Raw genomic sequence first — 277,858 nt, forward strand, 5'->3', positions numbered from 1 at the left:
TTTCTTTTTTCCTGGCCGCTTGCGCTTCCTCCACGTTGATGTATTCATTGGCTCGGTGTAGCATGTGATCATAATCTCGAGGCGATTTCCGAATGAGTGATCGGAAAAAATCGCCATCCACCAGGCCTTGCGTGAAGGCATTCATCATCGTTTCCGAGGTGGCCGTTGGAATGTCCATTGCCACCTTGTTGAACCGCTGGATGTAAGCACGAAGCGATTCTCTCGGCTCTTGCTTGATGGCGAATAAGCTGACACTTGTCTTCTGATAACTCCGACTGCTAGCGAAGTGGTGGAGGAAGGCCGTTCGGAAGTCCTTGAAGCTTGTGATGGATCCGTCCGGCAGCCTCCGAAACCACCGTTGAGCCGATCCCGAGAGAGTGGTAAGAAAGACTCGACACTTTACTCCATCTGTGTATTGATGGAGCGTAGCTGTGTTATCAAACTTACCCAGATGATCATCCGGGTCCGTTGTTCCATTGTACTCGCCGATCGTCGGAGGCACGTAGTGCTTGGGCAGAGGGTCTCGTAGAATAGCCTCCGAAAATTAGCGATTGATCCGTTCGGGGGATGTGTCCGCTCGGGGGGCTTTCCCCTTTCTGTCATCTCGCTTAGGCATTTCACCCGAAGAAGATCCTCTATCTCTTCGAGCTGGTACGACTTCAGGCCCGATGGAATGCGAGGTGGCTTGAGGTGCTTCCGCTCGGCCACCCGACGCAGATGTTGCTTGTTGCTCCGGCCGCTCGGCAGATGCTTTCTGTTTTTGCTCCACAAGTTTGGCGGCCCTTATCTCGACCAGAGCGTCGAGTTCTTCCGTCGAAAGCGTCACCGTGTGTTGTCGTCCAGCCTCATCCATTGTTTCCGGTCGGATGCAGGAGCGTTCCCACAGACGGCGCCAAATTGATCCTGTCCGAATCGCTGAACCAAAGGACGCTGGGCACGTGGCGCGCTCCTAGTCGATGGAGTGGATCTCCGGCTGGTCAAACGAAGCTCCGGCGATCCTGCACCAAAGTCGAGCCGGGAAGGGATTCCCGGCGGCGACCCTCCGACGCTCAAGTCAGGTAAGTGGTGGAAAAAGTGGCTGCCAAGCTTGTATTATGCGTACCTTTGGCGGAGTAATGGGCTCTTTATATAAGACGGAGAAGGAACTAATGAACGTCCACCGAGGTGCATATGTGTCAGTAACCCATACCCCGGTATGCACTTGTCAGAGAGCTTACCTGACACCATACTGCTACAGTCCGAGCATGTTCTTCGATGGGACAACAGGACCCCCCGTTGTCAGACTAGGAGTATGGCGTAGCCATACGACTTGACGGCTGCCAGAAGATGTTCCCGTCTTTTACCCACCACCTGACCGGAACGTCCGGCCGGCCGGGCGATGAAGAACGTCGTCCGGACGGCCTTAATTCCTTGCGCCGGCCGGGAGGCACGTCCTTCCGCTCGGTCATTATGTACTGCTTCATTTGAGCGTCGGAACCCTTGTCCCTACCAGGGTGCCTTTTACTATCAGATTTCTCTTTCTTCCGAGTCCGGTTGGCTCGTCCCTTTCCGGCGAGCCACTGGACCCTTTGACCTCCCCGTGGCGTTGACCCCTCCTTATGGGGTTCCGGATTCTTACCGCCGGATCAATTAATAAAGGGCAAAATTGGTTATTATATATTTATTTCAATTTCGTGCCGAATGAATAAGTATAATATTGTTCTAGAGTATAAGGTTATAATCTACAACATATCAATTGGTTGAATTAATAGTGAGATATTGTAGATATACATAGAGCACTTCTCTTAACTATTCTTAGTCAAACATTAATATGCAAGGATAATATTAATGCGTTGAGACTAGCATATAGGTCAACGGATAACTTAATCTCATAAGTCATGATATGAGATATCAGGTTGACATATGAGTATATATTAGTGAATATATACTGAATGACCTGCTATGAGAATATTTCATGGATCGTTATATGAGTGTCATAAACACTCTCATGTGACTATTGGTATGAATAGTTCTTAGACCTGAAGTCACTATGGTTCCTACATAAGGCGTTGTATACTTTAGTATCGGTGAATGTCACCTGTAATAGGATGGACTATAAAGTCGATCACTGGGTATGCAATAACTTATGTGGAGGGATGTGAGTGATATACATGGGATATATCCCTTCTATATGATGGAAGTGATATCTATAGACTCCTTGATTAGTAGGACATGAGAATGCATGACCATGCTCAAATGAGTCAATATGTGATATTGAGCTTATTTGTTTTAGTGTGTCTACTTAGAGATCAAGGAGTACAAAGATTGATAAGAAAATGACACGGTTTATACCTCTTTATCTTAAGAATCCACTTATTTCCAATAGCCCTTCGGCCCGGAGGAAGATTGACTAAATCCTCAACTTAATTCTTCCGCATTGACTTCATCTCTTCATCCATTGCAATTTTTCATTTTTCTCTTACTGAGCTTCTCAAAGCTTCCTCAACTGTCCAAGGTTCCTCATTGTCAACTGGGAGAATCATAAGTGTCTCATTCTCAATGTCAAACCTTCTTCGAGGAATAATCTGACGACTACTTCTTCATAGGTTAGACTATTGAGAAACTGACTCATTCAGTGGCAAATTACTCCCACAGGTTGATTAAATTCAGGAATGTCCTGATTTGTTGATAAAGGAATATTATCCTCCTCCTCTATCTCATATAAAGGAATAGTCTTATCAACTTCACCTCGTGTTGGGAATTCAGTTTCAAGAAAAGTAGCATCTCTTGACTCTATTTTAGAGAGGTTCCATCTTGTCGCTCACCAATGAAGATATAACCTTTAAAAGTCTCATAATACCTTATAAAGATACACTTCTTACCTCTAGGTCATAATTTTTCATATTCGTGAGTTTTATCATGAACATAGGCAGCTGACCCCCATTGTCTTAGATTACTCAAATCCAGCTTTCTGTCTGTCCAACATTCATGTGGGATAGATGGAACTGACTTTAAAGGTACTTTGTTAAGTATATAGGCCGCAACTAATAATGCATCTCCCCAATAGGAGATTGGTAAATTAGCCTGTGCCATCATAGATCTAACCATTTCAAGAAGAGTCCTATTTCTTCTTTCAGTAACCTCATTTTACTGTGAAGTTCCAGGGGTAGTTAGTTGTTTAATAATCCCTTTCTCATTACACATTGTCTTGAATTGATCAAATAAATATTCACCTCAACGGTCAGTACGCAAGGTTTTAACCTTATGTTCCAATTGATTCTCAACTTCGTTCAAGTAATGAATAAAGCAATCTAATGCTTCAGATTTGTGAGAAATCAAATACACATGACCAAAACATGTGAAGTCATCAATAAATGTATTGAAATAAGAACTCTCATTTCTAGCATTCAAATTCATTAGACCACAAATATCTGAATGAATTAATTGTAATGGTGATTCAACCCTTATAGTCTTACCAAATGACTTCCTAGTTGTCTTTCCAGCAAGACAATGCTCACATATAGACAGGTTAATCTTAGCATGAGTGCCTAAAAGGTCATCCTTAGCTAATTTATTCATTCATTCTTGTCCTATATGTCCTAGTCTAGCATGTCAAGTTTCATTATTAACATTAGCATTACTAGTAAATGCAATGTCTGAAAAACAACCATCATTATTATTTAGTTCTACATCAAGAATCATAAAACTATTTGTTACATAACCATGTCCAATTAACACTAAGTTAATCCGAAGTCCACACAACGGCTATAACGACAGAAATTATTACATGACTCAAAAAGTAAATGAGCTAACACCATTCATATATAACGATAATAAACAGAACATGCACTAGTAATATAGATAAGCTAGCACCACTCCCACTAGGAAAAATGCTAGTGTAGTGGGTAAATCTATCTCGTTCATCCCAGACTCGACAATGGCATTATCAGCCTCAGAATCATCCTTTGGATCCATGTTTAGATCCATTTCTGGATCTTCTACACACTCTTTTGGATCCTCCTCTGATTCTTCAGGATCCATCTCTAGATCCTCTTTAAATTCTTCGAGGTCCATTTCTACAGAATCTGGAGGATTTGACACCTCTTCATATTCTTCAGGATTCCATTCCAATTGAAGTAACTACTGACATATCTCTGAATATGAGATGTGCCCTTCAGAATAATCCTATGTTTGGTGTGCCATATCACTGAGATGTTCTGGCAGTGACTGAATAAGAGCTTATCTTCTATCTTTGTCTTGGACTGGATACCCTTCTCGCTCGAGTTTCCAGAATATTCGATTGAACCTACCAATAAGCCAATCGACTCTGTGATCTAGGTCACATTCTAGTTCCTTGATCTCCTTCCAAAGCTCATGTTGTTGTTCATAGCAACTTGTTATCGTGTATATTATTCGTGGTATCTGGAATTCAAAATAATGATACCAGTAACAAAATTGGTTAAATTTAATTCCCACATATACATAGAACAATTATATATAGAATACATAAGCAAATAAGAAAAACAAATTTTCTTTATTTGGGGAGTCTTAGTTAATTGACACATTGAACTGGTTAATCAGGAATCCAGATTCTAAGCTTAGTCCATTGTCTTTGTTAGAACTAATCTAATTGAACAGAAATTTCTGACCTATGTTCTATTATTATTTTAATCTAAGCTCATTTAAGTCAACCTCAGACTTATTGATCAAACTCAGGTCCATTAGATTAAGTTTGACCCATTAGAATAACTCTAATCTTTTTTATTAAATCTGACACAATAGAACTAATCTGGTTATATTTGATCATCTCAACTTATGTAATCAAACCACCTCAATTAATTCAATAATAAACTGATTTGATTAAACCAATAAATGATTTGAACCATATCTAGATATTATTGAATCAAACTGGTTTACTTAAATTAACTAATGATTTAAACTAGATCTGAGTTTAATTGGACGGTTGGTTTAGTTGAATTTTCAATTAACTGAACCATAAATTAATTAAATATATATTTATTAATTAATAATATATTTCTATATACATATAATTAATTAATAAATATATTTAATTAAATTTAATCAAACATGCAAAACACTCTTTGTTTTTTTTATTCTTTACACATGTTTTGAAAGAGGAATTTCTTTTCCTTCTAATTCAATAAAATAAAAAAATTTCTCAAAACACGCCTTCATCATTTCTTTTTGCAGTCGTGAGGATATCCTTGATCCTCGCGTGTAGTTGACTTGTAGTTTCTCCATCCTACATTTTAATATTAAATAAAGAATTTAGAAGTAGGTCTCATTTAGTTACCTTAACGTCGTTGGTTTCTTCATGTAATTCGATGAGCTTGTCCCATAACTCCTTTGTATTCTCTTGTGGTCCAACTCGATTGAGTTCTTCTTTTGTGAGTCCGCACTAGAACGTATTCAATGCTTTCGAGTCAATCTGGGTCTTCTTCTTATCATCTGGGTTCCATCTTTCTGGATCGAGGGGTACTTTAGTTGCTTCATTTACATGCACCCTGTACCCTTGTCGGATGATGAACCACTACTCGATGTCCGTCTTCAAGTAGATTTTCATTCTCTTCTTCTAATACGGAAAGTCGTTTTCGTTGAAGAGAGGAGGGCGGGTGGTACTGAACCCTTTGAGTTGGGCCATTTGGATTATCTTACAAAAAAAATGAAGAGAAATATCCTAAGACTAGGTCTTAGATTAACAGAGTTTGAGGTAAAAGGAAATCTCGAAGATTCGATTGGTGTTGCACCAATTTCCAGTTAAAATCGAACGAGAAAGAGTTATTTGAAGAGGTAAATTTTACCAATTCAAATAAAATATGAAAAATTGAAATCTAAAAAAAATAAACTAATTCCCCGGCTTGATTGGTAATTGCACCAATTCAGAGCGGAACCTGCTCTGATATCACTTGTTGGATCAAGATACACGTGAGAGGAGGAGTGAATCGCGTGATTTAAAAAAAAATCTTTTTCCTTTTTAAAAACTAAGTATGAGTGCAGTTGAATAATGAGAAAATAAAAAAAATGAAAAACAAATTTGGTTTTACTTGGTTTAGAGTATTCGGTGACTCCTGCTCCAAGACCCAGGTCCCGCGAACGTATCGATGAGTGATTAAGTATCTAATTGAACAAGTGTAACACGTCGGAAGAGGGGATCGAGTACAAAAAAAAAATATGAACAAGTACAACACACTATACTTTTCCTTTTACAATAATTAAGTATAAAATTGAACTTTGTTACCTAATACTTTTGAAGATAATCAGATTAGGCTCAGTGTTGGATAACTTCTCAATAGCAGTCGGGCGTAGAAATGTCGTAGCAGAGCAGCAACAGGAAGCTGGAGCAGTTGGAACGTCAAACGGACGCGTAGAAGATCATAGAAGAGATGTGTAAGAAGCCTTAGTCGAGATGCTCTTTTATTGAGCGTTGATGTCGCCTTCCATAACCTTAAAGGCGCCTTTAACCCCAAAACTTTGTCTCGTAACTTCAGTTTCTTATCGTTGTCGAAGTCTTCTGTGTTATTCGACTGAAGGCGTCTTCCAAGCTCTCCGAAGGTGCCTTCTATGAATAGTACTTAAGACGTCTTCTATCGCTTAGAAGACACCTTGAGTACTGTTCACTCGAGGCCTTTTGTGCTACCTTTACTCCGCAAAATGTGTTAGTTCAACATAAAAATATTTAACCTGCAAAACAAGATTAGCACAATAATAATATAATTAATTTATGACTTAAATTCTGTCTTCCAAATCAAGATATAGTTAAAGTCTCAATTTAAATTTTTAAAATGGATCTAAATTAGATCGACATTTATTATCCTCTCAACCGACACACGTTCTCACCCATCATTCTTCCTAATGAAAATATTTATTTAAACTAAAAAACTTATAAAGTATGAAAAAAAATATTTTGTAATTAACAAGTTACATATGAAGCAACTGAATTGATATATGATTTATTAAGTTTAAAAAAAAACATAACAAATATATCGATGAGAATTAAACTGTATCTTCTTAATGATTTAGAACAGCCAAAAGCATCTTTATCCTTTGTTGAATAACGTGAAAGCGTCCATTCATTTGCCCATCTTAATCCACAAAGTGTCAGTTTTCAATTAAGTTTAGCAAAAGCACCCCCCAGGAAATGAAAGGCCATTCAATTATTCCGCAGATACATGTTTTTCCAGAGAGAAAAAGTGAGCTCAGTAACCTTTTTTATCAGAATAATTCCATCTCTTTTTCTTTTTCTATTTTTTGCTGCAATGATGACAGTTGCAGCTGGTCGAAGGAATGATGTGAAATGAATGAAAGAGCCAAGTTCACCAGCGTTCTTGAGTCATGATGAGAGTAGCTTGATCAGATGGGGAACTCAAGAGTGTGTTCAGTTTTTGAAAGATTTTGTTTTGGTATTTTCAGTCTAGAAATACATAAATCTTTTTCAGGATCTTCATAATAAATTATGAAAAAAAAAAACATCTGAATTAGTTAAGAATTTTCAAAGAATTTAATGAATAGGGTAGAGTGCAGCCTTCCATGTGCTGTCTTGGAGGCTAAGTATTGTTCTTCTTCCCTTCTCTACCTCAAAAGTACTCCTTTTCCAGGAAGAGGAAGGGAGAAAGGGATGGTTGGGTTGGATTAGGAACAGGAATCCACGCCTGACATGGGCAGCAACAGCAAAACTAGGTGGAAGCTGTCCTTCCGCCGCTCCTCCTCCGCCGCCGCCTCCCCGTCCTCCTCGGCGGCGTCGTCGCCCGCGCCCTCCTTAACGGCGGACGCGCCGGTGGAGTTCCTTTGCCCGATCTCCGGCTCCCTGATGGCTGACCCCGTCATCATTCCTTCAGGCCAAACCTTCGAGCGCAGCTGTATCCAGGCCTGCCTCGACCTCGCCTTCGCCCCGCCGGACCTCCACCTCACCCTCTCGCCGCCGCCGATGCTCATCCCTAACTCCGCCCTCAAGTCTGCGATTGTCGCATGGTGCGCCCGCTGCAGCTTAACACCTCCCCTCGCCCTTCCTCCCGAAGCTGCCGTCGCCCTCGTCCGCCGCCTCATGCCCCCAAATCAGCAACCCTTTCCCTCCGCCGCCTCGTCTGCAGCGTTGTCTGATGGCGGAAAAGAGGAAGAGGGCTCAGATTTCGGTGGTGATGCCGAGAAAGGCGGAGTCTTGCGAGCTTCCGAGTTTGTTCCTGAAGGAAAGGGTGCGAAAGATGGCATTTTGCCTTCCGTGGCGGAAGAGGAATCGAAGGAACCCACGCTAATCGCCACTTCTGTCCCTTGCTTCGAGCGAGAGAAGAACAAATCTTCCAGTTTTTCGTCAGCATCCACTCCTCCGTCGTCCTCTTGTCATTCGTCGTCTTCCTTCTCTTCTTCCGAGGTCGTCCTGGATGGAACGTTGGAGCGGGAGAGAACTACAAGGGTCGCCAATTCGCCATCGGTGAGGAGGAAGACCGATACACTGGAAGAAACGCTGGTCAAGTTCACCGATTTGTATGTAGCAGAGCAAGAATCCGCCGCCGCCAATTTCCGGAAGGCTACAAGGGAGAGCCGCGACCGGCGGGTGGCCCTCTGCACTCAGCGCCTCCTTGGCGCTCTCCGCTTCATGCTTATTTCGCCTTGTGCGGCCATCCAGATCGACGCCTCCGCCGCAATTGTGAACCTTTCGCTGGAACCAATGAACAAAGTTCCGATTTTGAGGTCCGGAATCGTGCCGGCGCTCGTCGAGGTGCTCCGGAGCGGCCACGCAGAGGCCCGCTACCATGCCGCTGGCGCCCTGTTCGGTCTCGCCCTCGAGGAGGACAACCGCATCGCACTGGGCGTCCTCGGCGCTATACCGCCGCTCCTCAATCTTTTCACTCGGTCATCTACCGTCGACTCCCGCGCCCGACACGACTCCGGCATGGCTCTCCACCAGCTCTCTCTCGCCGCAGCCAATAGGTCTAGGATCTTGCGCACCCCTGGGGCAGTTCACGCGCTACTCGCGGTGGCGTCAGAGAAGGCAACAGAGGCGGCTGCTTCGGTCGAGCCAGGGGAGGGTCCGGCGCCAGCACAGATAGCGATGATGATGATCCACAACCTCGCTGGATGCTACGAAGGGAGGGCGGCGTTGATGGACTCCGGCGGAGTGCCCGTGCTGGCCGAAATGCTGAGGAGGGAACCGCTGGAAGCCGCGGTCAAGGAGCACTGCGTCGCGGCGCTATTCTTTATGAGCCATGGAAGCTTGCGTTTCCGTGGCCTGGCGAAGGCCGCAGGGGTGCCGCAGGCGTTGGCCAATCTGGCAGCTGAAGACGGCGGAGGAGCCTTGCAGGAGATGGCAAGGAGGACGCTTAGGGCGATACGAGGGGAGGAAGGCAGCGTAGCGCCGCCGCCGCCGCCGCTAGGTTTCGAACCCTCACCGGACGGGGACGTTAAAAGCGCCGTGTCGGACGGGTTGGGGTCGTTTCGGCCGCGCCGTGGCGATCTCCGTAACGGAAGTTACAGAACAGATACGGTCAGATCGGCCAAGTTCTGAACCGGTGGGACCCCGAGTCGACTCGTTCGAGTAAGAGACTTACGGAAAGTTGTGTGAAAACTTGTAACGTTTGCTTTTCTTTTTGTAAATTTTTGGTGGATGGTTATTTTGAAATTTTAAAATTAAAAAAAAAAGGCATTCGAGTTGTTTGTGCAAATTATTGTATTTATACTTTGTAATTTTTTTTTTATTCCAATTTTGACTTTAGTGGTAAATTAATATTAAAGAGACGTTTTGTTCAAGATTTTTCAGAAATGAGCTCCCCTATTGGAGCAAAAGGCTGGATGTCTCAGGGCATCACCATCTCCTGTGGGAGGAGCTTCCTTCCACTCCGAAGGGACGTCCATCACTCAAACGATGATTTATGGAGTCACTTTGTTGTAGTAAATTTTTTTAATTATTTTTTAAAATATTTATTATTAAAAAAATACACATATAACACGTTCAACGATAAGTTACTTCAACCTTGAGCGTTAATTTTTTTTTCTTAATTTTTTAAAAAATAAAAATATTAAAAAAGAATAGGGCAAATGAACGTTGAAACGAAGAATATTAAATGTTAAGATTGAACCGTTCCGCAACGACTATTTAAATATTATTTTTTTTATTTAAAAAAAAATCTATAAATATACCTTTAACATCTCATTATTCTTATCATTTTTTTCAACTCACTATTTCTTCTAAGGGGGCATTTCGTTCTTTCCTAGGAATATGAATAGAAATCAGAATCGGAATGGAAATCATTGTATTGTGGAATGGGAATGGGAATGAGTATGAGCATGGATATCACTCTTAAAAGTAATGTTTGGTTAGTTACATATTTTCTATCGGAATCAATCAAAATTTTCTTTTTTACCCTTAAAAGAAAATAAGAGAAAAAAATTAGATGTGAGAGAAAGATGAATGTGAGAGAAAAAAATGATAAAAGAAAATGATGAGAGAGAAAAATATGATAAGAGAGAAAGTGTGATGAGAAAGAATAAAGAGAGAGAAATTGTGATGAGAGAAAATGATAAAAGAGAGTGTGATAGGAGAGAGCATGATGAGAGAGAAAATATAATGTGAGTGATCCGGTTGTAAGAACAGGGGCCCCCGTCCGGAGGAGTCAACGCCACGTGGAAGTCAAAGTAGCAGATGGTCGGGCGGAGAGGGGCGGGTTCGACCGACCGGGCGGCCCGGCGGTGTCTAGTTGATGGTTGAAGGTGTCTCGCCGAAAGTCAGGGTTCCGGCGCTCAGCGGACAAGATCGCAGGGCCGATCGGATTGCACGCTCGGCCAAAGCCATCAGGTAGCACTGCTAACAGTCTCCACAAAGCACGTGAGTAAGAATCTCCCCAAATAAACCACCGCATACGTCCGGCCGGATGTCGTGGAAGCCGGCCGGCCGGACTTTCTCCAGGGAGTAAGGGCAAAAGGACAAGTGACATCTTTTTCTGACAGCGGGTATGTTCCACATGTAGGCCATACTTCAAATCTTATGACAGGGAGTTCCGCTGTCCCATCGAGGACATGCTTGGACTGTAGCACTATGGGTCAGGTAAGCTCACTGACAAGTCCTTACTAGGATATGGGCCGCTGACACGTGTACACCTCGGTAGGTGTACACTCGCTTCTCCGCTGCCCTATATAAAGGCCCTCATCCTTTGCCGGGGGTACGCATTCTAAGATTAGGAGCCACTTTTTCACTGCTTGTTTGCCTAACTTGAGCGTCGGAGGGTCGCCGCCGGGAACCCCTTCCCGGCCCGACTTTTGTGCAGGTTCGCCGGAGCGCCGTCCGACCGGTCGGAGATCTACGTCAGCAACGAGGAGAGCGCCACGTGCCCAGCGTCCGTTGATTCAGCGTTCGGACAGGATAAGTGAAAGAAAGTATGATGAGAGAGAAAATATAATGTGAGAGAAAGTATGATGAGAGAGGATGAAGAGAGAAAATGTAATGAGAAAAAATGATAAAAGAGAGTGTGATGAGAGAGATTGAGGAGAGAGAAGGTATAGTGAGAGAGAAAGTGTGATGAGAAAAAAAAACAATGAGTGTGATGGGAGAGATTGAGGAGAGAGAAAGTATGATGAGAGAGAAAATATAATGAGAGAGAAAGTTTGTTGAGGAAAAAAAGGAGAGAGTGTGACAAGAGAGATTGAGGAGAGAGAAAGTATGATGAGAAAAAAAGAAGGAAGAGAGTGTGATGGAAGAGATTGAGGAGAGAGAAAGTATGATGAGAGAGAAAGTGTAATGAGAAAAAAGAGGAAAGAGAGTGTGATAGGAGAAATTAAGGAGAGATAAAGTGTGTGATAAAATGATGAGAGAGAAAATATGGTGAGAAAAAGTAAAAGGTCTCGAGAAGAAAATAGTCCTATTTGACCGCTGTACATTGCTAGCATGAGAAAATAGAACAATTGTGAATTTTTAGTAACTGGCCAAGCTGCTAAAGTAGCTAAACTATTGATAAATCCTGCCAGTAAAATGGGTCCTATGGAAAGTCCATCGATTCCCAATCTCCAGTGAAAATCAAAAATATCTATCCATTTAAAATCTTCTTCCGAGAACAAGGAGAGAGAAGTGATATGAAAGAAAAAATAAATAAATATATTTTGATATTTGATATTAAGGGAGAAAATTTTAGTTTTAGGTCAAGGGTATTTTTGGAATAACGGAATATTTTGATTGATGAAAATAGGGTAATGGCTTATTGAAGGGGAGATACATGGGAATGAGTTATTACCCAATTTCAAGGATTCATTCCCTTATTTGTATTCCTATTCCTATAATCCAAACATTAACAATGACAATCAATAATTTTCATTCTCATTGTCCACTCCTATTCCTCTAAACTAAACACCCCCTAAGAAAATATCTGAGAAGATTTTATCGCTGAAAATCTAAATCATATATGCTATGTGAATTTTGGATAAATGAGTTAAAAAAAAGATACGGATTATATATAGATAAATAAAAAAATTACTTCCATTATTTGAACAACAACAAATGGTACGATAAAACACTCCAAATTCTTCCGACAGAACACAAAGAAGATGGTATTTTAATCGGAATCATGAATGCGGGATCATTAAATCGGGTCGTCGATTTCGAATGTAAAGAAAGTTTTTTTTTTTGAAAACTCATTTTTAAAATATTTTCAATGGAAGGTCGATGCGACGAAAAAAAAATATTTATCACCACTTCAGAAATATACAGCGGCTATCCATCAATTGGCACATGGAGTCTCTGCTGATCGTTATGATAAATATCTATGGATTGGTGAAACAATTGTCATCCAATACTTATTCAACTTCTGTCGATGTTAATTGAAGTGTTTGGGGCTCAATATTTGAGAAAACCTAATGCTGTTGATATCCAACACTTACTTAAAATGTATGAGCAGAGACACGACTTCCCTGACATAGTGGGTAGTCTTGATTGTATGCATTGACAATGGAAAAAAATGCCCCGTCGCTTGAAAAGATCGGTTTACTCGAGAAGATCATGGTGTTTACATATACAAACTTGTGGATATGACATGTCTTTTTTGGGATTATAGGGTCACGTAATGATATTAACATACTTAACGAACCACCTTTATTCAACGTCTCATAAGGAAATGTACCCAAAGTTAATTTTACGATTAACAATACACAATATACAATGATACTATCTGATCGATAGGATCTATCCAGAATGAGTTACTTTCATCAAGAGCTTTCTGTACATGAGACCCCAAGAAAGGATGTCGAGCGAATATTTGGAGTGTTCCAATCTCGATGGGCAATGATAAGAGGTCTAGTACAATTTTGGTACAAGGACAATTTGAAAGATATCATGTATACATGTATTATTTTGTACAACATGATTATTGAGAATGAAAAAGATGTAATAGTCAATTGGTCGAATGATAAATAAGATCTTCCGCGACAAATATTTCAAGGTTCCACCCAAAAATTCTAAAAATACCTCTGGAGAAATTACAGACTACGTGATAATTAATTGCATCATCGACTTCGAGCTGACTTGGTTGAACATATATAAGCATGCTACGATTGTAATTAGTAAAAAAAATAATTTATTAATTATGATTATGTTATATTTTTTATTGGATAAATGATAATATTTAGATATTTTTTTAATTATTAATATTATTTCGAGTGTTACATAAATATTTAAATTCTATAAGAATTTAATTATATATATGATAAAATACAAAAGAGATAAAAAAAATATCTATAATAAAAAAATATGGGATCATAACAAAATTATTGAGAATTTTTTTTAATAATTGAGAAATATATATAAAAAAATTACTTTTAACATGATATTGACATGACATTTAATGTGGAGGTTCTTAATGGACCTTCCAAATACTGTGGGAAAGAAAGTAATCACAAACATATTTATTTTACCGTGGCGATCCTTTACACGGAGAAATCACACGTACAAATATCGATGGTGACGATACGAGTCCCCAAAAGTTTAATCATTACATTTAAAAATAACGAATTATTTATAAATAGTTTCCCATCCTTCTACAACACATATAACGGGGACCAATCACATTACGTAACGTCTTCTGACCGATTCCCTCACTGTTTCACCAGTTACCATCACTGGTTGCTGCGCTTGACCTAGCATCAATGACCGCTGACGACGAAGGGAGACGACGCCGGAGCGTCAGGGCCGGCGGGGAACTTACACAGAGCAGGCGGAGACGTCGCCAAGCTGGCAGAGAAACCGCGGTAGCCGATGCCCTGGGGTCCCTCCTGGTCTTCGTCGCCGTCGCCGTGTCCCTCGTCGAAATTGAGTGAGTAGCTCCACTCGTCGTAGCCGAACCTCGTCGTCCCCGGAGGCGGCGCCCGCCCCCTGCTAGGGTTCCGCCCGAATCGCCGAATGAAGGTCTTCCATCTCGGCCCGGCCACCAGCTCCGACCACTCCCGGACCTTCATCGCCACCGCCCTGACCCTCCCCCACCGGCTCCGACCATCCGTACCCGGCGCCGCCGCGTCGATCCGTTTCCAGGAGGAGCTCGAGAAGGGGGGGAAGCAGCAGCAGAAACCACCGCGAGCAGGCGCCGCCTCGTCGGACGCGTCGGCGATGCGACCCATCTCCATATCGCCGATCCAATCGAACCCCCAAAATGCGATTTTTAGCGAGCGAGCAAATAAATAAATAAATAAATAAATAAAACGGATAGTGCCGTTGAATACAACGGTTTTCGGATGTAACGAGCGTGATGTTCTCGAAGCGTCATAACGCCGTTTTAAACGGGAACAAGGGAATTCGATATATCCTTCATAGCATTCGATGTAGCTTTAGTTTTGAAACAGATAAAAGAAGGGGGGAAAACATTCTACGTTTGGTTACAAATCAACTATCGATAAGCAAGAAGATGGTACTCTTAATGTGTCGTGCATTTCTCCCCGATACGAGTCCGCAAAGATCATACCATGTAAGTCATACCGACACGAATGATATTCATGTGTGGAACACTTAAGTTGGCAGCTCCCGCTCGGCAATTCCTCCTCATGAATCCATAGAAGTAGTTTATGACAAGCTTCTTCAAGAACCAGGACTCCTTCCTCGCCCGCACTTCTCCGTGAGCTAACAAGTATGTGAATCCGGAATCCATTGCTTCTCTTAGCGCTGCGATTTCGTATTCCAAACCGGTGTCCTCCTCCAAATGGAACGACAGAAAACTCCCTTCAGATGTTGAAGATTGACCTCTGTGAGCTCCCTTGTCAGACAGCAATGGAACTTGCAGCTCATCAACTCCAATTTGGGAACTCACAAACTCGTCGTCATCCTCAATGATAGGGAGACTCATCTCGAGTGAAAGTTCTTGGGCTTCTCTTCGTAGGAATTTTTCAAGGCTCGCTACCAAGAGCTGCTCGAACATATGGTGGTCTTCCTTACGGATATCCTTGTATCCATAGCGTGCGACGCAGCGGAACATATGGTAATCCTTTGGGCATATCCTGCGAAACAAGAACCTCTCCTCTTGAGGAACGACAGGAACCGGGACATACTTGATGCATACGAAAACAAGAGTGGAGTGGCATGCAGGGAGAGTGAGTAGAAACTGTCCGAACATGGAAGGAATGCCCTGGACTAGTTCATTGTACATGAGTCCAATCCCGGGAACCCTGACGGTGCCAAGACTCGACCCGAGCTCGTACATGAAGTCCATGGATATCTTCTCCCGAACCTCGCTTTGGTACTTCAGCACACTACCATAGTTCCAAATGTACATAAGACAGAGGAAGAACGTAGCAAAAACAAGCGGAAGCCATCCGCCTTCCTTTATCTTCGAGAAAATTGCAGATAGGTAAATAAGTTCGATCGTGCCGAATATGGCAGGGAAACATAGAGCAAGGAACAGATTGGTTTGCCATATAAGAAGCATCACAAGTGTCACTAATGAAGTGCTCACCATCATCACCAATACCTCGGCGATTCCTGTAGGAAGAATAAGAGGAAGATGGAGGTATTGAAATATCATATCAAAGGAATAGAAATTCGAAAAACATTCAGCTACCATATGCATTGGCGATATCGGTGGTGCTTCTGAAAGTAGTAACAATGATTATACACATGACCATCAGGAACCAGTTGATGACGGGTATATAGATCTGACCCATGAATCTCTTGGATGTATGAATTATCTTAAGCCTGGGAAAGCAGCCGAGAGCCATGGACTGCTTGATGCAGGAAAATGTCGCCGATATCATGGCTTGGCTAGCGATCATGGCAGCAAGTGTGGCAATAACAAAAACAGGCCAGAATAAAATCTCTAGAAGCACATACACAACACTGTAAATTTATACGATTTCGAAGAAAAAGATAAACATCGGGCAGATAAAACTTGTTATAGTGAAGACAATGAATGATCACCTGGGACAGAATCATAGAAAATTCTATCTGCTGAAGATGGAAATTTCATCAAATATGCAGCTTGACCCATATAAGCTAATAGAAGGCAAGGAAGGACTAAAGATGTGAAGGCTATCTGCACACAGTTCGAAAAGTTTAAGTGCATAAAGTCAGACTTGATTTCCTAGCTAATTGTCCTTCGTGAGTCATGCTAAACTGAAAAATTAATTTTCATCAACCTGTATAGACTTCACAGAGAAATGCCCCAGGTCAGCAAACATTGCTTCAGCTCCTGCACTTAGGGAAGAAGATCCTATCTAAGAGCAACAGACAACTAAGAAATGCATTAAAGAAGAGCAGAGCTTATCATTTCTTGATAATTGAGAAATAATAGAAGCACTAGAAAAGATTACTAGAGCATATACGAAAGCAATGCCTTGAGAAAAGTTTCACCAATTTAAACTTAAGTCCGCCGTTATCCATGCTGCTACATAGTTTTAACTCAATTTACGCTGCAATGCACAGTTCAAGAAGAAGAAAAATAATACAACCATGGAAACATCTTAGCATTCGGGTCTTTTAGAAGACATTTTATTTGCTTGAGGATGTGTTTTCTTAAAATCTTCCTTGCATATGCATAGCCGCAAGTTATAATAATCCGAGTGATGTCAAAACTACCCAAAGAGATTTGCAGTTATTATTGTCAACGGAAGACATTGAAAACTCATGAAATGATCTCATCATTGGATACATGAACTTTTTTCTGCAATTGCATACTCTACATTAATTTTATGGCAATGTAAAGTTGATCGGGATGCACTATTAACATAACTAACCAAAAAATTTAATGGGCTCAGCCACTGCCCATAGTAAATGTTTTCCTATGGAAACACCTTACCATTCCTAGAACTTGATTTTCCATGCCAATTGCAGCAATCAACCAAAAGGTAGAAAAATATTATTGCTCAGGAGTTGGCAATTGATGTTTAATATAATATTACTCTATAAGACATCCTTGAATGCTTAAATTAAACAATTCTAGTAATGTATGAGAGAACCAGAAAATGATAATTAGCAAGAGGTATTAAGCAAAAGTTAAGGTAATGGAATAGAGATAAGAAACCTGTGATACACAAAACACAACCACCAAGAGCAGACCATGCTTTAGTGCTGTTTCTCTTGAAAAAGAAATAGATGTATGCTGGGTTGAGTGCTCTTAGGACAGTAGTGTCATAGTTAAGTATGTTGTATATTCCAACAGACCCCAGATTGAAAAACCAGAGTGCCAGAATCGGAGCAAACATGAAACCCACTTTGCCTGTCCCAAACCTTTGTATGCTGAACAAAACTATGAGAATTATGATTGAAACTATGACTACAGCATCTGCAAGAGGAAACTGAAAATACTGTAAGTTGAGGAACGAAATCGCAGTGACAGATGTGTGAAGATAGAACTACTTATTTGTCAGTTAAGAGGCTTGAGAATGATGGTTATGATTTCAACAAGTATAGGATGGAAACCTTCATTGACTCCTGGAACTTCACCTTGCAGACCACTCACTGCAGATATAACTGCATAAAACACACAGTTATAAAAAAAATGCAGAATTTGACAGCAACCTCAGAAAGCTATCAACTAGATAACAATTCTATAGGTAGAGAAAAAATAAGAACCTGTATACCTGACATAGACGGAGTAAGAATGCCATCGCCAATAACCATAGAGGTACCCATAAGAACCAATAGCAACAACACTCGTTTCAAACAGGACCTTCTTTCCAACATTTCTTTTATACATAATGCTCTTTCTAACTCGGGAGTTGGCAGTTTTAGTCTAAAGCTGGAAATATCTTCATCTGCACGTTGTTGATTTGGAAGTAGATTAACCTTTGCATATCTACATATTAGTGAATACAATGCAAAAGTCCCTCCTGCAAGCATATAATGATTGCACAACAATCAGATCCAATTCCCAACATAACATGATAAACCACAGGATTGTGTTGGCGTAACATCATTCTTTAATGATATACCTTCACCATTATCGTTAACCTTCAGCACAATGAATATATATTTCGCAAAAGGAATCAGTGCAATTGTGTACATCACAAGTGATAAAGCGCCCAGCACATCTACTTCTGAATTTATTGGAACTTTACTGAATACATCACTGAAGACATATAAAGGGCTTGTTCCCATGTCACCGTAGACAACACCAAGAGTCTGAAATGCCATTGCTAGTGTAGTCCAAATCGAGATGTCCTGTAGTTTGTTTTAGCCAATGTGAGAAAGCAAGAAGGTATGCGAAGTGCCAAAAGTTACATATTCGAAGGAAAAGGAAGAGATAGTGATAGGGAGGACTCAAGCAAGAGATTCTTCAAATGACTTCAGTTCATAAAGAAAGTCAATTGGCGATACTGCTGAATTGGTCTAAAGAAAATAGTCAAGCCAAATCCAAATTCCACTAAAATATATCAAAAAAAGTATCAATTTTAACATCTGACAATCTTCCAAGTTATATAGAAATTGTTCTGGCTGAAGAGAATTATAGTCAAAAAATGGAATAGTAAATTACTAAAAGACTGGCATATAGCAAGTACTTAATGGAGGATAATTTTGATCAGACCCTACAAAAGGCAGAAATTCATAAAGAACTACTGCGGGGTTCTTAAAAGTAACCAATTTTCGGAACTCAAATTCCGTAAATCTCCACAAAGCAAGGTACCATTCTTAACATAAGTAAACTAAACTCATGGAAGCAATCACATTTAAGCACGCCAATAAAACGAAATGATGACTTGCGAACTTTCAACAACAAGCGTTCCATCTCAAGAACAGTCAACAACCGCCCAAACCCACCATCCACCGCTCGGGAAGGTACCTTTTCGCCGTGCCGGTGAGCGTTGGAGACGGTCATGGCCTCCACGTCCAATGAGTCCACCCTCCGCGGCTTCTTCACCAACCTCCTTCGCAGCATCGACTGGTGCTCCTCCCCGAACCCCGCCGCGTCGACATCCTCGATGGACCACGGAGGCGACTCCGAGTCCACCTCGCTCCCGTCCACCCACCGCGACAGTGACATCGAGGGAGCGCTGCCGGCCTCCTCGATCCCGCTTTCCTCCATACCTCTTCCCCTCCCCCTCTTCCCCTCCTCGAGAACGGACTGGAAGGGATCAAAAAGATCAGGGGAACCGGAGGTGACTTTCTGGCCGTCCGATCATACCTGATTTAATTAGGCCCGTTGATGGACCCTCAATATTAATTAACTAAGTTAAAAATAAAATACAATACCTCCCAGCATCTTTACTGGGCAAAAAATTGAATTCGACAATCCACACCTGACTTGTTAGTCGATGGATATGTGGTGCCCACAAGGGAGGCCTCCGTTTACTCGACAACAAACAAGGTAAGATCGGGTACGTGACGTTCACGTAGATTAACTGCTTTCTTATCTTTCTCATTTATATAGATTACATAAAATTTCGCGCTAGATTCCAAGTTGACCAATAGGAAAAAAAGAAAATCGTGTAGGCAAAGGAATAGGGAAATTGAATTCGATGAGTAGGATTTTGACTCACAATTCAAAAAGGTTACGTGAAGCTCTTCGCAAGTGAATATTTCTAAAGAAGGTTATTCAGTGTGTTTACTTGGAAGTGTATCGGGAGGGGAAAGTCTACCTTGGATGATTTTTGTGTGATTATTTTTAAATATTTTTATATGCTACAATATTTCACAGCCTCAGGTCAAATCATGTTGCGTAATAATTGAATGATGACAAAATAAGGGCATGTTTTTCTCCATCCCCATAGAATTAATTTATTATGCACTAATAATTGATTAAAATATTAAGTAGGGATAGTTGGCAAGCTGGTCCATGTGACCTTATCTCTATGGCAATGAGACCCCACAAATCGGCTCGAGGTTAATTATTTGTAACCCATTGTTGGGTCCGGCCCGTGCAGGCTCGGTCCAGTTGGGCATTAAATGATAATTATTTTTAAAAAAACAAATTAAGAGAAATTCCACAATTATTTGAGATTAGTAAAAAAACAAAATGCGGAATTAATTAATCAACTCCAGTAAGAAAAATAACTATCAATTAAAATTCCTTATTAATAATAATGGTTTCACAACAATTTGTATTCAACTGGATTCTTGTGCCAGCATGGCGAACAGCAGCTGGTTCCACGTGTCGACGGGCCCCGGCAAGCACCAATGCACGCAGTCGTTGTACATCGCCACCGCGTCGTGGGCGGAGTGGCCGTACCGGCTCGGGTGCCCGTCCGGCCGCAGCAGCATCGCCGCCGTCGTGTCCAGCAGCCTCATCTTCGCCCCGCCCCCCGCCGCCGTCGCCGCCCGGAACTCCTCCAGCTGATGGTCGTAGAACTCCTGGTCCAGCGGCTGCAGATGCGTCTCGTTCGCCCGGTACGGCCGCCGTCGGCGGCAGTTCCCCCCGCTGTTCCACTCGCCGCCCTCGAAGTGCGCCGGCGAGAAGGAGCGCACGAAGACGGTGCCGGTGAACTGGCCGGAGGCGGCGAGGCGGTTGATGGCGGCGAGGGCCGTGCGGAAGGCGGCGCGGTGGGAGTAGCGGAGGGTGAGGTCAGTGACGTTGGGGCGGTGGCAGAAGTGGCAGCCGACGAGGCGGCGGTTCTCGAAGAAGAGGGAAGGGCGGGTGAACCAGTTGCCGTCGGCGATGACCACCAAGTCGTAGCGGCGGAGCTGCGCGTACCAGGTGGGGTCCACCTCGTCGAGGAAGAGATTCCATAGGCCGGTGTGGTTGGGCCCATCGTTGTCGATCAGATGCGCGTTGATCAGGAAGGGTGACCAGTAGATGGCGATGGTGAGGCGGTGACGCGGGAAGAACATCCGCTTGAAGTTCTCGCTCTTGCCGTCCGACAGGTCCTGAGGCCGCTCCACCTGCAGCGCAGCGCACGGTGAGACTACTCCACTGCTCACCGGGAGTGACCGGATCACCAACGCGATGTGGTCACCACATCCGCACCGACATTGGATAATGGAGAAAAATAAAACAAACCCGCAAAATCCCATTCTGCTCCAAATGTTTTTATTTTACGCCCTAAATTTTATCTTATTCACAGACATCTCCACCTATGAGAATACTCCAATTGTTGCCACCTCACAGCCGATCACCAACGTGAAGTGGGCACCACTTTGGCACCGACATTTGGAAGTAAAAGGTATCTTTTCATTTTGCTCCAATACTTTTGGTTTATTAAATAAATAAATAAATACACGAGTTTCAACTGTTTTTTAATTTGCTCCACCATTTTTAAAATATTTCACTTTGCGCTTGCTATAAGAAAAAATCAATCAGATCAGATCGTATCTCCCTAGTACGATATCTTAATCACCTAATCTTAACCATGTGGAAAGTAGATCAAGCAGTAAGTCAAACTAGGGAAAATATATTATACTTTATTTGGGGGTCTAAAGTTAAAAGGCGTCGTAGAAGCTCAGGGGTGAAAATGAAAACACTGAAAAATATTTAGAATAAAAACGAAAGGAACTGCAGAAAATCTTGGTGCAAATTGACAAACTTTCTAAGATACAGAAGTATTTTGAAAAGCCATACACAGAGACAAAGTGAAGTTATTCCCCTCCAATATAAAAAAAAAAAAAAGGCAAATTCGATTTCAGCATCTGAAGTTTATCATTTTAAAAATCGGTTCTTAAAAAAGATTTAAACCTTTGATATATCCTTACTCTGTCGAAAAGTGATTTAATTTAAAGACAGAAATTGATTTAAAAAATACAGTGTCGACAGAAATAAATAATGTAAACTACGAGACAAAATTGACCAATTATTATAAAGCCTAAAACTAGATCAAACAGATCTAATTGATTTGGAACTATTAAATAAAATCCAAGCCTTTTTTGCAATAAAAAGCATTGTAGTCTGCAGGCCATATTCATCAAAAGACCCTCATATTTTGAATATTAATATCATTTTACCCTCGGCTACAACTTCCTAGTCATGAGATTAAGAAAAATAGGATTGGTTTTTCAAAATGTAAGGGGCGCTGTGAAGATTCCAAACTGTCAGGGACTACATGAAAACTTCCCTTAATAGCATGGAATTTATGACTGCCAGCTAATATATTATGTTTAAAACATCACCACCACGTGGAAGACGTCAGTGGCTTGTCCCCTAATTTGCTCCGCTAAAAATGCTTTAAATTAGAGATTAAAATATATTAGCAAATAATAAATTGCGATCTAAAGAGGAGAAAAAAAAAACTATATTAAATGAATAAAATCTATTTGTAATCCCCTCATTATCCGTTCGAATCTACTGATCTGATCTAATTGCTAGACTAGATCGCAACTTATCTCTTTCACGGCCCTAAGATCTGATCAGTAGATCCTGTCTCCGATTGGAGCCATTCAATTTCTATCTTCTTTATCAACTTTCTAGATATTTTAATAACATGAATTTATGGTTTTAATCGAAAGCAATGGGAAATATGATCGATTTTAAAGGGAAATAAATGCGTACGCTGGAGATGAGGCACATGAGGGACTGCATCTGGTTGCGGGCGAGGGAGTCGCCGATGAAGACGATGGACTTGCCGGTGACGAGGCTGAGGAACCAGACCGGGTCGAAGCGGGGGAGGTCGCAGCCGGCCGGCTTCCACTTCCACCGGAGGAAGTCGCGGTCGGGGCGGCCCCACTTGAGGCAGTTCTGGTGCTCCTGGATGGTGAAGCAGGTGTCGTTGGTGTAGAGGGGGCCCTCGAGGTCGGGGACCCACTCGCCCTGCGACAGATTGCAGCCCGGCGGCAGCACCAGCGGCGGGTAGCTCCGCCGCGACGGGAAGAGGAAGAATTTGGAGAAGAGGATGAGGGCGGAGAGGCAGAGGAGGACGGTCTTGCAGCTGCAAGACGACGGCGGATCCGGCGGCTGCTGGTGGCGCCGGAGGAGGGGTTTTCCGGAGTGGTACTGGCCGGACTTCATGGCGTGCTGGAGGATGGTGGTGGTGGTGGTGGTGGACTGGTGGTGACTGGTGGAGGATGAGGTCGTGACAGTGATACTATAAAGAAGGGAAGGGAGACTTTTGATAATGCTGGGGGCTTTGGGTGGTTGGGCCGGCCCTCTGTTTTTAAAAGTAGAATTTGGTTCAATTGGTTCGGTCGGTTCACAGTATCACGTACCCAAATAATTCGGTCTATTCGATCAGTTCGATAAAAAAAACTAATTTGTCTTTCTTCCAAAATTAATTTGGATGGATAGATGAATATAGTCATATATCTATCAAATCATTCGAACTCTTACGTGTTAAAATGTAAGAATTAGTCGATAAAAAAGATGAACAACCTGAATTAGATTTGAAAATAGACGATAGTATCTTTCTTTGAGCAACTTCGTTCTTTTCTTAACTTTTACTCCACTAAACAAACTTTCTCAGATATCTAATAATTTGAAACATAAGTAATTCTAAAATTGTAAATAGTTATGAAACATAAAAAAAAAAAACTAAATAAGTCAATTTTATTATTTATTATTATGTTTGATTTTGATGGCCTTATTTGAAAATTGTCAAAATTTCTTTTAAAAGTAAATACAGTTAGGACTTTATTCAATTTTGTGCATTCGACAACCACCCAATCGATTAAGTTTGACCTTCACTTTCGGATCTAACTTAGCTTTATCACTTCCCGGTCGGCATTTCAAGTGTTAGCGGTTAGCGAAAGCGAACAAAGCACATCGGAGAGCTACATACCTAAATTTTAACTCAACGCGGCTCGCTCAATGCTCATAGAATCGGATGAATTTGACCTTCAGCATTCGATTTAACCGGTTGAATTATGACGATATTGCCTTGATTCGGGGGGTCAATTTAAACACTAGTAGTTATTCTTTGGCGGGCCAAGACAGCGAATTATGAAGAGCACTGAGAGCTACTTCTTTGGTGCCATTGATGATCTTCATTTATTTATTTATTTATTTTTTAAAATGTTAGTGAAAAAAAATAATGATAATAAATTCTTTGCGTAAAATGGAAAGAATGAGATGGTGGTCATGTAGTGGCACAGCACGATTATTTTTATTTTTTAATTTCAGTAAGTCGCGGAGTCGTGTGATAGTGGAGGCCGTGTTAATATTTATTTTAATAATACATAAATGATATCTGAAAGATTTGCCATTTATGACTAGAGATTTTAATAATAATAAATAAATTTTATTTTATTTATTTATAGGTTTAGAGTTTTTGAAGATAAAAATAAAAGGAGAGCAGGGGTCTTGTCCTAAATAATTTTTGAAGGGAGAAATTAATCTCGCCTGGTTTTCCTATTTCAATGTCATCCAAATCAAATGAAAATGAAGTTAAATTTCACATTAAATGCAAAAAATTAGCATTACCCCCACTCAATAATTGCTAATAAAATAAAATAATAATATTTTTAAAAATGTATTTATTGACTTTTTTTAGATGTTAAATTATTGACAAATAAGTGATTTGTTTGAAAATTTTAAGAAAGTTGATCCATCGGGAAACAATGCAAGTGGACTCTTGGTGATGTGTATGTTGACGAGTTTTAAGAATTTCTCATAAGAAAAGGAAATCGTTAGTAAGTGAATTAAGAGGGTCCCTGACATAATTACATTAACGATCAAGTCAGGAATAATGGTGATTAAAAGATGATAGTAAATACTAATAAATAGAAGATGTGTATATATGTGTGAACATATCAATGTCAATGGAGAAGGATCCCTTTTATAATTCCCCTTACTAGATTGATGGGCTCCAAGAACTCCCTTTTTATATATGTGTGCTATTTTTTTCTTTTTTCTAAGGATAACTTTTCAAAAAAATAGGGAAATTAAAAAAAAAACTCTATTTTCCAACAATTAATAAAATCTTCAAAAAAAATTTTAAAAAATTAAAAATAATGTTGATATCACTTTAAAAATTGTAACGTAAATATTTTTAGAAATTCCAAGTATTGTAAAAAATTTCTAAGTAAAAAAAAATTTATAAAAAAAATTCTAAGTTAAAAAGAATTTTTTTTTATAACTATTTAAAGCATTATTTATTACAATTAAATGCATTATGAGTTGGTCAATTAAATATTTTATTTCATTAAAGCCTTTTAAAGAAATTAACATTTAATTTACTCTTGAAAGTCCTAAGTCCAATTAAATTTTAATTTAGATAGAATTTTGGAACTCAATATAGGTTCCTTCCAACTAGATTAATCGAGAAACTTTTGAGAAAATATTTTTGTGAGATTTTCTTAATTTGCCCCTTATGGTATTTAAAATACAAATTCAAATTATTATATCTCTTATTGTTTTGATTTTTAACATTTAAGTATGCACGATTTTTCAAGTATTCTACTTATATTTTCAATTTATCATTTTCTAATTTTAATTTTTCAAAATCTTCTAATATGCTAGAATTAACTTTAATACTTTATTTTCTTTTTCTAGTTTACAATAGTCTTTAGATAATAATTTAACAAATTTAAATAACTTATCGGGAGATCACTTGACTACCTTGTCGATCTTGTTATCCGTAGCTCCCCCTGAACTACTATTTTCTTCCGAAGACTCTCCCCCTTCATCGATGTTCATCTGCGATGAGCTTTCTTTGTCCTCAAGAAGGAATTCGGCGGCTGTCCCGGCAACTTCCTCGGTCTCGAATTCTTCTGACGATGACTCGGTGTCCATTGAGGAGTTGGATTCGACTTCAATTGGTTTTTCATAGAGCTTCAAGAACTTTTCCCAAAGTTTTTTCACACTTTGATAGTTACCGATTCTGTCAAAATCCTCCACTAGTAGTATGCTTATTAGATGATATTCAACCTTACTATTTGACGTAAAGTCGTCGAACTGCTTTTTAGTCCAGAGGTGTTTTTCAATTTCTTCTCTATTTGTGTTTTTTGATGCTTCATAACCATATTTTATTATTAATAAAATATTAAAATCTATTTTAAGAAATACCTCCATTTTGTTGATATGGGAAGCATCCGACGATCGAACCTTAATCTTGATAATGACAAAAGGGATTCAAAGTTAAGTTTAATTGTTATCTAATATGCTTGAATGAGCTTTTCAGTAGGGATGTAAACGAGCTGAACCGAGCCGAACAGTATTAGGCTAGAGCTTAGCTCGTTTAAGTTATATTCGGGCTCAAGCTCGGCTCGAGCTCGAATCGAGCTTTTATCACAAGGCTCGAGCTCGGCTCATTTTAAAATTATCAAACTCGCGAACAGTTCGAGCTCGGCTCGCTATTAGCTCAATTACCAAAGTTAACGAGTCTAACTCGTTAAGCGAGCTCAGGCTCGTTTATAGCTCGTTTTTGACTCGTTTTAGAGCTCATTTTTGGCTCATTTTAAAGCTCATTTTAAATCTCGTTTTATAGCTCGTTTTAGAGCTCGTTTTTTTGGCTCGGTTTAAGGCTCATTTTAAGGCTCGTTTTTTTGGCTCGCGAGCCTATAAACGAACATGTTCGTGAGCTCATGAGCCGAATATCCTTAAGCTCGAGCTCGGCTCGATAAAACTGTCGAGCTCAAAATTGAGCTCGAGCTCGGCTCGATAAGATAAACGAACGAACTCGAACGAGCGTTTTACTGAATCGAGCTCCGAATAGCTCGCGAACCGTTTGGTTCATTTACATCCCTTATTTTCAAGAAAGTCCTAACTGCGGTTAGATAGGTGGAAAACCCTAGGGGTGGTAACCCTAGGTCATAGGGGGTGGTAACCCTATGTGGAAAGCCTTGGCGGGTCGAGGTCTTTGGGCAAAAGTCCTAGAGTCGAGGACTCTAGGTGAAAATCCCGGTGGCGCGGATTGGGTGGAAAGACTGGGCGGGTCGTGAAGCGGACGTTCAGCAGAAAGTCCTGAACACTCGAGCGCTGAGCAAAAGTCCAGTCGATTTAGAGGATCGAACTAGCAACAGGTATACTCTCCTGAGTAGAGTAGGTGAGGACGCGTTCGCCGGAAGAGGGAACAGTAGGCGTCGGTTCGACCTAGGGTCTCCGGTCATAAATCTGAAGTTAGAACCGGACAACCCGAAGGTTGTCAAATATTTCATCTATTATGTTTATTATGTGTTAACGTTGTGTTATAGGGTATTTTGGGACTAACATATCTTGCAGATACTAAAACACAAAGTTTTGCCTCGGATGAACAGTGCCTGAGGCGCCCTCATGGAGCTTGAGGTGCCTCGGGTGCAAGGCAGATGCAACGCACGCAGTCGGTGTAGAGGCGCCTCGGACGGATCTGGAGGCGCCTCAGACAGACTTGGAAGCGCCTCAAAGGGTGATGGAGGCGCATTCAACCAAATAAGTTGCGACCAGTTCTGTTCTGATCCGCGCGGCTAACTCGGCAAGTTGGAGGCGCCTCAGACAGGCTTGGAGGCACCCTCAACGACCTATAAAAGGTTGTCTCGAAGCAGCACTTCGATCAATCAAGGCTCAAGCGTTCTTTCTCCTGTGTGTTGCTAACAAAAAGTTCCGTCCAAGCTACGACAAGTCTCCGACAACCCGATGCTCCTATTTCTGTAATTTAATTGTCGGTATTGCTTTAAATTTCTATTGCACCCATTTCATAGTTGTACTGAATTTTGCGATATTATAGTTGTTGCCCACCGAAAGTGATAAACGATTGCGAGCCTTGGAGTAGGAGTCGCCCAAGGCTCCGAACCAAGTAAATCTTGGTATTCTGTTGTGTCTTTTAATTATTCCGCTGCTTTTCTCGTCGATTTACAAATACAAAACGTGTGAAAGTCACGAGCGCTATTCACCCCCCCCCTTCTAGCGCGATCTCGATCCAACACATTCGTCGTTTTCAAAACACGAACTCCCCCTCAAACGTTGGTGGTGGATGTTAGCTCCGGCCATCGCGTGTGTTTCCTTCGGCAATTAGTTCTCCTGAAGCGTCCTGGCTGTGATACTAATTATTAGAACCCTCGGTTGCAGCTAGAGGGGGGTGAATAGCCCTTGCACAAAATAAACCTTCCTCAAACTTAAAACTTAACAGGAGAAGAAGAATTAGACTTAAGAAAGCGCTTTGTCGGAATAGCCTCGCGGCGTCGCAGGAGCGTAGAGCAGCAAAGCAAGCAGTAGATTCTCAGTTGATAGTTGTGTATTCAGCTCTGCCTCCGCCCCATCTTTTATATGAAGCTCAGGGCGCCCTGGATCCCTTCCGGGCGCCCTGGTGAGACGTGGCAAGTCCAACCAGCGAGCTCCAAGTGGCGACGCGCGATCAGGATAATTTTTGCCTCCAGGGCGCCCGGGTGCCTCCCGGGCGCCCGAATCCCCTCCGGGCGCCCGGACCACCTTTTTCCAGCGAATAGCTTTCCTGCAAAATAAGGTTAGTCCGAGACAAATAGATTCTGCAAAATAAAGTGTTAGCACAATTTATGAGTTCAGTATAAGAAGTATGACTTAGATTCCGTCTTTCCGAGACCGGAATCTAATCACGATCTTGACTTAGATATCCGAAATGGATCTAAGCCGGATCGACGCCTAATGTTCCCTTTCCGAGAACGCGTCATCACAGTCACTCCCTTCTAATGACTTACCTTTACTTACCTGCCAGACGTCCGGTCAGCCCTTCAACCCGTCTGGACTTCTCGCCAGCTATCCGGTCAGCCCGTCGACCTAGCTGGACTTCTCGCCAAGCGTCCGGTCAGCCCGTCGACCCGCTTGGACTTCTCGTCAGCTATCCGGTCAGCCCGTCGACCTAGCTGGACTTCTCGCCAAGCGTCTGGTCAGTCCGTCGACCCGCTTGGACTTCGTGCCAGACATCCGGTCAGTCCGTCGACCTATCTGGACTTAGCCTCACACTCGATCAGAGTGTTAGATCACGACACACCTAACTTAACCTGATTTGTCATTCATCAAAACCTGAGTTAGACCGTTAGTGCTAACCGCACCAACAATCTCCCCCTTTTTGATGGAATGACAACCTGATTAAGTTAGTGAAAAATATGCTAGTAAAAGAAACCAGCATGATTTTTAAGGTTTACGTTAGTTTTTAAATTTGACATTTTGTTTCTCTAACTTAACCACCTATCCCTCCCCCTTTGGCATTCATCAAATAAGGATGTAAGTCAAGTAATTTTGGAATTCAGACAAAGTAAAATTTGAAAAAAAATGTCAAGGTAACTTGGGGGAGTTTAAATAATAATTTAGCTTTTGTTTCTTAACTTTTGTAAAATAACTAAGTTTTGAAAATAGCTAATTTAGCAACATAACTTAGTATTTAGTACATTTTGAGTAATTTTGAAAGATAATATCTGCAAAATTAATTGACTTTGTAAACTTAAGAGAAATTTTTAAAAGCTAATTTTCAAGCTTACATTTAGGAACGCTAAGTTTAGATATTTTAATTTCCAAACATAGAGTTATAAGTTACAAATTTTAAAATCAAATTTTCAAAGTAATTTTCAACTTTTAAAACACTTTTAAAACATGTGTTTTTAAAACCAAAATTTCAAGGTTTAAATTTTCAAAATACGTTTCAACTTTGAAGCACTTTTCAACCATGAGTTTTCAGACTCAAAGTTTCAAGACGGGGTTTAAATAAATTTACTTTTCAAGACTGAGTTTAAATATGTTTAAGGCAGAGAAAATAATTTAGGTGCTAAGTGTTGATTTAATCCTCCCCCTAAACCTGATATCTAAAATAAAGCTTTTGAAAGTAATGGGGGTAGAATTTTCTAAAGAGATTTTAAAGAGAAAAAAAATAACACTTAAGGAGATTAAAGAAAATAAACCTCCCCCTAAATTTGATACTTCTTTAATTTATTACTCTCCCTTAATTTATTAATTTTTCTAGGGAATTTAAAAAGAAAAAATCCCCCTGAATTGGTTACTCCCCTTAATTTAATATCTCTCCCTTAAGTTAATACTAAGGTTTGGTTGTGTTAAATTTCAAAGCCCTAACACATTTGTCTAATTTAGTAACACTTATATGATTATCTCTATATCCTTGGTATAACTGTTTATTTGAATTTGATTAATCAATTATTAATTAATTTTAGATTCAGACGCTTTACTTTAGTTTAAGGTTAAATAAGATAAACTTTTATTAATTCAATAACAGTTAAGCATTATCAATAATTTATTGATTAGTTTTTACCTGATTTAATAATTTAATACTTAGTGAAATAATTTAAATTTCATATTACTTAATTGAGTTGGTCAATGAAAGTATTAGTTATAATTATTATTAATTTTTTTATTTATTTAATTTTTTTTAAAAGGGATTTCTAAATAATTTAATACTTTATTTTTATTTATTTATTTATTTAATTTGGGATTTCAAAATCAGCATTTAAAATGATTTTTATAATATGTTTTATGACAATTAACATACGTTTGTTCAGTTTTGATTTTAGATTTAAATTAATATTAGTGGTTAATTTAAGTTTAAGTTTAATTTTAAGTTTAAGTTAAAATTTCAATTTTAATTGTAATTTCAATATTACGTTTTAATTTAAGATTTAATTTTCAGTTAAGTTAAATTAAAAAAATAATTTTAAGGTTAAAATGAGTTTAAAGTCAAAATAATAATTTTTAAAGTGAAAATAATTTATTATTATTACTATTTTTTTTAAGTTAACAGAATTTTATTAGAGTGAAAAAAAATAAGAAGAATTTTTCAAAATGATACATAATTTTTTAAAATAGTTTTAAAATGATTTTTAAAATAGTTTTTTTAAATGATTTTTAAAAGTTTTTGAAATAATTTTTAAGTTAAAATAACTTTAAAAATATTTTTTAAGTTAATTAAAATAAATTTTATGTTAAAATAATTTTAAGTTAAAATAATTTTTAAGTTAAAATAATTTTTTATATAATTTTTAAGTTAAAATAATTTTTTTAATAATTTTTAAGTTAAAATGATTTTAAATTTTTTTTTAAGTTAAAATAAAATAAATTTTAAAAGAGTTTTTAAATAATTTTTTAAATGATTTTTTTAAAAGAATTTTAAAATAGTTTTTAAAGAATTTTTAAAATAGTTTTTAAAGAATTTTAAAAAGTGTTTTTAAAGAATTTTTAAAATAGTTTTTAAAGAATTTTTAAAATAGTTTTTAAAAGAGTTTTTAAAGAATTTTTTTTTAAAAAAAAATAGTTTTTAAAGAATTTTTTAAAAGAGTTTTTTAAATAATTTTTAAAATAGTTTTTAAAGAATTTTTTAAAATAGTTTTTTAAAGAATTTTTAAAATGGTTTTTAAAGAATTTTTAAAATAGTTTTTAAAGAATTTTTAAAAGAGTTTTTAAATAATTTTTAAAGTAGTTTTTAAAGAATTTTTTTTAAAATAGTTTTTAAAGAATTTTTAAAATAGTTTTTTTAAAGAATTTTTAAAAGAGTTTTTAAAGAATTTTTAAAAGAGTTTTTAAAGAATTTTTTTAAAATAGTTTTTAAAATAATTTTTAAAATTGTTTTTAAATAATTTTTAAAATAGTTTTTTAAAAAAAATTAAAATAGTTTTAAAATAATTTTTAAAATAGTTTTTCAAAATAATTTTTTTTTCCTTTTTTGAAAATAATTAAGTTAAAATAATTTTTAGGTTAAAATAAATTTTTAAGTTAAAAAAATTTAATTTTAATTTAATTTTAATTTAATAGTCATCTCACCCGATCTATGTTGTCAATCAGGGAATCCTATAATTTTGTGAGATAAATTAAGTTCAACTTTAAGATTTGTTTTTAACTTGTGTTAGATTCAGGTTTAGCTTTGGGTTCAACAAATAGGCGTTCTCTGGATAAACTTCTGGGCTATGGTGAGTCACTCGGACATCATTAAAGTAACCATGCCTTCGAGGTTTTCCAAATAGTCCTATCCACTGGACTTAGTACAAAACTTTGGTCTAACTGGTTAGGATTCATTAAGGGTAGCTTCGGTCAGTTCCACTTAGCCAGATGCACCAGGTCGAAGCCATATCTTCCTAGACATGCATAGACTAAGCTTCTCTAACGTACTATCATCCAAAACTTCACCAGTACCATTTTTCAAGTTAAACTTAAACCATCTTTAACTAGTCCTAATAACTCTGTCGGGTAGGTTGGTTGGGGTTACCCCTTTTCGGGTAGGTTGGTTAGGGTTACCCTATCGGGTAGGTTAGTTTTGGAGGTGTCAGCTATTCTGGAGCCTCCCTCTGAATTATTGGCCATTAATTTAGTTTTTAGTTCTGGGTTTATTATAGTTAAGTTTTGGTTAAAATTTAATGTTTAATTTGTAATTTAGATTCAAGTTTGAATTATTGGCCATTAATTTAGTTTTTAGTTCTGGGTTTATTATAGTTAAGTTTTGGTTAAAATTTAATGTTTAATTTGTAATTTAGATTCATGTTTTTAATTTTGAATTAATTAAATTAGTCAAATTATCTTTCTTTAAGAGAATGTATTTAATATTTAAATTTTCTTTCAATTTCACTTTTATTAGATTAATTGAATTATATTTCTTTAATAGCTTATTTTTAAAGTTTAAGTTTTTATTCATTTTTAAATTTGAATTAATTAAATTGTTTGAATTATATTTCCTTAAAGATTTATTTTTTAACCTTTTATTAATTGTTAATTTTGAATTTTCCAGATTATCTTTATTTAATATGTTATTTTTAACATTTAATTTCAATTTTGTTAAATTTAGTTTTGATTTTATCAAAGTGTTTGATTTTATTCTTATATTTTCTTTATTTTTTAAGTTGATATAATCAGTGGAATTTATTAGATTATTCTTATCATTAAAATTTAATTTTTTATTAATTAAATTATCTTGGGTTTGGATAGGATTTTCTAGATTAATATTATCTAGATTATTAAATAATTTATTAATTTTATCTAGATCAATATTGACCTTGTCATCTCTATCATTTGAGTTTTCAGATTTGTTTAGGTTCAAGTTTGAATTTTTTAAATTAATTGGATTTGTTTTATCAGATAATATCCTAGGGGTATTTTTGTAATTATTGTCAACTACATTATTTTCACATATATTTTCAGAAATAACCAGATCAATGCTCATATTTTTTAAACTACTATTAGCAGGGGTATTTTGGTAAATATCACTAACCTTGAGCGCAACCCCTAATTCAGTAGGCTTTTCGATTGGATCCAACCCGAGTTCGGATTCGATTTTTACTTGATCCTCGAGCTCCATCGGCTCCTCGTGAAGTTTGATCAATTGGGTCCAAAGCTCATGTGCATCTTTGTACCTTTTTACTCTGCATAAAACATTGTTAGGTAAAACACTACAAATGATTTTACTTACATTTGTGTTTAATTCTGAGTTCTGAGAAGGTTTTCTCAATATCAGCCAATAATCAAAGTTTACGCTTCCTAAGAAGCATTCCATTAATCGCTTCCAATAATTGAAAATCTTGATCGTATGGTGGTGGTTCGTGGGGGTTCCGTCCTTCTTAAAGAGTCATTATTCTTGCACACAGAGAAACAGAAAAAAAATCCCAAGACTTGGTCTTGGATTAGCAGTGCTGTAAAAAAATAATATTTCACTATTTTTGGAAAAAATAATAAAACATTAATAAAATATTAATAAAATATAAAATATTATTTCAAAATTTTGAAAATGTAATATTTTTTAAATACTAAACAATGGTGAAAAGATGACGATGTATTTTTCAAAAACCATTTTGGAGGGAAAAAACGAAAGGCGTACAATATCTATTTTTTTTTTTTTTTAAACGACCCCCCTTTGCTTGATTGGTGGTTGCACCAAATCAGAATGGTACCTGCTCTGATACCACTTGTTGCATCGTGAAACGTCGATAGAGGGGGGAGGTAAATATCGATTCAAAAAATAATGTTGAAAAGAGTTAATCGCAGCGGAATTTAAGAGAACAGACACAGTAATTTTACTTCGTTCGGAGCCTGTGACGACTCATACTCGAAGGCCCGTACTCTGTGAGTACTTTCGTTAGGCAATCACTATCAATTCGAATGATGATTACAAAATAATTAAGTACAAGAATTGACAGAAATAAAATACCGACAGGAGAAGAAGAATTAGACTTAAGAAAGCGCTTTGTCGAAATAGCCTCGCGGCGTCGCAAGAGCGTAGAGCAGCAAAGCAAGCAGTAGATTCTCAGTTGATAGTTGTGTATTTAGCTCTGCCTCCGCCCCATCTTTTATATGAAGCTCGGGGCGCCCTGGTGAGACGTGGCAAGTCCAACCAGCGAGCTCCAAGTGGCGACGCGCGATCAAGATAATTTTTGCCTCCCGGGCGCCCGGGTGCCTCCTGGGCGCCCGGGTGCCTCCCGGGCGCCCGGACCTCCGAGCGCCCGGATCCCCTCTGGGCGCCCGGATCACCTTTTTCCAGCTAACAGCTTTCCTGCAAAACAAGGTTAGTCCGAGACAAATAGATCCTGCAAAATAAAGTGTTAGCACAATTTATGAGTTCAGTATAAGAAGTATGACTTAGATTCCGTCTTTCCGAGACCGGAATCTAGTCACGATCTCGACTTAGATATCCGAAATGGATCTAAGCCGGATCGACGCCTAATGTTCCCTTCCCGGGAACGCGTCCTCACAGTCACTCCCTTCCAATGACTTACCTTTACTTACCTGCCAGACGTCCGGTCAGCCCTTCAACCCGTCTGGACTTCTCGCCAGCTATCCGGTCAGCCCGTCGACCTAGCTGGACTTCTTGCCAAGCGTCCGGTCAGCCCGTCGACCCGCTTGGACTTCTCGCCAGCTATCCGGTCAGCCCGTCGACCTAGCTGGACTTCTCGCCAAGCGTCTGGTCAGCCCGTCGACTCGCTTGGACTTCGTGCCAGACATCCGGTCAGCCCGTCGACCTGTCTGGACTTAGCCTGCACACTCGATCAGAGTGTTAGATCACGATACACCTAACTTAACCTGATTTGTCATTCATCAAAACCTGAGTTAGACAGTTAGTGCTAACCGCACCAACAATATAACCTTGCTTAGGGCGCCTGGAAGGGTTCTAGGCACCTGGAGGGGGATAAAATTTTATCCCCTTCGTAACAGATCATGGTCAAACGTGATCCGAATAAAATCCTATTCCAGGCGCCTAGAAGGATTACAAGCGCCCGGATTAGGAAAGTCAACCAAGTTGATTTTTTTCCAGTTTGAGCATTCCCCTCCGGTTTCACTCGCCTCGGTTCTGGTCTTCTGCTCGGGCTCCTCTTGCTTGGGTAATCTTGACTATTCGGAATAGGGCTCACCCGAACCCAACTTCTGGCCTTTTCGAGCAAGCTTCCGCTCCTGGCTTCTTGTCTCTTGGAAACACCGCACACCTCCTTCTCGTCTGCCCGCGTACTCTTCCACAACACCTCGTCCCTTAGACGCACCGAGCCCGTCGGCTCTCTCTCGTGCCGTCCTTCTCGCTAGCTGCGTCTTTTGCTCGACATCTGTACTCCTAAGTTCTTGCACACTTTGACACAGAATTAAAAACAATAGGACCTAACTTAATTTGTTTGATCACATCAAAACTGCCTTGAGGTACCAACAGTTCTAGGCACCTGGAGGGGGATAAAATTCTATCCCCATCGTGATGCAATGCGCCATATTGTGAATGGCTAAAGTTTTTGGTCCGGGCACCTAGAAGGGTTCCGGGCACTGGAGTCAAGTGAGTCCGGGCGCTCAGACCAAGAAACTCGACATCTTGTTGACTTTCGGTCTCAGTCTTTCGCTCCGGCTCCGCTCGCTTGGGTGATCTCGGCCATCTGAATAGGGCTCACCCTAACCTAACTTCCGGTCTTCGAGTAGTCTTCCGCTCCAGCTTCTCGTCCCTCAGAAACGTCGTGCACATCATTCTCGTCCGCCTGTGTATTCTTTCGCAGCACCTCGTCATTGGGATGCATAAATCCCGTTGGCTCTCTCTCGTGTCGCCCTTTCTATCTAGCTGCGTCTGTCGCTTGACTTCCTGTGCTTTTAAGTTTCTGCACACTTAGACCAAGGGGTTAAGAACCAACATGACTTAACCTGACTTGGTTGATCACATCAAAACTACCACATGGTACTTACATGGAGGAAGTCATGGAGAGATATTTTTGGACCTGATTAAATAATCAAATAATCAGGTATGGGCATTCAGGTAATCGAGTATGGAGGCGAATTTAGTAGAATCAGACTCATACCTGACCTGAGTACCCGATTATATATATATATATATATATATATATATATATATATATACATAGTGCTCATCTCCCGTGCTCGATTGAGAGGGTCAACCCACACAAGGACCCAAAAGTGATTCAGGTGCCCTACGTGATCCGAGCACTCGAAAGTGATGAGAGTCATGCATGAATCACGCACAGTCTAGTCCGCAATACCTAAATTATATAAAAAAATTTAATTAATTTTTTAATATATATTTCAACTTACAATGGTATTTTAAAATATATTTACTAATTTTTGAATAATCAAGATAGAAATGATAGAAATGTTCTTGAGTACATTGTTCCACATTATTATCTTCTGTCATCCATCAACAGTTGTAATAAGGCAAGTTCGTACGGTAGAAGTCATGATTTTTATAATTGCTATATCACATTTAACATATTAAAAAATATTCACGTTATTGTAACTATATTTTAATCGTTGTTACAACACATAATTAACTTATTTATCTAATATTTACGTTGCAACAATTATGAAATTACAGTTGTTACAATTTAGACTTACCTAATATTCATATTGTAATAATTACGATTTCGTAATTGCTATCACTTAGATTTCTCTAACATTCACGTTGTAGCAATTAAGATTTCATAGTTATCACGACTTAAATTTATTCTGTTTAATAATATTCACGTTGTAATAATTATGAATTCATAGAAAGAACATCCTTTCATAATTAAAAATAATAATTTTTGCCGATAATATAATTTAGAGAAATGCAGTCAATGCGTAAGAAGGAAAGAGAGGTGCTTTGGTAGAGACCGAAAGGCTTAAAAAAAAAATGTCCCAAGAAGATTGTGAAATTGTAGTGGAGAAGGATCATTAAATTCAATAGAGTAATCATGGAGGCGAAATGATTTTGAGGGGAAAGTGGGATGAAATAATCCAATTGTGGTCCTTGGTCCATTTAATTATGACTCGATGCTTACGTTTACGTATGGTCGAATTTATTGTATGTTAAATTTAGCCGATTTGGTTTGTTTGTCTGGTCTATTTATTTCGGATTGTTGAGTTTAGAACAAAATGAACAAAGAAAAAAAATTAAATAGGTTGGATAACGTCAAGTCTGGGGTGATTGGTTCGACCTCACGGAAATTTTCTACTTGCCACCAGTGTAAATCGGGAAGCGCTCACAGCAGACAACACAGGAGCCCAACATCTTTTAATTACATGCCCCATTTGGAGGAACAAAATGAACAAAGAAAATGATGAAGAAGCTTGTTAATCAATTAATCAAGTTTAATATGAATAATCACCATCTTAATAGTAAATAGAATATTGAGCGGGCCTAATTGCTATATTGTGGACCTTTCTTGGGCCTGTTGGGCCCAAAACAGTGTCCTCATCGCATATCCATTATCAATCTCCACTCTGCCATCGTTTTCTGTTATCCTCGCCTTCGAGAGAGTGAGAAGGGCGAGCGATGAGCGTCCTTTCCCTCCCCAATCCTGCAATCTGTTGCTGCTACCAAAGCACCTGGATTTGGCAGCACCGCCTGCGGCAACCGAGTCCTCTCGTTCTCCATGCCTCGTGGTTCGTATGCCTCCGCTTTTCTTGCCTTTTTGACGTGCATTTATAGAGGCGGAGAGTTGGATACGCGTGGTGGGTTTTTGTAGGAAGAGTATCGCGCGGAGTAGGGTTCACGGATTGGGCGTCGGGATCACCAGATGTTCGATGGATGTCGCTTTCGGCGGCGGCGGCAGCGAGGCTTACGATTTCGGTGAGAAAAATGACTTTTTTATTTTTATTTTTTTGTCATTCACCTTGCTATTGGGATCTGAGTGGATAATCTGCGGCGTCGTTCTTGAAATTATGATGAGAAGAAATGGAAGATGTTTAAAAATTGTTTAGCTTCAGTGTGAATAGACATGTTTTGATCCCGTGGACATGAAAATTCAAGGTTTAATAATTGATCGCTGAAGACGCCACTACAACACCAGTTTAACCAAATATCATACGTTAGTCATGCTCTATGAGAAGTATGTGGCTTTACTTAATGAACAGAATAGAGTTTGGAAACAAGCTCTGAAGTGGGCTCACTGATGGTGCGTTTACGTAGAGTGAAATAGGTAGAAGAAGATACGAATTTGTCAATTTCTCTTCTCTACTTAAAAATGAAAAGGAGTGGAAGAAGGAATTTAACGCCATCCAATTCCCCAATCTCATTTCTGTCCAAATGGAGCATGGAGGAAGAAGTTGGTTGGGAGTGAGCTCGAACAGAGGCTGAACTAGTTATACAAGGGCTTCAAGGTTTGAATAGATTTGGATCAAACATAAATGAAAGTCTAAAAAGGTGCTCAGAGACTCAGGATTTTAGTCAGTGTTAATAGAGGTCGTCAATATATGTTCAGAAGTTTAAATCTAAAGAGCCACAAACTTAGGAATCAAAAGCATTTAAAGTTAAAAAAAATCATTCTAAAAGTTAGGAAAAGGATTTTCTGAGGACATATATTATGAGGTTTTTAGCCCCTTTCAAGTAAACAAAACATATGTTTTTTTGCTTAATGCTCATTTCTGGTTGATAAGAAATAAGGCAAAGTTGAGTATTTATTTTGACTCAGTCAAATAGCAAAAGCATTGGTAGTTGTATTTCATTAAGATTCATGAGTAAGTGTTTGAATAAATCTCATGAAAATTGAACAATGCATGCATATCATGGGTTTGTTATTGAAATGAATATGAATAACCAACATATGATAACAAATCTGAAATTGAATTTCTGCTCAACACGGATATGACAGGCACGATATGTACATCTATGCATGTTTGCATAACTAATTAATTCAAAACAAAAAGCATCCAAATTAATCTATGTCAGTATCAGATTTATACTCTTAGGATGAAACTCTCATTTACGGACTTTCCTGAACAACTATTTTGATAGAAGTTATCAATGCTTAATTGATGTCACTATAATAATTGATGGTCTCGAGCATTGTAATACATTATCTGTCTTTTTATTACTGAGATATGAAATATAAAGTACAATGTCTTTTGTTGAAGGAAATGTTCCCAAGTTTCCTCGAATGAACATATGGGATCCTTATGAACGTCTTGGAGTAACTCGTGATGCTTCTGAAGAAGAAATCCTAGATGCTCGAAATTTTCTCCTGAAACAATATGGCGGGCAGGAGAGCAGTTATGAGTCTGTCGAAGCTGCTTTTGAGAAGATACTTATGGCCAGTTTTTGGAAGCGCAAGAAGTCAAAAATCAATCTGAAAAGCAGATTAAAACAGCAAGTAGAGGAGTCACCGCCATGGATAAAAAGATTGCTAGAGTATATCGACCTTCCTACAACAGATGTGATTCTGAGGAGACTATTCCTCTTTGGTTTCATGGCAGTCTGGAGTGTAACTAACTCTTCCGAGACTGGGCCTGCTTTTCAAGTATGTTCTCAGTTATGCATCTCTACTTTCTACTTAAAACAAACTTTTGTCTGATCTACACTTTGTTTAAACTTCAAAGCATGTGCAGATCACCACACTATATGTTTACTGGATAAAAATTACATGACAACCCCCTTCACCAATAATCTGGTGAAGGGCTCAAATAACATGTGGATAGTTTTTCGACTAATCTTAAAACACCCAAATTTCTTGTTCTATTTAAATCGAGTAGTGACACTTGTTAAAACAAAATTGTGTCAGCTAGTTAAATCGAATCATGACACCTGTTAAAGCAAAACTATCTCACCTTGACATCTAGTTAAACATAACCATAAAGCCCCATTTCATCAGATGCTCAGCAAAGCTGATGCAAGTTCTATCCATGCCACTTAGCCATTCTTGGGCATGTAAAAGAGTTAATCTTAAAGTAAGAGATATTGTTTCTAGAATACTTCTTTACCAGCAGAAATTTTATTTTTAAATAAAATATATATGAATGCCTGATGTATATAGAAACTGGTGACAAGATTAATTTACTGATCAAATGACAATGATTTCCTGTTCTTGCACAGGTTGCACTCTCACTGCTCTCCTGTATCTATTTCCTCAATGACAAGATGAAAAATCTGCTGAGAGCCTCAGTAACTGGGTAAATACTCATATTGAACTTGCACACCTTAAACAGTCGGAGACCTTGTTCTTTGGTTGAGTGTATCTTTGTCTTGTTTCCAGACTCACAGCTCTTGTGCTCGGCTGGTTTGTCGGTTCGATTGCTGTTCCGGTGATTCCAGCAGTTCTTCCTCCGACATGGACTCTTGAACTCCTGACCTCTTTGATAGCTTATGTTTTCTTATTTTTAGCTTGCACTTTTCTCAAGTAAACTCATCTCATTGCCATCCAATGTAGACCCATTTGAGATTGCAATTTCAGTTCAAATTTTCTCATAAGATTTCTTTGTGCTGAACTAAGTTTTCTTTCTAGTTAAAATTCTCTCAGAAGCTTTCTTGTGCAACTGCCCGTGAAGAAAACAGATTCGGAATATAGAAGAATAAATTAACACTAGCTTTTCCTCAAGGGGGACAAACGTTGAAGAGTTATTAATTACTTAAAAAATAATAATTGAAAAGTTAACAAAAATATGATAATTAAAAAAATGAATTTATTATGGATTATATATATAATTTGGAAGCTGTCCGAGTATTTTTAGACACCGTCATCATCGTCATCATCCAACAATGGACGGTTAATCTGTAATCCGCATAAGAGCGTGCCCGCGGGGTGGAAGTGCTCAACAATCAAAACGCGTTTCGCGTGGACGATTCCGCATCAAATTTCTATGGTCCTTAGGGTTTCCGTAAGGGTACTCCCGTCTTCTCCCTCACTATATATATTCGTCTCCTCCCCCATCCGCTTCGTCCCTATCGTTCCCAATTGGCCTTGAGGAAGATCTTAGGCGGCGATCTCGCTTAGGTAATTTCCTTCCGTCTCTTCCTTTTGTTTTATTTGATCCTTAGTTCGATTGATTTTCGTTTGATTTTGCTTCTTGTTTGCCGGATTTTGTTTTCGTGCTCGATCGTGCTCGCCTGAATTGGTTGCTTTAAGATTTGGTTCCTTCTCTTTAACGCTATTCTTTGATAGCCTTTCTTGTGCAAATCTGCGTATTCATTTCTGTCTAATTAGGTTATTGTTATAGATTTATCTGAATTATGTAGTCATGAATGGATCTGAGAAATATTATTAATCTAATTGTGATCGATTTATGTCGGGAACATCTATTTGTGTTAGAATGATATGTTTGTAGTACAAAATTTGACCTTTAATTTACAGATGCTTGAGACAAAGGTTTTATGATTCTTCGCATGCTAGATATATTTGTATTCCTTAATTCGCCAATGTGTCATGCTAATCCAACTTAAAAATGTTACTGTTGGTGTATATATATCTCCTTGCAAATATTCGTTGACTGAGATGGTTCATTTTGTATGATCGTTACTCGGCTTCTGTAACTTAGCTTGATCTTCTTTTTATAATATGCTATATTGTTTTCTGTAGTTGTTCAGCAAAAGTTCTGGAGCTACTTTTATTACATTGGTTGTGTTACATTTATTGCAAAAGGTCATGCTTGTTTACTTAAGAACTGTGCTAGATTAGATTAAACTTTATGTATCTTGATGCACTTCAACAAGTGAAACTACAAATTTAGCATTTTGGATGATTCTCTGTTGTGAATTCATAATTTCATCTTCCCCAAAATAAATTAAGTACCTTTTAATTTAGTTATAGCTTATCCAGAGATTACTTTCATCCATAATAGGAATGTTTTCCTATGCCTTTTGTGTAAATTATGCTAATAAATCTAGTATTTTTGATATACAAAATACTTGGTTTTATGTTTTATAGTTATTCAAGATAGTAATGAATGCCACAGTATTTGTTTTATGGTTCTTTTATTTCACAGCGGGCGATACTTATGGTTCTTTGCAAGTCAAACTTTTGATTATTTAGAATCTATTTATTATGTTTTGTTTCTTTCTTTTATTTTTGTCTTATTGCTATACATGAATATAAAGGAGATGCAATGATGTAATTTTGCCAATTCTTGTCAACATACTTTCTTCAAACTCATGTGTTCATGAAAAAGAACTATAGTTATACAATATCCCTCTTCAAGGAGGCCACAGTGAAGGTCAGATGGAGTATATATTGTTAACTAGGACAATTGTCATTGTTTCAATGGAATGCTCACTCTGAAAAAGAACTATGGTTATACAATATCCCTCTTGAAGGAGGCCACAGTGAAGGTCAGATGGAGTATATATTGTTAACTAGGGCAATTGTCATTGTTTCAATGGAATGCTAACTCGACACTGCATAAGTTCTTCAAACTCAAGGGTGCATTGGATCAGCAAAGGTAATTTGGTTGGAATGGTGGAATCCTTAAGCTAATGGACAAAATGGGTCAATATCAATATATTAAATAATCTAAAAAATAAGCAGTCATAGAAAATGGCATAAGAAATTATGGAGAATAAAATGATGGTTATGGATGATATGTTAATTAAAATGGGAACTTCTATGAAAGGAATATGGCCAATCCATACTCTTCAAGTTTTTTTTTGTAACTTGTGTCAGTAAGGAAAACCTTGCTACTTTATAACATAATTTCCAAATAGATAAAACTCTTAAATCTACATAAGAATGCATGCAAATTGTGTAATTACAATTCCTTGTGTATTATTCGTATTTTGAACTTTATATTTCAGTTGTGGGTCTTGGAAAGGAAGTAGAGACTTCTGTTTTATCCATTTGTGAAGCTATTATGGACGGAGAGGTTTTAGTTCCATCTTTGTTATTCTTTTTTCCTTCCAATTTTGTGAGACAGTGATGCCATTTTCCCTTTCTTTGCTTCTTTCTCTTATCTATTCACAGGTTCTCATATAAACCACCCTAAATGTATTGTTGTTCTTCAATTTTGTCTTATTCCCATTTTGTCACCTTAGATGATGATATTGGCTGATCTTGCAACCGTTGCAGATGGTACAAGTATGACAGTTAAAATAAAAGAAGATTTTTAGTAGCAGGCACATGAAAGATAACTTAGCAGTGTTTCATTTAATTTGATTACATTTGATGAGTGATAAAAGTAGTTTACTAAATGTATTTTTTAAGGATAACCCAAGTGTATCATTGAGTATTGTTTAGCAAATTTTCTGCCAACTATATCTGGTTTGGTTTCACTTACTGTCTTTTTTTAATGGAGCTTGCAAATTACCATATCTACAACCTCATGACTTCTTCTGTTAAACAGGTTGTTTTGAATTCTGACTGAAGACAAAATTACTTTGGACCTCTAACACCTATCAAAGTGGAGGGTGTTAAGTGTAGAGCAACTTTTATGTCTGCAAGGGACTCTCTCTTCTTGGGATCAATTGGTTTACTTGGAGAATACTGTCCTACGTCCAGGAAAAAGTATATATGCTCTTCAGAAAAATCTGATTATTTGCATCTTGAGCCTTTTCAAGAGACTTGTATTCTAAACCAAGACTGCAATTCAGAGCAATTTTCCATTGTAGTGACCTTTCAATACGGCATCGAGGAAACTAGAAAATTAATCACTACTTCAATTGCCTGACATTAGTGTGTAGACTGTCTTCATTAGCGGAGATGGCTTTGCAGAATATAGGCGCTTCAAACAGTGATGATGCCTTCTATCGTTATAAGATGCCAAAGATGATAACCAAGATAGAAGGTCGTGGAAATGGTATCAAGACCAATGTTGTGAACATGGTTGACATTGCAAAGGCCTTGCACAGACCAGCCTCTTACACAACCAAGTATTTTGGCTGTGAGCTTGGTGCCCAGTCGAAGTTTGATGAGAAAACTGGCATTTCACTTGTCAATGGAGGTCATGACACTGTCAAATTAGCTGGCCTTTTGGAGAACTTCATCAAGAAGTATGTGCAGTGCTATGGGTGTGGTAATCCTGAAACTGACATCACTATCACAAAAACCCAGATGATCACCCTCAAATGTGCTGCTTGTGGATTTATTTCTGATGTTGACATGAGAGATAAACTCACAACTTTCATTCTAAAAAATCCTCCAGAACAGAAGAAGTCAAAAGATAAGGCAATGAGGCGTGCTGAGAAAGAGAGGCTCAAGGAAGGGGAAGCTGCAGATGAACTGAAAAAGCTGAAGAAAGAAACCAAGAAGAAGGGCCTTGTATCATCCAAGGATGGAGAAAACTCAAAACGTGCTGCTGCATCTAAGAAGAAGGCTAAAGGCTCAGACGAAGAACATTCTTCTCCTCCTGGTAGTCCAGTAAATGACAATGAGGATGGTGATGACGACGTCGATGATGATGGCATCCAGTGGCAAACCGATACATCTGCTGAAGCTGCTCGCCAGCGCATCCAGGAACAACTTAGTGCTGCTACTGCAGAAATGGTCATGCTTTCCACTAGTGACGCGACTAGCAAGGGAACCAAGAAATCAAATCAAGAGAAGAAAAATGAGGCTGCAAAAGTGGATGCTGAAATACTGGAGAAACCTAACACCCATAACTCACTCATTTCAGAAATCAAAGGTATGCTGAAGAAAGGGGCCAAAGCTAGTGAGCTTGGTCCCTTTCTTGGCTCTCTTACTGGTTCACAGCAAGAGATAATGGACGCACTCTTTGAAGCCCTGTTCGACGGTGTTGGTAAAGGCTTTGCAAAAGAGGTTGATAAGAAGAAAAACTACCTTGTCGCTGCAATGGAGGGCGAGGAATCCCAGATGTGTCTCCTGCGGGCTATTGGGGCGTTCTGTGAGAAATGCAGTGGGGATGCAGTGAAGGAAGTTTCTCTGGTGGCGAAATCCCTCTATGATGGAGATGTATTGGAGGAAGAGTGCATAGTGAAGTGGTATGAAGAAGGCATCACTGGCAAAAATAAGAGTTCCATTGTTTGGAAGAACATGAAGCCCTTGGTCGAGTGGCTCCAGAATGCCGAATCTGAAGAGGAGTAAGTCATAATCACCTGAAAACTTATCATGGCTATGATGCCGTCTTAATATCTACTTTCCCGTCTCTATTTCATGCAATTGGTGTCTTAAAACTTGTTACTATGTGATTTGCATTGTCATGGGTCTGTCCTCGTGTTGGATTGGTGACTTGCTTCTAGTGATCTGTTTTACTGAATTGTTGCTTTGAGGCAATATTATGATCATTTTAGTTCTTGTTCATTCTATACTTAATAATAAATAAAGTATAGATATCACAGATTAAAACAGTCATTGTCACACAAAAAGGTATTTTTGGATAGTGAATGTTACGATCTCATGCACAGCAGTTTGGAAGCTTGTTGCTTGCTTCAGGGTTAACTTCAACTAGAAACCTCTGTGTAGGCCACAATGGTTTGAGAAAACAACCATTGGGAAACAATATTCTTGTGTTCTCGACCAAGAGTCGTGAAGAACTCTCAAACATCTAAGCATTCATATAATAATTAGTTCATATGTATTATTGAACCATCATGATCAACTTAGAGAAAAATGATCCAAGAGATATGATCGATTGTGTACTAAGTCAACACCACTCCACATCTTAAAAAGTTTTATCTCTTTACCCTTTTTTCCCATAAAGAGACCAGCAACAAATACAATCTCACTTTAATTCAATCGAGGAGGGAAGTTCGTCGCTCAGATTGGATAAGACAAAATCGTTCAAAGATTATTCGTTGGCATTTCATGATTTTCCAAAACAAATGCACTCCCGTTAGCGACCTCTGTTCGATGAACACCACGACCAGACTTGTCGTTCGCTGATTCGCCTAGCTAATTAACATCGGATAGAATTCTCAAAGAGAGAAAAAAAAGAGAGCAAATTAATAGCACAAAAATCCTATCTGATGATTTCTCTCGATCGGTGTCTTCGTTCAAAGATCTTCTTGGTCGTTCCGTGCTTGCAGGCTGTCGAGCTTCTTCTGCAGCTCTTTTTCCTGTTCCCTGAGCTGGTCATTCTCGAGGAGGACCTCGTCGCGCTCTCTCATGGCGTGGTTCAGGTCATCGAGAAGCCGGCAGTTGGCCGACCGGAGACACACCACCTGCGACCACAACCCGGTGAGCTGACTCTTCTTCCTCATTCTCGAGCGACGCGCCGACTCCCGGTTCGATATCATCCTCCGCTTCCTCCTCTCCTCCGCGGCGCTCAGCTTCTGCTCTTCCTCCGCTGTCAGAGAGCCGGAGTTTGGACGTCCAAATTCCTGCATCGACGGCGGCAAGCTCTGGACTTGGTCCAGAGAGTGGCAACCGAAGCGAGCGCCGCCAGTGAAGTTGAAGCATGGGCTGCTGCCGTTGCCAGCCATGAAATAGGGAAGGAGCGAAGGTGAGAGGCAACGCATGCTGGCGACCTCGCCCGGATGCATCACGACAAGCTCTGGATATGCTTGAGTACAAGTGGAAGGAAGCATGGAGGGTTTGAGGGACAATTTATAGGGAAGAAAGACGACAAAGAAAGCTCTCTCTCTCTCTCCCTGTTCTCATATGTGAAGGCTCGAATGCTTGATAATGGATGCCAAGCAAATAATGAATGCACACATGCAATCCTTTTTTCATTTTTTTTTTTTGAGAAAGGGGCGTGGAAAGGAGGAACATGGACAATAACCTCACGCAACAGTTGCAGAGCTAGATCAAACTAAACAAAACAATGTGTTATTCCAAACAAAGTTATACTAGCTCTTTAAGGTTCATTGTTGCTTCAAGATCTTTAATCAGTTAAGCCATTTCATTCATTCACTTTGAGAATATTGGAGGCTATCAGCTGTGACTTTTCAGTCACATTCATGCCTTGCGTAAGAATAATGGAACGTCGACAACAATCACACAATTATGTATCTGATGATGTTACCATTAAAGTGCTAGTTGCTGAAGCAAGGGCCAGGATTTTGTTGTCACTGCAATCAAGGCATAACTTTAGGTTTATCATAAGAAGGAAGACAAATTACTTTACTTTGGATGATGGATCATGCTCGCAACGATCATGGACTGAAACACAAAAGCACGGTTTCACTTTCATGCAGTGGATTATTGAGCAAGGAGTAGAAAAGACAAGACTAATGCTGGATTATTAGTTTTTTTTATGAGCATGGCTTAATTCAGCATGAGTGACGCAATTGAGGGCACTTTCTCAAAAGAGAAGGCAATAGTGTCAATTATCATGTATCCACTTCCTTGGTTTCGAATGGAATGGATAATTGGGCAGCCAAAAGTGCCCCAAGTTTCTTAAACAATTGTGGGAGTACCCTCACTGTAGCTCATTTAGGAACATGCCAAGGGAATTCCAACTTATAATATTACCCATGCTCTTCATCAATAAAAGATTAAGATGTTTGGCAATGGCATTCTGATTGATGATCTACAGTTTAGAATTTCTTAGGAGGCAGGCTGCTTCTGCACATTGCTAACATCATCTCAAATTAATGCTGCATCTTTTTCTTTATGGATGTATTAGACGCTGATTAGCTTTATGAAATGCAAGCTCCACTTCACCACATCTATGTCAACATTCTTATCATGTCTGATACGAAACAATTTGTGTGTAGTTTAGCATTACAATTAAGTTATTAATTTTGTTGACTTTTCATTGGTTTAGCTTGCAAGTTTGCTTCATTTCGCCACTTCTAATCGCATGCAACATCTTTAAGCTTCATGCCTTGGTGATTATTCTTGACTTTTTGATATACTCTTTTAGTAAAATATTGTTTATGTTAGGCTAATTCTTCTGTTGATGCCGTGTCGTTTTCTTCCTCGGCACATCAGTTTCTATATTACCACAAACATGATACACAAGATGGTCTCTACTGTAGGAACAATCATTACAATGGAAGAGCAGTATGTAGATTGAGATGTGGTACCAACTTCAGAGAGCATTTTTATTTTTGTCTGATTGATTTCAAAGGTCTAAAAGAGATCTTTCTTTCATGTCTGTTGAATCTTGCATTTTCAGATAAATGGTATAGATGGTCACCAATGCATGAGGCTCTTGCAAACATAGGGCACATAAAGGGTCAGGTCAGTCTATGCAATCTTATCTTTGCAGAAAATAAAAGACTTTGTCGGTGATCGAACGCTAAAGGGTGCCCTGCTTTCAGCTAGGATGAGTTTTTCAACATGAGATTCAAGTGTTGTAGAAAGAAAAAAAAAGGGGTGACCAGAGATTTTGCTGTTTCATCCTTGTTCAGTGATCAAGTTCAACCCATTTCTGAGCTTTGTCTTCATACCAGCTGCAATTAAATACAGTAGAACATATTGAGAAATTCATGTTCAATCCTCAAGACTTTTCAATTACAGCTTAGGATTGAAATTTGTACTGAATATAAAGATCTAGCTTAGAATCTTTTGATTCATTAGAAGACCAGGAAATCTTAAGAATGGTTTGACTTGATGGCACACGACCTTTTTTGTCTTGTTTTCAGACACCACCACCATCATTTCTCCTTTTGACTCCATTTCTTGCTTCAAAAAGCTTCTGATAAATGATAATTCAACCTGATGACTAGCTATTTATGCAGTAACTTAACTAGTAAAATACCAAGTTAAGAATAGCAATCATTGTATATTTCAATCTTTCATCCTATAGATAAGTGTTTTATGTTTCAATCTGTGATTGTCTCAACAAGATGATCCCTTCCTAGTAGCTTGAAAAAATTTTATTCCCAAAATGTCTACCGACAACTTCGAGCCAAAGTGCTTAGACAATTTTGCAGCAAGCACACAAATGGGAGTGCATTCAAAGAGACAGAGACACATAAAAAGGATGTGGGAAATGTAGGACTAAAGCTTGATGCATTTTCTCGAGCTTAATATATGTTGAAGAAAGAACACTGATTGGGTCTTCCACCTGGGGTGGAGATGGTGACCGACGTATCGTGGAATATCGAGTACGGGGTAAGACATGAGTCGACATCCTCTACCCCATCCCATTTGCACTCTCGCCTAGTTCAACAACACATAGTCAGTCCTGTTGATGTTGCTCAGAATGAGTTAAACAAAGACAAAACCCCCCCTCAAATTTATGCGATTAAATCGCAATGAGAAGATTGTGTTGATCACAGCTTTTGCAGATGCTCAATGCTTTATGGCTGCCCTCAATAAGTATGACAAAAGGAGTGCTTGCAGAGAACAAAAGCCCCTATCAAACTCTGCCTGCCATGCAGGAGCACCAGATCAGTCCCACAGCAAAGCTCAAGAGCTGGCAAACCAGCTTTGGCAAAGACTGAAATAAATCTCCCTTTATTGCACTCACAAGTTTATGTTAAGATTTCTGTCCCAAGCACCGATCCATCCACAAGTTCTATGCCTTGATCCATGAGAAACACAAACGATTTTACAATAACAAGCATTTGAAACACTACATCAAACTTTTAACAGGGGTCTTAATTAAAGTGGAGTCATACTTAACCACTTTTTTCACTACAAACATGTTAATGTTTATTGATCTCCTTGAACAAGAAGTCACAACATCATGATAGTGATCCCGATCGTCGTCCCCACATAGTCCACTACCAACCCACACCATCAACTTTTCTCTCATTTGGACTCATATCCTTTTTACTGATGTGCTAGGTTCAGCCCAATGGGATCGCCTAATCGAGGATAAATTTGCTCGCCCACCTCCAATAATTAAGTTGCTATGGCTCCATTGGACCACTGCCTCTGCCAAAAGACTCTTTAGCATTCATCCATAGCCTTAAATTGCTTTACCATGTGTAGCTAATGCATCACCAAAGGGAAAAAAAAAGTAGTCTTTTGGCCTTGCTTTAGTGGAAGAAGACCTGATTAATCATGGCACGATCAATAAGCTTGAGGCAATTAGTGGATTGACAAGCTTAGTACCTACAAATGCTGATGCTGGTGCACTGAGAATGTGGGTGACAAAGCTTGATTAGCCACCTTAATTAAAAGAGAATGATGCGTCATTACTGGGGCAGGGAGGAGCAAGTCCGAGACGCCTCTTCTTCCTTTGGCACTGAATCAATCTGTAGATGACAATGAGTTGCACCTTAAGAAGATTGCAACAGCAAGCTGAAAGGAGCAAGTTTATACGAACCTGCAGTCCAATGCTTTAGGATTTGAGAAGAAGACACCAAGCACCATGCACTTAATTTGATCGTGAGTTCAATTGTTTGCAAATTCTTCCACAATTTTCTTCTTCTTCTTCTTTGTTTCTTTCTTTCAAATGAAATGTTCAGAAGAATAGAAGATGAAACCCACGTACCAACTCAGTAACACAGACTTAGATTTGGAAATTTTGGAATCTTATGTTAAAATATTATCCTTGAGATAAGTAGCATGATTAAACCCACACTCAAATTAAAGAACAAGGATGACTTAGCGAAAACAGTCGAAAAAGGGAGGAGTTCATTTTTGAAAGGTGAACACAAAGAACAATGATGCACAAGGCTTACTAAATGAGAGATTTTTGTCGGCCACCAATCAACAATGGAGTTATTAGAGATGAAGGATGATCGATGTTCAACATGATAAACCAACTAATGATAGATGTTTGGAGATAGGGCAAGATTGTCGATAATGTTTCAACTTCTTTAGTCCATTCTTTGACAACAAATTAATGATCCTTAAATTCTAGTTTTAAATCTGAGTTAGCAAGTTGAAGAGAAATTCATTCATAGGAAGTTAGTTTAAGCGAGTCCAACCGATATAGTTTTCCTCATATATCAAAATAAAATTATCGATTTAATAAATAAAATATATTTTTTACTTACTTTATTGTAAATGACTCACAAGCAATCGACCTAAGGATGTAGATATCCAGGTTCTTGTCCCCAGGATCATGGTGTCATGATATGATATTCAAATTATCTCTTAGGTATTCGCGGTTCAAATCCTAGTTATGACGTGTTTGTAGAAATTCTTCCTCCAAATTGGGGGGGGACGTAATCAAAGGATATTGGGCTTCTGGGTTGACCGCCACGTGCGCTTCTCGATTTACTCTGGTGACCGGTGGAAAACTTCCGTGGGACCGGGCCGGTCACCCCAGGCTCGACATTACCCAGCCTGGTTAATCTTTTGTTTTAGATATCCAGGTTCTCTCCCCCGGAGATATGGTGTAGCAGCAGGACATCTAGATTGTCACCCAGACACCCACGGTTTGAGCCCTAGCCATGACGAATTTGTAGGAATTTTTCATGGGGCATGCAACTAAAGGATGCTGGGTTGCCCGCTGCGAGCACTTCCCGATTTATTCTAGTGGTCGGTGGAAAATTTCCGTGGGGCCGAGCCAATCACCTTAGGTTCGACGTTACCCAGCCTGATTAATCATTTTTTTAGATATCCAGGTTCTCAAGGTATTTTTTTTAGGTTATAGAAAATTTTCCTCTAAATGAGGGATGCAATCAAAGAATATTTGACTTCTGGGCTGACCGTCACGTACATTTCTCGATTTATCTTGATGGTCAGTGGAAAATTTTCGTGGGACTGAGCCGGTCACTCCAGGGATAGTCAATGAGGTTAACTGAATTATCATATTTTTTAAAGATATGCAGGTTGTAATTCAGGTATACATCTTCGGTTTGATCTCAGCTATGACCTATTGTAGAAAATTTTCCTTTAAATAGGATGCGTAATCAAAGGATGGTGAACTCTTGGATTGCTCGTTGCGTGTGTTTTCTAATTTATCCTAGTAATCGATAGAAAAATTCTATAAGGTCAGACTGGAATCCTCATAGCTAGCCAATAAAACTAATTGGATTTATTATTATTTTTACTATATTATACATAATATTTAGGGTCAAAAATAGTATTGTAAATATATATCAATATTATATTTTCTTAAATGAAAATCAAAAACAAGATCCAAGCGAACCATGGGCATGTGGGGTCAAACAATATTCCCATACAAGTCAACGATGTTGTCTTTTCTCTTATCCCTTATTGACTTGGCTTCGTTGACCAAATCTACCGAGCATGTTTTTTTTCTCACAATTGCGATTTAAAATACACTTAAAATAAATAAATAAATAAATTTTAATAACGGTTTCGCAAGTAATCGTTGATTCGTTTCTTATGTTCTCTCGACCTTCATTTTAGTAACATACCCGCCAATAAAACCAAACTACGACCGTTCTGAACCGGCCGGCTCGATTAAATTAACCCAGGGTCGGACGGAATTAAATCGATCTGCGACTACATCGTACCTCTAGGGGTCTCCGTAGGTGTTCTTCGTCGTACTCTCGGACTCCGTCGTCTCTCGTACGCTCCGATCGAGTCCATCGTCTCGGCTTGTTCTTCGCCAACAGATTGATGCGGCAAAGAGGGGCGAGAAATCCGAAGTGGGATTCGACTACTTTGATCCAGTGATGCGTATTCGACGTTGAGCTGAAAGGGGGTTTTAGCTCCCATCTCCTGTGATTCGCTTCGTGTCGATTTATTAGGTCTGGCTTTCCTTTCGATTTCAGTTTACTGATTTTTTGGGTAAAATTTTGGGTTTTGGCGATAAGGCTTACCAATAGCGGTGAGGAACTTTTTTTTATTTTTATTTTTCTTTGTTGAATCTTGAGTTTGGTAAGGTTTTAGTTGTATTTTGCTTTTCTTCTCGTTGTTATTGGTTCCTACAAGGCTTCAGGCATCCCTTTGAAGTGATAAAACCAACCGATTTCTTGTAGTCTGTTGTTTTCAGTGATTTGCAGACCTTGACACTTGACAGTTTGCTGAGCTAGTTCTCTTTGGGTGTGTAGCAGATCATTTAGGGTACTCCTCAGTTGACCTTTGTCTTCCTTTGCCACATCTAGAAAATCTTGTGTAATTTCCTTAGTTACTTGGGCGATCTATTTGCATTTTACTTGCTAATATTATATGCCAAAATAGCGTTCCTGAAACGATACGGATGGTGGTTATGTAATGTTGTTGCCCTAAATTGTTGGAATTTATGGCTTGTTTTTATGTTGTTTCTTAATTTACTTAAACAAATGGTTTGATGAACAACTTTATATTCTGCCACTTTCTTAATTTCCATAAACATATGGTCAGATGAAAAACTTTATATTCTGTTTTTTTTCATTGTAGAGGCCTTCAATTTTTTATGTTATTGTGAGAATCTAAAAGTCTTACAAAATGAGGAGCCAGATGTTGAAAATCACTCTAGGGGTCTCCGTAGGTGTTGCTATTGGGATTTTGATAGGGTGTGGCGCATTGATTTTTATGAGGCTCTACAGAAAGCGTTCTGGCTTCCAGCTTCATCCAAGAGATGTCAGCACAGCAACTCTTCCTATACGTGCAAATGGTGTTAACGCAAGCATTGATTCAAGTGCATCAATCTCTGTTTCTAACATTGATTCCAGAAAGCAATACATGACAAAAAGGAATGCTCCACAACAAAATAAAGACCTTTTTGCTTCTCTTTCAGCCATTCCAAGATACTCTTACAAGTATGCAGTCATTTTAAATTTCCTATTTCTTAGTTATCTGTTCTTTTTTATTCATACTGCATTTATTCTCTCAATTAGCTTGTAACATCCAGGATGAGTTAACGTCTTCACTTTTTGTATGGTGGTACTTTTCTAAAACTGAACTCAATCACTTAAAACAGTTGTTATTCATGCATATTATTTAGGCTGCCACATTTGCATGCTTCATAGCTTAAACTGCCTGAGAATTAACATTCAAAGATTAAATCAACCTTTCTTATTCTTTGGATAATTTGGGGATTATGTGGCCTCTCAAAGAACCAGTATGTTCCATATGTGCTCCTTAGGGAATCTGATTTGATCCTTGTTTAACATGTTCCCAGAAAACAATGTTTTTAATAGTTTGGGTCTGTAGTATTTCTTGTCACCAATCAAGATGTAGTTTCTGGTGGGAAAAAAAATAGTAAACATTCTGTTTCATCAATTTAGCTCACTAAATTCAATGCCCAATTATATAATGATAGTCCAGGGGTGTTGGTAAATATTAGTTTCATATTTTGAGTCTGTTCTCATTCCAGCATAGCCTATATTTACATGTTGTGATTTTTGATATTTCTTTTTTATCTAATTTGTTTAACGAGAAGGTTAAACTATTATGGAACCTCAGTATTACTCTTACAGTAAATGTTATTGTGCAATGAGTATTTAATATTGTTAACCAATTAAGGAAATTCCTACACTACTCTAACAATAATCTTAGATTGTCATTTTCGGGAGACTATTTTGTCTCGACAATTTTGTGCTCTAACAATAATCTTAGATTGTCATTTTCGGGAGACTATTTTGTCTCGACAATTTTGTGCTCAATCTCAGATACATAGTATAATTGATAGGCATAATATCAAAATTGGAATTCTGTGTTGCATTATCAAAACTTATGCATATTCTTTAGAGGTGTTTGTAAATTCATTTTCTTTCAGTAACATATGGCAACAAACTAGCAGTTTGATGATGCAATTGCTAAATCATTTGGAGATATGATTTCATCAAGATTCTATTGTATTAACTAGGGACATTCAGAAAGCCACACAAAACTTTACAACAATTCTAGGGCAGGGATCTTTTGGGCCCGTATATAAAGCTACAATGCCTAAAGGGGAATTGGTGGCTGTTAAGGTGCTGGCAAGTGATTCAAGCCAAGGTGAAAAGGAGTTCCAAACAGAGGTATTCTACTCAGTTTTTGGGACAATAAATGCATGAAAAAGAACTTAATAACGTTGTTTAGATGCCTCGGCCTGAGACACTTGGTGGTTAGAAGGGAATGCATAAGGGAACACATAACATGAGCTGAATATACACCCATGTAATGGTTATTTCATAATAAATGCCAAAGATTATTCTCTTTCTTCAAACTTAACATGGTATTACATGATCTTGATCATCACCCATATGGTTTCCAGCACACTATCATATGTTTCTGTATTTGGCATTATAGGAAGAAGTTCACTCGATAGATTTGTTTTCTCATTTGATCTTTTTTTTTTTTCTCTTTTTATTTATATCTCTTATTCATGTGCTGGTTGATCTGAGGTTGAAGGGACTGCCGCCTCTGTGCCCCATAAATATATCTCAAAGCTTTGTTTAGTTATGTTGTTCGTTTTTATAGTTATGGTCTTGCTTAGTGTCATCCTTTCATGTGTATGGGAACTTTTTCAAGTTTATGCAACAAGTTGAATATAAATGGTAGCCAACTTTTTGCTCAAAGGGGAGTGTTAAGAGTGTTACTAGTTTACTACGTGTAGTGGGTCATTGTCCACATATTGGTACTTCTAGGTTAGGCTTTTATCACGAGTACTATATGTATCCATGTTATTTTTATTTATTCCTGCAAAATCCCATCCGCGATGAGATATAAACAATTGGTTATGCGAACTATATAAAAAACATTTCATATATATAGTCTCCGTCCTGCAAAGTTCCATCTCAGAATACATGTAGAACCTTTGTAAATCATCCACGATGAGATTACTTGCAACTTGATAACCTAAGAATCGACAACATTCATCAGATGTCGAGCATTTCATTCACAGATTTGAACTCTAGCAAGAGGTGTATGCAACCAGCGAATTCCATCATGCAATCTTACAAGTAACGGTGGTTGTACCGTGTGTCACCTTTTAGTATTGATATCAATGCAAGGCAATACATTCTAAATGGAGTGCTCACAGCATTTTAGTATTTAGTTTCTTCTGGAAATGCCATGTTATATTTCATTTTATAGACATTGATTGTAATGTTTGTTTCCCTTCTATCTGTTTAGGTACTTCTACTTAGTAGGTTGCACCACAGGAATCTTGTGAATTTGGTTGGATATTGTATAGATAAAAGTCAGCGCATGCTTGTTTATGAATTCATGACCAATGGCAATCTTGCTACCCTCTTATACAGTAAGTTCTGAATTATTCTTTGATTGTCCCTTCACTTGCATACTTTATACATATATATATATATATATATATATCAAATAGATTGTGGACTTCTTGTTCATTCTGGTGTTTCATTTTATGCCAATATCTCTATGCATGCCCCTCATGAGTGCATTTGAACACATGCCATGAACTTAGACGATGGACCAAGGATTTTGAGCTGGGAGGAGAGGGTGCAAATTGCATACGATGTCTCAAACGGAATAGAGTATCTTCACGAAGGGGTATGCTTTATTTCACTTGAAGATGTTGGCTACTGTCTCAAGCATGTTAATCATTTCAATTATTTGCTCACAGGCTGTCCCACACGTCGTACATCGAGATCTGAAATCAGCTAACATATTGTTGGACAAATCAATGAGGGCCAAGGTGAGAAATTCCTGCACAACCTTTGTATCTTGCCAATTTTGCTACGGGCTGTATATTGCAGATCCTTTATAATCAAATATCATGTTAGTTGAACTGATATGACCCTTGTCTTACATTTTTAGAACCTTGCAGATTTCATTGGTTTTGTTTCCTTCACGTCTTGGCATTCCGGAATAATCTTTTCTCTCCAAACATTTTCTCAGGTTTCTGACTTTGGTCTGTCCAAGGAAGAAGATACATTCGATGGAAGAAAGTCAGGTCTCAAGGGCACATATGGTTACATGGACCCGGACTACATGTCGACGAACAAGTTCACAAAGAAGAGTGATATATACAGTTTCGGAATCATATTGTTCGAGCTAATCACAGCAATAAATCCACAGCAAGGTCTAATGGACTATATCGATCTTGTAAGTTGCTCTATGTACAAAGAATGCGGCCACACTTGATCACTTAAAACTGTCTGCTTACATTGCTGCATTTTACTCTTGTCAGGCAGTGATAGGTGAGGATGGCAAAGCCGACTGGGAAGAGATTGTCGATAAGAGGCTTGTTGGAAGAAGCAGCCCAGGGGAGGTAAAGCTTCTAGCTGACATTGCTTACAAGTGCTTGCACAAGGTACCTAGAAAGCGTCCCTCGATAGGGGATGTCAATCAGGCAATCGCAAGAATAGCTAGGCGTCGCCTAGTCGAGAACGATACATTTCTCCCACCGGGCAGCGAGGCCGCTGGAGTTTTAAAGATGATTGAGAATCAACAGATGGAGCTGAGCAACCTGGCCACAATAAAAAGCCATCATCAACCAGTGAAACTATGAATCATCTAATTTTGTCTGTTCACTACTGTGGATCAGCTCTAGTTAGCTCGGTGCAACAATGTAGATATGGATGCTTTATCAAATTGGTCACAAAATAATCTAGCAGGATCCCAACACAAGTAAGTTGTGTGGATCGTTGAAGATCTAGCTTTGACAAATTCATCCAGATATTTATTTGTCTACAATAGTTAAATTTTGATCCTTTTAAGAACTAAAAAAGGAAAAAAAAATTCTGTTGTTTTGGATTGTGTCTATAAAAAGGACGACTAGAAAAGATCTGTTCCTGCTATATTTGGAAAATTTACTTTTTCTTTTTCTTTAGTTTTTCCGTAAAGCGCCAACTAAAGTCTTAGGGCTCGAATTCCATTTAATTTTATTATTATTTTTTTTAAAAAATATACGTCTTATTAAGCAATTCCTCCTCCTTTCGACGCAGTGGCCGTCACGCTGCCGCCGCTCCAAATCCTCTTTGTTCCTTCGGCGCCGCCGTCGCCGATAGCTTAGTTTTGTTCTTCGTCTTCCCAATTTGTTTATTCTCCTCGAGAGTTCCATGGAAGCGGCTGCGTTGAGATCCAGTAGGGGATTCGAAGAAGAGGATGACGATGATCGCGAATTTGGGAAGAGAGAGAGCCCCTTCTCCCATAAAGGTTCCCATTTCCTTTGCCATCTTTCTTTTTTCTTTTCTTACTCGTTTTGCTGCTTATAGAACCTAAACGGTGAGCCTCGGGTTTCACCTTAAGATTTTCTTTTTCAAAATTTTGTCCTTTATGGGATTCCTCTTGGGGGCTTTCAGATTAGTACTGATGTGTTTGTATGCTCGCCTTGTTGGTGACGACAGATTTAGGGACCAAAATAGATGGAAAAGGAAGTGGAACCGATGACCTGCCCAGTAGCCCAAGATCAAAACATTCTGCAATGGAGCAGCGGAGAAGAAACAAAATTAATGACAGGCAAGTAGATGGAATGGTAGTATACGTGTACTTCCTGTGTAACATTATCCATCTTTTTATTTAAGACCCCTAGTTAACATTTTGCCTAAACTGTTTGCTTTGTAAGTTTTGAGCGGTTACAAACTGTAGCGCTCTATTTAGGCAGCTAGGCGTTTTGCTTCTTACCTTCTACTTGTTTGGTGTTTTGGATGATCTTCCAGAAAATGATGTAGGCATACTAACAATGTATCCTTACATAAAACTTGTAGTCGAATAAGACCTGTATAGTCAAATTCTAAAGAGTTGCGATGCACTGCTAGTTGTTATTTGGAGTTATGTTGTTTTACTTTATGATATACATTTCAGAAGTATTTTTCCTACATCTTGAGGATGGAGTGGTTCTAAGGTGGTAGCTATGTGGTATTTGATCATTCTCCGAGTGATTGAGCTAGTTGGACACCATTGTCTGAAATTGCACTTGCAAAACAAGGAGTTCCCTACCTTGCATTAGCGACCCCCAGCACATGAGGAACCACTATTTTTTAGTAAAAGATAATGCCCTGTGTGGTGTTAGGCAAAACATCTTCCATTATTGTTCTTAATTTTGATTTTAAGTAACCATTACCTCATTATCTATTAAGTGTCCTTGGAGAATGGTGGTCATGGAGGGTTAAGATCCCTAGATCAACTATGTGGTTAAAATATGCAAGAACTTCCTTTGTCAAACAAATAAGTATCATTTGAAATTAGGAATTAATTTTCATCTTTCTCTTGAACTGTCTTTCCTGGAAACTCTTTTATGTTTTAGTGCCCATGCTTGCATTTGGTTGTTCTGCTTATGAATCAATTGATAGTCGCTTAAGTTTCTGTTTGTTACTTTAGGCGGCCTGAATTGGAAAAATTAGCAACTAGGATGCTTTATTCTATTAAACTGGGAGTGGAACAAATGTGTTTTTGTTAGCTTCCTTGACTAAATTTATCTTTCTTTTTTTTTTTAAAATTTTTTTTCTCTATTTTAAATGTAGCAACAGATGAGATGTGGTTTCCCCTTTTTCTGTGGATAATTATATTGCATTAGAAACATCTTCTGTACTTGCAGATTTCAGATACTCGGGGAACTCATACCTCATAGCGATCAGAAGAGAGATAAAGCATCATTGCTTCTGGAGGTAAAAATATTACAAGTGCATAGCTTTTTTTCTCTTTCCTTCAACCATGTGCCTTTATATTTATAGTTCTTCATGGATATAACAGGTAATCGAATACATACGGTTTTTACAAGAAAAGATTCAAAAGTATGAGACCTCGTACTCAGGATGGAATCATGATGATGCAAAATTAATGCCATGGGTAATAATTTGATAGGCTTCCTGACTGTATATTCATATTTGCTTAATAAAACATTGAATTGGAGCTGGGTTTCTCGGTGACAGTTTTTTTTTGTTAATTTCTTAAAATCATATCATCTACTTTAGCCTAATTATTTGATCATCAGTTTTAGACCTTGGCTTGTACGTTTTTTATCGTGAGTATATTATGAAAAATAAATCTTAAAGTCTGCCTGTCACCTTAGTCATAAAAAATCTTTGTTGGAAGGCCGTGTATGATTCTTTAAATTGTTTTTATGAACCTTGAATGTGTGAAAAAAAGAAGAAAGTCAGAATAAAGAGTATGATTAAACAGCAGTCCTATGGAGCTGAAGTTTTTCAAATAGTCTACTACTGAATGAATCAAGAACGCTAGAGCAACAGAAAATTCCTGAAATAGGTTCAAAGAGATTTCAGGGTGAACTCTGAATCTGAAAAGTTCGTCCTTATCTTGAGCAAGTTTATTATGATGCAACAACCATTTTATCAACTTCACTTCCTGTTTGGGTTTGTGTTTGGTCTTGTAAAGTATTTGACCTAATTTCTTCCTGTGACCCGTCCTCCGCTTGGAGACTAACATGCTAAGGTGAACAAAAAAATGCTGTTGTGTATGTGGGCAAACTGTTAGTTGATGTGACCTTATTCCATCACTGTCAATAGACCACTGGCCATAACCATTAGTTTATCATCTCTCTTTAATGTTTTTTAACAGCAAGTGACTCCCAGCAATGTTTCTTGTTTTCCCCTACATTAATTTTCATTTTCTTAAAGATGGGTTCAAATATTTTGAAAGTATGTTTCCATGCATAGCTATAGGGACACTATTAATTGTTGGTAAATTTTGTTTGCCTCTCCAGGGGAAATTTTATTGCCGATCATTATGGAAAAATGCACAGGTAATTTTCACTTGGAGAATCAAAGAAATGGACATTTTATTGTTCCTGTTCATATTTCTCTTGTGAAGTTTTTTTCACTTGTTTTATTGTACAACAGAATAACCAAGTCAGCATAGATGGTTTGCCTGATGCATCTCAAGTCATAAGAAATAGTTCTGTGCCTGCATCTGTTTTCTCTGGACAGTATGATGAAAGCAACATCTCAGTTACACCTGCTATGCTTCCAAATCCCCAGAATCCAACAGAATCAGAACTAGTTCCCAGTGTACCCTACAAGACAACAGAAACGGCAACAGGTTTTATAAGTAAGTTCGTTTTCTTTTTCTTTTCCAAATTTATTATTTATTTAATTAAACAATTTCTCACTTAAATAGGATAATTTCAATAGGCTTTTATACCCCTAATTAAATTATCCCAACAAACTAAATAAAAAATATATTTAAAATTTAAATCTTTTTTATAAATTTTATTAATTATTTATACTCTAATAATATTATATTTAAAATTTAAAAACTAGGATTAACTATTATTAATTAATTTATAATATTTTAGGTATAAATTAAAAAATTCTAATAAATCTTATTAATCCATATAAATCATATTTATATTCATAATTTTATATTTAAAATTTTTAAAAAATCCTAATAAAATTTATTAATTTATTTATATTCTAATAATATTATATTTAAAATTTAAAAATTCTAATAACTATTATTAATTAATTTATATTTTGATATTTTATATTTAAAATTAATAAATCTAATAAATCTTATTAATCCGAGGAATCCGCCTAGCGGCGCCTAATTCCCGCCTAGGTGGCCTAGGCGCTAGGCGCTGGTCTAGCGCCCGATTAGCGCCTAGCGAATTTTAGAACCTTGAGTAAGTTCAATTTCTGTATCATGGCCAAATTTATTATCCACTGTTTTAGGGTATGCTGTCACACGTTTTATTTCAGATGCAGACAGCATGCCTTCTCAAGCTCAATCATATTGGTTAGGATTGTCCAGCCCTGCTGATTGTGCTGTGAGCAATGCGATGCTGAATGAGCAAGAAGAGTTGATAATTGATGAAGGCACATTCAATGCATCTGCCACTTACTCACAGGGGTATGTATTGGGTTTTTGTTAGGTTGGACATTTTAGTAATAGCTGTTTGTTGGTGATTTTTTGTTCCAGATAGCGTTAAGAATCCATTTGGCTAGTTATTTTACAGTGAGGATGGTTTTGTTCTCATCTTTTGTCATTCTTTTCATCCTCTTTATTTCACATCCATTCCCTTACATGGTTTCTTCATATACTAAAGTAGGATATTGTAACTTCGAAGCAACTTAAACAAGATCAAATCTTTCTATTTCCGATATGTAATTTTAGTTCTGATGTTAATCCTTGTTATGTCATTATAGATTTCATTGATATCTGGTCTACTTCTTTCTTGCTATATTTTGTGCTTTCATTTGCATGTACAATGTCAGGTTATATTGCATGGAGTCGTTGAGGTGATTTGTTTTGAAAATTTATTTCGGTTAATTGCATTCCAATCTGCTACTTCATATTCTCTAAATTAACCATTACTTCTCGATAACAGGCTTTTGACGACACTAACTCAAGCACTGCAAAATTCTGGTGTCGATATTTCCCAAGCCAATATCTCTGTGCAAATTAATCTCGGCAAGCGAGCATCTAACAGACGACCTGTTGCTGCTGTTTCATTATCTGAATTCAGGGTATAGATTTGCTTATCATTCTCAAGGTTTTTTATTTTCATTTTTTCGACATGGAATACCACATTGAGTGAATTATTGTTTCATCAGTTGCCCTAAAAATTATTCTATGGCTTCTTTTGTTGTTTTCAATAGATGAATGTTGCTTAGTAATTCATGGAATTATTAAACCAAATGGAGCTCAACTTTAGGCCGGGTTGGCTGGCATCTCTACTTTTGTCTACAACAAGCTTGTATTTTATACATGGTATTTTATGCATGTATACATGGTCATTTGAAAGTTTTGATCAGGAGCTTTTCTATAACCTCCTCTATTTAGGTTTCCGGCTAAGTTGTCAATTTGTCATATGAAACAGTCGATATTGTATAACGCAACATTTTATCGATAGTCTATATGTATTATGCCATGTTTACTTCACTCACTCTAGTTTTCCTTGACATTTATAGGATCCTGATGAATCCACATCATTAATTAACCAAGCTGTTCATCAATCTATGATGGTAGACATCAGTGAGGAATCATCACAAGCATCTAGGAGACAAAAAACAGATAACAACTAATGCTTCTATCTCTTCCTACATCGCTATATCGAATAACCATTACCATCATTGTATATTCTGATCATGAAGGAATGCTTCCATGCCTGTGAAGTTTGCCAATTTTTCTTGAACTGTTGTTGCATGTGAGATTTTTGTGTTCTCAAACTTTCGTCACATTTACTGCCTGGATGATTTACTCTATTGGCTTTTGCACTCATTGAATGAGTATTGAGCCAAGTATTTAGATTAGCACCGTAGAAGTAGGCTACAAGTGACAAATCACTATTCATTACTTACTAATACTCATGGTTATGTAACTAACTAGCTCACTATTTTAAAAATGTATATATATTCTAGATGTTTTGATTAGAATGTGAACAGACTTATTATCCAATTGTTTCATTTGCTCATTTATTATACTTATTATCAGGCTCTGTAACCCTCTAATGGTGGTTCAATGAATGAGTGAATGAATGTGTCCTCATAAAATGTTCAATTGGCTAGAGGATAATGGATTTATTATAATGGGACAGAGATTAATTCCCAACAGACGTATGTTTTTAGGAAAAAACTTTTTACATTTCTTAGCCACTTGCGGTTAACTATAAGTTGACTCTGTGATTTACTTTCCTATGTATAAAATGAGAATGTGTTATGAGGGACATCTGGAGTAAACGTAATCACTTTTTACTATAAATCTTAAGGTTGAAACTTAACTTTGATGAATTATAGGAGATTCCTCCAATCGGTAGTGGATCTACGAAAGTGAGATAGACTGTCATGAGTATCACCAAATTTATCTTAATAATCAGCATGAAACTTTTATAGGATCGAGTCGATAATATCTGTTGACTAAAAAATGATTACAAGTGCATATAAGAAGAGCTGTTATAAGACTTTTGATAAGCATCAGAACAATCTCATGGAACTAAACAAATCGATATCAAATGCACAAATATGACTTGATTTACTGGGACAAAATTCACATTTTCAATCATCAAAGAGAGAGAGAGAGAGGGAACTGTCATCCAACAAGATCACGAATTGAGATAAATTAGTCTTTTTTCCATCTCCTATGCTGTACAAGCAGTTGAAAATTGCCAAAGTTTTCGATCTTTTCCCACTCATCTTTATGTACAAGGATCAGATTTATTATGGAGAGAATGATATGTAACAAATATGTATATTTTGAGAAGCTGCATGAATGATGACTCCTCCAGTATCCTAACCTTTTCTTGTACATCAACATTTCCTTGAGGAAAATCTCCATGTTTTCTTATAGCGGAGCGAGGATCTTAGTAGAATGATCGATTGATGTTCTCCAAAATGTGGTGATCTAGGTGGGAATGACACAGTGATAGAGCTCATGAAGTCCATGACTTATCAGTTTGTGGGAGACACTCTTGTGGATTGGCATAGAAATAGTCTTCTTCCTTAGGCCTGTCAGGAATTACGGTTCGCGAAGTAGGCCACCCCATGTGATTAGCATGAGCGGCCTTGACCGATAAAGAAAAGTCATCCCACCCTAGAGTTCCATTATCGTACTGGTCAATCAGTTCGACAAGGAGTTTTCGGTCTAAGACGATGGTCTTCTTGAAACCCAAGGCTCTGCAAATCATACAATAGCTAACCTTAGGAAAGACAAGTACAAGGCGAAAACAATTACTCCAAGGAAATAAGATTTATCATCATTAGCCAAAGGCATTGCTTATATGTCGAGCCATAGAGAAAATTCTTCGTCTGAAACAATGTCATTGAAGAGATGGAAAGGATGGTACCTGCGATGACCCTCAACGACCTTAGCCATGTTTCCGTCGTAGGTTGGTATAAAGATATCACTATTCAAAGAAACAATGTAATCTAAGGCTGCCATTTGCGACGAGTGGTTCTGGAAATATTTCAGATCTGATTGTTCCAATAATATTTCCTTCCTCACCTGTCCATAGATCAGAAAGCTAATTAAGGAAAATAAGAACTATAAGATAACTAACCAATAACAAGCTCTAACAAAAACACACCAGATTTGGAAATGCATCAGAAAGGGCTTCCATTCTTCTTTTCCCACCAAATATTTCTCCAGCTGCTATATATACTTGGATATCGCAATCTATCTCTAGTGCTCTCAAAATAAGAGCAATCTCTTCAGGTGTCAAGGGGCAGAGTCCATCTTTCCTTTTTGTTTCAGAGTCGATAACTTTCTCCTTCCACCACGGATATGCATACCTGTATATTAGATAACCATGTAGGTGCTGATAGAAACCAAAGAAACTAGACTTAACATAAGTGAAAAAAAACTATCATACCTCATTCTTGTTAACTCTTCCGCCTCTTCACTAGTGCAACCATGAGTACATCCAGAAAAAGCTAACATATCCATCTCGTATCTTAAATGAAGAACCAAAAAGGGGCCATTTTTCTGCAGAATTCTCACCGCCCGTCTACCCAATTCTTCAATCTGAGAAGTGAATCTCAGAGCATCATAGTTCACTCGGCAACGTAACTTCTGAATCTCAATTGGTAGGCCATTATTTGCAAGCCTTGCATCCGTCCTATTGAAGTGCACAACCTTGTACTTCTTCACCAAAGGAAGAATCTAGTTGGCAGAATGACATTACTATGAGTACTATAGTAGTGTAATAGCAATTAACAACATTGTTTCACCATGCTTAAAAAAGAATTAACCAACCTGATCGTAGTAGTAAGACAAATCAGACCAACTAATAGGCGGCATAGAGTACACCATTCCTAGTTCAGCCTTACTCTTTAATCTAGGTGGTAGTTCTTTCAATATCCGGACCTCATCTCGCAATGAAGTGATAAAGTGATCGACATCAAAAATGTCTTGGAACTCACTGAAATATCAGGATATACCAATTTAGTGAATGCCAGAATGAAATTTGAACAAACAATTGGCACACACCTGGTATCAGCCCAAAATGATGTCTTATCCAACTCTGGAACTATGAGTGTCACATTTAGATATCTTGCAATAGCCACCATATCACATATCTGAAGAAAACAATTGTTTCATCAGTCATTACTCATTCATATTTTCATGCAAAGCAAAGTGATGACATATATTATCCGATTTGAAGAGCAAAGTGTTGATCTAATCCTTTACCGCTGCTCGCATTTGGTTAAGCCCTCCATTGCATGAGATCATTATGTACCCGTTATTTCTGTAGATTCCTAGAGGAAAATAAATAAATTCATAGACAGGAGGAGATAATTATGCTTAAATTACAGCTAAAAATACGACACGAGGAGATAGATAGTTATGCTTAGATTACAGCTAAAAATATTCAACGATTTCCTTCTATGTGGTGGTTAGAGATTTTAGTGGCCGCAGCAAAAACGAATGACTATAAACGATGGGAAAATCTTGGGCATGCCATCATAAGGAAGAGATGACGAAACAAGCACTGATAGTGGTTTAAAAGATATATCGTGGTGCGCCACAAATAAAGGAATCACAAGCACAAAATTAGTAAAAAAAAATCATAGTGGGCACTCATCAATGGTTCGGAACCGCTCAACCATGAGGAAGCACAAAGGTAATGCAAGCTAACCATTTATTTCCAAAGTCAGAAAAAAAGGCAAATGGAAACAAGGACCAAGAAATCAAACGTTTTGAGTTTGAAAGAAAGAAAAGAAATCACGCATCCAACGTATCAAACAACAAATTGAACGAAGCAATGCTGTTTGTAATGCAAATCTGTAGGTTATTAATAGATTTCATTCATACAGAATCAAAATCGTGAAAATAAATAACTCACTTTTAGGGGGAAGAACAATCTTGTCGACGACTGGGGTGACTTGTTTCGCGTTAAGCAGTGAATCCGGCGGAGTAAAGCAAGAAGGCCAAGCTTTCAGGACCTTGGATCCCCACGACTCCCGCAGCACCGTGAGCTGGAGGATGCACGTCCAGAACAGAACGGTGGTCATCGTCCTCATCATCCAAAGCTTTAGCTTGGACCTCTCCTTCATCTTCTCCACCTTCGCCTCGCCTCCTGATTTCATCCCATGATACCTCTCTCCTCTGGACTCGGGTCCTTTCGTCCTCCCGAACTTGCACATCTTCTGAGACCAAAATGCGCTGCGCCCCATAGACAACAAAATCGCCTCGCATTCAATTCGAATCCCCTCTTCTCCACTAAATCCAACAGAGAACAATCAAATCTCCGATGCAAATGATGCGAGCTTACAGAAGCACAAATCTTCGACGAAACAGCCAAAATTTTTCAATCTAACAAAAGCCCCACCAAGGAAAAAAAAAACTGACAAAAATCAATTTTTCAGCAGATTAACACGCCACCAACCTCTTTCATAATCAAGTTCCCTGAAAGGATCTCCCACCGAAAAGAACGAAAAAAAAAAAAGACTTGGTTTTGACGCGGGGCGGAAAACGGCACCAGCTGGCTGGATTTGGAGGGACTTGGGGGCGATTTCGACGGCGTAACCGACGACACGCGATCGGAGATCGCAAGAGGAAGACAGCAGAGAAGGATTACTCTACGCCGCCCGCCCACATTGCGATCGAAGAGAAGGAGAGCGCCTTCGAACGAAGAGGAGACGAAGAAAGGGGAAGCGGGCGTCGGTGGCTAAAATAATATTGTATTTTCGTATAAGAATCGATGGAAGCGGCCTCGTGTCCCTTTTCGTTTCAATATTCGTATATCTGTCGGATCGTGATATCCACCGCTCGACATTACCCCCACACTATGGTGGTTCCCTGACGTCCTTGCGAATAAAAGGATGTGTACTCACTTGGGTGGTTCGAGAGATTTCCAGTCCTGCTGGGTAACAGATTGCTGTGCGCCAGCTCACTTAAGCGGGTCCACCATCCGATCAATAGGAAGGGTGGTAATATCGGTGCTTAACGGGTCGGATGCTGTTGATGGCCTCAAACCGAGGCACCGACGAATCCTAAATATACTTTTTTTGCTTTTTTACTTAAATTATCGAAGTAGCCTTCTTTGATTAAAAATTAATTTATAAAATATTTTAATAATAAAAGTTTCCTATAAATACTTTTTCTCTGTCTAAAACATTCATATATAATTTCCTTAATTTCCTAATTTTATTTTATTTATTTTTTATAATCCATATCCGGCTTCTTTTCCTAAATTTCAATTACTATATAAAGTTCAACCTGATGAATTTTTTATTTTCTAATATTTCATTATTTTTAGAACAATTTACTGATCCACGTGAATTTCGTTATTATCCAGATCAAGTAACAAAACTAAAATCATGTACCATGTTTTTTTCTCTCCTTTGTTTTTAATAGGTCATAAGTTTATTTCGTCGGAAATTGATTGATAGAAAAGACAACTTTAATCATTTTAAATTAAAATTAATATATTCTTAAAAATATCTTTAATGTATTTTTTGTCTGATTTAAATTTGACAATCTAAATTAAGAACATATCTCTAAATTTATAATCTACTAGTTTAAAATATAACTCTTATAATAAATTTATAATAATTTTATCAATTTTAAGATATACATTTAAAAGTATATTAATTTTGATTTCAAATTGTCCACCTTGTGACGTGGAAATAGAACTGTCAATTTGGGTTGAGTCCGTCGGATTGATCTATCCCATTAAATAATTTAAACGGATTATGTTAGAATTTTATCAACTCAAATCCAACGTAGTTCGACCCATCTAGGCCCACGACCCGTACGGATCGACCTGCAATGTACTTGGATTAGTCCGTGGGTTGAAAAATATATGTAAATTAAGTTTTATTTTAATTTATTATCTTTCTATGTTATAATTTTAAAATAAAAATAGTACTTTTCATCCCACGTAAATACTTCCATTTATATTTAAAATATATATTTATGGATATATTTAATTGATAAAATTTAATTTTTGAAAAAAAATTGATGGCTCATAAATTGATCCGTCAGATGTATAATCCGTCTTAAATTGAGTTGGATTGAAAATTTACAACTCGTTGGGCCACGGCCAATCATCCCCGTCACGGATTGGTCGACAACTCTACGTGGACACTTGCTTCCTTAGTCCTTACGCCGGGTAACGCCGTTATTTTTATTCATACAATTTAAAATAGAACAAACGCTTGATTTTACCTCTAAATTTAGAAAAAAAATCATAAACTAAATACTAATTTTATTTTTTTTAAAAAAAATAGAAAAATAGAAAAGAGCAAACTTTATCGTAACCCAGCAACGCAGCCTTCCCCTTCCCGGCGCCTTCCTCCACCTCCATCGCCACGGCGCGCAGAAGCGATTCCAGGTGCCTTGCGTGCTGTGAAGCCTTAATCTCGCCCAATTTCCGTTCCTTCTCTCTTCCGGATCTTCGATTGCATTAATGAGGTCGCGGCCGCACCGGCGTCGTCGTCATCGATGAACGAGCACGCGTACAGGGTGGAGACGACGCAGCGCCTGGCGCAATGGCGGATCGAAAACGTTGCTTCCTGCACTTACCGCAAGTCCGACCCCTTCAAGGTCGGCCTCTGGAATTGGTACGATTTAGGGTTTCCCCAAAATGTATCCTTTCTTTGGTTGATTTGTTAGGAAAATACAATAAAAACCTTTTTTTTTGCCTTTCCTTTATCGGAAGGTATCTCAGCGTAGCGAAGAATGAACAGTTGTTTGTGAAGCTTTTCCCCGAGATGTGCAATCTAACGAGAAAGCAACCGCCCATCGCATCCTTCAACATCAAGTTCGTCTCCGTGTCATCCTCCTCCCGCAAGACTGTCGCCCACCCAGGTCAATTGGATAGCTCACCGCAGAACAGGGCATGTTCTCGTCCTGCTTGTTTTGTTCATAAGCGCAAGTTTTCTGTTTTTTATCTGCAGGAGTTTGTGACAAGTTACTGAAGAACAGTGACGATTTCGTGTTGGTACTCGACGATTTGTCGAGTGGAAGATTGATCATTGACATTGAGTTCCTTGATCTAAAGATTTTACCTTCATCAGTAAGCAAATATTCCCAGCAACTTCCTTCCTAGGTCGATTTGGTAATAGGGTATGATTTCTGTTATTTGCTGCACATTCCATATTCAATTGGTAACATCTAAATCTAAATTGCTTCAATTTGCAATCACTTTGTCTCCTTTCCTTTTGCAAAGACAATCTTTTATCAATAGAAGATGTGATTGTGAAATAATTCTATGTGGTTGATTCCATGTCTTTGAATCTCTAACTGAAGTTTCTGAACACACAGGGTGGAGAGCCTTCCTCCATCTGGTCCAACTACCATATCGAGAGGCGTTCGATGAACACAACACTTGCCTCCCTCGGCCAGATGTTGACCGAGGCCATCCATACCGACATCACCATCAATGCTGCAGACGGCGGGAGTATCAGCGCCCACCGTGCCATCCTAGCAGCAAGATCTCCGGTGTTCCGCAGCATGTTCTCCCACAATCTCAGGGAGAAGGAGCTCTCCGCGGTGAACATATCAGACATGTCATTTGAGGCTTGCCGGGCCTTCCTCAATTACATCTATGGCAACTTCCGGCCGGAGGAATTCTTGAGCCACCGGCTCGCCCTCCTCCATGCTGCCGATAAGTACGGCGTACCGGACCTCAAGGAAGCGTGCCACGAGAGCTTACTGGAAGACATGGACGCAAGCAATGTGCTTGAGAGGCTGCAGACTGCTGATCTTTACTGCTTGCCTAGGCTGAAGAGTGGCTGCATGAGATACCTGGTGAACTTTGGCAAGATTTATGAGATCCGAGATGAGTTCAATGCGTTTATAGATACTACTAATAGAGATCTTATAGCTGAAATCTTTCAAGAGATTCTTGGATTCTGGAAAGGTTTCTAAGATTTCTTAGTTGGATACATTTGAATTGGGCAGAAGTCAATCTATGTATATATATATAGGTCGATCAGACAATGTGCATTCAATTATTTGATTGTAAAATAAAATAAAATAAAATCAAGACTTTGTTTGGCTGTTTTTTTTTAAAATAATTATTATGAATCAAACAAATGCTAGATGATTCTAATTGTGACCGGGTCTTTCTGAAAGTGTTTTTTATTTTACTTCTTTTAATATTTTTTTTTAAGATGAAGAACACGTGGCTTCGCTTTATTTTTTTCTTTCCTTTTTTGTTAAATCTGTTGCACCAAAACTGGAAGCCGTCAAAATTCTCTTCTTGTGAACTAAGATCGCTTCTTTTCTCATCGCGCGATTCACAGTCGATCTTGATCTCGATGGAATCAGGAGGAGCCCTTCGCCGGAGCGAGGAGGAGGGGGTGGCGGCGGCTTCTGTTGCGACGTGCCCGGAGTGCAAGAAGACGTTCGATTCGCGTAAAGCCATGCATGGCCACCTGAGGAGTCATCCGGAGAGAAACTACCGAGGCGCCGATCCAAATCCCCGCGCGAAATTGGCCAAAACAGAAATGCCGCCGCCGCCGCCGGCGGCGGCGGCGGATGGTGGAGGCGATGGAGGTCCTCCTTCTCTCGTCGTCAACAGACTCAACACCGACTTCCTCTTGCTCATGACTGAACACGAAAGATTACAGAGGAAAAAACTAATCAAGAGGAGAGTACTGATCAAGGATGATACGGAGGGAAACGGCGAGTGCAGCACGTTCGCCGGTGTTGCTCCTCCTAGTGAGTGCGAGTGCTTCGTGTGCCGCAAGAGGTTCTCTTCTTACCAAGCGTTGGGAGGCCACATGAACATCCACACCGGGAGCGGAATCACTGTCAGAGACGCCGCCGTTGATACAAGTCCGTTAATGGAGGCGAAGGAGCTGCCAGTGTTGTCCGAGAAAGAGTGGATTGCTGTGTATGCCCTGAAACGGTTGAGAGAAGCAGCTCGATCATCTACGCCCCGGAGAGCCGCGCGTCCGCCGTTGGCGTTCGATCTCAACCAGCTGCCGCCGTCGGAGTCCGAAGGAGAGAAGAAAAACCAGGGCCAAATTTAGACTGGATTTCATATTGTTTGTTCAAAGATTTCATCTTGTTAATTATTGTTTGTTTTCTTTAATTGACGCAGAAAGAACTAATTAGCTCGATATATATCCTTGATTAATCGATGATATCTTCTCTTTCTCATTGTGAAAACTAGATTTTTTTTTAAAAATTTTTATTTTTGTATAACAATGGCCAAGTGAATGATCTACTTCTTGAATTGTATAATTATATATGGTATTAATTTATTAAATTAGATAGTGGAATTCATAATTTTTTGTTGTCAAAGACATTCAAAATTATTAAAGCAAAATGCAGGAGAAAAAGAGATTATTACTTTTATTAATTATCTAATGCCAAAATAATTATAAGAGGAAACAATTTTAACAAAAAATTTTAATACCTATCTTCATTACTATTTAATGAAAATGATAACTATATATATATATATAAAATCTTTTTCAAAGTTCCAGTAAAAAACAATGAAACAGACATGTACATGCATGCTAAATGGATTGAATGACTAATCTTAGAAACTATATTTGGTTGGTAGAATGATGAACATATGAACAAATAGACAGCTTACATAGATACTTAGGTGAATACTTGGCATGTAGCATTTAACACACGCATGGATGCAGCTAAATAATCAACCAGATGAACAACTAGTAAATACTTTACTATTCGCCTTAAAAGAGATCGATACTGCCTACCTGAAGTGAGTTTATAACCACACCACGAAAGAAATACATGTAATCCTTTAAGCATGAGTATCAGAACATGGAACCAAATACAAGGTCTATAAACAATTTTGCCAGCTAGTTCATTTAATGAGAATATCATTTGCTTGATGCATTAAAGTTCATCTGCCAAATGACTTACATAGAGGTCTTTGTTTATGACCAATGCAGGTTCCTAGAGTAGTACGTTACAGGTGCTCTTTGACCTGGGAGGGACTGGAATAAGGTGGGGCTTGGCATAAAGGGACCCTGGTTTTCTGAGGTGATTTTCTGACTCGTAAAACTGGCACTGGCATTGGCACTGGCATTGGCATTGGCACTGGCACTGGCACTGGCACTTGAATAAATATTAGGGAACAAGGGTCTCACATGTTCTACCATTTTGTTTTGTAATGGATAGCAGGAGAATGAAGTATGAGGCAAAAAAGGATCAACTGAGTTTGGGGGAGGGAAATTGCTTGCTGAACTTGTTATGAATCCTCTTGCATCATTCTCATGCCAAGGATCATCAATCACAATCACCTGATCCATTATTTGATAAGATAGATGAGGGTCTTTACGCAGTTGCCATTGCTGAATCTGTTGATTGAGATTAGCTGTGCAACCTGGTTGTACTGGAGCCCATGTAAAGCCACCGCCAATTGGCCTTCGAGGTAAATTCAGTGGAATCTGGTGATCAACTGGAGGAACAGTTTGGCAAAGAGTTGGAGGAGGCCTAGTCACAAGATGATTATGCTGATACTGAAAGTTGCCCTGCTTCGTGTGTCTGTAGGTCAATTCATATTCAGAACCAGAAAGATTTACCTGTTGAGTGCTATTGAATGCAGGCTGACTTTGCACAACTTCTTCACAGTTCTGGACCAGTAAGTTTTTACCCATCAACCTTAGCATAGGACTGGAAACAGAATGATTCTGTGATTGAAGTGACGGCCTGGGTGAACATGTATTGCTACGAGTTGGAAAATTGACTGACAAATCTGGTGAGCTATTCAGCAAAGTTAACTTTTGGGGTGGTCCAATCTCTGAGTTGTTTATCATATTATCATTACGATTCTGGTATAGAGTAAAACAGGATGAGTTCCTTGGTCCAATGGACAAGTCTGACACCAACTTTGAGGTGGTAGTCCTATCGGCACCATTTTCTCTAAACAGTATAGAATCTTTGTCAATTTTTTCTCTACATGAGCCGCATAAGCAATTAGCATCCTCACACTGATGAAGTTCTTTATCTGGCATGTTGTCTTTAGTTTCATGTTCTATATTCTCCAAGTTTCTCTCCTGAGCTACTTCAATACTTTTTGCAGAAGGAACTACAGAAATTTGGTAATCATTGACACTAGTAGCTCTGGATAATTTTTCAGCATCTTGGAATTTGAAATCTGACAGAGATGGTAAAGAGATGGTTGACTCAGTTGAAATGGGAGATCCAGATGGTTCCCTGTCAGATACATTCTTTGAATGATTTGCTGTAATTCTTATGGAGTTTATTGATGAACTCCTTTCTAGCTCATCATTGTGACAAGTCAAACAACCACTAGACTCATGAAGAGAAAGAGTATCAGCCTGATCTTGCCCTGGCTGCATCAAATGAGAATCTTTTCGGCCTCTGACCTCTGCCAATTTAATCTGCTGGTATCCAATCTCATTAAAATTACTGTCACCTTGAAACTTCTCTTGATATTTGAAATGTTGTTTGAACTGTTCTATGTGGGCTTCACTTGCAAGTTCTTCAGATTGACAAGAATCTAATTCTGCACCAAGAGGTGGTGCAGCCTTTTCTGAGTTTACACTATCGTGAACAACAGGAACAGTAGTTTTCTCCATGGAAGATTTGGTCGTATCATCTCTAGACTCCAATATCTCCATTTGCATGCCTGAAGTTTCAATTTCTGTTCCATGGGATTGAGTTTGTGAGCTCAGATTTGTTGAATTGTTGTTTTCCTGGTATTCAATTATGTTTGGGTGTCGAGCTATTACATCATTCATAGATCCTTTTCCAAACATTGTATTATTCCTCCGTGCAGAAAATTGGTTAGATCCTATTGTTTCTTTTCCATCTACTCTGAGAAGGGAATCATAACCTGCAGCGCTAGACGAACCTGCATTGCTCAATGCTGGAAGTTCTCCTTTTGGAACAGACCTTGAGAGTGTTCTGTACTTGCATAACTTTTTTGAGATCGATGGTTTCTCAATTGCTCCAACTTTCCTTCCTTCTTTACAAAGTTGCCACTTAGTTGTGTCATTATCCTTTGAAGCTGAACTTCTTTGGGCTTTCAGCATCACTGTTTTCCTATTAGAAGCGCTATTGAACCTTTCCCAAATCCCAACATCCTTGTCTTTTAATTTCAACACTGATGAACATGTAAAGCTCCCTGATGATCTAGATAATTTCAAAACAAGACTATTGGTTGTGGTCAAATCTTCAGAATGTATGCTGTTTGGCTGAGGCAATTCCGTAGACCCATGCTCTTGATTCATGCTACAAGCTTCATTTAGGAAATTAACTTTCTTTGTCTTTGAAGAACCAGTCAGCTCTTCAGCTGACCTAGAGAATGAGTTACCTGAATCTGGTTGAACATTCATGTAAGAAGGTACCATGTCCCCAGAGGTACCACAATTGTCTTCTATGGCCAACTTTTTTCGAACCTGTGAGCGCTTAGCGCGTGCCCACTGTTTTACTGTTGCAAATGGAATGATCTTCTCTCTCTCTTCTGGCTTCGATACATGTGTCGGAGATTTGCCATTCTTCTGATGACTCTCTGTGTTGCAATCTAACTTATCGGTAACATGGATCTGTTTACCACAAATTGTTACACCCAATTGTAATCAAAAGCACAAAGAAAAGTGGGAAAAAAATAAATTTTGCATGCAAAATCAGATGCAATATAAGCATGAGTGTTTTTGCTTGAAACCAAAAGTATGTTGCTCCAGAAGCACAAACCTATGCTAAGAGTAAAACATCCAAATTTTATAAGTAAAAACCATCAAGAATATTCAACACCTTGGTTAAGAAAAGTAAGAACTCCAGTTTAAAAGGAACAAGACCAAATGAATAAAGAAAAAGTGTCTTGAGAAGAAGCTGAACTAAGCACTACTGTTGAATGACATTACATTGTATGACGTTCCATGATACTATGATTGATCTATAGCTAATCATGGAAAAAAGGGAAATTGTCTGACACACCAAAGAGAAAACTATGTTCAATATCCAAGATGTACCTAAACTATCTAAAATTCTTAGAAACTGAACTATCTAATGCTTTTGACCTTGGTAAATATTGGTATTCAAGAATCATTAAAGCATAAAAACAAGTAAAAGTACCCAAGTTCATTGTGGAGTGAATCCTTTACCTGTGACTTTGTAAAGTTGGATGAGAAACATTTCTCATTTTGTGCTTTCACTTTCATATATTTTGATGCAAATTTCTTTTTCTTGTTAATTGAAAGAGCCTCACTCGCCTTTGATTCTTTTGCTTGTTTCCTGAGCTTAAACTTTTCATGTGATACCTCTTGTTCATTTAACTTGGACAAAATCCTAAGCTTTATACCATGTGAATCAACATACACTGGTTCGGTCCTATCATATTCAGAATGAATTGGTGAAACTTGTCTTTTGGTCAGCACATCCACACCATTAGTTGGCATTGTCATTATTGCCATTTCAGAGCTCCAGTTTGTACCATTCCTCTTATCAAGATCTTCAAGAGTGCAACAATGAGAACTCGCATATATATCCACCATCAACCTCTTTTTGTTTGGCTTGACTTTATATATTGAAACATTATTCTGCACGCCCTTAGAGTTAGACTCCATTGAGAGACATTGGTCTATGTGTGCATTCAAAGTGGTATTAGAAGTAAAAGAAAATGTTTTGCAGACTGGGCAGACCTTTGAAGCCATAGGATGCAGTATTATGCCAGAATTTTTTACAGCATCTTCTGTTTGTCTGGTTTCCGAGGCTGAAGCCAATTTGACTATCAGCCTGTTTCTTTTAGCCAAAGGTTCACACAACTTTTCAAGAGCACGGGTAGGATCAGAAACCTCACACTGTGACTGTGTTGTAGTAGATTTGTCTAGAGATACAGAAAGAGGATTACCAATCTGACTTGAAATTTCTTCAGTTTGTTGAGATGTCCCGGATGTTGAAGGAATTCCAGCATCACTATGGCTCAACTCATTCACAAATAATCCAAAGTTAGAAGTAGATTTTGTTTCCTTTGATGATAGATGGATGGATGGAGCTAAAACAGGTTCCTTCAAGGTTAATCCTGAATCCTTTGGCACACTAGAAGGATCTTCATCGGATTGATCATCAATTATTGGTGCAATGATATCCAAGTTTGAAGAAACTGTTTCAGCTTCTAAACCAACAGTAGGTTGAGTTACTGCTTCCAATTTTCTGAGACAATTAACTCTCAATATATCAGGGTGTTCAAAAGGTGGCAACAACTCTTTGACACCATGCTTCAAGCAAAACTTCAAGAACTGTGGGGCAAACGGCCAAGACACTTCAATCCCTTGGTGACGTGATGCAAAGACATAATCTCTGAGGAACAAAAAAATGAAATAGACTCACTTAGAGAATTTCAATTCTACACGACCAAGTAACCAGAATCTTCAACTCCATGTTCCCCGAAAAAGATAGGAGCAAAGCAAAGGAGACCTGCTTATCAGATGACATTTGGGGCTGTATTTGTTCTAAATATATTTAGTGTTAATTACTAAAGTTAGATTCTTTCCAATCAAGGAACAAGATAGAGCTTATAAATTCTAGCTGTTCTACATCTGTAGTGATAAATTTCTGAGCACAAAGAAGAATCTGATAATTGTAGTTGATAAATCTCCAGGAAATTAAACTAACTACAAAAGATGCAAACAGAAAAGAATCCACATACACTGGAACTCGAAAGGATAGATTTAGATATATATACACATCCTATATGTTATATGATTGAGGGGCAAAAGGGGAACCCCAGTGGAAAGAAGGATATGACTTGTCTATTAAAAATATATGATTTCTCCATAAGCACTTTTACCTTATGGAGAAATTGGGAGCTCTCTCTCCAAGGATTGGTGGATCTAATTCCTCTTGGGACGGTAGGTTTCTCGAAGAAACCCTCTCATTAGTCCTTACTTCTGGAAGCTTGAAGGAGCATCTTGTATCTGGAGAATTTCCACTGGATAATAACATCTGAAGAAGGTCCTCTCTGTTATCTCTATATGATCCAGCAGTTGTACTGTCCCAAAAGTTCTGGTTCTACTGGGGCTTCTCTTTTGCTTAGCCTCCACCATAACAAAGGACTTGGCTCCTGAGACCCCTCAAGAAGACAAAGCGAACATCAAAATCCAAAATTCCAACCAGCTTTTTTCTCCTCCCTTGACCTGATTATTGTGCCTGCAAATTCATAGGGACAGAGGTCAAATCTATGAGATCATCTAGAAATGTGAACCGCATAGTGTAACTTGGAGATTATTTCAAGAACATTATTTCATGTGCACGGAAGACTAGATTCAAGTGTCTCATTAGACCAACAAAGTTAGATCAAGCTGCATCAACACCTAAGAATCTCTTAAATGTTAGTGACACAAAGTCAAGTGAGAGATGAGCACACTCAGGTGTCATTTTATGTGGAAGTATTGAACATACTCAGATCCCAACAAGGCCTAGCACAACTATATCAGGAAGAGATCAAGGGAGGAAGGGAAAATAAAATTAACATTTTTGTCAAACACCATACCACATGAAATGATAAGAAGTGAAACATGGGCAGGAAGCATGTTCAAGTCAAAAAGGTGGAACACCACCACCGCCACCACAAACCAGTAAGGAGAGAGCAAAAACGTCATCAACTCTAGAGAAACTTCATCCAAAAATTACTCTCGTAGAGTTCCCACGGAATATCAACAGCTAATAGTAGACAGATGTAAAAAAACGGAGGCCACAAAATCTCCAAGACTTCGGCGAAGATTGTTTATAGATCTCAGAAGAAAACGAAACAACAGAGGCAAAGGAGAAATTTTTCAAAGAAAGGATAATATAGAAAATGATAAAAAAAAAAATCCCACTAGACCTCGCCGCCAAGAGTAAAGTCGAAGAAAACCCATTTCTAGATTTCTTCTTTCTTCCGAAATGAAGGAACAAGGAACAATGCATAAATCGAAGATCCAAGGTACAGGAGAAGTAGGAAGAGAAAAAGCGAGCATGGCAGATCCAGAAAGGAAATAACTCGATGCCACCAAAAAAAAAACTCATCGACATGAAATCCCTACAAAAAAGAACGAAAATACCTCAAAAATCAAACTTTTCAACATCAATTGAACCACACCCTATCAAAATTACAGCTTTCCCAAACAACCGTTGCTTGAGATGACCAAATTGGAGCCAAAGAGAGGGGAAAAAAAAACTGAAACTTGCAGGAGCGATCAGGAAGGGACGGACTTGCTTTCACCCTTTCACTTCCCAGCTCACAATTAATGGATAGGAGAAACCGGAAAGAAGAAAAGAAAAAGAGAAAACAGCACCATCCACTTACACATCCATGGCATCAGCTTCCCCACCAGAAGCACCTCTGTAGCACAATAGCAACTGAGAGGGAGAGAAAGAGAGAGAAGGGGCAAAAGAAAAAAGACCGTGTTTTGAAGGAGCTGTCCTAACCCTGTACCTACTCTACTGCCATTTCCATTTTATCTCTCCTTTTCTCTTGCTGGTATTAAAATAGAATTTTACCGTGTTCTTCTTCCATTATCCCCTAGCTTCCCTTTATCTGTCAGCAGTCATTCATTCTTGGGCAAATTTGCACAAAAGCACCTCATGACTTAATAATCCTATGTTGGAATCCCTCATTCGAAAGTGATTTTCCATTGAGAATATTTAAATAAAAATTTATACTTATTTCAGTTTAAACCTTAATATAAAATCAATAATTAAATTATAATGGAGATGACAACTTTATTCATGCGGAGCCCAGCAATAGTGTTGTTTATTATCAATTTTATCCCTCGACTTTTATATATCTGAAATCCGGATCGAGATTAGTGGTGGCGAGGAAATGTTCCAAAAAAGATTTAAAGTGGATTTACTAAATTAATCAAAGATTAGTTTGACTAATTTGGCGGCCATCTTCTTGGTGCGGACTTGCGCTACGCGACGAGGGGACAAGAAGTCATGGGTCATAAAGAAATGAATATATATAAATTCTATGAAAGCTTCCCCATAGGATTTTCTGCGGTTGCGTACGTTATGATCCAACGGATTGCACTATTTTTATTTATTTTATTTTAAAATAAAATTAATCAGTTCATTGATATGGTAGATTTAGTTGGATGATTATAAAAGGATTAACTTATTTTCAATTAAAACATTTTAGGACGACTAATTCTTCACTTTTAAAAATAATAATTTTTTTTAAAAAAAAATGTGAAGAGGTCAACAATACTTTATAATGAATATTTATATACGGGTAAAAAAAACCAAAAAACACTTTTTTTATTAAAATTATGAAAAAAAACAGAGAGTTCCTCTCTCATTCATTCTCGATTCGTCAACGAGAATTTTTATTAAAACGTTTCGTTTACTTCTCTTTCATAAAAGTTTTTTTTTAGAATGTATAGTAAATTTTTATCTAATTCTTCACCTGGTTCTATTTCATCTCTTCCATAAGTTTAATAATAAATATAACAGTCCTATTATTTTGATGGAGAATAATCTATAATTAACTTTTCGAAAAATTTATAAATGAATAATTTCAACAAAATTTTTTAATTTCTTAGTTTACTATATTCGACTCTATATATTTCTTTATCCATAGAGCACATTGAATATATTGAAATAGTTAATAAATAAATTTATGATTTATCATTTTTACTTTTGTAGACTCTATTACTTAATATGTTTATTTTTGAACTTTTTTCTTTGTATATCAATTTTTTTTATAGAAACTATGATCTAATAGTTATTCAATGGTAACAATTATGATTTTATAATTATTATAAGTATAATATTATAGTAGTTTTGCTAAGAAATATCAATAGATACTATAATATAATATTAACAAAAAAAATACTAACATTAAATAGTGTTGATCAATGTTTACCAGAGATAAAATATTCATATTATAACAGTTATATAAAAAGAATATGAATCGGATAATATTGGTGAAAAATAAATAAAAATAATAGTTATGTAATTATTATGTTATAGTATTATTAATATTGATAAGAGTTAAATATAATATAATATAATATTAACCAATATAATAACGGAGCCAAGGGCGATGGTGAATAAAAGATAATGACATAGATACCTCCAGTTTAAACCAGTGTATTCAATAGCGGCGAATAGCGCGCTACATAGCGCGCTATCGTGCGCTACGACCAGCGAACGCTGCAGAGCGTTCGCTGAATCGCGATTGTCCCGAATAGCCCACGCTATTCGGGACAAAAGCGTCGATAGCGCGCATAGCGTGCGCTATCATGCCCTAGCGCCCCATAGCGGCGCTAAAATTACAAATTACTTACCAATAGCTAGGGCAAAGGTGAGTCGAATCGTGACTGTGGCAGAGGCGAAGGTAGGGCAGACTGCAGAGGCGACAGGCGGCGATCGGCGAGCAGCGAGCGGTGACCTGTGAGTGGTGAGGGACGGAGATTGGAGGTAAGTTTTCTCCTTCCTTTCGTTTTCTTCGTTTGGTTCCTTTTCCTTTCTTTCTCGAAGGAGCAAAAGCGATTGCGATAAGTTGGGCATTTGGATCGATCCAATGATCGATCCAGATATCCGGATCGATTCGTCCGCTTTCTTCTGATTTGCTGATAATCGATCAATCGATCATTTCGATCGGTCGATCGTTCATCCTTCGAGGAAAGGATCCGGATCGGTCGCTGGATCGATCCAGACCCTGGATCGGTCGCTGGATCGATCCAGACCCTGGATCGATCGCTGGATCGATCCAGATCCTTTCTGTTCGACCCTGGATCGATCGCTGGATCGATCCAATTCCTTGGATCGATGCAATGATCGATCCAGATGCCCTGGATTGATTTTTTTTTTTTGCTGATTTGTTTCTAATTAATTAATTATTTATTCTGATTTTTTTCTTTTGTTTTTCTAGGATTTTGATTGTCTAGTTAGAATTTGCAATGTCTACGAATTTATCAAAAAAAGATAAAAAAGATATTGGTTGGAAGTATTGTTATCAAAATGAAGGGGAAAAAGCTGTTCGGTGCAAATTTTGTCATCATATATCGAATGGAGGGATTACTCGCTTGAAGGAACATTTAGCTCAAACTCATAAAGGGGTTGCACCTTGTGTTAGTGTTCCGGATGATATTAAGAAAGAAATTAGAGAATCACTTGACAAAATTAGAGCATCTAAAAGTAAACAAACTGAATTGTTACGAGAGATCGGTGAAGGTCCCCAAAGTATGAGTACGCAATCATCAAAAGTTGGAAGTGTAGGGGGAAATTCAATTGGATGTTCTGGTAGTGGTGAATCAAAAGGTAAAGGTACTCTTCATGGGTTTGTTAGTTCCGAACCTCGACAAACAACTCTAAATTCGACATACAAAAAAGATTTGTTGGTTGATGTGAAGCGTAGAATTGGTCGTTTTATTTACTCTGCCGCACTTCCGTTTAATGTTGTGAATGATCCTTATTGGCTGCCTATGGTTGAGGGCATTGCGGAATATGGAAGAGGGTTCAAGCCTCCTTCAATGCATGAGTTAAGAACTTGGATACTTAAAGCTGAGGTTGATGGCATCAACCTAATATATGAGGAGCATAAAAAGACATGGAAAAAATATGGATGCACTATTATGTCCGATAGTTGGACGGATGGAAAGAATAGAAGTTTGATCAATTTTTTAGTAAATAGTCCCGCCGGCACTTTCTTTTTGAAATCTATTGATGCATCAGATTCTATTAAAAATGGGGAATTGATCTTTAAATATCTTAATGATGTTGTTGATGAGGTGGGAGAGGAAAATGTAATTCAAATTGTCACGGATAATGCTTCGAATTGCATTAAGGCGGGGAAAAAAATTATGGAGACTAGACATAGAATTTGGTGGACACCTTGTGCGGCGCATTGCATTGATCTAATGTTGGAGGATATTGCAAAGTTGAAGATTTTTTCTGACACAATTGAGCATGCTAAGATGGTTGTGAAATTCCTTTATGGTCATGGGACTATACTTTCTTTGATGAGAAAGTATACAAACGGTAAAGAAATTCTCCGTCCCGCTGTTACTCGCTTTGCTACTTCATTTCTCACTCTTCAGAGTATGTATAAGGTTAAAAGGCCACTTGAACAAATGTTTGCTTCCGAAGATTGGGTTAGTTCACCACTATCTCAAACAACTCAGGGGAAGGTCGTGAAGAGAATTGTTATTAATGATCCCAACTTTTGGCCACATGTTGCATTTTGTGTTAAGAGTGTTGTTCCTCTTGTAAGTGTGTTAAGGGAAGTTGATTCGGAGGAGAGATCGGCCATGGGATATATTTATGAACTTATGGATAAGGCAAAAGAGACAATAAAATTTAATTGTGGGGTGTTGAAATAAAAACTTATTTGGAAAAAAATTGATTCACGATGGACTCCACAACTTCATCATCCTCTACACGCGGCCGGGTACTATTTGAATCCGCAATTGCGTTATGAAGAAAGATTTTCTTATTGTGATGAAGTTAGAGATGGATTGTATACTTGCATGGATAGGATGTTGTCTTCTGATGATCGTCTTAAAGCAGACATCCAATTGGACTTATATAATAAAGCTGAAGGAGAATTTGGAACTCCAATAGCAAAACGAACAAGAATGTTGCGAACTCCGGGTAAAATTTTCTTCTTGTAACTGTTCTTGTAAAATTATACTAGCATTCATATTTTAAAATTATATACATTCTTGTAATTTTTTTTAATGTTATTACTTATTAGTCTCGTGGTGGGAACGTTTTGGAAGTAAGACACCCGAGCTTACTACATTTGCAATTCGAGTGCTTGGTCTCACTTGTAGTGCTTCGGGATGTGAAAGAAATTGGAGCACTTTTGAATCGGTGAGTATTCTAAGTTTCTAACTCTACTTGAATTTTAATTGTTTTATAATTTTCATATCATTGTTTATTTATATATATATATGTTTTCTTTTTTGTAATATTAGATTCATACAAAAAAGAGAAATAGGCTTGAACATGCAAAGTTGAATGCGTTGGTGTTTGTGAAATATAACTTCAAGCTTAGGGAGAGAAGTATTAGGAGGAGAGACAAGATTGATCCCATTGTAGTTGATGAAATTAATTCAGATGATGAATGGATAACTGAGAAAGAAGGTCCAGTTCTCCCCGTAACTACTAAATGGCTTGAAGATGATGAATTATTTGAAAGTGATCCTATTGTGAGTGTGCCATCTGCTACCTTTGAAAGTCTTTTCGACTCAGATAAGCGAGTCGAAGATGTTGAGGATATAGTTGAAGTTGCTCCTACGAATTCAAAAAAAAGAGTTGCTGAAAATTCAAGTAAGCACTAAGTATATGCAGATTATTTATTTATATCTACTTCACCTATAATTGATTCTTAAATGTTGTATCTCTTATATAATAGGTGGAAGCAAAGACAAACAAGCAAGGTTGAGTCTTGTTGATGTGGAAGATAATCATCTTGATGCTGAAAATTATGGAGTAATTCCAACTTTTGATAGTGGAAATTTTCCAACCATAGACACTATTGATGATGATAGTGATATAGAGTTGGATGATACTGATTATTTTTAAGTTATGTTGTTTTAATTATAAGACTTTTTAAATTGTTGGTATGGGATATTTTGACATGTAATGAATTATTATGATTAATTTTAGATTATGTTATTTTTATTTTACTTATATAAGTATATTTTATTTTTTAAAATTTAAACATTGACGTGCACGAAAAGCTTGCGCTATACGCTATGCTATTTACGCTACGCAATGACAAGACAAAAACGCTATGAATCAACGCTACGCGATTTAAAACACTGGTTTAAATCCACAAATTTCGCCCCTCCCCAGATTCTTAATTCTGTCTTGAAATGAAATATTTATATTGTAACAATTATCGACGTATTATTAGTATTAAGTATATACGGTATAATTATTTAGTAGTTATAAACTCATAACTACTATCTGATAGTAAAAAAATAAGGGTTATTTCGGAATTATATAAAAAATAAAAAGGTTTAGAGTATTTTTCCTAATTGATGCATTTGATGGATGATTATGATTATAAAATGGAAGGTCGTGGAAGGGTGCATGCACCGTGCACGTGCGGAAACAGAGGAAAAAAATCGGCAAATGGAGATCGGAGAACCGTTCACGTCTCTTCTGTTGTGCAGTGTCAATGTGTCATGGTAGGGGAGATGGATCGATTCAATTGGTGGTGGGGCCCACAGAGATGGGGCAGGCACACTGCCACTGCCACAGTTATAATCTTTGGGGCTGTTGAGTGTGTGTGTTTGATGTGATATATCCATCGAATTATTAATCTTTGGATTAGTAATTATTGATTATTTAGTAATTATTGGTGTTGTTTTCCACATTAATAGTGTGCGATTTGATTTGATTTGATTGTTAAGCAGGCAAACAGTGGGCAATTTGTCTCTGTTGTTACTTAGCCATTGTTTTTTAAATCGCGGTGCCAACTGAGCTTCCATTTTAGGGTCAATTACTACTTAATTACCGACCTTAATCAGCAATACTTATAGCCTCATAATGATAGAATTGTATTTGTCTCAGTGTACAGTAGTTACGTGAATTTCATATTTATACGCGACTTCTAAACCGTGGCGGATCAAATAGAGGGCGGCATCGATGGTCACCCCTCTTTATCGACGATGAAATGCTTGTGCTGCGTTGTGATCCATTTTGTATTTGTAGGTATGAATGATATTCACCCATATGATTGTCTTTTCTATCTATCTATGTGCTCCAATGTAAATGTCATGATCTATGGGGTTGGGTTATCATCATGAGGTATAGGGTTCGAATCTCGGTAAAGGTGAGGAAAATGTCTTCCTTATGTGTTAGTCACTATTCCAAAGACTAGTAGCCGCTCGTGATTTACCTCTTCCGTATTAGCTCTAGGACGAATTGGCGAGGGCGCTGGGGGTGAGCGTATTCACCTTTTACCACCATAATATATGGGGATGGGCTAATTTGTCACCATGTGATAAAATTATCAAATCAAGTAAGAATTTATTCTCAATAAAACCCATAAGAATACTCTCTTATTTGATGGCTTACTTATTTTCTTGATTTAGCTTTCTATATATGACTATGGGGTTGACTATATAGAAACGTCGATACCAACTTATGACCTTTTACCAAATCCAACGTAAATGTCATGTATCATTAATTTTTTATATATGGTACCGAAATATCTCACATGCCTTCTAGTCCTTGTTGAGAAGAATGTTTGATGGCTTTAGATTGCAGTGGATGATTAGGAAGCCATAGCCGGAGTGCAGATAGACAAGTCCTTGAGCCACCGAGATGTAGAGTCGCAACTAGGGATGTAAATGAACCAAACAGTTCACGAGCTATTCGGAGCTCGATTCGGTAAAAAGCTCGTTCGAGTTCGTTTGTTTATCTTATCAAGCCGAGCTCGAGCTCGATTTCGAGCTCGACAGTTTTATCGAGCCAAACTCGAGCTTAAGGATATTCGGCTTGTAAGCTCGCGAACATGTTCGTTCATAGGCTCGCGAGCCAAAAAAATGAGCCTTAAAATGAGTCTTAAACTGAGCCAAAAAATGAACTCTAAAACGAGCCAAAAAAACGAGCTAGCTCTAAAACAAGCCTTAAAATGAATTTTAAAATGAGCCAAAAATAAGTTCTAAAACGAGCCAAAAATAAATTCTAAACGAGCCCGAAAATGAGCCCGAGCTCGCTTAACGAGTTAGGCTCGTTAACTTTGATAATCGAGCTAATAACGAGTCGAACTCGAACTGTTCGCGAGCTTGATAATTCTAAAACAAGCCAAGTATTTGATCGTTGGGTGGTCGTCCACCAATCGTGCACATGCAAAAGAATATCTTTCATGTTGAATTCTACTTGCGCATAGTTGCGGCATTGAAACACGAAGGTGAGGGGTCACGGATGGAGTCTACATTGAGGGAGAGGAAGCTACGGAGGGCTATGATGGTGCCAACGAAGTTACAATCGAGGCATTTGATAACTCAATTATTTGACATATCCTTTTGGTTGATATTCGGAGATTTTGAACTAATTGTATTTGTTAATTGACACATTTTGGATTGTTTATAAATTGAGAATTATTTTGAGTTCAATTGTATTTCTTATCTTAATTCATGATATATTCCTCACAATTTAAATTTGGTCTTGTAGGACATTAGAATTGATACATGATTCAAGTGAAGTTAAACCAATTTAAAAGGAGGCTTAGTTCATTCAACCAAGTGAAGAAACCCAAAATCCTACTTGGGTTCGATTCAATTCCAACCCATCTCAAGGAGCAAACCCATCGAGCTCAACAAAGTCCAATCCCCTAACAAATCCCTAAAGCCTCACTTGAACCAAACCCAATTCCACAATTGAACCCGGTTCAAACCTAAACTTTAAAACCCAAATTTCACGCCGATGAACAATGGCTCGGGTTAGTATTCATCCGTGATTTCTTCATTCGTAGCCCCCGATCTTCTTCCTTCCTTATTCTCAAGCATCGATCCGTGATTTCACTCCACGTCAGCTTGTGGATGATTTTTTAGGTTCGAGAGTCTGGACCGAGTCTGGGCCCTCGGATCGCCTGGGCACCTGCGACCCGCCTAGGCCAACCTGCTCTGGGTGCCCAAACCTGCTCCGGGCACCCGGAGTCATTTTCTTCAGCAATCTTCTCCCTGTAAGAAAAGGTCAGCTCGGGCAATCAAAGGTTATATTTACTCTGCAAAATAGAGTTAGCATAACATAGCAGATAGGGTAGTAATTAGATCCTGTCTCCTCAAGACCAGGATATAGTCAAGATCTCAACTTAGGCTTTCCAAATGGACGTAAGTTAGATCGACGCCTACAATTCCCTCAACGGGGAACACACCCTCATTGGATCTCTCCTCCAGTTGCTTACCTTCAAGTACTAACTGCAGTAACTTGACTTGCCTCTAACCCACCAGGTCTTTTCGCCAGTTGTCAGGTCCGCTGACCCAACTTGACTTTGGCCCGTTGTTAGGTCCCACGAACCCAACCGGACTTCCCGTTAGATATCAGGCCCCGCGGATCTATCTGAACTTCCCACTAGCTATCAGGTCCACAGACCTAGCTGGATTTCCTTTTGTTGTCAGGTCCCTCAGACTAGCCAACTCCTACACACTTGGTAGAAAATGTTTGACAAATATTACATCTAACTTTAACATATTTGTCATATATCAAAACCAGATTATTAGTGCAACCTGCACCAACAGAAGGCAAGGTCGAGATTGTGCGATTAAAGATGAGTGCCAAGTGATTGTACTCAGGGTTGCTAGTCGACTGAGGCAGACGCAGAATGTTTCTGTGCCCAACGACTATGGAGACAGTCGGCTAACCAATCGATTGCCAAGGACCAATCAACTGATAATGTTATCAGTCGATTGGTAAAGAGTCGTTGAACATAATTAGAGGTTTTGTGGAGTACCATTGGTTGTATCTAGCGGTAGCATCAATCGACTGGTAACTTTACAAGTCGACTGGTAGTAGAAAAATAATTTGGATGTCTTCCCCCAAGCTCTATATAATGGAGCTTCGAATGACTAGTTTGGATGACGAAATTAGAGATGATTAACTTCTAATTAAAGTCTCTGAAACTCTCATTGTAATTCAAGATCTTGATCGAGTTTGTGGTGAGATTTCTCCACCGATAAAGAGGATTATACTAGTAGGAGTTCCGGGGATTGATCCATTGACAGATTGAGGAATCATCCACCTTATAGACATGTCGTGGAGTAGGAGAATTATCTATGAACTACGTTAAATAAACGTGTTAGGATTTGTTTTCCTTCATATCTTCTCAGTCTTTAGGTTTAGCTTTCGTTTATACTTGTTGTTTGTACTTCCACTGTGCTAACAAGTGTAGAAAAGTGATAGAAGTGAGTGATCGTCTATTCACTCTCTCTAGCTGATGATCAAGATCCCAATACAAATCACCTGGGTTCAATGTAATATGAACCTTAGATTTACATCATCTATGGACCCTCATATGATAGAGAGTCTCTTCCATATATGTTCATAACTTTAACGATTGTGATTCAATATAAACAAACTTTCAAACCACTTATTTTTCAACGTTAAACTAAACTCCCGTACACATAAAATACTATTTCCATCCACTCTCGTATTTCCATTCAGTTTTCCAACACCTTCATTTCTAATATTTTATTGGAAATTTTCCTTCACACACGTTCGTGTCGATAGTAATCTCTCTTCACATCCATTTGTCTCTCAATTAAATATTTTCCACCCTTCCAAAATTGGCCCATTCCACCTTTGAGAGGGGCACATTAAGCCCAATCACTACAAGAAAAAAGCCTTACAACAACGATTTTTCACCGTTGTCGTAGCCCCTTTCGGACTGTTGTTAAAGGCTGTGTTGTTAAAGGGGGTACTCAAAGACAACAGTTTTTAACCGTTGTCTTTGAAAACAAAGACAACAGTTTTTACAACGGTGAAAAACTGTTGTCTTTTCCTTCAAAGACAACAGTTTTTCACCGTTGTCTTTGAGCGTCTACCTTTAATAACAGGGTCTTCAACAACAGTTTTAAACTATTTACGACAACAGTGAAAAACCGTTGTCTTTTTTTGATAAAAAATAAAAAAAATATTAAAATTTATTATACAATTTTCTAGTATTATAAATCATTCAAAATACTAAATTTGTAAATAAAATTTAACATATAATTTTCTAACATTCGAAAATAATATTTACAACATTCCGAAGAAATTTCAAAAGCAACCAACAAAATGACAACGACACTATTAAAACAAAGGTAGAACAACACAACATCCTAATCCTAGAAGAGTAACACAACATCCTAATCTTGATATCCAGTTTTGAAGAGTTGGATCATTTGAACTACTTTTACCATGTACAACACTAGAAGAGTAATAAAACACTGCTTCTTAATTCTCCTAATCCTTCATCTTCTTCATCCTTGCCATGTTTGCATCGTACTTGGATCGAAGTGGACCAAGTAGATAAAGAAAGAAGATAAACTAAATGCCTTCATCTTCTTCATCCTTGCTTCTTAATTCTCCTAATCCTTCATCTTCTTCATCCTTGCTTCTTAATTCTCCTAATCCTTCAAACTCCATCGGTAAGAAGAAGATAGAGAAATGTCACTTGATCTAAACTAAATGCCTATGAATAATAAAAAAATCTGAAATCTCATAAAGTAGACTTAATTCATTAATAATGCATCATATTGAATGCCTCTCCATGACTAGCTTAATAGCCTGTGCTATAGACATGTCTTCATTTGTTTCATACCTGAGTTTGTTAGCCTGTAAACATTGAACAGTCATTTCACAAGAGAAATATTTCCAAGTTATCAGCACTGCAGATATAAGGTTAATAAAGAACTTGCCTCTTCCAGAATGGTTTCAAACACCTTACCAACTTTTTCCACTAGATCTTGAGGCACTTGATGTCCATCACCATCAAAGAGTGCGTAGCTGAAAAATAGAAGTAAATTTGTCTCCATAAGATTATAGTCTCCATGATCAGTGATATCTGTTAGCTATTCAGTTAACCATTACCTCTCCAAGTCATGATCATACAAGACATAATTGTCACCAGAAGTTCGATAAATTGGTAGACCAAGTCTTCCAATCCAAGATGCCAATGGATTCTCGTTGCAGACACCATGCAACCTGAAGTGTCCAAATTAAAACTTCTAGTCACTGAAATTTTGAAGGCTGGCCACAATCCTTTTCAGAAGGAATGAAAACAAAAACACAAAAAAAAGAAGCATACCAGGCTGCTCCCATGTCAACAGGAAAACCAAATGAGTAGTTAGTGTGAACTCGACCACCAATTCTATCCCGAGATTCTAAAAGCACAACCTAAGGAATAAAAAATAAACTTCCATGTGATACAAATTTACCCAGCCACTTCACACACTGCATTCATATCAGAACTTAGAATCTAATATGTAAAGGCAACTGAAAAAACTGTTAATTTATATCGACATAACACCTGAAAAGCTGCATTTTTCAGTGCATGAGCAGCTGCAATCCCTGCAAATCCACCACCAATGACAATGGAAGAAGGAGAGCGAGATTGCCTTGCTTCAGTCTTCTGATAGAATGATGCTGCAAGAAAATTTAAGTCAATATATATATATATAGATATATATGTTGATGTGAAGCAGTAAAATGCAAACTAGAATATATTTTAACACCATGAAAAAAAACATAATTAATAATAAATCCAACACAAGAACAAGCAACATATTCTGTCGTGTTATATATATATTTACCAAATGCATTTTCCTTCCACATGGTTGAACTCTAAAAATAATTCAGAAAGTACCCCAATAATAAGACTGACAACAGAAAACACCCCAAACATAAAAATTTAGTTTTATTTGCAATTATGACAGATAATCATAATAAATATTAAAGGGATGTAACATAACTTAAATACTAGCTTCAGTATTCCCACAAAAAAAAGATATGTAACATAACAATATACTGATACAAAGAAAACTAAAGGGATGACCATTAAAGGAAAGAATACCTTAAATAAAATGAATTCAGAAAGTTCTCATAGGCTCTGGATTAATCCTTTAAGTTTACTTTGATCATGAGCTAAAACATTGCAGTGAATAGATTTAAATCGAAGTAGGTAAAATTTCCATTTTGGCAGCCTGTATACCTCACGAAACCCATCTGCAATTTCACACTAGAGGTTGAAATCGAGCTCTTAAAAATCTTTAAACTTGATATACCGAAAGCTGGAATAGAGCAGGAGGCTATACTCACCAGAAAAATCCAAATTGATGCTGGAAATCATTGAAAAAGGGATGAGTAGATTCAAAACTCTACTAAGCTTGAACACCAACATCTCACGACTGGAAGCCCTAAGAATTGACTTGAAATCAGTCAAAAAATTGAAGATTTTGTGACTAAAAATTTATGCAGAAATATGTCACAAAAAGGACTCTATTTGGGCAGAAACAAGCATAAAAAATATGTAAGGAACAAAACCCCTCAAATGATTTGAAAATGAGGGAGGCGGGGAGGCGAAGGGTGTCAGTAACAGTGGCGAGTACACGGAGAAGAAGTTCGTCCAAGAGCAGCAGAGATCTCTTCCTCCATCGCAGGTTCGTTTTCATTAGGGTTTGTGTTTGATCACTGAGTCGCATGTTGAAGAGTGCATGATAGAGAGGCCTTTTAGTTGAGGCGGCAGCGACGCATATGGCAGAAGCGAACCTGAGGCCCATCTAGGATGGAAGGCAGTGGAGCATCTAGGGTTTTCGACGAGAAGATGCAGGAGGAAGAAGTAGAGGACACTTACTGTTAGTGGATTTCATGTCGGAGGTCTTGCCGATGAGGGCGTCCTTAATGGACTCGTGGACTGCTGCTTCTCCTGCGCGGCTCCGGTGAGCGAGAGATTGTGAGAAAAGAGAAAAGAGGGACGGATTGAGAAGATAAAAGGGTGGAATGCGGCGGCAAAAAACTTTCGGGGAGAGGGAAAGAAAAAAAGCGGGGCAAAAATTGGCGAAGGGGAAAAAACGGCGAAGGAAAAAAAACACCAGTATTCAACATCACTTAATAGACAACGGCTTTTAAAAACTGTTGTCGTAATCCCAAAAAAAAACGCACATAGATAACAGTTTTCAAAAACTATTGTTGTAGCATTTAAAAACCGTTGTCGTAGTCTTAAAAAAACATAAATAGACAACGATTTTTAAAAACCGTTGTCGTAGGCCAAAAAAATTGCTAAAAGACAATGGTTTTTGTTAAAATCGTTGTTAAAAGGTAAAAAGACAACGATTTGGTATAAAACCGTTGTCGTTTGAGTGTTGTTGAATGATATTTTTTTTATAGTGAATGAATCCTTATTTCTCTCATTGTATCTGTGTCAATAGTATCATAATAGGAACATAATAAACAATTATTTACTCCTTTTATTTATTTTTAATTTAAAAAAAAATGTTTGCTCCTCATTCAGGTTCAATGAAGAAATATGATAACAAAAGATGAATATATTCATTTTCAACATCTCCGTCAACCCGTCTCAACATCAACAGACTCATAATAAACCACGAATATGCTCTTTGTTGCCCACGCGTTCCTGTTCAGTGGGCATTATGCCTCATGACCTCCAAATCTTTGCTTCAAATCCATGCCTTTCACTTCTTCCCACCCCACTCACGAAGCGAATATTATCTCAATAAGTGGCATCTTTCAATTCGTAGTTTTTCCTATTTTGCTGTCGGCTTCCGAACACCCAATCGCCGCCGTGATTGGTACGACTTAGTTCCAGCATATCTAAAGGACCACGAGATTGACGACACGTGTACAACGCGGTGCTGCCCGTTGTCGCGCACTGGCGAGGAGTCGTCTTGGCATCGCGACTTTGTAGTGGGTGCGTTCCCAGCGAACGCGTAGATGTGGCAGATTGTGAACCGTTCGATGTGAAAATCCCAACGTGATTGTTCCCATCCGATGGTTGCTATCAAATGCGGGACCATAGTGGCCGACATAACGAAAGTGATCGGCCACCCTTGTTCCGTTTACCCGTTTTTTTAACCCTTATTTTTAAATATACGCGTGTGTACTATATATACCCACTCGTTTTCGTTGCGGCTCCCTGGTTTCTCTCTGTTCCTTTCTGCCTTTTCTTCGTTGTCTAAGAAAATTCGCCGAGCCAGAGCGAGAGCGAACCAGATCGTCGCTCCCATTCTTCCCGTCTCTCGCGAAAGCAGATCTCCTCCTTAGGATTCTGATTCTACGTCTGAATCCCGTCAATGAAGATTTAGGGTTCTTCGACCTGGCCGGCGACGATGCCAGGTGGTGAGTTCGAGCTCGATGATCACAAATCCCTCCTCCGTCCTCCCCCTTTGTCGACCGGCCTGGATCTGGAATCTCAGGGCCCAGATTTGTTGGGGACGTCGGCAGGAGGCACGGGGAGTCCGGCATCGGGGAAGAAGAGTGGGATTGGAGATCTTCTTCGGCACCTGGATCGGGGGCTCTCTAACCGGAACCTGAGTCGGCGGAATGTGGACCAGAGCGGCTTGTCACCGCGATCAGATGGAAGGTCGCACGACGCCCTCGGGGACGGGGCGCCTCCTGAGTGGGCGCTGCTGCTCATAGGGTGCCTTCTTGGTCTCGCTACTGGTATTTGTGTTGCCGCATTTAATCGAGGGGTGAGTACTTGACTTTCCGTCTCCCTGCTAATTTTTGAATGACAAACCGTTAGTCCCGAACGCTGATGAGCGACGACTTTTCTCTTTAACATTTTTATTCCCGTGTCATGGATCCGTGTTTTATGACATTTTTTTGGTTATATGACGCGTCTGAAAACATTATTTTGTAAAATGTTAATCAAAGATCAAAATAATTGGAAGAATTAATGGAAACTACCATGCTATAACTGATTGACTGAAAGTGGGATGAAATAATCCAATTGTGGTCCTTGGTCCATTTAATTATGACTCGATGCTTACGTTTACGTATGGTCGAATTTATTGTATGTTAAACTTAGCCGATTTGGTTTGTTTGTTTGGTCTATCTATTTCGGGTTGCTGAGTTTTAAACAAAATAAATAAAGAAAAAATAAATGATAATCTCATTATTTATATTTAGAGTGATCGGTTCAGTCCCATGGAAATTTTTCATCGGCCAATAGGATAAATCAGGAAGCACTATCATGAGACAACACAGTAGCTCAACATCTTTTAATTACATGCCCCATTTGGAGGCACAAAAATGAACAAAGAAGATGATGATGATGATAAAACTTGTTAATCAATTAATCAAATTTAATATGAATAATCACCATCTTAATAGAAAATAGAATATTTAGCGGGCCTAATTGCTATATTGTAGACCTTTCTTGGGCCTGTTGGGCCCAAAACAGTGTCCTCATCGCATATCCATTATCAATCTCCACTCTGCCATCGTTTTCTGTTATCCGAGTGAGAAGGGCGAGCGATGAGCGTCCTTTCCCTCCCCAATCCTGCAATCTGTTGCTTCTACCAAAGCACCTGGATTTGGCAGCACCACCTGCGGCAACCGAGTCCTCTCGTTCTCCATGCCTCGTGGTTCGTATGCCTCCGCTTTTCTTGCCTTTTTGACGTGCATTTATAGAGGCGGAGAGTTGGATACGCGTGGTGGGTTTTTGTAGGAAGAGTATCGCGCGGAGTAGGGTTCACGGATTGGGCGTCGGGATCACCAGATGTTCGATGGATGTCGCTTTCGGCGGTCGCGGCAGCGAGGCTTACGATTTCGGTGAGAAAAATGACTTTTTTATTTTTATTTTTTTGTCATTCACCTTGCTATTGGGATCTGAGTGGATAATCTGCGCCGTCGTTCTTGAAATTATGATGAGAAGAAATGGAAGATGTTTAAAAAATTGTTTAGCTTCAGTGTGAATAGACATATTTTGATCCCGTGGACATGAAAATTCAAGGTTTAATAATTGATCGCTGAAGACGCCACTACAACACCAGTTTAACCAAATATCATACGTTAGTCATGCTCTATGAGAAGTATGTGGCTTTACTTAATGAACAGAATAGAGTTTGGAAACAAGCTCTGAAGTGGGCTCACTGATGGTGCGTTTACGTAGAGTGAAATAGGTAGAAGAAGATACGAATTTGTCAATTTCTCTTCTCTACTTAAAAATGAAAAGGAGTGGAAGAAGGAATTTAACGCCATCCAATTCCCCAATCTCATTTTTGTCCAAATGGAGCATGGAGGAAGAAGTTGGTTGGGAGTGAGCTCGAACAGAGGCTGAACTAGTTATACAAGGGCTTCAAGGTTTGAATAGATTTGGATCAAACATAAATGAAAGTCTAAAAAGATGCTCAGAGACTCAGGATTTTAGTCAGTGTTAATAGAGGTCGTCAATATATGTTCAGAAGTTTAAATCTGAAGAGCCACAAACTTAGGAATCAAAAGCATTTAAAGTTAAAAAAAAATCATTCTAAAAGTTAGGAAAAGGATTTTCTGAGGACATATATTATGAGGTTTTTAGCCCCTTTCAAGTAAACAAAACATATGTTTTTTTTTCTTATTGCTCATTTCTGGTTGATAAGAAATAAGGCAAAATTGAGTATTTATTTTGACTCAGTCAAATAGCAAAAGCATTGGTAGTTGTATTTCATTAAGATTCATGAGCAAGTGTTTGAATAAATCTCATGAAAATTGAACAATGCATGCATATCATGGGTCTGTTATTGAAATGAATATGAATAACCAACATATGATAACAAATCTGAAATTGAATTTCTGCTCAACACGGATATGACGACAGGCACAATATGTACATGTATGAATGCTTGCATAACTATTTAATTCAAAATAAAAAACATCCAAATTAATCTATGTCAGTATCAGATTTATACTCTTAGGATGAAACTCTCATTTACGGACTTTCCTGAACAACTATTTTGATAGAAGTTATCAATGCTTCATTGATGTCACTATAATAATTGATGGTCTCGAGCATTGTAATACATCATCTGTCTTTTTATTACTGAGATATGAAATATAAAGTACAATGTCTTTTGTTGAAGGAAATGTTCCCAAGTTTCCTCGAATGAACATATGGGACCCTTATGAACGTCTTGGAATAACTCGTGACGCTTCTGAAGAAGAAATCCTAGATGCTCGAAATTTTCTCCTGAAACAATATGGTGGGCACGAGAGCAGTTTTGAGTCTGTCGAAGCTGCTTTTGAGAAGATACTTATGGCCAGTTTTTGGAAGCGCAAGAAGTCAAAAATCAATCTGAAAAGCAGATTAAAGCAGCGAGTAGAGGAGTCACCTCCATGGATAAAAAGATTGCTAGAGTATATCGACCTTCCTACAACAGATGTGATTCTGAGGAGACTATTCCTCTTTGGTTTCATGGCAGTCTGGAGTGTAACTAACTCTTCCGAGACTGGGCCTGCTTTTCAAGTATGTTCTCAGTTAATCTCTACTTTCTACTTAAAACAAACTTTTGTCTGATCTACACTTTGTTTAAACTTCAAAGCATGTGCAGATCACCACACTATATCTTTACTGGATAAAAATTACATGACAACCCCCTTCACCAAGAATCTGGTGAAGGGCTCAAATAACATGTGGATAGTTTTTCGACTAATCTTAAAACACCCAAATTTCTTGTTCTATTTAAATCGAGTAGTGACACTTGTTAAAACAAAATTGTGGCAGCTAGTTAAATCGAATCATGACACCTGTTAAAGCAAAACTATCTCACCTTGACATCTAGTTAAACATAACCATAAAGCCCCATTTCATCAGATGCTCAGCAAAGTTGATGCAAGTTCTATCCATGCCACTTAGCCATTCTTGGGCATGTAAAAGAGTTAATCTTAAAGTAAGAGATATTGTTTCTAGAATACTTCTTTACCAGCAGAAATTTTATTTTTAAATAAAATATATATGAATGCCTGATGTATATAGAAACTGGTGACAAGATTAATTTACTTATCAAATGACAATGATTTCCTGTTCTTGCACAGGTTGCACTCTCACTGCTCTCCTGTATCTATTTCCTCAATGACAAGATGAACAATCTGCTGAGAGCCTCAGTAACTGGGTAAATGCTCATATTGAACTTACACACCTTAACATTCGGAGACCTTGTTCTTAGGTTGAGTGTATCTTTGTGTTGTATCCAGACTCACAGCTCTTGTGCTGGGTTGGTTTGTCGGTTCGATTGCTGTTCCGGTGATTCCAGCAGTTCTTCCTCCGACATGGACTCTTGAACTCCTGACCTCTTTGATAGCTTATGTTTTCTTATTTTTAGCTTGCACTTTTCTCAAGTAAACTCATCTCATTGCCATCCAATGTAGACCCATTTGAGATTGCAATTTCAGTTCAAATTTTCTCATAAGATTTCTTTGTGCTGAACTAAGTTTTCTTTCTAGTTAAAATTCTCTCAGAAGCTTTCTTGTGCAACTGCCCGTGAAGAAAACAGATTCGGAATATAGAAGAATAAATTAACACTAGCTTTTCCTAAGGGGGACAAACGTTAAAGAGTTATTAATTACTTAAAAAAAATTAATTGAAAAGTTTTAAAAAAATATGATAATTAAAAAAAATGAATTTATTATCGATTATATATATAATTTGGAAGCTGTCCGAGTATTTTAGACACCGTCATCATCCAAAAATGGACGGTTAATCTGTAATCCGCATAAGAGCGTGCCCGCAGGGTGGAAATGCTCAACAATCAAAACGCGTTTCGCGTGGACGGTTCCGCATCAAATTTCTATGGTCCTTAGGGTTTCCGTAAGGGCACTCCCGTCTTCTCCCTCACTATATATATTCGTCTCCTCCCACATCCGCTTCGTCCCTATCGTTCCCAATTGGCCTTGAGGAAGATCTTAGGCGGCGATCTCGCTTAGGTAATTTCCTTCCTTCTCTTCCTTTTGTTTTATTTGATCCTTAGTTCGATTGATTTTCGTTTGATTTTGCTTCTTGTTTGCCGGATTTTGTTTTCGTTCTCGATCGTGCTCGCCTGAATTGGTTGCTTTAAGATTTGGTTCCTTCTCTTTAACGCTATTCTTTGATAGCCTTTCTTGTGCAAATCTGCGTATTCATTTCTGTCTAATTAGGTTATTGTTATATATTTATCTGAATTATGTAGTCATGAATGGATCTGAGAAATATTATTAATCTAATTGTGGTCGATTTATGTCGGGAACATGTATTTGTGTTAGGATGATATGTTTGTAGTACAAAATTTGACCTTTAATTTACAGATGCTTGAGACAAAGGTTTTATGATTCTTCGCATGCTAGATATATTTGTATTCCTTAATTCGCCAATGTATCATGCTAATCCAACTTAACAATGTTACTGTTGGTGTATATATATCTCCTTGCAAATATTCGTTGACTGAGATGGTTCATTTTGTATGATCATTACTCGGCTTCTGTAACTTAGCTCGATCATAATATGCTATATTGTTTTCTGTAGTTGTTCAGCAAAAGTTCTGGAGCTACTTTTATTACATTGGTTGTGTTACATTTATTGCAAATGGTCATGCTTGTTTACTTAAGAACTGTGCTAGATTAGATTAAACTTTATGTATCTTGATGCACTTCAACAAGTGAAACTACAAATTTAGCATTTTGGATGATTCTCTGTTGTGAATTCATAATTTCATCTTCCCCAAAATAAATTAAGTACCTTTTATTTTAGTTATAGCTTATCCAGAGATTACTTTCATCCATAATAGGAATGTTTTCCTATGCCTTTTGTGTAAATTATGCTAATAAATATAGTATTTTTGATATACAAAATACTTGGTTTTATGTTTTATAGTTATTCAAGATAGTAATGAATGCCACAGTATTTGTTTTATGGTTCTTTTATTTCACAGCGGGTGATACTTATGGTTCTTTGCAAGTCAAACTTTTGATTATTTAGAATCTATTTATTATGTTTGGTTTCTTTCTTTTATTTTTGTCTTATTGCTATACATGAATATAAAGGAGATGCAATGATGTAATTTTGCCAATTCTTGTCAACATACTTTCTTCAAACTCGTGTGTTCATGAAAAAGAACTATAGTTATACAATATCCCTCTTGAAGGAGGCCACAGTGAAGGTCAGATGGAGTATATATTGTTAACTAGGACAATTGTCATTGTTTCAATGGAATGCTCCTCATGAAAAAGAACTATAGTTATACAATATCCCTCTTGAAGGAGGCCACAGTGAAGGTCAGATGGAGTATATATTGTTAACTAGGACAATTGTCATTGTTTCAATGGAATGCTAACTCGACACTGCATAAGTTCTTCAAACTCAAGGGTACATTGGATCAGCAAAGGTAATTTGGTTGGAATGGTGGAATCCTTAAGCTAATGGACAAAATGGGTCAATATCAATATATTAAATAATCTAAAAAATAAGCAGTCATAGAAAATGACATAAGAAATTATGGAGAATAAAATGATGGTTATGGATGATATGTTAATTAAAATGGGAACTTCTATGAAAGGAATATGGGCAATCCGTACTCTTCAAGTTTTTTTTTTGTAACTTGTGTCAGTAAGGAAAACCTTTCTACTTTGTAACATAATTTCCGAATAGATAAAACTCTTAAATGTACATAAGAATGCATGCAAATTGTGTAATTACAATTCCTTGTGTATTATTCGTATTTTGAACTTTATATTTGAGTTGTGGGTCTTGGAAAGGAAGAAGAGACTTCTGTTTTATCCATTTGTGAAGCTATTATGGACGGAGAGGTTTTAGTTCCATCTTTGATATTCTTTTTTCCTTCCAATTTTGTGAGACAGTGATGCCATTTTCACTTTCTTTGCTTCTTTCTCTTATCTATTCACAGGTTCTCATATAAACCACCCTAAATGTATTGCTGTTCTTCAATTTTTTGTCTTATTCCCATTTTGTCACCTTAGATGATGATATTGGCTGATCTTGCAACCGTTGCAGATGGTACAAGTATGACAGTTAAAATAAAAGAAGATTTTTAGTAGCAGGCACATGAAATATAACTTAGCAGTGTTTCATTTAATTTGATTACATTTGATGAGTGATAAAAGTAGTTTACTAAATGTATTTTTGAAGGATAACCCAAGCGTATCATTGAGTATTGTTTAGCAAATTTTCTGCCAACTATATGTGGTTTGGTTTCACTTACTGTCTTTTTTTAATGGAGCTTGCAAATTACCATATCTATAACCTCATGACTTGTCTTCTGTTAAACAGGTTTTTTTGAATTCTGACTGAAGACAAAATTACTTTGGACCTCTAACACCTATCAAAGTGGAGGGTGTTAAGTGTAGAGCAACTTTTATGTCTGCAAGGGACTCTCTCTTCTTGGGATCAATTGGTTTACTTGGAGAATACTGTCCTACGTCCAGGAAAAAGTATATATGCTCTTCAGAAAAATCTGATTATTTGCATCTTGAGCCTTTTCAAGAGACTTGTAATCTAAACCAAGACTGCAATTCAGAGCAATTTTCCATTGTAGTGACCTTTCAATACGGCATCGAGGAAACTAGAAAATTAATCACTACTTCAATTGCCTGACATTAGTGTGTAGACTGTCTTCATTAGCGGAGATGGCTTTGCAGAATATAGGCGCTTCAAACAGTGATGATGCCTTCTATCGTTATAAGATGCCAAAGATGATAACCAAGATAGAAGGTCGTGGAAATGGTATCAAGACCAATGTTGTGAACATGGTTGACATTGCAAAGGCCTTGCACAGACCAGCCTCTTACACAACCAAGTATTTTGGCTGTGAGCTTGGTGCCCAGTCGAAGTTTGATGAGAAAACTGGCATTTCACTTGTCAATGGAGGTCATGACACTGTCAAATTAGCTGGCCTTTTGGAGAACTTCATCAAGAAGTATGTGCAGTGCTATGGGTGTGGTAATCCTGAAACTGACATCACTATCACAAAAACCCAGATGATCACCCTCAAATGTGCTGCTTGTGGATTTATTTCTGATGTTGACATGAGAGATAAACTCACAACTTTCATTCTAAAAAATCCTCCAGAACAGAAGAAGTCAAAAGATAAGGCAATGAGACGTGCTGAGAAAGAGAGGCTCAAGGAAGGGGAAGCTGCAGATGAACTGAAAAAGCTGAAGAAAGAAACCAAGAAGAAAGGCCTTGTATCATCCAAGGATGGAGAAAACTCAAAACGTGCTGCTGCATCTAAGAAGAAGCCTAAAGGTTCAGACGAAGAACATTCTTCTCCTCCTGGTAGTCCAGTAAATGACAATGAGGATGGTGATGACGATGTCGATGATGATGGCATCCAGTGGCAAACCGATACATCTGCTGAAGCTGCTCGCCAGCGCATCCAGGAACAACTTAGTGCTGCTACTGCAGAAATGGTCATGCTTTCCACTAGTGATGCGACTAGCAAGGGAACCAAGAAATCAAATCAAGAGAAGAAAAATGAGGCTGCAAAAGTGGATGCTGAAATACTGGAGAAACCTAACACTCATAACTCACTCATTTCAGAAATCAAAGGTATGCTGAAGAAAGGGGCCAAAGCTAGTGAGCTTGGTCCCTTTCTTGGCTCTCTTACTGGTTCACAGCAAGAGATAATGGACGCACTCTTTGAAGCCCTGTTCGACGGTGTTGGTAAAGGCTTTGCAAAAGAGGTTGATAAGAAGAAAAACTACCTTGTCGCTGCAATGGAGGGCGAGGAATCCCAGATGTGTCTCCTGCGGGCTATTGGGGCTTTCTGTGAGAAATGCAGTGGGGATGCAGTGAAGGAAGTTGCTCTGGTGGCGAAATCCCTCTATGATGGAGATGTATTGGAGGAAGAGTGCATAGTGAAGTGGTATGAAGAAGGCATCACTGGCAAAAATAAGAGTTCCATTGTTTGGAAGAACATGAAGCCCTTGGTCGAGTGGCTCCAGAATGCCGAGTCTGAAGAGGAGTAAGTCATAATCACCTGAAAACTTATCATGGCTATGATGCCGTCTTAATATCTACTTTCCCGTCTCTATTTCATGCAATTGGTGTCTTAAAACTTGTTACTATGTGATTTGCATTGTCATGGGTCTGTCCTCGTGTTGGATTGGTGACTTGCTTCTAGTGATCTGTTTTACTGAATTGTTGCTTTGAGACAATATTATGATCATTTTAGTTCTTGTTCATTCTATACTTAATAATAAATATGGATCTGATAAAAATTTAGCTAAAAGTATAGATATCACAGATTAAAACAGTCATTGTCACACAAAAAGGTATTTTTGGATAGTGAATGTTACGATCTCATGCACAGCAGTTTGGAAGCTTGTTGCTTGCTTCAGGGTTAACTTTAACTAGAAACCTCTGTATAGGCCACAATGGTTTGAGAAAACAACCATTGGGAAACAATATTCTTGTGTTCTCGACCAAGAGTCGTGAAGAACTCTCAAACATCTAAGCATTCATATAATAATTAGTTAATATGTATTATTGAACCATCATGATCAACTTACAGAAAAATGATCCAAACGATATGATCGATTGTGTACTAAGTCAACACCACTCCACATCTTAAAAAGTTCAGCGACGACCAGTTATCTTTTTTTCCCATAAAGAGACCAGCAACAAATACAATCTCACTTTAAATTCAATCGAGGAGGGAAGTTCGTCGCTCAGATTGGATAAGACAAAATCGTTCAAAGATTATTCGTTGGCATTTCATGATTTTCCAAAAACAAATGCACTCCCGTTAGCGACCTCTGTTCGATGAACACCATGACCAGACTTGTCGTTTGCTGATTCGCCTAGCTAATTAACATCGGATAGAATTCTCAGAGAGAAAAAAAAGAGAGCAAATTAATAGCACAAAAATCCTATCTGATGATTTCTCTCGATCGGTGTCTTCGTTCAAAGATCTTCTTGGTCGTTTCGTGCTTGCAGGCTGTCGAGCTTCTTCTGCAGCTCTTTTTCCTGTTCCCTGAGCTGGTCATTCTCGAGGAGGACCTCGTCGCGCTCTCTCATGGCGTGGTTCAGGTCATCGAGAAGCCGGCAGTTGGCCGACCGGAGACACACCACCTGCGACCACAACCCGGTGAGCTGACTCTTCTTCCTCATTCTCGAGCGACGCGCCGACTCCCGGTTGGATATCATCCTCCGCTTCCTCCTCTCCTCCGCGGCGCTCAGCTTCTGCTCTTCCTCCGCTGTCAGAGAGCCGGAGTTTGGACGTCCAAATTCCTGCACCGACGGCGGCAAGCTCTGGACTTGGTCCAGAGAGTGGCAACCAAAGCGAGCGCCGCCAGTGAAGTTGAAGCATGGGCTGCTGCCGTTGCCAGCCATGAAATAGGGAAGGAGCGAAGGTGAGAGGCAACGCATGCTGGCGACCTCGCCCGGATGCATCACGTCAAACTCTGGATATGCTTGAGTACAAGTGGAAGGAAGCATGGAGGGTTTGAGGGACAATTTATAGGGAAGAAAGACGACAAAGAAAGCTCTCTCTCTCTCCCTGTTCTCATATGTGAAGGCTCGAATGCTTGATGGATGCCAAGCAAATAATGAATGCACACATGCAATCCTTTTTTTTGAGAAAGGGGCGTGGAAAGGAGGAACATGGACAATAACCTCACGCAACAATAGCAGAGCTAGATCAAACTAAACAAAACAATGTGTTATTCCAAACAAAGTTATACTAGCTCTTTAAGGCTCATTGTTGCTTCAAGATCTTTAATCAGTTAAGCCATTTCATTCATTCACTTTGAGAATATTGGAGGCTGTGACTTTTCAGTCACATTCATGCCTTGCGTAAGAATAATGGAACGTCGACAACAATCACACAATTATGTATCTGATGATGTTACCATTAAAGTGCTAGTTGCTGAAGCAAGGGCCAGGATTTTGTTGTCACTGCAATCAAGGCATAACTTTAGGTTTATCATAAGAAGGAAGACAAATTACTTTACTTTGGATGATGGATCATGCTCGCAACGATCATGGACTGAAACACAAAAGCACGGTTTCACTTTCATGCAGTGGATTATTGAGCAAGGAGTAGAAAAGACAAGACTAATGCTGGATTATTAGTTTTTTTTATGAGCATGGCTTAATTCAGCATGAGTGACGCAATTGAGGGCACTTTCTCTAAAGAGAAGGCAATAGTGTCAATTATCATGTATCCACTTCCTTGGTTTCGAATGGAATGGATAATTGGGCAGCCAAAAGTGCCCCAAGTTTCTTAAACAATTGTGGGAGTACCCTCACTGTAGCTCATTTAGGAACATGCCAAGGGAATTCCAACTTATAATATTACCCATGCACTTCATCAATAAAAGATTAAGATGTTTGGCAATGGCATTCTGATTGATGATCTACAGTTTAGAATTTCTTAGGAGGCAGGTTGCTTCTGCACATTGCTAACATCATCTCAAATTAATGCTGCATCTTTTTCTTTATGGATGTATTAGACGCTGATTAGCTTTATGAAATGCAAGCTCCACTTCACCACATCTATGTCAACATTCTTATCATGTCTGATACGAAACAATTTGTGTGTAGTTTAGCATTACAATTAAGTTATTAATTTTGTTGACTTTTCATTGGTTTAGCTTGCAAGTTTGCTTCATTTAGCCACTTCTAATCGCATGCAAATTCTTTAAGCTTCATGCCTTGGTGATTATTCTTGACTTTTTGATATACTCTTTTAGTAAAATATTGTTTATGTTAGGCTAATTCTTCTGTTGATGCCGTGTCGTTTTCTTCCTCGGCACATCAGTTTCTATATTACCACAAACATGATACACAAGATGGTCTCTACTGTAGGAACAATCATTACAATGGAAGAGCAGTATGTAGATTGAGATGTGGTACCAACTTCAGAGAGCATTTTTATTTTTGTCTGACTGATTTCAAAGGTCTAAAAGAGATCTTTCTTTCATGTCTGTTGAATCTTGCATTTTCAGATAAATGGTATAGATGGTCACCAATGCATGAGGCTCTTGCAAACATAGGGCACATAAAGGGTCAGGTCAGTCTATGCAATCTTATCTTTGCAGAAAATAAAAGACTTTGTCGGTGATCGAACGCTAAAGGGTGCCCTGCTTTCAGCTAGGAAGAGTTTTTCAACATGAGATTCAAGTGTTGTAGAAAGAAAAAAAAAGGGGTGACCAGAGATTTTGCTGTTTCATCCTTGTTCAGTGATCAAGTTCAACCCATTTCTGAGCTTTGTCTTCATACCAGCTGCAATTAAATACAGTAGAACATATTGAGAAATTCATGTTCAATCCTCAAGACTTTTCAATTACAGCTTAGGATTGAAATTTGTACTGAATATAAAGATCTAGCTTAGAATCTTTTGATTCATTAGAAGACCAGGAAATCTTAAGAATGGTTTGACTTGATGGCACACGACCTTTTTTGTCTTGTTTTCAGACACCACCGCCATCATTTCTCCTTTTGACTCCATTTGTTGCTTCAAAAAGCTTCTGATAAATGATAATTCAACCTGATGACTAGCTATTTATGCAGTAACTTAACTAGTAAAATACCAAGTTAAGAACAGCAATCATTGTATATTTCAATCTTTCATCCTATAGATAAGTGTTTTATGTTTCAATCTGTGATTGTCTCAACAAGATGATCCCTTCCTAGTAGCTTGAAAATTTTTTATTCCCAAAATGTCTACCGACAACTTCGAACCAAAGTGCTTAGACAATTTTGCAGCAAGCACACAAATGGGAGTGCATTCAAAGAGACAGAGACATAAAAAGGATGTGGGAAATGTAGGACTAAAGCTTGATGCATTTTCTTGAGCTTAATATATGTTGAAGAAAGAACACTGATTGGGTCTTCCACCTGGGGTGGAGATGGTGACCGATGTATCGTGGAATATCGGGTACGGGGTAAGACACGAGTCGACATCCTCTACCCCATCCCATTTGCACTCTCACCTAGTTCAACAACACAGTCAGTCCTGTTGATGTTGCTCAGAATGAGTTAAACAAAGACAAAACCCCCCCTCAAATTTATGAGATTAAATCGCAATGAGAAGATTGTGTTGATCACAGCTTTTGCAGATGCTCAATGCTTTATGGCTGCCCTCAATAAGTATGACAAAAGGAGTGCGTGCAGAGAACAAAAGCCCCTATCAAACTCTGCCTGCCATGAAGGAGCACCAGATCAGTCCCACAGCAAAGCTCAAGAACTGGCAAACCAGCTTTGGCAAAGACTGAAATAAATCTCCCTTTATTGCACTCACAAGTTTATGTTAAGATTTCTGTCCCAAGCACCAATCCATCCACATGAGAAACACAGACGATTTTACAATAACAAGTATTTGAAACACTCCATCAAACTTTTAACAGGGGTCTTAATGAAAGTACTGGAGTCATACTTAACCACTTTTTTCACTACAAACATGTTGATGTTTATTGATCTCCTTGAACAAGAAGTCACAACATCATGATAGTGATCCCGATCGTCGTCCCCACCTAGTCCACTACCAACCCACACCATCAACTTTTCTCTCATTTGTACTCACATCCTTTTTACTGATGTGCTAGGTTCAGCCCAATGGGATCGCCTAATCGAGGATAAATTTGCTCGCCCACCTCCAATAATTAAGTTGCTATGGCTCCATTGGACCACTGCCTCTGCCAAAAGACTCTTTAGCATTCATCCATAGCCTTAAATTGCTTTACCATGTGTAGCTAATGCATCACCAAAGGGAAAAAAAAAAGTAGTCTTTTGGCCTTGCTTTAGTGGAAGAAGACCTGATTAATCATGGCACGATCAATAAGCTTGAGGCAATTAGTGGATTGACAAGCTTAGTACCTACAAATGCTGATGCTGGTGCACTGAGAATGTGGGTGACAAAGCTTGATTAGCCACCTTAATTAAAAGAGAATGATGCGTCATTACTGGGGCAGGGAGGAGCAAGTCCGAGACGCCTCTTCTTCCTTTGGCAATGAATCAATCTGTAGATGACAATGAGTTGCACCTTAAGAAGATTGCAACAGCTAGCTGAAAGGAGCAAGTTTATACGAACCTGCAGCCCAATGCTTTAGGATTTGAGAAGAAGACACCAAGCACCATGCACTTAATTTGAGCGTGAGTTCAATTGTTTGCAAATTCTTCCACAATTTTCTTCTTCTTCTTCTTCTTCTTCTTCTTCTTTGTTTCTTTCTTTCAAATGAAATGTTCAGAAGAATAGAAGATGAAACCCCCACGTACCAACTCAGTAACACAGACTTAGATTTGGAAATTTTGGAATCTTATGTTAAAATATTATCCTTGAGATAAGTAGCATGATTAAACCCACACTCAAATTAAAGAATAAGGATGACTTAGCGAAAACAGTCGAAAAAGGGAGGAGTTCATTTTTGAAAGGTGAACACAAAGAACAATGATGCACAAGGTTTACTAAATGAGAGATTTTTGTCGGCCACCAATCAACAATGGAGTTATTAGAGATGAAGGATGATCGATGTTGAACATGATAAACCAACTAATGACAGATGTTTGGAGATAGGGCAAGATTGTCGATAATGTTGCAACTTCTTTAGTCCATTCCTTGACAACAAATTAATGATCCTTAAGTTCTAGTTTTAAATCTTAAATTTGAGTTAGCAAGTTGAAGAGAAATTCATTCATAGGAAGTTAGTTTAGGCGAGTCCAACCGATATAGTTTTCCTCATATATCAAAATAAAATTATCGATTTAATAAATAAAATATATTTTTACTTACTTTATTGTAGCAGTAAAAAAAAGAGAGAGAGGGAATAATCTCACTTATATGGGTCAAATGACTCACAAGCAACCGACCTAAGGATCTAAATATCCAGGTTCTCGTCTCGGGATCATGGTATCGTGGTAGAATATTCAAATTATCTCTCAGGTATTCGCGGTTCAAACCTCAGGTACGACGTATTTGCAAAAATTTTTCCTCCAAATAGGAGGTGTAATCAAAAGATGTTGAGCTTCTGGGCTAACCGTCACGTGCACTTCCCGATTTACCCTAATGATCGGTGGGAAACTTCCGTGGGACCGAGCCGGTCACCCTAGGCTTGACATTACCCGGCCCGGTTAATATTTTTTTTAGATATCCAGGTTCTCTCCCCTGAAGCTATGGTGCAGTGGCAGGACATCTAGGTTGTCACTCAGGCACCCACGGTTCAAGCCCTAGCTATGACGAATTTGCAGGAATTTTTCCTCCAAATGGGACATGCAACTAAAGGATGCTGGGCTCCTGGGCTGCCCGCTGCGAGCGCTTTCCGATTTATTCTAGTGGCCGATGGAAAATTTCCGTGGGGCCAAGCCGATCACCCAGGTTCGGCGTTACCCAACTTGATTAATCATTTTTTTTAGATATTCATTTTAGATATCTAGGTTCTCAAGGTATTTTTTTAGGTTATAGAAAATTTTCCTCTAAATGAGGGATACAATCAAAGAATATTGGGCTTCTGGGCTGGCCGCCACGTGCATTTCTCAATTTATCTTGATGGTTAGTGGAAAACTTTCATGGGACCGAGCCGGTCACTTCAGGGATAGCCAATGAGGTTAACTTAATTATCATATTTTTTAAAGATATACAGGTTGTAATTCAGGTATTCTCGGTTTGATCCCCAGTTATACCTATTTGTAGAAATTTTTTCTTTAAATGGGATGCACAATCAAAGGATGGTGGACTCTTGGATTACTCGCTGTGTGTGTTTCCTAATTTACCTTAGTAATCGATAGAAAAATTTTATAGGGTCAGACTGAAACCCTCATAGCTAGCTAATAAAATTAATTAGATTTATTATTATTTTTATTATATTATACATAGTATTTAGGGTCAAAAATAGTATTTTAAATATATATCAATATTATATTTTCTTAAATGAAAATCAAAACCAAGATCCAAGCGAACCATGGGCATGTGGGGTCAAACAATATTCCCATACAAGTCAACGATGTTGTCTTTTCTCTTATCCCTTATTGACTTGGCTTCGTTGACCAAATCTACCGAGCATGTTTTTTTCTCACAATTGCGATTTAAAATACACTTAAAATAAATAAATAAATAAATTTTAATAACGGTTTCGCAAGTAATCGTTGATTCGTTTCTTATGTTCTCTCGACCTTCATTTTAGTAACATACCCGCCAATAAAACCAAACTACGACCGTTCTGAACCGGCCGGCTCGATTAAATTAACCCAGGGTCGGACGGAATTAAATCGATCTGCGACTACATCGTACCTCTAGGGGTCTCCGTAGGTGTTCTTCGTCGTACTCTCGGACTCCGTCGTCTCTCGTACGCTCCGATCGAGTCCATCGTCTCGGCTTGTTCTTCGCCAACAGATTGATGCGGCAAAGAGGGGCGAGAAATCCGAAGTGGGATTCGACTACTTTGATCCAGTGATGCGTATTCGACGTTGAGCTGAAAGGGGGTTTTAGCTCCCATCTCCTGTGATTCGCTTCGTGTCGATTTATTAGGTCTGGCTTTCCTATCGATTTCAGTTTACTGATTTGTTGGGTAAAATTTTGGGTTTTGGCGATAAGGCTTAGCAATAGCGGTAAGGAACTTTTATTTTTTATTTTTCTTTGTTGAATCTTGAGTTTGGTAAGGTTTTAGTTGTATTTTGCTTTTCTTCTCGTTGTTATTGGTTCCTACAAGGCTTCAGGCATCCCTTTGAAGTGATAAAACCAACCGATTTCTTCTAGTCTGTTGTTTTCAGTGATTTGCAGACCTTGACACTTGACAGTTTGCTGAGCTAGTTCTCTTTGGGTGTGTAGCAGATCATTTAGGGTACTCCTCAGTTGACCTTTGTCTTCCTTTGCCACATCTAGAAAATCTTGTGTAATTTCCTTAGTTACTTGGGTGATCTATTTGCATTTTACTTGCTAATATTATATGCCAAAATAGCGTTCCTGAAACGATACGGATGGTGGTTATGTAATGTTGTTGCCCTAAATTGTTGGAATTTATGGCTTGTTTTTATGTTGTTTCTTAATTTCCATAAACAAATGGTTTGACGAACAACTTTATATTCTGCCACTTTCGTAATTTCCATAAACATATGGTCAGATGAAAAACTTTATATTCTGTTTTTTTTTTTTTTCATTGTAGGTCTTCAATTTTTTATGTTCTTGTGAGAATCTAAAGGTCTTACGAAATGAGGAGCCAGATGTTGAAAATCACTCTAGGGGTCTCCGTAGGTGTTGCTATTGGGATTTTGATAGGGTGTGGTGCATTGATTTTTATGAGGCTCTACAGAAAGCGTTCTGGCTTCCAGCTTCATCCAAGAGATGTCAGCACAGCAACTCTTCCTATACGTGCAAATGGTGTTAACGCAAGCATTGATTCAAGTGCATCAATCTCTGTTTCTAACATTGATTCCAGAAAGCAATACATGACAAAAAGGAATGCTCCACAACAAAATAAAGACCTTTTTGCTTCTCTTTCAGCCATTCCAAGATACTCTTACAAGTATGCAGTCATTTTAAATTTCCTATTTCTTAGTTATCTGTTCTTTTTTATTCATACTGCATTTATTCTCTCAATTAGCTTGTAACATCGAGGATGAGTTAACGTCTTCACTTTTTGTATGGTGGTACTTTTCTAAAACTGAACTCTATCACTTAAAACAGTTATTATTCATACATATTATTTAGGCTGCCACATTTGCATGCTTCATAGCTTAAACTGCCTGAGAATTAACATTCAAAGATTAAATCAACCTTTGTTATTCTTTGGATAATTTGGGGATTATGTGGCCTCTCAAAGAACCAGTATGTTCCATATGTGCTCCTCATGGAATCTGATTTGATCCTTGTTTAACATTTTCCCAGAAAACAATGTTTTTAATAGTTTGGGTCTGTAGTATTTCTTGTCACCAATCAAGATGTAGTTTCTGGTGGGAAAAAATAAACATCATGTTTCATCAATTTATCTCACTAAATTGAATGCCCAATTATATAATGATAGTCCAGGAGTGTTGGTAAATATTAGTTTCATATTTTGAGTCTGTTCTCATTCCAGCATAGCCTATATTTACATGTTGTGATTTTTGATATTTCTTTTTTATCGAATTTGTTCAACGAGAAGGTTAAACTATTATGGAACCTCAGTATTACTCTCTTACAGTAAATGTTATTGTGCAATGAGTATTTAATATTGTTAACCAATTAAGGAAATTCCTACACTACTCTAACAATAATCTTAGATTGTCATTTTCGGGAGATTAGTTTGTCTCGACAATTTTGTGCTCAGTCTCAGATACATAGTATAATTGATAGGCATAATATCAAAATTGGAATTCTGTGTTGCATTATCAAAACTTATGCATATTCTATAGAGGTGTTTGTAAATTCATTTTCTTTCAGTAACATATGGCAACAAAATAGCAGTTTGATGATGCAATTGCTAAATCATTTGGAGATATGATTTCATCAAGATTCTATTGTATTAACTAGGGACATTCAGAAAGCCACACAAAACTTTACAACAATTCTAGGGCAGGGATCTTTTGGGCCTGTATATAAAGCTACAATGCCTAAAGGGGAATTGGTGGCTGTTAAGGTGCTGGCAAGTGATTCAAGCCAAGGTGAAAAGGAGTTCCAAACAGAGGTATTCTAGTCAGTTTTTGGGACAATAAATGCATGAAAAAGAACTTAATAACATTGTTTAGATGCCTCGGCCTGAGACGCTTGGTGGTTACAAGGGAATGCATAAGGGAACACATAACATGAGCTGAATATATACCCATGTAATGGTTATTTCATAATAAATGCCAAAAATTATTCTCTTTCTTCAAACTTAACATGGTATTACATGATCTTGATCATCACCCATATGGTTTCCAGCACGCTATCATGTGTTTCTGTATTTGGCATTATAGGAAGAAGTTCACTCGATAGATTTGTTTTCTCATTTTATCTTCTTTTTTTTTCTTTTTATTTATATCTCTTATTCATGTGCTGGTTGATCTGAGGTTGAAGGGGCTGCCGCCTCTGTGCCCCATAAATATATCTCAAAGTTTTGTTTAGTTATGTTGTTCGTTTTTATAGTTATGGTCTTGCTTAGTGTCATCCTTTCATGTGTATGGGAACTTTTTCAAGTTTATGCAACAAGTTGAATATAAATGGTAGCCAACGTTTTGCTCAAAGGGGAGTGTTAAGAGTGTTACTAGTTTACTACGTGTAGTGGGGTCATTGTCCACATATTGGTACTTCTAGGTTAGGCTTTTATCATGAGTACTATATGTATCCATGTTATTTTTATTTATTCCTGCAAAATCCCATCCGTGATGAGATATAAACAATTGGTTATGCGAACTATATAAAAAACATTTCATATATATAGTCTCAGTCCTGCAAAGTTCTATCTCAGAATACATGTAGAACCTTTGTAAATCATCCACGATGAGATTACTTGCAACTTGATAACCTAAGAATCGACAACATTCATCAGATGTCGAGCAATTCATTCACAGATCCGAACTCTAGCAAGAGGTGCATGCAACCAGCGAATTCCATCATGCAATCTTACAAGTAACAGTGGTTATACCGTGTGTCACATTTTAGTATTGATATCAATGCAAGCCAAGACATTCTAAATGGAGTGCTCACAGCATTTTATTATTTAGTTTCTTCCGGAAATGCCTTGTTATATTTTCATTTTATAGACATTGATTGTAATGTTTGTTTCCCTTCTATCTGTTTAGGTACTTCTACTTAGTAGGTTGCACCACAGGAATCTTGTGAATTTGGTTGGATATTGTATAGATAAAAGTCAGCGCATGCTTGTTTATGAATTCATGACCAATGGCAATCTTGCTACCCTCTTATACAGTAAGTTCCGAATTATTCTTTGATTGTCCCTTCACTTGCATACTTTGTTGATATATATATATATATATATATATATATATATATATATATCAAATAGATTGTGGACTTCTTGTTCATTCTGGTGTTTCATTTTATGCCAATATCTCTATGCATGGCCCTCATGAGTGCATTTGAACACATGCCATGAACTTAGACGATGGACCAAGGATTTTGAGCTGGGAGGAGAGGGTGCAAATTGCATACGATGTCTCAAACGGAATAGAGTATCTTCACGAAGGGGTATGCTTTATTTCACTTGAAGATGTTGGCTACTGTCTCAAGCATGTTAATCATTTCAATTATTTGCTCACAGGCTGTCCCACACGTCGTACATCGAGATCTAAAATCAGCTAACATATTGTTGGACAAATCAATGAGGGCCAAGGTGAGAAATTCCTGCACAACCTTTGTATCTTGCCAATTTTGCTACGGGCTGTATATTGCAGATCCTTTATAATCAAATATCATGTTAGTTGAACTGATATGGCCCTTGTCTTACATTTTTAGAACCTTGCAGATTTCATTGGTTTTGTTTCCTTCACGTCTTGGCATTCCGGAATAATCTTTTCTCTCCAAACATGTTCTCAGGTTTCTGACTTTGGTCTGTCCAAGGAAGAAGATACATTCGATGGAAGAAAGTCAGGTCTCAAGGGCACATATGGTTACATGGACCCAGACTACATGTCAACGAACAAGTTCACAAAGAAGAGTGATATATACAGTTTCGGAATCATATTGTTCGAGCTAATCACAGCAATAAATCCACAGCAAGGTCTAATGGACTATATCGATCTTGTAAGTTGCTCTATGTACAAAGAATGCGGCCACACTTGATCACTTAAAACTGTCTGCTTACATTGCTGCATTTTACTCTTGTCAGGCAGTGATAGGTGAGGATGGCAAAGCCGACTGGGAAGAGATTGTCGATAAGAGGCTTGTTGGAAGAAGCAGCCCAGGGGAGGTAAAGCTTCTAGCTGACATTGCTTACAAGTGCTTGCACAAGGTACCTAGAAAGCGTCCCTCGATAGGGGATGTCAATCAGGCAATCGCAAGAATAGCTAGGCGTCGCCTAGTCGAGAACGATACATTTCTCCCACCGGGCAGCGAGGCCGCTGGAGTTTTAAGGATGATTGAGAATCAACAGATGGAGCTGAGCAACATGGCCACAATAAAAAGCCATCATCAACCAGTGAAACTATGAATCATCTAATTTTGTCTGTTCACTAGTGTGGATCAGCTCTAGTTAGCTCGGTGCAACAATGTAGATATGGATGCTTTATCAAATTGGTCACAAAATAATCTAGCAGGATCCCAACACAAGTAAGTTGTGTGGATCGTTGAAGATCTAGCTTTGACAAATTCATCCAGATATTTATTTGTCTAAAATAGTTAAATTTTGATCCTTTTAAGAACTAAAAAAGGAAAAAAAATCTGTTGTTTTGGATTGTGTCTATAAAAAGGACGACTAGAAAAGATCTGTTCCTGCTATATTTGGAAAATTTACTTTTTCTTTTTCTTTAGTTTTTCTGTAAAGCGCCAACTAAAGTCTTAGGGCTCGAATTCCATTTAATTTTATTATTATTATTTTAAAAAATATACTTCTTATTAAGCAATTCCTCCTTTCGACGCAGTGGCCGCCACGCTGCCGCCGCTCCAAATCCTCTTTGTTCCTTCGGCGCCGCCGTCGCCGATAGCTTAGTTTTGTTCTTCGTCTTCCCAATTTGTTTATTCTCCCCGAGAGTTCCATGGAAGCGGCTGCGTTGAGATCCAGTAGGGGATTCGAAGAAGAGGATGACGATGATCGCGAATTTGGGAAGAGAGAGAGCCCCTTCTCCCATAAAGGTTCCCATTTCCTTTGCCATCTTTCTTTTTTCCTTTTCTTACTCGTTTTGCTGCTTATAGAACCTAAACGGTGAGCCTCGGCTTTCACCTTAAGATTTTCTTTTTCAAAATTTTGTCCTTTATGGGATTCCTCTCGGGGGCTTTCAGATTAGTACTGATGTGTTCGTATGCTCGCCTTGTTGGTGACGACAGATTTAGGGACCAAAATAGATGGAAAAGGAAGTGGAACCGATGACCTGCCCAGTAGCCCAAGATCAAAACATTCTGCAATGGAGCAGCGGAGAAGAAACAAAATTAATGACAGGCAAGTAGATGGAATGGTAGTATACGTGTACTTCCTGTGTAACATTATCCATCTTTTTATTTAAGACCCCTAGTTAACATTTTGCCTGAACTGTTTGCTTTGTAAGTTTTGAGCGGTTACAAACTGCAGTGCTTTATTTAGGCAGCTAGGCGTTTTGCTTCTGACCTTCTACTTGTTTGGTGTTTTGGATGATCTTCCAGAAAATGATGTAGGCATACTAACAATGTATCCTTACATAAAAGTTAAAACTTGTAGTCGAATAAGACTTGTATAGTCAAATTCTAAAGAGTTGCGATGCACTGCTAGTTGTTATTTGGAGTTATGTTGTTTTACTTTATGATGTACATTTCAGAAGTATTTTTCCTACATCTTGAGGATGGAGTGGCTCTAAGGCGGTAGCTATGTGGTATTTGATCATTCTCCGAGTGATTGAGCTAGTTGGACACCATTGTCTGAAATTGCACTTGCAAAACAAGGAGTTCCCTACCTTGCATTAGCGACCCCCAGCACATGAGGAACCACTATTTTTTAGTAAAAGATAATGACCTGTGTGTGTTAGGCAAAACATCTTCCATTATTGTTCTTAATTTTGATTTTAAGTAACCATTACCTCATTATCTATTAAGTGTCCTTGGAGAATGGTGGTCATGGAAGGTTAAGATCCCTAGATCAACCCTGTGGTTAAAATATGCAAGAACTTCCTTTGTCAAACAAATAAGTATCATTTGAAATTAGGAATTAATTTTCATCTTTCTCTTGAACTATCTTTCTTGGAAACTCTTTTATGTTTTAGTGCCCATGCTTGCATTTGGTTATTCTGCTTATGAATCAATTGATAGTCGCTTAAGTTTCTGTTTGTTACTTTAGGCGGCCTGAATTGGAAAAATTAGCAACTAGGATGCTTTATTCTATTAAACTGGGAGTGGAACAAATGTGTTTTTGTTAGCTTCCTTGACTAAATTTATCTTTTCTAAATTTTTTTTGTCTATTTTAAATGTAGCAACAGATGAGATGTGGTTTCCCCTTTTTATGTGGATAATTATATTGCATTAGAAACATCTTCTGTACTTGCAGATTTCAGATACTCGGGGAACTCATACCTCATAGCGATCAGAAGAGAGATAAAGCATCATTGCTTCTGGAGGTAAAAATATTACAAGTGCATAGCTTTTTTTCTCTTTCCTTCAACCATGTGCCTTTATATTTATAGTTCTTCATGGATATAACAGGTAATCGAATACATACGGTTTTTACAAGAAAAGATTCAAAAGTATGAGACCTCGTACTCAGGATGGAATCATGATGATGCAAAATTAATGCCATGGGTAATAATTTGATAGGCTTCCTGACTGTATATTCATATTTGCTTAAAACATTGAATTGGAGCTGGATTTCTCGGTGACAGTTTTTTTTTTTTGTTAATTTCTTAAAATCATATCATCTACTTTAGCCTAATTATTTGATCATCAGTTTTAGACCTTGGCTTGAACGTTTTTTATCGTGAGTATATTATGAAAAATAAATCTTAAAGTCTGCCTGTCACCTTAGTCATAAAAAATCTTTGTTGGAAGGCCGTGTACGAGTCTTTAAATTGTTTTTATGAACTTTGAATGTGTGAAAAAAGAAGAAAGTCAGAATAAAGAGTATGATTAAACAGCAGTCCTATGGAGCTGAAGTTTTTCAAATAGTGTACTGCTGAACGCTAGAGCAACAGAAAATTCCTGAATAGGTTCAAAGAGATTTCAGGGTGAACTCTGGATCTGAAAAGTTCGTCCTTAGCTTGAGCAAGTTTATTATGATGCAACAACCATTTTATCAACTTCACTTCCTGTTTGGTTTTGTGTTAAGTCTTGTCAAGTACTTTGTGACCCGTCCTCCGCTTGGAGACTAACATGCTAAGGTGAACAAAAAATGCTGTTGTGTATGTGGGGAAACTGTTAGTTGATGTGACCTTATATCATCACTGTCAATAGACTACTGGCCATAACCATTAGTTTATCATGTCTCTTTAATGTTTTTTCACAGCAAGTGACTCCCAGCAAATGTTTCTTGTTTTCCCCTACATTAATTTTCATTTTCTTAAAGATGGGTTCAAATATTTTGAAAGTATGTTTCCATGCATAGCTATAGGGACACTATTAATTTTTGGTAATTTTGTTTGCCTCTCCAGGGGAAATTTTATTGCCGATCATTATGGAAAAATGCACAGGTAATTTTCACTTGGAGAATCAAAGAAATGGACATTTTATTGTTCGTGTTCATATTTCTCTTGTGAAGTTTTTTTCAATTGTTTTATTGTACAACAGAATAACCAAGTCAACATAGATGGTTTGCCTGATGCATCTCAAGTCATAAGAAATAGTTCTGTGCCTGCATCTGTTTTCTCTGGACAGTATGATGAAAGCAACATCTCAGTTACACCTGCTATGCTTCCAAATCCCCAGAATCCAACAGAATCAGAACTAGTTCCCAGTGTACCCTACAAGACAACAGAAACGGCAACAGGTTTTATAAGTAAGTTCGATTTCTGTATCATGGCCAAATTTATTATCCACTGTTTTAGGGTATGCTGTCACACGTTTTATTTCAGATGCAGACAACATGCCTTCTCAAGCTCAATCATATTGGTTAGGATTGTCCAGCCCTGCTGATTGTGCTGTGAGCAATGCAATACTGAATGAACAAGAAGAGTTGATAATTGATGAAGGCACATTCAATGCATCTGCCACTTACTCACAGGGGTATGTATTGGGTTTTTGTTAGGTTGGACATTTTAGTAATAGCTGTTTGTTGGTGATTTTTTGTTCCAGATAGAGTTAAGAATCCATTTGGCTAGTTATTTTACAGTGAGGATGGTTTTGTTCTCATCTTTTGTCACTCTTTTCATCCTCTCCATTCCCTTATATGGTTTCTTCATGTACTAAAGTAGGATATTGTAACTTCGAAGCAACTTCAACAAGATCAAATCTTTCTATTTCCGATATAATTTTAGTTCTGATGTTAATCCTTTTTATGTAATTATAGATTTTATTGATATCTGGTCTACTTCTTTCTTGCTATATTTTGTGTTTTCATTTGCATGTACAATGTCAGGTTGCATATTGCATGGGTTCATGGAGGTGATTTGTTTTGAAAATTTATTTCAGTTAATTGCATTCCAATCTGCTACTTCATATTCTCTAAATTAACCATTACTTCTCGCTAACAGGCTTTTGACGACACTAACTCAAGCACTGCAAAATTCTGGTGTCGATATTTCCCAAGCCAATATCTCTGTGCAAATTAATCTCGGCAAGCGAGCATCTAACAGACGACCTGTTGCTACTGTTTCATTATCTGAATTCAGGGTATAGATTTGCTTATCATTCTAATGGTTTTTTATTTTCATTTTTTCGACATGGAATACCACATTGAGTGAATTATTGTTTCATCAGTTGCCCTAAAAATTATTCTATGGCTTCTTTTGTTGTTTTCAATAGATGAATGTTGCTTAGTAATTCATTGAATTATTAAACCAAATGGAGCTCAACCTTAGGCTGGATTGGCTGGCATCTCTACTTTTGTCTGCAACAAGATTGTATTTTATACATGGTATTTTATGCATGTATACATGGTCATTTGAAAGTTTCGACCAGGAGCTTTTCTATAACCTCCTCTATTTAGGTTTCCGGCTAAGTTGTCAATTTGTCATATGAAACAGTCGATATTGTATAGCGCGACATTTTATCCATCGTCTATATGTCTTATGCCATGTTTACTTCACTCACTCTAGTTTTCCTTGACATTTATAGGATCCTGATGAATCTACATCATTAATTAACCAAGCTGTTCATCAATCTATGATGGTAGACATCAGTGAGGAATCATCACAAGCATCTAGGAGACAAAAAGCAGATAACAACTAATGCTTCTATCTCTTCCTACATCGCTATATCAAATAACCATTACCATCATTGTATATTCTGATCATGTAGGAATGCTTCCATGCCTGTGAAGTTTGCCAATTTTTCTTGAATTGTTGTTGCATGTGAGATTTTTGTGTTCTCAAACTTTCGTCACATTTACTGCCTGGATGATTTACTCTATTGGCTTTTGCACTCATTGAATGAGTATTGAGCCAAGTATTTAGATTAGCACCGTAGAAGTAGGCTACAATTGACAAATCAGTATTCATTACTTATTATTACTCATGATTATGTATGTAACTAGCTCGACTATTTTAAAAATGTATATATTCTAGATGTTTTGATGAGAATGTGAACAGACTTATCATCCAATTGTTTCATTTGCTCATTTATTATACTTATTATCAGGTTCTGTAACCCTCTAATGGTGGTTCAATGAATGAGTGAATGAATGTGTCCTCATGAAATGCTCAATTGGCTAGAGGATAATGGATTTATTATAATGGGACAGAGATTAATTCCCGACATACGTCTTTAGGAAAAAATTCTTTCCACTTCTTAGCCACTTACGGTTGGCTATAAGTTGACTTTGGGATTTACTTTCTTTTGTATAAAATGGGAACGTACTGCGAGGGACACCTGGGATTAACGTAATCACTTTTTACTATGTTGAATGAATGAATGCAAGTATGAATCTCTAGGGGTGTAAATGAGTCAAGCCGCTCATGAGTTATTCGAAGCTTGATTCGATAAAAGCTCGTTTGAACTCGTTTAATGAGGCTCGTTAAGATAAACAAACCAAGCTCAAGTTTCACAATATTCGGCTCGTTAGTTCATGAACATGCTCGGTAAGTTCATAGATCAACTTTTAAATAAAAATTCTTAGCTACTTACGGTTGGCTATAAGTTGACTTTGAGATTTACTTTCTTTTATATAAAATGGGAACGTACTGCGAGGGACACCTGGGATTAACGTAATCACTTTTTACTATGTTGAATGAATGAATGCAAGTATGAATCTCTAGGGATGTAAATGAGTCAAGCCGCTCGTGAGCTATTCGAAGCACGATTCGATAAAAGCTCGTTTGAGCTCGTTTAATGAGGCTCGTTAAGATAAACAAATCAAGCTCAAGCTTCACAATATTCAGCTCGTTAGCTCGTGAACATGTTCGGTAAGTTCATAAATCAATTTTTAAATAAAAAATAATAATTTTGATATTGAATTTATAGATTTTACACTCTACTTATGAAAAACATAGACGAATATATTAAATTTATTTATTAGAATAAAATTATAAATTTTAACAAGAATATTATAATTTTTTAAAAAATATATAATTTAGTTGTAATGAATATTTAAATTTATAATTTATATTTATTAAGCTCGTTTAGACTCGATAAAAGCTCGTGAGCCATGAATATATTCGTTAAATAAAGTTCGAGCTCGGCTCGATTATAAACGAGTCAAACTCAAACATCCAAGAGTTCGACTCGGCTCGATTACACCCTTATGAATCTCAAAAATCTCAAGGTCAAAACTTAACTTTGATGAATTATAAGAGATTCCTCCAATCGGTAGTGGATCTAAGAAAGTGAGATAGACTGTCGTGAGTATTGCCAAATTTATCTTAATAGTCAGCGTGAAATAGTCAGCGTGAAATTTTTATAGGATCGAGTCGATAATATCTGTTGACTAAAAAAATGATTAGAAGTGCATATAGGAAGAGTTGTTATAAGACTTTTGATAAGCATCAGAACAATCTCATGGAACTAAACAAATCGATATCAAATGCATAAATATGACTTGATTTACTGGAACAAAATTCACATTTTCAATCATCAAAAAAAGAGAGAGATAACTGTCATCCAACAAGATCGCGAATTGAGATAAATTAGTCTTTTTTTTCCATCTCCTATGCTGTACAAGCAGTCGAAAATTGCCAGAGTTTTAGATCTTTTCCCACTCATCTTTATGTACAAGGATCAGATTTATTATGGAGAGAATGATATGTAACAAATATGTATATTTGAGAAGCTGCATGAATGATGACTCCTCCAGTATCCTAACCTTTTCTTGTACATCGACATTTCCTTAAGGAAATTCTCCATCTTTTCTTATAGCGGAGCGAAGATCTCAGTAGAATGATCGATTGATGTTCTCCAAAATGTGGTGATCTAGGTGCGAATGACACAGTGATAGAGCTCATGAAGTCCATGACTTATCAGTTTGTGGGAGACACTCTTGTGGATTGGCATAGAAATAGTCTTCTTCCTTAGGCCTGTCAGGAATTACGGATCGCGAAGTAGGCCACCCCATGTGATTAGCATGAGCGGCCTTGACCGATAAAGAAAAGTCATCCCACCCTAGAGTTCCGTTATCGTACTGGTCAATCAGTTCGACAAGGAGTTTTCGGTCTAAGACGATGGTCTTCTTGAAACCCAAGGCTCTGCAAATCATACAATAGCTAACCTTAGGAAAGACAAGTACAAGGCGAAAACAATTACTCCAAGGAAATAAGATTTATCATCATTAGCCAAAGGCATTGCTTATATGTCGAGCCATAAAGAAAATTCTTCGTCTGAAACAATGTCATTGAAGAGATGGAAAGGATGGTACCTGCGATGACCCTCAACGACCTTAGCCATGTTTCCGTCGTAGGTTGGTATAAAGATATCACTATTCAAAGAAACAATGTAATCTAAGGCTGCCATTTGCGACGAGTGGTTCTGGAAATATTTCAGATCTGATTGTCCCAATAATATTTCCTTCCTCACCTGTCCATAGATCAGAAAGCTAATTAAGGAAAATAAGAACTATAAGATAACTAACCAATGACAAGCTCTAACAAAAACACACCAGATTTGGAAATGCATCAGAAAGGGCTTCCATTCTTCTTTTCCCACCAAATATTTCTCCAGCTGCTATATATACTTGGATATCACGATCTATCTCTAGTGCTCTCAAAATAAGAGCAATCTCTTCAGGTGTTAAGGGGCAGAGTCCATCTTTCCTTTTTGTTTCAGAGTCGATAACTTTCTCCTTCCACCACGGATATGCATACCTGTATATTAGATAACCATGTAGGTGCTGATAGAAACCAAAGAAACTAGACTTAACATAAGCGAAAAAAAACTATCATACCTCATTCTTGTTAACTCTTCTGCCTCTTCACTAGTGCAACCATGAGTACATCCAGAAAAAGCTAACATGTCCATCTCGTATCTTAAATGAAGAACCAAAACGGGGCCATTTTTCTGCAGAATTCTCACCGCCCGTCTACCCAATTCTTCAATCTGAGAAGTGAATCTCAGAGCATCATAGTTCACTCGGCAACGTAACTTCTGAATCTCAATTGGTAGGCCATTATTTGCAAGCCTTGCATCCGTCCTATTGAAGTGCACAACCTTGTACTTCTTCACCAAAGGAAGAATCTAGTTGGCAGAACGACATTACTATGAGTACTATAGTAGGGTAATAGCAATTAACAACATTGTTTCGCCATGCTTAAAAAAGAATTAACCAACCTGATCGTAGTAGTAAGACCAATCAGACCAACTAATAGGCGGCATAGAGTACACCATTCCTAGTTCAGCCTTACTCTTTAATCTAGGTGGTAGTTCTTTCAATATCCGGACCTCATCTCGCAATGAAGTGATAAAGTGATCGACATCAAAAATGTCTTGGAACTCACTGAAATATCAGGATATACCAATTTAGTGAATGCCAGAATGAAATTTGAACAAACAATTCGCACACACCTGGTATCAGCCCAAAATGATGTCTTATCCAACTCTGGAACTATGAGTGTCACATTTAGATATCTTGCAATAGCCACCATATCACATATCTGAAGAAAACAATTGTTTCATCAGTCATTACTCATTCATATTTTCATGCAAAGCAAAGTGATGACATATATTATCCGATTTGAAGAGCAAAGTGTTGATCTAATCCTTTACCGCTGCTCGCATTTGGTTAAGCCCTCCATTGCATGAGATCATTATGTACCCGTTATTTCTGTAGATTCCTAGAGGAAAATAAATAAATTCATAGACAGGAGGAGATAATTATGCTTAAATTACAGCTAAAAATATGACACAGGAGATAGATAGTTATGCTTAGATTACAGCTAAAAATATTCAACGATTTCCTTCCATCTGGTGGTTAGAGATTTTTGTGACCGCAGCAAAAACTAATGACTATAAACGATGGGAAAATCTTGGGCATGCCATCATAAGGAAGAGATGACGAAACAAGCACTGATAGTGGTTTAAAAGATATATCGTGGTGCGCCACAAATAAAGGAATCACAAGCACAAAATTAGTAAAAAAAAAAAAAATCATAGTGGGCACTCATCAATGGTTCGGAACCGGTCAACCATAAGGAAACACAAAGGTAATGCAAGCTAACCATTTCTTTCCATAGTCAAAGAAAAAAAGGCAAATGGAAACAAGGACCAAGAAATCAAACGTTTTGAGTTTGAAAGAAAGAAAAGAAATCACGCATCCAACGTATTAAACAACAAATTGAACGAAGCAATGCTGTTTGTAATGCAAATCTGTAGGTTATTAATAGATTTCATTCATACAGAATCAAAATCGTGAAAATAAATAACTCACTTTTAGGGGGAAGAACAATCTTGTCGACGACTGGGGTGACTTGTTTCGCGTTAAGTAGTGAATCCGGCGGAGTAAAGCAAGAAGGCCAAGCTTTCAGGACCTTGGACCCCCACGACTCCCGCAGCACCGTGAGCTGGAGGATGCACGTCCAGAACAGAACGGTGGTCATCGTCCTCATCATCCAAAGCTTTAGCTTGGACCTCTCCTTCATCTTCTCCACCTTCGCCTCGCCTCCTGATTTCATCCCATGATACCTCTCTCCTCTGGACTCGGGTCCTTTCGTCCTCCCGAACTTGCACATCTTCTGAGACCAAAATGCGCTGCGCCCCATAGACAACAAAATCGCCTCGCATTCAATTCGAATCCTCTCTTCTCCACTAAATCCAACAGAGAACAATCAAATCTCCGATGCAAATGATGCGAGCTTACAGAAGCACAAATCTTCGACGAAACAGCCAAAATTTTTCAATCTAACAAAAGCCCCACCCAGGGAAAAAAAACTGACAAAAATCAATTTTTCAGCAGATTAACACGCCACCAACCTCTGTCATAATCAAGTTCCCTGAAAGGATCTCCCACCGAAAAGAACGAAAAAAAAAAAAAGACTTGGTTTTGACGCGGGGCGGAAAACGGCACCAGCTGGCTGGATTTGGAGGGACTTGGGGGCGATTTCGACGGCGTAACCGACGACACGCGATCGGAGATCGCAAGAGGAAGACAGCAGAGAAGGATTACTCTACGCCGCCCGCCCACATTGCGATCGAAGAGAAGGAGAGCGCCTTCGAACGAAGAGGAGACGAAGAAAGGGGAAGCGGGCGTCGGTGGCTAAAATAATATTGTATTTTCGTATAAGAATCGATGGAAGCGGCCTCGTGTCCCTTGTCGTTTCAATATTCGTATCTGTCGGATCGTGATATCCACCGCTCGACATTACCCCCCACAGTATGGTGGGTCCCTGACGTCCTTGCGAATAAAAGGATGTGTAAGCACTTGGGTGGTTCCAGAGATTTCCAGTCCTGCTGGGTAACAGATTGCTGTGCGCCAGCTCACTTAAGCGGGTCCACCATCCGATCAATAGGAAGGGTGGTATTATAGGGGTGTTTAACGGGTCGGATCCTGTTGATGGCCTCCAACCGAGGCGCCGACGAGGCCTAAATATACTCTTTTTGTTTTTTTACTTAAATTATCGAAGTAGCCTTCTTTGATTAAAAATTAATTTATAAAATATTTTAATAATAAAAGTTTCCTATAAATACTTTTTCTCTGTCTAAAACATTCATATATCATTTCCTTAATTTCCTAATTTTATTTTATTTATTTTTTATAATCCATATCCGGCTTCTTTTCCTAAATTTCAATTACTATATAAAGTTCAACCTGATGAATTTTCTATTTTCTAATATTCATTATTTTTAGAACATTTTACTGATCCACGTGAATTTCGTTATTATCCAGATCAAGTACCAAAACTAAAATCACGTACCATGTTTTTTTTATCTCCTTTGTTTTTAATAGGTCATAAGTTTATTTCGTCCGAAATTGATTGATAGAAAAGACAACTTTAATTATTTTAAATTAAAATTAATATATTTTTAAAAATATTTTTAATGTATTTTTATGTCTGATTTAAATTTGATAAATTAAGAACATATCTCTAAATTTATAATCTACTAGTTTAAAATATAACTCTTATAATAAATTTATAATAATTTTATCAATTTCAAAGATATACATTTAAAAGTATATTAATTTTGATTTCAAATAGTCCACCTTGTAACATGGAAATAGAACTGTCAATTTAGATTGAGTCCGTCGAATTGATCTATCCCGTCAAATAATTTAAACGGATTGTGTTATAATTTTATAAACTCAAGTCCGACGTGAGTCGATCCATCTAGGCCCATGACCCGCACGAATCAATCTGCGATAGACTGGAGTTAGACGATTAGTTCACGGGTTGAGAAATATGTATAAACTAAGTTTTATTCTAATTTATTATCTTTTCTATGTTAACTTGCTTCCTTACGCCGGGTAAAGCCGTTATTTTTATTTATACAATTTAAAATAGAACAAACGCTTGATTTTACCTCTAAATTTAGAAAAAGGAAAAAAATCATAAACTAAATAATAATTTTTTTTTTTTAAAAAAAAATAGAAAAATAGAAAAGAGCAAACTTTATCGTAACCCAGCAACGCAGCCTTCCCCTTCCCGGCGCCTTCCTCCAACTCCATCGCCACGGCGCGCAGAAGCGATTCCAGGTGCCTTGCGTGCTGTGAAGCCTTAATCTCGCCCAATTTCCGTTCCTTCTCTCTTCGGGATCTTCGATTGCATTAATGAGGTCGCGGCCGCACCGGCGTCGTCGTCGTCATCGATGAACGAGCACGCGTACAGGGTGGAGACGACGCAGCGCCTGGCGCAATGGCGGATCGAAAACGTTGCTTCCTGCACTTACCGCAAGTCCGACCCCTTCAAGGTCGGCCTCTGGAATTGGTACGATTTAGGGTTTCCCCAAAATTTATCCTTTTTTCTTGGTTGATTTTCTTGGTTGATTTTTTTCTGCTTTCCTGAAGGTATCTCAGCGTAGAGAAGAACGAACAGTTACTTGTGAAGCTTTTCCCCGAGATGTGCCATCTAACGAGAAAGCAGCCGCCCATTGCATCCTTCAACATCAAGTTCGTCTCCGTGTCATCCTCCTCCCGCAAGACTGTCGTCCACGCAGGTCAATTGGATAGCTCACCGCAGAACAGGGCATGCTCTCGTCCTGCTTGTTTTGTTCATAACCACAAGTTTTCTGTTTTTTATCTGCAGGAGTTTGTGACAAGTTACTGAAGAACAATGACGATTTCGTGTTGGTACTCGACGATTTGTCGAGTGGAAGATTGATCATTGATATTGAGTTCCTTGATCTAAAGATTTTACCTTCATCAGTAAGCAAATATTCCCAGCAACTTCCTTCCTAGGTCGATTTGGTAATAGGGTATGATTTCTGTTATTTGCTGCACATTCCATATTCAATTGGTAACATCTAAATCTAAATTGCTTCAATTTGCAATCACTTTGTCTCCTTTCCTTTTGCAAAGACAATCTTTTATCAATAGAAGATGTGATTGTGAAATAATTCTATGTGGTTGATTCCATGTCTTTGAATCTCTAACTGTAGTTTCTGAACACACAGGGTGGAGAGGCTTCCTCCATCTGGTCCAACTACCATATCGAGAGGCGTTCGATGAACACAACACTTGCCTCCCTCGGCCAGATGTTGGCCGAGGGCATCCATACCGACATCACCATCAATGCTGCAGACGGCGGGAGTATCAGCGCCCACCGTGCCATCCTAGCAGCAAGATCGCCGGTGTTCCGCAGCATGTTCTCCCACAATCTCAGGGAGAAGGAGCTCTCCGCGGTGAACATATCAGACATGTCATTTGAGGCTTGCCGGGCCTTCCTCAATTACATCTATGGCAACTTCCGGCCGGAGGAATTCTTGAGCCACCGGCTCGCCCTCCTCCATGCTGCCGATAAGTACAGCGTACCGGACCTCAAGGAAGCGTGCCACGAGAGCTTACTGGAAGACATGGACGCAAGCAATGTGATTGAGAGGCTGCAGACTGCTGATCTTTACTGCTTGCCTAGGCTGAAGAGTGGCTGCATGAGATACCTGGTGAACTTTGGCAAGATTTATGAGATCCGAGATGAGTTCAATGCGTTTATAGATACTACTAACAGAGATCTCATAGCTGAACTCTTTCAAGAGATTCTTGGATTCTGGAAAGGTTTCTAAGATTTCTTAGTTGGATACATTTCAATCTATGTTTATATATAGGTCGATCAGACAATGTGCATTCAATTATTTGATTGTAAAATAAAATAAAATAAAATCAAGACTTTATTTGGCTGATTTTTTTTTAAATAATTATTATGAATCAAACAAATGCTAGATTATTCTAATTGTGACCGGGTCTTTCTGAAAGTGTTTTTTATTTTACTTCTTTAAATATTTTTTTTAAGATGAAGAACACGTGGCTTCTCTTTATTTTTTTCTTTCCTTTTTTGTTAAATCTGTTGCACCAAAACTGGAAGCCGTCAAAATTCTCTTCTTGTGCGAACTAAGATCACTTCTTTTCTCATCGCGCGATTCACAGTCGATCTTGATCTCGATGGAATCAGGAGGAGCCCTTCGCCGGAGCGAGGAGGAGGGGGTGGCGGCGGCTTCTGTTGCGACGTGCCCGGAGTGCAAGAAGACGTTTGATTCGCGTAAAGCCATGCATGGCCACCTGAGGAGCCATCCGGAGAGAAACTACCGAGGCGCCGATCCAAATCCCCGCGCGAAATTGGCCAAAACAGAAATACCGCCGCCGCCGGCGGCGGATGGTGGAGGCGATGCAGGTCCTCCTTCTCTCGTCGTCAACAGAGTCCTCAACACCGACTTCCTCTTGCTCATGACTGAACAGGAAAGATTACAGAGGAAAAAACTAATCAAGAGGAGAGTACTGATCAAGGATGATACGGAGGGAAACGGCGAGTGCAGCACGTTCGCCGGTGTTGCTCCTCCTAGTGAGTGCGAGTGCTTCGTGTGCCGCAAGAGGTTCTCTTCTTACCAAGCGTTGGGAGGCCACATGAACTTCCACACCGGGAGCGGAATCACTGTCAGAGACGCCGCCGTTGATACAAGTCCGTTAATGGAGGCGAAGGAGCTGCCAGTGTTGTCCGAGAAAGAGTGGATTGCTGTGTATGCCCTGAAACGGTTGAGAGAAGCAGCTCGATCATCTACGCCCCGGAGAGCCGCGCGTCCGCCGTTGGCGTTCGATCTCAACCAGCTGCCGCCGTCGGAGTCCGAAGGAGAGAAGAAAAACCAGGGCCAAATTTAGACTGGATTTCATATTGTTTGTTCAAAGATTTCATCTTGTTAATTATTGTTTGTTTTCTTTAATTGACGCAGAAAGAGTTAATTAGCTCGATATATATCCTTGATTAATCGATATGATATCTTCTCTTTCTCATTGTGAAAACTAGATTTTTTTTTTAATTTTTATTTTTGTATTAACAATGGCCAAGTGAATGATCTACTTCTTGAATTGTATAATTATGGTATTAATTTATTAAATTAGATAGTGGAATTCATAATTTTTTGTTGTCAAAGACATTCAAAATTATTAAAGCAAAATGCAGGAGAAAAAGAGATTATTACTTTTATTAATTATCTAATGCCAAAATAATTATAAGAGGAAACAATTTTAACAAAAAAATTTAATACCTATCTTCATTACTATTTAATGAAAATGATAACTATATATATATATATATAATCTTCTTCAAAGTTCCAGTAAAAAACAATGAAACAGACATGTACATGCATGCTAAATGGATTGAATGACTAATCTTAGAAACTATATTTGGTTGGTAGAATGATGAACATATGAACAAATAGACAGTTTACATAGATACTTAGGTGAATACTTGGCATGTAGCATTTAACACACGCATGGATGCAGCTAAATAAGCAACCAGATGAACAACTAGTAAATACTTTACTATTCGCCTTAAAAGAGATCGATACTGCCTACCTGAAGTGAGCTTATAACCACACCACGAAAGAAATACATGTAATCCTTTAAGCATGAGTATCAGAACATGGAACCAAATACAAGGTCTATAAACAATTTTGCCAGCTAGTTCATTTAATGAGTATCATTTGCTTGATGCATTAAAGTTCATCTGCCAAATGACTTACATAGAGGTCTTTGTTTATGACCAATGCAGGTTCCTAGAGTAGTACGTTACAGGTGCTCTTTGACCTGGGAGGGACTGGAATAAGGTGGGGCTTGGCATAAAGGGACCCTGGTTTTCTGAGGTGATTTTCTGACTCGTAAAACTGGCACTGGCATTGGCATTGGCATTGGCATTGGCACTGGCACTGGCACTGGCACTTGAATAAACATTAGGGAATAAGGGTCTCACATGTTCTACCATTTTGTTTTGTAATGGATAGCAGGAGAATGAAGTATGAGGCAAAAAAGGATCAACTGAGTTTGGGGGAGGGAAATTGCTTGCTGAACTTGTTATGAATCCTCTTGCATCATTCTCATGCCAAGGATCATCAATCACAATCACCTGATCCATTATTTGATAAGATAGATGAGGGTCTTTACGCAGTTGCCATTGCTGAATCTGTTGATTGAGATTAGCTGTGCAACCTGGTTGTACTGCAGCCCATGTAAAGCCACCGCCAATTGGCCTTCGAGGTAAATTCAGTGGAATCTGGTGATCAACTGGAGGAACAGTTTGGCAAAGAGTTGGAGGAGGCCTAGTAAATAGATGATTATGCTGATACTGAAAGTTGCCCTGCTTCGTGTGTTTGTAGGTCAATTCATATTCAGAACCAGAAAGATTTACCTGTTGAGTGCCATTGAATGCAGGCTGACTTTGCACAACTTCTTCACAGTTCTGGACCAGTAAGTTTTTACCCATCAACCTTAGCATAGGACTGGAAACAGAATGATTCTGTGATTGAAGTGATGGCCTGGGTGAACATGTATTGCTACGAGTTGGAAAATTGACTGACAAATCTGGTGAGCTATTCAGCAAAGTTAACTTTTGGGGTGGTCCAATCTCTGAGTTGTTTATCATATTATCATTACGATTCTGGTATAGAGTAAAACAGGATGAGTTCCTTGGTCCAATGGACAAGTCTGACACCAACTTTGAGGTGGTAGTCCTATCGGCACCATTTTGTCTAAACAGTATGGAATCTTTGTCAATTTTTTCTCTACATGAGCCGCATAAGCAATTAGCATCCTCACACTGATGAAGTTCTTTATCTGGCATGTTGTCTTTAGTTTCATGTTCTATATTCTCCAAGTTTCTCTCCTGAGCTACTTCAATACTTTTTGCAGAAGGAACTACAGAAATTTGGTAATCATTGACACTAGTAGCTCTGGATAATTTTTCAGCATCTTGGAATTTGAAATCTGACGGAGATGGTAAAGAGATGGTTGACTCAGTTGAAATGGGAGATCCAGATGGTTCCCTGTCAGATACATTCTTTGAATGATTTGCTGTAATTCTTATGGAGTTTATTGATGAACTCCTTTCTAGCTCATCATTGTGACAAGTCAAACAACCACTAGACTCATGAAGAGAAAGAGTATCAGCCTGATCTTGCCCTGGCTGCATCAAATGAGAATCTTTTTGGCCTCTGACCTCTGCCAATTTAATCTGCTGGTATCCAATCTCATTAAAATTACTGTCACCTTGAAACTTCTCTTGATATTTGAAATGTTGTTTGAACTGTTCTATGTGGGCCTCACTTGCAAGTTCTTCAGATTGACAAGAATCTAATTCTGCACCAAGAGGTGGTGCAGCCTTTTCTGAGTTTACACTATCGTGAACAACAGGAACTGTAGTTTTCTCCATGGAAGATTTGGTTGTATCATCTCTAGACTCCAATATCTCCATTTGCATGCCTGAAGTTTCAATTTCTGTTCCATGGGATTGAGTTTGTGAGCTCAGATTTGTTGAATTGTTGTTTTCCTGGTATTCAATTATGTTTGGGTGTCGAGCTATTACATCATTCATAGATCCTTTTCCAAACATTGTATTATTCCTCCGTGCAGAAAATTGGTTAGATCCTATTGTTTCTTTTCCATCTACTCTGAGAAGGGAATCATAACCTGCAGCGCTTGACGAACCTGCATTGCTCAATGATGGAAGTTCTCCTTTTGGAACAGACCTTGAGAGTGTTCTGTACTTGCATAACTTTTTTGAGATCGATGGTTTCTCAATTGCTCCAACTTTCCTTCCTTCTTTACAAAGTTGCCACTTAGTTGTGTCATTATCCTTTGAAGCTGAACTTCTTTGGGCTTTCAGCATCATTGTTTTCCTATTAGAAGCGCTATTGAACCTTTCCCAAATCCCAACATCCTTGTCTTTTAATTTCAACACTGATGAACATGTAAAGCTCCCTGATGATCTAGATAATTTCAAAACAAGGCTATTGGTTGTGGTCAAATCTTCAGAATGTATGCTGTTTGGCTGAGGCAATTCCGTAGACCCATGCTTCTCTTGATTCATGCTACAAGCTTCATTTAGGAAATTAACTTTCTTTGTCTTTGAAGAACCAGTCAGCTCTTCAGCTGACCTAGAGAATGAGTTACCTGAATCTGGTTGAACATTCATGTAAGAAGGTACCATGTCCCCAGAGGTACCACAATTGTCTTCTATGGCCAACTTTTTTCGAACCTGTGAGCGCTTAGCGCGTGCCCACTGTTTTACTGTTGCAAATGGAATGATCTTCTCTCTCTCTTCTGGCTTCGATACATGTGTCGGAGATTTGCCATTCTTCTGATGATTCTCTGTGTTGCAATCTAACTTATCGGTAACATGGATCTGTTTACCACATATTGTTACACCCAATTGTAATCAGAAGCACAAAGAAAAGTGGGAAAAAAATAAATTTTGCATGCAAAATCAGATGCAATATAAGCATGAGTGTTTTGCTTGAAACCAAAAGTATGTTGCTCCAGAAGCACAAACCTATGCTAAGAGTAAAACATCCAAATTTTACAAGTAAAAACGATCAAGAATATTCAACACCTTGGTTAAGAAAAGTAAAGAACTCCAGTTTAAAAGGAACAAGACCAAATGAATAAAGAAAAAGTGTCTTGAGAAGAAGCTGAACTAAGCACTACTGTTGAATGAAATTACATTGTATGACGTCCCATGATACTATGATTGATCTATAGCTAATCATGGAAAAAAGGGAAATTGTCTGACACACCAAAATGAAAACTATGTTCAATATCCAAGATGTACCTAAACTATCTAAAATTCTTAGAAACTGAACTATCTAATGTTTTTGACCTTGGTAAATATTGGTATTCAAGAATCATTAAAGCATAAAAACAAGTAAAAGTACCCAAGTTTATTGTGCAGTGAATCCTTTACCTGTGACTTTGTAAAGTTGGATGAGAAACATTTCTCATTTTGTGCTTTCACTTTCATATATTTTGATGCAAATTTCTTTTTCTTGTTAATTGAAAGAGCCTCCCTCGCCTTTGATTCTTTTGCTTGTTTCCTGAGCTTAAACTTTTCATGTGATACTTCTTGTTCATTTAACTTGGACAAAATCCTAAGCTTTATACCATGTGAATCAACATACACAGGTTCGGTCCTATCATATTCAGAATGAATTGGTGAAACTTGTCTTTTAGTCAGCACATCCACACCATTAGTTGGCATTGTCATTATTGCCATTTCAGAGCTCCAGTTTGTACCATTCCTCTTATCAAGATCTTCAAGAGTGCAACAGTGAGAACTCGCATATATATCCACCATCAACCTCTTTTTGTTTGGCTTGACTTTATATATTGAAACATTATTCTGCACGCCCTTAGAGTTAGACCCCATTGAGAGACATTGGTCTATGTGTGCATTCAAAGTGGTATTAGAAGTAAAAGAAAATGTTTTGCAGACTGGGCAGACCTTTGAAGCCATAGGATGCAGTATTATGCCAGAATCTTTTACAGCATCTTCTGTTTGTCTGGTTTCCGACACTGAAGCCAATTTGACTATCAGCCTGTTTCTTTTTGCCAAAGGTTCACACAACTTTTCAAGAGCACGGGTAGGATCAGAAACCTCACACTGTGACTGTGTTGTAGTAGATTTGTCTAGAGATACAGAAAGAGGATTACCAATCTGACTTGAAATTTCTTCAGTTTGTTGAGATGTCCCGGATGTTGAAGGAATTCCAGCATCACTATGGCTCAACTCATTCACAAATAATCCAAAGTTAGAAGTAGATTTTGTTTCCTTTGATGATAGATGGATGGATGGAGCTAAAACAGGTTCCTTCAAGGTTAATCCTGAATCCTTTGGCACACTAGCAGGATCTTCATCGGATTGATCATCAATTATTGGTGTAATGATATCCAAGTTTGAAGAAACTGTTTCAGCTTCTAAACCAACAGTAGGTTGAGTTACTGCTTCCAATTTTCTGAGACAATTAACTCTCAATATATCAGGGTGTTCAAAAGGTGGCAACAACTCTTTGACACCATGCTTCAAGCAAAACTTCAAGAACTGTGGGGCAAACGGCCAAGACACTTCAATCCCTTGGTGACGTGATGCAAAGACATAATCTCTGAGGAACAAAAAAATGAAATAGACTCACTTAGAGAATTTCAATTCTACACGACCAAGTAACCAGAATCTTCAACTCCATGTTCCCCGAAAAAGATAGGAGCAAAGCAAAGGAGACCTGCTTATCAGATGACCTTTGGGGCTGTATTTGTTCTAAATATATTTAGTGTTAATTACTAAAGTTAGATTCTTTCCAATCAAGGAACAAGATAGAGCTTATAAATTCTAGCTGTTCTACATCTGTAGTGATAAATTTCTGAGCACAAAGAAGAATCTGATAATTGTAGTTGATAAACCTCCAGGAAATTAAACTAACTACAAAAGATGCAAACAGAAAAGAATCCACATACACTGGAACTCGAAAGGATAGATTTAGATATATATATACACATCCTATATGTTATATGATTGAGGGGCAAAAGGGGAACCCCAGTGGAAAGAAGGATATGACTTGTCTATTAAAAATAATAATAATAACCCCAGATGAAGAAGCACTTTTACCTTATGGAGAAATTGGGAGCTCTCTCTCCAAGGATTGGTGGATCTAATTCCTCTTGGGACGGTAGGTTTCTCGAAGAAACCCTCTCATTAGTCCTTACTTCTGGAAGCTTGAAGGAGCATCTTGTATCTGGAGAATTTCCACTGGATAATAACATCTGAAGAAGGTCCTCTCTGTTATCTCTATATGATCCAGCAGTTGCACTGTCCCAAAAGTTCTGGTTCTACTGGGGCTTCTCTTTTGCTTAGCCTCCACCATAACAAAGGACTTGGCTCCTGAGACCCCTCAAGAAGACAAAGCGAACATCAAAATCCAAAATTCCAACCAGCTTTTTTCTCCTCCCTTGACCTGATTATTGTGCCTGCAAATTCATAGGGACAGAGGTCAAATCTATGAGATCATCTAGAAATGTGAACCGCATAGTGTAACTTGGAGATTATTTCAAGAACATTATTTCATGTGCACGGAAGACTAGATTCAGGTGTCTCATTAGACCAACAAAGTTAGATCAGGCTGCATCAACACCTAAGAATCTCTTAAATGTTAGTGACACAAAGTCAAGTGAGAGATGAGCACACTCAGGTGTCATTTTATGTGGAAGTATTGAACATACTCAGATCCCAACAAGGCCTAGCACAACTATATCAGGAAGAGATCAAGGGAGGAAGGGAAAATAAAAATAACATTTTTGTCAAACACCATACCACATGAAATGATAAGAAGTGAAACATGGGCAGGAAGCATGTTCAAGTCAAAAAGGTGGAACACCACCACCGCCACCACAAACCAGTAAGGAGAGAGCAAAAACGTCATCAACTCTAGAGAAACTTCATCCAAAAATTACTCTCGTAGAGTTCCCACGGAAGATCAACAGCTAATAGTAGACAGATGTAAAAAAACGGAGGCCACAAACTCTCCAAGACTTCGGCGAAGATTGTTTATAGATCTCAGAAGAAAACGAAACAACAGAGGCAAAGGAGAAATTTTTCAAAGAAAGGATAATATAGAAAATGATAAAAAAATCCCATTAGACCTCGCCGCCAAGAGTAAAGTCGAAGAAAACCCATTTCTAGATTTCTTCTTTCTTCCGAAATGAAGGAACAAGGAACAATGCATAAATCGAAGATCCAAGGTACAGGAGAAGTAGGAAGAGAAAAAGCGAGCATGGCAGATCCAGAAAGGAAATAACTCGATGCCACCAAAAAAAAAAAATCGTCGACATGAAATCCCTACAAAAAAGAACGAAAATACCTCAAAAATCAAACTTTTCAACATCAATTGAACCACACCCCTATCAAAATTACAGCTTTCCCAAACAATCGTTGCTTGAGATGACCAAATTGGAGCCAAAGAGAGGGGAAAAAAAAACTGAAACTTGCAGGAGTGATCAGGAAGGGACGGACTTGCTTTCACCCTTTCACTTCACAGCTCACAATTAATGGATAGGAGAAACCGGAAAGAAGAAAAGAAAAAGAGAAAACAGCACCATCCACTTACACATCCATGGCATCAGCTTCCCCACCAGAAGCACCTCTGTAGCACAATGCAACTGAGAGGGAGAGAAAGAGAGAGAAGGGGCAAAAGGAAAAAAGAGCGTGTTTTGAAGGAGCTGTCCTAACCCTGTACCTACTCTACTGCCATTTCCATTTTATCTCTCCTTTTCTCTTGCTGGTATTAAAATAGAATTTTACCGTGTTCTTCTTCCATTATCCCGTAGCTTCCCTTTATCTGTCAGCAGTCATTCATTCTTGGGCAAATTTGCACAAAAGCACCTCATGACTTAATAATCCTAAGTTGGAATCCCTCATTCGAAAGTGATTTTCCATCTAGAATATTTAAATAAAAATTTATACTTATTTCAGTTTAAACCTTAATATAAAATCAATAATTAAATTATAATGGAGATGACAACTTTATTCATGCGGAGCCCAGCAATAGTGTTGTTTATTATCAATTTTATCCCTCGACTTTTATATATCTGAAATCCGGATTGAGATTAGTGGTGGCGAGGAAATGTTCCAAAAAAGATTTAAAGTGGATTTACTAAATTAATCAAAGATTAGTTTGACTAATTTGGCGGCCATCTTCTTGGTGCGGACTTGCGCTACGCGACGAGGGGACAAGAAGTCATGGGTCATAAAGAAATGAATATATATAAATTCTATGAAAGCTTCCCCATAGGATTTTCTGCGGTTGCGTACGTTATGATCCAACGGATTGCATTATTTTTATTTTTTTTATTTTAAAATAAAATTAATCAGTTCATTGATATGGTAGATTTAGTTGGATGATTATAAAAGGATTAACTTATTTTCAATTAAAATTTTTTAGGACGACTAATTCTTCACTTTTAAAAATAATAATTATTTTTAAAAAAAAATGTGAAGAGGTCAACGATACTTTATAATGAATATTTATATACGGGTAAAAAACCAAAAAACACTTTTTTTTATTAAAATTACAAAAAAAACAGAGAGTTCCTCTCTCATTCATTCTCGATTATCAAAAAAACGAGAATTTTTATTAAAACGTTTCGTTTTCTCTTTCATAAAAGATTTTTTTAGAATGTATAGTAAATTTTTATCTAATTCTTCACCTGGTTCTATTTCATCTCTTCCATAAATTTAGTAGTAAATATAACAGTCCTATTATTTTGATGGAGAGAATAATCTATAATTAACTTTTCGAAAAATTTACAAATGAATAATTTCAACAAAAATTTTTAATTTCTTATTTTACTATATTCGACTTTATATATTTCTTTATCCATAGAGTACATTGAATGTATAGAAATAATTAATAAATAAATTTAGGATCTATCATTTTTATTTTTATAGACTCTATTACTTAATATGTTTATTTTTGAACTTTTTTCTTTGTATATCAATTTTTTTTATAGAAACTATGATCTAATAGTTATTCAATGGTAACAATTATGATTTTATAATTATTATAATTATAATATTATAGTAGTGTTGCTAAGAAATATCAATAGATACTATAATATAATATTAACAAAAAAAATACTAGCATTAATCAATGTTTACTAGAGATAAAATATTCATATTATGTTATATAAAAAATATGAAACGGATAATATGGGTGAAAAATAAATAAAAATAATAGTTATGTAATTATTATGTTATAGTATTATTAATATTGATAAGAGTTAAATATAATATAATATAATATAATATAATATTAGCCAATATAATTACGGAGCCAAGGGCGATGGTGAATAAAAGATAATGACATAGATACCTCCAGTTTAAACCCACATATTTCGCCCCTCCCCAGATTCCTAATTCTGTCTTGAAATGCAATATTTATATTGTAATAATTATCTACTTGTTATTAGTATTAAGTATATACGGTATAATTATTTAGTAGTTATAAACTCATAACTACTATCTGATAGTAAAAAAATAAGGGTAATTTCGGAATTATTTAAACATAAAAAAGTTTAGGGTATTTTTCCTAATTGATTCATTTGGATGGATGATTATGATTATAAAATGGAAGGTCGTGGAAGGGTGCATGCACCGTGCACGTGCGGAAACAGAGGAAAAAATCGGCAAATGGAGATCGGAGAACCGTTCACGTCTCTTCTGTTGTGCAGTGTCAATGTGTCATGGTAGGGGAGATGGATCGATTCAATTGGTGGTGGGGGCCACAGAGATGGGGCAGGCACACTGCCACTGCCACAGTTAGATCGTGTTTTTTTTTTAAAATTTTTTTTCTAAGGATGTTCTTGCAGTTTAAATCTCCAGTCCTCAATACCACCAGTCCTGTATCTCACTCGTCATCCTAATCCATCATCGATAGCCTCCGGCCATCATCTCAATCAATACTATAATCCTTAGGGAAGATGAATCCAAAGGGATCACCATCGGTACGATCGGCATCGGAATTCTACTGGATCTGAGTAGACTTATCTCTGTCGTCGACCTGAGTCCCTGCTCAGATCCGACCGAATTCCAACGCCGATCGTGCCAATGACAACTCCCTTGGATTTATCTTCCCAAGAGTTATAGTGTTGATCGGGACGATGGTCAGAGGCCGTCGATGATAAATTAGGGTGACGTATGAGATACGGGGACAGAAAAATTTATGGACAACAGATTTGAACTAGTGAGTGTGTGTGTTTGATGTGATATATCCATCGAATTATTAATTTTTGGATTAGTAATTATTGATTATTTAGTAATTATTGGTGTTGTTTTCCACATTAATAGTGTGCGATTTGATTTGATTTGATTGTTAAGCAGGCAAACAGTGGGCAATTTGTCTCTGTTGTTACTTGTCATTGTTTTTTAAATCGCGGTGCCAACTGAGCTTCCATTTTAGGGTCAATTACTACTTAATTACCGACCTTAATTAGCAATACTTAGCCTCAGAATGATAGAGTTGTATTTGTCTCAGTGTACAGTAATTACGTGAATTTCATATTTATACGCCACTTCTAAATTATTAGCGCAATCATACTTCAAGTTGTTGGAACCTATTTACATAATTGATAGTTACATATGACGTTGTTATAATAAATCATGGAACCTATTTTCAAGAGTGTACAAAATGTACTACAGATCACTTAGACTCATACAAAGGGCTATTAAGTTGGAGGAATTTATCCGTGATTTATTTCTCTTTCGAAGTATACGGGACAGTTTTGGAAGGGCCTTGGGATTAGGACTGCAAACAAATCGAATCGGCTCACGAACTTTTCGAGCCGGCTCGTGAGCACTTCGATCCGGCTCGAAAAATATTCAATTTGTATTTGAATTTATCGAATTCGAGTCGAATTCAAACATGTTCGAACTTTTTTCGAGCTGAACTCGAGCCCAAATTATATTGTTTGATAGTTTACGAGTTGCTCGTGAGCCTTAATATTTTATTAATATAAGTTAAATATATATTAAAAAAATAAATTTCGAACCTTTCGAGTACCTATTTTCGAAGAATAATTCGAATAGTTCGCGAACATATTCGAATCTTTCAAGCTGAACTCGAACTCGAGCCCTAATTCGAACCGAGCTCGAATACAAAATTTTAAAATTTTCAAGTTTCGAATCGAACTCGAACTCGAATATATATATTTCGAGCCGAATTCGAACCTTAAATTTTTCAACATATTCGACTCGATTCGGTTCGTTTACACCCCTACTCGGGATAAGGGTTATCACCTAATGATGCGATATAGAAATTTGATAGACGGTTGACCTAAAAATACTGGGTTGAATCGTCTGCTGCGAGCATTTCTCGACTTATCCTAATGGTCGGTGAAAAATTTTTGTAGGGCCGAGTCAATCATCCCATGATTTAAGTGTTAACTAAAATAAAAAATTACAAAAACATTATAGAGACAGAGATTTGATGGATATACAAATTGAGATAATTTGATGCTATAAGAGAGCTAGGGATTAAATAAAACTCTTTGTTGATCAATCAACTAATGGTGTCAAGCAATTGACTGATGACTGCTAACACAATAAGTTTTTGTCGATAATTCGCTACTGGGACAAGACTTTAAAAGGTTTTAAATCAAAGGCTAACTAACATGATCTACAACGATATCTTATTATTAATTTACTTAAGCCTTATTGCGAAATCTTAACACCTTTGTTGTAAACCTCTGTACTCTTTGTAATTAACTTGTAAGAGATGTCTCTTTCCATCTATCTTGTATCTATTTCTGTAAGAGAATTTTGAGAGTGGTCTACTGGAAGGATCATAAATTTTGGAGTAGAAGTCTACGTGCTACCAAACCACATAAATGCTTGTGCTGCATTGTGATCCATTTTGTATTCGTAGGTATGAATGATATTCACCCATATGATTGTATTTTCGATCTATGTGCTCCAACGTAAATGTCATGATCTATGGGGTTGGATTGTCACATGAGGTATAGGGTTCGAATCTTGATAAAGATAAGGAAAATTTTTTCCTTATGTGTTAGGCACTATTCCAAAAATTAGTAGTCGCTCATGATTTACTTCTTCCGTGTTAGCTCTAGGACGAATTGACGGGGGCGCTGGAGGTGAGGGTATTCACTTTTTGCCACCATTATCTATGGGGATGGGTTAATTTGTCTCTATATATGACTATGGGACTGACTATATAGAAACGTCGATACCAATTTATGACCTTTTACCAAATCCAACGTAAATGTCATGTATCATTAATTTTTTATATATAATACCAAAATATCTCACATGCCTTCAAGTCCTTGTTGAGAAGAATGTTTGATGGCTTTAGATTGCAGTGGATGATTAGGAAGCTATAGCCGGAGTACAGATAGACAAGTCCTTGAGCCATCGAGATGTAGAGTCGCAACTAGGGATGTAAATGAACCAAACAGTTCGCGAGCTATTCGGAGCTCGATTCGGTAAAAAGCTCGTTCGAGTTCGTTCGTTTATCTTATCAAGTCGAGCTCGAGCTCGATTTCGAGCTCGACAGTTTTATCGAGTCGAGCTCGAGTTGAAGGATATTCGACTCGTGAGCTCGCGAACATGTTTGTTCATAGGCTCGCGAGCCAAAAAAACAAGCCTTAAACCGAGTCAAAAAACGAACTCTAAAACGAGCAAAAAAAACGAGCTCTAAAACAAGCCTTAAAATGAACTTTAAAATGAGCAAAAAAACGAGCTCTAAACGACCTTGAAAATGAGCTCTAAACGAGCTCGAAAATGAGCCCGAGCTTGCTTAACGAGTTAGGCTCGTTAACTTTGATAATTGAGCTAATAACGAGTCGAGCTCAAACTGTTCGCGAGCTTGATAATTCTAAAACGAGCCGAGCTTGAGCCTTGTGATAAAAGCTCGATTCGAGCTCGAGCCGAGCTCAAGCTCGAATATAACTTAAACGAGCTCGAACCTAATACTGTTCGGCTCGGTTCGACTCGTTTACATCCCTAGTCGCAACCTTCGTAGATGGTCCATCGTGATTGATTGATTCTTGATCGTGTATAATGTTTTCAAGAGTTCTATTCTCCATGAACGGCTGAAGGAGAGCTTGACGTCGTTGTTCTTGAGAACCACTCAATTGCTATCATTGTTGTCATTGTGAATCTCTTGAAGGTTGATCGTTGGGTGGTCGTCCACCAATCGCGCACATGCAAAAGGATATCTTTCATGTTGAATTCTACTTGCGCATAGTTGCGGCATCGAAATACGAAGGTGAGGGGTCACGAATGGAGTCTAGATTGAGGGAGAGGAAGCTACGGAGGGCTATGATGGTGCCAACGAAGTTACAACCGAGGCACTTGATAACTCAATTATTTGACATATCCTTTTGGTTGATATTCGGAGATTTTGAGCTAATTGTATTTGTTAATTGACACATTTTGGATTGTTTATAAATTGAGAATTATTTTGAGTTCAATTGTATTTTTTTATCTTAATTCATGATATATTCCTCACAATTTGAATTTGGTCTTGTAGAACATTAGAATTGATACATGATTCAAGTGAAGTTAAACCAATTTAAGAGGAGGCTTAGTTCATTCAACCTAGTGAAGAAACCCAAAACCCTACTTGGGTTCAATTCAATTCCAACCCATCTCAAGGAGCAAACCCATTGAGCTCAACCAATGTCCAATCCCCTAACAAATCCCTAAAACCTCACTTGAACCAAACCCAATTCCACAATTGAACCCGATTTAAACCTAAGCTTTACAACCCAAATTTCACGCCGATGAACAATGACTCGGGTTACTGTTCATCCATGATTTCTTCATTCGTAGCCCCCGATCTTCTTCCTTCCTTATTCTCAAGCACCGATCCGTGATTCCACTCCATGTCAGCTTGTGGATGATTTTTTGGGTTCGAGTGTTTGGACCAAGTTTGGGCGCTCGGATCGCCTAGGCGCCTGCGGCCCGCCTAGGGCTGCCTGCTCCGGACGCCTGAACCAGCTCCGGACGCCTGAACCAGCTCCGGACACCCGGAGTACTTTTCTTCAGCAATCTTCTCCCTGAAAGAAAAGGTCAGTCCGGGCAATCAAAGGTTATATTTACCCTACAAAACAGAGTTAGCACAACATAGCAGATATGGTAGTAATTAGATTCTATCTTCTCGAGATCAGGATCTAGTCAAGATCTCAACTTAGGCTTTCCAAATGGACGTAAGTTAGATCGACACCTATAATTCCCTCAACGGGGAACGTGTCCTCACTGGATCTCTCCTTTAGTTGCTTACCTTCACTTACTAACTGCAATCACTTGACTTGCCTCTAACCTACCAGGTCTTTTCGCCAGTTGTCAGGTCTGCTGACCCAACTTGACTTCGGCCCGTTGTTAGGTCCCACGGACCCAACCGGACTTCCCGCCAGATATCAAGCCCCGCGGATCTATTTGAACTTCCCACTAGCTATCAGGTCCACAGACTTTGCTGGATTTCCTTTTGTTGTCAGGTCCCTCAGATTAGTCAACTCCTACACACTTGGTAGAAAAGGTTTGACAAATATTACATCGAACTTTAACATATTTGTCATATATCAAAACCAGATTATTAGTGCAACCTGCACCAATAGAAGGCAAGGTCGAGATTGTGCGGGGTAAGGATGAGTGCCGAGTGATTATACTCAGGGTTACCAGTCGACTGAGGCAGACGCATAATGTTTTTGTGCCCAACGGCTATGGAGACAGTCGGCTAACCAATCAATTGCCAAGGACCAATCAACTGATAATGTTACCAATCGATTGATAAAGAGCCGTTGAACAAAATTAGAGATTTTGTGGAGTACCGTTGGCTGTATCCAGCGGTAGCATCAGTCGACTGGTAATTTTACAAGTCGACTGATAGTAGAAAAATAACTTGGATATTTTTCCCCCAAGCTCTATATAATGGAGCTTCGGATGACTAGTTTGGATGACAAAATTAGAAATGATTAACTCCTAATTAAAGTCTCTGAAACTCTCATTGCAATCCAAGATCTTGATCGAGTTTTTGGTGAGGTTTCTCCACCGATAAAGAAGATTATGCTAATAGGAGTTCCGGGGATTGATCCATTGACAGATTGAGGAATCATCCACCTTATAGACATGCCGTGGAGTTGGAGAATTATCTCTGAACTACGTTGATCCTGTCCGAATGATGATCCAACGGACTCTGGGCACGTGGCGCTCCCCTGCTGCTGATGTGGGTCTCCGACTAACTGCACGATGCTCCGGCGATCCTGCACAAAAGTAGGGCCGGGGAGGTTCCCGGCGACGACCCTCCGACGCTCAAGTCAGGCAAAGCTCACAGCAAGAAAGTGGATCCGAGAATCGTAGAATACCTCCCAAAAAGAGACCCCCTTCGGCGAAGGTATGAGGGCTCTTATATAGAGCTAGGAAGGAGCGTGAGTACACTGATCGAGGCACACACGTGTCCTCAGCCCATATCCCGGTATGGGCTTGTCAGCGAGCTTACCTGACCCATACTGCTACAGCACCAGTATGTCCTCGATGGGACATCGGAACCCCTGGTCATAAGATTTGGAGTATGGCCTGAACACGACCATTGTCAGAGAGACGTCTCTTGTCCTTTTCCCCTGCTCCTGATCTGTCGTCCGGTCGGCCGGCCTCATCAACGTCCAGCCGGCCTCATACGATGATTTACTTGGAGACTCTTGGTAGCGTGTTCTGTGGAGACCGGTAGCAGTATGTTTCCTAATGTCTTTGGCCGAGCGTGACGTCCGCTCGGCCTTGCAATCTGTCTACTGAGCGTCGAAACCCTGACTCCCGTCAGGGCGCCTTTGACCACCGACCCGACACCGGCAGGCCGGTCGGACCCACCCTTCTCCGGCCGGACACCTGCCACTTTGACTTCCACGTGGCGTCGACTCCACCAGATGGGGGTCCCCCATTCTTACAACCGGATCACTTGCCTTCCCTTCAAGTCTAGTCGAAGGAGGCGACTTGTCCGACTGACTGGACTGTGAGTCTAGCCGACCGGCTCCTTCGTGAAAGTATCCTTCGATCGGCTTTCCGCAAAGATGGCCTTGAGCGAATCAACAATGGCATTCGCCGGATCTCCTCGGGTTCTGCGCCAATCTTCGCCATTAAGGTTGAGCATGCTTTTATTAAATGCTCCGAATGGTCAGATGCCACGTGGCGCAATGTCGTCATCATACGAAGGCGGTGGTAGGGTGTTTTGATGTGATCGAAGCGATTCGAAATGGACGGCCCGATGGACGCTTCGATTCCTGTGACCTGGATCGCACGGTGGAGGCCGCCCGGCCTTCACCCTATAAATTCTTCGTTTCCTTCTCCTCCTCTTTTGCCTCCGCGATTTCGACCACTGCCCCAGCGCCTTGGAGCTCCGGCGATCCTGTTTCTTCTCCTCGACGCTCTCCGGCACCTCTTTCTCGATCCCTTTCCCCGCAGTAAGGTTCTATATCTTTTCTTCCTTCAGTCCGGTGTTTCCTCCGCCTTTCTTTTTTTTTTTTCCCAGTTTCGATCCTTGAACCCTCCTTTCGTTTGCTGTTGTTTTTCTCCTGCTTTTTTACCTTTTGATTCCTTCCGAGCGGCCCATGGCTAGCTCTTCCCATCCCGAAGACCAGTTGCTCGGCCCATGGTACACCACCATGCAGTCGCGATTCGTCCAGCGAGATTTTGATACTCTGACAGACAATTTTGAAATCCCAGAGGATTTTGAAATTCGTTTAGCCGGTCCTTCCGCTCGGCCGCACAGGCCGCCGCGTGGAGCCTTCTGTGTTTTTCGTGACCAATTTACCGCCGGTCTGCGCTTTCCTCTACATCCTTTTATCATAGAGGTCTGTAATTATTTCGGTGTGCCGCTTGGCAGTTTAGTACCCAATACCTTCCGTCTTCTCTGTGGGGTTGTTGTTTTGTTCAAGATTCACAACATCCCCCTCCGGCCGGAGGTCTTCTTTTATTTCTACTATCCAAAGCAAGCTGAGCCGGGCACTTTCATGTTCCAAGCTCGACCCGGCTTGGTCTTCTTCAACAAACTTCCTACTTCCAATAAACATTGGAAGGATTACTTTTTTTACATCCGCATGCCCGATCGGGCAAACTTTCCGACCCAATGGCAGGTCAGCCTACCTCCCACTCCCGAGCTGAAGAAATTCAAGACCCGACCGGAATACCTCCAGGCGGCAAATATGCTGGCCGGTCTGCGGCTTGACATCAATAAACTTCTTCATGAGGGAGTGATGTATATTTTCGGCTTGAGTCCCATGCGGACTCCTCTTCCGACCGGCTTCGGTAAGAATTTTATTCGTCCACTCACTTTGATTGCTAACTGATTTTTTCATTTTTCCTTTGCAGCCAACATCGTCATGGAATCGGTGATGGCTGGTATCCTGAAGAAGAAGGCGGCGGCGCTCGAAGCCGCGGCAGCAAAGGAGATGGAGGCTCTGGGGATCCAGCCGGTCGGATCCCACGAGGGAGAGAGCGGGACTCATGCTGAGTCGGCCACTCGAGCTTCTCAGCCAATCGGGGCCAGCGGAGCCACCCCCACTGGAGAACAAATCGCCCCCGAGGAAGGTTCCGCTCGGGAGGAAGAGCAGCCTCCGCGAAAGAGGCGCCGAGCGGAGACTCCCCTTCGCTCGGCTACATCAGCGATACAACCATCCGAGCGGGCCACTGCAACCACTCGGGGAAAAGCGCCAATGGCGGAAGCCATTTCATCCGACCGGACTCCCTCTGATTGGGACGAGCCGGAAGCCCCCACTGAAGCTGTTCCAATCAGCACCCGTCCCCCCGCTCGTCGATCAGTCCAGCGTTCGACCATCCATTCGCAATATTCCGCGCCGGCTTCTGATCCCGGTAGGGCGGTCCCTGGTCACGGCCGCACAGTTCGGGTCACCCTTCATCTCCCGACTGAAGAATTGCTTCCAGAAGCCGACCGGCCGACCGTGCCAGAGCACACCATCACCCTAAAAGGGCCTCTGGCCGAGATGTGGGCCGACGCTCGGGCACGCATGGCACTGATCCCCCTCGGGAACTTGGCGAATAGCCACATGCAGGCATCCACGGGGGTAAGTGTGTATCTCTGAAGTTTCACTTGCATTTTTCCGTTCGGCCTTTAACAATTTGCCTTGGCATCAGCGGTGGGTGGAAGAGATAGCCGTCGCCAACCGCCTGGCTATGGCAGAAGAGGAGATAAGGCAACTGAAGGCGGCAGGTGGTCCGTCCGGCTCGCATGGCCCTTCGTATGCCGAGCAGCAGAAGGAGTTGAAGAATGCTCAATCCTTGCTGGCGTCCGAGCGGAAGAAAACAGCCGACCAGGCTCACCATCTGGCCGAGTACGAGCGACAGGTCAAGTCGCTCGAAACAAAGATAACCTTGGCCACCAATCGGAAAAACACGGCCATCTCCGATCTGGAGAAAAAGAACGTTGAGGCTCGGGGCCTAGAGCAGAAAATAAGGGAGCTGATGGAGCAGCTCGGTGAGGAGAAGGCGGCCCGTCTGATCGACGCTGAAAAACTTAAGAATCTGAACGAAGCCCTCACAGGCTCTCAGGCGGCTTTCAAAGAATATCAGGATGCCGAGCCGAGCCGAGTCGCTGCTCTGCAGCAGGGCTACATCCGATCGCCCGAATTTTCGGCGAAAATTTGCGAGCGGATGTACTCAGCCTTTGACTTGGCCATGGCCGCCACTATGACCTATCTGAAGTCGAAGGGCCTTCTTCCGGAGTCCACCAATATTCCAGCCAGCGATCAGGTGGCGCTCTTAGATGACATCCCCAAGACCCTTTACGATTATATCGAGTAATTTATATAATTGGGCCACTCGGCTCCCTTTTGTACTTAGGCTGCCCGGCCTAAATTTTTATTTTTAATGCAATGATTTCCTTTCGTGTACTCAATCTTTTTGCAATGTCATTTTGTTATTGTGTTGCCATGCTCTTCCGCTCGGGCAAATATTCCGGATGCGTAACGCTACGTTTTGCTAACAAGGATCTCTTGCCGTAAGCCGACCAGCACTTTTGGGCATTGAACCGAGCGGAACATAGAGTTGTTCGGGCAATATTGATGGCGAACTTCTCGGACATTAGTCGGCGTATTTATAGCCGGTCAACGCGGCTATCGATTTTTAACGACGGTGCTCGTCGGCGCGGATATTTATAGCCGGTCGGCGCGGCTCTCGATTTTTAACGACGGTGCTCGTCGGCGCGGATATTTATAGCCGGTCGGCGCGGCTCTCGATTTTTAACGACGGGGCTCGTCGGCGCGGATATTTATAGCCGGTCGGCGCGGCTCTCGATTTTTAACGACGGGGCTCGTCGGCGCGGATATTTATAGCCGGTCGGCGCGGCTCTCGATTTTTAACGACGGTGCTCGTCGGCGCGGATATTTATAGCCGGTCGGCGCGGCTCTCGATTTTTCGTCTGCTCGGATATTTATAGCCGGTCGGCGCGGCCTCGATTTTAACGACGGTGCTCGTCGGCGCGGATATTTATAGCGGTCGGCGCGGCTCTCGATTTTAACGACGGTGCGCCCGGATATTTATAGCCGGTCGGCGCGGCTCTCGAGTTTTAACGACGGGCTCGTCGGCGCGGTATTTATAGCCGGTCGGCGGCTCTCGATTTTTAACGACGGGGCTCGTCGGCGCGTCCGCTCGGCTTCGATCTTTAATGTCGGTGCTCGACGACGCGGATATTTATAGCCGGTCGGCGCGGCTCTCGATTTTTAACGACGGGGCTCGTCGGCGCGGATATTTATAGCCGGTCGGCGCGGCTCTCGATTTTTAACGACGGGGCTCGTCGGCGCGGATATTTATAGCCGGTCGGCGCGGCTCTCGATTTTTAACGACGGGGCTCGTCGGCGTCCCAGTGAGACTACACACCCGGCCGAACGGCTCGGCCTTCGTCGTCGAGCGCTGGGCTTGTGCATAATCATCCCCGAGGTAGTATCGGCTTTAATGTACCTGGCCGTCGGCGCGGATATTTATAGCCGGTCGGCGCGGCTCTCGATTTTTAACGACGGTGCTCGTCGGCACGGATATTTATAGCCGGTCGGCGCGGCTCTCGTATATAATTCTCCTCGAGGTAGTCTCGGCTAAAATGTACCTGGCCGAGCGGCTCAGGCCTTCGTTATCTGGCAATAACCTCCTTCTATCATCCTGACCAGCGCAGGGTTTTGGTTTCCCATCCTGCCATAATAGTATGCAGCCCGGCCGAACAGCTCGGGGTCTTCGATGTCGAGCCACTGGATCGGACAATAAATATGCCCTGGCCGAACGGTAAACCGTTCAGCGGAGAATGCTCAATGTATTTTTATTTTTGTGCTTCCTGCATCGCAAGCATATAGGCGACCAAAAAATACCTAAATTTATATTTAGCGCACCTCTTACCCAGCGTGGAGCACGTACTTCTGGCCGGACGGCTCAGGGTCCGCTTCGTCGAACATTTTGGCTCAGATAATTTACCTCCGTCCGAACGGTACAGGGCCTTCGATTTACGATGATAATGCCTTGTATTCGCTCCTTTGACTTTTCATTTCTGCATTTCAAACATTCAATCGAAAAATGAAGTACACAGGGTGATTTACAGTGATACACCTTTCACCCCGCCCGGTAAGGCTGGAGGTGGTTCGCGCTCCACGGTCTGTCTAGCTGCCGACCGTCCTCTTCTTCCAAGTAATACGCGCCCGAGCGGAGCTTTTCAATGATTTTGAAGGGACCTGCCCATGGGGCTTCAAGCTTGCCGACGTCGCCGACCGGCTTGACTTTCTTCCAGACAAGGTCCCCGACCTGGAATGATCTGGGAATGACGCGCCGGTTGTAGTTTTGCTTCATCCGCTGACGGTATGCCATCAGCCGAACGGATGCCTTGGCACGCTCTTCGTCGACCAAATCCAGCTCCATGTTTCTCCGCTCGGCGTTATCCTCATTATAGCTTTGAATCCGAGCATATTCGACCCCGACTTCAACAGGAATGACCGCTTCGCCACCATATACCAGGTGGAAAGGGGTGACGCCCGCCCGGTACCTCATCTGGCCAGCTTCCTCCGAGATTGTCGAGCCGAGTGCGCAGAATGCGGAGAATTTCCCGGTTGGTCACCTCGGCTTGACCGTTGCTCTGGGGATAAGCCACGGATGTGAAGTGTTGCTCAATCCCATAGCTATTGCACCAATCTTCAAGCAACTTCCCTGTGAATTGCCGCCCGTTGTCGGACACAAGTCGCCGCGGGATGCCGAACCGACAGATGATGTGTTGCCAGATGAATTTTTTTAACCATTTGTTCGGTGATCTTTGCCAGCGGCTCGGCCTCCACCCACTTGGAGAAGTAGTCTACCGCCACTAATAAGAATTTCCTCTGCCCGGTTGCCATTGGAAATGGACCTACAATATCCATTCCCCATTGGTCGAATGGGCATGAGACGCTTGACGCTTTCATTTCTTCAGCCGGTCGGTGGGAGAAGTTGTGATACTTCTGGCATGAAAGGCAGGTAGATACTGTCCGAGCGGCATCTGTTTGTAAAGTTGGCCAAAAGTATCCGGCCAAGAGGATCTTCTTGGCCAATGAGCGCCCGCCCGGATGACCCTCGCATGATCCTTGATGTACTTCCTGAAGGATGTAAGCTGAGTCCTCCGAGCTTACACATTTCAGCAAAGGGCGCGAGAAAGCTTTCTTGTAAAGCTGATCTCCGATGAGTGTAAACCGACCGGCTCTTCTTCGGAGGAGCCGGGCTGCATATTCATCGGATGGTGTGGTGCCCGAACGGAGGAATTCTATAACAGGTGTCCTCCAATCACTTGGAAACGTGAGGCCTTGCATCCGGTCGACATGTGCCACCAGCAGCGTTTTTTCAATTGGTTGCTGCATGGCGACCGACGTTATTGAGCTCACGAGTTTGGCTAACTCATCGGCCGCCTGGTTCTCTGTTCGGGGAATCTTCTGAATAAGCACCTCTCGGAAAGTAGCTTTGAGTTTTGCAAAGGCCTCAGCGTAGAGCTTGAGCCGAACACAGTTGATTTCAAAGGTGCCGGAAAGTTGCTGAGCGGCCAACTGTGAATCAGAGTAGAGTGTCACCCGACCGGCTCCCACATGCCGTGCTGCCTGCAATCCGGCTACGAGGGCCTCATACTCTGCTTCATTGTTAGTAGCTTTGTAATCTAGCCTGACGGATAGGTGCATCTTTTCTTCTTGCGGAGATAGCAGTATCACACCAATACCGCTCCCGAGCCGAGTGGACGATCCGTCCACAAATATCTTCCACATGGCTTCTGGCTCCGACCTTTGCACCTCAGTCACAAAATCGGCCAAGGATTGTGCTTTGATCGCCGAGCGGGTCTGATATTGGATATCAAATTCACTCAGCTCCGTCGTCCATTTGATGAGCCGTCCTGATGCCTCTGGATTTAATAGCACACGTCCGAGCGGGCTATTGGTTTTGACCACGATTGTGTGCGCCAGGAAGTATGGACGAAGTCGCCGAGCGGCGAGAACCAGAGCGAAAGCTAGCTTTTCGAGCCCGGTATAACGAGATTCAGCGTCTTTTAAAATGTGGCTCAGGAAATACACCGGCTGCTCTTCACCGCTCGACCTCACAAGTGCTGAGCCTACAGCATGCTCAGTTGAAGACAGATAAATATAGAGTGACTCACCCCCGACCGGCTTGGCAAGTACAGGTAGAGAATTAAGATATGTCTTCAATTCTTCGAACGCTCGGTCGCATCCTTCATCCCACTGGAACTTAGTAGCCTTGCGCAGTATCTTGAAGAATGGTAGGCTCCGGTCGGCGGTTTTAGAGATAAATCTAGACAGTGCAGTTATCCGACCGGTCAGACGCTGCACTTCCCTTGTATTTCTTGGAGGCGGCATGTCTTGTAGAGCCTTCACCTTGCTGGGATTTGCTTCGATTCCCCGCTCGGTCACTATGTACCCCAGAAAACGTCCTCCTTTCGCCCCAAATAAACACTTCTGGGGATTTAACTTGACTCCATATTTGCGTAGTGTTCGGAAGGTTTCTTCCATGTCCTTGAAAAGATCGGCCGCTCGGACGGATTTGATAAGAATGTCGTCCACATAAACTTCCAGATTCCGCCCGATCTGCTCCTTAAACACCTTGTTCATCAAGCGTTGATATGTGGCCCCGGCATTCTTCAATCCGAACGGCATCACATTGTAGCAATATGTGCCGTTACGAAGCTTACTTTTTCTTGATCTTCCCGGGCGAGCGGCACTTGATGATATCCTTGGTAGGCGTCAAGCATGCAAATTAATTCGCAGCCGGCCGTAGAGTCCACCAGCTGATCTATCCGGGGCAGAGGATAGAAATCCTTGGGGCATGCTTTGTTTAGGTCTCGAAAGTCGATGCAGACCCTCCACTTGCCGCCCGGCTTGGAGACCAATACTACGTTGGCCAGCCAGCTCGGGAACTGCACCTCGCGTATGTGGCCGGCCTTCAGAAGTTTTTCTACCTCCGCCCGGATGATGGCATTTTGTTCGACACTGAAATCTCTTTTCCTCTGTTTTACTGGCCGAGCGTCCGGTTGGACATGCAACTCATGCTGCGCCAGGCTTGGCGAAATTCCGGGTAACTCATGTGTCGACCAGACGAAGACATCATGATTTCGTTGGAGGCATTGGATCAGCTTCTCCTTCTGTTCTTCCTCCAGATCAGAGGCGATAAAAGTCGTGGCTTCCGATCGGGTCGGATGGATTTGAACTTCCTCCTTTTCATCATAAATTAAAGCAGGAGGTTTCTCGGTTATGGCGTGTACCTCAATTCGGGGCACCTTCCGAGTGGAGCAAGCTTCTGCTCGGATCATCTCTATATAACACCGCCGAGCTGCTAGCTGATCTCCACGCACTTCTCCTACTTTGTCCGCCACGGGGAACTTTATCTTCTGGTGGAAGGTTGAGACAACCGCTCGGAATTCGCCGAGCGCCGGTCGTCCCAAAATGACGTTGTAGGATGACGGGGAGTCGACCACCACGAAGTTTATTGTCCTGGTCCTCCTGAGCGGCTCTTCTCCCAGCGAGGTGGCCAGCCGGATCTGTCCGACCGGCTGAACTTCGTTACCCGTAAACCCGTAGAGCGGGGCAGCAGCTCGGCTCGATCAATTTGCAACTGATCGAACGCCTTCTTGAATATGATGTTGACCGAGCTCCCTGTGTCAACAAATACGCGGTGGATGGTGTAATTTGCTATTACCGCTTTAATGAGCAGCGCGTCGTCGTGGGACTCCTTCTAAGTCTCCGGCCCGAAAGTGATTTCCGGTCCACTTGCCTCTCTTGGCTACAGCCGACCGCGTGGATCTGCGCCTTTCTGGCTCGGTTGGAGTCTCCTCCGGTCGGCCCGCCACTATAACGTTGATCTCGCAGTATTGCTCCTGTTTCCTCCTCCCGAGTGGACGGTCGTGACCGTTCTCTGGACGCCCGGCGATTCTCCCGCCTGGAGATCGGTGCCGCGTCTGGTGATGTCGCCTCTCTGTGCGGGTCCGGTCGGCTTCATGGGTCCCATGTCTCCGTCGATGGGAGGAGACCGTGCTCGCTTTCCAGGAACAGATTGGATACAAAGGAAGGCTTCGCAATCCCTCGTGTTATGCGATCCGTCGGTGGAAGGTGCGTAACGTGGGGTCCACCTCTTCTTTGGCTTGGGCGAGCGGCATCCACCTCTTGTACGTGAGATCGGCATGGGGATCGGATTGCATCGCCCTCGGTCCTCTAGGGGCCGCTGTTTCCGCTCGGCATGAGTAGATGCCCGCTCGGCTGGAGCTTCCTTTTTCCGAGCGTCTTGCGCTTCTTCCACATTTATATATTCGTTGGCTCGATGTAGCATGTGATCATAATCTCGGGGCGGCTTTCGGATGAGCGACCGGAAGAAGTCCCCATCCGCAAGGCCTTGTGTGAAGGCGTTCATCATCGTCTCCGAAGTGGCCGTTGGGATGTCCATCGCCACTTGGTTGAATCGCTGAATGTAAGCTCGAAGCGATTCTCTCGGCTCTTGCTTGATGGCGAACAAGCTGACACTTGTCTTTTGATACCGCCGACTACTGGCGAAGTGGTGAAGGAAGGCCGTTCGGAATTCCTTGAAGCTCGTGATGGATCCGTCCGGCAGCCTCCGGAACCACCGTTGAGCAGATCCCGAGAGAGTGGTAAGGAAGACGCGGCATTTCACTCCATCGGTGTATTGATGGAGCGTGGCTGTGTTGTCAAACTTACCCAGATGATCATCCGGGTCCGTTGTTCCATCGTACTCGCCGATCGCCGGAGGCACGTAATGTTTAGGCAGAGGGTCTCGTAGAATTGCCTCCGAGAATTGGCGATTGGTCCGTTCGGGAGATGAGTCCGCTCGGGGGGCTTTCCCTTTTCTCTCGTCTCGTCTAGGCGTTTCATCCGAAGAGGATCCCCTATCCCTATGAGCTGGTACGGTTGCAGGAGTGCGGAGTAGAGCCCGTGGAAATGCAACGGTGGCTTGCGGTGCTTCCGCTCGGCCACCAGACACAGACGTTGCTTGCTGCTCCGGCCGCTCGGCTGCTGCTTTCTGTTTTTGTTCCATAAGCTTGGCGGCCCTAATTTCGACCAGAGCGTCGAGTTCCTCCGTAGAAAGCGTCACCGTGTGTTGTCGTCCAGCCTCGTCCATTGTTTCCGTTCGGATGCAGGAGCGTTCCCACAGACGGCGCCAAATTGATCCTGTCCGAATGATGATCCAACGGACTCTGGGCACATGGCGCTCCCCTGCTGCTGATGTGGGTCTCCGACTAACTGCACGATGCTCCGGCGATCCTGCACAAAAGTCGGGCCGGGGAGGTTCCCGGCGGCGACCCTCCGACGCTCAAGTCAGGCAAAGCTCACAGCAAGAAAGTGGATCCGAGAATCGTAGAATACCTCCCAAAAAGAGACCCCCTTCGGCGAAGGTATGAGGGCTCTTATATAGAGCTAGGAAGGAGCGTGAGTACACTGATCGAGGCACACACGTGTCCTCAGCCCATATCCCGGTATGGGCTTGTCAGCGAGCTTACCTGACCCATACTGCTACAGCACCAGTATGTCCTCGATGGGACATCGGAACCCCTGGTCATAAGATTTGGAGTATGGCCTGAACACGACCATTGTCAGAGAGACGTCTCTTGTCCTTTTCCCCTGCTCCTGATCTGTCGTCCGGTCGGCCGACCTCATCAACGTCCAGCCGGCCTCATACGATGATTTACTTGGAGACTCTTGGTAGCGTGTTCTGTGGAGACCGGTAGCAGTATGTTTCCTAATGTCTTTGGCCGAGCGTGACGTCCGCTCGGCCTTGCAATCTGTCTACTGAGCGTCGAAACCCTGACTCCCGTCAGGGCGCCTTTGACCACCGACCCGACACCGGCAGGCCGGTCGGACCCACCCTTCTCCGGCCGGACACCTGCCACTTTGACTTCCACGTGGCGTCGACTCCACCAGATGGGGGTCCCCCATTCTTACAACCGGATCATACGTTAAATAAACGTGTTAGGATTTGTTTTCCTTCATATCTTCTCAATCTTTAGGTTTAGCTTTCGTTTATACTTGTTGTTTGTACTTCCACTGTGCTAACAAATGTAGAAAAGAGATAGAAGTGGGTGACCGTTTATTCACTCTCTTTAGCCGATGATTAAGGTCCCAATACAAGTCACTTGGATTTAATGTAATTTGAGCCTTAATTAGATTTACATCCTCTATAGACCCTCATATGATAAAGAATCTCTTCCATATATGTTCATAACATGATTCAATATAAAGAAACTTTTAAACCACTTATTTTTCAACGTAAAACTAAACTCCCGTGCACATAAAATACTATTTCCATCCACTCTTATTTCCATTCATTTTTCCAACACCTTCATCTCTAATCTTTTATTGGAAGTTTTCCTTCACACACGTTCGTGTCGATAATAATCTTTCTCCACATCCATTTTTTTCTCAATTAAATATTTTCCACCCTTCCAAAATTGGCCCATTCCACCTTTGAGAGGGGCACATTAAGCCCAATGAATCCTCATTTCTCTCGTTGTGTCTGTGTCAATACTATCATAATAGGAACATAATAAACAATTATTTACTCCTTTTATTTATTTTTAATTTAAAGAAGAAATATTTGCTCCTCATTTAGGTTAAATGAAAGAATACGATGACAAAAACATGAATACACTCGTTCCCAACAATCAACAGGCTCATAAAAAACCCCGATATGCTCTTTGTTGCCCACGCGTTCCTGTTCAGTGGCCATTATGCCTCATGACCTCCAAATCTTTGCTTCAAATCCATTCCTTTGACTTCTTCGTCCCACCCCACTCACGAAGCGAATATTATCTCAATAAGTGGCATCTTTCAATTCGTAGTTTTTCCTATTTTGCTGTTGGCTTCCGAACACCCAATCGCCGCCGTGATTGGTACGACTTAGTTCCCGCATATCTAAAGTACCACGAGATTGACGACACGTGTACAACGCGGTGCTGCCCGTTGTAGCGCACTGGCGAGGAGTCGTCTTGGCATCGCGACTTTGCAGTGGGTGCGTGCCAAACGAACGCGTAGATGTGGTAGATTGTGAACCGTTCGATGTGTAAATCCCAACGTGATTGTTCCCATCCGATGGTTGCTATCAAATGCGGGGCCATAGTGGCCGACATAACGAAAGTGATCGGCCACCCTTGTTCCGTTTACCCGTGTTTTTAACCCTTATTTTTAAATATACAAGTGTGAACTATATATACCCACTCGTTTTCGTTGCGGCTCGCTGGTTTCTCTCTGTTCCTTTCTGCCTTTTCTTCGTTGTCTAAGAAAATTCGCGGAGCCAGAGCGAGAGCGAACCAGATCGTCGCTCCCATTCTTCCCGTCTCTCGCGAAAGCAGATCTCCTCCTTAGGATTCTGATTCTACGTCTGAATCCCGTCAATGAAGATTTAGGGTTCTTCGACCTGGCCGGCGACGATGCCAGGTGGTGAGTTCGAGCTCGATGATCACAAATCCCTCCTCCGTCCTCCCCCTTTGTCGACCGGCCTGGATCTGGAATCTCAGGGCCCAGATTTGTTGGGGACGTCGGCAGGAGGCACGGGGAGTCCGGCATCGGGGAAGAAGAGTGGGATTGGAGATCTTCTTCGGCACCTGGATCGGGGGCTCTCTAACCGGAACCTGAGTCGGCGGAATGTGGACCGGAGCGGCTTGTCACCGCGATCAGATGGAAGGTCGCACGACGCCCTCGGGGACGGGGCGCCTCCTGAGTGGGCGCTGCTGCTCATAGGGTGCCTTCTTGGTCTCGCCACTGGTATTTGTGTTGCCGCATTTAATCGAGGGGTGAGTACTTGACTTTCCGTCACCCTACTAATTTTTGAATGACAAACCGTTAGTCCCGAACGCTGATGAGCGACGACTTTTCTCTTTAGCATTTTTATTCCCGTGTCATGGATCCGTGTTTTATGACATTTTTTTGGTTATATGATGCGTCTGAAAACAGTATTTTGTAAAATGTTAATCAAAGATCAAAATAATTGGAAGAATTAATCGAAACTACCATGCTATATCTGATTGACTGTTGCTCGATAGGCCTACCTCTACAAGTGAACTTTGATACCAATCCTAGTTTAACATGAAACTTATTATTGCTATCTAATTGGGTTACAAAAGTACAAAAATATGAAATTTATCTAGGAAACAATATCTCTAAGGAAATCATTAATCCAGAAGGAAGCATTATATTCTTGTGGTTGATAATTCATCACTAATTCTCGAAGCATGCAGTATTCTGCATTCCTCTTAGACTGCATGCACACTCAGACTAAATCAGTAATTAATGTTTTTTTTTCCAGAGATATCTTAAAATTTGTCTTGGAAAGAGAAACCTTGATGTTAATATTGGTTAGGGTTCTTAGCTCCCCCTGAAGGTCATAATCAAGTTATGTTTGTCCAAACTATTTGAGATCATCTACATTAGTTTTGTCCCTGCATTGAGCTCCTTGTAAGGTTATACCACTAGTAATTAGATTGTGCTAAATACTTTTAATAAAATTCTAATATCTGAAGTTGCTGAAGTAATGCTTCTTTGAATAGGTACATGTGATACATGAATGGGCATGGGCAGGTACCCCAAATGAGGGTGCTGCTTGGCTTCGCCTACAAAGGTTGGCTGATACCTGGCATAGGATACTGCTGATTCCAGTAACAGGAGGGGTTGTCGTTGGAATGATGCATGGTCTTCTTGAAATCTTTGACCAGATAAACCAGTCAAGATCATCACAAAGACAAGGTCTTGACTTGCTGGCAGCTATATTTCCAACAATAAAGGCCATCCAGGCTGCTGTTACTCTGGGTACTGGTTGTTCTTTAGGACCTGAGGGACCCAGTGTAGATATTGGTAAGTCATGTGCAAATGGGTGTTCAGAAATGATGGAGAACAATAGAGAAAGGAGGATTGCGCTTGTTGCAGCTGGTGCTGCTGCTGGAATTGCTTCAGGTGCAGATTATAAATTTTGGAGTTATTTTATGTGGTGTGTCTAATCATTCTCGTCATTGTTGAAGATCCAATCTTTGTTATAAAACTGGAAAAAACGACAAAGCAGACACTTCTAAGTTGGAGAGTAAAAATAGGAAGAAGACTGCATCAAGATTAACTATTTGCTTGGATCATTCTATCTTCAACTTATTGTCCCTAGTTCCTATATGGCTACATATCTGCATTCTGCTTTCCTTCTGAATCATTTGTTATATTGCTGAAAATATGGAAATACACTTGACATTTTTGTGTATATTCAGGTTTCAATGCTGCTGTTGCTGGATGTTTTTTCGCCATTGAAACTGTACTGAGGCCACTTCGAGCAGAAAACTCACCTCCATTTACCACTGCTATGATCATATTGGCATCAGTTATTTCATCTACAGTGTCAAATGTTTTGCTTGGAGAGAAGCCAGCTTTTATTGTGCCGGCATATGAACTGAAATCTGCTGCTGGTATTTTATCTTATTCAAGGCCTGTTTGATGTTGCTAGGTAGTTATCAAAAATTTTGTTGTTGTTATGGAGACGTCAGTTATTCTTGTGGAAGGTCAAAAGTTTGCATTTGTGACATAGCTATTAATTGGTAACCAGAGTGGCAGTAGGAAGGTCTGGTCACTTTGATGTTATGACCATATTAATTTGATCTAATATCTGGGTAATCTAGTTTCATTCTAATTGCATTTGGTTAATGAAAATGAAAAATTAAGAATATTGGCATGTTGGAGTATATTATGTCCATCTGTTTGATCCATTGCTCTTTCTCTCATGTATTTGGCCACTCGAAACTTTTAGCAAGAGCAATGCATCCTCTTACAAATAGAATGACATAGCTTGACAAATGGATCCACATCTACTCTTTCACCACAATGCCCTCATTAGTCAAATCTGTTCTCATCACAATTTCTTTATGTTTGATGTAGTATCTTAGTAGTTCTACATGTGATCTGTTTGGTGTTTTAGTTGGAATTCTGAATGTTAATGAGGGCAGAATTCAGGTTTTATAAAAAGGCACAAACAACATAATTCTACCAGCCTCTAGCCCACAAGACAAAAACAGGTTTTGTTAGAAAAAATCAAGTGGTTTCAAAGTTATAGACCTTTTCTTCTTGTTTCTGCTAATATTTATTTGTAAATACAACAAATTAACGAACTGTAGTTTTGGAGTACTATATTCCAGGTGTCCATTAGATATTACATAACTGCAATAGTATAACAAGTCCTTAGGACAGGCATGCTCCTCAATTACTTCTCAGTATGTTCGGGAGAATTTCAAAAAGTATGTTTATGATATTGTTCTCTTTTTTTTTAAAAAAAGAAGAATTAATTTTGTTATTATCCTTTATCTTTAGTGTTATTGCAATCTAGGCTTGTTTTGTTTCTCCTCTTGATGCTGCTTGTGCTAAAAATTATTGCGTATATTTGAGCTTGAAGTTTTTAGTAAGGGTTCATATTACTTTCCCTGTAAGACTTGTTGAATGGTACTTGGATATCAATTGAGTCTTTTGAGGAAGAATGCATTTTGATAGTTTTGATTAAATTGATTGCTTGGAGACAAAGTTCATAAGGTTTTGTAACCCTATTTCAGTGCTAAAATTTTACCTTTTTTTTTTCCTGTGCAGAACTACCACTATATCTCATCCTGGGCATGCTTTGTGGGGCAGTGAGTGTGGCTTTCTCTCGCTTGGTAGTTTGGTTCACAAAGACTTTTGAGTTTATAAAGGACCAGTTTGCTCTTCCAGCTGTTATGTTGCCTGCTTTAGGTGGTTTAGGAGCAGGCATAATAGCTCTCAAATATCCTGGAATTCTATACTGGGGTTTTACAAATGTTGAAGAAATCTTGCATACAGGACAGAGTGCTTCAGCACCAGGAATATGGCTTTTAACTCAACTAGTTGCAGCAAAAGTAGTAGCTACTGCTCTTTGCAAGGGTTCTGGACTTGTAGGTGGTCTTTATGCTCCAAGCTTGATGATCGGTGCTGCCCTTGGTGCTGTTTTTGGAGGCTCAGCTGCAGAACTCATAAATTCAGCAATTCCAGGAAATGGTGCTGTTGCACAGCCTCAGGCTTATGCACTAGTAGGTGCTGTCATGTTCTTTAAAATTGCATGGAAATTCATATTTCCTACAAACAATTTAAAATTGATATCATACAGGTTGGAATGGCTGCTACACTGGCTTCAGTTTGTTCGGTTCCACTGACATCGGTACTCTTGCTCTTTGAGCTGACAAAGGACTACAGAATATTGCTCCCCCTCATGGTAAATTCACAGAATTTATTTTAACCCAGATGCTAGTAAATGAGATATTGTTTTTTTAATCAAGTTTTTTTTATAGCTTGTATTATTTTCTGTATTCTAGTTTTTGTTGTTTCTTCTCATGTTCCTCTCATATTTCTTTTCCATGTTTTTTTTCAATCTCAAATAGTTTTTTTACATGTGTAGGTGTATTGTCACTAATTTATTATATCATGTGCCCATTGTTTTCTTAAGATATAATTTCTTTCATCAAATTTAGTTTCTTATGGTTAATAAACGTTATCATACTACCCAACATGTTTCTCTTTCTGCAGAAGGTCGGAGGTTAATTAGTTGTTGCAGCTTTTTGAGCAAGTTGGCAATTATAGTCCACACATAATTGCTGTTGCTTCTTCTAATTTTTTAGGTTCATAATTACAATATCTATTGAAGAGGAGCCTTGGCATAACGGTAAAGTTGCTGCTATGTGACCTTGAGGTCACGGGTTCGAGCCGCGGAAATAACCTCTTGCAAAATGCAAGATAAAGCTATGTACAATAGATCTAATGTGGTCCAACCTTGCACTAGCGGGAGTTTCGTGTACCGGACTGCTCTTTTATAATTACAATATCCATTGCTCCATCAAGTATAACTTTGATACACTTAGTTCTTAGCATTAAGTATATGTAATTCTAAATAGGGTGCAGTTGGTTTAGCTATATGGGTTCCTTCTGTAGCAAACCAGTCAAAGGACAATGAAGATGCAAAGTCTCCTAGACGTGGATATTCTTCTTTATCTACTCAAGACATCTTGAGGCAACTTGATGGTGATGATCTTGAACTTTCTCAATTGGAAGCTGACATTCATCACTTTGGAACCATCAACGATGAGGTGCTTCTGGATGATCTTAAGGTATGAATTTAGTGGCAGGGGCTAATGTGATGAGGGAACCATCTTACTAAAACGACTAGTGTTTCTTAATTTGTTGGACTTCACATAGACATTTTTTTACCACCTCCAGGTTTCTTTAGCCATGTCAAAGACCTATGTTAAAGTTCATCCAACCACTATACTAAAGAATGCCATTGAACTTATGCATGATAATCAACAAACTTGTGTTCTTATCATCGACCATGAAGACTTTCTTGAAGGTATTCTTACACTTGGTGACATTCAGAGGAAAGGATTTGAAACAAGTGGAGAACTTCCTAGTACTCCCAGAGGAGAGACACAAATCTCAGATGTAAGCACTCTAGGATTTATGATGTTATCTTTGAGCAATTTATGTAAGCATAATCTCGGTAATCATCAAGTTGACCTGGCATTGCCTAAGTACTTGTCATGCTCTAGTTAACTTATTGATTCCCAACTTGGCTTATTTCAATGGCAATAGATAATCTCCATTTTTATAATAAGAGCTAACAACATTTTAGAAAAATATCCTCTCTTTTTTCATTGAATGATAAATTGTGAATCATTTTGCAGGCGAACGTTTACACAGTTTCATCCTGCCTTAGTAGAGCGATTCAGCATCGGGATAGAGAAACTGGGTTGATAACCTGCTTTCCTGACACAGATTTGACAACTGCAAAGCAGCTTATGGAGGCTAAGGGAATTAAGCAGTTGCCAGTTGTCAAGCGTGGTGGGCTACGCAGCAATAATGGGAAGCGCAAGATTGTTGGCCTTCTTTATTACAATTCAATTGGACATTGTCTTAGGTTAGTTGTTACTATCCCTTGTATTTTATCAGATTTTTTTTTTTCCTTTCTAGTCATGGTTGATTGATCATGAACTGCAGCCTTGCCCTTGTATGCTAATCAACTATCACATGAAATAATGGAATTATTATGTCTAAAAATGTGTGTCGAAAAAGAAGGTAAACCAGTAAAGCAATTTAAGATTAATGTGGCACGCACATGAAGCATGCCACTTTAATCTTAAGTTCTATGTTGACATTCATTGAGATAGACTACATTTGCACATTCAAGTGCATTAACTAGTTCTTAAAGCAATCATTTTCATTTTAAAACTGACAATCTGCTGTCCTACCTGTATGTTTACTAGATGAGAGAAATTTTCCTGAAGAGAGTAGTTATAGTATATATAATTGTTTAGTATGCTTTCTCAGATACTCATACACATCTTTATATGCTTAATCATATTCCTCAGACAACATAATTGTTTTTTTTCCAAGATGGCGAAGAAGTCCGTGGGCTTTTTCTCTCTCTCTGAAAGCCTCATCTCCATTGTTTCAAGTCAATCCTTGGCCCATAAATCCTTCGGATATATTCATTACTCAGATGCTAAATTATTCCTGATTGTCTCACTCAATTCCGTTCTTATATTTTTAAATATATTATGTTAATCTGCATTGACTTACTAGATTGTTCTCATGCATCTTATATATGCATTATGATTATCAATCATTTTTATGCGTTTTCAGAGAGGAGATAGCTCGCTGGAAGGCTATCTACCAGCAAAGAAAACACGCGCAAGAGAGCATCACTAATGGCCATTGACAATAAACTGAATGTAGGTTGATATGTTTCAGTATTGCCTCGACTTCACGTGGATCCAGTAGTCAAACCGATACCTGCTCATCAGCATGGCACCCTTTGCTACTCAATTGTATTTGCTACTCAATTGTATTTTTCTGGACATGAGGCCTCCCTGTGTAGGATGAACTTATGTTTGGACGCTGTGTTGATGGTAGTAAGAAGCATAGTGCAAATACGGGCAGTTTTGTGTTATGTCGATTTTAGGACGAATTCCAGAATTTATCTTGTAAGTTGCACACAAGAACAATTTTATGAATTGTCTAGGCTAGAGAGTCCCTGTATAGGCGAATGCCAATTGTCTTTGCTTGCCATTTTGTAACATTATCTTTTACAGCTTAAGGTGTCCTATAACAAGTTCCAGATGGTTTAATTATCTGTAACTAGTTTTTCCTCGAATGGTGTACGATATCCAACTCGGCTGCTACAATATCCATTTTTCTCTCCTCTTCTTGTTCTTCCTTATTTGTTTTTTTTTTTAAATTTATTTCGTGATTTGAGCCCCTTTTCTTTCTTATTTCCATTTCAGATGTTGGATATTTGGTTAGATGTTAATGGGTTCCACCAAAGATGACAATGGGGATGGGACTGTGTGGTTTTTGTTGGAGATTTGTGAATGGAGAAGAGGTGAAAGAGATATGAAGTTTTATTGTAAATGAGATTTTAGTCTCATATTAAGAGTTTCAAGATAAATAAATTGATTTATATTGATTCACATGTGAAGTGAGAGTTCCAAGATAAATAGATTGATTTATATTGATTTACATACATCTTCACACGAATGGCTAGCGAACGTCCCCGCCGACTGCCTCTATTCATTGAAATGTCCAGCTGCCGCGAAGAACCCTCGGCCCCGTCGGCCTTTCCTATTTCTCGTCGTGAGTTGCTGCTATTTCCTTTTTCTCCCACAACAAACCGCCGCAAACTGTCATTTAATTTCCCTGTTGCCGTTTGACTGTTAAGTGTGAGAAAAAAAAAAAAAAAAAAAAAAAAACCAAAAACACCCATGTCCACTCACCCACGTGCACTGCTCTCCCCCACACCCCCCTTTTTCCTTTTCCCTTTTCTCTTCCCCACCGAAGCCTCAAAACCCCTCTCTTCTTCTTCGTTTTCTTCTCTAGCGGCGACAAACGGCAGATTTTTTTCTCCCGTTCTTCTTCTCAAGCAGCCCTCGTTTTCTCCTCTCGCACCTCTTCTCCTCCTCCAGCAAGGGCAGAGCACTGTTTTCTCCTTTGCTTCCTCTTCTCTGCTTCTCGGCAGCACTGTTGGAGCTCCTCGGAGTTCGCCGGAGCTCGCCAAACCACCGGAAGAAGAGAGGAAACAAAACCCTAGTTGCTCTCTCCTTTTTCCCCACCAACAGCAGCATTTTTTGCTGCATTTTGTTTCCTCCAACAGCAGCCCTAGCTGCTGCCCTATTCTTGGCAGTACCGTTGGAGTTCGCCGGAGCTCGCCGGAGCTAGTTGAGGTGGCCAACGACAAAGGGAAAGCAACCCTAGTTGCTGTCCTCATTTCCAGCAGCCACACAAAACCCTTAGAAGGTATATTTTAGGTTGCTTTTGGTTAAATTGATGTGTAGTTAGAAGGGTTATTTAGATTATAACAGATGTTGTATTTAGGAATGCGAAGTAGTACGAGGTATCGAGATCAAAATAATTCACTGATTTTGAATCAGAGTTAATGTGTAGATTTTAGGTCATTATTATTATTAGATAGTATTTTGATTATTTAAGTTATGTTTGATATTGTGTTTGTAGATCCGAGCTCGAGTGGAGCACGGTGACCTGCCGATACTCGGAGATTTTTGCTGTATATAAGGTGGATACATCTACTCTTGTCTATTTCCTTGTGCATGAATAAATATATAAATTGGAATATGTATATGTTGTATTATTGTTTTCAAAATGGGGATTAAACTGATATTAGAAATAGCGAAATGGGTTAAAATATTAAAATTATTGGAGGGTAAATAATTGATATTATTTCTTGTTCATATGTGGGTTCATATTGGGATTGATATGGGAAGGGTTGTTTTTAAAATTAAAGAAATATTCTAAATTTATCTTCTGTTGATACCTTGTCTCTTTTGACTTGCTTGACCTTACATATTTCATGCTTTTGATACTCTATCTGTTGATACTTGTAGCTTTTTATCTGTGGACCCTATAATGATAAATTAATAGACTTGATCCGAAAATATTACCTCGATTGACCATTCAATATGAAAAGAGAATATAATCATAACAGTGAATTAATAAAGATAGTAAATGAAGAATTAAAAAGTGAAGACTATGAGCCTAGCTTTATACCAGAGCTCTATATTAGAGTACTGGACCGCCCACATGTTATTGTGGTAGTGCGGCGGCCGCGGTCCAGAGTATCTGACCGTACACCCGAGGCGTGTTGGCGTGATGTAGCCCTCGGTCAGTGTTTATTATGTCTTCCACCGGTGAGGGCTGATAGCCCGTACGTCAGATGACGTATGCGACAGTTTATACTCTTAGGAGGCTTTTAGCCTATCCATATGATATTTCACTCTGATGATATTGGCTCCAGTGATTCACTTTTTAGTTGATTTATCAGATTCAGACTATTGATATACATGTTGATCTTACCATGATAACTTATAATTGAGTGATTAAATAATAAGATTGAAAAATTGATTTTATTAATGATGACAAGTGATGATAAGGTGAAGATCCTAAACTCTAATCTAAAAATTTTACCTGATTATAGATAATGAGAAGATGATTATACATATATATGTATAAATGTAGAACTTTAAGAATAATCCTAAAGTTGTAACAAAAGATGATGATTTATTCTACTTCCTTGACTTCTTCAATAAGATTAAATTCATGCACATCTTTCTTGAGTATCCACTTAGCCATTTGGCTAATTTGCTACATTCCTTGGTCTCCAGTTTTGCAGACACAGGGATCCTTTTGATATTACTGTTGATTTTGGACTTTCATAGAGTTGCTCAGAGATCTCGACGTGCTGATTTTCTGGTTTGTTTTACTTTTGTTTCGCTGTATTTACATTTTGCACTTTTGTTACAGATGTCGTTTATCTGTATAGTAATTGTAGTCTATGGATAGATATATATAATTGATACATTTCGTGGTTATGTTGTTTCTATTTTATGTATGTTCCAGCCGTGTGGGCTGATGAATATGTTGTTTATGTTTATATATTGTGATGTATGTATGTATGCTTCATATTGTCACCGGTACAGGGGAGATGCTGTCGGATTTTTATCTGCAGGGACTCTTCTGGGGCGTGACAATTTTATTGGTATCGAGCGTTTTCGTTTTCTGCTCGTGGGTTTTGGCTTTATTTCGAGATTTTTGGTTTTCAGTTTATGTACTTCTCGAGCAAAGGAATTTTTATACAAGTCGAGTTGTATCTCTGAGCTATAGGATTTACGGGTCATTCTTTGTTTTAATTATCTTGATTATGATTATTGAAAATTTTCATCTGATTTTATAGGCAATGCCACGAGCCCGTGGTCGCGGTTGGGGCAGTAGCCGTGCCCGTAGTCGCAGTCGTGGTTGCGACAGTGGTAGTGGTCGCGGTCGTGGTCGTGCATGTCAGCGTGCCACTACTACTGATCTTGGTTTGGATGAGGCTCCTATCTCCCCATCTGAGTTGATACCGGGAGCTCAGGTTGGTCCCAGTATTGGAGTCGGTGGTCAGACTGAGGGACAACCTCATCTTGTTGCAGCTCAGGTAGCCGTACCAGCCATTCCTACAGCATCGTTTATTATGGAAAAGGCCCGTATTCCTTTGCTTGCTAGTTCAGCAAAGGATCGTTTTACGCTGTTCCATGGAGGCACCGATCCTTGGGTGGCGCGTACATGGTTGGAGGATATTGAGGGCACTTTTGGATACATGTCCTGTTCAGACACAGAGAAGGTAGAGCTAGCCGCTTATCATTTTCGAGGGCAAGCATCCACATGGTGGAAGATGCAAAAGACAGTCTTTGGGGATCAGATTATCTCTTGGCAGTCTTTTCGAGAGGCGTTCGAGAGACAGTATTTTCCTGCAGCATTTTGTGTTGCTCGACGCCAGGAATTCATGAGTCTCAAGCAGGGTGACCGAAGCGTGCTAGACTATAGTGCAGAATTTAGCAGACTTGCTGAGTTTTGCCCATATATGGTTGCTCAGGACTCAGACCGTATGTTTCACTTTACACAGGGACTGGCAGCATATATTCGGATCAGGATGTCTGGATTTCCTGTTACTACTTATCGAGAGGCACTTGATCGAGCCATATTTATTGAGATGACTCAGCAGCAAGTCTCTCAAGAAAGAGAAGCCAGCCGACAGACCTCGCAGAGCTCACACTCTAGACAGCAGAGTCGAGGTCGTCGATCTCGTGGTCAGGATACGACTAGAGAGTCTTCACGGTCACGAAAGGTGGCCAAAGTATCACATGGATCTAGTCGCCCAGTTCCATCACAGCGGGGCCAGATATCGGTGAAGTGTTTTCAATGTGGTGCACCAAATCACCTGGCATCAGAATGTCCACTGGATAAGAGTATATGTTTTTATTGTAAACTGCCAGGACATATGCAGAAAGATTGCACTTTGAAGGCACAACATCAGGCAGGAGGATCACGGTCTCAGCAGGCTCGACCTACCTCACGACCTCCACGGTCTCGGCGTAGAAAGGCCCCAGAGATCTCAGCAGCCTCAGCCACGAAATCCCCCACCTACACAGTCTGCTCACCAGCCACAACTCTATCATTTGCAGTCCCAGTGGAGAGTGAGTATCACTCAAGACCTCCACTTCAGCAGATCTGCCAGCTCCATCTCAGCAGATTTGGTGGCTCCATCTCAGCAGTATTTGGTAGCTCCACCCCAGCAGACTGCTACCTCCACCCCCAACAGTATCAGCCACAATTATCTTATCAGCCTTCGACCCAGTCATACCAGCCTTCGCAGGATCAGAGTCAGCCCTCTTCTTCTATCCAGAGGGGTCAACCATCAGGTCTTGAGCCGGGACATGTTTATGCTTTGACTCGTGAGGAGGCACAGCGAGCTGGAGGATCTGTTATCCGAGGTATTATTTCTGTTTATAGTATTCCTGCGGATATATTGATAGATACGGGTAGCTCGCATTCCTTTATTTCTCCTGAGTTTGTATGCAAGATTAGGAGGGTCCCAACTCTTCGACCTTATGGATTATCAGTATTGACACCATCAGGTGGAGTATTGATGTCAGATCAGGAGGTCAAGAGTTGTCCTTTAAATTTCGATAGCCATATCCTTACAGTGGATCTCCAGGTGCTAGAGATGACTGAATTCGATATTATTTTGGGTATGGATTGGCTGTCAGAGCATCATGCCACTGTCGATTATCGAGCCAAAGTGGTGACTTTTCAACCCTTAGATCAATCATCATGGGAATTTATTGGGATCAATGATCGAGGGGTATCTATTATCTCAGCTCTCCAGGCTCAGCAGTTGTTGGCTCGGGGATGCAAGGGGTATCTCTTGTCTTTAGTGAGTTCCAATGTGGATAGTTCTGTCCAGCTTTCTGATGTCCACATAATACGTGAATATCCCGACGTATTTCCTGAAGAACTTCCTGGCTTGCCACCTCGGCGACAGGTAGAGTTTGCCATTGAGTTGCTTCTTAGCACAGCTTCAATATCGAAAGCTCCATATCGGATGGCACCAAGAGAACTGGAGGAACTAAAGATCCAGCTTCAGGAGTTGCTAGACAAGAGTTTTATTCGTCCTAGTGTTTCTCCTTGGGGTGCTCCAGTGCTCTTTGTTAAGAAAAAAGATGGATCCTTGAGGCTCTGTATTGATTATAGGCAGTTAAACTCTGTAACTATCAAGAACAAGTATCCTCTACCTAGAATAGATGATTTGTTTGATCAGCTTAAAGGTACCTGTGTGTACTCAAAAATTGATTTAAGATCAGGCTATCACCAGTTACGAGTTAGAGATACAGATATTCAGAAGACTGCCTTCCGTACTCGATATGGACATTATGAGTTTTTGGTAATGCCGTTTGGGCTTACCAATGCTCCTGCAGCTTTTATGGATCTGATGAACCGGGTATTCTTAGAATATTTAGACCGATTTGTTATTGTCTTTATTGATGACATTCTGGTATATTCGCGATCAGAAGAGGAGCACGAACAACATCTCAGAATAGTTTTAGAAACTTTACGGAAGGAACGCTTATATGCTAAGTTCAGTAAATGTGCTTTTTGGCTGAGTTCTGTGGGATTTCTAGGGCATGTAATCTCTAGCAAAGGGATTTTAGTAGACCCCCAGAAGATTGAAGCAGTTGACCGATGGGAACAACCAAAGTCAGTGCAGGAAATCCGTAGCTTTCTCGGATTAGCTGGGTACTATCGGAGATTTGTGGAAGGATTTTCTAGTATTGCTGCACCTTTGACTCGATTAACTAGAAAAGGAGTCAAGTTTACTTGGTCTGAGGCTTGTGAAGCAAGCTTCCAAGAGCTCAAGCAGAGATTGGTGAGTGCTCCAGTATTAGTTATTCCCTCTGGAGATGATGGATTCATTCTTTACACGGATGCATCTATTCAAGGATTAGGGGCAGTTTTGATGCAGTATGATAGAGTAGTAGCTTATGCTTCTCGTCAGCTAAAAGATCATGAGAAAAATTATCCCGTACATGATTTAGAATTAGCATCCATCATGTTTGCCCTTAAAATTTGGAGACATTATCTCTACGGTATTACCTTTGAGATATTCACCGATCACAAGAGTCTGAAATATCTTTTCACTCAGAAAGAGTTAAACCTTCGACAGAGAAGGTGGATGGAGTTTCTGAAAGACTATGACTGCACTATCAACTACCATCCTGGAAAAGCTAATGTAGTTGCAGATGCATTGAGCAGGAAGTCTAGAGGAGTATTGGCAACTCACAGGGTGGCAGTTACAGATCTAGTCAGACAGTTTTCAGAGTTAGATTTAACTGAAGTAGGGCAAACACAGCGTGGTATACTGGTCTCCTTGATCGCACAGTCCCCATTGGTGGAGCAGATTAAGGAAAGTCAAATGGAAGACCAGTATCTTAGATCTATAGTTAGTGAGTTGAAGTTAGGCCCAGACGAGACACGTGATATGGATGGATCTCTTCTTCGAAGTAAGTTATGCGTCCTGAGGTACATCCTATGAGGATCTCCTTCGAGAAGCCCACCGATCGAGATTTGCAGTTCACCCCGGTGGTACACGAATGTATCAAGACTTGAGCGATCATATTGGTGGAAAGGTATGAAAAGAGATATTGCAGACTTTGTAGCTCAATGTCTAGTTTGCCAACAAATTAAGCAGAACACAGGGAGACCGCCGAGTTACTTCAGAAGATTGTAGTGCCAGAATGGAAGTGGGAGCATGTCACTATGGATTTTGTCACGGGGTTACCAAGGACCCAGAGGAGACATGATTCAATCTGGGTGATTGTCGATCGGTTAACTAAATCAGCACATTTCTTACCGATTCGTAAGACAGAATCTCTAGATCGTCTAGCAGAGTTATATTGCAGAGAAATTATTAAACTCCATGGTATTCCCCTCAGTATTATTTCCGATAGAGATCCACGTTTTACTTCGAGATTCTGGCAAAGTTTCCAAAAGGCGTTGGGAACCGAGCTGCGCTTTAGCACCGCTTTTCATCCTCAGACTGATGGACAATCAGAGCGCACTATCCAGACTCTAGAGGATCTGTTGCGTGCTTGTGTGCTAGATTTTGGAGGTAGTTGGGAGGACCACCTACATTTGGTAGAGTTTGCTTATAATAACAGTTACCACTCTGCTATTCAAATGGCACCGTTTGAGGCACTTTATGGCAGAGCATGTAGATCTCCTATCTTATGGGATGAGGTCGGTGAACGTCAACTCTTGGGCCCTCAGAGTGTTCAGCATGATGCTGAGCTTGTACGAACTATTAGACAGAGACTGTTGACTGCTCAGAGTCGCCAAAAGAGTTATGCAGATAAAAGACGAAGAATGTTAGAATTTGCGATAGGTGATCACGTATTTCTTCGTGTTTCACCCATAAAAGGAGTTAAGAGATTTGGGTTAAAAGGGAAGTTAGCACCCAGATTTATCGGACCTTTCCAGATTCTTGAGCGGATTGGTGTTGTTGCATATCGACTTGCGTTACCCCCAGCTTTAGCAGGAGTACATAATGTCTTTCATGTTTCTATGCTGCGGAAGTATGTTCCGGATCCGACACATGTCTTGAAGGATCTTGTAGTTCCCCTACAGTCTGATGCGACATACGAAGAATTCCCTGTTCGTATTCTAGATCACAAGGAACATCGGTTGAGGAACAAATGCCTCCGTCTCGTAAAGGTTGGGTGGCAGCACCACTCTGATCAAGAAGCAACTTGGGAGCGTGAGGAGGATATACGTATCGGATATCCTCATTTATTTCCCCCAGGTATCAGTACTTCACACTTACTTAAATTTGGGGACCAAATTTCTTTTAGTGGGGGAGAATGTTAAGTGTGAGAAAAAAAAAAAAAAAAAAACCAAAAACACCCATGCCCACTCACCCACGTGCACTGCTCTCCCCCACACCCCCCTTTTTCCTTTTCCCTTTTCTCTTCCCCACCGAAGCCTCAAAACCCTTCTCTTCTTCTTCGTTTTCTTCTCTAGCGGCAACAAACGGCAGATTTTTTTTCTCCCGTTCTTCTTCTCAAGCAGCCCTCGTTTTCTCCTCCCGCACCTCTTCTCCTCCTCCAGCAAGGGCAGAGCACTGTTTTCTCCTTTGCTTCCTCTTCTCTGCTTCTCGGCAGCACTGTTGGAGCTCCTCGGAGTTCGCCGGAGCTCGCCAAACCACCGGAAGAAGAGAGGAAACAAAACCCTAGTTGCTCTCTCCTTTTTCCCCACCAACAGCAGCATTTTTTGCTGCATTTTGTTTCCTCCAACAGCAGCCCTAGCTGCTGCCCTATTCTTGGCAGTACCGTTGGAGTTCGCCGGAGCTCGCCGGAGCTAGTTGAGGTGGCCAACGACAAAGGGAAAGCAACCCTAGTTGCTGTCCTCATTTCCAGCAGCCACACAAAACCCTTAGAAGGTATATTTTAGGTTGCTTTTGGTTAAATTGATGTGTAGTTAGAAGGGTTATTTAGATTATAACAGATGTTGTATTTAGGAATGCGAAGTAGTACGAGGTATCGAGATCAAAATAATTCACTGATTTTGAATCAGAGTTAATGTGTAGATTTTAGGTCATTATTATTATTAGATAGTATTTTGATTATTTAAGTTATGTTTGATATTGTGTTTGTAGATCCGAGCTCGAGTGGAGCACGGTGACCTGCCGATACTCGGAGATTTTGCTGTATATAAGGTGGATACATCTACTCTTGTCTATTTCCTTGTGCATGAATAAATATATAAATTGGAATATGTATATGTTGTATTATTGTTTTCAAAATGGGGATTAAACTGATATTAGAAATAGCGAAATGGGTTAAAATATTAAAATTATTGGAGGGTAAATAATTGATATTATTTCTTGTTCATATGTGGGTTCATATTGGGATTGATATGGGAAGGGTTGTTTTTAAAATTAAAGAAATATTCTAAATTTATCTTCTGTTGATACCTTGTCTCTTTTGACTTGCTTGACCTTACATATTTCATGCTTTTGATACTCTATCTGTTGATACTTGTAGCTTTTTATCTGTGGACCCTATAATGATAAATTAATAGACTTGATCCGAAAATATTACCTCGATTGACCATTCAATATGAAAAGAGAATATAATCATAACGGTGAATTAATAAAGATAGTAAATGAAGAATTAAAAAGTGAAGACTATGAGCCTAGCTTTATACCAGAGCTCTATATTAGAGTACTGGACCGCCCACATGTTATTGTGGTAGCGCGGCGGCCGCGGTCCAGAGTATCTGACCGTACACCCGAGGCGTGTTGGCGTGATGTAGCCCTCGGTCAGTGTTTATTATGTCTTCCACCGGTGAGGGCTGATAGCCCGTACGTCAGATGACGTATGCGACAGTTTTATACTCTTAGGAGGCTTTTAGCCTATCCATATGATATTTCACTCTGATGATATTGGCTCCAGTGATTCACTTTTTAGTTGATTTATCAGATTCAGACTATTGATATACATGTTGATCTTACCATGATAACTTATAATTGAGTGATTAAATAATAAGATTGAAAAATTGATTTTATTAATGATGACAAGTGATGATAAGGTGAAGATCCTAAACTCTAATCTAAAAATTTTACCTGATTATAGATAATGAGAAGATGATTATACATATATATGTATAAATGTAGAACTTTAAGAATAATCCTAAAGTTGTAACAAAAGATGATGATTTATTCTACTTCCTTGACTTCTTCAATAAGATTAAATTCATGCACATCTTTCTTGAGTATCCACTTAGCCATTTGGCTAATTTGCTACATTCCTTGGTCTCCAGTTTTGCAGACGCAGGGATCCTTTTGATATTACTGTTGATTTTGGACTTTTGTAGAGTTGCTCAGAGATCTCGACGTGCTGATTTTCTGGTTTGTTTTACTTTTGTTTCGCTGTATTTACATTTTGCACTTTTGTTACAGATGTCGTTTATCTGTATAGTAATTGTAGTCTATGGATAGATATATATATAATTGATACATTTCGTGGTTATGTTGTTTCTATTTTATGTATGTTCCAGCCGTATGGGCTGATGAATATGTTGTTTATGTTTATATATTGTGATGTATGTATGTATGCTTCATATTGTCACCAGTACAGGGGAGATGCTGTCGGATTTTCGTCTGGCAGGGACTCTTCTGGGGGCGTGACATTGACATTCTCACAGAGAAGAACTGTGAGGAACATGTTATTTGTCTATTTAATTTAAGCCATCTGATTACGGTTGATAATGGGCAGACGGATTAAATTGATAAATTAAGGTAATAAAGTTAATTCATCCTTATTCATTAATGATTAATCAGGTTATCATTTAATTAATTTAGTGATAATTGATTTAAGCAATTAGATGGTTAATGGAATGGATAACTGACTTGATATTAATTAAAAGTTAACCACACTAGTTTAATTAACTTGATAGTTAATTGAATTTCTAATAGATTTAGTAGTGACTAATTAAATTGCAGATCCATTAATAATAATTGAGAAATTTAGACCACTATTAAAAGAAAAATAAATGATTAATATAAGCAGACTATTCATGGTTAATAGAATTGTTCTAGTACTTAGTTTTTTATATCCTATATTATAGGATTTGAGCTTGAGACAGACCTCTGATTAGGAGACACTTAGTATTATAAGTACTCCGTGATAGTTTTGATATGATCAACCAAATCAAGTTAGGTTCTGTGAATGTTTGATACTTTGTGTCTAAGTGTGCAGGAACTTAGAAACATAAGAAGTACTTGAGCGAAATACGCAGCTAGCGAGAAGAACGACATGGGAGAGAGTCGACGGGCTTAGTGCGTCTGAGGGACGAGGTGCTGTGGAAGAGTACGTTGACGGACGAGAAGGAAGCGAGTGGCATTTTCCGAGGGACGAGAAGCCGGAGCGAAAACTTGCTCGAGGAGAAGACTGGAAAATGGGTTCAGGTGAGCTCTATTCCGGATGACTGAAATCACTCAAGCGAACAGAGCTGAAATGGAGGAAAATCAGACAATCAACAAGGAGTTGACTGTATAGGCGCCTGGACCGAAAGGGGCTCGGACGGTCCGGGTGCTCGGACCTGGTCCAGGCGCTCAGACCCCCTGGGGGATCCTAGGGCACCTCCTCATGTGCCTTGTTCGAGGGCTGTGTCAACACGGTTTAGGCGTCCAGACCTGGTCCAAGACCCCAGACCATGAAAGTTTATCCTCAGCTGGTCATTACGAATCGTTATAACATGGATAAAGTTTTATCCACGCCCAAGCGCCCGGACCCCTTCTAGTTGCTCGAAGCTGCCAAGTCAGCAAACTGTCATATCTGATCAGGAGGCTATAAATAGAGCCCTGGTCTCAGTAGTTTAGAACAACACTGGCAAACAACTTTTTTAATTTTGTTCTCTACTATTTTGTGCTTTTGACGTTATAAGAAGCTACTTCGCCTTTGAAAGAAGGAAATTTTAGTGAGCTTCATTTGTTTAGGATTAGCAATACTCTGATTGCAAACCTAATAAATACTCTTGCCTCTATTTTTATTTTATGTATTTACTTTCTGTTATTAAACAAGTGTTTGCCTAACTTAGTTTGAAGATCGACAAAGGTTTATTTTTAATTTCAGACAGTTCACCCCCCTTCTTGTTGACTTCAAAGGGACCAACAATTGGTATCAAAGTGAGGATGCTTTTGAAGGGCTAATCGTCGACCGAAGTATAGAAATCAATGGATGGACCAAGCCTTTAACCGCCGGAAACACAAAATGGAGATATTCCTACGAACTGATTTCAAAATTCTAATAATAATAAAATATGATTTTGTAATTCCTAAGGATCATCAAGGAGAAGGGAAAGAAGAAAGTCAATGGACAAAGAAGGACAAGAGAAAGAAGAAAGTCAATGGACAAAGAAGGAAAAAAGTGACTTCGTAGCAAATAGTAAAGCTGAATATTACTTGCTAATTGTATTACCACCTCAAGAAGTCAACCACATTGAAAACTACTCATCAGCCAAAGAACTCTGGGAAAAATTCTTGGAGATTCATGAAGGAACATCCAAAGTGAAGCTCGCATGATGAGACCTCCTTCGAAATCAACTAACAAACGTCCGTCTAGAAAAAGGTGAGAAAGTATCTAACTACACGTGAAGATCAAGGAGTTAATCATTGGACTGGTCAATCTCGCCGAAAAGGTAACCAACTAGGATTCCGTACGCTACGCACTCAACGTTTTCCCCAGAACTTCAAAATAAACTTCGATCATAGACGCCTATTACATCTCGAAGGACCTAGAGGTAAGTACCTTAGAAGAACTTTTTCGACTTTAGAATTACATGAAACTAGATGCGCAGGTACAACAAAAGACTCAAGCCAGAACTTGGCCCTAAGAGCCCAAGAAGGATGAATCCGAGTCAAACTCAGATCTAGAAGCAGACCAAAAAGCTTAAATGGTAAGAATTTTTTTTTAAAAAAAAAATCTAACAAATTTAAAGAAATATAGAATAGAAAAAATTCAAGAAACAAAAGAAAAGTTCAATGCTACCATTGTCAAAAAGGGCACGTAAAGGAGAACTATTCAGAACTCAAGAAGGAAAAAGACAAAGGACCAAGGCGAAACAAAGACAAGAATCTCAAGGCTACTTGGGGCAAAAGTTCAACATCCAAATCCGAAATAGAAGAATATGCAGGACTAGCACTCATGGCTAGTCATGAAGAATCAAGCAACTCAGAAACCAACATCAATAAAGAGGGAGCGACATCAGATGAATGCAGTGATGCAGGGAGAGAATCAAGCTTCAGATGGTAAGTGAGGTATGTCTCTTATCTCTTGATCAACTCTATTTGCTATTAAATCGATGTCTAAATCAATATGTAAATTAAAAACCATAAATGAAAAGTTGGAAAAGAAGAATTTAGAAATAAAAATAATCTTAGTAAAATCATGTTTAATTGAAGATTTTGATAAATTAAAAATTGAAAAAATGCTAATTTGAAATAATAAATAAAATTTTTTAAAAATTCTGCATGCTCAGATCTTGTTTTTTCAAATTTTAGAAATTATCAAGGATTAAATTGGTATTATAGATTTCATAAGGGTCAAATAAAATGTAACTAAAAAATATGTTCCTATAAAGTACTTGATTTCAGTAGAAAAGAACATATATTTGATTCCAAAATCATGCTTAGATTAAATTTCTTGTGCACATTTCTAATTTTTATTATTTATCCTATAATTGCCTAACATTTTAAAAGTGTTTTGTATAATTTCTGTTTAAAATTAATTAGAGTTTAATTTTTCCTAGAAAGAGGATCTCATTTCTAATCTATAGAAAAAATTTAAAAATTTTTTTGACTGTTGAATTATTTTTTATAATTTTTTTAATAAAAAAATATTTATTTATTTTAAAATATTTCACAGAGTTATTTTTTGTAAACTTTATTTTTTTTTATGAATACTTATCAAGTTATCTATCGTAGGAAAACTTTTCAAAATTTTATTTCCGTTATTGAATTTTCTATGAATTATTTTTTTAAATAATAAATTTTAATATTAAAATTTTTTGATAATTTAATTTTTGAAAAATTATTATTTTGATAAAATAATTGCTATATTACATTCTCATAAGAAATGTCAAGATTTTTCGAGCTTATAAACTATTTTTAAATAACTTTTAAAGAAATTACATCTTACTGTAACAAATAATTTATTAGTGCTTAAATGATTTTCCATTATTCATGAAAATTTTATCATTATAGGTGATCCTGTCCGAGCGCTGAGTCGACGGACGCTGGGGACGTGACACGCTCCGCTGTCTCCGACTGGTGGCGTAGCTCTCCGACGATCCTGCAAAGAAGCCGAACCGGGAGGGGTTTCCCGGCGACGACCCTCCGACGCTCAAGTCAGGCAACGAGAGAGGCAGCGTAATGTAGCTACAGTAAAGAGTTACCCCTACCTTCGTCAACGTCTGGGGGTCTTTATATAGGACCCCGGGGGAGCGCGGGCACGCTTCCCGATGCGTGCACGCTTCCCCAAACATACCTTAACGAGCCTGTGTCAGAAAAGTACCTCTGGCGCCATTCTGCAATCGTCCGAGCATATCCCGGATGTGACGGTGGAAGCTTCCGCCGTATAATTCTGTGTACGGCTCGACCGCCAACTCTACTGCTTGTCGGCGGCAGGTGTCTCGAGGATGATGTTATCTCCTGTCTTCGTTGTCCTCTTGCGTTCCCTGTCTGTTCCAGGGTCGAGCGGATCGGCCGCTCGGCAGGCATATCATTTCTGCATCGGTCATATGCTCGGATGAGACTGCTCCTGCCTGTGTTGCCTTGTGCACCGACCGAACGGACAGGCCGCTCGACCCTTGAAACCTTTTTATCTTGAGCATCGGAAACCCGACCCCTAATCGGGTTGTTTGTCATTCGGTTCGGGGGATTCATGGCCGGTCGGCACGCGGTGCCCGGTCGGTGGGCCAGCTTCGTCCGGTCGACCGGTCTCTGGGTTGAATCTCTCGACCTTTGATCTCCACGTGCCGTTGACCCTCCGCCAACGAGGATCCCCCGTACTTATCACCAGATCACATGCCTCCCCTTCAACTCTAGTCGAAGGAGGCTCTGAGTCCGACTGACTGGACTATGAATTTGGTCGAGCGACATTCACTTTGCCGCTCCTGAAAGTGTATTCCCGATCGGCCTTAGGAGACCTCTTCGGCCGATCGGCGAGTTGATGGCCATGCCTTATAGTTTTGATTTCCATACGCTACTTGTTGCGCTACTGTTTAGGGGGCGGTCGGCGTCGTCGAGTCTCTTCGGAATTCATGCCAATCCTTATTAAGCTGCCCATGCGCGAGTAATGGTGCTCATTAAATGCCGCCCAACCGCTAATCGCCACCTGGCAAGTCCGCCGTCATCGTACGACGAGGGCATCAACTTCGATTGGATAGGCGAAGGTTCAAATCTGGCGGTCCGATGCTAACGTTTGTTTCGATGACCTGGATCGGACGGTGGTGGTGGACTGAGCCCGGGGTTTATGAAGCGCCGACGCTGACCCCCCTTCCATTGCTCTTGCCTTCGCATTTTTGGTGCTTCCTCTCGCAAACATCTTTCCGATGTTCGCTCGCCTCGGTGCTCCGACGAACCTTCGACCTTCTCCTTCACGCTTTGCTCTCAGTAAGCTTTCTCCTATCTCTATTTTCTTCTGTTTTCTCCCTTCTGGTAGTCTTTGTTGGAGCAATCCCAATGGTCCGTGGGACCATGTGTTTTGGTGTTTGGGCAAAGTGTTTAAGTTAGGTTTACCCTCGTTATTTGATATGTGTACTTGAGTTGTGCAGGACTACAGATGACACATGTGACTCAGGTTGACGGCTTCGGGTCCGATGAAGGATGACATTGAGGACAAGCCGCGGGCTTGAATGCATCTGAGGGACCGTGGACAAGGCAGCAATGACAAGGGCCGAGGGAAGCGACTTCGAGGCATACACGAAGGATGACATTAGGACGAGCCGCGGGCTTGGATGCATCCGAGAGACGAGAGCCAAAGGAAGTAGGTTTGAAGGCAAGAGGTCAAGGCTACAAAGAAGAGTCAAGTGAGTCGTGAGGGTCCGAGTGCGAGAGAAATGTACTCGGGATGGGAAACCCTAAGTTTAGGGTTATACCAGTCGACTGGTACTGGAACCAGTCGACCGGGGGTGAGCACAGAGAGGTTCTGTGCCCGAAATGGCTGGATCAGTCGACTGGTCCTGGGACCAGTCGACTGGTAGATAGCCGTTGAGAGAGCCGTTGGACTGGCATCAGTCGACTGGTGCAAGGACCAGTCGACTGGTAACGGGCAAATCAGGTTCTGATTTGTTCTAAGCTCTATAAGAAGGAGCTTGGTATGGCCGGCCAAGGTGACGAAATTAGACTTGGTTAAAGCCTAATTAGTAGTCACCAAAGTGCTCAAGGTCTCTTGTGTCCAAGTGTTCTTGGTTGGTGTTGTGGTGAGGTTTCTCCACTCACAAGGAGTTGCTTGAGTAGCCGGAGTTTGCCGGGGGTTAATCCACCGAAGGATCGGGATCGTCCACCTTACGGACAGCCGTGGAGTAGGAGCATCATCTCCGAACCACGTTACATCGACGTGCATTGGTTTGCTTTTTCTTTTCTTTGTCATTAGCTTTTGTATTCATTATTAGTATTTGTATTTCCGCTTGCGCACTAACGAATACGTAGGAAGCGAGTATTTGGGGGCGCCGTCTATCCAACCCCCCTTCAAGCTGGTCGCAAGATCCTCCAACAAGTGGTATCAGAGCGAGGACGCTCTCCGTTGGACTAACCTCCAAGGAAGCAAAGATGACCGGCTTGATAGATCCGCCAAAGTTCGAAGGAGGAAGCTTATGGGACATCACCTTTTGGATGGTGAAGATGAAGAACTTCTTCGAGACGGATTGGGACACAATGATGGTGGTGGAAGAGCCATTTGAAGTCCCTAAAGACAAGAAAGGGAAGAAGCTCCGACCACGACACTGGACGGAGGAGCAAATCTCACGATCAAAGGCAAATTCAAAGGTAATATCAATTTTAATTGATATGTTGCCTAATAATGTTGTGAGTCGTGTAGGTAAATATGAGAATGCCCATGAATTATGGAGCAAAGTGAAGAAATTTCTATGGGAGAAACTTTCGCCTACACAAGAAGAAAAATCCAAAGAAAGTGATGAAGTGGTCCAAGAGGAGAAGAAGGACCAATCGGATATGGAGCCCAAGGAGTTGGGCTTAGTAGCTCAAGAAGAGGAGGTGGAACAAACGGAAGTTGAGTCACACTCAATATCCGAGGAGGAGAAGGAAGATGAGGCATTATCTACATCCTCAAGAATTGAAGAAAATTCCAAGGCAAGTGAAGAAGAAGAAGAGGTCTTGGAAGTGGTCAATCTAGCAAGCACCTCCACCGAAGCAAAGTCAAAGGATCACATCATTTGCTTCGGTTGCAATGAGAAGGGACACTACAAGAGTAGGTGTCCTTTGGGTAAGAAAGAGGTATCTCCTAAACTCAATTCAATTCATTTAGAATCTAATTTGAGTGATAGGAAAAAGAAGGAGAAGAAGCACATTAGATGCTTCACGTGTGGAGAACTTGGACACTACCACACAAGATGCTCGAGGAAGGGAGAGTTCAAGAAGTTGGAGCATCTAAAGAAATGGGAGAAGAAGAAGAGGAGCTCAAGTCAAGGGGGAGCTTCAAGGGTAAGGGAGGTATACCCTAATTTGAAGTGTAATTCAAATTCAAATTCTTATGTTCCCATGCATGCTAGGAGAAATAATGATTATCATTATGTAGCAATGAAAAATTTTGGATTTAGATATCATGATAGGAGTAGGGTAAATGTGGATCATAACCCTAGGAAATCTATGCATGATAAATTTAGAAATGGTAAACCTAAGGAGACCCAAGGCATTAATCCCAAGAATGGGAGACATATGCCTAGAAAGGGTAGGTCTAGGAATGTCCAAGGTGGACATGTTGACTCTAGGGTTAGGAACCTAGAAAGGGAGAATCAAGCTTTGAAGGCAAAGCTTGATGGTTTAGAGAAATTTCTTAAGAGATTCACTATTGGATCTAAGGGATTAAGTATGGTGTTGGGGAGTCAAAAACCCAACAATGATAGATCAGGTTTGGGATACCGATCTAGTCCCTCCAAGGCCAAAAGGAGACCATGTGCTAAGGTGGCACATGATAAGGGCAAGGGAGAGTCATCCAAGGCCAAAAATAAATATGCTAGGGTTGCATATGATTATGGCAAGGATGATGTGCCCAAGGTCAAGAAGATAAGGAGATCTTCTAAGGGACAACATTGTGGTTTGGTCACAATAGATGAGTCACCAATCAAGGTGGCTAAGGTTAAGAGCTCTAGGGGGAGCTCAAAGAGTCAAATTGGGACCCATGGCCAATGGATCTCAGGTGGGTTCTACTTGGGGGTCTAGAGGAGCCATGGAGTGTGCCAAATGGTTTAGAGACGGATTTGAATCTCAAACCTAGGGATTTTGCACACATGGATTATGTTTCATGCATGGAAATACGACATTAAGGGTCATATTGCATGAAAATTGGTTTTGGATGTATAGATGCCATATAAACCAATGCTAGGGATGCATTGTGGGTTGGTATGGGCAATACATCAAAAGGAAGCCAAAACTAGGACTTTAGGTCAAGGTTCAATTGAACCATTTAGCTAATTTTGGATTTTGTGTCAATATTGGGATTGGTGATAGATACATTTTGTAATATATTTTTTCTAAGTAGAAAAGGGTACAATAGACCTCTCCACAAAATTTGAGAATTTTTGGAGGTCTAGGGAATTTCTGGTGCATTTCTGAAGTTGGCCTAAAAAGACTGATTTTTGCAGAAATAGGGTGCCAGTCGATAACAATGTTTTTCGACCACAGAATGGTTCTGTAAGGTTGTGTCGAAGGGGGCAGTCGACTGGCACTTAGGGCAGTCGACTGATACCAGTCTGAAATTATTTTCAGCATTGGTTTGTGACCATGTTAACTCACTTAGATGTATGGGATCCAAGGGGGATTAATACATGAGTTTAGGGTCAGTTTGGGTGAGAAATTTTCAACAATTGGGATATTGTTGGAGAACTTTTTGGATGTTAGGCAAAGGGGGAGAAGTAAGGTTTAAATTGGGAAAACCTTTAGTGCCTTTGCGTAGGGGGAGCCTTGGGATAGGTTCTTAAAAAGCCCTATGATAAAATCCTAGCTCAATGGGGAGCGTAGGTGTAAGGAGAGCCTTGTGATAGGTTCCAATGCATGTTTGCATTTTGATTCGGCGATTGCCAAGTGTGTAGCCTTGGCAACGTAAGTCCATTCGGCGGTGTAAGTCCAAGTGTGTAGCCTTGGCATTGTAAGTCCATTGTTTTAGCATGTTTGTTTGCTATATGTTTTCCCTAACTTAAACGTATTGCCAAACACCAAAAAGGGGGAGATTTATGGAGCAATCCCAATGGTCCATGGGACCATGTGTTTTGGTGTTTGGGCAAAGTGTTTAAGTTAGGTTTGTTGGTGCAACCTTAGGTCAAGGTTGACATGGTTGACCCGACTCTAGTTGACCTGACTCGAGTTGTATTTTGATGTTTGACAAGAACAAAAGAGTTGTATTTTGGTGGGAGATTGTGGGTGCAACCTTTGGTCAAAGTTGACCTGGTTGACCCAAGGTGAGTTGACCTGACTCGGAAAAGTCCAAGCAGGGGGTTTGGCATGGGAAAAGTCCAAGCGGGGAGCTTGGCACGGGAGAAAGTCCAAGTATGGAGACTTGGCACGGAGAAGTCCAAGTATGGGAACTTGGCAAGTGGAAGTCGGAGAGGGCTCGGTAGCTCGTTCTCCAGACTTGGTCGAGAGGGCTCCTGGTGAGTGCAGCGGAAGTGGGAAAGTCCTGGTGAGTGAAGCCAGGCAGTTGTGAAAACCCTAGTGAGTGAAGCTAGGTGAAAGTCCCGGTGAGTGAAGCCAGGCGGTGGGAAAGTCCTGGTGAGTGAAGCCAGGCAATTGTGAAAACCCTAGTGAGTGAAGCTGGGTGAAAGTCACAGTGAGTGAAGCCGGGCAGTGGGAAAGTCCCGGTGAGTGAAGCCGGGCGGTTGGAAAGTCCGGTGAGTGAAGCAAGGCGGTTGGAAGTCGGTGAGTGAAGCCGGTGAAAACCCTAGTGAGTGAAGTTAGGTGAAAGTCCCGGTGAGTGAAGGCAAGGAAAATCCGGATGGATCGAGGGTGATCGGACATCCGGTGTTGAGAAGTCCAAGTAGGTCGAGGGTGATCGGATGCTTGACACGAGAGAAAAAGTCCAAGTGGGTCAAAGGATTGCCGGACACTTGGTGGGGAGTCTTAGCGGTCAAGGGAGGGACCGGATGCTAGCGTGATGTACCAACAGGAAGGTGACCGAATGTTGGTTTGGAAGGCTTGAGACTTGGTTTGGGCGAAAACCAAGCTCGGATCGATCGATGGATCGATCGATACTCTGGATATCTGGATCGGTTTGGTGACCGATCGGTAACCTGTGATGAGCTTCGTGTGTTATCGATCGGGCGAAGGCCGTCGTGATCGATCGATGCATACGGTGAAGTTCTGATCGGTCTGCGGACCGATCGAGGGAAGCAGGATCGATCAGAAGAGAAAGGCCCGATCGGTCATGGGACCGATCGGGGAAGGACCTGATCGGTCCCGATGACGGAGAAGGGCTGATCGGTCTTGTGGACCGTCAGGACCCTAATGACCGATCGAGGATGAGCTGATCGGTCCACATCTAGATGCGTAGCAGCTAGTTTTATGTCTTCTTAAGTTATAAAGGGGTTGAGGCTGTTCTTTCTTCTTCTTCTTCTTCCTCCTCTGCGATTTGAGCTCCAATCGGCGACGAGCGGCGTATTTCCGGCGGTTGCTAGTGACGGCAACATCTGCTGCTTCATCAACGGACTCCGACGAGAAGGCAAGCAAGTGTGTTTACAATTTCTATTGTTCTTGTTTGTTTCCTCTATTCTTGTACTCCTATTCTTGCTGGTGCAAGAAAGATTGTGGCGAGGTTTCTCCACCCAGAAGGAGTATATATATTAGCCGGTTATCCGGGGTCTCATCCACCGACGGATTGATAGGTTTCGTCCACCTTACGGACACGCCGAGGAGTAGGAGTATCATCTCCGAACCTCGTTACATCGCTGCGTCTAAGGTTTGATCATCTTCGTTTCATTTCTATTGTTTTATTTCCGCTGCGCTAACCCTAATCGTAGGAAGAAACGCGAAGAATTTGGGGCGGCTATTCACACCCCCCTCTCTAGCCGAGTACATCGATCCTAACAAGGTTTACCCTCGTTATTTGATATGTGTACTTGAGTTGTGCAGGACTGCAGGTGACACATGTGACTCAGGTTGACGGCTTCGGGTCCGATGAAGGATGGCATTGAGGACAAGCCGCGGGCTTGAATGCATCTGAGGGACCGTGGACAAGGCAGCAAGGACAAGGGCCGAGGGATTGAGGCATACGCGAAGGATGGCATTGGGACGAGCCGCGGGATGCATCCGAGGGACGAGAGGCAAAGGAAGTAGGCTTGAAGGCAGAGGTCAAGCTGCGAAGAAGAGTCAAGTGAGTCGTGAGGTCCGAGTCGAGAGAAATGTACTCGGGATGGGAAACCCTAAGTTTAGGGTTATACCGATCGTGATCTGGAACCCGATCGTGAGAAGTCTGAGAGGTTACGTGCGAAATTGGATCGATCGGTGGTCACGGGACGATCGGTAGTGATAGCCGTTGAGAGAGCCGTTGAATGGCATCGGTCGGTGGTGCGAGGACGATCGGTAGTAAAGCAATCAGTTGATTTATTCAAGCTCTATAAGAAGGAGCTTGGTATGGTCGACAGGTGACGAAATTAGACTTGGTTAAAGCCTAATTAGTAGTCACCAAAGTGCTCAAGGTCTCTTGTGTCCAAGTGTTCTTGGTTGGTGTTGTGGTGAGGTTTCTCCACCCACAAGGAGTTGCTTGAGTAGCCGGAGTTTGCCGGGGGCTAATCCACCGAAGGATCGGGATCGTCCACCTTACGGACAGCCGTGGAGTAGGAGCATCATCTCCGAACCACGTTACATCGACGTGCATTGGTTTGCTTATTCTTTTCTTTGTCATTAGCTTTTGTATTCGTTATTAGTATTTGTATTTCCGCTTGCGCACTAACGAATACGTAGGAAGCGAGTATTTGGAGGCGCCGTCTATCCAACCCCCCTTCAAGCCGGCCGCAAGATCCTCCAACAGTCTTTGCATTCGTTCAGTGTAGTTTCAGCCTCCTTCCTCAATCCTTCTATTTTCCTTTCCTCGGTCCTTCCTTCCTTACTACTGTTCCGGCGATGGCTAGCACCTCGCAGCCTTCTGATCCCTCTCCTGGCCTATGATATATGACCATAGTTAGCCGGTTCGACGAAACTGACACGGGACGCTTCCTTAACGAATTTGAACTGCCTCCTAACCATAGACTAGTTTTAGCCACCTCTTCTGATCAGCCCCATAATCCGTCGATCGACACTGTTTGCTTCTTCCGCGACCAATTCATGGCCGGTCTGCGCTTCCCTCTACACTCTTTTATCCGGGAGGTTTGTAATTATTTCCGCATCCCGCTCGGCCAACTTGTCCCCAACTCTTTTAGGTTGCTGTGCGGCGTAGTAATCCTTTTCAAGTTGCACGACATTCCCTTAGACCCCAGAATTTTCCATTACTTTTACTACCCAAAACAGTCCGAGTGGGGTACTTTTCTTTTCCAGTCGCGGATCGGCCTTGTCTTCTTCGATAAGATGCCGACCTCGAACAAGCACTGGAAGGAAAATTATTTTTACCTTCGCTTTCCCAAACTGCCATCCTTTCGCACCCAGTGGCAGACCACCGTGCCGAGCCAGCCTAACCTCGGTAAATACAAGAGCTAGCGGGATTATCTTCATGCAGCCAATCTACTGGCCGACCAGAGGTTCAACATCGATAAACTACTTCACGAGGGGGTATTGTACATATTTGGCTTGAGCCCGATCCGAACGAAGCTTCCGAGCAGCATAGGTAAGCACTTTTCCTGTCCTTTTTCCTTTTGGTCTAACCGATTTATTCTCCTGTTATGCAGCTGACATCATGTGGCGCGCCAAGGTTGCTGAACGGCTGAAGCTGAAAGCCGCCGAAATGGAAGCGGTGGTAGCCAAGGAGATGGCCGATCTAAGCATCGCGCCGGTCGGCTTGCATGAAGGTGAAAGCGAAGGCACTCCAACTGAGGCCCGAGGGTCTGCCGCTCAGGTCCCTACAACTGGAACGGCCGAGGATGCTATCGGCGAGTGATTCCCCATTGATAATACGCAAGCGGCGCCGAACGGCCAGTGCATAGGAAGAGCCGGTGATCGGGCCAGTCGACGCTCCCCCAGAGGCAGTCAACCCGCTACCCGCAGCGCATGAGGCCATTTCGTCTGATCGGACTCCCTCCCAGCTCGACCAACCAGCCGCTTCGACTGGAGCGCCACCCGTTAGTTCTGTGCCCCGGGTCCGCCTTCGGCTCAAGCGCTCGAACATCATTTCTGCGCCGCTTGGCGAGTCGTCCAACCGAGCCGTTTCTTCCCAGTCAGATCCGAACGGTCGTCGAGTGATCAAATTCGTCCTCCGTCTTCCCATCGAGGAGTTCCTTTTGGCAACGGATCAGCCCACTGCTCCCGAGCATCAAGTTACTATTTGAGGGCCGCTTGCCAAGACGTGGGAAGATGCGAGGGCTCAGGTTGCCCTGATGACTCCCTGTCAGCTAGCGGACAGCCATATGCAGCAAGCCACCGGGGTATGTTTCTTAACACACTATTACGACTACTTCACCGGGTTCCTGACATTATCCCCTCCGAATGCAGCAATGGGTGGAGAATATTACGGTCAGCAATCGTCTGGCCGAACTGGGGGAGGAGTTGAAGAAACTCCAAATTTCTGGAGGGGCACCAGCTGAAGGGCCCTCTTATGCTACGCTTAGGTCCGAGCTGACCTAAATAGAAAAACTGCTAGAGGCCGAGCGGCACCAAGTCTTCCGGCCTGGAAACCAGGGTAGTTGGACTTGAAAACCAAGTCAAGTCCCACGACCACCAGATCACTGTGGGCACCAACAGAAAAAATAGGGCCGTTGCTGATCTGGATGCGATGAAGGTGCAGGTCCGAGCGCTGGATCAACGCGTTACTGAATTGACCGACCTGCTATCTGCTGAGAAAGAGAGCCGATCTGCCACTGAAGTTAAACTGCAGACAGATAAGCAAGATCTCCAAGGAGCTCTCGACGCCTCCAGAGCGGCGCTCAAGGAATACCAGGATGAAGAAGCTGACCGCTTCAAGGTGATGAGACCGAACTACCTTCGATCGGACGCATTTGGTGAAAAGTTTAGCGATCGGTTAGTTCTGTCCTTCGAAGAGGCTATCCGGACGACCACTGTTTACTTGAAGGCTAAGGGCCATCTCCCAGAGGATACCTCTATCCCCCCCCAAGACATGAAGCCGTTCCAGAGCCCATCTTCGAGCCCCTGGAGTGAGGAGCGTTTATGATTTTCTTGTAGTGTTTTTTTGTAACTATTCCGATCGGATCTAAGGGCCGGACTTTTTTAATGGATATATCTCGTCTTGTTATTAACTTACTTTGTCAATACTTGTGTCCTCCGATCATACCGCGAACTACAATCGTTCACGTCTCCTCCTTCTTTCTTTTCTTTAATCGTTTCTCGTCTTGCCCGGCCTTCCCAAGGAATTTTTAACGAAGTATTCTTTATAACTAGGCCACTCGGCTGGACACCCCCACTTATAATGGAATTCTCGTTAGATGTTCACGAAGTACCTTTGGTAACATGTCCGATCGGCATATCGAGTCACAAGTCGACCACTTTATTATCTTTTTCCGACCGGGGGGTTTATAGTCGCCGGTTCAACTCTAGAGTTTAACGTCGCCGCTCGACGGTCTTCAAGCCGGAGGGTTTATAGTCGCCGGTTCGACTCTAGAGTTTAACGTCGCCGCTCGACGGTCTTCAATGATGAGCTTATAGCTCGGATAATATACTCCCGGCCTAATGGCACGGGTTCCTCTCCATCAAGCATTTGGCTCGGATAATACACCCCCGGCCGAACGGCTTGGGGTCTTCGTCATCGAGCATTGGGCTCGGATAATATACTCCCGGCCGAACGACACAGGGTCTTCGCCATCAAGCATTGGGCTCGGATAATATACTCCCAGCCGAACGGCACGGGGTCTTCGCCATCGAGCATTGGGCTCGGATAATATACTCCCAACCGAACGGCACGGGGTCTTCACCATCGAGCATTGGGCTCAGATAATATACTCCCAGCTGAACGGCACGGGGTCTTCGCCATCGAGCTTATGGCTTGGATAATATACTCCCGGCCGAACGACACGGGGTCTTCGCCATCGAGCCTATGGCTCGGATAATATACTCCCGGTCGAACGACACGGGGTCTTCGCCATCAAGCCTATGGCTCGGATAATATACTCCCGGTCGAACGACACGGGGTCTCTGCCACGGCATCATGCTGCTACTCGCTTGGTGCGCCAGAATCATGCCTTTGTTCTTATAGCTTTCATTCCTGCAATCAAATAATACATCCGAACAGAATAATCAAAATATATTACATCAGCGCACCTTTCATCCAGCCCGATAGGGCTGGAGGTGGTTTGCGCTTCACGGCCTCTCTATCCTTCATCCATCCTCATCTTCCAAGTAATAAGTGTAGGTCCCTTTGGAGGCCGGCAAGAGGGGAGGGGTGAATTGCCCTACAAAATAAAACCAACAACCCTTCTCGGATATTCAACTAACTTAAAAGAACTTGTAATTAAAAAGGCAGAGACTAATTAAAACAGAAAGTAGACATAGAGGAATTACTTGGTTTGCAATCAGAGGATTGCTAATCCAAGGCAAAGAAAGGCGCACTAATTGATTCTCCTCTGGGCGGAGTAGCCTCTTACAGCGTTGAAAGCACAGAAAGAAATAACACAAATGAAAGCACTGGATTACAAGTAGTTCGTTGTGTTTAAGCTTCCCAGAGCTATATTTATAGTCTTGGTCGGGCGCCTGGAAGGGTCGGCGCCCTAGGAGGATAAATTTTATCCCCGATGGTCGGATCGAGTCAAAACTCGATCCTGTTGAAAATCATTCCGGGTGCCCGGAAGGGTTCGGCGCCCGTGGGTCAGGCCGGAGCCCTAAGGTCAACATAAGTTGACTTTTCGACTCGGTTGACTCGTCTCGGTTTGGCTCGTCTTGGTGCAGGTGCATTAGCTCGGCTCAGCTAGCTTGGGTGATCTCGGCCTTGGAATAGGGCTCACTCGAACCCAATTTCGGCCTTCTCCTCGAGTAGCCTTCCCTCCGGTTTCTCGTCCCTCGGCAATGTCTTCTCGCTCACCGGTGTACTCTTCAGCGGACACCTCGTCCCTCGGACACACCGAGCCCGTCGGCTCCCGTCCTTCTCGCTAGCCGCGTCTTCCGCTCGACTTCCTGTGTTCCTAAGCTCCTGCACACTTAGACACAAGGGTTAAACAAACGCAGGACCTAACTTAGCTTGTTTGATCACATCAAAACACCTTGGGGTTCCAACAATCTCTCCCTTTTTGATGTGAGCAACCCAAGTTAAGTTAGGGTAACCATATGCAATAAAAACGATTTATATTCCAATAAGTCCAAATATTTTTCAATTGAAAAATTATAGTACCTCCCCCTAGACTTAACATACTTCTCCCCCTTTGATCACATAAAAATTGGGGTTAATGTAAAACATTTAAGTAAAACATTTTAAGTTTTGAAACTTATCTCAACATTAAAAAAAATTTCTAATTAAAAAAAATTCTAAGTTAATATTCATAAGAAACAATTCTAAGTCAATTTTAAGAAAAATTATAAGGCAAAAAAAAAATTCTAAGATAACTTAAAACAAAATTCTAAGTCAATTTTCATAAAAATTTCTAAGATAATAAAAAAATTTCTAAGTTAAGAAAATTTTAAATTTTTTTTTATTTTTCTAACATAAATTGAATAACTCTTTTAAAGCATTAAGTAATTTAAATTAATACTTTTTTCAGTTAATCAATTAAACTTTTCATTTCGATACTTGGCTTCCAGGTCGTGGCGAGGCACTAGGCCTTCTTGGTTATTGGAGTAACAACCACTTCCTTAGACAAAGCCTCATAAAGAAATTAGTTGTTTAATTTCCTTGCTGAAAATGCTAAGTCTAATTTTAATTTTAAATTAAATAGGTTTTTGGAACCCAATAGAGGTTCCTACCTACAGGATTAACCAAGTATTTCCTAGGTATATAGATTTTTGATATATTTCTAATTTGACTTTGATGAAATCTATAATACCAATTTAAACCTCTATAATTTCTAAAAGTAGAAATATTTGAACCATTAGATTTTTTCAATCTTTCTATTTCTTCTTTTAGTTTTTTATTTTCAATTTTTCAAAATCCTCTATAAGACATGATTTTGCCAAAATTCTCTTTATTTCTAAAATTTCATTTTCTAATTTGGCATTTTTATTTTCTAATTTATACATGGATTTAGTCATAGCTTTGATACCAAAGTTCATCAGGGGTAAAAGGCATACCTCACTTACCATATCGGACTTGAGCACTGAATCTCCCCCTGCTTCACTACTTCCATCTGAGGTCGCTCCCCCTTCATCGATGCTGGGTTCTGATGTACTTTGTCCTTCGTGGCTTGCCATCAGTGCAATCCTCGCATATTCTTGAGCTTCTGATTCAGATGAAGAAGTGTCATCCCAAGTTGCTTTTAGGTTGTGTTTCTTGGGTGTCTTCATTTTGACCTTCTTGAGTTCTGGGCAGTCTTCCTTAGGTGTCCCTCCTTCTGACACCGGTAGCACCGCACCTTTCTTCTACCTTTAGATCTGATTACGTTTCTAAACCGACGGTTCTACGGTTTGGAACCGCCAGTTCGACGGTTCCAGGCAGGTCGATCCTTAACCTTAACCGCCCAAGACGGTTACGGTTCACGGTTCAGAACCGCCGGTTCACGGTTCGGTTCACGCTTCGTGTAATTCAAGGGTAGAAAACAACTCTTCTAAAGTACTTATCTCCAGGTCTTTTGAGATGTAGTAAGTATCGACGATTGATATCCACTCCGGAGTTCTTGGAAACACGTTGAGCGCGTAGCGTATAGTGTCCCGGTTTGTTACCGTTTCACCAAGGTTTTCGAGACCAGTAACTAGTTCTTTTACCTTTGCATGTAGACCGGCTACTTTCTCACCTTTCTCCAGACGGATGTTCATCAGTTTGTTGCGGAGGATGTCCCTTCTAGCGAGCTTTGCTTCAGACGTTCATTCGTGGAGTTCCAAGAACTTCTCCCAAAGTTCTTTAGCAGATGCATAGTTTCCGATGCGGTTGACCTCTTGAGGCGGTAACACGCTCAGTAGGTGATGTTCCGCACGGCTGTTTGCTACCGACTCATTCTGCTCCTTTTTGTCCAATCGCTCTCTTCTTTTTCTTTTCCATCTTTATCTATTGGAGCTACAAAACCATATTTCATAATAAACCGAATTTCAAAATCTGTTTTTAGGAATACCTCCATACGACGCTTCCAGTCTGCGAAGTTCCCCTCGAATTTTGGTGGGACGATGCTTGGTCCGGCTATCTTGTTGCTTCGATCGACGGTTAGTCCTCCTGAAGCGCGCCTTGCTCTGATACCACTTGTAGGCCCCTTTGGAGGCCGGCAAGAGGGGAGGGGTGAATTGCCCTACAAAATAAAACCAACAACCCTTCTCGGATATTCAACTAACTTAAAAGAACTTGTAATTAAAAAGGCAGAGACTAATTAAAACAGAAAGTAGACACAGAGGATTGCTAATCCAAGGCAAAGAAAGACGCACTAATTGATTCTCCTCTGGGCGGAGTAGCCTCTTACAGCGTTGAAAGCACAGAAAGAAATAACACAAATGAAAGCACTGGATTACAAGTAGTTCGTTGTGTTTAAGCTTCTGGACCAAGGCTATATTTATAGTCTTGGTCCGGGCGCCTGGAAGGGTTCCGGGCGCCCTGGGGGGGGGGTAAATTTTATCCCCCAACGGTCGGATCGAGTCAAAACTCGATCCTGTTGAAAAGTCGATTCCGGGCTCCCCGGTCGGTTCCGGGCGCCCGGAGCCCTAAGGTCAACATAAGTTGACTTTTCGACTCCGGTTCCTCTGTCTCGATTCGGCTCGGTCCGGGTCTTCCACTCCGGCTCGCTAGCTTGGGTGATCTCGGCCTTAGGAATCTCACCCGAACCCATGTTCCGGCCTTCTCCTCGAGCAGCCTTCCCTCCCGGTTTCTCGTCCCTCGAGCGCCGCGCACGCTCTTCTCGTCCACCGGTGTACTCTTTCGCGGACACCCCGTCCCTCGGACGCACCGAGCCCGTCGGCTCTCTCCCCGTGCCGTCCTTCTCGCTAGCCGCGTCTTCCGCTTGACTTCCTGTGTTCCTAAGCTCCTGCACACTTAGACACAAGGGTTAAACAAACGCAGGACCTAACTTAGCTTGTTTGATCACATCAAAACACCTTGGGGTTCCAACAATAAGCTCCCGATCGGAGCTTCTCGATGACTTTGAACGGTCCCGCCCAGGGAGCCTCCAACTTGCCTACATCCCCGACCGGCTTCACTTTCTTCCAGACCAAGTCGCCCACCTGGAATGCTCGAGGAATCACGCGGCGGTTGTAGTTCTGCTTCATTCTCTGCCTGTAGGCCATCAGCCGGACGGACGCTTTGGCTCGCTCCTCGTCGATCAAGTCCAATTCTAGCTGCCTCCGCTCGGCATTATCTTCGTCATAGTTCTGGATCCGGGCAGACTCTACGCCGACTTCGACTGGGATGACCGTCTCGCCTCCATACACCAGATGAAAAGGTGTTACTCCTGTTCTCTCTTTAGGGGTCGTGCGGATGGCTCATAAGACTCCTGGCAGCTCGCCCACCCAGCTTCCTCCCATGTGGTCGAGCCGAGCCCAAAGAATTCAGAGTATCTCCCGGTTGACTGTTTCGGCTTGACCATTGCTTTGGGGATACGCCACAGACGTGAAGTGCTGCTTAATGTCATATCCCTTGCACCATTCCTCGAGCTGATTTCCGATGAACTGTCGCCCGTTGTCCGACACGAGCCGACGCGGAATGCCGAACCGACAGATGATGTTTTGCCAGATGAATTTTTTGACCATGTGCTCGGTTATTTTGGCCAATGGCTCAGCCTCCACCCACTTGGAGAAGTAATCTACTGTCACCAATAGAAACTTCCTTTGTTCGGTCGCCATAGGGAAGGGTCCTACGATGTTCATGCCCCACTGGTCGAACGGGCAAGACACGGTGGACGCTTTCATTTCCTCCGTCGGCTTATGCGAGAAATTGTGGTACTTCGGACAGGAGAGACACGTTGCGACGGTCCGAGCGGTGTCCTCATGTAGCGTTGGCCAGAAGTATCCGGCCAGCAGGATCTTCCTAGCCAAAGATCGGCCGCCCGGATGACCTCCGCAAGATCCTTGGTGTACCTCCTGGAGAATATACTCTGCGTTTTCTGAGCTGACACATTTTAGCCACGGTCGGGAGAAAGCCTTTTTATAAAGCTGATCTCCGATGAGAGTGAACCGACCGACCCTCCTCCTTAGTAGCTGAGCTTCATCCCAATCGGACGGTGAGGCCCCTGAGCGCAGGAACTCCATGATGGCTGTCCTCCAATCGCTTGGGAATGTGAGACATTCCATCCGGTCTATATGCGCTACCAAGGATACCTATTCGATTGGTTGCTGGATGACGACCGGCGATATCGAGCTTGCGAGCTTGGCTAATTCGTCTGCCGCCTGGTTCTCCGCTCGGGATATCTTCTGGACCACTACCTTGGTGAAGCCGGTCTTGAGTTTCTCAAAGGCCTCTGCGTACAATCTGAGTCTTGCATTGTTTATCTCAAAAGCGCCCGTGAGTTGTTGAGCGGCAAGCTGGGAATCCGAGTGGATCACGACCCGACTGGCTCCAACATGCCGTGCGGCTTACAATCCGGCTATGAGGGCTTCATATTCCGCCTCATTATTAGTTGCCAGATAATCTAGCCGGACGGATAAATGCCTCCGCTCTCCCTGAGGCGACAGTAGCATGATCCCAATCCCGCTTCCGAGCTGAGTGGATGATCCGTCCACATATATTTTCCACGTAGCTTCGAGCTCGGGCTTTTGTATTTCGGTCACGAAATCTGCCAAGGACTGCGCTTTGATCGCCGAGCGGGGTTGGTATTGAATGTCGAATTCGCTAAGTTCCGTTGTCCACTTGATGAGCCGTCTGGATGCTTCAGGGTTCAAGAGTACCCTTGCGAGCAGGCTATTTGTCATCACAATAATGGTATGCGCCAAAAAGTAAGGGCGCAACCTCCTAGCGGCGAGTACCAAGGCGAAAGCCAACTTCTCCAGACCGGTGTAGCGAGACTCAGCATCTTTTAAGATATGGCTTAAAAAGTACACTGGATGTTCCTCACCGCTCGGCCTTACTAATGCTGAGCCCACAGCATGCTCAGTTGAAGATAAATAAATGTGGAGCGGCTCACCTTTGACTGGTTTCGCCAACACGGGTAAGGAATTCAGATAAGTCTTCAATTCCTCGAATGCCCGATCGCATTCCTCGTCCCATTGGAACTTGGTGGCTTTACGGAGAATCTTGAAAAATGGCAAGCTCCGGTCGGCGGTCTTAGAAATGAACCTTGACAGCGCCGTTATCCGACCGGTGAGGCGCTGTACCTCTCGGAGATTTCTGGGAGGTGGCATGTCCTGCAATGCCTTTATCTTGCTAGGGTTCGCCTCTATACCCCGCTCGGTCACAATGTAGCCCAGGAAGCGCCCGCCCTTTGCCCCGAACAGGCACTTCTGAGGGTTAAGTTTGACGCCATACCTTCTCAACGTTTGGAAGGTCTCCTCCATGTCCACGTAAAGATCGACCGCCCGTAAGGACTTGATAAGTATGTCGTCCACGTACACTTCCAAGTTGCGTCCGATCTGCTCCTTGAAGACCTTGTTCATCAGACGCTGGTAGGTGGCTCCCGCGTTCTTCAGCCCGAACGACATTACATTGTAGCAGTAGGTGCCGTCCGCCATGATGAAGCTGACCTTCTCTTAGTCTTCTCGGGCGAGTGGCACTTGATGGTAGCCTTGGTATGCATCCAGCATGCATATCAGCTCGCACCCGTCTGTGGAGTCCACTAGCTGATCGATCCGGGGAAGGGGGTAGAAGTCCTTCGGGCATGCTTTGTTCAAGTCTCGGAAGTCGATGCAGACTCTCCACTTGTTGCCCGGCTTGGAGACCAAAACCACATTGGCCAGCCAACTTGGGAATTGCACCTCCCTTATGTGGCCGGCCTCTAGAAGCTTCTCGACCTCCGCCCGGATGATTACATTCTGCTCCGCGTTGAAGTCCCTCTTCCTTTGCTTCACCGGACGAGCGTCCGACCGGACGTGAAGTTCATGCTGCACTACGCTCGGCGAGACTCCAAGCAGCTCATGGGTCGACCAAGCGAAGACGTTGTAGTTTCACTGGAGGCATTTGACCAGCTTCTCCTTCTGCTTTTCCTCCAAATCGGATGCTATGAAGGTGGTGGCCTCCGGTCGGGTAGGGTCAATCTGCACCTCCTCTTTTTCTTCATAAACTAAAGAAGGTGGTTTTTCAGTAACAGTATTTACCTTGACTCGCGGCATTTTCCGAGCTGACTTAGATTCTGCTCGGACCATCTCCACATAGCATCTCCGAGCCGCCAGTTGGTCTCCCCACAACTCCCCTACTTGATCTTCCACCGGGAACTTAATCTTCTGGCAGAAGGTAGAGACGACCGCCTGGAACTCGTTGAGCGCCGGTCGTCCCAAAATAACGTTGTATGCAGAAGGAGCATCAACCAAGATGAAGGTGGTGGTCCTTGTCCTTCTGAGCGGCTCCTCACTCAACGAGATAGCCAGCCGAACTTGTCCGACCGGCAGGACTTCGTTCCCAGTGAATCCGTAGAGGGGGGTCGTCATTGGCAATAGTTTAGCTCGGTCAATTTACAGCTGGTCGAAGGCCTTTTTGAATATTATGTTGACCGAGCTGCCTGTGTCGATGAAAATACGGTGAATAGTATAGTTAGCTATTACCGCTCGGACGATCAAGGCGTCATCGTATGGGACTTCGACTCCTTCGAGGTCCCTGGGCCCGAAGTTGATCTCGGGTCCGCTCGCCCTCTCCTGGCTGCAGCCGACCGCGTGGATCCTCAGCTGCCTTGCGTGTGCCTTTCTAGCTCTATTGGAATCTCCGCCGGTCGGGCCTCCGGCGATGATGTTGATCTCTCCCCGAGATGCGTTGCAACTATTCTCCTCCTCCCGAGCGGAAGGTCGAGGTCGCTCATGCGACGCTCGATGGTGGGCTCCGTGCTGCTGACGATGATGTCGCTCGGGGGATCGCCTTTCTATCCTTTGCACGGGGCTCCGTTGACGATGCCGCTGGTCTGGTGAAGGCGATCGACGGCGGTAGTTCCTTGTCACAGGATGAGCGATGGGGGGTAGGCTCCGACAGTTGCGGGTATTGTGAGTGGTCGACTGATGGAGTGAACAAAACATCGGGGTCCATACCTTCCCCTTGGGCTTGGGTCGATCAGCCACGACTTGCTGGACGGCATGCGACCGAATGTGCTGATGAGGACGGACGGCTTCGATTCTCGGTCCTCTGGGTGGCTGGTGACTGACTGGCTGCTTCCGCTCGGTGGGAGCCGGTTGGTCGCTCTGGGCTTCCTTTCTTCTCGCCGCCTGGGCTTCCTCCACATTGATGTATTCGTTGGCTTTGTGCAGCATGTGGTCGTAGTCCCTAGGTGGCTTCCGGATGAGCGATCGAAAGAAGTCACCGTCCACGAGCCCTTGCGTGAACGCGTTCATCATTGTCTCCGAGGTGGCCGTTGGAATGTCCATGGCTACCTGGTTGAAGCACTGGATGTACGCTCGGAGCGGCTCCCTAGCACCTTGCTTGATGGTAAACAGGTTGACGCTTGTCTTCTGATAGCGCCTGCTGCTCGCAAAATGATGGAGGAATGCCGTTCGGAATTCCTTGAAACTTGTGATGGATCCGTCCGGCAATCTCCGAAACCACCGATGCGCCGATCCGGAAAGCGTGGTGAGGAACACTCGGCACTTCACGCCATCTGTGTATTGATGAAGAGTGGTGGTGCTGTCGAACTTACCCAGGTGGTCGTCTGGGTCGATTGTCCCGTTGTACTCCCCGATCGCGGGGGGTGCATAGTGCTTCGGTAGTGGATCGCGAAGAATGATGTCTGAAAACTGCTGGTTGATCCGCTCAGGTGACGAGTCCGATCGGGGCGCCTTTCCTTTTCTGACGTCCCGGACGGGTGCTTCGTCCGATGAAGATCCCTTGTCTTGATTGGCTTGCGCTACCTCCGAGGGCGTCTGGAACAGAGCCCGATGGAAAGGTATCGGGGCGGGCGGCGCCCCCATCTGAGTGCCGGCCGACCCCTTGTTTTGCCCCCATATTCAGAGCTACTCCTGCCTATCTTCGAGTGGGGCTCGGCCCCCCGAGGCTAACGTCGCTTGTTGTGCTGCCCGTTCGGCCTGAGTTTTCTGCTGCTACTCCACTATTTTTGCTGCACGCGCTTGGATGAGTGCTTCGAGCTCTTCAGGAGAGAGCGTTACCAGAAGTTGATGTCCAGCTTCTTCCATCTTCTCGACTCGGATTCAGGTGCGTTCCCACAGACGGCGCCAATTTGATCTTGTCTGAGCGCTGAGTCGACAGACGCTGGGGACGTGACCCGCTCCGCTGTCTCCGGCTGGTGGCGTAGCTCTCCGACGATCCTGCAAAGAAGCCGAACCGGGAGGGGTTTCCCGGCGACGGCCCTCCGACGCTCAAGTCAGGCAACGAGAGAGGCAGCGTAATGTAGCTACAGTAAAGAGTTACCCCTACCTTGGTCGATGTCTGGGGGTCTTTATATAGGACCCCGGGGGAGCGCGGGCATGCTTCCCGATGTGTGCACGCTTCCCCAAATATACCTTAACGAGCCTGTGTCAGAAAAGTACCTCTGGCGTCATTCCGCAATCGTCCGAGCATATCCCGGATGTGACGGTGGAAGCTTCCGCCGTATAATTCTGTGTACGGCTAGGCCGCCAACTCTACTGCTTGTAGGCAGTAGGTGTCTCGAGTATGATGTTATCCCCTGTCTCCGTTGTCCTCTTGCGTTCCCTGTCTGTTCCAGGGCCGAGCGGATCGGTCGCTCGGCAAACATATCACTTCTGCATCGGTCATATGCTCAGATGAGACTGCTCCTGCCTGTGTTGCCTTGTGCACCGGCCGAACGGACAGGCCGCTCGACCCTTGAAACCTTTTTATCTTGAGCATCGGAAACCCGACCCCTAATCGGGTTGTTTGTCATTCGGTTCGGGGGATTCATGGTCGGTCGACACGTAGTGCCCGGTCGGTGGGCCAGCTTCGTCCGGTCGACCGGTCTCTGGGTTGAATCTCTCGACCTTTGACCTCCACGTGCCGTTGACCCTCCGCCAACGAGGATCCCCCGTACTTATCACCGGATCAGTAGGTATATCTGTTTAACTGTTATAAAAATTTTCAGAATTTTTTAACAAATAAAAATAATTTTAATTCTAGAATTAGTTTAAATTGCTTTATACATCTCAAAAATCAGTTTTTCGAATTTTAATTCTAAATTTTTTTTCCAAAATATGAGTCACTGTTTGTATATCCTTTAGAATTTAATTTCAATTTATTTTAGAGAATATCCCGATTTATAATATGATCAAAGGGGGAGAGTTAGAAGTTAAGTCTAGGGGTAGGTACATTTTTTTAAAAATATATTGCATATCTAATGCTTTAAATTACATTTAACTTACAGATTCATTTACTTTAATGTTTTGTTTTACCCTAACTTAACTTGGGTTGACCCACATCAAAAAGAGAGAGATTGTAAGTACCCTATGGTAATTTCGATGTGATTAACCAAGTCAAGTTAGATCTTGTGTGTGTTTGATACATTGTGTCTAAGTGTGCAAGAACTTAGCAGCACAGGAAGTCGAGCGGAAGATGCAGGTAGCGAGAAGGATGGCATGGGAGAGAGTCGATGGGCTCGGTGCACCCGAGGGACGAGGTGCCACGGAAGAGTACGCTGGCGGATGAGAATGAAGCGCGTGACGTTTTCTAAGGGACGAGAAGTCGGAGCGGAAGCTTACTCGAAGAGAAGACCGGAAAATGGGTTTGGGTGGGTCTTATTCCTGATGACCAAAATCACCCCAGCAAACGAAGCTGAAATAGAGGAGAGCTGGATAGTCAACAAGGAGTTGACTGCCTGGGTGCTCGTACCTCCTGGGGCAGCCCAGGGCGCCTCCTCACGCACCTTGTTCGAGGGTCGTGTCAGTACGGTCTGGGCACCCGTACCTGCTCTTAACATTCGGACCACGAAAGTTTATCCTCACTTGGCCATTGTGAATCGTTGCAACATGGATAAAGTTTTATCCATGCCTAAGCGCCCGGAGCTGCCACGTCAACAAATGGTCAGATCTGATTAGGGGGCTATAAATAGAGCCCTAGTCTCAGTAGTTTAGAACAACACTGGCAAACAACTTCTGTACTTCATTTTCTAATTTTGTTCTCTACTGTTTTGTGCTTTCAACGTTATAAGAGGCTACTCCACCTTTGAAAGAAGGAGATTTTAGTGAGTTTCATTTATCTAGGATTAATAATCCTTTGATTGCAAACCTAGTAAATACTCTTGTCTTTGTCTTTATTTTATGCATTTACTTTCTGTTATTAAACAAGTGTTTGCCTAACTTAGTCTAAAGATTGAGAAAAGTTTATTTTTAATTTCAAACAATTTACCCCCTCTTTCCGGCCTCAAGGGGACCAACACTGTTCTACGATTAAGGTGGGTAGTTTATGCTTTGGCCTTTATAGTTTTTTTTATCTTAGTACATGATTATTTATTGTCATATATTGATTAAATAGCAGCTGCTGCTTACCATGATTCAACTCTATTTTCTTCTTGAGTTGATATTTAATTGCTTGTAATTAGTTTGATCTATTTGATATCCATACAGTCTCATTTACTATCTATGCTATTTTTACCTGTGGCTTTATGTAGACATATCATAGTATATAATATTGAGTATCTTACTAGACCTTTGTTTGTTCTTTAGGCTGAAGCCTATACATGAGTAAGATAATACTCTTGATCCTGTCCAAAAATGGGAAGGTGGATAGTCGGGGATGTGGTTGTTGTGCTGACTGAATGTAGATCGCGCTCCGCTATGTAAAACAAGCAACGTCAGTGTTGAGCCAAAGAAGGGGTCCCTGGCATTGACCTTCCGACGCTCAAGTCAGTCACCGGAACTGTAGAAGAAAGTGGAGTAACAATAGCACAAGCGCAAACAATGAATAACACGTATCTCGCTGGTGTATGAACCCCCTTTTATATAGAGCCATGGTGGGTGACATGGACGCTCCTCGAGGTATGGGCACGTTTTTCAATGTATCCTATGAAAGGAACTGTCAGGAAAGTGCCTCTGACAACATACTTTAATAGGGCATGCATATCCCTGACAAGACAGTAGAAGTTTCCACCGTACGATCCGCCCGTTGACCATGCCTCGTGTCAGTGACACTATCTCTCAAAAGGATATCGAGAGATACGTCAATGATCCCGCTATTTGGCCGAGTGGGGTAGCCGCTCGACTGGAATTCTTCTGCTCGATCAACCTCAGCTGTTTTTCCTTGTGGTGACTGGGTATAGTAGACTGCATCCTCCCGATCGGACAGACACTCTGGTCTCCTTAGCATTCGGTCGCTCTGCACTAAGTGTATGGAGATCTTACCATATTGTTCCGAGCTAGACGAGTGGGCAGCTCGGACAAGCCTCTTGTCGATCGGACATTGTCTGCCCGGACCGACCATTGTAGTCAACCTTCGCTCAGGCACCGTAGGTGAGCCCTTTAACACCCTGACGTTGACCACCTTGACTTTGACCTCCACCTCGGTAGTTGACTCGTACCGGCGGGCCCTCTTTTATCACCACATCACAAGTCTTCCCCTCAAGTCTAGTCGAAGGAGGTTGCAAGTTCAACTGACTAGACAAATAGCATCTTCGATGACCTCCACATCTGATCGGACCATTTGTGCTTTCGAGTTTCTGATCGGCTTACACATCTTCATCGTTCGGCATTATATCGCTAACTTGGGTTGGTAGCTGCCACTCGGATCATACCCCATAAGGCTAATGATGAATCAGTTGTTCGGCTGTGTCATAATCAAATATTTGTGCCACTCGGGATGGTTGACGACTATACTTAGATAATTTTTTTCCCCTACGCTCTATCGGATGAGCTCCCTGTGATAGTAGGTGACAACAACAACAACAACAACAACAACAACCACCAAGTCTTTTCCCACTAGGTGGGGTCGGCTGTATGAATCTTTTACGCCATTGAGCTCTATCTCCGACTATATCATCATCTATATTTAAATAAATTTTATCTTATTTTATTATTGCTAACCAAGTCTTTTTTAGTCTTTCTCATTTGATAGGTGTGTTGTTGATTATAGAAGGAATCTGTGTTATAATTATTTAGGTCGATGATGTCCCTTTAAGGAGCTCATAAGAATTATCATGTAAATCCTGCAGGTGGACTCAGTCCGGCATGATAATAAAATTGAGTGGTACCCAAACCTCTATGACCCTTTGATGACCCTTGTTGTCCTAAACCTAGATTTTGCTCATTTTGTCCTTTTTGGATATTTTTCATCCTTTTTAGGGTCTTTTCTAATTTATCAAGTCTTGACCTCAAGACTTGATTTTCTCTCATTAAGTCCTTAGTTTTTAGTTTTTCATTTAATCCTTGAGCAATTTTATTTTTAGGTTTGTAACTAAAATCCTTAGAATTCTTGCCTAAATTTTTATCTACCTTCCTAGACCTAGGTGTGGTAGTTTTAGCATGAAGAGCTACATGCTTTTCCTTAATTCTATCATGCTTCCTATTTTTATGGTAAATAGTATTAAAATAATATAAATTAGAACTAACATGCTTTTTATCATTATTTAAAGGGGTAGGCTCAACAAATGATACCTTGCGTTTTACCTTGGAGGCTCCCCCTTGAGTTGTGCTTCCTCCTTGAGCCTTGACTGCTTTCTTCTCCTTGCGACATTGGCTACAATAGTGTCCCTTTTGATTGCAAGAGAAGCACACAATGTGCTCCTTGCTCTTCTTTGTTCTAGGAGCGATCTCTTTGGGCTTCTCCTTACCCTTTAATGCCACTTGGCTCTTCTTCTTGGCCAATTTTGGGCATTTGCTTTTGTAGTGCCTATGTTCCCTACACTCAAAACATATAATATGATTTTTATTCTTAATTGAACCATTTTTACCTTCATGTGTAGGGATGACACTTGCTCCTCCATTTGATATTTCTTGATTTTTGGAGGATGCAACATATTCTTCTCCATTTGACCCGGATGTAGAACCTTCTCCTTCTTCTTGATCCGATGTCAACAAAGGTCTCTCCCCCTCAATCCTAGAGGTGGAGACTTCATCTTCCTCTTCATCCTCTTGTACATGAAACAAGAAATATGCTACTTCCTTGCTCTTTTGGTTGCACTCCTTTGATGATGAAGCTTCTAGGACTTCTTCTTCCGATATTGAGCACCTCTCAACCTCAGAGTCCTCTTCTTCTTCTTTTTGATCTTGATTCAATGAATCACCCTCATTTGATTCTTCTTGGATTGGTACAGTGGAGGGGATCTTATGAATTGTTGCCATTTTGCTCCAAAACTCCTTGGCATCCTTGAATTCTCCAATTTGCTCCAAAATGTGGCAAGGTAATAGATTGACCACAAGCTTGGTCACTTTATCATTTGCCTCGCTCCCTTGAATTTGTTCTTGGCTCCACTTGCTTCTCTTGAGAACTTTGCCCTTTGAACTTGTTGGAGCTTCGAAGCCTTCCATGAGAGCAAACCATTGCTCTATCTCCACCATCAAGAAATTTTCGATCCTTGATTTCCAAAGATCGAAGCTCATCATTGTGAACGGTGGAGGCACCCTTGTATCGAATCCAAGTTCATATTGGAATTCCATTTGAAGTTGAGCTTCTTGAATGAAGTCTTCGACTTGTAGAATTGCTCCAACTTCTTCACCCTCTAGCTTTTTGCCCCTTCCGGCAATGATTCCGGTGAAGAGCAACCTTGCTCTGATACTACTTGTTGAGACCGAAATGTAGCTAGAGGGGGGGTGAATAGCTCGTTGCGATCATCTTGCTCGTCGTTGCTCGCTTCTTGGGATGATGTGCAGCGGAAATACAAGAAATACAAACAACAATGCTAACTCTAGGTATTTACTTGGTATCCACCTCAAGAAGAGGTGACTAGTCCAAGGATCCACACACTCACGCACCATGCACTATAAAAACACTCATTCTCGGTAACTACCGAAGGCGGAGAAGCCTTACAACCTCACAATACAACAATGAGAAAGAAAGAAGCAAAATACAAATAAATCTTACAAGATTACAATGAAAACCCTAGCTTCTTCTTCTTCTTGTTGCAACTCGCCTTTTGACTCGGATGAGCCTCCAAGAACCTTCAAGAACTGGCAGTGAGGAAGAAAAGATCGCTGTGGAGAGCTGCTGTGATCGCCCGTGGAGAAGAATCGAAGAAGTTTTTTGAAGACACGTTCGCCAACGGCTTTATCGGCTCTAACGGTCGAATCTCAATCGATTCGATTGCTCCCAATCGATTGGGGAGGTTTTGGATCGATCGGTCGATCGATCTAAAGCGCCTCTGTGCTCTTTGGAATCGCTCTGAATAGATTACCCGATCGATTCAAGGCTTCTTGAGCGATTTCCAGTGCTCCAATCGATCGGCCGATCGATTGGAGGTTTCAATCGATCAACTGATCGATTCAGAAGCTTACTGTTTGCTCAAAAACTCTCCCAATCGATTGACCAATCGATTGGGGAAGTTTCAATCGATTACCCAATTGATTCAGCCCATTTCTGCATGAATTCACGTCAACCAATCGAATGACCAATCGATTAAACCCCCCCAATCGATTGGCCAATCAATTGGAAAGCAAAAAACTGGATAGAGCTTGAAATTAGCTTCGTTTCGCATCTGAGATCACGTCATTCCGATATCCGAGTCAAGAGTTATGCCATTCGGAAGTTTACTACGTCCAAACTTTCTAGTTCCATGCCAACTCCCTATTGGACTTACGACCGCTAAGAATTCGGTCAACTTTTGACCCATCTGGACTTTCTCTTTGCGTCAAGTGTCCGGTCAACCTTGACCCACTTGGACTTACCATCTCATGTCAAGTGTCCGATTCTCCATGACCCACTTGGACTTCCAAACACCAGGTGTCCGGTCAACCTTGATCCACCTAGATTTCCACATGTCTGGCTTCACTCATCAGGTCTTTCCATCTGCCTAGCTTCACTCACTAGGACTTCCCATTTGCCTGACTTCACTCACCAGGACTTTCACCTAGCTTCAACCACTAGGATTTTCACCTGCCTTCACTCACCAGGATTTTTCCACTGCCCGGCTTCACTCACCGGGACTTTCCACCTGCCTGGCTTCACTCACAAGGACTTTCACCTAGCTTCACTCATTAGAATTTTCCAACTGCCTAGCTTCCCTCACTAGGTCTTTCACCTGGCTTCACTCACAAGGATTTTTCTTTCTGCCTAGCTTCACTCACTAGGACTTCCCTGTCAAGTATTCGGTCAATCTTGACCTACTTGACTCTTCTTCAAACTCAGACTGGTCAAACCCTAACCAGAGGGGAATTACTCCAGCAATCTCCCCAATCTAATGATTACACCTATAATCTCCACGTATTATCTGTATTGTTAAACATCGAAACCCAAACATAAAGACTCAAGCTTGAGTCAACTCAAGCTTAGTCAACCAGGTCATCTTTGACCTAGGGATATTGCACCAACACTCCGCGACGGCTTGGAGAAGAGGAAGAAGACAAGAAGAAAGAAGAGGAGAAGGCGCCCCATCCTAAAGCTTCACTTGGTGGCCGGTGGTTTGGAGAAACGAAGGGAAGGGTGTTTGTTGTCTTGGTAGATCGTCGTCCACACGACGTCCAAGAAAAGGAGAGGAATACAGCAGAAGATCAAGAGGTCTTTAGCTACAAAGGAAAGGTACAACTAGTTCTTTAATTCCGCTGCATAATTAGTTTAGTTTTCTTTATATCGATTTTGAATATTAACACAAGAGGCCAGTGATCTTGTACTTCGATCAAGGTGTGCTTTGATCAATCAAGAACTTGCTTGATTGATCAAATACATGTCTAATCGAATATGCGGATTGCTAAGAAAAGTTTTGTACCTATATAATTTTTGTATAAGAAAATTTAAACAGAACGGAATTTCAACATCTCCAAATATAAGAGGTGGGGGCATTGCTATATAAATAGGTTAAAAAATTTTCCTCTTGAGGCATGTGCAAGCCACGCCGATTTTGATTGGAATCAGTCCTAGCTATCGGTCGGAATGAAAGACGATTTGTTGATTGGAACCTCACTTTTCTTATTATTAATAAAATTTAAAAAATAAAAAATATTTTATATTAACTAATTTAGAATCAAGAAATAAATTATTGTAATACTTTTAATATACATTTTAATTATAATTTTTTTAAAAAAATTATCAATCATTTTTAACTTCTAGGAAGGACAATCTCGACACAGAGATAAATTTATTATGTGACCTAGAGGAAATATGTTTGGGTACTAGATATAGTTACTACGTATAATAATTTTTTTTTCAGAATCCAAGGAGAGTTTCGTGAATTAAATTATCTTTTTATCAATTTTAACTTTGATAAATTATTAATAAAATTTATTTAGTTAAAAATATTTAACTAGAAAATACCGATGAATTATTAAAAAGATTAGTGAAAGAAAAATAAAATTTAAGAAAGAAATAATATATAATATTAAATATGCTTTTGATAAAAGTATTTTTATAAAAAATATTAATTAAGTATAATCAATAACTATTTTTAATTTATTAACAAAATTTAATTTTGATTAATAAATTAAAATTAAAAAATTTAAATTATCAATTAAATCTAACACGAATAAAAAAAATTCAGATTTAATTTATAAAAAATTTAAAATTTTTGACCAAATATAATTTAGCTAGTAAAAAATTAAAATTACTAATGAAAATAAATCTCGACTAGAATTTATTTTAGTCATAATTTTAAATATTTAATATTTAAACTCATGTGTTTATTTATATATATATATATATATATATATATATATATATAATATAATAAGGTCCTAGGCATAAGCCTATTGAGCCGACCCTAATTTTTCCTATGAAGATCGATTGATTAGTCATCCTGACCTACCGACTTATCAACTTGCTGACCTATCGGTCTTCTGTCGAGCCGACTCTCCGGCCCATTTATCTCAATATGATTTGTCAGAGCCCATGAGAAAGGCCACCTGTAACTGATCTGTATGATAGCTGTAGAGATACAAGAAGACACTCGGTTCACATTCCTACTACAATTAACATGCATCATTAACATAGGCATTAATTAAGATTAGGGATAGAGGAGACACTTATACAACAATTAATGTAGGTCTCTGTAAAAAGGGGTCCAGATGGAGAAGTGAGGGGGGATCAGACATTTTACTATTCATTTGCTTGTTTCATATTTCCTTATCATCTCGTCATATTTGAACGTCGGGACATTCCCAGTGTGCCATTCTAATCCTCCTTCTCTTTGTCTTTGTTCATTCTCAGGTGTCTTTGTTCATTCTCAGGTGCCCTAGGACCCCTTGGATCGACTTTCTCAGCGTCGTCCCAGCCACAACGTCAACATTCCGTTCGACACCTTCAAGATTGGCATCTGATGAGGAAGGCTACCGGAAAGAGGGTCTCGTTGACCTCCCTTTATTTGACCTTCACCTAAACACATATCTTAACCTTTGGGACACGTGGAGGCTCCGCCTATTCAACACATCAATAGCCCTACGTAACTTGGCACTATCCTCAACGGGAAGACGATGGCAAATGGCAGCCGTGCCGTGATTGAATCCTTGATCGCCTATCAATTTGGAAATGACATACTCGATGACTTATTTGAAAGATACGCCGAGAAAATCTCAATGACATACTTGATTAGTCAACATTGCCTCCTCTTTACTTTTTTTTTCTAAGGATTTTCAATGTGACAGAAAGCATCTTCCATGCTCTTTGCCTTATCTTCCTTTGACTTAGATTGCAAGTTCAAATGACATCTTCCTTCCTTCCTTCCTTAGCAAGTATACGATGAAGAATTTCTTAGTTACCATTTGCTTGTTGGCTATATAAAAACTTGTGTCAAGAAACAAAGAGAGCACAAGAGTCTCTCCTCTTCTTTTTTGGGATTTTTTTTTTCAGAGTTAAAACATGGCTGAGAATCTACCAACTAGGCAAGGAGAGATTGAACAGATACTCGCTAATTCTTCGGATCAAGTTAGTTTCGATGTTTTAAACTTTATCTCAATCTTATTTTGGTCTTTGCAATCCAAGTCATGTAAATATATATTGTTCTAAATATATCGATCTGTGTGTTCGTGTTTGCGTTTAGAGAAAGGTAATTATCATGGCAAAATCCATATTGGAGAAAGCCACAGAGCAAATGTGCAGGACACTGTTTCTCGACCGAATTACCATTGTCGACCTCGGTTGTTCTTCGGGCCCAAACGCTCTTTCAGTGGTCTCTCAAGTTCTCGACATTATTAGTAAGTTAGACGAACGACAGTCGAAGGAGGAGGAGAGGACACTTCCGGAAATCCAATTCATCCTGAACGACCTACCATCGAATGACTTCAACAGTGTTTTTCAATCGCTGGAAGAGTTCAACAAGAAGATTAAGGAAGAAAGAGGAAATCTACTCATGCCATATTACGTTGCAGCTGCTTCAGGGTCTTTCCATGGGAGACTTTTCCCTTCTTCAACTGTTCAATTCTTTTACTGTTCCACTAGTCTCCATTGGCTGTCTCAGGTTAGCTAATCAGCTTATTTAATCAATTGAATGACTTCTTATAATTTCTGTTTGTTGAACTTGTCGATTAAAAAAATATTAGGCTCCTAAAGAACTTGGGAGTGCAGAAGCTATTTCACAAAACAGAGGAAATATTTACTTTACGAAGACAAGCCCCCCTTGGATAGTTAAAGCATATCGAGAACAATTTCAAAGAGATTTCTCTACATTTCTCGAGTCTCGCTTCGAAGAATTAAGTGTTGGTGGAGGAGCATTGTTAATATTTCCCGGAAGAGAAGGAGAAGATGAAGATGGTGACATATTTAACCACATTTCTGAATTATTTTCTGATTCCCTCAATGCAATGGCTGAAGAGGTACCCTTTTTCTTATTTGAATTTGCAATTGCTACTTGCTACGATACAAATAAATATGGAGTTGAGAACCTTTTAATTTCAAAAACTAGGGGATCATTTCAAAAGATAAATTGGATGCTTTCAACATGCCATTCTACTCGCCATTGTTGGAGGAAGTGAAGTCAATAATTCTCAATGAAAGCTCATTCGACATAGAACAAGCACACTTGCTAAGCTACAAATGGCTTGATGCCACAAAACTCGACATTCTACGAGATGGGAAGATGATTGCGAACGGCTTTCGTGCCTGGAATGAATCCCTGTTCGCCCATCACTTCGGGGATGCCATCCTTGATGAACTATTTGAAAGATTTGCTGAAGAAGTTTCAAGAGGAATTCTTGAAGAAAAGCTCACTAACTGTAGTGTATCTAATATTATCATTGAGTTGAAGAAGAACACTCCACCATAATCATATGTATCGATCCCCTTTTGAGTATGAAATAAAAATTGCAAAAGATGTTCCAGTTAAATATCATAAATAAATCTTTCCAATTTCAACTTAAAGATGTGCATATTGAAGGAAAATTCAAAGCTTGAAAATTTGATCAATTAATCCAATGTCATGCTTGATTGGCTAGATGAATAGTCAATCTGACAGCGAAGGTTTGCATTATTTTCAATCCTCTTAGCTTGGATTGCAAGTTAAAATGACATCTTGGATTTGGATGACTACAAAGCCATCCTTAGCAAGTATAAGACGAAGAGTTTCTTAGTCATATAAAGGTTTGTTTCAAGAAACAAAGAGAGCAGAGGAGTCGATCTCAGTCGGTGGTTGTGCCGGAGATTATTACGACGGTACATATCTTCTTCTCTTCTTTTTCGGGAGATTTTAAATTTTGGAGTTGAAACATGTTAAGTATTTTTTAAAAAAAAAAACGAGCGAATGGGTCTCACTGCCACCCCCATACCCTGCACGTGCACCCCTTTTTCCCTTTTTCTTCTCCTCCTCTTTCTCCTCTCTAGCGACGACGAACAACAGGGCTCTCCCTGTTATTCTTCTCCAAGCTTGCAACCCCTTCTCTTCTTCTTTTCTCTTCTCCAACGGCAACAAGCTTCTCCTTCCTTGCTGTCCTGCTTCTCGGTAGCATCGTCGGAGCTCCTCGGAGTGTGCCGGAGCTCGCAGGACCACTAGGAAAGAGGGGAAAACAAAGTCCTAATTGCTGCCCTCTTTTCTAGCCAAGCACAACAGGCACCGAAGCTAGCTCGCCAAGACAACCGGTGAAAAAGGGAAAATGTTTTTCCTTGCCCCTTTACTATCCTAGCAGCCTTCTTTGTTTTTCAACCATCCCTAACTGCCATAATTACCTTTCGTCTTCTCAAACAACAGCCCTAGCTGTTGTCCTTTTCTTGGCAGCACCGCCGAAGTTTGTCGGAGCTCGCCGGAGCTAGCTGAGACAGCCAGCGACAAAGGGAAAACAACCCTAGTTGCTGCCCTCTTTTTTTTTCCAGCAGCCATAGAAAAATCCTTAGAAGGTATACTTTATGCTTTGGGTTAATTGATGTGTAGTTAGAAGGGTTATCTAGATTAGAACAGAGATTTCATTTAGGAATGTGAAGTGGTACGCGATAGCGAGATCAAAAATAATGATCTAGTGGCTTCGAGTCGTAGATCATGTTCAAATTTATGTCATGATTTTATTATCATTTTGATTATTGGAGTTATTATATTTTGTAGATACGAGTTCGAGTGGAGCATGGTAACCTACCGATACTCGAAGATTTTGCTATAAATAAAGTGGATACATCTCTCTTTGACTCTTATATATTTATTCTTGTGCATTAATAAAGCAATAATGAAATTATATATATTTGTATAATTATTTTTAAAAGGGAATTAAAAATGATATTTAAAATAGTGAAATGAGTATTAAATAATTAAATCATTGGGGATAAATAATTGATATTACTTCTAGTTCACATGTAGGTTTATACTGGGATTTATATGGGAAGGGTGGTTTTTAAAATTAAAGAAATATTTTGCATTACTCTTCTATTGATAACTGCCTTTTTGACTTACTCGACCTTTTATACTCCATGCTTATGATATTCCGGTAAATTAGAGAAAAATCCCCAATGGTAATCATAACTTTGCATGCAATCCCCATGCCTAAAAAACTTTGTTTCCATTCCCTACATGCAAAGTATTACTTGTTTCAACTCCCTCATGCAAATATTGATACCTAAATTGCCCCTCAGATTTTTTAGGTACAAAAAGTTCAAAATTGAGTACAAAAAGTCTGAAAATGAGTATAATTCTTCTTAAAGTCAGTACTTTATATTAAAAATCGAGTATATTTTCTATCAAAATTATCCCTCTTATTTTTTAGGTATAAAAAGTCTAAAAATAAGTATAATTCCTGTTAAATTCAGCACTTTACACTATAATCCAGTACTCTATAATAGGATCGAGTATATTTTCTATTGAAATGAACCCATATTTTTTAGGTACAAAAAGTCAAAAATTGAGTACAAAAAATTCGAAAATGAGTATAATTTTTCTTAAAATCAGTACTTTATATTAAAAATCGAGTATATTTTCTATTAAATTCAGCACATTCAACTAAAATCAAGTATATTTTGAGGTGAAAAAAGAATCGTACTCAATTTAATAGAAAATATACTAGATTCTAATTTAATATACTGAATTTAAGAGGATTTATACTGATTTTTGGACTTTTTGTACCTAAAAATATCATGGGCAATTAGGTAAATATGTTTGACTGGGGAGTGAAAAGAAAGTTTTTCATGGATGGGGACTGCATGTTATAAATTAAAAGACTTGATACGAAAATGTTAACTTAATTGACCATTTGATATGAAAAGAGAATAATTATGATAAATGGATAAAATGAAATCCTTAAAGTGAAATAAGAAAGATGGTAAATGAAGAATATTAAAAAGTGAAGACCATGAGCCTAGTTTTGTACCAGAGTTTTATACTAGAGTACTGGACCATCCACATGTTATTTTGGTAGTGTAGCGGCCCGCGGTCCAGAGTACCTGACCGTACACCCGAGGCGTGGTGGCGTGATGGCGTGATGTAGCCCTCGGTCAGTGTTTATTATGTCTTCCACCTGTGAGGGCTGATAGCCCGTACGTCAGATGACGTATGTGACAGTTTTATATTTTGAGGAAGCTGTTAGTTTATTCTTGTGATATTACATTCTGATGATATTGACTCTAGTGATTCACTTTTTAGTTGATTTATCATATTTAGACTATGGATATACATATTGATATTACCATGATAACTTGTATACCGATCGATTAAATGATAAGATTGAAGAATTGATTTTAATTGATGATGACAAACGATGATAAGATGAAGATCCTAAACTCTAATATAAAAATTTTACCTGATTATAGATAATGAGAAGATGATTATACATATATATGTATAAATGTAGAACATTAAGAATAACCTAAAGTTGTAACAAAAGATTGTGAATTACTCTACTTCTTTGACTTCTTAAACAAGATTAAATTCATGTACATCTTTCTTGAGTATTATCCACTTAGCCATTTGACTAACTTTCTACATTCCTTGGCCTCTAGTTTTGTAGGCACAGGGATCTTTTTGATATTGTAGTTGATTTTGAACTTCCATAGAGTTACTCAGATCTCGACGTGCTGTTTTTCTGGTTTATTTTACTTTTGTTTCGTTGTATTTACATTCTGCAATTTTACTACAGATGTCGTTTATCTGTATAGTAATTGTAGTCTACGAAAACTAGGACACACACACACATTTGATACATTTCTTGATTATTCTATTTTGATAGTTCCTAGGATTTCTTTATATTATATGGTCACCGAGTGGGGTACCGGGAACTATACCCCCGAGACGTGACAAAACATGGCTAAGAATCTACCAATTCTCATCATATATTCACTATAAACATGGCTTGTATATTGTACAGATAGCTACTTAAAGAGCTAGCAACGTAACATGGAGGCTAGGCGAGCAGAGGTTGAACAGATACTTCAAATGGCTGAAGGGGATGGAGAATATAGCTATGCCGCTAATTCTAGGGGTCATGTTAGTTTTGATGTTTTCACTTTATCTCAATCTTAATTATTTTGGTCTGATTTCTAAATAAATTGATATATGCGTTCATGTTTGTGATTTAGAAAAAGCTAATTATTATGACAAAATCCATGTTGGAGAATGCCATAGAGCAAATGTTCAAGACCTTGCTCCTTAAGAGAATTACTATTGTCGATCTCGGTTGTGCTTCAGGCCCCAACACCTTGTTAGTGCTCTCTCAAGTTATTGACATTATCAGTAAGTTACATAAACAATCGAAGGTGGAGACACTTCCAGAAATCCAATTCATCTTGAACGACCTGCCATCGAATGACTTCAACAGTGTTTTTCAATCCTTGGAAGAGTTCAAAAAGAAGATTAAGGAAGAAAGAGAAAACCTACTTATACCATATTATGTTGCAGCTGTTCCAGGGTCATTCCATGGGAGACTTTTTCCTTCTTCCACTGTTCATTTCTTTCACTCTTCCACTAGTCTCCATTGGCTATCTCAGGTTAGCTAATTAGCTTCTTTTTTTTTTAATTAAAATAGATTGATATTTTTATTTTTTATTATTGATAAAAAAATAAAATTATAGGTTCCTAAAGAACTTGAGAGGACACAAGGTATTTCACAAAGCAAAGGAAATATTTCCATCACAAGGACTAGCCCCCCTTGGATAGTAAAAGCATATCAAGAACAATTTCAAAGAGATTTCTCTATATTTCTTAAGTCTCGTTTTGAAGAATTAAGTGTTGGAGGAGGAGCATGGTTAACATTTCCCGGAAGAGATCATGTAGATGGTGACTCATTAAGCCACCTTTCTGAACTATTAGCAGATTCCCTTAATGCGATGGCTGAAGAGGTACCCTTAGCTATTTGAATTTGCAATTACTAGTTTCGATACAAATAAATATGGAACTGAAATGGTTAAATTTTCAAAACTAGGGGATCATTTCTAAAGCTAAAGTGGATGGTTTATATTTTCCGTTCTACGTGCCATTGTTGGAGGAAGTGAAGTCGATAATTCTCGGTGAAAGTTCATTCCATATAGAACAAGCACACTTGCTAAGCAATAACATAGAACTTTACATTGTACAAGATGGGAAGAAGATCGCAAACAGTTTTCGTGCCGGGATTGAATCCTTCGTTGCCCATCACTTCGGGGATGACATCCTCGATGAACTATTTGAAAGATTTGCTGAAAAAATTTCAAGGAGCATTCTTGAAGAAAAGCTCACTAAGTGCAATACATTGAATATTGTCATTGTGTTGAAGAAGAACACTCCACAATAATCATCTAGTGGATGCATTATAAGTAAGCAAACAATCAAATTGTATCAGTAAAATTTACATCCAAGTTCCTTTTCTTCTTCCTTCCGTTGCCGGTTTCGTCAAATTAGTTGTAATCTTTAGTTATTGATGGAATAGGAAGCATGTTGTATTCTAGTTTTATCTTTTGTATGTCAATCAAACATGGCTTCTTCTTTTTCCATTTAGTTAAATATCATAACTAAATCTTCCAATTTACACTTAAGGATGTGCATATTGAATTTACTAAAATTCAGTTAGCATTTAGATTAAAATTTATTATGAGATGGAGCAACCCCAACAAATTACTACTTGTTACTATACAAATAAATATGGAATTGAAAACCGTTTAATTTCAAAATTAGGGGATAATTTCTAGAGCTAAATTGGATGCTTTCATCCTTCTATACTACTCGCCTTTGTTGGAGGAAGTGAAGTTAATAATTCTCGATGAAAGTTCATTTCACATAGAACAAGCACACTTGGTAACCCACACTTGGCTCGAGTATCACGATCCCACATAGCTTGATATTGTACAAGATGGGAAGAACATCGCAAACAGTTTTCGTGCCGGGACTGAATCCCTGTTCGGTCATCGCTTCGGGAATGCAATCCTTGAGGAACTATTTGAAAGAATTGTTGAAAAAATTTCAAGATATTGTCATTGTGTGTTGGAGGACGAATGGTGTTAACATTTCTTAGAAGGGATCACATAAACAATGAATCGTATGTTAATCCATACTTAGGAAGTATTAGCCAAGACCCTAAATTCAATTTAGGAATAACATACTCGACGAGTTATTTGAAAGATACACAGAGACAATCTCAAAGAGCATTCTTCAACAAGAGATCACAGAGTAAAACAAATATCATATATGTAGATTCATTATAAATAAATAAACAATAATTAAGTAGCTTAATTATATCCCTTGAGCAGTGAAGAAGTTGTATCACTGCCCTTTTGAGTATGAAATGTTGCAGTTAAATATCATAAAAATGTGTTGATTGAATTTACTAAAATTCACAGTCAGTGTTTTAAATTAAAATTTGTTTTCCAATAGTTATTGATTAGTCAACATCTAGTTCCTTATTAGTTTTTTCTTCTTCTTTCTTTTCTATATAATTTCATTTATTAGTCTTCTCTCTGCCTCTGTTTTTTCTAAAGAATTTCAATGAGATAATTGTATTTTTTAACCAATTCAATAAGATTAAATTTCTTTTAGTAATATTATTATACCAATTTCTCAATTTTCAACCTTTTGATGGAAATAATTATCAAATATCAATTTTCATGCATGTCAATCAATACCTTTGCTACTCTAATTCACATGCGTAGGAAAAAACAAAAACAAAAAAATCTGTTCAATTCAACTATAATCCTTGAACCAAACTCATTTCTTAGTTGCCACTTGCAATATGAAGATATCAATAAAATGGTATGGGATTGTTTTCGTTCCCTTCTCATTTGCAATATGAAGATATCTGCTGATAATGACTAATTCAACGAAACAGGTGAAATTGTGGGACGTGTCAAACAATCAACCTTCATGCATTGTATCTCAGAAATTCAAGGCGGTAAGTTTTTCTCAAACGGTTTAATGCTCGAGAATTATGGATTATAAGACAGCTCCGCTCCTTTATCAGAAATGGAAATTTTTTATTCATTTTTTTAGAAAATTAGTTTGGTGATGAGTAGGAATAAGATTAATATAAGATTAATGAAAATTTGATATGATATGATCGAATGAAAATTTAATTTCTGAACAATTTTAAATGAAAAGGTTTAAAAGAGAAGACACATATCATATCCTTCACTTTTAGAAAAAACTTTTTAATTTTTTGGGAGTAATCTTTCATCTGTATAAAATAAACCTCATTCCTTCCACTAAATACATTCAATTCTCAAATTATGAATTCTCCTCTTGTATTCTCTTCTTTCTCTCCTTTCTTAAGAATTTTAAGGCTTTGAAAGTTCGACAGGATTCGAAATTTAGAGTGCTTCTATTTCGAGACGTAAGTCGTTGTATTTTAGAAGACGATTGTCAATACACCGTAAGTACCTGGGCAGGGCAATATCGTCTTAAGCAAAGGTCTAGTTTTTACCTCGACCTTAATACTCTTATCCTTAGAAATAAGTTTACTCAAAAGGATTATGTCAATATCCAAATGGATAACTCGACAACCGACAAGATTAGGTCAATAGCGACGATAACAAGAAGGGTATGTCTCTTACCCGAAGGGTATTTCGATAACCAAAAGGAAACGTCAAGAATATAAATGGGATAAGATTCTCATCGTCGAGATGATTAATCGGATCCAACTATTAGATCTCAACACCGAAAATTAATATATCCATAATTTTCTTGGAGAAAAATATCCTACAATTTTGCCTTTTGTTCAAGTATAATTACCCAATCTAAGTCTCTCCCGTTAAAAAGGAGAAAAATTCACATTAACCTTCAGAATTTAGAAAACTAATCTTTTATAGCAAAGCTTCTATTACTAGCATATATTTATTGGTAGTTCATAACCTAATACAGAAGATTATCTGTGTCAGGATGCAATATTCTCTATAGCCTCTTCAGATGATTGCCCTTTCTTGTTAGCTATTGGAGATTCTAAAGGGAAATTGGAAGTAAGTAAACAACACTTCGAAAGAAGTAATTACTCTATTACTTGAAGCCTCTGTTAAACTAATAAGATCATCTGTCAAGGGTTCCTTTGAAAAATGGAATTTAACATCCGTCTCACCAAAGAAACAAAACCAAACAGTTCTCTTTTCTCTCGTTAACAGTTGTGCACGGGACACCCTATCTGAACGAAAAATTGGCAATAAATTTGAAAAGAGAGGCGATGGAAGTAATCCAGCAACATCATCAGATTCAGCTTGGACTTGTTCATTTTTGAGCTTTAAAAATGTGAGGATGTTTTGAGCAGATTTTTATTTTCCTTTTCCTTATTATTTTAAATCTGTGTCACCTAAACAATTAAGAAGATCCCAGTTTTATTTTATATTTTTGTCGAATCGAAATGTATAGGATGGAAAGCACTTTTCAAGTTAAGTGACAAATTTCTGAATTTATTTTTTAATTACTATCTACTTCATATATATATATATTTACAGCCTCCGCGTCCATCGGCATCTCCGTCCCTAGAAGCCACTGGGAGCAAAGAGGCATTTTTACCTTGACATTCCCCATCCCCTTGGATGGGGATGGGCACAAAGACACGTATGCACACGTAATCAAAGAGAAAATAGATGAAAATGCTTACCTCTTATTTACATCCATTGAGTTTTTTCAGTAAAAGGAGTGTTAAGAGTAAACACAAGCAATCTGAAAACGTTTGTTTTAAAACATTTGCAGCTATCTTCCATACACAACCCAACAAGCGTCGGGCACTATCGAATTGCAAGAGCCAGAACAAGCTTGCATGAAACAATATGGTCTTTCAGATTTATCACCGCCGGAATGCATTGCTTTCATGGGCTGCAGAACCTCCCTGTGAGTAGTGAGCTCGACGACGGACACTCTCTTCTATAGTAGCGCTCCCCCCTTTCTCAGTTCCATAAATGCTCTTCTGAGCTGCATCCAGAAAAGTCTTGCCTCTTGAAAAGCCTGATCTCGTTGCTTCGGCTCTGTCTTCCTCTGCTGCTTTCTTCAACCGTTTAGACCTTTGTTCCTCATGGAGTTCCGCATCCAGCTGCATCTCTCTTAATTGAGCTTCTCTCTCTTCCTCAGACATCTTTGGCACACCTCGACGACGATTATTGCCAGGCAGCTCATTCAACTTGTTGAATTCCCTGTGTTTGTCTCCCATTCCTTGTTCAGAATCAGGCTGGTGATGTTCATATGCAGAATGATTTCTTGTAGAATCATCCTGATGATTGTATTTTGAATAAGAATGGACTCTGGACGAGTGTCTATCACCCCTTCGACGATCTTCTTGTTGATGCTCAAGCAGTGAATGCTTTTGCTTATCTTCTTCCTCACTTTCAGTTTGCCTTCTTGAACCTGAAGTATACCTGGGAGAATATCGATCACTCTTGGCATATTTATGTGGGTGATATTCAGATGTTAAATGATCACTGTTTCTTTTTCTTTCTGCATCTGAATTATTTCTTGACAGCCATTTGCCATGTTTAGACTTTCCTTCTTCATTCTTCATGGATGTTTGACGATCTCTTCTTTTCTCTTCCTGGTCATCCCTCGTGTCATCAGAATCAGAATGATGTCTCGATGAATGCTTCTCAGACTTTGACTTACTGTGACGATGGCTCTTGTGCCTTTTCTTTCCTTGTTTCTCCTTATTGTGTTTCTTGTCTTTCTCAGCTTCTGCCTGCAAAATCAAGATAGTTAATGTCATAACCTTATGGCGAAACGTAGAATCTGTAGTAAGAAAATGAATTTACAAGGAAGCAACTATATAACAGAATTCCATGACTTTTAAGAGGAAAATTTAGTTAATGTCCCAATGCCAAAGGGATGTAATAGTCTAACTTAATGGAAAAAAAAGGTCATTGTTGGCATGAAAAAAGATACAGAAAAGATCATTTGGAAAATTGTTTGCATCATTGACCGCAGCATAGAATAATCATAAAAGCAATGAAACAACTGCTTACAGATTTCTTTATCATAGCCATCTTGATGGGATTATTCTTTATTCGAGCAAGTGCTTCCTGCTCACGCTGACGAATAAGGAGCAAAGGATCAGTGTGAAGTTTCCTCCATGCATCGTTTGCAGACTGTGGCTTGTCCTCAAACAAAGCTCCAAGAACACCAGCCTGATAAAATTTGAGATCTTATCATATAAACAATAGCAGGAAAGATAAGTAGATGAATGCCTGCATACGATCAATTGATCTATATTTTGTTAAAAAATATACAGCAGCACAACTTTTTTCAATCAGGAACAGATGCACCGAAACAAAAGAAAATAAGCTACAAAGAAGTGACACTAGGTGCAACATAACAATCACAATAATAATACAAACTCTCCAGCAAACTCAGAAATGAAATGTGTATGTGCCAGCAAAATAGAAAGAAAATCAGCAATCAACACGTGGCACCATCTAAAATACATAGTGTAAACCAACTCAGTGCTTTCACATCAGCACCGCCCCTTAGTTTATGAATCTCACAAGGTACAAGCGCAAGGCATTCAGGCTTATTATACCTTAACCTATGATGCTATTGTTGGAGGACATCCAACCATGGTTCAGAATAACTTACCTATTGCAAGAGGTATCTCAGAAATTTCCAACAGGTTATCTTTCCTTGCTGGGTTCATCAGCATTCCCTCGAAAATCCATCATCTTAATTCCGTATGCTGTCTCACTTTCAGTCTCTATTGGCAATCCTTCTAAGCATCTCAACAGCTACCTCATCCAATTGGCCAAAATTTATATCCTCAAACCACTAGTCACTCTTTCATGAATGATCTAACATAGTTCTGATTCATCATCTATGCAAAACCACCAAAATACCATAGCATAGTATTAGAATTAGGAAGGCCCACCCTCATTAATTGTTTGCCAACTAGAAGAGCATGTGGAATCCCTTGCCTCGAGAGAACTTACCTTCACCATGAGAGTTCCTATTTCCTATATGAGCATGATCATCTAGCCTACTGTTCTTGCAGCACTACTGTTGTCTGGACTTCCAATCAAAGGCATTTTTGTTGCATCAGTTCGTACTCAATTGACATATCAACTAATGTGTCTCCAATCAAACCTTTGCTAACTCAACTGTGGTAGTTAGAACATAAAACCTATTTCAATAGTCATATATTGTTCAAATTTCAAGACGAGGATGATTCCTTTAGCAATTAATGTCGCAAACGAAGCAATTTTTAACATGAATATGAATGATGAGTAATTTGGCAAACGCAAGTTCTGTTTTGTACTGGTGTGCCTATAGGAACAGTATTAATCATTGTTGCACAACTTGACGCTCTTACATGAGATGAAATTAAAATGGTTAAAACAATGGTTATAATTTTCTGTCCTTAAATATATTACATAAAATCAATAAAGTGCATAAATGTCCATTTGGTACCTAGAAGCATCAATAACAGGATACTAATACTAACACGTACATGGAATATCCTCTGTTAGTTCACATCCCAACAGAACTGCATGGGAAAAGCATAGAGCATGGGTAAAAGGATTGTACCTTGGAGGAACTAGCCTCTGCTGCTGAGGCACTCGAGGCTTCTGCAGGTGGTGCTTGAAGTGCCTTGAACCCGTCCGAATTCCCCTTGCCCACCGCTAACCCCGACTCATATAGAAAATCCAATCTTTCCTGACGCCTAATTATCAAACCAAAAAACAAATTCATAAGATTAACAAGAAATGATGCTTGTTACTTAAACAATAAAATAAAAACCTAATACCATGTCGACGAACCAAAAATCAGCAACGCAAAACCGTAAATTAAACAAACCCTAGAACAGCGATATCAGAAGTCCTAACAGCAATAACCAAAGAATCAAACAAAAAAAAAAACAATCATCGAAGCAAGAGGCCGAGGGAACCAGAGACAGGAAGCACTTACGGGGCGAAGCCGCCCTGTTCCGAGAGGTGGCGTAACTCGTCCTTCTCGCGCTCGTCCTGGATCTGCTTCCGGAGCTCCTCGAGTTTGCGCTGCTCGGCCTCGTGCTTTTGCTCCGCTTTCCACACGTTCTCGATGTTCCTGAGGCTCCCCGTGTGCCATCCCTTCTTGTTAAGAAACTTCAACGCCATCTCCTCCGACTGATTCTCCCCCTCCTCTCCTCTCTGGCTTTCTCTCCTAACCGGCTAACCCTAGATTAAATAGGGTGAGCTCGGTTAATTCGAATAATTGAAAACCGATTTGATTTAATAACTAACCCAACCAAGTTAAAATTGAATTAAAAAATAATTATTTCTATAAACATTGAATTAACTGTATTTATTTTTTAAAAAAAAACTAATATATATATATATACCAAGTTAAAATTGAATTAAAAATTAATTATTTCTATAAACATTGAATTAACTGTATTTATTTTTTAAAAAAAACTAATATATATATATATAGTTAAAATTGAATTAAAAATTAATTATTTCTATAAACATTGAATTAACTGTATTTATTTTTAAAAAAAAACTAATATATATATATATAATACTAATAATTTAAATTTAATATTTCTTTTATCTTAGATTTTAAAATAATAAAAATTATAAACAATATTAAATCTAAAATATTAAACAAATATTATAAATTATATATAAAACTTAATAAATAAAATTTAAATTGTTTTGTTCCAAAACAAAGATATCTATGGAGGTTAGTTCGTCCTATTTAGATATTCACTACTAAGAGGTATTGGATTCTCTTTTGGATAGACCCTGAAAGGATAAGGAAGATAGGAATGCCAACAGACGTCTATCTATTCTCTAATTCACCCGTCCTGTTCCGTTTTGGGTACGTTCAGTGCCAAAGTCACTTAATGAGTAAGTCGCCAATCTCTAAAACGGATTATGTGTTGGTACAATTTACATTAATGATATAACTCAGGTTTTGATGAATGACAAGTGAATTAAGGTTAGAGTATTTTGTGATCTAATTATTTTACCAAGTGTACAAAAGCTGACGAGTCTGAAGGACCTGGCACTATGCTAAAATTTAACTAAATTCACGAGACCCGATAGCTGGTAGGAAGTCTAGATAGGTTCGCAGGACCTGATCACTAACGGGAGGACCTGGTGGGGTCAAAGGCAAGTCAAATGACTGCAAGTGGTAAGTGAAGGTAAACAACTGGAGGAAAGATCCAGTGGGGATGTGTTCCCGATTGAGGAAATTGTAGGCGTCGGTCCAACTTAGATCTATTTGGGAAATCTAAGTTGAGACCTTGACTAAATCCTGGACTCGTGGAGACAGGATATAATTACTATTTCTATTCTATTAATGTTATTCTAACTTTGTTTTACAGGATAAATATATTTTTATTTGTATGCACTAACTCCTTTTTGCAGGAATTCAAAGGCTTAAAAAAGGGAGTCCAGGCGCTCGGAGTTGGTCCAGGTGCTCGGAGCTGGTCCAGGTGCTCGGAGCTGGTCCAGGCACCCGGACCAATGTCACCTGTGCGGATGTTGTAAGCACCCGGGTAGTCCGAACGCCCGTAGTTGGTCTAGATGCTCGAACCATAAAAATTATCCCGAAGTAGAGTTGGAGCGCGTCGACTTGTCGAGCCCACGTCAACGGTCCAGGCACCCGGAGGGGGTCCGGGCGCCCAGAAGTCGATAAACTTCGCGAATGAAGTTTCAACGAGAGATCAATACGTCAGCAATTATCTAGGCGCTCGGAGGGGTTCTAAGCGCCTGGAATGGGCCTATATAAGGGTCTTCGACCAGCAGCTTCAGAACATCAACTACTACAAGTTTCATTTTTGTGTGTTGCTCCGAAAAGGCTCCGACGACACCGAAAGACTTCTCCAAAGTTCGAATAACGAAATATTCCAATTTCCTTTCTATTTGTCGGTAACAAGTAAATTCAGTTCTTGTACTCAATATTTGTAAGTAATAATTCGAACTGATAGTGATTGTCTAACAAAAGTGATCGACAATCGCAGACCTTGGAGTATGAGTCGTCACAAGCTCCAAACCAAGTAAAACCATCTGTGTTAGCATTACTTTCTATTTTCGTTATTCCGCTGCGTAACTATTTTTAACTCCAATTTGTTAACGAACGCTATTCATCCCCCCCCCCCCCCCCCCGGTCAAGCAACTTTATGATCCTACACTATATAATGTACTTTATCTGTTGGGTTATGGGTACCAGTGGGTATTTTACCAAAGGTTTTTATCAATCTACACTTGTGTGATTCCTCTTGAATCATATACTGTAGGACCGTTGTTGATCACACCAAAACAACCTTGGGGTTCCAACATATACTCGGAGGTGGGTGCGGGTTGGACGATTTCTAAACGGACTTCTCATTAATTAGAGGGAGAAGATCGCTAAAATTTTGTTCTTGTGCTCGTTTTGGATCTGCTTCCAGAGCTCCTCGAGTTTGCACTGTTAGTTAGAGCCCTAGAGTCAATCATATGATGATTGTTGTATGGACTCGATATATCATATTCCTATATATTTATAAAGGCATTTCTTTATAGTTATTATACTTACTTGTATTAGTGCCAAATAACTAAGTATAATAGCGTCCTTAAGTAGAAGGTTCTTATCTATATCAATCGATTGGTTGAATCGATAGTGAGATGATATAGAGAACACTACTCTTAATCATTCCTAGTCAAGTATTAACATTCAGGGACAATGTTAATGCAATGAGACTAGCATGTAGGTCAACTCGATGACTTGATCTCACAAATCATGGATATAGAGATATCAAGTTGACACATAGATATGCATTGGAGAATGTATACTGAATGACCCGTCATGAGAAAATATCATGGATCATTATATGAATGTCATATACTTTCTCATGTGACAATTAGTATGACTATGAGTCCTTGGACCTGAAGTCACCATGGTTCCCTACATAAGGAGTTGCATACTTTGGCTTCGACAAACGTCACCCGTAACTGGTGTTGGTTGCTACTCGGTAAACCTAATGGTTCCACTGTACAAAAATTTTGTACAAAGGTATGAACCTTTACCTAGCTACCATGTGTTCTTTTAAATTAAACTTGGATCGTCTGCGGAACTTAACACGTTTGATCCAAAGTTTAATCTATTTGTTCTTTTAGGTTTAGACTCGGATCTCCTGCGGAACTTAACACGTTCGATCCAAATCACCTAGGTTATTAATTTCATTAAATATTAGTTTCCAAAATTGGCTCCCAGTACTGACGTAGCGAGGCACATGGCCTTCTTGGATATGGGAACAACCACCACCGACTAGACAAAGCCTTTTAAGGAAAGTTAATATTTAATTTCCTTAAATAACTTTAGGTCAACCGAAAAGAACAATCAAAACACAAGGAAAAGAAAAGAACAAAAGAACACAACATCGAAAACAAATTCGAAATACTAGAATCGTATGCCTCTTGTATTTGGTATTATTTCCAAAAATAACTAGTATGATGCGGAAAGGAAAAAATACTAGTTATACCTTTTAGAAAGACCTCTTGATCTTCTACCGTATTCCTCTTCTAACCTCGGACGTTGTGTGGGCAACGATCTTCCGAGATGAGAAACCACCAATACACCTTCTTCTCCTCCTTGCAAGGTTCGGCCAAGTCAATAGCTCCTCCAAGGATGAAGAGAAAACACCACCTATGCTCCAAGGGATAAACCTTTCTCTCCTTCTTCTCCAAGCTTGAATCCGGCCACCACTTGATCTCCTAGAGGAAGGGAAGGTTCGGCCACAACAAGGAGAAGAGAGAACTTGAAGGGGCCGGCCACACCAAGGAAGAAGAGAGGGAGAAGAATAATAAAAGTTGTGTGTCATGAAGGCACCCCAACCCCCTCTTTTATATTCCTTAACTTTGGCAAATAAGGAAATTTAATTACAATAAAATTTCCTTAACTTTCTTTGATAACAATTAATTAAGAAAAATTAAACAAAATTTCCTAATCAATTGTATATGGCCGGCCACCTCATGGAGAGCAAACAAGACAATTTTAATCAACGATTAAAAATTCTTTATTTGTCTTCGGAAATTTTAAAAAATAAAATTTCCCTTTAAAATTCCTTCATGGTTGATAAAAAGAAATTTCTATAATTTTAATTTTTCAACATGTGAATAATTTACAAAGAGAAAAAATAAAATATCTTTCCAATCTACAAATAAGGAAAGAGATCTAATCTCTTTCTTTAATCTTTTGTAGATCCTTTTAAAAAAATATTTTAATTTTTAATCTCTCCAACAAATTATATCTTTCACATAAGAAATATTTAAAATTAAAATTCCTTTTAATTTAATGGGGGGCGGCCACCTAAGCTTGAGTTTAAGCTAGGGCCGGCCACCCATGAACCAAGGCTTGGCTGGCCCTAGCTTGAACCACAAGCTAGCTTGGCCGGCCCCTATATCATGGGTACGAAGGTGGGTATAGGTGGGTATAGTACTCTATAAATAAGAGGCTACGATAGGGACCGAGAGGAGGAATTGGTTTTGGTCTCCCGATAAAATTAAGCATCCCGTGTTCGCCCTGAACACACAACTTAATTTTATCAATAATAATTCATTCCACTAGAGAACTATTATTGAACTACCGCACCAATCCCAAATTACATTTTTGGGCTCCTTATTATGAGTGTGTTAGTCTCCCTGTGTTTAAGATGTCGAATGTCCACTAATTAAGTGAGTTACTGACAATTTATTTAATTAATATCTTAATCCAAGAATAGTACCACTCAATCTTATCGTCATGTCGGACTAAGTCCACCTGCAGGGTTTAACATGACAATCTTTATGAGCTCATCTTGGGGACATTATCAACCTAGATTACTAGGACACAGTTTCCTTCTATAATCAACACACACTATAAGTGATATCATTTCCCAACTTATCGGGCTTATTGATTCATCGAATTAAATCTCACTCATTGATAAATTAAAGAAATAAATATCAAATATATGTGCTTGTTATTATATTAGGATTAAGAGCACACACTTTCATAATAACTGAGGTCTTTGTTCCTTTATAAAGTCAGTATAAAAGAAACGACCTCAAATGGTCCTACTCAATACACTCTAAGTGTACTAGTGTAATTATATAGTTAAGATAAATTAATTCCTAATTACACTACGACATTCCAATGGTTTGTTCCTTTCCATTTTGGTCGTGAGCTGCTGTTTATAATTTATAAGGTACCGATAACATCATCTTCTGTATGTGACACCACATACTATGTTATCTACAATATAAATTAATTGAACAACTACAAACAAATGTAGATAATTTGACCAAATGTGATTCTTTATTCAAAATAAATATTTACAAAAACTTAGGCTTTCAGTATACACTCTAACAACTGAGTGTACTATAAAAGCGATTACTGGATATGTAACAAATTAGGCGGAGGGATGTGAGTGATGTAGATGGGATCTATCCCTCCTATATGACTAGAGTGACATCATGATTCTTGATAGAGTGAGACCACTAAGTGCATGACCATGCCCAAATGAGTCAATATGAGATATTAAGCTCATTTGATTAGAGTGAGTATACTTGGAGTTCAAGATATAAATTGATTAGAGGATGACACGGTCTTGTTGGATCGAGACGCGCTAGAGGGGGGTGAATAGCGCTCGCGGCTATTTCGTTCGATTATCGGAATCGTAAAAACTCGTTTAGAAATAACGCAACAGAAAGTAAATAAAAAAGGACACAAAGGATTTACTTCGTTCGGAGTTTATGACGACTCCTACTCGAAGGGCCGCGATCCTTGATCGCTTCCGGTGGGCAACAACTATAAGTTCGTTAAAAGTACAATAAGAGATTTACAATTGTAAGCACCAAAATAAATTATACCGACAATAACAGAATCGAAACTGATGTTCCGGGTCGTCGGTATGTCGTAACAGCACCTCGAAATGATCTTGTTAGCAGCACGTTGAAGAAAGGAAGCCTGGAAGTTGTTGTATCAAGCTGGACGTCGAGTGCTGCTTTTATAGTAAGCTCAAGGCGCCTTGAAAACCTCCGAAGGTGCCTCCACAGCTCCGAGTCCACCGTGCAGATGAGCACTGACCATTCTGCGCTTATCCCATCTGAAGGCGCCTTCATGCACCCGAAGGCGCCTCCATCCGCTGGTCTAAGGCGCCTTAAACCTCTTCCAAGGCGCCTTGGATTGTGATGCGCTGATTTCTTCTGGTTCGCACCCGAGGCGCCTCCAAGCTCCATGGAGGCGCCTCGGCACTGTTCAGCCGAGGTCATTTTTGCACTTTGGTCCCTGCAAGATATGTTAATCCTAAAAATACCCTGCAGCACAAAGTTAGCACAAAATAATAATATAAATATGAAAAATGGAATGATATGACAGTCTCCGGACTGTTCGGGTCTAACTTCGGATTTCCGATCGGAAACCCTAGGTCGACCCGACACCTACTGTTCCCTCTACGGGGAACGCGCCCTCGCCTACTCCACTCAGGAGATTTACCTGTTGTCAGTATGATCCTCCAGATCGACTGGACTTTTGCTCAGCACTCGACGCTTCCGGACTTTCTGCTGGACATCCGCTTCCCGGCTAGTCCAGTCTTTCACCTGGTTCACGACACCAGGACTTTCCACCTAGGGTTATCACCCCTTAGGACTTTTGCCTGAAGCCTTCGACCTGTCAAGACTTTCCGCATAGGGTTACCACCCCCTATGACCTAGGGTTACCGCCCCCTAGGGTTTTTCCTTTGCCTAACCGCAGCTAGGACTTTTCTCCACCTAGGGTTACCACCCCCTAGGGTTTTTACCTGCCTAACTGTAGTTAGGACTTTCCTGCAATCTCATTCAGACTGTTAGATCACCACACACCTTAACTTTGAATCCTTTGTCATTATCAAAACTCAGGTTCGATCGTCGGATGCTTCCCGCACCAACAGGTCTATGCCTCATTTGATCAATTTAGATGTCAAGGATAGAAGGACATTGTCACATATTGTGAGAGTCACAATTAGTAGTCACAAAGGTGATGTTGGATCTCAACATTCTTGTAACTTGGGTAGTAATGATGTGTTGCTAGATACCGCTCATTACTTATGTTTCTAAATGAGTTTAGGAGCATTGCCAACGTTACAAGAACCTATAGGGTCACACACAAAGAGCAATTAGATGGAGAATAGGTTCATATGATGAACCAAGAGGATTAGGTTCATATGATGAACCAAATTGGATTAAGAGTAATCTAAATTAGACTAATTGAGTTGGACTCAATTTGATTTATGTATTGAATGAGTCTAATTTAGATTATGACTCATTGAATCAATTTAATTTAATGAATAGAGATTCATTAAATCAAATTGACTTGAATCAATGGTTAGATTTGATCAACCATGGGAGATAAATGGGTCAAGTTGGACTTGACTTGAGAGGGAAGATGAAGGGTCAAGTTTGACTTGACCAAATGCCAACTCATGAGTGACTTGGCATGGGCCGGCCAATGATGGTGTTCCACATCATCAAGAGCCACCTCATTGTGTGTCACCTCATGAGGAAGACCAAGAGTCATGACTCTTGGTAGTACATGGAGGTATATTGTACTCAATGTGTGGTCGGCCAAATTAAGTGTGGCATTCACTCTTTCTTCTTCCTCCTCTCTTCTTTCTTGATCTCCCTCTCCTCCATTGTCGTGACTCCTTTGGGGTGCTAGCACACTCTAAGGTGTTTTCTCCATTTTCTTGTCTGTGTGGATACGTATAGAGGAGTGTACACTTGACACTCTCGAGATCCGACAACCTTTTTGGACGAGCGGGATAAGCGAAGGGCTTCGCAACAAGGGTAACGCTTCTTGTTCATGTAGATCTAAGGTAGATTTAGGTTAGAAACATGTACATGATTTATTTTATATATATCTTCGCACGGATTCGTGACAAGACTTCGAAGTTTTCGCAACGCAAAAAGCGATTTTTGCGGCTCGAAAGTCCCAACATGCGCTGCTTGGCCTCATGCTTTTGCTCCGCTTTCCACACGTTATCGATGTTCTTGAGGCTCCCCGCGTGCCATCCCTTCTTGTTAAGAAACTTCAACGTCATCTCCTCCAACTGAGCACAGATCCTCTAGACCAAGCCTAATTAATTAAAAAATAATTTAATCAATTTAATTTTGGCTAACCCAACTAAATTAAAATTTTGTTAAAAATTAATTAAAAATTAATTATTTCAATTAACATTGAATTAACTGAATTTATTTTAAAATAATTATTATATATATAATTTAAATTTGATATTTATTTTATCTTATGTTTTAAAATAATAAAAAATATAAACAATATTAAATATAAAATATTAAACAAATATTATAAATTATATATAAAGCTTAATAAATAATATTCAATTTTTTTTAATAATTTCGATTAATCAAATTTTTTAATTAAAAAATGAAATTCAGCAGAATTAACTAATATTTTTAAAAATAAAAATTAAATTTCAAATTGATGGAACTGAATTTCTAAAATAAATTGATTTGGTAGATTTTTTTTTTTTCGGTTTAACCAAATATGTGTGTACATCCGTAGATATCGCTTTCCCCTCTCCCCTTATCATAACTGGAAAATGAATTGGGAAATGGAAAAAGAAACGAAAATAGAGAAATGTCCATTTGCAAAATATATACAAGTAAGCAAGTCACGTGTGTATGAACTGATGATGAGATAGAGCAAGTTTTGACACCCATGAAGTACCGATGGCAATATTTCTCAGATTCAAGATGCGATCCTCATTTAAAATCGTCTATGTTTATTAAATATTTTTTTTAAAAATCACTCTTTCATTAATTATATGCAAAATATAAATAGTGCAAAGTCTCCTGTAAATTTCAAGTGAGCAACGGCTATCAGTCATCGAAATGACACGTCAAAATACAGGACATGATGAAATATTGAATTAAACATGATGAAATATTGAATTCAACGTTCTCAAATATAATTATTTTAATTAATAAAAATATCTATTCTAATTTATTTATATATACTGATAATAAATTAAAAGTAGTTAAATTTATTTTCATAAAATTTCTTTCTTTTAATTTTAAGTCTAAATGTACTTTTGAATTTTTTTTAAAAAAATCACTTATTTATCTACTAAACGTATTAATAACACTTATTCATACAATTAAAATAGAAAAAACAGAGATTTCATTGAAAATTTTAATAAATTAAATTAAAAAAAAAGATAGTTCGGTGCACGAAATTTCGTCATGCGAGATCTCAGATAAAGATTCATTGTACACAGTCTTATCCTACTATTTGTAAAAGATTTATTTCTAAGATTCGAACTCAAGATCTTTTAATCACATGACATATAGGCACCTAGTAAATTAAATAATAATTTTTTTAATATTATATTATTTAGAGTGATAAGTGATAAAATATATTCATATATAGATGTGACTTGTCATTAAATCAATAACTCCTGAAAAAATTAAAAACATTTATTAGTTTATAGAGTTTTTTTTTATGAATCTCAAAATGTTCACAACATTTCTTAATTATTATGTTTAATCTTATAAGATTATGGATTAAATTCTAAAATATTTTCATTATAATTTGATAATGTTAATTTTAATACTACTAGTATTAAAGAACTTAAATTTGTTTGTCTAATACGGTTAGTATTGAAAAACTTAAATTTATATATCAACTTGATAGTTTATTTTTTCATATTCGTTATATACGTCATGTTTTAAATTTATATGTTAAAGTTAAAGAGAATTAATTTTAAAAATCATATTAAATCAATTAGAAAAATTATTTTTTTTATTTATGATCGCATCATATTATAATTAAATAATAAGGAAGATTTTATAAAAGTAATGAAATGATACTGAATTTTTGTAATATGTTATTAGTTTTAATTAATTTTTATCTATTAGTAATGAAAGTGAATTGAAAAAAAATATGTTTTTTAGATTCTTGAAGTTGATTTAGTTGCATTTATTTTAAACCCTATACGTAAATTCGAAGTTTTATTGAAAATGTTAATTTTATATTATGATATTTTAATTCCATTTAAATTTTGATTATGTTAAGATTGTGCATAATATCAGGAATTATTTATATGATATTTATCAATATTATAATATAAAATATGGATTAGAAATTAATATATCTCGAACATAAAATATTAATAATCGTAGTAGTTTTTTAAAATATACTAAAATATAACTTTTATTAAAAGAATACTAGGAAGGACCGTAAAGTCGCTAGGGGATAAATAGTATGTTCCGAAAATCGAGAGCTAAAACGAATTACGTAATAGAATAAAAGGAAAGGAAACTAGAAGAAAAAAGACAAGTACGAGCTAACACAAATAAATTTTTACTTAATTCGGAGCATTCGATAACTCATACTCTAAGGGCCGCACTCATCGAGTGCTTCCGTTGGACAATCCACTAATAGTTCGAAAAGATACAATAATAAAGTATAAAAATTATATATGAAAGATTACCAATAAGAAAGAAAATTAAGTAAAGCTTGATGTCCGGTTGTCGGTGGAGCGTTGCAACATCGTCGGAGTCTTTTTGAAGCAGCGCTCAGGAAGGAAAGTCGTAGCAGATGATTTCTTGAAGCTACTAGTCGAGGACTCTTATATATAGGTCCATTCCGGAAGTCCGGAACCCTTCCGAGTGCCTGGACCATTGCTGACGTAATGATCTCTCGTCGAAATTCATCCACAAAGTTTATCCACTTTTGGGCCCCTAGACCCCTTCTAACGCCTCGACCCCCTCTGGGCGCCTGGACAGTTAATGTGGGTTCGGCCAGTCGTCGCGCTTCAACTCAACTCCTTGATAAACTTTTTGGTCAGGGCGCTCGAACACCCTTTTTTCCAGTCTTCTTCCTTGTATAAAAAAGTTAGTCCTAGGTAACAAAAATATGTTTATTCTACAAAATAAAGTTAGCACAATACAGTAGAATAATAGTAATAATTAGATCCTCTTTCTTCGAGACTAGGATATAGTCAAGGTCTCAACTTAGACTTCCCAAATAGACCTAAGTTGAATCGACGTCTATAGTTTCCTCAACTAGGAACGTCTCCTCATTGAATCTCTCATCTAGTTGTTTATCTCCACTTACCAATTGCAGTCGCTTGACTTGCCATTGACCCACTAGGTGTTCGCGCTAGTTGTTAGGTTCGCAGACCTAACTGGACTTTGGCTGGTTGTCAAATCTTGCGGACCCAACCGGACTTCCAGCTAAATATCGGGTCCCACGGACCTATCTAGACTTCGCATCAGCTATCAGGTCCTGTGGACCTAGCTGGATTTCAGCCTAGTGTCAGGTCCTCCAGACCCATCAACTCCTACACACTTGGTAAAAAGGTTAAGCACACACCACATCTAACTTTAACATATTTGTCATACATCAAAATTAAATTATTAGTACAACATGTACCAATAGTATACCCAAGTTTCATATTGAAACTTGAGAATTATTTTACGACTTCTTTTGATTTAGTGAAGAGGATAACTTATCGGATGTCGATATTATATGGTAGTGGTCATAGAAAGCTCAAAGTTTTCTCATCCTCACCATTATCACAAAAGAAATTTTAACTTGCCCGGTGTCAACCGTTATTGTAGAACAGACGTTTAGTGCCAAAGGTAATATATCGGATGAACAACGATCTACTTTATCTTCCGACTCTTTGGAAGTCCAAGCATTAATTGATGATTGGACAAAAGTCGAAAAAAAAATCAAGAAATACAACTTTCAGATAACAAAATAGAAGACTTTGATACTGAACTAACGAACACTATGTGAACGTGTTGTGCCCAAAGGATGTCCACATATCTCCACAATGGCATGATATTATCCACTTTGGACCTAGACCCTCATGACTTTGCTCTTGGGCTATACCCAAAAGGTCTCATGCCAATGGAGATATCTTGTAACCTTTTAATCCCATAATCTTTATTAAATCTTTCCAATGTGGACTTTGATTGAACCCCAACAGAACAGAAAATAGAAGTGAGTAATAATGTCACTTTATAAGATAAAAGAGTAAAATGATAAGAGAACTACGTGAACTTTGACTCCCCTATATCCTAAGAAGATACATAGGCAACTTAAATAAATTTTATATATTTTTTAATAAATTTATAATTTTATTTTTTTTAATATAATAATTTTGAACATTGACGAATCGTGAATCGATGATTTCAAATCGTAAACTGTAATCTTTTGAACGATTAAGATTAATGATCAACATATTAATAACTATTAAACTATTAGTTCCAAACTATTGAACCATTGATTTCGAACCGTGATATGATTCCAAGTTTGATAAGTTTTATTTGTTTGTAATACAGTAAATCAATTTGGATGGAGTTAAATATGCGATAGGTAACATTCCCATGGTTAGTGAATACTTTTACTATGCATTTGAATATAATAATCTCTCTCTATGCATAAGTCTCCCTAAAATTATGAGATTTAGAATATCCACATCAATTATCTTATTCAAAAATTTTATCATAAATTAACTAAACATCCTCTACAACGGTTATTTTATCTATTCTTTAAATTTAAATTTAATGAGTAATGATTCTTTAAATTGAGAAAATGAAATCTTTAATCTAAAAATAAAATAATATTTCTTTTTAATATCTTTCCTTCTATTCATGCTATAAATATAATAATAAAAAATAGATAAAAGAGAAAAAAAATAATAAAAATTAAAGATGATGATAATTTTAAAATATTTGATATAATGGGTAGTGAAAAATAAATATTTAAATTTAATAAAATAAATCATTTATTTTAAATTTTAAATATAATAACAGAGAAATTGATATGCTCGAAATAAATTTTAAATATAATAATAAAAAAATTGATATGCTCTTGGAACGATAGCATACACACACATATTTAATTTTCACTCAATTCATAAATCAGCTTAAAATGCAAAATGAGATGGAAATGACACATGGAAAACAATATCTGCATCTTAACACTTTGATAATGAGTTAAGGTGACCCATAATCCTGCCATGGTGACAACAATCAAGAAAGAAGGTATCCAAAAATAATAAATTAACCGTTGGTTCCGGAGAACAATAACATCTCTCAACTGAAAAATGCTAGGAGAATCTCCCACACTACCAAAAATTATTCAGTTCTAAATATTTCTGACAGAATTCGTCATTATCTGAAGAAAAATAAAAGAGCAGCTTTCACTACGCACCGCCAGATCCGTACTTCTTGCCGAAGACAATCAACTGCAGTTTGTCATAACCGGCAAGCACACCGGCACCGGCGACGGCACGGAGAATATTTGCACCGGCACCCTTGAAGAGGGACTTTGGGCCTTCTTTCTTCAAAATCTGAGAGAATGCATCCAAGGAGCTCTTGTACTTTACGGCTTCTCCGGATGTCATCATCATTCTTCTTCTAACCGTGTCAATAGGATACGATGCAAGACCAGCACCGTTGGTGATCAGCCAACCCAAAGCGAAACTCGCGAAGAAACTATCCTGTAATTCAAACACGAGAAATAGCTCATCATTATATAAATGACAGTTTTGGAAGAATAATGCAAGTTAAATTGCCAAGTATATTGATGCACATCCAGACAAGAATTACCTGCAAACTTCCAGTGAGAAGCACTGGCTTCAACGAGTCGTACATTCCAAAGTAAAGACCTCGGTACACTATAATCCCGACGCATGAAATGTTAAATCCTCTGTACAATCCAGCAATGCCATCGGATTGCAAGGTCTTCCGGTAAACATCGATAAGGCCATTGAATTGTCGCTCTCCACCTTTCTTTGCTGCCTTGGAATCATTCGCAAGGCGAGTTCGAGCATAGTCCAGAGAGTACACAAACAACAAGGAACAAGCACCTGCAGCACCACCTGAGCCAAGATTGCCAGCAAACCACTTCCAGTATCCATCTCTGTCTTTCTTAAAGTTAAACATCCGCTTGAAGTAATCCTTGAATGCAAAGTTCAATGCCTGGCGACAAGAGACAAAATAAATCCAGTTTTGAAGCAGCAAATCAATAGTCTATCAAGGATTATTTGTGTTGCAGAATAAACGCATACGAAAGTACCTGAGTCGGGAAGTAACGAATGACATTTGCAGTGTTTCCTCGCCACAAAGACAAAGCACCTTCTTCTCTAATTGTTCGGCCAAAACAATCTGAGATTCCCTTGTAAGGTTCAGAGAGCCGACCAGCCTTGATCATTTCATCCTGATTCTGGATCAGGAGCTTCACTCGTTCAATAGGAGCAGCAGCTGTCTTGGAAACAGCAGCAGAAACTCCTCCCATTAGGAAATCAATAGCAAAGCTCTTGAATCCTTTCTCGGCAGGAGCCTGAGCAAAAACAGGAGATACAGAGACAATAGCAGGAAGCCCATTGTTACAACTGGCAACCTGCACACTTGGTGTCTGAAACGCCCCATTCAGATAGTTTACAGTTGTAAATCGTCTCTCATACACAGCAGGATTATACAAGTTACATCTCTGAGATAGCACATCTTGCGAAATTCTGGACCTGAGAAGGAGTTGACCAGACAATGCCTGTATTGAAGTTGGGTGATTAATCTGATCCGCCATGTTGTAATCAAAAGACCTGTACATCAGCCACAATTGAAATCTTTCAGGCTTTCCAAACATAAACCAATGATTCAGTAGCATAAATTAATTATGCCAACAATTTCCATCTGTAGCAGAACAGAGGTGATAAAAAAAATGTGCATAACAAGCCACTAAACTCTGGTTTCTTCCCGATCTAATTCAGTCAAATATATTAGAAAAGGTAAGGAACCAAGTTGATGAACACCCTATAATGTATCACCCTAAATATAGATCAAATATGAAGTCACACTAACAAATCTTAAAATAACAGAACTAATTACTCAATAATTTCAGAGGACCATCAATAATTCTATAGTTGGAAATGCCAACCAGAACTGCAAAATATCATATAACATCAAAGCACAAAGCACAATCTGAGATGTACTATATATCAAATATTTTATGCTACTGTGTTGTGCGTCCTGCCCTCACTGCTCAATGTACTATGTTCGGCCTTCATATTCCAACAACAAAAGGAATGAGAAAATTAACTTCAAACATTGTAAAATTAGTGGTATTGAATTCTAGTTCACACTGTTTAATTGGTTTTTCCAAAAAGGTGATAGTTTCTGAATGTCACACGGAATCATAGATTATCCTTTTAATAGTTCAAATTCATTCTAGCATGAAACCAGAATCCAAAGACTATGTTCACAATATGTCAAGGTAAAAGCATATTTAGGTTGGGTAATTTGATCATGCACCACAAGCTACAATAACTCTAAATGATTCAATACTGAACTGGATAATAACAAAAAAGAAATGATACATTAAAATAAGCATATGAAGTTTTCAAAAAAATGATCCTCTTATCATAGAAGTAGACAGTTGATTGAAGCAAGGAAAATTTGCTCTTTGTTGAATGTAAGATAATATGATGTTGACAAGATAAAATTTGAAAACCAAAATGACTAATTGAACACGAACCCCATAAATATTCATTTGGCAACTTTGTTAATTTAAAGGTCAGAGATTAAAACAAATGCAGATGGGAAATTTTAATGATAAGTTTAATAATAGGTACATCATTTCCATAATAAAAAAATTTAGGCATGCGAGAATGAAGGAGAGGCAATAAGCATGAATGGAAGAAAGTGCCTATAAACCACAAAGGCATGAAAAAAATCATGCTGAATCCATTATAATTTTAACAATGTATTTATTTAATCTTGCTTTTTCCAACAAGTCCTTGGATCCTAAAGTTTTCTTGATACTTGTCTAAATTTAGCAATATTTTAGAAGTGAACTATTAGGTTTGGTTTACATTTGAGTATAAAGATAGAAAGGGGAGGGGGTGGAGAGAAAGAGTAAGATCACACACAAAAAAACATGAATAAGTATTTGCTACTTAGATAACAGATATATAGTTTTATATTGCCTACCCACCCTCTCTCTTTGCCCTTCCGAGTTATCCACCCAAGTAAACTCAGTCTTAGTTAACTTACTGCAAAAGTCTGATAGACAATAAAAGATCAATAAAATAAACTAGTACACGTCTAATACTGAATAACTCCGCCACTCTATTTGAACCACATACTTGAAATTACAAACGACACTTAAAATTCTAAGATAACAAAACTGAGATGCTAGATTAAGAAAAGCATGGAACTAAAACAAACTACAAGCCTGGAGATCTATGGCGCCTTTCAAGATCTGAGTGCTATAATAAAATCTTTCACGAGCATATAACAAATGAGATCAGGCGCTGTGCATGAACTAAATCGCTAATGTGTATTAAAAGAGCGCACAGAAAACACTGCAGATCTACCAATCTCAACAATTTGAGTAAATGAAATGTACGATTAGAGCGACCTTCTCTAAAACTAAAGCAAACAATTCATAATCTGCGCGAATCGGACAAAAATGACCGCTAAAAGGCACGATCATAACCGATCTAGAGGAGACCTATATATCGGGACGTGGGAATGGCTCAAACGACGACGATGCCTATTAGATAGGCGCAGAATTCGCAGAAAACAAATCGATCAAGTAAAACCACAAGAGGAACCTAAAAATAACAATCGATCCGCTCAGATCTCCCATCGATGACCACAAAAATGAAAAGGCAATCAGAAAACAAAACCTACATCAGATCTAAAGAAACATAACAGACAAGAGTCGATCTAAACGGAGGATTCGGGCTCTTACCCTTCCACGGCGCCTCCCTTCCCCCTCTTTTCTCGACGAACTGTGAGAGGAGGAGGACGCCAAGCGAGAGGTGGAAAATGGCGGAATGCCAGCGTATTTACTGGCCCTCGCTCACCTGGACCGTTGACGTGCGGAACACTATGTTGTCCGTTCGATCTAATCGGAGGGCAGAAGAGCGGTGCAGGTTTCTTCGTCGGTCGTGTTAGCTGGGGCCTTTCTTTTACTTGCCATTGGCTAGCTAAAATGGACCCACCCTTACTCACCAATAGAAGGGCTACATTGTTACGTTGACGGAGGAAATGGACGACCACGATGGATTTATCGTTTGTTTTAGGAAACAATTCGTTGTACGGGAAATTTCTTATTTATGAAATTGCTTAATTACTTACTTAAATTGGACCTCTAATATTGTAAATTTACATAAACTGGACCTCCAAATTACAGAGTACCAAATTAAGCTACTACTATTTCTCGGACGAAAATATCCTTGAGGTTTCATGGTCGAATGATTTTTTAAAGACAAACGTTTCGCTTCATTATCTTCTAAAAAATAGTTTAATTATAAATTTTAATCCATCAAGTTATTTCATTAGACAACTTAATAAAATATAATTAATTAATTAATTGTATCCCTTTTAAATTTTGAAAAAAAAATCATTTGTAAACTAATTGATACAGTGCATAATAGTAAGGGTTGATCATTAAAAGTCAAGAGGATGTGATAGTCAGAAGTTAAGAGAACGTGACAGTTAGAAGTCAAGAGAACGTGGTTGTCAGAAGTCAAGGGGACGTAACAGTCAGAAGTCAAGAAGACATGACAGTCAAAAGATGGGGAAAAACAAGGGGGACCCTCAGATGCTATCAGTCGTATAATGCCAGGTCGGGATTCACAAATCAAGAATCTAGATATGCAGCATGGGGCACGATCAGGGGGAAGCCTGACCTGTTCTTAATGGTCGGGTTTCTTTAACTCGGTTATCTCCAGGCCTGGTTCTCTGGATAGGACAAATCTCGGTCGGCTAACTCTTGGGCAGCTCGGGCACCAGCTCTCCACTGCTCTTTGCTCCTCAAGACTTAGGCCAGGCGTCATACCCGGCTGATCATCTGGAACTGCTCTACTCATACCCGGTCAGGATAGAAGATGCTATAGGACAACTAAGTCTGGAAATTGCAACTACCTATTAAGGAATAACTGTTGTCTGTTAGAGAATATTCCGATGGTTCATGAGCACCTACAAAGGGAGCTTTCCTCCGGCCTATAGGAGCATGTCGTGTGTCCCCTGTCACTCAGCAAGTCCTGACACCAACATTCTCTGACATACGTCAGTCTCCATAAGGTACGCACTGCCATATAAAAAGGGAAGCTCTCTCCCTTACGCAGGTACGTGTACTCACACATTCGCACTTGTCTTATACTTTTCTTCTTTATACACTGTTTATCTGGGGAAAAAGTATTTGACTTGAGCGTCGGAGGGCCTGCGCTGATGACTTTTTTCCTGATTTTTGGTCTCTAACATTCTGTATGCTTGTTTGAGCGTGCGCAGAGCTCTAGTCCCGCCGGCTCCAACACCGACACCCGTCAACGCCACGTGGAGGTCATTCCTTGAAGTTCATATGAGCGTAGCGTCCTAATCGTCTCCTTGTTAGCGTTAGTAATATCTCATCCGATTTTCATCTGACTCAGATTTCGAACATGATCACTAATATCTGCTTTATTCTCATGAAGTAAACATGGCCTAAACGTTGACCATTTGATCTCTTCCATGCGCTTCCCGCCACGTAAAACGCAAATCTTGTTCATGGATGATAACAAGAACTCGAAGACGAATTTCTTCCATTTTTATCGCGCCCTATTAATCCTCAGAGTCACAGAAACAACCTATAAAATCCCTTCCTCGCCTCAGAATCTCTCAGGTCTGCACAGATTCAATAACTCTTTCTTCATCCCTAATCATATTCCTCGAATCCAATCGATACTCCTCCATATTTAAGACAAAAATGGAGATGAGGAAGATCGCCTGTGCCGTCCTCTTCGCCGCCGTCGTGGCCACTGGCGCCATGGCCACCGAGGCCCCCGCCCCCGGCCCCGCCTCCAGTGCTCCCTCGTCCTTCTCCGCCGGAGCAGCCCTCGGCTTCGCCGTTCTCTCCTTCGTCGCTTGCAACTTGCAGTAAGAGCAGGGTCGACCTGATCTCGATCGCTCGTCGATGGCGTCGCTGTGTCGTTGAATTTGATTGAAATGAATTGGTTAATTTGTTTGTTATTGCTGTTTATGAGCTTCTAGTGGAACTCCAATGAGAGGTTTTCACGATAAACAAATATATCTCTATAAAAACAACAATAATTTCAGTTCTTCTGTCCTCTAAATCTTGTGCACAATGATATCTCAATCTTGTGCATTTGTAGCAACGAAAACAGGCCGGTCCCCTTTTTTAAGAGACAAGGGTTGATTCAAAACAATCCTTTGGCATCCTTCCCAATTGTCTTCCTGCATGTTCTAATGCCTTGTGGAGCCATAAAGCAGCTTTCAGATATATCGATCGATCATCACAACGTCAGGAATCCACTTTAAGCACTGTCTAAGAGCAGCAAATCGATTTATCGTCCACATATCTATCTCTGTCGACGTACCCATGCCATGGGTGCAGAAATGCAGTTCGCTTTTAAGATAAGAGCAATGGAGCATCTGCAAGAATTCGGGAATATGAGAAATATTCTGCTAGGAAGAAAGAGATCAGATCATATATCAGCATGCAGGAATGGCATACAATTCCATAATTTGGAGAAGCTGATTCTTTGATCACTTAGCGGAATGTAAGAACACATGACTACAGCTCCATTATTGCACCACTCAGTTACTGAATTATATGTCTAGTAATATTCACAGTTCCATTCGATCTATGAATGGACTGCTGATTCCATCCCATCTTGTTCAGAATAACTAAAACACGCATGAATTATGAGAATAATGAGAGGGGAAAAAAAAAATCATAGCTCAGAATAAGAAGACAGGGCACATGTTCTTAAGGAACAAACTGGAGAATATATGTGAGAATAGGATGCCCTGCTCCCAAATATGCCTTTCTGTAATATATCATGATCCTGAGCCAATCGATAAAATGTTCCTTGGTTCCTTTTCCTATTCAGATTCCTAATTCCTATGGCGTCAATCTCTTGATGAGAACGGGCTTAGGAACTTCGATCTTGCAATATGCCTTTTGGCTTCGCCTGCAAAATGCCTTTCTAAAGATATCTTTTGACAGAACATTATTTGGAGTAATTTCTTTTCATCCAACAAGAAAGGCATATCCATGCACCAAAACATCTCAATAGTGATGAAAAGCAATGGAAAGAAGTTGTTCTCTATTCTCATCCCCAATTAGAAGGCACTTTTAAGCCATTAAAAGTCAGCGCAACATCTCTTAAATCAACAGCCAACGAGTTCTTCACATTTTCATCATTATCCAATCACATAATTCACACCAATAAATTACTACTTCATAATTGAGGGCAATTTCGTCACCTCATCATTATAAATAGCAATCAGTGCGGCGGCTATTTCGCTCCATCGTCGTCGTCGTCGTCGTCGTCGTGGTATTAGAAACAGAGATCGAGACGGGAAAGTTGAGATTTTTGTATCGGTTCTTACCCAAAACTTCCGGCCAAGAATTAGTTTTTAGTGCACCTTTGAATAGGTTTGCCGAGTTGCTGCCGCCAATTAGGTTTGATTGCTCGAGCTGTTGCCCATTTCGTGCGAAAAGTTGCTTCTTTGAGCTTCTTCAATGGCGAAGAGGAGGAAACAGGAGTCGTCGTCCGTTTCAAAGCTCTTGCTGTTTCCTTTTTAATCGATTTCACTCTGCTCTGTCTTTCGCCATAATTTCGAGTCCGAGAATCGAAGTAGAAGAGGAATCTGAAGAGCAGACAAGAGAAGAAGCACTCATGTACGGATCGTCGCCGGCGAAAGATCTCAACTTTCCTTACCCCGCCTCCGCCGCCGCTTTCGGAGGTCAACGCTTGGAACACCCGGAGTCCGGTCAACTCCACCGCCGCCACCAGATGAGCTCCAGCCTTCTCCGCTACCGGTCGGGGCCAATATCGCCCCTCCCCAACAAGCTCGACACCGAGACCGAGACCCTGTTTGCTCGGTTCTTGGGGCCCGACGAGGACTCCAGATGCGGCGGCGCCACCTCCTGCCACCTCGGCTCCCTTTTCCCTCCCCCGCCGCCGTCACTGCAGGAAGTCAACGGGCAGCAGCAGGCCAGAGGATTCCCCTCATTTGCTCAAAAGAACATGATCACTCACCAGCACCAGCTATTGGATGCCGAACAAAACAAGAACAGCTCCGCCAATCTCAGTCGGCAAAGCAGCTCCCCCGACGGTACAATTCCCAGTTTAATCTCTAATTTAATTTAGTTTCTGCTGTTCTGACCATTCAATTCCTTCCGCAGATTACGGAATTATAAAAGGAATGGGTGGCTTCATGATGGATTCAAGGCAAAGCTCAGTCACCTCACAGCTTTCCGACAACAACTACAAACATTCCGGTGGCAACTCCGGCAGCCGGACTATTTCCGCCTCTGGCTTTCCGGCGGCTTCCTGGGATGACTCCTTCCCCCTCTTAAACAACAACACCAGCTTCACTTCACTGGAATCCAAGGTGATCGCTTAATTGCCTTCATCTCAGACATTGTATATCAACAAACTTTTCTTAACTGTGTGATGAATCAATCCCATGCCACAGTTCCACTCGCCCAACAACTCGCCGGCGATGACCACCATCGAGAAGTTCTTACAGTTGCACGATGCGGTCCCTTGCAAGATCAGAGCCAAAAGGGGCTGCGCCACACATCCCCGGAGCATCGCCGAGAGGGTAACACTTAACAAATACACAGTCTGAGCTTTTACTGATCATAACCTGATAAAATCCTTCATGGGCGATTTGTTTATGAAATGTTCAGGTGAGGAGGACTCGCATCAGTGAGAGGATGAAGAGGCTCCAGGAGTTGGTCCCTAACATGGACAAGGTAACAATCGATCAAGAACATATATGTACCTCTAATCTCATCTTTCTAACTGGTGCTTCAACTTCCACAGCAAACCAATACTGCAGATATGCTAGATTTGGCCGTAGACTACATCAAAGATCTGCAAAAACAAGTCAAGGTGTGGAGAGATTCTGTAAAATTTGACATTTCATCTTCTCAGTTCTTAGCTAGGAATTTCATTTGCAGGCGTTGTCAGAGAACCGATCCAGCTGCAGCTGTTCAGCTAGCAGGCAGAAGCATTACTGATGAAAAAGGAAAAAATTTAATTAGATGATCAAATAAAAAACAGTGAAGATTATAGGTTTATAGTAGCCAATCCATAGATATATAGTGACACAGTTGGCCACAATATATGTTTGTGTTTGTTGAATGTAATCTATCAGTAATTAACTGGAAGAAAAATATTACAAGTTTGATAACATTGCCATAAATGGCCTAAAGTATGCCTCAGATGGCTGAAATAAGTGCGGCAGACATGTTTTTCTTGCTAAAAATAGCAAAAGACATGGATGAATCTTCATAATTTATTTGTGTGTGGCGTGATCAGTGGCAGATCCAGAAATTCAAACATAGAGGGATGATTTTTACGTTGAACAAAGGACAATATTTCTATCTCCACCGGTAGAATCCCATACTATTAGGGGTTCCATTACCGGTAAGGGGGGGCGACCGCCGATGCTGCCCCCCCTCTCGATCCGCCCCTGGGCGTGATGGCATACGAATTGATGGTACACAACATGAGGCTTCAATCCTCCTGTCCTAAACCCGAAATTCTAACCCAATTCTGTTACAAATTTATTATTTTATCTTAACTAATAAAAAATTATCAAAATATATTTTTTTTAAACTTTATGGATATTTAGGAAAGCATAGCAATGTTTTTAAAATCTCAATAATAAAAAGTAAGTTGATAAATCTTGAGCTTTAAAAATTATATTGGATTTGTAAAATTGATAAATTATAATTTTTTTGTTTCACCAGAATTTTCAAAAGACCTTTTAAGATTTAATATGTCAACTTTCTATTTTACTATCATTATTCCTTTTAATTGTCACTTTAATTGTTGAAGGAGACATTTTTAAAGTTAAAAAAAAAATTAAAGGGGTGGTTTTGTATTAATGAAAGTTTGGGTGAAATTGGACAAATCGTCTATTAAGCCCCAAAACAATGGTACAGCGTCCTTTTAATTTCCCCAACTACGTGAGGATCAAATCTTAGCATGATGAATTGATTCATACTTTTTTTTAATACACCCTTGATCTATGAGTGGATGATAGATAAAAATTTTTTATTGGACTAGAGAGATCATCATCAGTGTAAACTAGGGATGATAATGTCATTCAAATTCGATGAAGGATCCAATATATTACCTGAATGGAGGAGGACTCACGTTCAAAAATAATTTTTTTAATCTCTCTCGTATGGATGTTTTATTCTCTCTCTTGGGTCCTGGGGGGTATAGTACCGCGATAGGACATTCAGATTGTCACCCAGACATCCGCAGTTCTAACTCCAGTTATGGCGTATTTGTAGGAATTTTTCCTCCAAATGGGGGGCGTAACCAAAGGATGTTGGACTTCTGGACTGACCGATGCGTGCTCTTTCCGATTTATCCTGATGACCGGTGGGAAACTTTCGTGGGACCGAGCTAATCATCCAGGGATAATTAATGAAATTAACTAGAATTATCATTTTTTTTCTTCTCTCTCCTAGATGCAAAGTGATGTAAATTCTTTTCTCTCCTGTATATAAAATGGTGTTGGTTTACGGGAAAAAGAAACTACCACTATGGTATTAATTTGCGAAAGAAAAATGATATGCTCAAGGAAAAAAATCTAAGAAAAAACTCAAGAATAAACACATAAAGTGATGGGTCCACAAAAAGTGAAATGATATGTCATAACTTTATGTGTTTATCCTTAAACTTTTCCTTAAATTTTTTTCCTTAAACATAACAACACAATTATGGAGTTAGTTTGTGAAGTTATTCTGGTTTAAAAAAAAGAAGCACCATCGTTAAGCTGGTTTACAAAAAAAAAATAGTATCATTGTAGTGTTGGTTTGTGCAAACCAAGTGCTCTTTTTCACAAATCAACACCGTTGTGGTATTATTTTTCACAAACTAGCACCAAAATAATCTTATTTTTCGCAAACCAGGACTATTTTTGCATGTAGGAGAAAGAAGAGTCCACTTTGCATGCATGAGAGAAGACAGCATGTAAATTATTTTACTAGCATATTTTAGTTGTACATCTGTTTAAAAGCAAAATTTCTATAAATATATCATTATTAAGATTAAATTGTAGGTACTTAGATGTCAATCTAAATATTATGTCATAGTACCATAGCTCGGGGATGGGTATCTTAAATTTAATGGCTATATATAGAGATGAGGATATGAAATTGGATCCGAACTCAATCTATTGCAACAATGCCAATTTTAAAATAATAAAGAAAATAAGAAGCAGTTTATTAAGCTAAAAATAAAGCCTCTGTGTATTTTTCATTAAAGCCCATGCTTTGTTTTTTGGAGAAGAAGGCCCACGGAAGAAGCCTATATCAATGGGCAATGGAGCAGCCATCAGGATTCATACCTTCCTCTGTTCCTTTCACTCGCCTCTCAGAGATGATGGCTGGTCGGCACGGAGACGACGGCGAAGACGATGATTACATGGGCGACCTCTCCCTCTTCCTCCCTCCCGACCTAGACGTCGATCCCAACAAGGTCAAGCTTTAATCAATCCCTTGTTTCAATCCCTACACTTTCTTGTTTGGGGGAAAAACTGTCTTTAACCCTAATTTTTGTCGCCGGCTTCCGTTTCACGTAGAAATTGAGAGAGAAAGTAAAGAATAACCCTCCGGCTCCGAATCCGAAGTCCAAGTTGCCGAAGGGACGTAGCTGGCAGGAGCAGCGGCGGCTCGAGAGGGAGAGGAAGCAGCGGGAGGAGGACGAGCGCACGAGGGCGAGCCTGGAGGAGGCGATTCCAGACTCCAACGTGGGGTTCAGGATGTTGAAGATGATGGGATACAAGCCCGGGTCGGCGCTTGGGAAGGACGGTGGCGGGATGGCGGAGCCGGTGGGACTCCAAATTCGGCGGTCCAGAGCGGGAATTGGAGTGGAGGAGGATGCCGCGAGGAAGGAGAGGGCGGAGGTTGAGGGGAAGCGGAGGAGGGAAGAGGATATGATGGCGGAATTTGGAACGAGGCAGAAAACGCAGTGGAGGAGCAGGAGGGTTGTTTGGGATTACAGGAAAGGAGAGGCTGCTTTGGCACAGTTGGAGAAGAGGGAGGTGGTTGAGCCCCCAAAGGATAATGAGAATGAAGAGAAGCCTGAAGAGGAGGAAGAGGAAGAAGTGATCACAGAAGAGGTAAAAGTTCTGACCTTTCTTAGTGCATTTTTTTTTTGTATTAAGATCAATTCTGCAGAGTTTTTGTACATGATTAAGGGACACTTGAGAAGTTGATATGAGCTCTGTAAAATCCTTGAGACTTCATGAATTCCTCAGATTCATAACAAACTTTAGATAATGTAGTGATGGAAAAGTTCTATTTATTGATAAATTGTATATGACTGGTCATATTGATCATAATTACATTGTGGGTGCTTCTAGTAATGTAATAGACAAACTGTAAGTGACTCTTATTTGATCAAGGTGACTCCATAGTTAACATTGTCACTGAAGGGCTAGTTGACTAAAACATAGGTGGAGTAAGTTAGATTACCTTTTCTACGGTTGTCCTAATTCTCTAAGTGTAAGAGGCTAAGGCATACTCTTTTGTCAAAATTTCTCCTATTTTTTCCTAATTGTAGTGCATGTTGAATCTATGACTCGAGCACATGAGCATAAGATGAGAGTTGTAGAGATGAGAATGTTAAAGTGGATGTGTGGACATACGAAGATGGACAAAATAAGGAATGAGAGCATTAGAGAGAAAGTCGGAGTTGCATCTATTGAGGACAAACTCCAAGAGACGCGTTTAAGATGGTATGGATATGTACTTAGACGACCAATAAATGCTCCAGTTAGGCGATGTGAAACTATGATAAACATGCATATCAAACGAGGAAGAGGACGACCAAAAAAGACTTGATTAGCAACAATAAAACAAGATAAAATTTATTTAAATATGGATGATGATATAATAGGAGATAGGGCTCAATGGCGTAAAAGGATTCATACAACTGACCCCACCTAGTGGGAAAAGGCTTGGTTGTTGTGTTGTGTTGTGTTGTGTAGTGCATGTTGAATATTGCACCATAAGCCACAAGGTATGAATATCATTAATGTGATCATTTATGCATGTAAGAGTGGGTGCTGCATCATGGCAGATTTTGAGTTGGGTCCAGCATGAAGCAGTTGGTGTTGGTATGAGTCATTTGGATTTATCATGTAATTGGAATTATTCCCTTAGATGTAGGAATGTTAAAAAATTAGTTGTGAGTTGGGGATAGAACAAGCAAGTTTAAACCGAAAATAGGTCTTTTTCTTTATCCCTTTATGTTATGGAATGTACAATAAAAGTGATTTATTTACTTAATACAATATAACTGCACGCTAAGAGCATATAAGAATTATTATTATTAAGGAAAAAAAGGAGGTAACATTTGATGTTTTTGTCCTGGCATTGGGAAATATTTTAATTAGCTTCACTGTTTATTTAACTTTTCAAACTGTTTCTACTCTTGTTGTATTGACTAGCCTAACCAATTAACCTGTGTTGACTAGTTGATTCTTTTTCCTTGCAGCACCTGTATGATATTCTAACAAAGCTTAGAGACGAGCACCATTACTGCCTCTACTGTGGATGCCAGGTCAGTGCAGAAATTGGAGCTAATATGATTTCTTGTTTTTCGAATATGTGCATGCTATGGATTCAGCAAATTGCTCCTTCGTTTCACTCAAATTTGTCCTTGCACCTGAAACCCATAGAATTTCCACTAGATATCCAGGCTTAAGTTTACGGCCTGCTATGAAAATTTTAAGATTAGTTTCATTTTAGACATAATTTCCTATTTTTCATAGTCCTCCCTTGTACTTGATCTACGTCAAGTGTGCTTAGGTTATATTATTAAATCCAACTTCTGTAATGCATTCTAAATAGGTGGAACAAATATGGCTTGGATTGTGTTTCCTAAATATTAACTTTGTCATCACAAGGTCTAAGAAAATAGAAATATTAAAACCAGATGCATGGCCTGTAATTTAAGGATCATCAATCTCAGTACATAAAGATCCTCTCGTTTCTTCATAAACATTTAAGAATTAATGTTTAACCGTCTGGATCAACTTAGTATAATTCTACAATCTACAATTGATAAATTGAGATAAACAAGAATCTGAAATCCACCTTGAGAAATGAGAAATGAGAAATGAGAAATGTCACTACGATGCTTGCTGAAACACTTGGATACACTTTTCTTACAACTGACCAAAGTGCAACTTAAACATCATCTTCTAATGTTCGTCGTTGCAGTATGAGTCTGCAGAGGCATTGGCGATCAATTGTCCTGGATTAACAGAGGAAGAACACTGAGCGCCAGACCTTGAGTTTTTTTTTTTTTTGCCTGCACCTCTGCTATGTCGAAGTCTTCAAAGTGCTGAAGCATCATCCACTGGATTGATATGGCAACCTGTAGGAAACAAATGCACATGCCCATTCATTCTTCGCGGTTGGTTGTCCCGCTTTTGAAGATATGTTCACGTTCATCTTCATGTAAGTCACAAGTTTCATGCATCTAACTTTGTTCAAAGTGATGGGCTCGAGCAACTTTTGACAGCCTATTTATGATATTTTATTTTAATTACAATTATTATATGTAAAATATTATTATATTAACATATTTTTTTATCAACTTATCAAAATTATATAAATTTTATTAAAATTATTTTAAATTTTTTTAACAGATACTTAACCGTTACTATAATATTGTAATTGGAATTTAAATAATTTTGATTAGAATATTTTAATATAATAGTATTGGTTTTAATTAAGGAAAATAATTAATTATATTTTGAAATTCAAAAATATACCGAAGGTTTGATTTATTGATTTTTATCAAAGGACAATTTTTTAATCGTGCTTGGTCTGTTTTGTCAAAAATTTCTTTAGCAGTACAGTGCTGTCTGTTTGTTTTCTGACACAGGTCTGTCTGTCTTAGCACCCCTTTCGGTACTGTCTTGATCTTCTGCCAGCGAGAATCTTGATTCCGAAGGCCAAACAAATGCACTCTGCCAGGCCTTTTACAGATGCGTCGGCAGGAGCTACCGAGCCAGTTGTTCGAAATCGATTGACGGATGGATTTCAAAATATTTAGTAAATTGTAATATTCAGACTCTGAGGGAAGCATCAATTCGATGGCAATGCATCACATGGCATGTGGCCGCATCTGGGACATGTGTAAGCTTGAGGGGGCCAAAGTCTGACTGCTCTGTCACCTGCCAACACTATTCAAGTGCAATGAATTGTCTTTGAATTATCACAGCAGTTTTCTTTGAAGAAAATTCGAAAATTTTTGCTTGGTTGGCAAATAGAATGAATAGTGAGAATGTCTTTGATTTATGACAGCAGTTGCTGTGTGTTTTTTTAGCCAAATCTGACTAGGCAAATAGAATCAAGGTTTTCTACGAAGAGGAACAACTAAAACCAACTGAATCACAAACCAAATGCATAGAGCTTCAATATTGCAATAGATAACGAAGCCAAGATCACAAAATTGTCATGAAGAAAATGGAGTTCATGACTGGCGGCAGTAGAATCCAACTGACAAGTCAACAGCACTAAGAGAAAGGAAATTCATATGGTCTACAAAGACCGGTGGTGGATCATATGATCGGAGTGACTGTAACCGTTATGATCGAGGTACTGCCGACTTCCCTGCAGTGCTAGCTCGAGCTCGCCTGAAAAATTTCCAGTCCCGGGCTCAGTTTCATGGGAGGAGTGGCTCCGGCTTCCGGGATCCCTGAAGCCCCAGGTGTTGGCCATGTAACTGTTGGAAGCAAAGGGATTGAAGCTGCTGGATGGAACTTGGCTTTTGCTAGTGTTACTGCCCCTTGGCTGAGTCGTCGATGACAGAAGAGAGAGAGCACAGCTGCCGTCCAAAGCTCCTGCAAGACAGTCACCGGCCGGTTGAAGTTCCGGCGAAGATAATAGAATCTGGTGGCCCGGAGAGCCTTGCAAGTATGGATGGGCTTCGAGCATCGGTGCAATCCCACTCGATGGAGCATCTACCACTTGGTGCCACTGGTTGCTAGTCACCAGATTACCAGAGCAAATATCTCTTCCATTCTTCGGGTAACTGAAGTCCATTAGAAAGCTTCTGAATCTGCCGGGTTCTGTTTCAAATTGCAAAGGCAGCATCAATTCACAGCAATGTGTCAATGAATAATATAGCAGACATGATGATGCTTACCATCGAAGGATCGAGGAAACTGGCCGTAGCGCGAAGTGAATGGGCCGGTGGGCGGCTTCCTCCGGCGTTCATTGTGCCCTGCCAGACGTCTGCGGCAACTGCGTTTGCCTTGGTCGAACTCAGTTAACTGGTGAAACCTGTGAACGTATTGTGGCAAACTGATTTTTTACTCTACATGTGTTGATACAACACGACAATTAAAATATTTCACCTGATGAATGATGATCCTCACAAATTCAATTAAATAGAACCTTGCAGCAATCGTTGGATATAACATTTCAACAAATATAACATTTCAAAACAATTCTACTGCTGATTAAGAACTATGATCGGAGTAAACATCTTCAAACAAACCACACACCCAAAACTAGATGACATTAGATTAACTTAAGATGGTTCACATTTATCCACAAAGACATTTTGACAACCAAAATACTGGCATCAAAAGGGGTAGTAATTAGTAAAGATATCAAGTTGTTTCTAAACAACTTTTATGTTCGTAGCTTAATTGTTTCTAAACAAGCTCGAGTTGCCACAATATTAGTGTAGCTTGAGAAACACTCCTATCTAACATGCAGAATATTGAATGCAGTTCATCAGTGAAGTGTGGATGACAAGGCTGAGATGAGAAAAAAAATTCTTACTTTGTACAAATTTATTATTTTTTTTAGAGAGAAAGAGGAGCAGAATCTCCCTTAAAAACTTTTACGGAAGGCAGCAGTCGGAGCAGTGAAGAAACGTATATTGTGTGGGAATTCACCGCCATCGCAAGAAAGCAAAATCCAACAAGGAGAGGTAATCCTACAAACCCCCCAACTAAACAGAAAGCACGAAAGAATATTGTTTTTTCCTTGACCAAATCAATGGAATCGAAATCAGAATCAAGAAGTGAGCATAAACACGAAAGGTTTTTGTTTCTAGGGTTTTTGCCGAGTGTCCGTCGCCGAGGAGAGAGACGAGCTAAGTAGAAATGAGAATTGAAGAAGAGCACGAGACCTGCTGCACTGCTGACAGAACCTCTGCTCGATGCCGCCGACGATGACCTTAGGCGCCTTGGAATGCATCCCGCACACCTTGTGCCGGCAGTAGTAGGCCTTCAACCCGCTCAGATCCGCCTCGCACCCCTCGACTTGGCACCTCGGCGGCGGCGCCTGCTGCTGCCCTCCCCCTCCCAGCGCCACCCCCCTCGCCCTTCTCGCCGGCGGCACCTTATTGTCGCCGCCGCCGCCAGCTCCGTCCTCAAAGTAGATCTTTTTCCCGAACATGAGCCCGTGAAGCGAGTCGTCCTCGCTGGCGCAGCCACCGGAGGGTCCGATCGAGCCGGAACTCATCTCCGCCGGAACAAAGAGGCAGCGAGCCTACAGCCCAACCATTGCAGAACGAACGAATGGGGGGAAGGCCGGTGGTGGGTTGCATAGTAATTAAAGAAGAGCGCGAGGACGGAATCGCAATAAAACAAAAATAGAAGGCTGCTCGAACAATTGTGCACGACTTAAAGCTGACAGCTGCCATTTTAGAATAGTGTGCAGCGCAAGGGCAGTGCAGCTGACACAGTGACTGAGGGAAAAGGTGTATGAGGGAAGGAAGAGAAACAGAGACATACTGTAATGATATTGCCATTGCACTTTAGATTTTAGGGTTGGACATGGGAACAAGACATTGATTCTCGAAATACTTTGCTGAAGAAGAAGGGGAAGGAACAAGCTTTAGCATCTAAAAATTTTGAGGTTGTTTCTTGTACCGATCACATTTGGGGTAAGGCAGGCAGTCAGGCAGGAGGAGGAGAAGAAGGTACCCCTGCAGGCTTTTGCTTGTTCTGGAACCACCAAGTGCAAGTACGTTGTCGATGAGGAAGATTGCTGGGATCTCAATACTTTTTTTTTGTGTGTGAGTGTTTAGAGAAAGGAAAAAACATCGTCTTCCATGTCTTCGCAGATTTCACCTTTACAGGCCACCATGCATGTCGAGCGTGCTGTACAAGCGCAGGAGGTTGTTTCTCGAGCGAGCAAACATTGTAAAATAATGGCAGCGAGCATGAATTGTCAAATGTCAATTGGATTTCTGTAGGTGGGTACAGTCGAGTGAGACATGGCGCAGGGACAAACCATTAATGGGTGGTCAGTGACCACAGCAGCAGCAGCAGCAGCCAGCCGCGTGGCTGTGAAAATCTTATTTATGATGGAGAAAGTGACCAATTTGAAAAAGACAAACGGAACTAAATTTTTGTTAGATTTGTTGGGAAATTCTCTAGAGAATCCTAGAAAATCTGAATGAGTGAATGACAACATATTAATTGCCGGTTATCCAACCTACAGCGTGGCTAAGATGCTCGCTTCATTAGTAGCGTTCCTTGCAGCTCGGTACCTTTCTTTGTTTATCATCTTGTTAGATACAAAGTTGTCGAGGAAAATGATGTGATCACGATATTGAAGGACCACGGTAATTCATTGTCTTCTTTTCGTTGTCTCCTAAATTTTTCCTTTTTCTCAGTTTATTCAGTGAGAATGAATGAGAATGGAAAGGAAAATAACGAAGGGAGGAGGAAGAGAAAGCAATAGAATGATTCAATGCTACTGTTCCAAAAAAAAAAAGAAGCAATGCTTCGACATGATAAATTATCATACGAGTCTCATAAGAATCCACAACAAAAACTAATCGGTCGTTAAATTTAATTAGCAGCCAATTAGTATTGGATATATGATGTTGTTGATAAAATTAAATATTTAGTTACTAAAATTATGATAGAATTAAGAATCAGTCACTAGACTTAGCCATCGAAATAATATGGGCTTCCCTAATGCGGAAACACATCGGAGCACGAATAAAAATTGATTATTTAATTGGCGTAAAATCTGAACTCCATATAAATTCTCTAGGATATGAAGTTTGGATCACGGATAATGAAAATAGAAAAAACTGGCTTATCCATTCCATGGAGACCTCTCTTATGAACTGATATACTCGTCGTCCTATTGTAAAAGATATTTGGAAAACTGTGGAAAAAATTTTGTATGATAATTTTGACGAAACTCGAATCTTTGAATTGAACAAGTGCTTTGAAGCAAAGCAAAGCAGAATGGTCGACCTATTCGGCTATTCCTACCTAATACAATGAATTGGTGACCATGTTCCAGGAGATCGATCAAAGGGTGATCTCTCAAAATAATGATATTGCAACTGTAGTCCATGAGACTTCAATGATGTCTCGATTGCGTGTTCATATGTTTTTGAGTAGACTAGATTCAGAATATGATCAGGTGTGTGGAAAGATCCTACGCAAGGAACCTAAATTCTCCTTGGAGCAAAGTTATGGTTACATCCGAAAAGTGCAATATGAGAAACAAGTTATAGGACATTCGTATTTACTGAATCCTCTGTTCTGGCTGTTCAGAGAAGAGAAGTTGCTCCTTCTCGTTGTCCTACAGGTAAATCAAATCCATATGCAATAAGAAGTGTAATGTTTGTGGAGAATTAAGTCATAGCAAGGAGAGATGTTACGAAGTGATTAGTACTTATCCTGATTGGTGGAACTTCACCGAGAAGCCACGAAGAATATAAGCAAGGTGGCCATTGCTACGGCTGAGAATGAACATCTTGATAGTGCTTCCGCTAATATAGCACAATCATGTATGAATGATACAATTATTTCGAATAGTACATAGATAATTGATTCAGGTGCATCTAATCATATAACAAATGACCCTAACATTGTGAAAAATCTTAGAGCTTCCCCTCAAAATTTTGTCTCTATTGCTGATTGTACTCCAACTCTGGTTAGCGCAGAAGGTTCTATTATGTTATCTGATACCCTAACTCTTGAATCCGTCTTAGTTGTTCCATCACTATTTTATAACCCATTATATGTTTGTCAAATTATTCTAAAATTTGCATGTATTATAACATTTTATCCATCTTTCTATGTGTTTCAAGACATTCGATTCTTGGTTATGGTGTTAGAAGGGGGAAATTGTACTACTTTAACATAGACCGGAGAGAACTGCAAGCATCTTTTGGGATAAGCTAATAAGGTCATAAGGGTCGATAATGCAAAGGAAGTGATGTGGTTATGACATCATCATTTAGGACATCTGTCCTTTAGCTATCTTAAGAAGTTACAGCCTCATTTGTTTTTGGTTGTTAATAATTCAAAATTTCATTATGACATTTGTGAACTTGCCAAAAGCCACTGATCCTGTCCGAGTCGCTGAATCAACGGACGCTGGGCACGTGGCGCTCTCCTCTATCTCCGACCAGCTGCACAGACCTCCGGCGAACCTGCACAGAAGTCGGGCCGGGGAGGGGTCCCCGGCGACGACCCTCCGACGCTCAAGTCAGACAAGAAGAAGACGATGAAATAGCTCCGAAGATCAAAGTTTTCATACCTCCGGCGAAGTCTGCGGGCTCTTATATAGAGCTCTGAGGAGGCTGATGCACATACACCGAGGCACACACGTGTCCTCAGCCCATACCCAGTATGGGCTTGTCAGAGGAGCTTGCCTGACCCCTTACTGCTACAGTCCGAGCACGTCTCTGATGGGACAACATAATCTTCTGATGAGATAGCATAATCTTCTGTCTTGTCATTCTAGCCCTTCTGTTTCCGCACTGAGCGGCATGCCGCTCGGCAGTCCCATCACGTCCGACCGGACTAAGGTATACGTCCGTTCGGGGTATTCCTGGTCATGTGCTCTGGACTGTTTGCAATGTTGATACTTTATACCTTCGGCCGAGCGGGCCATCCGCTCGGCACTACTATACTGTTCATCATGAGCGTCGGAACCCCGACTTCCCGCCGGGGTGTATTGCTTCCGCTCGGAAGCTTCAGCCGGTCGTCACCTTCATTATCCGCTCGGCCAAGCTTCTGGTTGGCCTTTTACCTTTCGACCTCCACGTGGCGTTGACTCTGCTAAATGGGGACTCCCATTCTTATTGCCGGATCACTTGCCTCCCCTTCAAGTCTTGTCGAAGGAGGCGATTAGTCCGACTGACTGGACTATTGTTTCGCCGAACGGCTCTTCCAGGAAATCATTATCCGCACGGCCGATGAGGCGGTAATTACGACCTCCGTCAACGCCATCGTCCCTCCTTTCTTGTGCTCGAAAGGGGATTTCTGTCGAAGTATTTTTGATAAGCGAGTCGAACGGCCGTACGTTGCCTTATCCTTCCGCTCGGACGTTTATAGACGCCGGCTCGTCTCTCGATATTTAACGTCGGAGCTCGACGGCGCGGATATTTATAGCCGGTCGGCGCGGCTCTCGATCTTTAACGACGGAGTTCGTCGGCGCGGATATTTATAGCCGGTCGGCGCGGCTCTCGATCTTTAACGACGGAGCTCGTCGGCGCGGATATTTATAGCCGGTCGGCGCGGCTCTCGATCTTTAACGACGGAGCTCGTCGACGCGAATATTTATAGCCGGTCGGCGCGGCTCTCGATCTTTAACGACGAAGCTCGTCGGCGCGGATATTTATAGCCGGTCGGCGCGTCTCTCGATCTTTAACGACGGACCTCGTCGGCGCGGATATTTATAGCAGGTCGGCGCGGCTCTCGATCTTTAACGACGGAGCTCGTCGGCGCGGATATTTATAGCCGATCGGCGCGGCTCTTGATCTTTAACGACGGAGCTCGTCGGCGCGGATATTTATAGCCGGTCGGCGCGGCTCTCGATCTTTAACGACGGAGCTCGTCGGCGCCGATATTTATAGCCGGTCGGCGCGGCTCTCGATCTTTAACGACGGAGCTCGTCGGCGCGGATATTTATAGCCGGTCGGCGCGGCTCTCGATCTTTAACGACGGAGCTCGTCGGCGCGGATATTTATAGCCGGTCGGCGCGGCTCTCGTCCATCTATTCCGCTCGGATACAGGCGCGTTCCCACAGACGGCGCCAATTTGATCCTGTCCGAGTCGCTGAATCGACGGACGCTGGGCACGTGGCGCTCTCCTCTATCTCCGACCAGCTGCACAGACCTCCGACGAACCTGCACAGAAGTCGGGCCGGGGAGGGGTCCCCGGCGACGACCCTCCGACGCTCAAGTCAGACAAGAAGAAGACGATGAAATAGCTCCGAAGATCAGAGTTTTCATACCTCCGGCGAAGTCTGCGGGCTCTTATATAGAGCTCTGAGGAGGCTGATGCACATACACCGAGGCACACACGTGTCCTCAGCCCATACCCAGTATGGGCTTGTAAGAGGAGCTTGCCTGACCCCTTACTGCTACAGTCCGAGCACGTCTCTGATGGGACAGCATAATCTTCTGATGAGATAGCATAATCTTCTGTCTTGTCATTCTAGCCCTTCTGTTTCCGCACCGAGCGGCATGTCGCTCGGCAGTCCCATCACGTCCGACCGGACTAAGGTATACGTCCGTTCGGGGTATTCCTGGTCATGTGCTCTGGACTGTTTGCAATGTTGATACTTTATACCTTCGGCCGAGCGGGCCATCCGCTCGGCACTACTATACTGTTCATCATGAGCGTCGGAACCCCGACTTCCCGCCGGGGTGTATTGCTTCCGCTCGGAAGCTTCAGCCGGTCGTCACCTTCATTATCCGCTCGGCCAAGCTTCTGGTTGGCCTTTTACCTTTTGACCTCCACGTGGCGTTGACTCTGCTAAATGGGGACTCCCATTCTTACTGCCGGATCAGCCACCATATTTCATATTCACTAAGTATTAATAAATGTTCTATTCCTTTTATGAAAATTCACTCTGATGTTTGGGGTCCTGCAAAAATTCCTTCATTTTCTGGAGCTTGGTATTATGTAACGTTTATTGATAATTGCACTCGCATAACATGGGTGCCATTACTTAAACGTAAGAGTGATGTGTTTGGAATATTTACTAATTTTTACAAGATGATGGTGACACAGTACCAACAATCCATCAGAGTGTTTCAATTTGACAATGATGGAGAGTTTGTAAATACCCTTATGATTGAGTTTTGTCGGTCAAATGGAATTTGTCATCAAACCTCCAATTATGGTACCCCTCAATAGAATGGTTTAGCAGAACAAAAGAATAGGTGGTTGTTAGAAGTTGTTCGTGCTTCCCTGTTTGGTATAAATGTACTGTTGAAACCCCAAGGTTGTTTTGATGTGATCAACAAGTTAAGTTAGGTCCTGCGTTGTTTCTAACCTTGTGTCTAAGTGTGCAGGAGCTTAGGAGCACAGGTACTCGAGCGGAAGACGCAGCTAGCGAGAAGGACGGCACGCTGTGCGTCCGAGGGACGAGGTGCTGCGGAAGAGTACACCGGCAGACGAGAAGGAAGTGCGCGCGGTGGTTCCTGTTAGGATCCTTCGTACGGCTAGAGAGGGGGTGTGAATAGCCGACCCCAATCTTTCTCGTTTCTTCCTACGATTAGGTTAGCGCAGCGGAAATACAAAGTAGAAAGAAAACAGGAGAAGAAATACAAACCATATAACGAGGTTCGGAGATGAACTCCTACTCCTCGGCGTGTCCGTAAGGTGGACGAAGCCTACCAATCAGTCGGTGGATGAGTCCCCGGAAACCCGGCTAATAGATACTCCTTGTGGGTGGAGAAACCTCACCACAATCTTTGCAACAGCAATAGGAGTACAAATAGGAACAAGAAAACAAGAACAGAAATGTAAACAACACTTGCTTGCCTTCTTGAAGTCAGCAGGAACCCTGGTGAAGCAGCAGCTTCTCGGATCCAAGCCTAGCTAGAAAACCAGCAACAGAAAGAAGCTCACGCGAAGCTTTAGCACCCAACGAGCTCAACAAAGCTCAGCAAGAAGAAGAAGCTTCGTAAGAGTCTTCGAAGGAAGAAGAAGAAAACCATCAGATCCCTCGACCCCTTTATACTGCGAAGAAGAAACAATGAAGAAACTGGCCGCATGCAGCTAGAACTCGATCGCGGACCCGATCGGGGAAGAATGGATCGTCTCGATCGGTGCGGACCGATCAGAGGAGGTGGATCGTTCACGCACCGATCCCTTCCTTTCCCTTCGCGATGCTCGTCTCGATCGGTCCACGAGGCCGATCGGACATCTTTGATCGATGCGTGGACCGATCGGCTGCTCTTTCGCCTCTGTTACTTCGATCGGTCACCGATCGACAAGAACAACAGACTTCGATATCGATCGGTCACGGACCGATCGAGATAACTCATCGATAACATCTTGATCGGTCAGCGATCGGTCACCGCACCGATCGATGAGCCATGTATCATTGGATCGATCTGCATCCAAACTTCTCAACCTTAAACCTAAGGCTTCCACACCAACATCCGGTCAACCTTGACCTGTTGGTACATCATGCCTAGCATCCGGTCACTCCCTTGACCTGCTAGCACTCCCCGCTAAGTGTCCGGTCAATCCTTTGACCCACTTAGACTTTTCCACACCAGATGTCCGATCATCCCTGATCCATCTGGATTTTCCTCTTCGTGCCAAGTATCCGATCACTCCCTTGACCTACTTGGACTTTCCAACACCAGAAGTCCGATCATCCCTGATCCATCTGGATTTTCCCTTGCCCGGCTTCACTCACCAGGACTTTCCACCTGGCTTCACTCACCAGGATTTCCACACTGCCTAACATCCCAGTTAGGACTTTCTCACTGCCTGGCTTCACTCACCAGGACTTTCCAACTGCCTAACATCCCAGTTAGGGCTTTCCCATTGCCTAACATCCCAGTTAGGACTTTTCCTCGTGCCAAGCTCCCTGCTTGGACTTTTCCGTTACCAAGTCTCCATACTTGGACTTTTCCAGTGCCAAGTCTCCATACTTGGACTTTTCCCGTGCCAAGTCTCCATACTTGGACTTTTCGCGTGCCAAGCTCCCTGCTTGGACTTTTCCGTTGCCAAGTCTCCACACTTGGACTTTTCAGGTCAACCAGGTCAACCTTGACCTAAGGTTGCACCTACAATCTCCCAAACATCTATTCTTGTCCCATATCAAGAATACAACTCTTCCACGAGTGTCAAACATCAACATGCAACTTAACTAGGTCAACCTTGACCTAAGGTTGCACCGACAATCTTCCCAAGTCAAACATCAAAATACAACTCGAGTCAAGTTACCTCGAGTTGGGTCAACCAGGTCAACCTTGACCTAAGGTTGCACCAACAATCTCCCCCTTTTTGATGTTTGACAAAACCCATAATCAAGTTAGGTTAACCCGATAACCTAACTTAGGTTTTCCAACCATCTTCCAATGTCCAATGTTCTTTCCTTGAACATTCTCTGGACATTCTCCCCTTAGGTTAACCCGATAACCTAACTTGGGTTCTCCAATAATTCTCCCCCTTTTTGACACACATCAAAAGGAATTCCAATGTTCTTCCTTAAACATTCCTTGACATTCTTCCCCTAGCTTAGGTTAACCCGATAACCTAACTTGGGTTCTCCAATAATTCTCCAATGAACACTCTCCCCTTTTTGACACACATCAAAAAGAAAAAGGAGAGTATCAAGATCAAAAGTTTCTTCCTAATGAAAGTCCCATACCTTTCATTGAAACTCTTAATTTCCCCCTTGATACTAAACTCAACAATCAACTTAGTGATAATCCCATATCACTAATCCTCAAAAAGTCTTAAGGAGTAAAAACTCCCCCTAAAAGTCAACTCCCCCTTGACAATTAGATAAAACTCCCCCTAAAGGTCAACTCCCCCTTGACCATTGCACCAACAATGTCTTGGAGAGTTTCAAACCTTTAAAAATCCACAAAACCCAATTTTCAGCTGAAATTTCAGACCAACAGTCGAAATTCAGCTTCTGGCACGCCCTGATCGGTCACCAGACCGATCAGGATCCCATTGGATCGGTCCCCAGATCGATCCACATTCACTGGGATCGGACTGCCTCACTGCCTCTTACTGGATCGGTCTCCGGACCGATCCACACCTCCCTGGATCGGTCCAGTGACCGATCCACTCCTTTCTGGATCGGTCCAGTGACCGATCCAAGTTCCCTTATCAGAATTCCTGAATTTCCTTTACCCGAAATTCAGAAACCCATAAACAATTCCAAAAAATTTCAAAAATTATGAAACTTTGAGGATACACTCCTCATAACATATACAATCATGGAAAAATAGTTTTCTATGAAAATAACTTCCATTTTTCAATCTTGATACAAAGTTCAAAAACTTTGAAATAGTTCAAGTTTTAACTCAACTTTGTATCACAATGTTCAATGATGAATGCTATCACTAGGAAAGCTTCATCAAGGTTTTTCAAATCAATTTTAAAATGCTTTTAAAATCATTTGAATTTAGGACCATAATCTTAGGGCTAGATGCACATGACTTGTACACAAGCTTTCCCTATGATCCTCCATTTCTTGAGTTAGGCTCATCTAGGTACAAGAACTATGCACCTTGATCCTAATTCATGATCCTAATATCTCACACACATCTAAGGTGTATCAAACACATCCATGACAATTTTGATGTGAGATATGGGTTTAGGTATCTTAGACTAAGGTCTCATGCATTTTCTAAACACAAATTTGATCTCAATATCAAAATGTGTTTTTCATCCTTAAATCAATTCAATTGATTATTAATGCAAGAGATGATGACATGGCATAAATGATATCATAAATGGAAAACATGTGCCAATGTCATGATGTCATGGCATAAAGTATGAAACTTAACTAGAGCATGACATATAATAACCTAAGCATTATCATGACATTTCAAATGATCATAAATTAAATATGATGTCATGACATGGCATATGGCAAACAACCATGGTAAGTTAACACAAATAAGATACCTAGATTACCTATCTAAGTATCCTTAGCCTTAGCTAACTTAAAATCTAACCCTAGATTGCCCATATATCCCTAAGAGAAAATCAAAATCCCAATTATGGTATTTCTCTAGGTTTTCTTAAATTGTGCCAAATAAGATTAAAATCGATATTTTTCAAATATGACACAATTTACTCTTCAAGGAGTAAATAATAATTCTTTTTCATTTTCAAAGGTTATCAAAACCTTGAAAATGCTCCTTGAGTGTCAATTTCCTCAAAGTTGGGTTAACTACCCTTCTAATTGGAGTTGACACTCTCTAACCCATTTATGGGGTAGAGAAGATGCTCCTAGGAACCCAATACCTATTAGAGCTCATTGGGTTCACTAAATATTCACTAGGGATAACTTCCCTAGCAACCCTCCTAATGACCTTCTTAGGCTTTAAAGCCTTGGTCATTTGTGACTCATCAAGATCAACTCTAGGGGTGACTCCCCTTGTGACCTTGGTGATGGTCTTCCTAGCCCTAGTTTTTGTTCCATAATCGAATGGAACATTATGGTAAGTGGGCTTGACCACTTGGGACTTAGGTTTGTGACCCAAACCTTTCTTGTCCTTGAACATTGGTTTTTGACCCTTAGAGCCTAGAGATGACTTCTCCAAATTTTTAAGAGTCTTTTCCAAAGTATCAAGTCTTGACCTCAAGACTTGATTTTCCTTCTCTAATACCTCAATTTTTGATTTATCACTCTTCCTTGAGGTATTCCTAGGCATATGTCTAGTTGATTTGGGATTCCTATCTAGGTTATCCTTAGCCTTAGATGGGTTGATCCTAGGGTTAGCCTTTCTAGAATTATCCTTATCTAGACTCACATGTTTAGCTCCTAAGCACATGTATTGATTCCTAGGGTTATCATGCTTGTAATTATCGACAAGTGCAATAAAATTCCTAGCATGCATTTTATTAGAATTGCAAAAATGAACCTTAGAGTTTGCCTTAGCTCCCCCTATCGATGTGCTCGGTCTCTTGCCCTTGTGAGGTTGCCTTCCCCTCGGACAATGGCTCCTATAGTGTCCCCTTTGCTTGCATTGGAAGCACACGATGTGCTCCTTGCCCTTGCGTTTCGGGACTCCGGCTTCCTTGACCCTTGGCGCCGGTGGAGTCTTTCTTACCCTCTTTGGACACTTACTCTTGTAATGTCCATGTTCCCTACACTCAAAGCACATAATGTGTAATTTAATTGAGCTTAAATTGCTTGAGTTACCTAGGGTCGAGGGTGGATGCGAGCTCTCTTCTTCATCCCTTTCGGAGGTAGAAGCTTCTTCTTCTTGCTCCGAACTTGAAGAAGAACTCTCCTCCTCTTCGTCCTTAGATGTTGAGTAACCCTCAACTTCTAATTCCTCTCCTCCATGATGTGAGCTACTTGATGACTCACTTGTCTCCTCTTCATGGCTTGAAGTGGAGCTCTCCTCATGGTACTTGGCCAAGTTATCCCATAATTCCTTGGCATTGTTGTAACCTATCTTACACAAGATGTTAGTAGGCAATGAAAATTCAATTATTCTCGTTACCTCTTCGTTGATTTCGGATTTGTGAATTTGTTCTTTCGTCCACTCCTTCTTCTCAAGAGGTTTTCCTTCCTTATCCACCGGAGGAGTAAAACCTTCTTGTACACAAAACCAATTCATTATGTTAGTCATAAGAAAGTACTTCATCCTTACCTTCCAATACGCGAAGTCGCCGCATTCGTAGAAGGGTGGAATGGTGACGTCTTCTCCATAGAGATCCATCTCTAGCCCGTGCTCCCCCGGGTGTTGATCCGTCGAAGAGCAACCTTGCTCTGATACCACTTGTTAGGATCCTTCGTACGGCTAGAGAGGGGGGTGTGAATAGCCGACCCCAATCTTTCTCGTTTCTTCCTACGATTAGGTTAGCGCAGCGGAAATACAAAGTAGAAAGAAAACAGGAGAAGAAAGACAAACCATATAACGAGGTTCGGAGATGAACTCCTACTCCTCGGCGTGTCCGTAAGGTGGACGAAGCCTACCAATCCGTCGGTGGATGAGTCCCCGGAAACCCGGCTAATAGATACTCCTTGTGGGTGGAGAAACCTCACCACAATCTTTGCAACAGCAATAGGAGTACAAATAGGAACAAGAAAATAAGAACAGAAATGTAAACAACACTTGCTTGCCTTCTTGAAGTCAGCAGGAACCCTGGTGAAGCAACAGCTTCTCGGATCCAAGCCTAGCTAGAAAACCAGCAACAGAAAGAAGCTCACGCGAAGCTTTAGCACCCAACGAGCTCAACAAAGCTCAGCAAGAAGAAGAAGCAGAAGCTTCAGGCAGAAGAGTACTTCCAGAAGGAAGAAGAAGAAACCCTGTAGAATCCCTCAGCCCCTTTATACCTGCGAAGAAGAAACAGCGAAGAAACTAGCCGTTGCGTCGCAACGGCTAGAACTCTGATCGGTCTGCAGACCGATCAGGGAAGAGGTGGATCGTCTCTGATCGGTCTGTGGACCGATCGATCGGTTCACAGACCGATCCCCTTCCTTTCCTTCTCGCGATGCTGCGTCTCGATCGGTCCACGCCGATCGGGACATCTGATCGGTGGACCGATCACTTTCGCCTCTGTTTCGATCGGTCACCGGATCGATCGATACACAAACGAGCTTTTAGTCCGATCGGTCACCGGACCGATCGAGATAACATCGATAACATCTTGATCGGTCACCGATCGGTCACGGGCCGATCGGATGAGCCATATCATTGGATCGATGCGATCCGATCCAAACTTCTCGACCCTAAACCTAAGGCTTCCACACCAACATCCGTCAACCTTGACTGTTGGTACATCATGCCTAGCATCCGATCACTCCCTTGACTGCTAGCACTCCCGCTAAGTGTCCGGTCAATCCTTTGACCCACTTAGACTTTTCCACACCGGATGTCCGATCATCCCTGATCCATCTGGATTTTCCTCTTCGTGCCAAGTATCCGATCACTCCCTTGACCTACTTGGACTTTCCAACACCAGAAGTCCGATCATCCCTGATCCATCTGGATTTTCCCTTGCCCGGCTTCACTCACCAGGACTTTCCACCTGGCTTCACTCACCAGGATTTCCCAACTGCCTAACATCCCAGTTAGGACTTTCTCACTGCCTGGCTTCACTCACCAGGACTTTCCAACTGCCTAACATCCCAGTTAGGGCTTTCCCATTGCCTAACATCCCAGTTAGGACTTTTCCTCGTGCCAAGCTCCCTGCTTGGACTTCTCCGTGCCAAGTCTCCATACTTGGACTTTTCCAGTGCCAAGTCTCCATACTTGGACTTTTCCCGTGCCAAGTCTCCATACTTGGACTTTTCGCGTGCCAAGCTCCCTGCTTGGACTTTTCCGTTGCCAAGTCTCCACACTTGGACTTTTCAGGTCAACCAGGTCAACCTTGACCTAAGGTTGCACCTACAATCTCCCAAACATCTATTCTTGTCCCATATCAAGAATACAACTCTTCCACGAGTGTCAAACATCAACATGCAACTCAACTAGGTCAACCTTGACCTAAGGTTGCACCGACAATCTTCCCAAGTCAAACATCAAAATACAACTCGAGTCAAGTTACCTCGAGTTGGGTCAACCAGGTCAACCTTGACCTAAGGTTGCACCAACAGTTCTGAGGTACGAAAGCCGGAGCGGAAGATTGCTCGGGGAGCAAGAGACGCAGCTAGCGCGAAGGTCGGCACGGGGTACGACCGAGGGACGAAGTCTGCGGATGAGTACGCTGGTGGACGAGAAGGGACACACGGTAATTCCGAGGGACGAGAAGCCGGAGGGAAGTACGCTCGAGAAGACCAGAAGATGGGTTCGGGTGAGCCCTATTCCGGATGTCAGAGATCACCCAAGCAAGCGGAGTCGGAGCAGAAAGACCCGGACCAGAGGCGAGCTGAACCAGAGAAGAGAGCACGAACAAAAAGTCAACTGGGTTGACTTTTGGCTCCGGGGCCCCCGGAACTATCTGGGGCGCCCGGAGCTGTCCGGGGCGCCCGGAGCCGTCCGGGGCGCCCGGAACCATCCGGGGCGCCCGGAAGGGACTTTTTCACAGGATCGAGCTTTGACTCGATCCAACCGTTGGGGGATAAATTTTATCCCCCCCAGGGCGCCCGGAACCCATCCAGGCGCCCCGACCAAGGCTATAAATATAGCCTTGGTCCAGAAGCTTTTCAAATATAACGATCATTCTATTTCCAAACACTTGTATGCTTTAGTTGTAGTTAAGCTTCTGTTTTCTGTGCCTAAACGCTGTAAAAGGCTTCTCCGCCTGAAGGAGTTTTTGAGCTTAATCTTTCTTGGATTAACAACCACATCGGTTGTAACCAAGTAAACATCTGGTACCTCGTCTTTTCTTTTATGCTTTTATTTATCTGCTTAATTCATTTTACAAGTGTTAGCTTAATCGTTCGAGGAAGGGTTGTTTATTTTTTGACAGGTTATTTACCAACCCCTCTAGCCGGCCCAACGGTCCTACAAGTGGTATAAGAGCTGAGTACGCCTCAGAAGGACTAACCGCCGTCTGAAGCAACAAAACAATGGCCGGAGCTAGCGACTACCCACCAGCATTCGAGGGGGAGCTTGCTTCTTGGAAGCAACAAATGACGGTATTTCTTAACTCTGATATTGGTATTTCTCTAATAATGAAAACAGGTTATGAAGCACCGAAGAACACGAACGGAGAAAGACTCGATCTACGCCTCGAACAAGAAGCGTGGAGTCAATGGCAAAGCAGTCGTGAGTTTCACATTCTAACAATACCAAATGAAGATTTCGATAGAGTTGGCGAATACAGAAAAGAACTTTGGGAAAAGTTCTTAAAACTCTGAAGAACCAACTGAAGCCCAATCCGACTCTTTGATGGACACCGAGCTGCTCGAGATGGAAGAAATTACCGAGACAAGTACATCCCGAGAGTGATGAAGGGGGAGAATCTTCGGATAAAAGCAACTCGACAGGGGGAGAATCAATTACCAAAAAGGTAAGTCAGGTATGGACTCGAACCTCTGATCAATTAAATGATTCAATCGAAAAATTGCCTGAAGAGTCTTTCGAATCAGAAATTGAATCATCGAAAGAATTTTTCGAATTAGAAAATCAATTGTCAAACTTGCCTTGCAAATTATTATTAAAAGAATTTTGCAAGTTAGAAATTTTGTCGAAAAACTTTTGTAAATTGCAAAATATTTTTTCAAAAGAATTATGCAAATTAGAAATGATGTCAAAAACTTTCTTCGAATATTTTTTCGAATTACAAATTACTTTCTTGAAAGAGTTTTGCAATTCAGAAAATGAGTCATCAAAAAAGTGTTTCGGATTAAGAAATCTATTATTAATAAATTCCTGCAAATTAGAATTTTTATTAAAAAATTCTTACAAATTACAAAATATTCTTTCAAACGAATTTTGCACATTGTCGAAAGAATTTTTTATAGCGTCGAAAAATTTTATCAAGTTAGAATCTATGCTATCGAAATATTTTTGTGAACTTGAAATTCAAAAAATAATAGAAATTAACATGATACAAATTGTTGCATATTTAATATTTTTTGCTTTAAATATGAAAAAGTGTGACTTAAGAATTTCTGATAAATTAAAATGGAAATTTAAACCTTCTGATTAAAACATAAAATATATAAATAAATAAATGCATAGAAAATTTCTCTTTATGTTATTAATTCTCTGAAATTTTCTTGCATAAAGCTTTTTGTTTAGAAACTTCTTAATCCTGATGTCAAATGACTTAGAAATTTGTCTTGACTTAGAAATATTTCCCTGAAAATTATTGAAATATAGTTTCAAAATTTTTTTTAAATGTCAACCCTTAGATTTCGTTTGTACCCCATTTTTATTGTGATCAAAGGGGGAGAAAGGAAAGTATAAGTCTAGGGGGAGGTAGAAAAAATTGAAAATTAAAATTTGGAATGTTTGAAATTTAATTTTTTCTATCATGTTGCATGTTATTGCAATAAACTGTTTAATTTCATATCTATTGTTGACCCTAGCTTAACTTGGGTTGATCACACCAAAAAGGGGGAGATTGTTGAAACCCCAAGGTTGTTTTGATGTGATCAACAAGTTAAGTTAGGTCCTGCGTTGTTTCTAACCTTGTGTCTAAGTGTGCAGGAGCTTAGGAGCACAGGTACTCGAGCGGAAGACGCAGCTAGCGAGAAGGACGGCACGCTGTGCGTCCGAGGGACGAGGTGCTGTGGAAGAGTACACCGGCGGACGAGAAGGAAGTGCGCGCGGTGGTTCCGAGGTACGAAAGCCGGAGCGGAAGATTGCTCGGGGAGCAAGAGACGCAGCTAGCGCGAAGGTCGGCACGAGGTACGACCGAGGGACGAAGTCTGCGGATGAGTACGCTGGTGGATGAGAAGGGACACACGGTAATTCCGAGGGACGAGAAGCCGGAGGGAAGCACGCTCAAGAAGACCGGAAGATGGGTTCGGGTGAGCCCTATTCCGGATGTCAGAGATCACCCAAGCAAGCGGAGCCGGAGCAGAAAGACCCGGACCAGAGGCGAGCTGAACCAGAGAAGAGAGCACGGACCAAAAGTCAACTGGGTTGACTTTTGGCTCCGGGGCGCCCGGAACTATCTGGGGCGCCCGGAGCTGTCCGGGGCGCCCGGAACCATCCAGGGCGCCCGGAACCATCCGGGGCGCCCGGAAGGGACTTTTTCATAGGATCGAGCTTTGACTCGATCCAACCGTTGGGGGATAAATTTTATCCCCCCCAGGGCGCCCGGAACCCATCCAGGCGCCCCGACCAAGGCTATAAATATAGCCTTGGTCCAGAAGCTTTTCAAATATAACGATCATTCTATTTCCAAACACTTGTATGCTTTAGTTGTAGTTAAGCTTCTATTTTCTGTGCCTAAACGCTGTAAGAGGCTTCTCCGCCTGAAGGAGTTTTTGAGCTTAATCTTCCTTGGATTAACAACCACATCGGTTGTAACCAAGTAAACATCTGGTGCCTCGTCTTTTCTTTTATTCTTTTATTTATCTGCTTAATTCATTTTACAAGTGTTAGCTTAATCGTTCGAGGAAGGGTTGTTTGTTTTTTGACAGGTTATTTACCAACCCCTCTAGCCGGCCCAACGGTCCTACATGTACCTCGATCCTATTTGGGTGAAGTAGTGAAATCAGTAGCATATGTTATTAACCATGCTCCCTTACGAGTAATTGAGTTCAAGAATCCTCATCAAAAGCTTCATACACTTTTGTCCATCTCTTCTATGCCTAATTTGGAGCCCTGAGTGTTTGGATACACTGCTTATGTTCACATACGAAACCACAACGAAGCAAGCTTGATCCCTGTGCAAAGAAATGTATTTTTGTGGGTTATACATAGTTCCAAAAAAGGTACAGATGTTATGATCCACTCACTGACAGAATGCACATCTCTCTTAATGTCTCTTCCATGAATCTGAGCTATATTACTCAAGGGGAGTTTCCTAGTCTTCTCTTCAGGGGGAGGGCGGTAGGGATGGGAATCCTCGTCATATTGTTAATATTAATGTCTTTCAAGAATTGGAATACTTTGAGGAATAATTTGAAGTTCCTGCAATAGCTGAGACTATTCCCATAACAACAAAGAATGACTTATCTCGAGAGATAAACACTTCCAATGGGCAGACAATCAACCACTTGGTTCCTGATGATCAATTCTCTCATGAGATAGAAACAAATGATCAGGATGTATTTGAAACTCATGGCATTCCCCCATCTACATCAACAACTGAAGATCTTGCTCAGAATGATCCACCTCAGGTACCTTTAACCTCTAATAAGTCTTCTAGGTTAGAAAGTGTTGAACTTAGGAAATCACAAAGAGTTACTAAGGGAGTTCTTAAAATGCAATATGAACCAAACACCAAAGCCTGAGCTAAATACCCTATAGCTAACTAGCCTAACTTTATATATCACCATAGGCTTTTTAAGTCACATGCACTTATTATTAATCAATTATCTACTATATCTATTCCTAGTAGTATGCAGGACACATTAAAGGATCTAAAATGGACAACAACGATGAATGAAGAATTGGATGCTGGGAGATTGTTGGTGCAATATTCCCCAGGTCAAGGTTGACCTAGTTTGACTGAGCTTGAATTGGGTCAAGCTCGAGTTTTAATGTTTATGTTTTGATGGTTTGACAATACATGTCGACAATACATGTTTGACAATACATGTAGACAACACATGGAGATTGCAGGTGCAATTGTTCATGTGTGGAGATTGTGATGAAGAGTCAAGTAGGTCAAGGTTGACCGGATACTTGACTGGAAATCCTAGTGAGTGAAGCTAGGTGAAAGTCCTGGTGAGTGAAGTCAGGCAGAGAAAAATTCTGGTGAGTGAAGCCAGGTGAAAATCCTAGTGAGTGAAGCTAGGTGAAAGACCTGGTGAGTGAAGCCAGGCAGAAGAGAAGTCCTAGTGAGTGAAGCTAGGCAAAAGGGAAGTCCTGGTGAGTGAAGCCAGACACGGGAAAATCCAGATGGGTCAAGGTTGATCAGACATCTGGTGAAAGTTCAACTAGGTCAAAGGGATTGACCGGATACTTGGCATGAGGAAGAAAAGTCCAAGTAGGTCAAAGGGATTGACCGGATACTTGGCAAGAGGAGAAAAGTCCAAATGGGTCAAAGGGATTGACCGGATACTTGGCAAGAGGAGAAAAGTCCAAGTGGGTCAAAGGGATTGACCAGACACTTGGTGAGTGAGTCCTAGCTGGTCAAGGGTGACCGGATGCTAGGTTTTATGTACCAACAAGTCATGGTTGACTGGATGTTGGTCTAGGGGGCTTTGGACTTGGTTTTGGGCAAAAACCAAGATCTGGATCGATCAGTCGATCGATTGGGAGGCGCGATTTCGTGCAATAAGCCCTGGATCGATCGGCCGATCGATCCAGGCTATTCCAGAGAGCACAAAGGTGGATCGATCGGACGATCGATCCAAAGCCTCCCCGATCGATTGGGAGCGTTCCAATCGATCGAGATCCAACCGTTGGCGTCGTATTTAGCTGCAGGCGTTCGATTCCTTCGGTAGAACTTCACGTATACAGCTCCGATCTTCACAGGCGACTCCTCAGCTTCTCCACAGAGCTCTCCACGCCAGATCTTGAAGATTCTTGGAAGTTTTATCCAAGTCAAGAGGCAAAGAAGAGAAGTTAGGGTTAGGGCTTTTATTGCACTTCTTGTAAGCTTTTGCTTGTTCTTTACTGCCTTTTTCTTTCTTCTTGTATTGAGAGTCTTGTAGGGTTTCTCCGTCTTCGGTAGTTACCGTAAAGGAGTGTTTTATTAGTGGAGGGTGCATGCGTGTGTGGATTCTTGGATTAGTCACATCTTGTGAGGTGGATACCAAGTAAATCCTTAAGTGTTAGCGTTGTATGTTTTTGTTTCTTGTATTTCCGTTGCACACCATCAAAGAAACAAGCATCGAAGAACACGAAGCGCGCGACGAGCTATTCACCCCCCCTTTAGCTACATTTCGGTCCCAACAAGTGGTATCAGAGCGAGGCCGCTCTTCACCGGAACCATCGCCGGAAGGGTCAACAAGCTAGAGGGTGAACAAGTTGAAGCAATTCTACAAGTCGAAGACTTCATCACAAGAAGCTCAACTTCAAATGGAATTCAAGACGGGCTTGGATTCGATACAAGGGTGCCTCCATCATTTATTTCAACAAACTTCGATCTTTGGAAATCAAAGATCGAAAATTTCTTGATGATGGAGATAGAGCAATGGTTTGCTCTCATGGAAGGATTTGAAGCTCCAACAAACTCCAAGGACAAGCCTCTCAAGAAAAGTAAATGGAGCCAAGAACAAATCCAAAGATGTGAGGCCAATGACAAAGTGACCAAGCTTTTGGTCAATCTATTGCCGAGCAACATATTGGAGAAAGTTGGGGGATTCAAGGATGTCAAAGAACTATGGAGCAAATTGGCTAAGATTCATGAGATCCCCTCCACTGTATCAAATCACGAAGAATCCAAAGAGGGTGACTCGATGGATCAAAATCAAGAGGACTCCGAAGTTGAGAGATGCTCAACTTCCGAAGAAGAAGAAGTCCAAGAAGCCTCATCTTCAAAGGAATGCAATGAAGAGGGCAAGGAGAGGGCATACTCCTTGTTCCATACACAAGACGAAGATGAAGAAGCCTCCGCCTCTAGGATTGAGGGGGAGTAACTTTCAATGACACCGGATCAAGAAGAAGGAGAAGTCTCCACATCCGGGTCAAGAGAAGAAGAGGATGAAGAAGCTTCCACTTCCACAAGTCGAGTCAAATCTATTGGAGGAGCATCATTATCGGATCAAGAGGAAGCCTCTACCTCCGGATCAAAAGGAGAAGATGCCTTCCCTACACATGAAGGTATAAATATTTTAATTAAAAATAAAAATCATATTATATGTTTTGAGTGTAGGGAACATGAGCACTACAAGAGCAAGTGCCCCAAATTGGCCAAGAAGAAGGGCCAAGTGGCACTAAAGGGCAAAGAGAAGCCCAAAGAGACCACTCCCTCAATAAAGAAGAGCAAGGAGCACATTGTGTACTTTTTGTGCAACCAAAAGGGACATTATAGAAGTCAATGTCCCAAGGGGAAGAAAGCGGTCAAGGCTCATGGAGGAAGCACAACTCAAGGGGGAGCCTCCAAGGTAAAAAGAAAGGTATCATTTATTGAGCCTACTCCCTTGAATAATGGTAAAAAGCATGCTAGTTCTAATTTTTATCATTTTAATGTTATTTACCATAAGAATAAAAAGCATGAGACCTTTAAAGAAAAACATGTGGCTCTACATGCTAAAACTACTACATCTAGGTTTAGGAAGGTAGATGAAAATCTAGGCAAGAAAACTAAGAGTTTTAGTTACAAGCCTAAAAATAAAAATGCTCATGAATTCATTGAAAAACCTAAAGCTAAGGACTTAAGGATAGAAAATCAAGTCTTGAGGTCAAGACTTGATAAGTTAGAAAAGACCCTAAAAAGGATGAAAAATATCCTAAAAGGGCAAAATGAGCAAAACCTAGGTTTAAGAGTACAACAAGGGTCATCCAATGGCCATAGAGGTTTGGGATACAAACCCAAGGCCAAGAAGGATGTAATTTCTTACCATAGGGTTCCATATAGCTATGGAACCGAGTCTAGGTCTAAGGGTCAAGTCAAAAGTATAAGGGAAGTTATCCCTAGGAGTATTTTTGCAACTAAAGTGACTAAGACTTCTAAGAAGTCTAACAAAGTCACTGAAAAGGTCACAAGGGAAGAAATCCCTAGGGTTGACCTAGAAAAGGTGATCAAGGCTTCTAAGAAGCCTAATAAGGTCACTAGGAAGGTATCTAGGGAAGTTATCCCTAGTGAGTACTTAGAGCATCCAATGAGCACCAATAGATTTTGGGTTCCTAGGAGCATTTTCTCTACCCCTTAGATGGGTTAGAGAGTGTCAACTCAAATTGGAAGGGTAGTTAACCTAATCATCATGAAGTTGGCACTCCAAGAGCATTTTCGAGGTTATTGTTAACCTTTGAAAATGATAAGGATTAATGGTTTACTCTTGGAAAGGGTAAAATGTGCCATAGGTTGAGAAATTTGATATAAACTTTAATTGGCACAAGAAATCAAGTCTAAAGAAATGCCAAGTTGGGATGTTGGCATTTTATTGGGAAGTTAAAGGTAAGTCTAAGCCTTATTTTAATTGGTTACTCTTTGAGAGAGTAATTTGTGCCAAATTTTGAGGAATATACTTAATTTAAATTGGCACAAAATTAGGAAAATCAAAAGAAATGTCAAAATTGAATTTTGGCATTTTTTTTTTAGATATAGTGGGCAATCTAGGGTTAAATTTTAATTTAGCTAAGGATTAAGGATACTTAGATAGATAATCTAGGTATTTCTTTTAATGCTAAAACTTACCATGTTTTGTTTGCCCATCATATGCCATGACATCATATTTATTTTTGCATTCATATTTTATTATGAAAACCACAAAAATACCATGTTATGTCATACATACATCATGTAGTTATAGGATATTTTTTTTTGAAAATTATTTCTTTTTGATGTATGCCATAACATATCATGCATTATTTTAATTCCTTGCAATTTAAGGACAAATGATATTTATTAATAAATAACATCCTTGGTGGATGTTCATAACATCAAAATGCCTAGGTAGATATGCATGATCCCTAGATTAGGGCAAAACCAAACTTTACATCTTACAAAGACCCATAAGGTGACTTGTATGTGTTTTAGTGCACATTAGATACAAGTGAGATGTTAGGATGTTGAACAAAACTCAAGATGTTGATTTAGTGCATTCTTTTGAGTTTTAAGTTCATCAAAACACATAGTTATGTATTTTCCCATCATTGGGAAAGCTAATGTACAAGTCATGTGCATTAATCCCAAGGAACATGGTGGGATATTGGTTTTTGAAAATTGTTTTAAAATTATTTTGGAAAACCATTGGTGAAGGCTATCTTTTGATAGTAATCATCATTGAATAGTTAAACACAAACTTGAAGAAAACACTAAAGTTTTTATAAGTTTTCAAGTTTATGTCAATCTTTGAAAATATGAAGTATTTTCTTAGAAAACTATTTTTTCATGATAGTATATACCCTAAATAATGTCTACAACAAGTTTCACGATTTTTGGAATTTTGTAGATTTTTCTAGGGGTTTCTGAAATTGACTGAAATGGAATTTCAGCCTTTTCAGAGCTTCAATCGATCACCCGATCGATTGAAGGGTCTCAATCGATCGGGCGATCGATTGAGAGCAAGCTTCTCACGAACAGAAGCTTATTGGATCGATCCACCGATCGATCCAGTCCTCCTGAATCGATCAGTGGATCGATTCAAGCATGTTCAATCGATTGGGACCCAACTCCAATCGATTAGGAATGCTGATTTTGGCTGGTAAAGCCTGATTTCAGCATTTTGGACCATTTTTAGTCTAGGTAACCATTCATAATCCCTCAAAACACATTTGTATACAATTAGGGGGAGTTTTCATGATGAAAACAAGGACGGATTGGTTAAGGAAGACTAAGTAGAAGTTTAGGTTGAGGTTTGGTTTCAATATTGAATTGTTGAACCTCAAAACTTCTAATTTTGGGTTTCCTAAAGGTTTAGGGATTCCAAGTCATTGTTGGTGCAATGACAGAAGTTACGTGCATGTCTTTAGGGGGAGTTACTCTTTAAGGACATGAAAAATTATTTTCATAAACCTTGGAAGGTGGTTTTACCTTCTTTAGTGAAAATGCTCAAGGTTGGGCATTGGAATACAATGGAGAGTGGATATCTTCCTTGTTTAGTGGAAAATGCTCAAGGTTGGGCATTGGAGTACAATGGAGAGTGGATATCTTCATTGTTTAGTGGAATATGCTCAAGGATGAGCATGTGATGAAAATGAAAGGTATGAGACTTTCATTATCGGGTTGATCACAACGAGTGAAGTTGTGAACAACATTGAGTAACTCTTCAGGGGGAGAGTTTATTTTGATGTGTGCCAATAGGGGGAGAAATGTAGGGTTTAAGTTAGGACTTCATTATCTAAGAGGGAGTTTGCCCTCTTAGGAGGAGAATGAAGGGTTTAACTTATGCCTTCATTACCTAGTGGCATGAAGGAAGTTTAGGCTATGGGATTAGCCTAACTTAAAGAAGGTATTATTAAACATCAAAAAGGGAGAGATTGTTGGGAGATTGTTGGTGCAATATTCCCTAGGTCGAGGTTGACCTAGTTTGACTAAGCTTGAATTGGGTCAAGCTCGAGTCTTAATGTTTATGTTTTGATGGTTTGACAATACATGTTTGACAATACATGTAGACAACACATGGAGATTGCAGGTGCAATTGTTCATGTGTGGAGATTATGATGGAGAGTCAAGTAGGTCAAGGTTGACCGGATACTTGACTGGAAATCCTAGTGAGTGAAGCTAGGTGAAAGTCCTGGTGAGTGAAGTCAGGCAGAGAAAAATTCTGGTGAGTGAAGCCAGGTGAAAATCCTAGTGAGTGAAGCTAGGTGAAAGACCTGGTGAGTGAAGCCAGGCAGAAGAGAAGTCCTAGTGAGTGAAGCTAGGCAAAAGGGAAGTCCTGGTGAGTGAAGCCAGGCACGGGGAAATCCAGATGGGTCAAGGTTGATCAGACATCTGGTGAAAGTCCAACTAGGTCAAAGGGATTGACCGGATACTTGGCACGAGGAAGAAAAGTCCAAGTAGGTCAAAGGGATTGACCGGATACTTGGCAAGAGGAGAAAAGTCCAAATGGTGAGTGAGTCCTAGCTGGTCAAGGGTGACCGGATGCTAGGTTTTATGTACCAACAAGTCATGGTTGACTGGATGTTGGTTTAGGGGGCTTTGGACTTGGTTTTGGGCAAAAACCAAGATCTGGATCGATCAGTCGATCGATTGGGAGGCGCGATTTCGTGCAATAAGCCCTGGATCGATCGGCCGATCGATCTAGGCTATTCCAGAGAGCACAAAGGTGCTCTGGATCGATCAGACGATCGATCCAAAGCCTCGCCGATCGATTGGGAGCGTTCCAATCGATTGGGATCCGACCGTTGGCGTCGTATTTAGCTGCAGGCGTTCGATTCCTTCGGTAGAACTTCACGTATACAGCTCCGATCTTCACAGGCGACTCCTCAGCTTCTCCACAGAGCTCTCCACGCCAGATCTTGAAGATTCTTGGAAGATTTGTCCAAGTCAAGAGGCGAAGAAGAGAAGTTAGGGTTAGGGCTTTTATTGCACTTCTTGTAAGCTTTTGCTTGTTCTTTACTGCTTTTTTTCTTTCTTCTTGTATTGAGAGTCTTGTAGGGCTTTTCCGCCTTCGGTAGTTACCTTAAAGGAGTGTTTTATTTGTAGAGGGTGCGTGCATGTGTGGATCCTTGGATTAGTCACCTCTTGTGAGGTGGATACCAAGTAAATCCTTAAGTGTTAGCATTGTATGTTTTGTTTCTTGTATTTCCGCTGCACACCATCAAAGAAACAAGCATCGAAGAACACGAAGCGCGCGACGAGCTATTCACCCCCCCTCTAGCTACATTTCAGTCCCAACATTGGAGACTCTTCAAAGGAATATTACATGGGAGGTAGTAGACAAGCATGTTGTAAAGAAGACTGTAGGATGTCGTTGGGTGTTTAATGCGAAGCTTAATGTAGGTGGAACTATTGATAGATACACGACAAGATTGGTTGTCAAGGGGTATTGTAGTGTTCAAAACCACTTATTTAATTAAGGAGATTTATTTAATTAAGAAGATTTATTAGGTTAATTATAATTTAATTAGAATTCAGAATTATTTAATTAAGAGGATTTATTTGATTATTTCAAATTTAATTAAGAATTTATTTAATCTAAATAGATATAGTTAGTTAGATTTAATTAATTAAGTTAGATTATATTTATAGAATTTGAATGGATTAATTAAGAAAACGAGTGAATATAAATATATAAAATTTAATTAAAAACTTATTTATGTATATAAAAATTTATATAATTCATGTATATAAATTTATAAGACTTAGTAAATATATAAACATTTATATAGCCCTAGATATAAATTTTTATTAAGAATAAAATTTATAAAGACTTATGTATATAAAAATTTATATAAAATCGGTATATAAATTTTTAAATATAAAAAGATTATACATGCCTTAACATTATAAAATTTATAAGACTTTTATATAAATAAAAATTTATATAACATAAGGATATAAATTTTTTTTATATGATTTAACAAGTATATAAAAAGTTAACCTAGTATATAAAAATTTATATAAAGTATGAATATATATTTTTATTTAAATGACTTGGCAAATATATAAAAATTTATATAACCATGAATATAAGTTTTTGTTATGAATAAAACTTATAATGACTTAGTGCGTATATAAAAATTTATATAACGTAGGGATATAAATTGTTATATATATAATAAAAAAATTATACAATACTTAGCATTATAAATGTTATAAAACTTAGTATGTAGATAAAATTTTTTATAACATATGAATATAAATTTTTATGACTTAGTATAATAAAATTTATATGACTTAGTGGATAAAATTTAGATAAAGTTCTAAGCTCCATCTCTTTAAAACCCCTACCTCCAAAAGCCCCATCTCCTTTCATGTGCCACCTTTGATGTGCCACCGACTCTAAGGAGCTCCTCTCCTTCCCTTTGTTCTCCACTGGTTCTAGAGCTCAAGGGAAGACAAGAAGAGGAAGTTAGTAGCTAAAGAAAAATGCATGTTCTCTACCTTGTTAATGCACTAGTTAGTTTCTATGTGGTTGAGTGTGATTGGTGTCTATAGCCCGAGTGTTTAATGCGAAGCTTAATGTAGATAGAACTATCGATAGATACATGGCAAGATTGGTTGTCAAGAGGTATTGTAGTGTTCAAAACCATTTATTTATTTAAGAAAATTTATTAGATTAAATTACAATTTAATTAGAATTCAGATCTATTTAATTAAGAAGATTCATTGGATTAATTATAATTTAATTAGAATTCAGAATTATTTAACTAAGAGGATTTATTTGATTATTTCAAATTTAATTAAGAATTTATTTAATCTAAATAGATATAGTTAGTTAGATTTAATTAATTAAGATAGCTTATATTTATAGAATTTGAATGGATTAATTAAGAAAATGGGTGAATATAAATATATAAAATTTAATTAAAAACTTATTTATGTATATAAAAATTTATATAATCCATGTATATAAATTTATAAGACTTAGTAAACATATAAACATTTATATAGCCCTAGATATAAATTTTTATTATGAATAAAATTTATAAAGACTTGTGTATATAAAAATTTATATAAAGTCGGTATATAAATTTTTATATATAAAAAGATTATACATGTCTTAGCATTATAAAATTGATAAGACTTAGTATATATATATATATAAATTTATATAACATAAAGATATAAATTTTTTTATATGATTTAGTAAGTATATAAAAAGTTATAAGACCTAGTATATAAAAATTTATATAAAGTATGGATATAAATTTTTATTTAAATGACTTGGTAAATATATAAAAATTTATATAACGATGAATATAAGTTTTTGTTATGAATAAAACTTATAAAGACTTAGTGCGTATATAAAAATTTATATAACGTAGGGGTATAAATGGTTATATATATAATAAAAAAATTATACAATACTTAGCATTATAAATGTTATAAAACTTAGTATGTAGATAAATTTTTTTATAACAAATGAATATAAATTTCTATGACTTAGTATAATAAAATTTATATGACTTAGTGGATAGAATTTAGACAAAGTCTTAAGCTCCATCTCTTTAAAACCCCTAACTCCAAAAGCCCCATATCATTTGATGTGCCACCTTTGATGTGCATCTCCTTTGATGTGCCATCTTTGATGTGCATCTCCTTTGATGTGCCATCTTTGATGTGTCACCGACCCTAAGGAGCTCCTCTCCTTCCCTTTGTTCTCCACTGGTTCTAGAGCTCAAGGGAAGATAAGAAGAGGAAGTTAATAGCTAAAGAAAAAGGCATGTTCCCTGCCTTGTTAATGCACTAGTTAGTTTCTATGTGATTGAGTGTGATCAGTGTCTATAGCCCGGGTGTTTAATGCGAAGCTAGATGGAACTATTGATAGATACACGACAAGATTGGTTGTCAAGGGGTATTGTAGTGTTCAAAACCACTTATTTAATTAAGAAAATTTATTATATTAAATTACAATTTAATTAGAATTCAAACCTATTTAATTAAGGAGATTTATTAGATTAATTATAATTTAATTAGAATTCAGAATTATTTAATTAAGAGGATT

The 277,858-nt window shown here is 40.0% G+C and overlaps 33 protein-coding genes across 41 annotated transcripts; 20 read left to right on the forward strand and 13 right to left on the reverse strand.

Moving 5' to 3' along the window:
* Positions 1–7,151: 7,151 nt before the first annotated feature.
* LOC121989975 (U-box domain-containing protein 39-like) lies at positions 7,152–9,656 on the forward strand. 2 transcript variants are annotated; one of them, XM_042544266.1, is made up of 2 exons: positions 7,152–7,190; positions 7,273–9,656. In XM_042544266.1, the coding sequence occupies exon 2, from the start codon at positions 7,655–7,657 to the stop codon at positions 9,497–9,499; it is 1,845 nt and encodes a 614-aa protein (XP_042400200.1). In that variant the 5' UTR covers positions 7,152–7,190; positions 7,273–7,654; the 3' UTR covers positions 9,500–9,656. The 2 variants fall into 2 exon arrangements, with proteins under 2 accessions (XP_042400200.1, XP_042400205.1); XM_042544271.1 differs by lacking the exon at positions 7,152–7,190 and having other exon boundaries at positions 7,222–7,369; positions 7,596–9,656.
* Positions 9,657–13,863: 4,207 nt separating this feature from the next.
* Positions 13,864–14,638, reverse strand: LOC121990016. The gene has a single exon (XM_042544287.1). It carries the CDS (start codon positions 14,590–14,592, stop codon positions 14,116–14,118), a length of 477 nt encoding a protein of 158 aa, XP_042400221.1. The 5' UTR covers positions 14,593–14,638; the 3' UTR covers positions 13,864–14,115.
* A 129-nt stretch (positions 14,639–14,767) lies between these two features.
* Positions 14,768–19,512, reverse strand: LOC121989991 (putative potassium transporter 12). Its single transcript, XM_042544280.1, has 9 exons — positions 19,233–19,512; positions 18,385–18,613; positions 18,034–18,282; positions 17,873–17,923; positions 17,475–17,735; positions 16,591–16,643; positions 16,373–16,487; positions 16,017–16,271; positions 14,768–15,937 (listed from the first exon to the last, which is right to left on the reverse strand). The coding sequence occupies exons 1-9, from the start codon at positions 19,473–19,475 to the stop codon at positions 14,922–14,924; spliced, it is 2,472 nt and encodes an 823-aa protein (XP_042400214.1). The 5' UTR covers positions 19,476–19,512; the 3' UTR covers positions 14,768–14,921.
* Positions 19,513–20,431: 919 nt separating this feature from the next.
* LOC121990002 (protein trichome birefringence-like 19) lies at positions 20,432–23,466 on the reverse strand. Its single transcript, XM_042544283.1, has 2 exons — positions 22,869–23,466; positions 20,432–21,268 (listed from the first exon to the last, which is right to left on the reverse strand). The coding sequence occupies exons 1-2, from the start codon at positions 23,322–23,324 to the stop codon at positions 20,495–20,497; spliced, it is 1,230 nt and encodes a 409-aa protein (XP_042400217.1). The 5' UTR covers positions 23,325–23,466; the 3' UTR covers positions 20,432–20,494.
* A 14,395-nt stretch (positions 23,467–37,861) lies between these two features.
* On the forward strand, positions 37,862–40,824 carry LOC121990027 (protein CHAPERONE-LIKE PROTEIN OF POR1, chloroplastic-like). Its single transcript, XM_042544297.1, has 5 exons — positions 37,862–38,024; positions 38,108–38,211; positions 39,495–39,877; positions 40,450–40,526; positions 40,610–40,824. The coding sequence occupies exons 1-5, from the start codon at positions 37,915–37,917 to the stop codon at positions 40,755–40,757; spliced, it is 822 nt and encodes a 273-aa protein (XP_042400231.1). The 5' UTR covers positions 37,862–37,914; the 3' UTR covers positions 40,758–40,824.
* A 371-nt stretch (positions 40,825–41,195) lies between these two features.
* On the forward strand, positions 41,196–45,598 carry LOC121990041 (eukaryotic translation initiation factor 5-like). Its single transcript, XM_042544301.1, has 2 exons — positions 41,196–41,347; positions 43,686–45,598. The coding sequence occupies exon 2, from the start codon at positions 44,042–44,044 to the stop codon at positions 45,380–45,382; it is 1,341 nt and encodes a 446-aa protein (XP_042400235.1). The 5' UTR covers positions 41,196–41,347; positions 43,686–44,041; the 3' UTR covers positions 45,383–45,598.
* A 466-nt stretch (positions 45,599–46,064) lies between these two features.
* On the reverse strand, positions 46,065–46,893 carry LOC121990054 (basic leucine zipper 43-like). Its single transcript, XM_042544308.1, has one exon. It carries the CDS (start codon positions 46,822–46,824, stop codon positions 46,291–46,293), a length of 534 nt encoding a protein of 177 aa, XP_042400242.1. The 5' UTR covers positions 46,825–46,893; the 3' UTR covers positions 46,065–46,290.
* Positions 46,894–52,597: 5,704 nt separating this feature from the next.
* LOC121990066 (calcium/calmodulin-regulated receptor-like kinase 2) lies at positions 52,598–58,019 on the forward strand. The gene is made up of 9 exons (XM_042544314.1): positions 52,598–52,806; positions 53,438–53,799; positions 54,849–55,002; positions 56,099–56,225; positions 56,403–56,488; positions 56,562–56,633; positions 56,837–57,043; positions 57,129–57,568; positions 57,886–58,019. Exons 2-8 carry the CDS (start codon positions 53,486–53,488, stop codon positions 57,447–57,449), a joined length of 1,281 nt encoding a protein of 426 aa, XP_042400248.1. The 5' UTR covers positions 52,598–52,806; positions 53,438–53,485; the 3' UTR covers positions 57,450–57,568; positions 57,886–58,019.
* A 345-nt stretch (positions 58,020–58,364) lies between these two features.
* On the forward strand, positions 58,365–61,020 carry LOC122044787 (transcription factor BIM2-like). The gene is made up of 6 exons (XM_042604956.1): positions 58,365–58,399; positions 59,478–59,547; positions 59,633–59,728; positions 60,603–60,641; positions 60,739–60,937; positions 61,016–61,020. The coding sequence occupies exons 1-6, from the start codon at positions 58,365–58,367 to the stop codon at positions 61,018–61,020; spliced, it is 444 nt and encodes a 147-aa protein (XP_042460890.1).
* Positions 61,021–61,328: 308 nt separating this feature from the next.
* On the forward strand, positions 61,329–63,102 carry LOC121990077 (transcription factor BIM2-like). Its single transcript, XM_042544324.1, has 3 exons — positions 61,329–61,747; positions 62,226–62,364; positions 62,809–63,102. Exons 1-3 carry the CDS (start codon positions 61,608–61,610, stop codon positions 62,920–62,922), a joined length of 393 nt encoding a protein of 130 aa, XP_042400258.1. The 5' UTR covers positions 61,329–61,607; the 3' UTR covers positions 62,923–63,102.
* An 843-nt stretch (positions 63,103–63,945) lies between these two features.
* LOC121990089 (rhamnogalacturonan I rhamnosyltransferase 1-like) lies at positions 63,946–67,528 on the reverse strand. Its single transcript, XM_042544327.1, has 9 exons — positions 67,221–67,528; positions 66,678–67,054; positions 66,023–66,090; positions 65,822–65,910; positions 65,588–65,753; positions 65,205–65,494; positions 64,920–65,124; positions 64,680–64,837; positions 63,946–64,509 (listed from the first exon to the last, which is right to left on the reverse strand). The coding sequence occupies exons 2-9, from the start codon at positions 67,006–67,008 to the stop codon at positions 64,266–64,268; spliced, it is 1,551 nt and encodes a 516-aa protein (XP_042400261.1). The 5' UTR covers positions 67,009–67,054; positions 67,221–67,528; the 3' UTR covers positions 63,946–64,265.
* Positions 67,529–69,083: 1,555 nt separating this feature from the next.
* On the forward strand, positions 69,084–70,832 carry LOC121990102 (BTB/POZ domain-containing protein At1g55760-like). The gene is made up of 4 exons (XM_042544334.1): positions 69,084–69,399; positions 69,498–69,646; positions 69,736–69,854; positions 70,103–70,832. The coding sequence occupies exons 1-4, from the start codon at positions 69,281–69,283 to the stop codon at positions 70,706–70,708; spliced, it is 993 nt and encodes a 330-aa protein (XP_042400268.1). The 5' UTR covers positions 69,084–69,280; the 3' UTR covers positions 70,709–70,832.
* Positions 70,833–72,543: 1,711 nt separating this feature from the next.
* LOC121990113 lies at positions 72,544–79,234 on the reverse strand. Of its 2 annotated transcripts, none has more exons than XM_042544337.1 (4): positions 79,077–79,234; positions 77,580–77,938; positions 75,895–77,089; positions 72,544–75,336 (listed from the first exon to the last, which is right to left on the reverse strand). In XM_042544337.1, the coding sequence occupies exons 2-4, from the start codon at positions 77,732–77,734 to the stop codon at positions 72,700–72,702; spliced, it is 3,987 nt and encodes a 1,328-aa protein (XP_042400271.1). In that variant the 5' UTR covers positions 77,735–77,938; positions 79,077–79,234; the 3' UTR covers positions 72,544–72,699. The 2 variants fall into 2 exon arrangements, with proteins under 2 accessions (XP_042400271.1, XP_042400277.1); XM_042544343.1 differs by having other exon boundaries at positions 78,832–79,192.
* A 2,441-nt stretch (positions 79,235–81,675) lies between these two features.
* On the forward strand, positions 81,676–83,097 carry LOC122044803. The gene has a single exon (XM_042604957.1). It carries the CDS (start codon positions 81,676–81,678, stop codon positions 83,095–83,097), a length of 1,422 nt encoding a protein of 473 aa, XP_042460891.1.
* Positions 83,098–83,103: 6 nt separating this feature from the next.
* On the forward strand, positions 83,104–84,352 carry LOC121990146. Its single transcript, XM_042544358.1, has 4 exons — positions 83,104–83,368; positions 83,472–83,590; positions 83,695–84,049; positions 84,135–84,352. The coding sequence occupies exons 1-4, from the start codon at positions 83,245–83,247 to the stop codon at positions 84,302–84,304; spliced, it is 768 nt and encodes a 255-aa protein (XP_042400292.1). The 5' UTR covers positions 83,104–83,244; the 3' UTR covers positions 84,305–84,352.
* Positions 84,353–89,783: 5,431 nt separating this feature from the next.
* LOC122044819 (polyamine oxidase 3-like) lies at positions 89,784–91,992 on the reverse strand. The gene is made up of 7 exons (XM_042604958.1): positions 91,757–91,992; positions 91,532–91,674; positions 90,744–90,859; positions 90,522–90,610; positions 90,305–90,418; positions 90,133–90,220; positions 89,784–90,049 (listed from the first exon to the last, which is right to left on the reverse strand). Exons 1-7 carry the CDS (start codon positions 91,990–91,992, stop codon positions 89,966–89,968), a joined length of 870 nt encoding a protein of 289 aa, XP_042460892.1. The 3' UTR covers positions 89,784–89,965.
* Positions 91,993–94,688: 2,696 nt separating this feature from the next.
* Positions 94,689–97,620, forward strand: LOC121990134 (protein CHAPERONE-LIKE PROTEIN OF POR1, chloroplastic-like). Its single transcript, XM_042544350.1, has 5 exons — positions 94,689–94,818; positions 94,902–95,005; positions 96,295–96,677; positions 97,247–97,323; positions 97,406–97,620. The coding sequence occupies exons 1-5, from the start codon at positions 94,709–94,711 to the stop codon at positions 97,551–97,553; spliced, it is 822 nt and encodes a 273-aa protein (XP_042400284.1). The 5' UTR covers positions 94,689–94,708; the 3' UTR covers positions 97,554–97,620.
* Positions 97,621–97,985: 365 nt separating this feature from the next.
* LOC121990156 (eukaryotic translation initiation factor 5-like) lies at positions 97,986–102,382 on the forward strand. Its single transcript, XM_042544364.1, has 2 exons — positions 97,986–98,134; positions 100,470–102,382. Exon 2 carries the CDS (start codon positions 100,826–100,828, stop codon positions 102,164–102,166), a length of 1,341 nt encoding a protein of 446 aa, XP_042400298.1. The 5' UTR covers positions 97,986–98,134; positions 100,470–100,825; the 3' UTR covers positions 102,167–102,382.
* A 509-nt stretch (positions 102,383–102,891) lies between these two features.
* Positions 102,892–103,837, reverse strand: LOC122019429 (basic leucine zipper 43-like). The gene has a single exon (XM_042576921.1). The coding sequence runs from the start codon at positions 103,635–103,637 to the stop codon at positions 103,104–103,106; it is 534 nt and encodes a 177-aa protein (XP_042432855.1). The 5' UTR covers positions 103,638–103,837; the 3' UTR covers positions 102,892–103,103.
* Positions 103,838–109,453: 5,616 nt separating this feature from the next.
* Positions 109,454–114,798, forward strand: LOC121990169 (calcium/calmodulin-regulated receptor-like kinase 2). The gene is made up of 9 exons (XM_042544370.1): positions 109,454–109,662; positions 110,297–110,656; positions 111,643–111,796; positions 112,893–113,019; positions 113,213–113,298; positions 113,372–113,443; positions 113,647–113,853; positions 113,939–114,378; positions 114,690–114,798. The coding sequence occupies exons 2-8, from the start codon at positions 110,343–110,345 to the stop codon at positions 114,257–114,259; spliced, it is 1,281 nt and encodes a 426-aa protein (XP_042400304.1). The 5' UTR covers positions 109,454–109,662; positions 110,297–110,342; the 3' UTR covers positions 114,260–114,378; positions 114,690–114,798.
* Positions 114,765–119,450, forward strand: LOC121990177 (transcription factor BIM2-like). 2 transcript variants are annotated; one of them, XM_042544380.1, is made up of 9 exons: positions 114,765–114,900; positions 115,093–115,204; positions 116,279–116,348; positions 116,434–116,529; positions 117,375–117,413; positions 117,511–117,718; positions 117,795–117,945; positions 118,413–118,551; positions 118,996–119,450. In XM_042544380.1, the coding sequence occupies exons 1-9, from the start codon at positions 114,804–114,806 to the stop codon at positions 119,107–119,109; spliced, it is 1,026 nt and encodes a 341-aa protein (XP_042400314.1). In that variant the 5' UTR covers positions 114,765–114,803; the 3' UTR covers positions 119,110–119,450. The 2 variants fall into 2 exon arrangements, with proteins under 2 accessions (XP_042400314.1, XP_042400321.1); XM_042544387.1 differs by having other exon boundaries at positions 117,801–117,945.
* A 1,449-nt stretch (positions 119,451–120,899) lies between these two features.
* On the reverse strand, positions 120,900–124,575 carry LOC121990197 (rhamnogalacturonan I rhamnosyltransferase 1-like). Its single transcript, XM_042544394.1, has 8 exons — positions 123,731–124,575; positions 123,070–123,137; positions 122,869–122,957; positions 122,635–122,800; positions 122,252–122,541; positions 121,967–122,171; positions 121,727–121,884; positions 120,900–121,556 (listed from the first exon to the last, which is right to left on the reverse strand). Exons 1-8 carry the CDS (start codon positions 124,059–124,061, stop codon positions 121,313–121,315), a joined length of 1,551 nt encoding a protein of 516 aa, XP_042400328.1. The 5' UTR covers positions 124,062–124,575; the 3' UTR covers positions 120,900–121,312.
* Positions 124,576–125,901: 1,326 nt separating this feature from the next.
* Positions 125,902–127,644, forward strand: LOC121990209 (BTB/POZ domain-containing protein At1g55760-like). The gene is made up of 4 exons (XM_042544400.1): positions 125,902–126,221; positions 126,302–126,450; positions 126,540–126,658; positions 126,907–127,644. The coding sequence occupies exons 1-4, from the start codon at positions 126,103–126,105 to the stop codon at positions 127,510–127,512; spliced, it is 993 nt and encodes a 330-aa protein (XP_042400334.1). The 5' UTR covers positions 125,902–126,102; the 3' UTR covers positions 127,513–127,644.
* A 1,678-nt stretch (positions 127,645–129,322) lies between these two features.
* LOC121990222 lies at positions 129,323–136,021 on the reverse strand. 2 transcript variants are annotated; one of them, XM_042544406.1, is made up of 4 exons: positions 135,865–136,021; positions 134,370–134,728; positions 132,675–133,869; positions 129,323–132,116 (listed from the first exon to the last, which is right to left on the reverse strand). In XM_042544406.1, exons 2-4 carry the CDS (start codon positions 134,522–134,524, stop codon positions 129,477–129,479), a joined length of 3,990 nt encoding a protein of 1,329 aa, XP_042400340.1. In that variant the 5' UTR covers positions 134,525–134,728; positions 135,865–136,021; the 3' UTR covers positions 129,323–129,476. The 2 variants fall into 2 exon arrangements, with proteins under 2 accessions (XP_042400340.1, XP_042400343.1); XM_042544409.1 differs by lacking the exon at positions 135,865–136,021 and adding an exon at positions 135,619–135,765.
* Positions 136,022–156,017: 19,996 nt separating this feature from the next.
* On the forward strand, positions 156,018–162,999 carry LOC121990243 (chloride channel protein CLC-f-like). Its single transcript, XM_042544420.1, has 9 exons — positions 156,018–156,570; positions 157,324–157,726; positions 158,026–158,220; positions 159,386–159,840; positions 159,918–160,022; positions 160,699–160,911; positions 161,021–161,242; positions 161,485–161,717; positions 162,443–162,999. Exons 1-9 carry the CDS (start codon positions 156,208–156,210, stop codon positions 162,516–162,518), a joined length of 2,265 nt encoding a protein of 754 aa, XP_042400354.1. The 5' UTR covers positions 156,018–156,207; the 3' UTR covers positions 162,519–162,999.
* A 543-nt stretch (positions 163,000–163,542) lies between these two features.
* Positions 163,543–169,718, forward strand: LOC122044835. Its single transcript, XM_042604960.1, has 5 exons — positions 163,543–164,092; positions 164,309–164,369; positions 166,044–168,453; positions 168,604–169,208; positions 169,329–169,718. The coding sequence occupies exons 3-5, from the start codon at positions 166,047–166,049 to the stop codon at positions 169,716–169,718; spliced, it is 3,402 nt and encodes a 1,133-aa protein (XP_042460894.1). The 5' UTR covers positions 163,543–164,092; positions 164,309–164,369; positions 166,044–166,046.
* A 36,637-nt stretch (positions 169,719–206,355) lies between these two features.
* On the forward strand, positions 206,356–208,595 carry LOC121990263 (probable jasmonic acid carboxyl methyltransferase 2). Its single transcript, XM_042544436.1, has 4 exons — positions 206,356–207,198; positions 207,314–207,730; positions 207,813–208,085; positions 208,175–208,595. Exons 1-4 carry the CDS (start codon positions 207,133–207,135, stop codon positions 208,532–208,534), a joined length of 1,116 nt encoding a protein of 371 aa, XP_042400370.1. The 5' UTR covers positions 206,356–207,132; the 3' UTR covers positions 208,535–208,595.
* Positions 208,596–208,771: 176 nt separating this feature from the next.
* On the forward strand, positions 208,772–213,530 carry LOC121990275 (anthranilate O-methyltransferase 1-like). Of its 3 annotated transcripts, none has more exons than XM_042544445.1 (6): positions 209,014–209,359; positions 209,453–209,598; positions 212,046–212,164; positions 212,257–212,664; positions 212,749–213,015; positions 213,099–213,530. In XM_042544445.1, the coding sequence occupies exons 3-6, from the start codon at positions 212,075–212,077 to the stop codon at positions 213,444–213,446; spliced, it is 1,113 nt and encodes a 370-aa protein (XP_042400379.1). In that variant the 5' UTR covers positions 209,014–209,359; positions 209,453–209,598; positions 212,046–212,074; the 3' UTR covers positions 213,447–213,530. The 3 variants fall into 3 exon arrangements, with proteins under 3 accessions (XP_042400391.1, XP_042400379.1, XP_042400384.1); XM_042544450.1 differs by having other exon boundaries at positions 209,014–209,343; XM_042544457.1 differs by lacking the exons at positions 209,014–209,359; positions 209,453–209,598 and adding an exon at positions 208,772–208,920.
* A 3,187-nt stretch (positions 213,531–216,717) lies between these two features.
* Positions 216,718–220,269, reverse strand: LOC121990303 (pre-mRNA-splicing factor CWC25 homolog). The gene is made up of 4 exons (XM_042544464.1): positions 220,016–220,269; positions 219,635–219,770; positions 218,083–218,244; positions 216,718–217,799 (listed from the first exon to the last, which is right to left on the reverse strand). The coding sequence occupies exons 1-4, from the start codon at positions 220,201–220,203 to the stop codon at positions 216,921–216,923; spliced, it is 1,365 nt and encodes a 454-aa protein (XP_042400398.1). The 5' UTR covers positions 220,204–220,269; the 3' UTR covers positions 216,718–216,920.
* A 12,828-nt stretch (positions 220,270–233,097) lies between these two features.
* Positions 233,098–236,951, reverse strand: LOC121990314 (ADP,ATP carrier protein 1, mitochondrial-like). Its single transcript, XM_042544473.1, has 4 exons — positions 236,819–236,951; positions 234,143–234,665; positions 233,674–234,045; positions 233,098–233,564 (listed from the first exon to the last, which is right to left on the reverse strand). The coding sequence occupies exons 2-4, from the start codon at positions 234,647–234,649 to the stop codon at positions 233,268–233,270; spliced, it is 1,176 nt and encodes a 391-aa protein (XP_042400407.1). The 5' UTR covers positions 234,650–234,665; positions 236,819–236,951; the 3' UTR covers positions 233,098–233,267.
* Positions 236,952–240,313: 3,362 nt separating this feature from the next.
* On the forward strand, positions 240,314–242,274 carry LOC122019518 (transcription factor bHLH130-like). The gene is made up of 6 exons (XM_042577007.1): positions 240,314–241,194; positions 241,265–241,473; positions 241,558–241,686; positions 241,775–241,840; positions 241,911–241,979; positions 242,048–242,274. Exons 1-6 carry the CDS (start codon positions 240,756–240,758, stop codon positions 242,105–242,107), a joined length of 972 nt encoding a protein of 323 aa, XP_042432941.1. The 5' UTR covers positions 240,314–240,755; the 3' UTR covers positions 242,108–242,274.
* A 2,156-nt stretch (positions 242,275–244,430) lies between these two features.
* LOC121990337 (G patch domain-containing protein 11-like) lies at positions 244,431–248,364 on the forward strand. Of its 3 annotated transcripts, none has more exons than XR_006114564.1 (5): positions 244,431–244,586; positions 244,690–245,229; positions 246,609–246,674; positions 247,337–247,576; positions 248,007–248,364. XR_006114564.1 is itself a non-coding variant. In XM_042544491.1 (4 exons), exons 1-4 carry the CDS (start codon positions 244,431–244,433, stop codon positions 247,394–247,396), a joined length of 822 nt encoding a protein of 273 aa, XP_042400425.1. In that variant the 3' UTR covers positions 247,397–248,364. The 3 variants fall into 3 exon arrangements, 1 of the variants encoding a protein (XP_042400425.1); XR_006114566.1 differs by having other exon boundaries at positions 248,022–248,364; XM_042544491.1 differs by having other exon boundaries at positions 247,337–248,364.
* Positions 248,365–248,511: 147 nt separating this feature from the next.
* LOC121990325 (squamosa promoter-binding-like protein 14) lies at positions 248,512–251,288 on the reverse strand. Its single transcript, XM_042544483.1, has 3 exons — positions 250,269–251,288; positions 249,273–249,409; positions 248,512–249,195 (listed from the first exon to the last, which is right to left on the reverse strand). Exons 1-3 carry the CDS (start codon positions 250,601–250,603, stop codon positions 248,666–248,668), a joined length of 1,002 nt encoding a protein of 333 aa, XP_042400417.1. The 5' UTR covers positions 250,604–251,288; the 3' UTR covers positions 248,512–248,665.
* Positions 251,289–277,858: the final 26,570 nt, after the last annotated feature.

The sequence above is a fragment of the Zingiber officinale genome, chromosome 1B, assembly GCF_018446385.1.
Source record: "Zingiber officinale cultivar Zhangliang chromosome 1B, Zo_v1.1, whole genome shotgun sequence".
Taxonomy (NCBI): Eukaryota; Viridiplantae; Streptophyta; class Magnoliopsida; order Zingiberales; family Zingiberaceae; genus Zingiber; species Zingiber officinale.

Excerpts from the sequence above, each read along its gene's own strand:
- LOC121989975 (XM_042544266.1), top strand. The coding sequence starts at position 7,655 with ATGGGCAGCAACAGCAAAACTAGGTGGAAGCTGTCCTTCCGCCGCTCC.
- LOC121990016 (XM_042544287.1), bottom strand. The coding sequence starts at position 14,592 with ATGGAGATGGGTCGCATCGCCGACGCGTCCGACGAGGCGGCGCCTGCT.
- LOC121989991 (XM_042544280.1), bottom strand. The coding sequence starts at position 19,475 with ATGGAGGAAAGCGGGATCGAGGAGGCCGGCAGCGCTCCCTCGATGTCA. Across the intron at positions 17,736-17,872 it reads AGTTCCAGGAGTCAATGAAG|ATGCTGTAGTCATAGTTTCA; the intron begins GTTTCCATCCTA and ends TTCCTCTTGCAG. Across the intron at positions 15,938-16,016 it reads CGATATCGCCAATGCATATG|GAATCGCCGAGGTATTGGTG; the intron begins GTAGCTGAATGT and ends TTCTTCCTACAG.
- LOC121990002 (XM_042544283.1), bottom strand. The coding sequence starts at position 23,324 with ATGAAGTCCGGCCAGTACCACTCCGGAAAACCCCTCCTCCGGCGCCAC. Across the intron at positions 21,269-22,868 it reads TCATGTGCCTCATCTCCAGC|GTGGAGCGGCCTCAGGACCT; the intron begins GTACGCATTTAT and ends GCTGCGCTGCAG.
- LOC121990027 (XM_042544297.1), top strand. The coding sequence starts at position 37,915 with ATGAGCGTCCTTTCCCTCCCCAATCCTGCAATCTGTTGCTGCTACCAA. Across the intron at positions 38,212-39,494 it reads CAGCGAGGCTTACGATTTCG|GAAATGTTCCCAAGTTTCCT; the intron begins GTGAGAAAAATG and ends CTTTTGTTGAAG. Across the intron at positions 40,527-40,609 it reads CTGAGAGCCTCAGTAACTGG|ACTCACAGCTCTTGTGCTCG; the intron begins GTAAATACTCAT and ends TCTTGTTTCCAG.
- LOC121990041 (XM_042544301.1), top strand. The coding sequence starts at position 44,042 with ATGGCTTTGCAGAATATAGGCGCTTCAAACAGTGATGATGCCTTCTAT.
- LOC121990054 (XM_042544308.1), bottom strand. The coding sequence starts at position 46,824 with ATGCTTCCTTCCACTTGTACTCAAGCATATCCAGAGCTTGTCGTGATG.
- LOC121990066 (XM_042544314.1), top strand. The coding sequence starts at position 53,486 with ATGAGGAGCCAGATGTTGAAAATCACTCTAGGGGTCTCCGTAGGTGTT. Across the intron at positions 53,800-54,848 it reads ATTCCAAGATACTCTTACAA|GGACATTCAGAAAGCCACAC; the intron begins GTATGCAGTCAT and ends TGTATTAACTAG. Across the intron at positions 56,634-56,836 it reads ACAAATCAATGAGGGCCAAG|GTTTCTGACTTTGGTCTGTC; the intron begins GTGAGAAATTCC and ends ACATTTTCTCAG.
- LOC122044787 (XM_042604956.1), top strand. The coding sequence starts at position 58,365 with ATGGAGCAGCGGAGAAGAAACAAAATTAATGACAG. Across the intron at positions 59,729-60,602 it reads ATGCAAAATTAATGCCATGG|GGGAAATTTTATTGCCGATC; the intron begins GTAATAATTTGA and ends TTGCCTCTCCAG. Across the intron at positions 60,642-60,738 it reads CATTATGGAAAAATGCACAG|AATAACCAAGTCAGCATAGA; the intron begins GTAATTTTCACT and ends ATTGTACAACAG.
- LOC121990077 (XM_042544324.1), top strand. The coding sequence starts at position 61,608 with ATGCCTTCTCAAGCTCAATCATATTGGTTAGGATTGTCCAGCCCTGCT. Across the intron at positions 61,748-62,225 it reads TCTGCCACTTACTCACAGGG|GCTTTTGACGACACTAACTC; the intron begins GTATGTATTGGG and ends TCTCGATAACAG. Across the intron at positions 62,365-62,808 it reads TTTCATTATCTGAATTCAGG|GATCCTGATGAATCCACATC; the intron begins GTATAGATTTGC and ends TGACATTTATAG.
- LOC121990089 (XM_042544327.1), bottom strand. The coding sequence starts at position 67,008 with ATGGGGCGCAGCGCATTTTGGTCTCAGAAGATGTGCAAGTTCGGGAGG. Across the intron at positions 66,091-66,677 it reads GATTGTTCTTCCCCCTAAAA|GAATCTACAGAAATAACGGG; the intron begins GTGAGTTATTTA and ends ATTTTCCTCTAG. Across the intron at positions 65,495-65,587 it reads TGTCTTACTACTACGATCAG|ATTCTTCCTTTGGTGAAGAA; the intron begins GTTGGTTAATTC and ends TCTGCCAACTAG.
- LOC121990102 (XM_042544334.1), top strand. The coding sequence starts at position 69,281 with ATGAACGAGCACGCGTACAGGGTGGAGACGACGCAGCGCCTGGCGCAA. Across the intron at positions 69,400-69,497 it reads AAGGTCGGCCTCTGGAATTG|GTATCTCAGCGTAGCGAAGA; the intron begins GTACGATTTAGG and ends CTTTATCGGAAG. Across the intron at positions 69,647-69,735 it reads CAAGACTGTCGCCCACCCAG|GAGTTTGTGACAAGTTACTG; the intron begins GTCAATTGGATA and ends TTTTATCTGCAG.
- LOC121990113 (XM_042544337.1), bottom strand. The coding sequence starts at position 77,734 with ATGTTATTATCCAGTGGAAATTCTCCAGATACAAGATGCTCCTTCAAG. Across the intron at positions 77,090-77,579 it reads GCTCCCAATTTCTCCATAAG|AGATTATGTCTTTGCATCAC; the intron begins GTAAAAGTGCTT and ends TTTGTTCCTCAG. Across the intron at positions 75,337-75,894 it reads CCAACTTTACAAAGTCACAG|ATCCATGTTACCGATAAGTT; the intron begins GTAAAGGATTCA and ends TGTGGTAAACAG.
- LOC122044803 (XM_042604957.1), top strand. The coding sequence starts at position 81,676 with ATGTCTACGAATTTATCAAAAAAAGATAAAAAAGATATTGGTTGGAAG.
- LOC121990146 (XM_042544358.1), top strand. The coding sequence starts at position 83,245 with ATGGATAGGATGTTGTCTTCTGATGATCGTCTTAAAGCAGACATCCAA. Across the intron at positions 83,591-83,694 it reads ATTGGAGCACTTTTGAATCG|ATTCATACAAAAAAGAGAAA; the intron begins GTGAGTATTCTA and ends TTGTAATATTAG. Across the intron at positions 84,050-84,134 it reads AAGAGTTGCTGAAAATTCAA|GTGGAAGCAAAGACAAACAA; the intron begins GTAAGCACTAAG and ends CTTATATAATAG.
- LOC122044819 (XM_042604958.1), bottom strand. The coding sequence starts at position 91,992 with ATGGGCCTCAGGTTCGCTTCTGCCATATGCGTCGCTGCCGCCTCAACT. Across the intron at positions 90,860-91,531 it reads CATCAATTTGGATTTTTCTG|CATCATTCTATCAGAAGACT; the intron begins GTGAGTATAGCC and ends ATTTTCTTGCAG. Across the intron at positions 90,050-90,132 it reads TTGAAACCATTCTGGAAGAG|GCTAACAAACTCAGGTATGA; the intron begins GCAAGTTCTTTA and ends CAATGTTTACAG.
- LOC121990134 (XM_042544350.1), top strand. The coding sequence starts at position 94,709 with ATGAGCGTCCTTTCCCTCCCCAATCCTGCAATCTGTTGCTTCTACCAA. Across the intron at positions 95,006-96,294 it reads CAGCGAGGCTTACGATTTCG|GAAATGTTCCCAAGTTTCCT; the intron begins GTGAGAAAAATG and ends CTTTTGTTGAAG. Across the intron at positions 97,324-97,405 it reads CTGAGAGCCTCAGTAACTGG|ACTCACAGCTCTTGTGCTGG; the intron begins GTAAATGCTCAT and ends TGTTGTATCCAG.
- LOC121990156 (XM_042544364.1), top strand. The coding sequence starts at position 100,826 with ATGGCTTTGCAGAATATAGGCGCTTCAAACAGTGATGATGCCTTCTAT.
- LOC122019429 (XM_042576921.1), bottom strand. The coding sequence starts at position 103,637 with ATGCTTCCTTCCACTTGTACTCAAGCATATCCAGAGTTTGACGTGATG.
- LOC121990169 (XM_042544370.1), top strand. The coding sequence starts at position 110,343 with ATGAGGAGCCAGATGTTGAAAATCACTCTAGGGGTCTCCGTAGGTGTT. Across the intron at positions 113,020-113,212 it reads TCTTGCTACCCTCTTATACA|ACGATGGACCAAGGATTTTG; the intron begins GTAAGTTCCGAA and ends CCATGAACTTAG. Across the intron at positions 113,444-113,646 it reads ACAAATCAATGAGGGCCAAG|GTTTCTGACTTTGGTCTGTC; the intron begins GTGAGAAATTCC and ends ACATGTTCTCAG.
- LOC121990177 (XM_042544380.1), top strand. The coding sequence starts at position 114,804 with ATGGAAGCGGCTGCGTTGAGATCCAGTAGGGGATTCGAAGAAGAGGAT. Across the intron at positions 115,205-116,278 it reads AGAAACAAAATTAATGACAG|ATTTCAGATACTCGGGGAAC; the intron begins GCAAGTAGATGG and ends CTGTACTTGCAG. Across the intron at positions 116,349-116,433 it reads AAGCATCATTGCTTCTGGAG|GTAATCGAATACATACGGTT; the intron begins GTAAAAATATTA and ends TGGATATAACAG.
- LOC121990197 (XM_042544394.1), bottom strand. The coding sequence starts at position 124,061 with ATGGGGCGCAGCGCATTTTGGTCTCAGAAGATGTGCAAGTTCGGGAGG. Across the intron at positions 123,138-123,730 it reads GATTGTTCTTCCCCCTAAAA|GAATCTACAGAAATAACGGG; the intron begins GTGAGTTATTTA and ends ATTTTCCTCTAG. Across the intron at positions 121,885-121,966 it reads CTGATGCATTTCCAAATCTG|GTGAGGAAGGAAATATTATT; the intron begins GTGTGTTTTTGT and ends ATCTATGGACAG.
- LOC121990209 (XM_042544400.1), top strand. The coding sequence starts at position 126,103 with ATGAACGAGCACGCGTACAGGGTGGAGACGACGCAGCGCCTGGCGCAA. Across the intron at positions 126,222-126,301 it reads AAGGTCGGCCTCTGGAATTG|GTATCTCAGCGTAGAGAAGA; the intron begins GTACGATTTAGG and ends GCTTTCCTGAAG. Across the intron at positions 126,659-126,906 it reads TAAAGATTTTACCTTCATCA|GGTGGAGAGGCTTCCTCCAT; the intron begins GTAAGCAAATAT and ends CTGAACACACAG.
- LOC121990222 (XM_042544406.1), bottom strand. The coding sequence starts at position 134,524 with ATGTTATTATCCAGTGGAAATTCTCCAGATACAAGATGCTCCTTCAAG. Across the intron at positions 133,870-134,369 it reads GCTCCCAATTTCTCCATAAG|AGATTATGTCTTTGCATCAC; the intron begins GTAAAAGTGCTT and ends TTTGTTCCTCAG. Across the intron at positions 132,117-132,674 it reads CCAACTTTACAAAGTCACAG|ATCCATGTTACCGATAAGTT; the intron begins GTAAAGGATTCA and ends TGTGGTAAACAG.
- LOC121990243 (XM_042544420.1), top strand. The coding sequence starts at position 156,208 with ATGCCAGGTGGTGAGTTCGAGCTCGATGATCACAAATCCCTCCTCCGT. Across the intron at positions 160,912-161,020 it reads TGCTTCTGGATGATCTTAAG|GTTTCTTTAGCCATGTCAAA; the intron begins GTATGAATTTAG and ends TACCACCTCCAG. Across the intron at positions 161,243-161,484 it reads GAGAGACACAAATCTCAGAT|GCGAACGTTTACACAGTTTC; the intron begins GTAAGCACTCTA and ends ATCATTTTGCAG.
- LOC122044835 (XM_042604960.1), top strand. The coding sequence starts at position 166,047 with ATGCCACGAGCCCGTGGTCGCGGTTGGGGCAGTAGCCGTGCCCGTAGT. Across the intron at positions 168,454-168,603 it reads TTTGTTTGATCAGCTTAAAG|CTTTTATGGATCTGATGAAC; the intron begins GTACCTGTGTGT and ends ATGCTCCTGCAG. Across the intron at positions 169,209-169,328 it reads ATCATGAGAAAAATTATCCC|AAAGAGTTAAACCTTCGACA; the intron begins GTACATGATTTA and ends CTTTTCACTCAG.
- LOC121990263 (XM_042544436.1), top strand. The coding sequence starts at position 207,133 with ATGGCTGAGAATCTACCAACTAGGCAAGGAGAGATTGAACAGATACTC. Across the intron at positions 207,199-207,313 it reads TCGCTAATTCTTCGGATCAA|AGAAAGGTAATTATCATGGC; the intron begins GTTAGTTTCGAT and ends GTTTGCGTTTAG. Across the intron at positions 208,086-208,174 it reads TCAATGCAATGGCTGAAGAG|GGGATCATTTCAAAAGATAA; the intron begins GTACCCTTTTTC and ends TTCAAAAACTAG.
- LOC121990275 (XM_042544457.1), top strand. The coding sequence starts at position 212,075 with ATGGAGGCTAGGCGAGCAGAGGTTGAACAGATACTTCAAATGGCTGAA. Across the intron at positions 212,665-212,748 it reads GTCTCCATTGGCTATCTCAG|GTTCCTAAAGAACTTGAGAG; the intron begins GTTAGCTAATTA and ends ATAAAATTATAG. Across the intron at positions 213,016-213,098 it reads TTAATGCGATGGCTGAAGAG|GGGATCATTTCTAAAGCTAA; the intron begins GTACCCTTAGCT and ends TTTCAAAACTAG.
- LOC121990303 (XM_042544464.1), bottom strand. The coding sequence starts at position 220,203 with ATGGCGTTGAAGTTTCTTAACAAGAAGGGATGGCACACGGGGAGCCTC. Across the intron at positions 219,771-220,015 it reads GAACAGGGCGGCTTCGCCCC|GCGTCAGGAAAGATTGGATT; the intron begins GTAAGTGCTTCC and ends TTTGATAATTAG. Across the intron at positions 218,245-219,634 it reads CAGAGGCTAGTTCCTCCAAG|GCTGGTGTTCTTGGAGCTTT; the intron begins GTACAATCCTTT and ends AAATTTTATCAG.
- LOC121990314 (XM_042544473.1), bottom strand. The coding sequence starts at position 234,649 with ATGGCGGATCAGATTAATCACCCAACTTCAATACAGGCATTGTCTGGT. Across the intron at positions 234,046-234,142 it reads TTCGTTACTTCCCGACTCAG|GCATTGAACTTTGCATTCAA; the intron begins GTACTTTCGTAT and ends TCTTGTCGCCAG. Across the intron at positions 233,565-233,673 it reads TTCTCACTGGAAGTTTGCAG|GATAGTTTCTTCGCGAGTTT; the intron begins GTAATTCTTGTC and ends TTTGAATTACAG.
- LOC122019518 (XM_042577007.1), top strand. The coding sequence starts at position 240,756 with ATGTACGGATCGTCGCCGGCGAAAGATCTCAACTTTCCTTACCCCGCC. Across the intron at positions 241,474-241,557 it reads TCACTTCACTGGAATCCAAG|TTCCACTCGCCCAACAACTC; the intron begins GTGATCGCTTAA and ends CCCATGCCACAG. Across the intron at positions 241,687-241,774 it reads CCCGGAGCATCGCCGAGAGG|GTGAGGAGGACTCGCATCAG; the intron begins GTAACACTTAAC and ends TGAAATGTTCAG.
- LOC121990337 (XM_042544491.1), top strand. The coding sequence starts at position 244,431 with ATGGAGCAGCCATCAGGATTCATACCTTCCTCTGTTCCTTTCACTCGC. Across the intron at positions 244,587-244,689 it reads TAGACGTCGATCCCAACAAG|AAATTGAGAGAGAAAGTAAA; the intron begins GTCAAGCTTTAA and ends CGTTTCACGTAG. Across the intron at positions 245,230-246,608 it reads AAGAAGTGATCACAGAAGAG|CACCTGTATGATATTCTAAC; the intron begins GTAAAAGTTCTG and ends TTTTCCTTGCAG.
- LOC121990325 (XM_042544483.1), bottom strand. The coding sequence starts at position 250,603 with ATGAGTTCCGGCTCGATCGGACCCTCCGGTGGCTGCGCCAGCGAGGAC. Across the intron at positions 249,410-250,268 it reads TTCTGTCAGCAGTGCAGCAG|GTTTCACCAGTTAACTGAGT; the intron begins GTCTCGTGCTCT and ends ATACGTTCACAG. Across the intron at positions 249,196-249,272 it reads GTTTCCTCGATCCTTCGATG|AACCCGGCAGATTCAGAAGC; the intron begins GTAAGCATCATC and ends AATTTGAAACAG.